Source organism: Oryzias latipes, chromosome 21 (genome assembly GCF_002234675.1).
Source record: "Oryzias latipes chromosome 21, ASM223467v1".
NCBI classification, from domain to species: Eukaryota; Metazoa; Chordata; class Actinopteri; order Beloniformes; family Adrianichthyidae; genus Oryzias; species Oryzias latipes.
In genome coordinates, this window is record NC_019879.2 from 19,818,992 (window position 1) to 20,063,405 (window position 244,414).

The 244,414-nt window shown below is 39.2% G+C and overlaps 12 protein-coding genes across 26 annotated transcripts; 6 read left to right on the forward strand and 6 right to left on the reverse strand.

Moving 5' to 3' along the window:
* Positions 1–347: 347 nt before the first annotated feature.
* cflar (CASP8 and FADD like apoptosis regulator) lies at positions 348–5,532 on the reverse strand. The gene is given in 9 exon segments (NM_001201516.1): positions 348–888; positions 974–1,478; positions 3,015–3,093; positions 3,189–3,235; positions 3,443–3,473; positions 3,561–3,610; positions 4,512–4,647; positions 4,782–4,884; positions 4,969–5,532. Coding segments are annotated over 9 exon segments (1,383 nt in total). The 5' UTR covers positions 5,271–5,532; the 3' UTR covers positions 348–758.
* Positions 5,533–6,082: 550 nt separating this feature from the next.
* fam126b (family with sequence similarity 126 member B) lies at positions 6,083–50,455 on the forward strand. Of its 9 annotated transcripts, none has more exons than XM_020712904.2 (13): positions 6,083–6,177; positions 23,159–23,243; positions 26,914–26,990; positions 28,600–28,701; positions 31,150–31,329; positions 36,938–37,018; positions 38,272–38,387; positions 39,155–39,250; positions 39,940–40,056; positions 41,280–41,367; positions 41,537–41,693; positions 42,277–42,450; positions 46,546–50,455. In XM_020712904.2, the coding sequence occupies exons 3-13, from the start codon at positions 26,940–26,942 to the stop codon at positions 47,196–47,198; spliced, it is 1,815 nt and encodes a 604-aa protein (XP_020568563.1). In that variant the 5' UTR covers positions 6,083–6,177; positions 23,159–23,243; positions 26,914–26,939; the 3' UTR covers positions 47,199–50,455. The 9 variants fall into 9 exon arrangements, with proteins under 9 accessions (XP_020568563.1, XP_020568560.1, XP_011487988.1 ...); XM_020712901.2 differs by having other exon boundaries at positions 26,917–26,990; XM_011489686.3 differs by having other exon boundaries at positions 6,109–6,290.
* A 537-nt stretch (positions 50,456–50,992) lies between these two features.
* On the reverse strand, positions 50,993–67,442 carry trpm2 (transient receptor potential cation channel subfamily M member 2). The gene is made up of 33 exons (XM_023950491.1): positions 67,126–67,442; positions 64,998–65,071; positions 64,288–64,456; positions 64,023–64,203; positions 63,706–63,869; positions 63,438–63,618; positions 63,250–63,311; positions 62,980–63,180; positions 62,748–62,850; positions 62,060–62,181; positions 60,866–61,198; positions 58,696–58,821; positions 58,498–58,627; positions 58,284–58,429; positions 57,948–58,060; positions 57,782–57,880; positions 57,496–57,706; positions 57,275–57,393; positions 57,065–57,197; positions 56,749–56,920; positions 56,478–56,658; positions 56,218–56,399; positions 55,907–56,030; positions 55,216–55,303; positions 54,990–55,065; positions 54,732–54,877; positions 54,584–54,648; positions 53,904–53,927; positions 53,739–53,825; positions 53,582–53,660; positions 53,402–53,503; positions 51,603–51,719; positions 50,993–51,520 (listed from the first exon to the last, which is right to left on the reverse strand). The coding sequence occupies exons 1-33, from the start codon at positions 67,201–67,203 to the stop codon at positions 51,413–51,415; spliced, it is 4,296 nt and encodes a 1,431-aa protein (XP_023806259.1). The 5' UTR covers positions 67,204–67,442; the 3' UTR covers positions 50,993–51,412.
* Positions 67,443–74,099: 6,657 nt separating this feature from the next.
* Positions 74,100–100,825, forward strand: map3k13 (mitogen-activated protein kinase kinase kinase 13). Of its 3 annotated transcripts, none has more exons than XM_004081875.4 (15): positions 74,100–74,185; positions 83,513–83,585; positions 90,931–91,631; positions 92,246–92,429; positions 92,523–92,714; positions 93,395–93,553; positions 93,915–94,073; positions 94,170–94,278; positions 94,362–94,471; positions 94,563–94,679; positions 95,039–95,182; positions 95,530–96,271; positions 96,353–96,423; positions 96,598–96,889; positions 97,664–100,825. In XM_004081875.4, exons 3-15 carry the CDS (start codon positions 91,004–91,006, stop codon positions 97,763–97,765), a joined length of 3,009 nt encoding a protein of 1,002 aa, XP_004081923.1. In that variant the 5' UTR covers positions 74,100–74,185; positions 83,513–83,585; positions 90,931–91,003; the 3' UTR covers positions 97,766–100,825. The 3 variants fall into 3 exon arrangements, with proteins under 3 accessions (XP_004081923.1, XP_011487993.1, XP_011487991.1); XM_011489691.3 differs by lacking the exon at positions 74,100–74,185 and adding an exon at positions 78,120–78,261; XM_011489689.3 differs by lacking the exons at positions 74,100–74,185; positions 83,513–83,585 and adding an exon at positions 83,624–84,469.
* Positions 100,826–102,995: 2,170 nt separating this feature from the next.
* On the forward strand, positions 102,996–115,171 carry pfkl (phosphofructokinase, liver type). The gene is made up of 22 exons (XM_004081706.4): positions 102,996–103,290; positions 103,921–103,994; positions 104,071–104,148; positions 104,655–104,844; positions 104,921–105,086; positions 106,074–106,118; positions 106,199–106,307; positions 106,457–106,552; positions 106,749–106,841; positions 108,978–109,103; positions 109,210–109,274; positions 109,373–109,436; positions 109,513–109,659; positions 109,723–109,793; positions 109,921–110,008; positions 110,097–110,249; positions 110,865–111,029; positions 111,098–111,159; positions 113,484–113,595; positions 113,676–113,775; positions 113,850–113,955; positions 114,038–115,171. The coding sequence occupies exons 1-22, from the start codon at positions 103,206–103,208 to the stop codon at positions 114,183–114,185; spliced, it is 2,343 nt and encodes a 780-aa protein (XP_004081754.1). The 5' UTR covers positions 102,996–103,205; the 3' UTR covers positions 114,186–115,171.
* Positions 114,975–118,353, reverse strand: LOC101169821. Its single transcript, XM_004081707.4, has 14 exons — positions 118,243–118,353; positions 117,983–118,039; positions 117,455–117,581; positions 117,276–117,365; positions 117,001–117,188; positions 116,880–116,925; positions 116,709–116,796; positions 116,476–116,608; positions 116,288–116,397; positions 115,899–116,092; positions 115,693–115,822; positions 115,576–115,617; positions 115,475–115,502; positions 114,975–115,403 (listed from the first exon to the last, which is right to left on the reverse strand). The coding sequence occupies exons 1-14, from the start codon at positions 118,292–118,294 to the stop codon at positions 115,276–115,278; spliced, it is 1,413 nt and encodes a 470-aa protein (XP_004081755.1). The 5' UTR covers positions 118,295–118,353; the 3' UTR covers positions 114,975–115,275.
* Positions 118,354–118,741: 388 nt separating this feature from the next.
* On the forward strand, positions 118,742–122,031 carry tmem169 (transmembrane protein 169). 2 transcript variants are annotated; one of them, XM_011489693.3, is made up of 3 exons: positions 118,742–119,043; positions 119,568–119,952; positions 120,731–122,031. In XM_011489693.3, the coding sequence occupies exons 2-3, from the start codon at positions 119,679–119,681 to the stop codon at positions 121,363–121,365; spliced, it is 909 nt and encodes a 302-aa protein (XP_011487995.1). In that variant the 5' UTR covers positions 118,742–119,043; positions 119,568–119,678; the 3' UTR covers positions 121,366–122,031. The 2 variants fall into 2 exon arrangements, with proteins under 2 accessions (XP_011487995.1, XP_011487994.1); XM_011489692.3 differs by having other exon boundaries at positions 118,744–119,043; positions 119,564–119,952.
* A 3,266-nt stretch (positions 122,032–125,297) lies between these two features.
* On the forward strand, positions 125,298–132,697 carry xrcc5 (X-ray repair cross complementing 5). The gene is made up of 21 exons (XM_004081708.3): positions 125,298–125,408; positions 125,690–125,803; positions 125,888–126,071; positions 126,855–126,903; positions 127,017–127,139; positions 127,275–127,454; positions 127,572–127,686; positions 127,967–128,105; positions 128,219–128,331; positions 128,407–128,469; positions 128,562–128,699; positions 128,795–128,885; positions 129,727–129,857; positions 130,662–130,858; positions 131,072–131,162; positions 131,310–131,379; positions 131,513–131,622; positions 131,823–131,919; positions 132,069–132,136; positions 132,229–132,303; positions 132,455–132,697. Exons 1-21 carry the CDS (start codon positions 125,394–125,396, stop codon positions 132,467–132,469), a joined length of 2,178 nt encoding a protein of 725 aa, XP_004081756.1. The 5' UTR covers positions 125,298–125,393; the 3' UTR covers positions 132,470–132,697.
* On the reverse strand, positions 132,636–150,763 carry LOC101170800 (collagen alpha-2(VI) chain). Of its 3 annotated transcripts, XM_020713337.2 has the most exons (29): positions 145,577–150,762; positions 143,738–143,799; positions 143,294–143,456; positions 141,485–142,092; positions 141,383–141,403; positions 140,815–140,880; positions 140,686–140,739; positions 140,570–140,614; positions 140,463–140,489; positions 140,360–140,386; positions 140,215–140,259; positions 140,081–140,134; positions 139,877–139,939; positions 138,389–138,451; positions 138,266–138,319; positions 138,145–138,180; positions 137,991–138,053; positions 137,463–137,525; positions 137,094–137,156; positions 136,957–137,019; positions 136,829–136,879; positions 136,661–136,759; positions 135,623–135,685; positions 135,489–135,524; positions 135,343–135,388; positions 135,103–135,255; positions 134,106–134,561; positions 133,982–134,020; positions 132,636–133,898 (listed from the first exon to the last, which is right to left on the reverse strand). In XM_020713337.2, the coding sequence occupies exons 3-29, from the start codon at positions 143,448–143,450 to the stop codon at positions 133,297–133,299; spliced, it is 3,117 nt and encodes a 1,038-aa protein (XP_020568996.1). In that variant the 5' UTR covers positions 143,451–143,456; positions 143,738–143,799; positions 145,577–150,762; the 3' UTR covers positions 132,636–133,296. The 3 variants fall into 3 exon arrangements, with proteins under 3 accessions (XP_020568996.1, XP_023806397.1, XP_011487997.1); XM_023950629.1 differs by having other exon boundaries at positions 143,294–143,799; positions 145,577–150,763; XM_011489695.3 differs by lacking the exon at positions 143,738–143,799.
* Positions 150,764–156,842: 6,079 nt separating this feature from the next.
* On the reverse strand, positions 156,843–167,590 carry march4 (membrane associated ring-CH-type finger 4). Its single transcript, XM_023951082.1, has 4 exons — positions 166,235–167,590; positions 160,484–160,639; positions 159,816–160,008; positions 156,843–157,578 (listed from the first exon to the last, which is right to left on the reverse strand). Exons 1-4 carry the CDS (start codon positions 166,646–166,648, stop codon positions 157,157–157,159), a joined length of 1,185 nt encoding a protein of 394 aa, XP_023806850.1. The 5' UTR covers positions 166,649–167,590; the 3' UTR covers positions 156,843–157,156.
* Positions 167,591–168,966: 1,376 nt separating this feature from the next.
* smarcal1 (SWI/SNF related, matrix associated, actin dependent regulator of chromatin, subfamily a like 1) lies at positions 168,967–180,239 on the forward strand. The gene is made up of 17 exons (XM_023950843.1): positions 168,967–169,699; positions 169,772–170,093; positions 171,108–171,158; positions 171,254–171,508; positions 171,586–171,636; positions 171,718–171,901; positions 172,074–172,224; positions 173,519–173,680; positions 173,756–173,821; positions 174,898–175,038; positions 175,687–175,905; positions 176,721–176,791; positions 176,929–177,031; positions 178,527–178,709; positions 179,362–179,462; positions 179,681–179,777; positions 179,851–180,239. The coding sequence occupies exons 1-17, from the start codon at positions 169,388–169,390 to the stop codon at positions 180,061–180,063; spliced, it is 2,682 nt and encodes an 893-aa protein (XP_023806611.1). The 5' UTR covers positions 168,967–169,387; the 3' UTR covers positions 180,064–180,239.
* Positions 180,240–180,815: 576 nt separating this feature from the next.
* Positions 180,816–189,007, reverse strand: LOC101170553 (thioredoxin domain-containing protein 6). Of its 2 annotated transcripts, none has more exons than XM_004081710.4 (15): positions 188,780–189,007; positions 188,632–188,689; positions 188,312–188,415; positions 188,147–188,218; positions 185,952–186,068; positions 185,390–185,459; positions 185,173–185,255; positions 184,985–185,077; positions 184,371–184,525; positions 183,864–184,048; positions 183,526–183,670; positions 183,350–183,457; positions 182,779–182,930; positions 182,543–182,687; positions 180,816–181,085 (listed from the first exon to the last, which is right to left on the reverse strand). In XM_004081710.4, exons 1-15 carry the CDS (start codon positions 188,810–188,812, stop codon positions 180,836–180,838), a joined length of 1,770 nt encoding a protein of 589 aa, XP_004081758.1. In that variant the 5' UTR covers positions 188,813–189,007; the 3' UTR covers positions 180,816–180,835. The 2 variants fall into 2 exon arrangements, with proteins under 2 accessions (XP_004081758.1, XP_020568672.1); XM_020713013.2 differs by having other exon boundaries at positions 185,366–185,459; positions 188,780–189,005.
* Between the last annotated feature and the right edge of the window lie 55,407 nt (positions 189,008–244,414).

The window sequence follows — 244,414 nt, forward strand, 5'->3', positions numbered from 1 at the left end:
GAATTTGTCTCTCACACACACATACAGACATGTGCACATACACAAATGAACACACACATGCACGCAGACACATGAAAAACATGACACAAAAAAAACATGCACGCACAAACACATGCACACACAAAAAACATGCATACGCAGAAATCCATAGAAATAGACTAAAAGTATCTCAGATTCAGAAGATATATTTTATAAGAGTACTTATATTTGGTACACAAGATTATCTGTACCAGAGCTTGGTTAATATTTATGTTACCTGTCACAATATATTCAAAACAACATGTGTTTGACGCAATGGTTTGCACTTTAGTGTTTAAAATTTTGAAAGCTCCAATTTTTTTTTTTTTATAATTGCAAATGGTAAAAATGTATTATGAAATATAAAAGTATAAAGTAAAAAATAAATAACATAATAATAAAACAATAAATGTAAAAAAAACTGTTAGCTGCACTATTAGGTATAAAACAATAAAATGTAATATACTGAACTAAATAAATTACATAATATGTAAATTAAGGGTGATTGCTTTGTCTCATTATATCATTTGTGTTAATAAAAAAAGATTATCATGTTAAATTGCTCCCACATAAAATACAGACAATTTTTTTGTTTTTCCTTCATCTAAAACAGAAATGATGTTTGCATAAAAACACCCAGTAGATGTCAGTATATCTTCAGAGAACTTAAACCAAGTATATCCTTCTTGAGTGTAGTGCTGTGAATCCTGGGAGTCTGGTCAGGGTTGTGGTTTGAATTTCTAAAGTAAATAGAGACTTTTTCTCAGAGTGTGTTTTACACTGATGTGATAAACCGATGTGGGATTTCTCGAGTTGTGCTCATATACGGCTCCATTTACTTTGGTATGAGCATCGACCAGATCAGCTTTCCTGTCAAAATCAGAGACAACCACAGTTTAGCCAATGAGATGTATAATGATTGTTGAAATTGATTCCTGACTGTTTTTCTTCAAACCTTATTCTGGCATTTTCCAACGCTGCAGTCAGAGTCCTGAGATAAACAGAGTGATGCCCTCCCTGGTCCAGCTGACTGACATCTGTCAAGCAGTGACTCCAGAACATGTCTGCTTCTGATGGGATGTAACTCGATGTCAACGGTCCATTGCAGCCATCTATCTCTATATCCCCATCTCGATGCTCAATACGGTCACAGGACCCCCCTTCATCAAGGCTGTAGGTCTGGATGAAGAAGAGTTTGGGCTTGCCAGCTAACATGGGGCAAGCATTGCCAGTGAAGCTTTGCCTCACGTGGTCCAGGGACACCCCCATGCCATACGAATCTATGCCCAGTAGATGATTAGCCGTACCACGGCTAATAATACAGCAGACGAAAGCATCGCCTTTCAGGTTCTGCTCTTGTTTTAGTATCTCGGTGAGACATGAAATAATTTGTTTGCCACCCAGTAAGGGATGGAGAACCACATTAAAATGAAGAGCCTTAAAGGTCTGCTCCAACATTCCTGAGGGAACAAGCAAAGATGAAAAAAAAAAAGGGTTTCGGACTTTAAAAACAGAAATCCTTCATAAAAATTCCCATCAAAACATGCAAAAGTGTTTACTACATACTTGTATACAAAACAATTTCTGATGATTCTATTAGCAGACTCTTCTACTTATTTTCTCAAAGAAATTTGGCTGTACTTGTCCAATTCACAGAAATGATCCAACTGCTTTACCTACGATTTATTGGAGATATTATTTTCATTTATTGCAAATTTGCAAAAAACAAATGCATTGTTCGTAAACTCTAACCCAAACCAAACAATGCTAAAAAATGTTGCATTTAAACACATAAATAGAGGTTATTTGACAAAAATAAATTTGTGAGAATCTTTATTTTGTGGAGGAATAAACTTTTCAAAAAGTTCAGACTCAAAAAAAAAAAGGCAAAATAGAACAAAAAATAAATATTTTTTTACCTTTACCTTTTCTACCTTTATGGAAGGTAGAAAAGTAAACGCCTTCTTTAAAAAAACATTTTTTAGACTATTTTGTTTGTGACATGACCAAACTTCAAATTGTGAAAAATATCTGTACAGTCTATTTGTAATAATTATCTACAGTAACAATTGTCTTTAGAAGACCCCAGAAGTCAGAGGGAATCTCTGTGTGCAAGGGACAAGACTGAAAACCAAGATTGGAGGCTGGGAATAATTGAGTCTACTTGCAGGACTGGATTCAATTCAATTTTGCCAGTGCAAAAAGGCAAAACAGAAACAAAAAGCATCTTCTAAACCTCTCTGGGGAGGCGTTTACAGGCATGTCCCACTGAGCAGAGACCCAAGGGAAGACCCAGGACATACCAGAGAGACTACATCTCTGGGCTGGCCTGGGAACGCCTCAGGATTCCCCCAGAAAAGCTGGAGGAAGTGAAGTCTGGGTATAGGTGCTTAGACTGCTGCCCCCACACTCACCACCATGGATAAGTGGAGTAAATAGGATCGATATTGGAGAGGGAAAAGGCATGTTGGATGCTCTGGTTGCATGTTCTTTAGATAAGCGCTTGCACAATTGAGTTAAAAAGGCAACTGCCTTCAGTACTCATGGCTAGACCTTTATGGCTTTATGAACCTTTTTTTATTTTTTAACAAATAAACCTCTATTTGGATGTAAAAAGCCAGTAATTTTGTTTTTATTTGCTTTTTAACTTGAATTCTAACAATTTTCTAAAATTTTTGCATGTGTAGTTTTCTCTAAAATAACTTACCAAGACTAATTCCCATTTAATATAGATAACTTTTAAAAAAAAAGTGGCGTTTGAAGGAAGCCAACCTGAAGACAGCTGTTTTCGCGTTTCATGTTGTCTGGAACTACACATTTTTCTTTCATTTCCTTTTTTTACTGAACTGGAATTTTTAAGTTTGTTCAGTGAAACCACAAATTCAACCTTTTTAGAATAACCGTTACATGTCTACTGGGAAACAGACGCACCATTCCAATTCTTGCTTTTTGTGTAGAGAACTTTTTTTTAATGCTCATAAGTATTTGTGTCTCACCTTGATCAAAACCCACACAGTCTATGATCACACACAGTCCTCTCGGCTTGCTGTTCAAGCTGTATTGCTCAAGCTGACTCTGAAATGTGAACAAATATTTGACAAATTACCATTTTATGTGGTTTTAACATGTTGAAATGATCAAGAAAGGGTAATACTAGAGTGGAAATTTACCGTAGTGCTTGGTTGTCTGCATTCAGATGTTGGTGGGCTTTCTCTGACTGTTGTGAGAGAGTGACATGATAATTAAGGGCATACAAACCCAAATACCCTACATTTACTCTGGGGCTTTCCAACTGTAATGTTGTAACTGAAAAGCCCCACTAAAATACTGTAATTAGACACTGTCCATGTTTTGACTTTGACTATTTTGTTGTTCTAACAACATCTCTGTCATAAACACATTATTTAGCTGTCATGTGTCTCACCTATGTTTATGGCCTTTCCTTGCCTTCTTTCCTAAATAGGGCACAACAAAAGAAAATGTTTTATCAAAAGTATTCAATTATGAGAGTACAAATGTTGAAGAAATGTTGTGTTACTTACAGAGGTTTTACTACTTTGCTGATGAGGTGAATGATGGTCACATCTCTGAGCTGAAAATTGCATAAACAAACATTGGTAACAAAGAATTAAAGAAAATTGTTTCTTTTTTAGGTGAAATCAGTAATTATTGTTAGTTTATAACAAAAACAATCAAAAAAAACTTTGTATAAAAGTATTTGACTCATTGTTAATATATAAATATAGTCAATACTGATTAATTAGATGTTTTAAAAACAGAGCGCGGCTCATTTACCGGTTCTCATAGACCTACTACAATGAAAATTGTCCTCATGATGGAGGACATATTTAAAGAAAGTTGAGTTGCTGAGTATTTCTTTGTTCAAATCATTGTGAATCAGGAGCAGATGAAAAAATGCCGTTGGTAAAAGCTTGTAGCTCTGACGTAAAACCCACTACAGCAAGCCACAAGCTCCATACTCCCAGCAATTCGGATGCATCTACAAATAGATCCATGTACGTCTTTGTTTTCCATCCGAGCTGACGTTTGACTCAAAACTGTACGGCTGGATAGCTCCAATATTGCTTGCCATTTTTGCTGCACCGGTATTGTGAAGTTGGGGGTGTTGGGGGATGTGAGCTAGAGGGTGAGAGTGTAACACATGGATGATGGGTATGGAGGGTGGGCTTACTTCACACCAACGTCCCGCCCACACTCAGAGGTGAGTTTTCTAATAAATGCCTGTCGCTCTGCAGAAATTATGGATTTTTTTTGATTTTGCCTAAAAACTGCATAATACTAAATAAAGAGCACTTGGAAATGCTTATGAAATAAATTAAAAGATGTTCAGATTGGGTCTTTAAATACCCTCCCTCTTACACTTCCTCTTACTCTCCCACTTCCTAGTTTCCCATCAGTCATTCTCCCCATAGCCCAAACTTCCTATTTCAAACTAAGCACAAGTAATTTTTCTATAACAATGCATACCGTACCTGTCTTTTTATATGTGGATACTTTTTTGGCAAGGTCGATCCTGCAAATGTTCCTCAAGCACTCCTCAACCATGTCCACTCTCTCTGGGGAAACTAAATCAAGTTTCTCAAGTTCAACGATCACGTCCAAGAAACTCTGCAGTGGGAAAGTAATGGGGGAAAAACAACAGCTTTTTCAGAGTGAAAGTGCATAATGACAAAGGTTTTCCACACACGCACTCACACTTTCCATTCACGTCTATTGACCTAGTGGAAATCCGTCTTCTCTACCTTTGCATCCCTTTTCTCACGTGGCAATGTTGTGCTTAATAAGAACAATATCTGTTCTAAGTCTTCTGTGTCTAGATCTTCACTTATGTTGGCCATCAGTACTCTGCAAAAACAAACAAAAAAATAAAATAAAGAATTACCTAACAAACAAGCAGGCATGCATAAAACAAGACACTAAAGGTTTTACCTGAATTTTGAGAGAACTTGTCTGTTTTCCAGAGTCTGTTCTACTGCATTCCTGCTCAGAGTAAAGAGCTCCTTCAAAATGTCATATCTGCCCATGCGCCAAATGACCTCTGCTAGGAACTGGCTGGCATTGTCGTGGCAAGTAACTTGGAGTTTTAGAGTCTCCCTCACGGACTGTACACTACTGTCTGCGCTCGTGCTGTCACACAGGAAAAGCAACTTTCTGCATTCACTACTACTCAGCGCCTCAACTATTTTGTTGATGTAGTAAAGATGATTACGTTGATGATCCAAAGCAGCCATCGGTACGGAAGCAGCCTGGTGACGGAAAACAGAATAATAGAGTATTTAAAAAAATGTATCTAAACTGTAGACTGACTAATTTAACGGGGCTAGATCAAACCACGGTCGTTTATGATAATTCCTATCAGCTCAAAGTCCATAAACATCCAAACGCGATAACCGGAAGTCCCCTGGTTTAACGTAAAAATAAAAGTAGCCTTCAGCTGTAAAAACATTAAGTAGAAAAGAAACAGACGGAGTCTCATAGAGCCTACATATAAACGTAGGCTTGTTACGAGCTTTTAAGAAGTAACCCCCAGTCCGGAAAGTACCGTCGTGACGAAATTGAAACTGAAACTTAAAAAAAAGAAGAAGATTTTTTTAAAGCTATAGAAATAATGGTCTTTATTTTTTCATCTTCAAAACCAACACAATTATCTTATAAATATCTATATTATTTCAGAAAAATGTCACACGTATATGTCACAAATTAAGTTAATGTTAAAAGCAAATAAGACATATATTAGCATTTTTCTTACATAATTATTAAGAACAATCAAATAAGCAACATGGTTTTTGCTATGCAAGTGCATATTTGATGTACTTCATGGAGCAAAATCCTGTTATTTGTATTATTTTATTTGATCCATAGATTTTACATATATATATTATTTGGATATAGATTTGTCGGATGATTTTACATAAACCAAGTTCAATTTTATTTTTTATATTTGCCTTAATGATTTCTACCTTAGCACGAAGATGATTTTAGTCACACGATGTACCAAACCAACGACTGTGTGTTTTCCAATTGTTTTGAACGCATCAGCAACCATGTCCGCCAAGCCCAGCCAATCGCGTTGCGCCCTGGTTCGGCATCCTTGCAGTGTTGGGAGATGACTTAAACCTGTGCGGTTCACAGCAAACGGTAGGGCTGAAAGACACCTTCGAAAGCCGAGTGACCACCCAGGGAAAATAGTGACCCCGCTTAGTTCATGTACAGACGTTTCGGTTACTGTCCCACATGTATCCGTTGATAAAGTGAGTATCATTTTCGTGGCTGAGAGAAATTCATTTTGTGACTTTAAGGTTGGGACTGACTTGGAATATTATCAGTACAGGTTGTAACTTGTGTTGGTGTCTATGTGCAAAACTAGAGGGCTATCAATATCAGTGTCGCCAAGTGGAGCATACATTTAACCGGAGACCACCATGTCCCATTGATGTTGCCTGGCTTTTTAAAAGTGGGTTTGGCCTGGTCACGACTGTTAAAAAAAGAAAAAGAAAAAGACGAAGATGCCCGCCAGCTGCTTACAAGAAGAGGCATGTTAGCGGCTGCAAGCTCTGCTAACGTGGTGACGCTAAGCTCGGTGCACAGGTTAGAGCCGTCGTGGCAAATATGAAAAAACGTTAGCTAGCCTTAATCAACTGGCTAACAACAGCTTTCATTTCGGAAAACTGGTTAGCTTTTGAAGCTCAGGACAACGAGGTTCCTCGTTTTCCCAGTGAAATGTAAATATCTTAGTTTATTGTTTGTATTACGAGATACATCATGTATCTGTACGGAGTGACTTCCAGTCGAACTCCTCATAACGTTTCTGCTATTAATAAATGAAAATTGTTTTATTTTGAAATATTGATCGGAAGTCACAAATATGTTACACTTCAAGGAATTGAAGTATATATACGTTTTTCGCTTGATGCTTGACTCAAGTGCTTCTAAATTTCTTTGCAGTGTAATCTTACTCTGCTTTCTATCAACTGATGTGTTTATACCTGGTCTCATGTTAAAACAGTCGATGTTGGCTGTTAGTGTGTGAATTATTCAACGTATCGTGTCTCTGACTGGGAGCCTGTGACGGGAGAACGGTCATTCCGGTGGCTTTCATGGCTTCCTTTTATTAGGAAAGGTGAGCTTGGATTATGGACTCGTTTGTAATGTTGGCACACACAGTGACAGAGCGTATCCTTGTCAATCAATGGATCAGCTTAATTTTGAATAAGGTTTTCCATGGTTGGGTGGAACAGCTGTTTATAAGTTAGCCACAGTTTGAACAAATCACTTTTTGGTCTCTGTGACAATAATACTACCTTAATACAAGAAATGATTCAATGTCAGTGATGTCAGTTACATTCTGTCAGGTTGTGATGTTTCTTTCTTTCATTTAGCTTTGAAGGCCCACTCAAATCACAAACAAATAGCGTTTTTTGTGTGTTTTTAACACGTTCTTATGTGATTTTTCTCTTAATGGAGGATATGTAAGAAGATTAAGCTTAAAATTGCATTTCTAATCATTTCTTTATTATGAATCAGGAGCAGATGTAAAACTGCCATTCCAAAAAAGCCTGGAGCAGTGACGAAGGTGCTACAGTCTCTCCCTGCTCCGCTCCATTCCGATCTGTCCACTTGCAGACAAATGGATCCAGATACGTCTTTGTTTTCCTGGTCCAAGCTGGCATCTGGCTTAAAACTGTACGGCTGGATAGCTCCGACATTGCTTGCCATTTTTGTTGCACCGGTAAAATGAGGGTGGGTTTGAAAGGGGCTGTAAGCTATAGAGGGTGTAAAAGATTATGGGAAATGAGTGAAGGCTTTCTCCATGCCAACAGAACTCTGAGGTGAAATTCTAATGAACCACTGCTGCTCTGCAGAAACTATGTCCTAGAAAACAAAAGTTTTTTTTCTTTTTCTTAATTTTATACCAAAACAGCATAATTATAACTTAAAAAAAAGCCACTGGGAATGCTTTTAGAATTGATCAAAAGATGACTTGAGTGTGACTTTAAATTCTGTCAGGTTGTGTTCTTTCTTTCTAACGTTCTTGTAGCTTTAACCTCTTTACGTGTAGTCACAGGGCCCTAGTAAAGCAGAATTCACTACTTTGCATCAGTGATAATCCAACAATGATCCAAAATAATAAGCCCTAGCTGAAATATTGGTGTATAATCAGATAAATGTATAGGGCTAAAAGTTGAGATTGTTCCATGCCGTCTCCTGCACTCCCTCTTTTGCTGTATCTGCCACCGTCTGTTTTGGGACCAGACTATCATAAAGCTACGGCCTATTTTAGACTGAAACTCCCATTTACCCATTTAAGTTGTTTCTATCTGCAGGAGCTCAGTGCCTTTGGTGAGACGACATTCTTTCAGTGTGTTTATTGTATTTGTAGTTCTCCAAAAGGGTGTAACTACAGGGCTCCTACAGACTTATCTGCATTTAAGATGTCTCAAGATATAGTCCGTCTTTGTTTAGTGCATTTCTTCTATCTCAGTGTTCTATTTCACATGAAAGGTGTTTAATTTTTTACATTCTTTCATAAAGTCATAGGCAACATAAACAAATCTGTTTGGACAGCTGGCAAGTAATCTGTATATGAAAGATAAAATACAAATTTTCAACCGCAGCCATTGCATAACACCACAGCAAAATGCCAAAGTGCATGTTGTGACTAATCAATTGATCTAGAGGGGACACAGCTACATATCACTGTTTCATCTACAAACACTAGCTGAGGAACAAACAATATAATGGGACACCTGCCCTGCCTCATGCTGTTGGGGTAAAACATGACAATAGTACTTAATCTGGAGAGGTGTCCTTGCAGCCCACCAAAAAATCATGAATCACGGTAAATCTTTAATAAAGGTAACTACATTCCCATCAAGTGCACATAGTTCATCAATATGGACATTTTTGGGAGCTACTTAATGCCTTTTAAACTCTTCGTCTGTCAAAATATTTTATATTAATGATGGAAACAAATCTGTACTGGACACATCCTGTTTACTGTAAACCTGCCCTCGATTTGGGTTTACTTCATAAATAGTTGCAGTCTGTCCAGCTTTACTCTCAACTTTTTAGATGTGTGTAAAATTGTGACTTTACTTTTTTGTTTTTTTTGTACATTCCGCTGCACACCAGTTTTCTTACTAATTAGAAATGCTGCGTCTAATCGCTGGTCTTTTTCTAATTATGTTGTTGCAATTAAAAAAACAACCATCTGTGAAACAACACGCATACTCCCTTTCCACATAATTTCTCTCTTAGCGGTGCTTTGGTAAGATTATCTGTTGGTTCAGGGTGCTTCGGTGTATGAAGGGGCTGTAGATGGCGATGGCTTTATCTGCTGGTCCCAGTCACCCTCCGAAAATCCAGTTTGTTTGATTGCAGGTCCATATCTCTGTTGTCGCCTCAGTCTCGTCAGTGGTGATGCGCTCACAGAGTGAGGATCAAAGCTGTAATTAGCACGACATGGATTATCAGTGGGGACTATTTTCCACTCTACAGTATTCCCTCCCATAGAGCCAGATGATTGCACAGTCAACCAACTCCCTGTCCTTTTTTTTTTTTCCACAGGAGAACTGAGTTTTTCCGGCTTTGGTGTTCTCAAAAAGCACTAGACACAAAAGCTCTTCGCTCACTGCAGATATTTATTTCTTGTTTTTCTCGTTTTAGAAAACAAATGACCTCAAAATTAGCTTGTAAATTCTCTTAAGCTCTAAATGCTGTTCTGTCGTGTTGTGTGCACTCAGTTGGATCTGACATTTGCATGCATGAGGTTGTGGCCCTGCTGACTCACTTTACTGCCAGGTGTGATGTCTGTCTGCGTATGTTGGCTCTTTCCATGATGTACAGTGTGTCTTTCTCCTTGTCTCACTGTTAGACAAACAACAGTTCATGGGAGGCATAACTGCACCACTTCCATATATTATTAACAAGTCAGCTCCTAATGCTTTCTCTTTTAATTAATCTGTATTAGAATTGGACATTAATTGTTTTGATTAAATAATAAGTCATAAAGCTAACCTATCAAGGACACAGTGTCGCCACTATGAATCTAAAGGATAAATTATACAAAATGTTCTTTATTAATCATTATTCTAGCATAAACGCATATTGACAGTTGAATAACTTCATTGTCCATCAGCCTGGATTACTGGTGTATTAACATACGTAAATGAAATAAACATTAATACAATTTGTGCAGTTTTTTTCTACAACTTGTTTTGCATTTAATTTGCCTTAGTAGAATCTGAAATGCAAAAACAATGCAGCATAATTCTTATGTAAGGTCATTTAAAATGACAATCCATTTAACTAACAGATGTTTAACATTTAAGCCAGAATTTATTCTTTTTTTTTTTTTAATTGTGATCCAGTTTGGGTGCTCGGGTCTGTCACTTTTTCTTTGAAAACTATTAACATGTCTTAACTGTAAAGTTTTGCTCTGCAGTATGGCTACTGGTTGGTTGTGCTGTCGGCTTTTTATTTAGCTTCAGTTCATTTTGGTGAGTGGTCGCTTGGCATTCCTTTTTGGCAGTTTTGTGCTGGCAGACCATGGGGGTAAACTTAATGTTTCAGCTCTTCCTTTGCAGGACATGCATCACTCGCTAATCGGGTAATTCAAATGCGAAGCTGCTGGACTTTGTTAAAATTGAAAGCAAATATGACCAACAGTGTTTGAATTTTCTAGTTAGAAAAAATATTGGTATGATTGCATTGCAAATCAACTGCATTTTAGCAACGTGTCTGTGTTTTATTCTGACAATATATGCATTTTCAAGGACCTATCCACATGTTTAAAGCAAGCAATTTTTTCAAATGTTTAAAGTTGCTGTGGGCTGCACAGTGGTGCGGTGGTTTGCACTCTTGCCTCACAGCAAGAAGCCCCTTGGTTCAAGTCCCTGAAACAGAACACTGTGAGGAGCGTATGTGGGGGTCTCTGGCTTCCTCCCACGGTCCAAAACCATGCTTCATAGGTTAATTGGTTACTCCAAGTTGTCCTTAGGTGTGAATGTGAGAATGCATGGGTGTGTGATTGTGGCCCTGCGACAGACTGGTGTCCTGTCCAGGATCTCCCCTGCCTTGGAGTGGCTGGGATAGTCTCCGGCTGCCTAATCTTCTAAAAGGGGTTTAGAAGATGAATGAAGTTGTGGTGTGCGGTGTTCCATCGTGATTGACAATATGTTACAGCAGAAGGGGTCCATTGTTTGTGTTTCCTCCCATTAGACATAAACCTAATGTGTAACTACAGTCCTGGGAAAAAGGCTAATGAATGACTGGCATCTCAGTTGATCATAAATGCTGCACTTCTCTCAACCGGGTCATGTATGGTGCTTTTAAACCTCTTTTTATTCATTTTCTTTGTACTTGTAAACATAATGTATACATTTTTTTAAAAATTTTTTAAATAAAAATAATTTGATTTAAAAAAAAAAAGAAAAAATGCAAGCATATCAAAATGAATAAATTCTAACCTTTTAAGGATTTTATTTTCTGCTTTTTTTTTTTACCCAGCTGCAAAAAACAAACATTGGAACAAAAGATTTATACATCACGTGTGATATAGTTTTCTGTCAACTCGCATCTACTATTTTTATGTCAATCAACCCTTTCTTTATTTATTTTTGCTTAAAGGAAAGTCTTGGCAGTAAAACTATGCAATGAAGTTGATGTGCTACTCTGAACTGGGATTTGCTCAGTGGCTGAAAAGAAAAGCTGTTGATGCTTCTTTGGAATTCTTGAAAAAGTTTACACTGACTAGCTGTGGGTTAGTTTAAGGAAGGTTCTTGTCTAAGCTGCTGTAAGATTTCAGTGTTCAGTTCTGTAATGAACTGATGCCTGGAGATTTCGAAAAGCTTGCAGATCCTCAGGTGGTCCACTGAAGTCTGTCACAGCATTTACATAAAAGAATACTCAACAGAATATGCATACAGTAGACCAAGTTATGGTATAGCAACCTATTTGAGCTTTCTGAACTGTGCCTCAGGAATTCAGTCATTAAAAGCACTGAGTGTTGCAGACATATGGATTATCTTTGTATTATGAGGGCTGTTTTAACTCTTAACACTTTTTTTATATTGTTGTTTTAGGATGGTTTCTAAAAGTTAAAAGGATGATTTTTCAAAAGGGAAAAAAAATTCAAATGTTCAATTTTTTTTTTTTATTGTGTTTTAGTCTACCGCCCCCCGGGTCCTGCTGCTCCCTTTTTACATGATTTTAGTGACTTTCTGTCTTCCATCATAAAACTGGAAAGGGTTTTAATACTAGGGGATTTTAACCTTCATATAAATGATTGTTCATCCTGTCCAGCAATGGAATTTTTATTTTTGACTGAAACCTTTAATTTTGAGCAACATGTCTCTGACCCCACCCATCAAAAGGGCAACACTTTGGACTTAGTTTTTTCTCTTGGCCTGAGCATTACTAATCTTTATGTGGAGGATGTACATATGAGTGATCATAGTGGTGTCTTCTTTGAGCTAAACGTCACTCCTGAACCTGTTTCCTCATGCATACTGTCTCAAAGGCGCATCATCACCGCCAACACTGATGGACGTTTTTCAGCGCTGTTTGACCCCCACTTATTTAAGGAATGTTCTGATGTTAACAATCTGATTGATCGTTTTAGTGATCACTGTGTCACAATCCTGGATCAGGTGGCTCCTGTCAAATCCAATTTATCAAAGAAAAAAGTGTGTCCCTGGATAAATGAAGCCATCCAAAATTTAAAGAGACAGTGTCGTCAAACTGAGCGTCTTTTAAAATCCACCAATCTCATGGTCCACAGACTGCATCTTAGGGATCTCGTGTCCTCATACAACGAGATGGTGAAAGATGCCAGATCTAACTACTTTCGCCAGCTAATATCCTCAAATAAGAAGAGCCCAAAAGTTTTGTTTGACACGATAAATTCTATTGTTGGTCCTGCAGCCCCAGTACCCCCTGTGTTCTGCAAAGCCGACTCCAATGAATTTCTCAAGTTCTTTGCAAATAAGACTAAGAAGATCAAAGAGCAGCTCCCACCTCCTTGTTGTGATGATGGTGTTGTGGTGGAGCCTGTTTCCCACAAATGGTCTACTTTTAGGCCTGTCACTCTGGAGGACATATCTGCTCTGTTGACCAAGTTGAAACCTTCTACTTGTCCATCTGATGTCATTCCTTCCAAACTCTTCTTAAAGGTGTTTGAGACCATCGGCCAAAGTGTCACTGAAATGATCAACCTTTCACTTTCCACTGGTGTTTTTCCAAACGCATTCAAACATGCCATAGTGGAGCCTCTGCTGAAAAAGTCTAATCTGGACCCATCAGTCTTCCAGAATTATAGACCCATCTCAAAGCTTCCATTTATCTCAAAGATTCTGGAAAAGGTGGTAGCTGAACAATTGTCAGAGTTCTTGGATAAAAGGAGCATCTATGACACTTTTCAGTCAGGTTTTCGTAAACATCACTCCACAGAGACAGCCCTGCTGAAGGTGTCCAGTGATATTTTGATGTCTGCTGATTCTGGCAGACACACGGTCCTTGTCTTACTAGATCTTTCATCAGCCTTTGACACGGTTGACCACCAGATCTTATTGGACAGATTGAGGGACCTGATTGGTTTGTCAGGGTCAGTTCTCCACTGGTTTTCCTCTTACTTATCCGGTCGGAATTTCAGTGTCATGGCCAACCACAAAATGTCTCAGTCAGTAGACTTACTGTGTGGGGTTCCCCAGGGCTCTGTTCTAGGCCCTGTTCTGTTTCTCCTATACATGATCCCTCTTGGAAAGATCATTCAGGATTTCAGTGATGTTTCCTACCATCTCTTTGCTGATGATATCCAGCTATATTGCTCTTTTAAGCCCTCCGAGACACACAAGCTGGATTCTCTGATGAACTGCTTGATGCAGATAAAACAATGGCTCTGTAAAAACTCTCTGCAACTAAACTCAGAGAAAACAGAAACCTTAGTTGTTGCCCCTGATGATGCTATACCAGGGATTAAGCAGCACTTGGGTTCTCTTGGCCAGGATGTCAAACCCAGCCTTAGAAATTTGGGTGTCATTTTTGACAAAGATATGTCGCTGGAGCAGCACTCCAAGCAGTTGATCAGGAACTGTTTCTTCCAGTTGAGGAACATTTCTAAGCTACGGAAGATGGTGTCATATGAAGATCTAGAACTTCTTATTCATGCCTTTGTTTCTACACGGCTAGACTACTGTAACAGTCTGTTTTCCTGTCTGAATAAGAAGGAGCTGTCTCGCCTGCAGCTGATCCAGAACTCTGCTGCGAGGATCTTGACTCGCACCAAGAGAAGAGATCACATCTCCCCGATCCTCAAAGCTCTTCATTGGCTCCCGGTTGCTTACCGCTACCAATACAAAATTCTAGTTTTGACTTTTAGGGCCCTTCATTCCCAAGCTCCTCCATATGTTTGTGATCTGATCGCCCCTTACAGACCATTTCGTGCACTGAGGTCTGCGGATCAGAACCTGTTGATGGTCCCTCGCACACGGTTCCGAACTAGAGGAGACAGATCCTTCCAGGCTGTTGCTCCCAAACTCTGGAATGAACTTCCATTGTCGCTACGTTCCCTGGATTCTGTGAATTCTTTTAAAAGTCAACTAAAAACTTTTTATTTTTGCAAAGCATTTTAACTGAAACTACTTTTATTGGGCTTGAGATGATTGTTTTACATAGTTTATGCTTTTTATATTTTATGTTTTTATGTTTTTATATGTGTATGTATACATATTTTAACCTGTGAAGCACCTTGTGACCTTTGTCTGCGAAAGGTGCTATACAAATAAAATTTACTTACTTACTTACTTACTTGTATCTGAGCTGCTGTTACAACTTTGAAAAAAAGGAGAATTGACCGATCCTGCAGTTGACTTTAATGATTACATAAGATTGAAAGGCTGCTGAACTTTAACCCTGTAGAGAATCAGAACACGTACGTGTGTGTGTGGGGGGGGGGGTGTGTGTGTGCAGTTTATATGCTACTAAAAAGCTGAGTGGAAAAAGACACCATTATTGTCTTTTTAGTTTAGGCTCCCTGCTTGGATTTCTCTTGATAATGTTGGAGTCTGACCTATGATGGCGTCCTGGTTAAAACTCTGCATCTGTCTGAAGATCAAACTCCGGTTCAAACATTCGTCAAATGATTTCCACAAAATACGAAATGGACAAAGTGTTGCACCAGATCAGTATAATAGATGGATCGAAAAAAACACGACTGTTGTTTTAAGGCCTAAATAAGAACAAAGTTGTTCATGTTTATGTACGTACATAACCTATTGTTAGAATTTAATAAAAGCATTAGAAGGAATAAAGTTTGAGCTGTCAGGGATTGTTGACTAAGGATAATGATTGACCGACTTTAGTCGGTTTAAGTCAACCACACTAACCAGACAAATAAAGTAGGATTTTCTTTAACCAAACTGCTTTGGTGTAACATTACAAAGTCCCACAGGGAGGATTAAATATGATGGCTTTCTTCCTTCACTAGATTAAGTTAGGAGCTTTGTGGAATCGTGTAACCTATTTTTACTTTCAATCTATTTATTGCTACCGGTACTTTGAATCTATGAGCGATTTCTTTGTCATGTATTTTAAAGTGATTCAGTTTAGCTTAACCCAGTTCACTTGTATGGTTGATCTACATACATGCATTAAGGTGCTAATTATTACAGATGTCTGCATTACCACAGGATTTTTGTTTCTCTATAATAAATAAAAATAAACCAAAAGACTACAGTCAAATACTGAGGTTGATCTTTTAACAAATGCTGCAAAATTTCTACTTGACACCAGTTGCACATGCATGTAGTCTGACGATGATCTAAAACCGTCGTCTTTTCTGGTTGGCTCTTTATTTAGTCTGTGATTGAAATGCTTCAAGTTTATTTTTGCTTGTATGAAATTTTGCTCAATTAAACCCTTTTATTGCTCACCAGTGTTGTGTAGTTCTCAGTTCAGAACATGGAACCTGGGTATGTCATCAATAATTGTTCCTTTTTCAGTCACTAAGCAGACATCAGATAGTTCTGGCCAGGTTTAGAACCCACCTAAACAGGGTCTTTGTTTTGCTCTTTACATCAATATTAACCTAGTTCCTCTAAATGTCAACTTCTTTGGATCCTAAAGCCCCTCTGCTGGTTAACTTTATTAATAATAAAGTTATCTGTGGTCCATCCATTCTTTTTAACATGTTACAAAAGCTGAAGCTTGTATATCCTTTTGTTGTAGGATTGTTGAGCAGCTTTCTTGCATAGTTGTTGTGTTTCTAGAGTTCATTATTCTTTGTTGCTATCAGCTGCAATGCCGCATAATATAGAATTAATGGTTGTAATTGTTTATGTTTCTGATATCATTTTTATTAAAATAAATAAGTCTACATGAGTAATTAGATTGAAACAGGCTGTTTATATTGACCAAAATGCACGACTGTTGTCGTTCAGTGTAATCAAATCTGATTAAACAGCTGAGTGTTTGGACCTTGAAAAGGGAACTGAAGCTCTGCTGTACAGAATTACTCAGAGTTGTACTGATTTCTAATGTGATGCCCCTTTGGTTCACTTCTGTTTGCTCTACAATATTAATCTGCCTAAACAGTAAGGTAGATTAAACGAAACAAAAAACAAAAAAACATAACTGAGTCGCATACATGTAGGTTACATTTGTGAAAAATGCCTACATTTTCTATTTTGGAAATTGTGATGCTGCATAGTAGTATAGTGCTTTGTTCTTAGCCAAAGTTTAAGTAGAAACTGCACAACTCACCAAGGTATTCATAACAAGTATGTTGAAATGTAGTTTATCATTTTAGACCCATCCTAATGAAAATAGTTTTTGTTTTTCTGCTTTTAACATATTCGTTCAGACGATGGAGGACATGTGTTTAAAAACAAAAAGCTTAAAATTGTAATTCTGGAGCAGATGGAAAAAAGTTTGTTGCTGTTGACCAATCAGCTCAACCAGCTACCTGCTCCACTCCATTCTGATACATCCACTTGCAGACTTAATAGATCCATGTATGTCTTCATTTTCCCCATCAGAGCTGGTATCTGGCTCAAAACCGTACGGCTGGATAGCTCCAATGTTGCTCGCCATTTTTGTTGCACCGCTAATCTTAGTTTGGGGTTGTGAGGAGCTGTAAGATAAAAGGACAGTGTGTACACAAGGGGATGATGGGAATTAGGGGAGGGCTTACTCCACGCTTACAGTCCCGCCCACAACCATGAGGGGAATTTCTGATGAACTATTGGTGCTCTGCAGAAACAATGTCCAAGAAAACAACATAGGTTTTGGGATTTTTGGCTAAATACAGCCTAATCATATTTAAAAAACCACTGGGAACGCTTTGAAAATGGACCAAAAGATGATCGGAGTGAGACTTTAATATGTCAAATTGTCCCACAAGACTTGTTTGAGGAGTTGAGGCTACTATAGGTCAGTCTGGGTGACTCCAGTACAGCAGTGTTGTGTGTTTATCCTGTATCAAATTGTGTTTACAGACAACATTTGAATGCCCAAATTTGAGGTTCAGAAGAAAAAGAAGGCCGGATGTGGTTGGCAGTCACCTGTGTCTTTGTGTACCTTGTCTTACCCAGTTTAATTGGTGGAACTGTGTGTGCGTGTGTGTGTTTATGTGGCTGTAACATGGGCCCACCCCAACACTTCTGGCCCTGCAGCTGCAGCAGAGCTAATTTTAGCCCGTGATGTGCGTACGCATCAGTTCCCCTAGCCTAGCCTGGGGGAGAAGAAATGAGGATGGCTGAGGCACACACACACACACACACACACACACAGCAGCCAAAATTTTTATTCTTTGCATCTATTATATTGTTTGTACCCGTCATCTTTTTTTCTGCAGAGAAAAGTGCTTTTCTGTTTTTTAATTTTTTTCTACCTGAATGTCTTGTTGATTTATTTAATATTCAGCACATCCTGCTTGTGAATTCTAATCTCTAACTCTTTAAACTCTGTGTCTGACTGAAGTGTGTACTTGTCTGCTTCATCGTGACCGTATCATGTCATCGGTCTCTGCGGAAGAGCGACTAATCGGATCATTTTCTAGAACAGTTTTTGCTATAAATAAATTCCCTTCTATTCTTGTGTGACTGCAAGTGTTGCAGGTGAGTGGCTAGTTATTATGACTGAGAGAAAAACAGGGACATATTATGTTTTTAAAGTCATCCACTACTCTGGGTAAGGCTTTTTGTGTTTCCTTTTTATGAGAGACCTGATGGAAGGAAAGTCACTTTTCAGTCAAAAGTTAGGAGAAAAAGGGGTTTGGCTGGGTGATTGTGTATTTTTGACTTGCTAATGCTGTTTTATATACAGTAAAAGTAAAAAGTGTGGTTGCTCACTTCACACTTGTCTAAAAATAACCTGACCTGAAAGAGACATTGTTGTAACAGAAAATAGCAGTCAGGGACTCCAATTGATATTTGTATCCTGTCCAGGGTATTATTACTGCAGAGGAAGACTGAAGAACTAGACTGTTGTCACCCAAGGTGGCCTAAAGACAACCTGAAAACTGCACATAAGTCTTTTATAAATGAAACTGTCTAATATTGTTCTGTAAGTTAAAGCAGGATAACTAATTGGTGTTGAGTTGTCAGGATATTGTTTGCAGATTTTATTTTTTCATACCACTGGGAGAAATTGAAGAATGAGGGGGAAAACCATGCTGGTAGAGATGGACAAACGGTGTGGACGCAGAGCTTGCTCAAGTTCAATAATTCATCAGCTGACCTTGAAAAATCCCTAGCAGTGCTTGAAAGCTTGTTCTGCTCATTTCAGGCTGAGATAAGAAGTCAAACAAACCATTGTACTGTACATAATCTTTTTTTGTTTTTTATGAGGGAATGCATCTCATGTCATGAAAATATCTCATATTCACCTAAATAGAGTAGTTTTGTTCAAACGTATCATGTTTTTGTTGCCCTTTATCACACAATCATGTTTTATGCTTAGTAAGATAAAAAAGTGTGTGTGTGTGTGTGTGTGTGTGTGTGTGTGTGTGTGTGTGTGTGTGTGTGTGTGTGTGTGTGTGTGTGTGTGTGTGTGTGTGTGTGTGTGTGTGTGTGTGTGTGTGTGTGTGTGTGTGTGTGTGTGTGTGTGTGTGTGTGTGTGTGTGTGTGTGTGTGTGTGTGTGTGTGTGTGTGTGTGTGTGTGTGTGTGTGTGTGTGTGTGTGTGTGTGTGTGTGTGTGTGTGTGTGTGTGTGTGTGTGTGTGTGTGTGTGTGTGTGTGTGTGTGTGTGTGTGTGTGTGTGTGTGTGTGTGTGTGTGTGTGCTTCTAAAAATGAACATTTTTTAATTGCTAAATTAAATTAGGCACCAAAATGCAACATCTGCCACTGGTTCTGAAATATTACACAAGCATTACTATGTCTCAAATTAAAATCCATTTATCCTTGACATAGATTTTTGTTCATATTCAGTGTTCATCTGCTGTTCACTGATTCCTTATTGATGTTCTGAAATGGAAAATTGAATTCTGGGAGGTTTTTGTCACGCTTCCCTTGAGTCATAATTTTTTTTCTCTGAGGATATTTTAACTTCTGATCATTTAATTAATTAATCAATAAATGGGTATTTAGGTATCATTTTCAATTGCAGTTTGTTAAAGTTGACAGTAAAAAATAACCAAAAAAGCAGTAGTGATATTCAAATCAAGCAGAAAACAACCTTTTCATATTGACTTGTTGATTTAACAAACTAGTTTTTTTTTTTTTTTAAATATCCAGTATTCATTTACTTTTAAACCTCCTTTGAAATACATTTATTTAGGGGAGACAAGAGCATAACAACAAATATACATTATGTGATCAAATAAAATAATTGAAATTAAAATACTGAATTGTATTTCTTTGGTTATTTTTATCAAACTCACCCCGACAGGAAACTAAAGCCAGCAGAAATGAATCTCCAGGGTCGCTACTGACCCAAACCACGGAGCAGATGTAATGTTACACCTCTGATTGACATAAATATTTATAACTGTGGTGCAGATGAGAAAAGCTGCTGGTTTGTGATCGCATCATTCGTTTGGTGGACCTGAACAAGTGAATTCTCAACCACGAGGGTTAGTTTCCTTTCATTTAAGAGAAAATGCTGCACCCAGCTTATGACTGATGCTGCAGCACATACCAGAACAGGATTTAAATATATTTATTGTTTTTAATCTACTGATACTTTTAAAATCTTAACTTTTTAAGACTTTCTGTGAACAGAGGAGAATCATAGCAAAGCTGAAATCCGTGGTCGATGATTTATTTTTCAGACACATGAACTGTAGCCCAGGATAAGTTTGCTTTTCCTCTTTTGATGACAGTGGTGGTAAAGAGAGGCCTCGTGTACTTTGCAGGGCTGTAACCTTTGCTATATTGACATTGGCTTAATCAGTTGTTTGTCACAGATAGCATTATTCTGTCACCACCAGTACTGCTTATTATGAGGAGTTTTAAAAGATTTCTTTTTGTTTTTGTTATGCTTTTATGTGCAAATGTTCAGACAGATATACATTCTTAAAAATATATGTATACATGGATTCAGATTTCTCAAAATGAACAGAAAAAAATAATAATAAATGTATGTGGTCCTTACTAGAGCTTGAAATCAGATTAACAGTATAAACCATGTGATGTGTTGGACTTCACATGGTTTATACTGGACAGGCAGGGAGGGGTTCCTTTTTATTTTTCTACTGTTTACTAATGAGTCATCACCTTCAGATGGAAAAGGCTTGGTACAAAATATCAAGTCTTGCAAATCTTCCTCCAGGCTATACTTTTTCCACAGCTCTATTCGGTAACATGAAAGACTTGGTATCATATCATTTTGCCCGGGCACAAACCGCAATAGTTCATTTCTCCTCCATGATCAATTTTCCAACGGTTGGCACTTTTGTGAATGAAAAGGAACACCATCCATACGTTACTGCCAAATCCTACTTCCTCACTGGTCAAAGTTGTGGTTAAACGTTTCAACAGAGAGCCCAAAAAGGGTTTGGAAACCTGCGTAGCTACGCGTAAAGGTGATCGTTTCCAACTCAGAAGCCCGAAACCTGCGTTTACTTTTTACTTTTACTTTTTATAAGAAGTTCTTTTTATCCACTTTTTCCTTGAACACATGTCGTCACGGCCGGTCTGAACAAAGCTTCAGGTCTTAAGAAGTTTCTATTTGTATAAATATTCTTTATTCTAATCACATGTATTATACGTAATCCATTTACTTTTTGTTTGTAAAATAAATAGATCACAAATGAAAGTGAATCCAGATTAAAATGTAATGTGAAAAGGTTTATCTTTTTGTTTTTCTTTAACACTCAAATTTTTTCCAGTTTCTCCTTAGAAGCTACACAGATGGTGAACATGTAAAAGTTTAACACAACTGCTTTTTTACTATTAGCAGTTGTTTTACTGGGCCTCAGTGAATATTTATATATTCATATAACATACAAGTCTCAAGGTCACTCTTCTTTCCAAACTAATCAATAGTTTTTGGACCATCTAAAATTGAAAGAATTTCATGGTATTGGAAATATTTTCATTTGATGACTGTTCTTGATTCAGTTGGACCCTCTGCCAAATGTTTCCATGCACTTAAACATCATCTCACAAGTTCAAGATGTAGTTTATTTGTGTAGGATTTTGTAAGGATGTGTTCCTTACAAAAACGATGTAGGTTAGCCTCACTGTTTGGAAACCTGAAAGTAGTTGAAGGTCCTCATAGGCTTTGTTTGAACTGCTGTAGTTTGTTCTAACAGATGTGGCGTTTGGAGTGCTGTAAACAGGATGGGCTGCTCCTTTCTGTTCCTTGTGAAATCAACCAGAGAACAATGAGGAGGCTCTGGAAAGTCAGAGCACCGCTTAGGTAAACACCTGACTAACAGACAGCCGCCATCATCAGGCAGATGGCATCATTTAGCTAGCATTAGATTTTGGAAAGCAAACACTAAACGGCGTGGATTTAGAACTGGAATAAGAGTTGTCGTAAATGCACTGGATTATAATACTGTAGCTTGTTTCCAGATGGAAGGTGAGAATCAGAATTTCTTCTTAAATAACCTTTTTTTTTTGTTCTATTAACTACGATTTACACTTTCTTGGTTTAAATTAACATCTAACTTTCAAAAAAAACATTAATGAATAACAGAAGTTTAATATATTTGTAATTAAAGCAAGAAATAAGACTTCACCAGATAAATTCCAGGGAGGAAAAAAGAAAAAAAACATTATTTTGTTATGAAAACATTTTTTATCCCAGCTTCTTGTTCCAAAATTCATAGTTACTTTTTACACGACCTTTTTGAATGCTTATTTCCTTTTTTTTGTAGCCAATGTATTTTTTTAGTCTTGTTTGAATCTGAACAATATTGGAAACCAAACAACCCTTTTTTTATTCTTTTTTAATAAAGTACTGTAATAGCATTGCAACTTCTTAGCTATATTTTTACTTATGTCAAATGGAGATTTTTCTGTTTTGAGATTTTTTGGACAAATTAAATAATAAAGTTAATTGTATAAAAATGTAATTTTGCCAAGCAAATAGCAGTACAAAAAAAATGTTTTTTGTTTTTTTTTACAGTCTTTAAGTCTTGAACATAAAATCCTTCATAACCTTGCTGGTGTTTTTTTTTTCTTTTTCTGTTTTTGACTACCATGACACGTTTGTGTTTTAAATCAAATGACAGTGATGCAGGAGTTCTAGTGATGGACTTTTGTAAGTGGAAATCTACAGAGTAAGTTGCACCATCTGTGCGACTTTCACAGTTGGCAAGTAGGGATTCAGCTTGATCAGTTTTCTGCTTGCTTGGAAGCTGCAAATGTGAGTCATTGTGCCATGACTCCTGATCGTCCCTCTGGGCTGTCTGTGGGTTGGTTGTATGGACTCCTGTGGGCTTTACGGCCTTTATAATCTCCTTGATTTTGTTTAATATTTACCATCAAGAAAGGTCTCTTCTGCCCACTCACTTTTCCTGAAAAATTGGACAGTTTGACACAAGTTATTTCATTTAATACCCTCTGTTCTACCAAATGTAAATGTGGAATTTTGAAGCCCCATATTTCCTGCCAGCATCAGTTTATGTCCGTCTTTGTCCTTACCTTCTTGTTCTTTTTCCTCATCATTGCAGGTGCTCCTGATAGTGTGACAGATGTGTGGCACAGTGGGACGTCCTTTGCATCTCCCTGGGGAGATTTGAGTTTTGGGACACCGAGGTAAGTTTTTTTTTTTTTTTTTTTAAGTCTATCAAGTGGTCTAATATTTGGTTCTTCGCTTTAACTTTAGTTAAAGCACTGAAGCAAGAGTGAAATTGCTGACTTCCCACTAATCGAGTTTGTTTTTGCTGGCACAGACACACTATTCAATATTATAAAACGCATACATTATAAAAATGCACAATAAAACTGCTTACTTTATTTTGATGAATTGATTCTTTAACAGTTTGATGGATTGTCTGTCTTTTCCCCATATTTATGCTGTTGTTTTCTTATTTAATCTTGTGACGCATTTGGCATTTCCCTGATTTTTTTACTCTTTATACTAAAGAAATATTAGGAATAAATGCCACCAAAGGAAGCCAGAAGTTTCCCTGTTTTTTACTGCAGCTTTGATGTTAGTTTAAGGTTTTTACCTGAAACTGGCTGCACGTTTACAGATTTAATGCACGTCTACTGATAAATATTGCACCTAAAATATATAAATATATATTTTTCCTTTTTAAGAGTAAGTGGCTATCATCGGAGTTAGATTTGACAGCCTAAAAGTCATATGACTGTCGTTTCCATGGTAACCGATAAGCCTGCCCTGCAGAAATGTTCCTTTTTCAACACGTCTCTGACAGCTCGACAAGCCAGACAAAATGAATGAGTCAGCTCTTTTTATAAAGAGCTGAGCAGGCTAAAAGGAGATTGTCAACAGTCAGATTCAAATGGAAATGATCTACTCACACAGAAAGATTCCTTTTGTTTTGTTAATCTCCTGTGGTTCCCCAGCAGAACAAGAAATGGGATATCTTTCTCCTCCGATCCTCTTCGGTTCTATTTTGGTGCTTATCTGCACCACACCAAGCGTTTGGCATCTTTTATTACAGGATTGGTTGTAAACGATGAAGTCTGATGCTGTTGGGAAAATTCTGACAGTCTGAGTATTTAAAAGCACAGCATCCATTTTTACATCTGAACTAACATTCCCCGTCACAAAAAAGGCAAACTATTAAAACATCCTTTTTAGAGATCCTGTCATCGGTTTCATTGACAGTGGGGGTTCGTCTTAATGGGGTGTTGTCCAGGGCCCAGTTTCACATAGGTGTTTACCCTGTTTTATTTGTTATCATAGCTTGTTTTTGTGTGTTTCCATCTTTTTAGAGAAAGAATTTCTTTTATTTATGTGCTTTCAAAAAGCCCAGTTGGTATTCTTCTGCTCCAGCGGCCTTACAGACATCATACCACAAAACATACAATTGCATGTCACTTGTCTATACTGAGAATGTGGAACAAAAATAATTACATAAGCGCTGAGATTCAAATTGGATTTCATAGACGTGTCTCAACATCATCAGCTTCATATTGGACTAATTATCATCATTTTATACATGTGGGTCATTAAAACCCAAACCCGCCAAGTAATTGCTGCGATGCTTTGAATTTAATCGACTTGACACAGACCCACATACCAAAACCATGACTCATTTCTGAAAATCATTCATCGCAATCTGGAGGGAAGATTTTCTTGGCAACTAGCAGATTCTGTCTCTTTGTGCAGTAAACAAAAATGATGGTAATTCTTCAAAGCCACTGAACAGTGTTGAGAGTAACTAATTACCAAAGTAATGTATTACAGTAATATTAACTGTAAAGTAGTATTTTGAGGGATTACCAATACATTTCTAATGTGACTTTACTTGTCCCATACTTATTAACTTGCTTATTACAACAAACTAGAGATTCTGTCCCTGAAAGCTTTTTTTTTTAAGTTTGGGTCAAGTCTGAAGTCTTAAATGAAAAACCTAAGTGGAGACTGAAAAATGTCACAAACTTTTGTTAAATCAGTTTAAAAAGCGTGTGAGAACACAACAACAGTTGGTCTTTCTGCATTTCTAATGTTTAAGCTTTGAAAAGAGGGTTTTTATTTTCACACCCTGACCATAATGTCCTGAATTAACAAACATTAGTCACGAATCCCAAACTTCATTTCATTCTCAAGTCCAAGTCTGACATTTACTGATAATAAAATAAATGCCCCCCAAAATAATAATTTTTTTTTTCTATTCCTTGTTTGTGACTATAAGCTTTCTTAATTCATTTTGACATCAATTCCTAGAATAAATGTTATAATTCATTGAACCAAACACTCTTTTTTTCTTTATTTTTTAATAATTGTTTTGATCTATCTTGTTCTGACTCAGCAAGCATTACGATTTCAACTTGCTCTGATTAGTAAAAATTTGTTGAAGTCTTCCCAAAGCCTGCATGCCTCAGATTCTTAATTTTTTGTTTTAACTTTCTTTACAGTAGTAGATGGTCGGTATTTGCACCATTATGAACTAAACTGACTAAAGTTGTGTGAATATCTGTGCTTTCACTTTACCAAAAAGAAAGTACTTCATTAGATGTCATGATTTAAACCATTTTAGCTTTTATTTGGTTGTAAAATATTTTATTGTTCATTTTTTACTTAAAGTTTATAATTTTTACCTCCACAGGTATTCCAAAGAATGTTACTCAAAAGTAACGTAGAAGTCCTGTAACTCATTAGAATTCTGTGACGGTCATTTTACAAAGTAATAGATTACTTTTAAATAGCTTTAACCTGTAATCTGTGACATATTACATGTTGGAAATGACTTGCTGAACACTACTAATGAGCTAAAACAGACAAATGAAACAGTTTTACGTCTTTTTTTCCCCCCCCTGACTTATCCTGTCCAGCAGCTTTCAGGACATTGTGGGGTTAGGCGTTTTGCCTGAGGAGATAGAATTTGAACCCTTGACCAACAGATTGGCAGATGGCTGCTTAACCCAGTGAACTACAGCCACCTCCTAACATCTGACCATTTTACAGAGATGAATCCTATCTGTAATATTTTCTAGTTGCCTGTGATGACTGAGAAGTTTCTGGCAGTGTTTATGTTTTATTTATTAGATTTTTTTTTTTAAACTGCTATTTTCGTTGAGTGGATGGGAGAGGATGGAATTTTTTAATCATAAAAATGGAGGACACTGATCGTAAGCTACAGTGTGCATCTTCAATTTTAATATGCAGTCCTTTATTTTTAAGCAATTTGGGCCATAATGCATCATCTTTGAGGTTTTTTTTTTCCAAACTGTCGCCACCTTCCTCCACCTGTCTGCACAAACCCACACCTGTTCACTGCATAGTTGGAGTGGGTTTGATGTGATTCCGTTGTTCCAATATTTTTGTCTTGATCAACTTTTAGAACCAAAATGTGGTGTTTTTGTACATTTATTTGGGTTGTTTGACTGGCTTTCTAATGGGGGTGTTGGGTTGTAAAGTACAGACAATTCCTTCACTTAAAATGTCTCCATAAACACAGATATAGGAACTTTCAGCCTTAAAATGAATCTACATTTTGTTGGCACTTGAATTTACAAAAAAGGTGTTTAACTGTACCCTCTCCAGTTGAATAACAAACCACAAATGTTAGAGCGGCATAAGCTTGTCTGGAAGACGGTTGCTAGCTATAACACATTTTAGTTACATTTCTATATCTGGATATGGGAAGTTTTGTCACATGTCATGAATGACTGACTGAATAATCCTTACTGTGTTTCTTCTAAATTCTTCTTTTTCCCCCTCTTGTGTCATCTCTTTCTTCCTTTTCCTGCCCTTCTTTCCTCTTTTGCCTGTCTCCCCGTTATCACCAAGCAGCCAAAGGACGCTCTCTGAGGAAGATGTTCGGCTCCGAGCGCAGTGTTGTAGAAGAATGGCTCTCCGAATTCAAGGTAAAAGCTCTCCCCTTTCCTCATTTATAAGTGATGAGAGTAAAATGTACTCCTGCTGACATGTTTTCCAAGGCAATAGCAACGGGACTCTGTAGCAATTGTTTGCTTTTAAAAATTCAGATCTTAATGAATGTTTTGGAAGTTCTTGTTTTGGCCAATCAAGGGGACAAAAATCAAGGGTACGAACAGCCTCATCATCGTGGACGTATTAGTTCTCAGGAACCTTAGAGACAAGTTTGTCTTGTTTTTTTTTTGTTTAATAAATGCAGGATGTTGTATAAGACGATTACTGTAATTTACCTAAACAGTAGTGTTGCCCCAGAGTGCAGGGGCGTTTCTTTGTTGGAAGATGCATCACCGCCCCTCTTTAAGTAGTCTGTGTTGGCTGATATGAGGCATAATGGCAGCACTGATGGGCTATTAAAAGCTCTTTGCAGTGATGATTTTTTAAGTTGCCTACCTCATGAGTTTTCCTTACAGTTGTTCACAAAACATGCTAGTTAGATCAATGTTAAGTTTAGTACCAGCTGGACAGTAGACATGTGCTCCACCCTGTGACTGTGATTTGTCTTGTATTTTTGCTCTTTGGTGTTTGGATTTATATCTAGATCATTTCTATAATAGCTCTTAATCTAGAGCCTTGCAAATGGAAAATGTGTACTTCAGAAATTATCTTCCATATATTATTTTAGATCATTGTTATGAGCTGAAAAAGGATTAGAATAAACTGGTGTGCTTTATGGTAAACATGGTCATTTTGAGGACAGAAGGCAACATGCCCAGTCTGCAGCAAAGGACCCTGCTGAGATGCCATCTCCTCCATCTGTCTTCTGCTGACAAAAGTCGCTGTTGCCTGTTGAAGTGCCACCCCAGGATAATTTGTGCCTGTCAGACTGGATCAGATTTGAAGGCCTTTTTGAAGTGTGGTTTTCATCAAAGTTTTCTGTTCACGACTGCTTCAGCTTTCACTAAAACTGTTCTGCTGATTTTGTCAGACAGCAAAAAAGTTTGTCTGAATGTTTTTTGTACCTTTTTTCAAATAGCTGGCATATCTTAGTGGAAAAGGAAGAAAAAGATGGTTATGGTTTAAGAGTAGGCTTCCACAATAAATCTCAAATTTATCGTTATCGTGATATCAAGCTGGGCAATACGCATATCGCAAAAGTCGACGAAAATGGCAATAAATGGTTACCTTTAATGTGCTAACACAATTTTATGGCATCTTGAAGTATTTAACGAATCAAATAAATCCCTTTACATAAAAAGAACCTTTTTATGTTGGATGCTCGACGACGTCATTTGGAGTGTAATTTAAGTTATGTTGATTCTTATTGAAATTAAACCGTTGCAGTGAAATGGAAATAATGTATTTAGTTGTTTTGCCATTTGTTCATGTATTGCAAGTTATGTCGTCATCGCAATATTGATCACTAATATCCCAAACCAAAGTTTCCCTCATATGGTGCAGCCCTAATTCATAGTAATGGAAATGATGGAACATATAGTTGATTGTACAGTCTGCTGTGGAGTTTTTACCTACCAGGACGTGCACAATTATTTTTTTAGCGTCTAAACTGCTGTGTAACCTTGCCTCGTCTTTCTTCTTCAGTCCTTACCAGAAACCCACATTCCCAGCTATGCTGGCAGCCTTCATTTGAAGAAATCTCTGGTTCCAGCTCTCTACAGAGTCATCCAGGACCCCAACAATGAGGTAAGATACCAAGAACTCACTGTAGGGCTAGTGTCTCACCTGATTGTGAAACTGAGGGGAAAAAACAAACGTTTCCACAGGGTGCACATGTACGCTTGTGTACCTGTGTACATTACTCATCCATGATGGGTTTGCCATTTGCTGCGATCTGTTAGTTTTTGTATTTAAATTCTGGTTAGGAAACGAAATCAAAAAGTGTTAGATTGGTCCCCAAAAAATCGATTAAACTGAATTTATTTAGCAGAAAAACGTGAAAAGGAGTTGGGGAATTTTGCCTCAGTCATCTGCTAACCAAAGAGCAGACATTTTACCTGAAATTGCAATAAAAAAGTCAACAAAAAGCCAGAGGATTCAGTAAAAAAAAAAAAACTAAAAAAGACGCAGAGGCAGTCGCATCACCTGTCAGACGGTGCACCATGTTCCCCATTTCCTGTGCAGACTCCAGCACTTGCACAAATAGAGCTTTCATAAATAAAGTAAATCATCTACTGCCGACTCCAGCAGCATGCACAATCACACTGTAACAAACCAAAACTCATAACTATTGTGTTCTAAAAACACTTAAATTATTCAACTTAAGAATTGCCTGAGCTGTGACAATGATCTTTGTTCCAATATACAATATCTATACAATTTCACTAACAATGACCGCAGTTTTCCAGGAGGCTTTCTAAAGAAGAAAACAAGGAAGGAATTTCAAAATGTGTCTGACTCTTCCATGTTTTTTTTTTCCTGCTGACAGAAAGTCCAAAGCCCTTTTTACAAGTTCATTACCAAGTTACCCAATATGTCCAGATCTGACCAGTGATGACACTTTTGTACACTCACATTGTGTGAACACACATTTTATTGACCTGTGAACACAAGATCTATTCCCCAGGGACTAACTATACATCCAGAGTTTGATTGTATAAAAAGATTCCTATCTCTACAAGACTTCTCTCTCTAATTTTGTCTATAAAACTTTTTCTGTCTGTACAAAATTACCCTACGTACTAGTCTGTTTCTAAATGCAATTGACTGGTAGAGGGTTTTCAAGTTTGTTTCTTATTTCTCTTCAATATAATAAAAAGATATCACGTTATTTTTATTTGAGCAAACTATGTTAGCTTATTTAAAATATGAATTTTGACTGAAATGTTTTCATGCATGTCGAATATCATCAGGAACATTAAAAATAGCTGTGCAGCTTCCATTGAACCTCAATCAAAGTGGACGAGCACATGACTGCACATACGTGGCTAAGTCACACTTGACATATTTCCTGAAATGACATCCGTGTGAAGAATGAGACCTGTTAAGAAGAATAACCCCGACCTCTGCCAGAGATACGGCAAGTTTGTATAAAAGTTTCTTAGGTTTTATAAATATGGTGATGAGAAGTGTACAAATATAGTGATGACAGAAAGAGATACCAAAAATGACAGGAAGTCTGTCCACACTTGCAAAGAGGCAGAAAAAAGTGAGCCAGAAATGGGACTTTCCAAGAGTGATAAGAAATGAAAGAAACAGGGCTTCCAAATCAAGACTTGTGTACTTTCCAGGTGTCTCAAAATTCAGTTGTCAAAGGCTCTTCTGCTGTTTAAAATTTTTTTTTTCTTTTTTTAACGACATGTTACCCCCAGCTACTGCAACAAGAAGTTTTAGGGGTGGGTTGGAAAAGAAGCAGGAGCAGGAGTCTGCCCCCCCCCCCCCCCTCCTGTTGTTTGGACACTTTCTAAAGACATTGCGTCATGCTTTTCTTTGTTCATGTCATTATCTGAATTCATTTTTTTAAATTATAATCTCTGCTTTTGTTTTCAAAGCACAGAGGATCTAACGTTACAGTGACATTTGAAACACAACCATAAACCTGATCTCATCAGGTGTTTGAATGTATCTAAAGGGTTTAGTACTTTGGTTTAGTAAATGATGTCACAACATTTCAGTTTGGAACACCACAGTGAAGTAGAGCAGGGGTGTCAAACTCATTTTCACCGAGGGCCACATCAGCATAGTGGTCGTCATCAAAGGGCCAGATATAACTTATACATGTAACTAAATGTAATGAAAACTAAACGCAACTACTCCTTAATGTTAAATAACTAATTTATTTATTTATTATAACTTTTTAAAGTGACAATTACAGTTGCATAGAAAACCTATGTTTGCTTGTTACTCTAACATAAATCCTTTTAAATTTGATTCTGTCAGGTTATGTTATATGGACAGTGTTTAAGTCCCAATGTAAAGTTGCCTTTCAAGTCAGATTCCCCCTAGATATGAATAAATACACACCAATTTTTATTTTTTATTTTAAGAAATTAAAAACTTTTATGCTCTCGAGGGCCACATAAAATGACATGGCGGGCCACATTTGGCCCGTGGGCCTTGAGTTTGGCGCATGTGAAGTAGAGGATCAAGAGTGTATGTTTGAGTTTACATGCCGTTTTTATACAATATGTCCAGCTGTTGGAGCCAGTGTGCCACCAGCTGTTCGAGTTATACCGAAGCTCCGAAGACCGCCTGCGCCGCTTTACCCTGCAGTTCCTGCCTGAGCTGGTGTGGGTTTATCTGCGCATCACTGCCAGCAGAGATCGCCAGAGCAACGGCTGCATCGAGGCCCTACTCTTGGGCATCTACAACCTGGTGAGCCTCCGATTTATCTTGACAGTTTTAACCTTTTGATCACATTTCTAAATTTGACAAATGTAAGATAATGTCCTAGTTGGATTTTTTTTAACCCAGATCTATAAAGAAAGAAAAGAAGAATAAAAAACAGAAGTCAAACTTTATTAAACTTATTCACAAACAGTTCAGGCTCTTGACTAGCGGTGCAATAGATCAAAAACTCACAGTTTTGGATCGTGTCACGGTTTTAGAGTCCCGGTTAAGAACATCTATCGGATCAGTAAAATAAAAAAGAAAGACTACAATTTTTTTTTAAAGCTTTGAAATATAGATTTAATAAAACATATTTAAAGTACTGGTACTTCTAAACATATATACCCAGACAAAAAAGTATAACATCAATAAATTTGCTCATTGAGACTTATTTATAAAAAACAAAACATTAATGAGATCTTTGAACTCAAGATATTCTTTTATATAAAAGATAAACAAACGTGCTTGGGGGAAAAAAGGGGGAAGAAAACAAGAAATTTTTAAAAAAGTAAGGGAATCTGGAGATGTTACTACTTTTTATTCTTTTAATGTTTTTCCTTACTGCTATGAAGCCCCTCCCTCTGGTTCCGGTAGGGGCAGCGGTTTTCTCTGATTTCTGAAGGGTGTCGTAGAGACGCTTTTGCACAATTCTTGAAAATAAATACACCTGATCTCTCATCATCTGCGTCGTCCGTGATGAGGTTGGGATATTGACAGAAGCCCCGCCCGCAAGTGACGGGGGCTGCGGATTAACACACTTTTGGACAAACGTCAAGCAGCAATTTTAATGCATGTGAAAACAAAGACTGTACATGAATTTGATGCACGAATTGCGTTTGTTGTGAACGGACAATTGATTTAAAGGATGCACGCTATGGAAGCGATTCTGTAGCATAATTAAAAATAAAAGTCAAAGCCAGAAATGCTTTTCATTTTAAAAATGAAGCTGCATTTTTTGACCCAAAATGAAAATGAAAAAGCAATCCACTAAAATGCTTTTTCATTTTCTTCTTCAACACTGCTTATTCTGTCACTTAATTAAAATGATAATGAAAATGGTATTTGACATTTCATTTTCAAAAAGTTCCCTGGTAAATGTGTAGCAAAATTCATTTAGAAATGTCTAATTTGACTATTAAAATGGATTAATAGAAATACTTTTTAATTTTCAAGATGTAACTGCATCAAATGACTCAAAATTCAAATCAAAAATCAATACTTCGAAATGCTTTTTCATTTTATACTTTAAACCGCTTATTATTTGTCATAATTAAAACGAAAATTCAAAGAGGGGATTGCATTTGCATTTTCACATCCATCCTGCGAACAATGTCGCAATATTCATTTCGAAAAAGCATTTCCAGCGAGGAGGCGGGGCGATGACGTCAGTGCTTTCTTCGTCTGTCCGGCTGCTAAGAAACAGACACACCAGGAGCAGTGTAACTTTGTGTTAGCGGCAGAGGAGGAGGCTTTGTGTTGGTTGTGAACTTCTGATGATTGTACACAGCTTCTCAGGACTACGTAGCAGCATGTCCGCCTTCTGCGGTCCTCCTTCTGACGCACCGTGGACAAGCTTTTGTTCTTCGGACCAGCAGCTGCCTGAGCATAGCGGAGCGCGAAGCTCCCGATCGCCGAAGGCGGAAATGCTGCTATGATCTGAGAAACCATCATATGAATTTGTGTTTCCAGTGGCGTCAAGAACAAAATAAAGGATGATGTAATTCCCACATATTTACCAATTTATTTGCAGCTTCGCGCTGATTTAGCTCTTCGATGACAGCTGAAGCCCCATCAACAGCTAGCAGATTTCACCATTCTAAACGTTTGCTGGTTGGACCAACACTCACTCAGCATGAAGCTGCAGGAGACCAGCTTCTAAATGTGCTTCTATTACAGTTATGAATATTAAGGGCCGGCTCGATCATATGTTTTTAAATCCGTGCGGTCAGACGACGCTGAAGTTAGCTTGCGATTCACAGCTTCACAGGACACTAAAGGAACATTCCGCTGCATTTTTCGCATTAAGATCCAGGAATCCAGGTTTGAGCCGTCCAGGTCCAGCGGTTTGAGAACAGGACCCGGTTTTAGGTGATCTTAATGCAGCGGAATGTTCCTTTAGTGCTCTCGCGAATCATTTTAATTTTGAGTCATTGGATGCAGCTTCATTCTGAAAATTAAAAAGCATTTCTGTTAATTCATTTTAATAGTCAAATTAGACATTTCTAAATGAATTATGCTACACATTTACCAGATAACTTTTTGAAAATGAAATGTCAAAAACCATTTTTATTATCATTTTAATTAAGTGACAGAATAAGCAGTGTTGAAGAAGAAAATGAAAAAGTATTTTGGCGGATTGCTTTTTCATTTTCATTTTGAGTCAAAAAATGCTGCTTCATTATGAAAAGCATTTCTGGTTTTGACTTTTATTTTTAATTATGCTACAAAATCGCTTCCACAGCACGCAAGGTGCTGCTCCAACAATTCATCAAGCTGTGCATCTTTGTATTTCACCCAAGTCAAAACCTTTGACAGATTTCTGATCGCTGTGTTTCACAGAAAACCAATTGGAGGTCAGTTAGCAGATTTCATTCTTGGAGAGTTATAAAGTGGAATGTCTATTTTGGAACAAAATTCAAGGATTTAAAGTGAACCATATGGTCCAAAAAATATAGAAGGGTCACTTAATTTTCTCTGATCTAATTTTAGTTTGTTAGATTTACGCATTTCTGGCTGCGATGTACTTAAAATAAACTATAGTTTTTCTTTTTTTCATACCACATTACACTATTTACTACTACATTAGCTACATTCAGAAGATCCTTCAAAAGAAGGTTGCAATTAGTGGTGTAGTGAATTGATTTAAGCTATTTTACACCTAGCTCACAGCAGCATCTTATTTAATACCATTTCTAATAGTGTGTCGAAACAAAAACAGTCCTCCAACAGTTTTTTGAAACATTGACAAATTTGTCTGTATCCGATTTTAGTTTTCATTGCCTGGAGGTATTAAAATGGGAAACTGGTTTTGTCTAGTGACTTTCAAGGCGACCTAACCAGAGGTAGATTACAACACCAGGAAATGCCCTCAGGTGAATGTCCTAAGAGCAGAACAGATCAATGAAAAGAGCTCTGTTTTAGCTGGCACTTTTTGGTGCTCATGCCTACTTTATTTCTCTTTATATTTACCACTGAACACACACACATACACCCCCCCCACACACACACACACACACACACGACTGCAGGGCTGTGGTACACAGCTTTGCTTTCAGCAGCTTCATTAGACATTCAGAAGACAAAAAACGGCTGAGCAACCTTTCAACAACCCACACAGGGAGATGTGATGAAGCCTTTTTGATATTGCTTAAAAACCAAAATCATGCATGCATGGTTTGATTGAAGGAAGAAAATTGAAACAAAGCTGAGGATTTAGACTAAAAGAACTGCCAAGTGTCATTCAGTTTAAATTTGACTAAGTCTCAGTGTTTTATCCCAGTTTTGCATGTATATGTATTACCACTCTTACACAAAACCCCCCTCTGGTGGGTAAAGTGGTAATTTTCTCAATTCAAAACAACATTTGAACCTCTTCCGCAAGTTTATTCTGATCATAGAGCATACCAAAAGGACAGTAAGAAACTCAGATTTGAGGCTGTAATCACCATTGTAATCCTTACATATGAATTCCTAGCAATAATCCCAGTATGTGAACAGTGAAAAACCTGCTCACACATGCTTCAGGGTTTTATTACATATTATAATGTTAAGTTGGTAAACTTAACATGGTCCACTTTGAAAGATAGTATTTGACAGATTGTAAATACACCAGCATAACTTGTGTAGGACTTAAACTCAGAGAGGTAGTGGCAAAACTTTGTATGACCTTTTAAGGACATGAATGTCTAAACGTGTCAATAAACATTCCATAATGTCAGGAAAGTGTCAGTTATATCAACTTTACAGGTTGATATAACCTCCGCCATCAAAATAATTTACTACAGAATCCCATAAAAAACCCATGTTGGCATAAGTATTTAGGTAATAAATCTGAAAACTATTCAAATCAACCTTTATTTATATAGCACTTTTACAACATGTCACTCAAAGTGCTTTCCATAAAATACAATCAAGTTTAAAAACAAATGACATGACAAACAATGCCGAACCCCTCCCCCCCCTCCCCCCACCACCCCCACACACACACATACACACACAGAGTTGCTTGCAACAATCTATGCTAGAGGTAATCATGGCGTGGATGGCTGTTTCTAGATCACTGCGACTCATCGAGGATTTAGTTTAAGCTAAAAGGCGCAAATGATAGAGGCTCAATTTGACAACATTGTTAATCTGTTAGTCAAATTTAAAACAGCTGTCAAAGAGAACCCCCACATTTCTAACAGCAGTACAGTCAGCTGTGGGGTGTCACTGTTTTTGACCCGTTCAAATACAGACAATTCTGGCTCAACCACTGCTTTACATAATCAATGCACTCCGTTGAAGTGTTTTGTTTTTCTCAAATTGAGTCTAGTTTAGACAGGAGGACCACCTTGTCAAAAGCTGCTGTCAATCCAATAGCACCAGAGCAATAGGCTGATTGGCGTCAACGGGCACGGCAATGCCATTGTGGACCTCTTAAAAGCTATTTGGACACTCACTACTTTTTATTCCCCCTGATATTAAAAAATTGAATATGAACATTTTAAGAATACTATTTATGAATCCAGTGATTCATAGAATCATGTTCTTAAGAAGAAAGAGTTTTATAAAAAATACATGAATGTTCACATGAAAATCATTCAAACACAATGCATTATAGTCTATATTTGCCATTCTAGTGAGCATCAATACACACTGGTCTTTGCAGGGACTTCTGGGAAATTTCTAGGCCACAGGATTTTAAAGTTGGAGATTCAGGCAACACACTGTGGTGCATTTAGTAACACATTTTTGTTATAACACTTGTGTGCTGATCTTACACATCTTCTCTTCTAATCAAGAATTTGACATGTAGCCCTTTAAGATCAACTACCGGTAAATATTTTGAGTCTTTTAGCCACCTGTCACCACCAAGCGGGGTCCCGCTGCATAAGAGAGGGAAAACTAATTCAACAGATTTGATTTAACTGTAAATGTGTACTATGTTTTTGTCCTCCATCATCCTGTTATACTTGGTTTTCAAGAGGAAGTAATTTAGTGCAGACAATTGGATTTAGATTCTGCTGACACTTCATGCAGATGGATTTTGTTCAGTGCAACCTTCTCATTTCTGTTGCATCTATTGTGCATTCCTAAAAATAGTTTTAGAAGGAAATCTTCTCAGAAAAACCATTCCAGGGTGTAAGTCTATGCATAAATTGAAAACTAGACTTCTGGAGTCGGCACTTTTGTGGCATCTTCTGTAAAAAGTTGACATTAAAGTGCACAGATATTTGCTTTTAGTGTTTTGAATGAATTATTGAAGTGGCTGGAATAAATAAGATTGCCGTTGTATAACAAACGGACTAAAGAGAGTTTAGTTAAATGCAAAGTTTTATGTTCTGGATTTTGGAGTATCCTCTTTTCTTCAGCTTTCTTTTTTGTTTTACAGGAAATTGTGGACAAAGATGGGAACAGTAGACTTCTCTCTTTCACTATCCCGTCTTTGTCAAAACCATCAATATATCATGAGGTAAGACTTGTGATTGTTTGCTCACGTTTCGCCACTTCTCTTTTTGTTTCCTTTTTTTTTTCTTCTTTTTTAAATTTCTCTTGGTTTTATGACATTCTTGAGACTTTCATGAACTTGATGTTCTGAAAGCCGTGTCCTCCCCTGATGTCTCCAGTCACATGGAGGAACGTCTTTTGACTCTTGACACAGCTCTTCTGGAGCCGAACATTTTCATTTGTTCAATTTTTTTATCTTTTCTAAATGTCAAAGAACATTTTGAAGTTCAGTTTCCCATTTACCGGTAATCATTTAATTTTTTAAATGTGAAGTTATTGCGCTTGTTTTAAAAAAAAAAAAATCAATTTCCCTTTAAGTCTATTTAGTTCCTTAACTTTGTCCCATGATTTGAGTCGTAATCCTTCCACAGTGACCTGATCACATGACCAAGCCCTAGTTTTCATTGACTCTTACAGTGACCTGAAATAACACGCTGTTTATCAGAACAGTTCACACAATAGCCAGATTATATTTTCATGACATCCTTTGCCACCAAACCTAACAGATTTTTTCCCCACACAGCCCTCAGTTGGTGGAAGGCTATGCTTGAATGTCGAACAGATTAGGGTGTAGTTTGTGCTGAAGGCGATTTATCTCAGTAATTACAAGCTTTAGATGCTTTTCTTTTTGCTCTGATTGAATTAAAATAATAAAATACACTTCTATGTGTTCACCGCACCTTCATGAAACATTTTTTTATGTTAAACATTCCTAAATAAACAAGAGGTTTTAATATATTACTATGTCAAATGGGACAGTGTCACTGAACTGGTTTAGTATCAAGATTACTTGTTGCCATTACAAGTAAAGAAAAAAATACCTATATAAACCAAAATGGAACAGATGGTGACGCTAGAACACGTTGAAAGAGGATGACGGATGATTTTGGATTAAAAAGTCATGCAGTCTAACAGTCAATCAGTTAAATTATAAACTCCAAATTTGGATGCTCGTGTTGAGCCAAAACCTTGACCGGGAGAAACTCCGTAATCTGGTCACGGACAGGAATATTCAGTGTCCAGCGGTAAAATGAAATGGCAACAAAAAAAGAAAAATATTCATACCAGCTTCTTTGTATCTGAAAAGTCCAGATTTATCAGGCCAACTCATCTGCCCGTTCTAGCAGTTTTATTTCTATTCTATTCTAATTCTGTTCACTTCTATTTCCATAAAATTTGATGGAATGGATGACTTTTTTTCTGTGTTTGTCTGTTTAGCCTTCTAGCTTGGGGTCTATGGTTCTGACAGAGGGAGCTCTGTGTCAACACGATCAGATCAGAGTGCTGTACAGTGGCCTCCACCCCCAGAGAGAGACTTTCACTGCACAGAACAGGTACCTCTGCTTCCAAAAACCTTCATGCCTCAGATGTAGGACGTGGGTCCGATACTTTTGGGCTTTCATAAAAAACATATTTAGATCATTAAATCGTAACTCTTGCTGCCGAGTTAAAGGATAGACATTTTTGGCTCTTTCTTTTGCTGTGGATAGGTGTTTATGTTGGCACATTCATTCATGAAGCATGCCAGGAACTAGTTCTTTTTTTTTATTTTTTTTTACGCAAAGCTTGGTATTTTTACACACTGATTTATGTGCACACACATTCTGTCTCAAATAACTATCAGTCTCTGTTATTACCTAATTTCAAATAGTGAGATACCATGACAAGAACCTCAAAATCTTCCCTTTTTACATTTAAAGAAGAACGTTGTTGGTATACATGTTTGGTTTACTTGCAGAGGAGCTGTAAACGCTTTTTTTCGCCTGCACTATCAGACTAGTTGGTTGCTTCTACAGACATGCCAATAAAACTGCTTTGGTTGATGTTGACTTTAGTCATGTGCTCATGTGCAAACTTGAACAGGATCTTTAAAACCCCCTACATGCAACGAACAAACCTGCTTATGTAGGTCGTTCCTTCGGTCTCGTCTAAGAGCTCAAAGAGAAGCTAAATTGCTGTTTTTATTGTGTATCTTCAGCAAATTCTGTTTCTAGGAATGCCATTCAATCAAAAATGAACATGATGTTAATTTTCTTTAAATGATGCATTTCGATGAACTAAATTCACCAGATTAGAGTCTGTACTGTCTTTGTGTGTGCAGGTTTGAAGTCCTTTGTTTTCTCATGCTGTGCTACAATGCTGCTGTGGTCTACATGCCCCTTTCTTCCTATCAGTCAGTCTGCAGGATGAGTTCAAGGTGAGAGAAACATCAATTACCATTTCAAACTCCTTATTCTTCCTCTCTATCTGTAATCACAACCTAACATGACTGCCCCATTTGAGTTCATTAGAGGTCAGGTTATCAGTTCAAATGGTTTACCAAAGGAAAACCAAACATCAAGATACTTTGCCTGTTTTACAGACAGGTGGCTCAGGGAAAGGATCAGTGTGGAATTCACTCTAGAGTCAAGCTGCTCCTTTGTGAATTTTCCACAGCAGCATGCCCACTATTCAGGATATGAACCCCCGTGAGCCAGCAGGCAGACGTGTGCCGCCTTGAGCAAACTTCGTCTAGAAAACTGGGAAACTTTGAAGATTTCGAAGGACAATATTTCCATTGTATAACTTCATCCTCACGCTGGAAACTCCCTACCCGACTTCCTATCAAATGTCGCCTTAGATCTTTAACTCTAAATGAGCTCAGTGTGAAGATAAAACCAAATACTTTCCTCATGTTTTGACTTCTAAATGCTTTTGAACGTCATGTCCGCTTAAAGATTTCACATTTACTGTATTTCTTTTGCTTTCAAACAAAAAGGATTTGTCAGGTGATCGTGTTGCTGTGTTTCCCTTGTTATGGCCTCATTTAGCAACAACTTGTTGTCCCTCATGCTGCAGGATGGATTCAATACACCACCTCTGGCTGCTTTTGTCATCCCTCTGCAGGTTGTGTGTGTGCGGCTTCCCCCGGCAGCAACAGAAGCTGTGGAGGGAACCCTGCAACCGAGTTCTGCTGGATCCAGAGTTCATGGTGCAGATGCTGACTGCTGTTTATCATGCCATGTATGTATCTTTATCTCCTCTAAAGTTGATCACTGAGCAGCACAAGTTGAGAATCAATTTCACAGCTTTGTTCTCCCTCAATAGATGACTTCTCTCTACTGTTCTGAGATGCTGATTGATCTCTAATCTCAATAGTTGGATGAAAAACTGTTCTTTTGAGTTTGTTTGTAGCAATTAGTCATTAAACTAAAATATTTAGAGTGGATTACAGGAGGCTTAGATCGGAGTAATGACTGAAATGAATAACTAACTGTGTGCCGTCTGATCACAGCATGGGCTAAACCTGCCAAGGACAGAAGCCCTGCCACTGTACAGACAGATTATATCAGCGGGGCTCTGTGAGGCCGTGGCAGCAGCTGCAAAGCTGATTATAGCTCCTCGATGACAGGTAGTCTGTAGAGATGGATACCTGATGTGATGGAGGTCCCTGCTTGGGTTCAATTCTTTACATATAGAGATCCAATTCACACAGGCACTTCTCACAGGATTAAAACAACTAATCCAATCAATGTCAAAGAATTTTCAGTTCATTACTATTCAGCACAATTATAACTGCGTTATAATCCGATTCAAGGCGGTTCTCTGCCATTCTGTCCAACTCGATGTGGTTTCACTCGCATGACCCCATTTTTAAAAGAAGTGAACTAGCGAAGAAAACGTGAACTTTAACTTGAACTGACACAACCTAAAGCTTTTAGGCCAGATGGTTTAATGTTTAAGCAGAGACCCCATGAAAAAGTAAAACGCATCAATATTTACATTAGATGCAGGTATGTAGTTCAATATCTCAAAACCATCTGCCTACTCCCTACATGTCAAATTTATCAAAACAGTGGCAATTTTTATCTTTCAAGAATTCTATCTAATTCCTTAAGAGAAATGTCATTGACACAAACCTATATCCATTTTTTTGTAATAATTGTATCCATTGTAATTATTGTTTATCAAGAAAAGCTTCTTTCATAGATGTAAAAAGCTTTTGAGTTCAATATAATTTTTAGGCCTTGAACATGTCTATTCAGATGTTAATGTATTTACCTAAATTTAAACTATGGTTTAATCGTATTAAAAACACGCGTCGCCCTCCTCCCTGGATCTCCAGCTGCAGGCGTTTGTCTAAAAATAGTTCAGTGGATGTGAGTCAGACATCAAAGACCAGACTCCTTTAATCAAAAAAAAAAAGAAGGATTTCTGTATTTACATGCTGGTGTTTTGATCTGTAGATACAATGGGGAGTGGGAGATGGGACGTGAAGCTCTGGAGGACATTGTGTACAGAGCCCAGCTGGAGCTTTACTCGCAACCTCTACTGGTAAGAAGAACTACTGTGTGTGAAGTGAAAACAATTTACGTTTTTGTAATAAAGATTCTTTATTCTAATCTAGAAGGGTTTACCGTAATAAAGTATGCATCTATCTATTAATCTGGAGTTTTAAACTGATCAGCCCTAGTTAATCTCTCTTTCTTTCTGTCAACTTCAGCTGGGAAATGCCATGAAAAGCTCGCTGCCAGAAAGTGCTCCCGATGATCCAAGGGGACGAAAGGTTCTCCAGGTGGAGGTGACGCCCACCGTCAGTCGGATTTCCATCTCGGCAATCACCACAGCCTCCATACGGCGCCACCGCTGGAAGAGAGAGGGTAAGAGATGAGGCCGGCTGATGCCACACTGGAATTTAGATCACCAAACTGTTAGAAAGAAGTCGCCTTGCAACCATCGTGCCAATAAAAGGTCCAACTTCAGAGAATTTATCTCATTGATCTGTTTTTGATATTTGGGAGGCTGCATGAGGGAAACATGTTTGTGGTTCACCCTAAACAATGACAAGAAAACCTGTTTTCTTTTTTAATGTTTTCACACCGTAAGCATCATCTTTATGGTTTTTCACTCAGTTTATCAACTGTAACTGTGGTCATTTAGTCTCTGTTTAAGTGCTTGTGCTACTGCTCCCCATTTTATTTTTGCTTGTTTTGCTAAGTTTTGTGGTGTGTTCTACCAAAAAAGGTTTAAGAAGGTCTTCCAGCGTAATGGCGCCTTTAGATTGTCCGTTTTACTTATTAAAACAAATCAATTTTAGGGCAGGTCATTTTTTAAACAGTCTGTTTGTAGCTCCAACATGAGTTTCAGTAGATGTAATTCCTGCTTTGACCAAGATGAGGCCCTCGTTGATTGAAGCATTCTGCTACTAAAGAATCGCATTTCCTCATCTGTGTTGACTCCCAGATTGTTTTGACTACTCAACCGGTGCAGAGTTTAGCCTCATCGTCAGTCCTCCTAGCAGCGTCCAGCAACACCACCATCCTCACTGGGAACCTGCAGCTAAGGAGGAAAAAGGAGGGCGGCGTCAGAGCCACCACAGCAGCATCAGCAGCATCATTCCCCCCATCACTCTTGAGGGTAGGGGACAGGGGCAGAGCACTGATCTTCTCAGGAGGACACGCCCCTTCAAGCTTCCTCTTTCCAACCCTTCAGCCACTAGTCGTCTTTGGGTTTGAGGCTGTTATCTCTGCCGTCCCCCTTGTTGCTGCCTCTATAGTTCCCCAGAGTATACTAACTCATCCAGTCTGTATGACCCGCATCCAACAACCCCGCTACTACCAGGTCATTGCTACTTTTTGCCTTAAGTGTGGAAGAGTCGCCTACTCTGGGGTTGGAGGAAGTGTGGCTTGCCGGTCGTTTCTGCATGGGCTTGTCAGCATTTTGTATTTTCGTTCTTGTTCTTGTCTTTATTCCAACTTCAGACTGATCCCCGTGTCAGTACCCAAGCATGTAAAACACCCAGCCGCAGCTTGTCCCTCAACACTGCACTTTCTCAGCTCTAAATGGGCTCATCTGACTTTTTGACCTTTTTTTCTTATGTTTGCAAAATTTTTCAGTCTCTATAACGATCTCAAAATACTAATAATAGAATTTTAGGGCAGGAGCGATTCACTGACTCTAGTAGAAGTCCTAAAATGTGGCTAAAACCATGGGTGTATATAAAAAGGCAAACATATTTAATTTGCATTTATAAGTTCAAAATTCAATTCAATTAATTTGCATCCTAACCCTCTTCTTTTTTTTGCTTATAAAAGCAGTGTTTACCTAAATAATGTTTTAAACTGATCAAGAGCACAACTTTTATTATTAAAATTAGGAAATCTTGCATTATAAACAAACAAAGCAGTTTTTCTCCTAAAAATAGAAGACAGCTGAGGAATATTGATCAACATTGAATTTGTATTGCAATTCTTAAATGTCCTACTTAATTCAGTTTCTTTCAGACATTTTTTTAAAGAAGAATAATGTGGAAGATAAAATGATATACGAGTTTATCATCTAATGTTAGCTTTGGCACAGCATCTTAAAAAGATTCAAAGTGGAAAAATGAGGCCTTACCAAAGGCGTCACTGCTGTCACACTTTTAAACCAGTTTGACCATTTTAAAGAGCTACAGGAAACCTTTCCAGCCCGTTCATACCAGGATGCATGAAATGTTTGCAGAGCATGAAATGTCTTTGAAAAGCCGAGACGAAAACAAAACCGAGTCCTAACATTTCCGACAAAACATGTTTAATAATTGTGCATGGTTTGTGAACAGGCTGTGGAAGCCTCTTATTTTTCTGCCAACGGAACAATCCTATTGAAATGCTGCAAGCAGGGCGTCTTCTAGGAATATGAGTGTTGGTGCTTTTAAAATATAGCCAAGAACCAGGCCTCTAAATGTGTAAAATCTCTCTCAAAAACAATTAAAAAAAACAGAAAATGTCCGTTGTGTGGGGCCGTTTGTCTGAGACGGGCCTTTTGCAGCGTTTTTTTCTGGTAACATTTGAAGCAGCTTTAGTGGTCACTGTTGTCACCTTTTGATATTAAAGATGATGGTAAGTGTTGCTTCGTGACAATTTAGCAAGCTGTTAATGTTTTGACAACCCACACTGAACATCAACTAAAAAAGCAAGGAAAAAACTCACATTTTTATAGACTAATTGAGCAGAGTAGAGTGGTAGCAGTATTTATAAGAAGTTCAACCTCATGGATATTTTACTGGATATCCTAAATCCCGTAGTGGCATCAAGTGCTTTCCTAAAAATGCAAAGATCAAAAGATAAGCACCTTTTTTTGGCCTATAGTGATTAGAATTCCATATTAACTAACAGTCTTGAGACCCAATTTTCCTCCATTTGTAACCTTTTCACTAAAACATTATAAACAGCCCAAACATGTCACTCCTTTATGCTGCACTTGGTCTAAAATGGAAAATCCAGCAACTATATTTTTTCTTTTATTTTCTCATTGGAAGAGAATAAGCCACTAAATTTTAAAGCCTAAATATTTTCCTGGAAAAATGTCTTTTTGTTTAAAGCAACATAAGTTTGAGGGCTAGCACTCCATATCCTGTTTTGTATCATTTTTGTGTGTCCAGTCCCTTTTTATTATTGCCTTGCAGCTATAATATCTCATTTAGGCTGGAGTTGAGCTTGGTTTGATCTTCCACATCAGCTGTGTCACTGACATCCTTTCATTATTTTTTTTACAATAAATTTTACATTTAGGGACCAGATCATTTTTCAAAAGAGTCCAAGATTCAGTCCTCTGAATATGATCACGGCACGTGCTTCTGTAAAATACAGAAAAGTTCTTTGAGTATCTTTCTAGTTGGTTTCTATCTAGTTTTAGTATCTTTCAAAAACAATTTGCTCTTACTTTGTGATGCTTTTGCTTTCAATGAAACTTTGCTTATTCTCCTTATTAGCATTTTAATGCATTTTTTGGACTTGCATCCAAAGAAAATGAAGAAAAGCTTTTATTACACCAATGTTTTATTTTCATTTTTATTTTTTGCTTGATTTCTTGTGATATTTTTAACTACTCACATTGAGAGTGGCTGGCAACTAAAAGCACATTTTTTTTCATGCAACTCTCTTCTGCTACAAAGCAGTTGTGTTAGTTTGATCATTCAGCGCCGTGTTTTTTTTTTAATGCATTTTCCTCACAGTTCAGTTTCCCCCAGCAGACCCCAGTCAAAAGGCCAAAACTGCCACAGTGGGGGCGGCGTACTGTTGATTTTGTGCTTCTATTGCCTTGCGATGCTTGGAAACCGGTCGGTCAGCAGGTTTAAATCATGTGACTGTCGTGCTGCAGGAGAAGGGGGCGATGAAGAGCATGCATCTCCTCCTCGTGGTGTGCATGCCGGTCCAGACCTCTTCCTCCCGCCGTCCTCGTTTTTTTTCTGGTTACTTCTGCTTGCTCTAACTGCATGAAAGAGAAAGAAAGCTGGTGATCTGTCTCTTCTTTCACAGGCTTTACCTGCATATTGTCTCTCAAAAACATGACTTATTACCGGGATGAATCCTCTTTTTTTTTTTTTTTCAGCTTTCATTTTTTAAAGGATATTTATCCATTTCAAACATTTATCTACTTTAATGTCACTCTTGGACTTGGACAAAGGATTTTTAATCGTCTTTTTAACATAGAGCATCACAAAGTTTGCCAACGTTGTTTTGTTCTTCAGGTGTTTATTCAAGGATCTCTTGATCGTTTCTAAAGTCTGTGGCATTTTCAGATGGGAAATTGTTCGCTCTGTTACAAGAGTTTTAGGATCCACGCAATCAGTTTGTGATCCATTTCATTTTGGTCTTTCAATTTTTGACTATTCTTCTTTTAGCTAAAATAAAGGAAATACAGTTTCCCAGGACAGTTTTTGTAACAGTTCATTAGAAAACCAGCTGTGAGTTGTGGGCAGGACCGTTGGCACAGAGCAACCTCACCCCCCCTCTTCTCATTCCTGAGAGCTCAGAGCTTGTGGCCCCAGCCAGCAAATTTTTTACGACACAAATTGATTTTTGTAATGCGTCCTCTATTATCAGAAAAATGCCTCATGTTAAACACCCAAAACGCCTCTTTCATCAGAGTGGGTCTTTAAGTTATTTGAATTTTAGAAAATGTATGAGAACTATTGAGAATTTTCTCTTAACTAGATCTCTGTGTAAACGGTAGCTAAAAACCAAAGTCACGTTAGTAACGATTTTCTCCCATCATTTAGTTTATTTCCTGCAGCAATAGTCAAGGGCATGTGGCCTAGCGGTGTTCATCAAGTCGTCCCATTCTGGTATAAAGGATATTGGGTACATTCCAAGATTTCCATTACAGAATTATATTCTCAAGATAGATCTTTGTTTCCAAAGTTGATAAGAGATTCATCAGTTTAATCTATGAACTTCAGTAGATCAGTAAATCCATCCTTTCATTCCTTCTCGTGGTCTCATTAAATGATTAAGACGTAATGCAGCTTCCTAACTGAATGAGTTTACAAAAATTGACTTTTTGCTGTTCTATGTACCAGATTTTAGATGAAGAGGCAAAGCAGCGACGGAGCTTCAGTGTCGTGTAAAATATGACAGAGAATTAACAGCAGTAGAGATGAAAACACTAAACGCAGCTCCAGCCTCCAACTCCAACCAAGTTTTTTCTTACTCACATTTTCCCCGTTTTGTTTTGTTCAAAAATCTTTAGATACTGATGGCATGAGTGGCGGGGAGGACTCCTTCAACATCAACGACCCGGACGAGGGCTTCTCCTCCGGCGCTTCCAACAGCAGCCAGCCCAGCGGCACCAAAGCCGGCGGCGGCGGGGTGGGGCTGAGGGGCAGCAGCCTGAGCAGCAGCAGCAGCAGCATTAAGAAAGCCATCACAGCCCGACTCTCCCGAGACAGGGAGAAGGTAAGGGAGCGCGAGAGGGAGGCGGACAGGAAGCCAGAGCTATTGACAGATCACCAGCCCGCTGAGAGCAGGCCCCCGCAGAGGCAGCAGTCGCCCCCAAGCAGCATCAACTTGGAGGCCATCCACCTAAGTCCCATCAAGAAGCACCTGAGTTTCCCCGTGGGGCCCGCTCTGGTCCGGACTGGCAGTACCTCTTCCAGCAAGTCGTTTGACTGCATGACTTTCAATCTGAACGGAGGCGAGGACGAGCAAGAGGAGGCGGCGCGGGGCGAGGACAAGGAGCGGGGCATTTCAGTCGGGGGTTCGCACCGCCACTCCACCATCAGCCTGCAGGAGGAGCACCTCGTCAGGCCAGAGGAGGCCCAGGAGCTGCTGCCCGCCGGAGCTCCTCTGACGAAGCAGTCCCGCTCCCCCAGTTTCAACATGCAGATCATATCGCAGGTGTAATGAAACCAAACGCTCATCCAACTCTGAGTCCCTCTTGTTTTGTGTGTGTGTGGAGGAGAAACGCGTTTGTCTCCACCTTTTTAACATCCATTAAACTGTAAGTTTCAGTTGTTACTGTCCGTTTCCTGAGAACAAAACGATTCTGAAGTGACTGCAGTGGAGTGTGGAGGAGTCCAGCATCTCCCTGCAACTTCCCATCTGACAACACTGATCATTCCACACAGTCTGTCCTCCACAAGAGGATGGAGCAGAAGAAAGGTCGTCCGGCCACTTGATGCATTTCAGGTTATTGCGTTACGGACTGGATCAATCAAAACAAATCTGCAATAACGCGTCGGGAGAAAAGTGAGGATTGTTGCTTTTTTTCTCCTTACTTCCTTCCATTATTCCTGAGGTCACGTGCAATCGTTCTTGCTAGGGTTTTTTTAATTATTAGGTGTTACTCTGTTTTATTTTGAAACATTTCTTTCAGTGTGTAGAAATTCCATCCAAAGACTTTAGGTTTTCTTCATTTGTAAAAATCTGTCTCTCAAGGGATTCTTTACAATGTAGGTCACAAGTTTAGTCATTTTTCCGTTGTAATGATACAATCACGTCATTTGTTAAATCAAAAAATCGAGGTTGATGTTGAACCAAACTGTAAGGCGGCAAGAGTTTTACTTGCCTCAAGCTTTCAACTGGACAAATCTTAAAGAAAAGTTACTGTGCAGCTACTCCAGAGTGTTTTTTTTTTCTTCGATTACAAATTTAAAAATGTTCAAACGACACTGGAGAGTGCAGGTTAGTGTGACACTAAAGGCAATGACTGTATTTAGTTTGTAATTTTTTTCTGAATGCTTCCTGTTGAAAGTAATTGTTGCCCGTTTATGCTGGAACTGCAGCTTGTGTGCAGAGTTACAAGTCAAAGCTGGTAATCTGCTGCCCTCTAGAGCCTTGTACGAGTAACTGCACATCATCAAGCTCTGATGATTGTCTTCTGTTTGGACGTTAAAGCGTTGTAGATTTTTTTTGTTCTGTCATAGTACGTTTTGCAGTGTGGATACATGCCTCCTGTGAAGACGCAGCATCTGAAATCTAAATGCGAGTTTCCGCTCCAACTAGGACCCTAAGATTTGTCTTCTAGTGGTTGATTAAGACTAATCATGTCAGGTTTTTTATTTTTAGGTTAGCCACCACCTAAATTATTTGATTTCAGGACTTTTGCATTTCTGAAACACTGTAGTCGCTCTATTTCAATGCACCAAAGCGTTCTTTTGTTTTCTTGGTTTTGTTGTGATAAATATAAGTGCAATTTCTTTTCTTTCTTTTTTTTAATTCCACATGTGAATGGAGTTCTTCTGTGCTGTGCAAAGCCTGCGTCCGCTCGCAGTGCTGTTTAGCCTTGTAGTGCTTTCATGCCTGGTCTGACGGATGTGAACCGGCTGGTTGTCTGCATGTTTTAGTGCCCTGCGAAACAACGCTGTTTCAGACGCATGAAACGGCGGCGAGCCAAACATGACGCTTGTCCTCGTCTTAGCCACATGTGCCAAAATGCATTTTCTCTTTAAGGATTTTTTCTCTTCTCTTCTTAAAGATTCTTTTTAGGTTGGGTGTCTTAATTCAATGCCTCGTTTCCTTTAATTATTGGTCTTACTTCAAAGCTAGGGGACCAAAATATTCCAACAGCCGGTTCAGCAACCCTACCAAGATGCTTTTTTTTATTTTTTTAGTTCTTTCTTTTGTGCAACACGTAGTTCTTTCAGAGTTGTTGCTTGTGTTGTTCACACATAAAAGCAGTATATCGTGGGTATGTGTCCTGTAGATGTATATTCTAAAACACAAGAAAATAAGCGTTGACGGTGCAGTGAATGATCTCATGCTGCTGCTGCTGTTTGAAGCGAGTCCCGCCTGTGCTTCAGCCTTAAACATTTCCTAAAGCCTCTTTGGCCTCGCCTCCCTGCTGGACTCTAGCAGTAGATGGGAAGGAGCATATCTAGTTCTTGCTGTCACCACCTGGCGTCTGCTTTCATCCCTGTGTTGTGGGCCTCCCCCTCTAGCAAGCTGTGCTCCCATTTGCTGTTTTTTTTTTTGCTGTGATGTAAGTGACACCTTTGCGCTGTTTTCAACCTGGTGACGTGTTCGTGTCTTTATACCCCGACCGGGGTTTCCGGCAGCCATGTTGGGTCTGTATCCTTACTTAGAGTAACCGTTATCCCTCAGTCTGTGGTGTGATTTGCATGTGATCAGGATGGGAAATCAACAGCAGCCTGCGATTGTCAGATTATCCTTCAGGTTTGCAGACAAATAAGCTTTTATTTCTAAAAAGATTTTTCAAGTAGATTTTTAATGAAAGTAGATTTGCTGTTAGTCGTTGACTGGTTCATTTCCTGTCTTGCATATGATAACTGTGGGCTTTGTTTTCTGCAGTATAATGCACTTTAATCCATCCACCTCTAAAAACAGTTATAAAAATGTCATATATATATATATATATATATATATATATATATATATATATATATATATATATATATATATATATATATATATATATATATAAATAAGGGAGATATGTGTATACACTTAGTGCAGGGTTTTAGTCTCTTAAACGTAGTGCTTCTATGGAGTGTCTCATGCAACGCAAATATTTTTGTCCAAAAATACAGCTATTTATTTATTTTTATTTAAAAATTCTCCATTTGGAAAAACCAAAAAAAGGACAAACTTACGGGAACTGGAAGGTCTCAGGACTTTATCAAAAAAGAAAAAGCCACATTTTTGAAAATGGCAGCACCGCAATTTTTGTTTGACATGATTAATTCTATGCAACATTTTTCCCTTTTTTTTTTTCTTTTTTCTCTTTCTTTTTAATGTTTTGGCTCTCATTGATCTGTGGTGGGCAGCAGAACACGCTTCAAAAAGGTGTGATTCCTCAACCTGGCTGAAAGGTTCTGGTGTAGGACGGAGAAACGTGGAGCATGTATTTGTGGTTTGCTGCACGCCGAGCCCTCCTGTCGGGCTCCTGCTCTCGGATTTGAGTGGCGTTTGAAATGTCAACCGAATAGCAATGATAAAATTATAATAAATGTTCCAAGGGAAGCTGCTGGATTATAACTATGTAATAATTATCTTGTATAAATGGAGAGAGAGACCTATTTTAATTCCTGTAAATAAAATGTACAAAGTTCAAAGCAAGATGAATATAAAAACTGAATATAATTCTGAGATGTAGAAAGAAGTTGATCTGTATATTGTTGAATAAATATTGTGCTGTAAAAGAGCAGTTTATTTCTCTTATTTATTACTGGTTGCTGACTTTTAAGTAAGAAACTAACTGTAATAATTACATTACTTGTATGAAAGTAATCCCTACCTTTACATTACTATGGCAGAACTGTGATGCAATACCTGACTCCTGGATCATTTTTAAGTTACTTTGTCAAACCTCCAAAAGTTGAACCTAAATTCTGATATCTATATTTCAAAGTGTTACAATGACCTCTAATATACATTTTTTTGATGAGGTGACGGCACCAGATCCTTTTGGTGGGATCATCAGAGTTTTCCAATAGTTCCTGCTCCTTTATGCCAACTTTCGGCGCAAAATGCAATCTGTACTGTGAAAAACACATTGATCTAAATTTGGGTGTCAGATTAGCAAAGCAGTTTAATTTTTTTCTTCCGCACCATGAATGATCAATTATTTAAAAAAACAGCTTCTCAGTATAGAAACGAAAAATTGTGTCTTACTTGTGCACAAAAGAGTGAAACAAAAGAAGCTGTTCTTGTGTTGAAAGAAGAGAGAGCAAACGAAGTAGTTGAACAAAAGTTTTACTGCTTTATTCATATCCAAACAAAGTAAAAATAAATGATTCCATTGGGAAAAGCAATTTTTGCATGCAGTTAATATATAGTCAAGGGTTTTTCCCTTTTTTGTTGTTGATGCACAGTTGTAATAAAATTCTAAACTAAAAATAAACTCTTGTCACTGAGCTTGATGGAATTGTTATGAGTATTCCCATATATAAAGAATCGATATCCAACTGCATCCTAACCTTCCTGTGAATTTCACTGTAATACAGTATAAGGCAAAGTCTTATGCAAACTGAGATTTTTGCACATCTTACAAACACTTGTGCAAATGATGGCTTTAATAGTTTTTAGTGCAAATAAATGCATGTGCAGAAGCTCTACAGAAAGGCCACAGGGAGAGAGAGGCACATGTGAAGGGAAGGTCACAGCTTCCTGTTATGCAACTCTGCAACCATTTGCAGGGACTCTCTTTGGTCTGGGGGAAGTCTGTTTTTGCTGCTTAGCTCCTCCCACTGCGGAGAGTGTCTCACCTAAAAGCCAGGAAATAGTGTTAAAGCTTTGCCAACCTGTGTTTGTTCCAGGACTTAATGAACAATAAGTTATTGTGAGCACCTGGGGGTTGATGTCCACCATCACCTGGCTTGTTCTGTCCAGATGAATGTTCAAAACGGTGGTTTCCACCCAGGCATTATCTGTGTTCCTGCTGTCATCCACGTAACATTTGGGCAACTGAAACACAAACGCAGCAGGTCAGATAAAAATAAAAAAAAAAAAACAGAAAAACATCACATCAAAGAAGGCATCCGGTTTTTCACAAAAAAAGACCCAAAACCCTGAATTAAAAAAAGTTAGAACTTGCTGCTTTCAGTGCTGAGATCTGCTCCTGATGTTCAAACTTTAAGGACATTTTTAAACTTGTAAGCAATAATCTGAATTTGTGCAACTGTGTCCAATTAAAAGTAAGAACTTGATTCCTTTTTTCTAGATTATCATTATATCCAAATGATCCATTTAGGAACAGCGGAAACCTTTTATATTTTAACCGGCAGTAGTCCAGGACTTTATTTCTACTTAAAAATGTGCTCTAATAGTTCACCTTTGAAATAGTTTTAAGTGGCAATGCTTGATATCAGTGTTTTAGTCCAATCCCAGTGTCTTTCTTTCACAGTCATTTTTTTATTATATAACACAGTAATTCCAAAATAAGCCTGAAACTATACCCAAAAAAGTAATTTCAAGATGTACATTTTGTTCTGCAAAAACACAGAAATTGAGATCAACTGTTTTTCTTTTATGATTAGAAGTGTAGAGACAAAATTAAAATGTTTTAATTCTAAAAACAACGCAAAGATGAGGTTAAAGCATTGACTGTAAAAACAATGGACAGCTCAGCCCTTCCCTTCTTGTGTTCCCAAACAGGAGGTAGCATCGCTTCCTGATACGGGCACCGCCATGTTGAAGCCGGTGGACAGTGATTGGTCCGCGTCGCTCTGAGTCATTGTATCTATAGCAACTACTGTCGCCATCGTCATAGATGCAATGACTCAGAGTGACTCTGACCAATCACTGTCGACTGGTTTCAACGTGGCGGCGTCTGTATCAGGAAGCAACGGTGATCATTTCATAAGAGCCAGAGGTAAGGCAGTTTCTACGGGTGACGTCGCACCCATCCTTTTTTTCAGTCTAGGGGTCAAAGCAATGAAAAAAAATGTGTTTAAGCACCACTTCTATGTTCCAAGGATGTATTCCAAGAGATATAATAATTATGCGTCATAACTAAATTTTTGTTTTAATTTACACCAAAAGTTTCAAAGCTAATCACATTTTTAAAACCTTCACATTAAATTTGTATATAGTATATTAATACTCATTGCTATGTCATTGTAAACAGCCGTTTAGCAAATGCAGCAGTATGTGCAGCAGAGAGACTCTTTGGGGTTGTTTTTGTCGATATGCTCCCAGAATATGCTGAAATATTTTCACCAGAAACTGCAAAAATGACAGATGTGCTTTACAAAGTCTGGAAAAGAGTTCTCTCAATTGTAAAATGTTTTAAAGGAGGAAGAATAAGGTAATTAAAAGTGATCAACAGTATTGTGGAGGTGAGCAGTCCAATTCAAATAAGTCAGTTTAGGTTCCTACTCTTACTTGGGTTCCTGATTCCTACAAGGGTTCAAATCTCAATCATCTGGTAGAAACTGGGATAGTTTGGAGATTTGGTTTAAAAAAAAAAAAAAAAGCATTTACGCCCCAGTTTGGCTGAAATAAATAATTCCCTGCCACATACGCCAAACATAGATAAACAACAATAAAAATAAAAACAAATGTATACATACACTAACATTTTAGAAATATAATCATGTCAGCTTTACTGTTTAACTGTAAAAACAAACAGTAAATTTAAAACAGACCTTTTTTCCCTCTGATACTTTTGCATTTATTGTTCTATATAACTCGTTTCCCAGAGTTGTCTTCAAATTCTCTGGCAGGTGATCATCACAGTCCACAGGTCCCTGAAGTTTCAAACATAAATTAGATTATTTATACAAAGAGTCAGGATGGATGTGCAATCACAAAAGCTGAACACTCACTGAGGGCAAAGTAAAGATACTTTGACTGCTGTCACAGATCGCCAGGTACTCCAAGGCCGACCTCTCACCGTCTTTCCACCTGCAAGGTATGTGATAAGAATCTCAGAAACTCCCAGCTGCTGCAAAAATCCAGCTCTGAGTCCATAAAACCACCCACCGAGTCAGCACCAGGTCTAAGTGCAGGTTTGGACCGAAGTGGCTGAGAGCACCGCGTCCTCTGACGCCTGTCCTCCCTCCTGGGTTTCTGGTGATGACATCATCCATATCAGATATTAAAGCAGTCTACAGGACATTCTGTTTTCTGCTGCATCTCTTGACATACCGGAATTTATCAGCACCGTCTTGTCTTGAGCCGCAGGAACGTGTAGAAAAAACACACAAGAGGGAAAGGAAATTTAAAAAAAAAAACTGAATGCTTTAAGGTTAACAAAAAAAAAAATCACATTTAATTGATGCAATGTCTAAATTATTTCAGAATGCCACAAAAAAAGTAGGGTTAATTCATGTATGGAGAAACCTTTTTTTGTTTTTAAGAATAATAATTTTGTACCATAAAATCCACAAGTCACAGATAAAGACAAATCTTGATTCATTTTAAATAAAAATAAAAACAATCTGAGAATGTATTGGATGGATGTGGCACTGATCGTACTCTCTTGGAGAAATAGAAAAATCTATTTAAAACCATTTATTGTTTTTGTTAATTCATTTATTTTGGTTTTTATAGAAAAAACTTTTATGCTGCTTAGAAGAAATCTACCAGCCAGAAAATGAAATGACCTGCTGTTGCACAATAGACAAGCTGGTTCCATCTCTGTTTTCAAATGACATGACCCTTTTAGCTTTCAAGTTTGAAATATTTAGTTTAATATGTATTTTCTATCTATATGGTTTGAATCTAAATGTTTGGCCAACTTTGATTTTATTGAACAGCTTTCTAATCAAAAAGGAATGTAGTTTGTATTTGATATCTAGCTTGGGTTTGCTGATGTCCAAACATACCCATCTATGCAGTCATTTCCATCTTCAGAAGTATAACAGGAAGGCTGGTATGAGCTGAAGCTGACCTAACAACAAAAGGAGGTGAAAAAGAATTCAATAAATCCTACCTGTCTTTGTGCAACACGTATCACAGCTCTAGAGCAAATACCTGCCATGGTACTTTCTCGTCAGGAACAGGAAAGCGTGTAACTTTACTGCTGGGGTAATAGTACTGCCGGCAGTTTACGTGGAACTTGTCTTTGCTTGCTGATTCATTCCTTAAACAGCTGGATGATTCATCTGCTGCATTAGAGGCTGCAGTAAAATAGAATAAGTTCAAAGCATGAGGTACATTATAACTAATTCATTATTATTCTTTTCCTGGTAAAGTCAAAGTGCATTAATCGTTGCAAATCAGTTCACTAACTGTCTGGTTTTTCTTCTTTTGCGGTAGATTTGAGGCTATCCATGATCCACTGGAGCATTATGGCTGATTGGTTAACCTGATGAGACAAAGTAAATCAATATATACGTCCAGATGGTTGTACAAAGTTAGCTGCTCTTCTGCATAGTAAGCTTCTCCTCTAACATAGTGCGCAATTTTAAGGGAATATTTAAAGGAAAATATGATGAATTCAAAATGAGGGATCTACCTGCTCTTCTAGTCTGGTCAGTCTCTTCAGCACGACAGCAGACACACTTTCCTCTTCCCTCTCCAGCCTCTCAGAGATGGAGGTTACCCTTCAAAAACCAGAACAGGCTCAGTCTGTGTTTCAAGTCCGAATTTTTAAACAGCTCCTGGAGCTTTGTTTCCCCAAAAAGAATCTTGGTTTCTCCTTCAAAACATCAATCAGACATTTACCTGACATTCTGGAGCTATTAGCAAAAACACACTGAAGTTAAAGTGAACAAAAAGGCAACTACACCACCAAGTTATTTCCGGTTATAGTCAGCGAATTACTTCTCAAAGGCAGGGGGGGTAATTATAGAATGTGAATTTTACACACTCTGGTTTGTCATAGCAAAGGATTTTAACTGTAACACAGTCATTCTGGATCAGGTCTGAGCAGATCGAAATCTTTTAAGGTGCAACTACTTTAGAAGTAAATTGTTTTCGGTTAATCTAAAAAGTTAATGCTTTGATCATTTTAAATAGGAAAAAGTTTTGCATAAATATTAAAAAAATGATGGGGTAATTATTTTGAAATATGCAACATTTTTAAGGCAAAAATTCTATGTCCACAATAAGTGAATACATTCATTACTCAGATAATGATAATAAAACCGTCTGAGGAGCACAGTTGTGATGGTAGCAACAATGAAAACCATCTGTGTGGATTTTACTTTTGAGCCGTGTCCAGGATGAGTCTGTCTGTGCTTCTACTCGTCTCCTGCTTCACAGACAGCAGGTATCTGTCCTTCATTAAAGCCTCCCAGGACAGTAGCTCCATGGCCTCAGTCTGATCCTCTAAAAAATTGAGACAGGCTTTTAAAAGCTTGTATAGTGGGAAATATGCACAAATATACACGTTCAGTGATCACACAAAGTGTAAGTACAATCTGGTGCAGCCTGCAGACCACAGTCATAAAGGGCAGCTTGAAGCAATAAAAGGATGCTCAAGGTTTGCAAACATTACATCATAAGCAGAACTTACTGAGGTCTTTGCTTTTACAATGAGATTTACACAGCCAAATGCTCCTGATCAGGAGGGAGAGGTGACTGAAGATGATGAAAGGAGGCGGGGCAGCTGGACGACTGTGATATTCCTTAATCAACTCGTATCTTTGAAATTTCCAGATCCTGTCTGTGTTGTCCTGGACTTCCTGGAAGGTGAAGCTGTGCAAATCGAAAGAATTGGGTGACAGGAAGAAGGAAAAGGCTGAGACAGACACTGTCTTGCTGAAGAGAACTCACTTGAAGATTGCTATGAGTAGATTAAGCAATAATATGTTGGCAAACAGCAAGTAAACACAGAGCATGGTGATGGTGAGCCACTCGGGGAAGACTGGAGCGTGGTTTTCATTCAGAATGGGGCACTTGGGCTTCAGAGGGTCTGTGCCGTTCATGCTGCACGAGTCCAAAGAAAATTTCGCCTCTGTGGAAGACCAAACAATCAAATTAAAACAGGAAAAAAAAATCTGTTTAACATTAAAAGACAGTCATGGGTTCACAAATCTCAACTTTCCAGCTAAATTTTCAGGAAAATTCCCAAAAATGATGAGGTACGGCTCATAAATTGCTCCACGGAAAATCCAGTCCAGCCGGGTGTCGTTGTGGATGAGAATGCCTTGTTTGGCCACTCCATAGGCCACCACCCAGATGCTCAGAAGAAACATGAAGAAGAACAAATCCTTCATCTGGAGGAGACAGACAGTTCCGTGAATGACCAATCTTTTAGAGTTCCACTCCAAGCATCGTTTTTAAAAACTCTTCACATCGTGGAAACAAATGTATTCTATTGCCTGATTTCACACATTTTCCTTAAAGGGCTATTTGCTCACCATCCGTCTGACTATGATGATTTTTGGTCCAAGGGTTTGACTAATGGTAAAGATGGCCATGAGACGCAGGCAGAAGACCACAAAGTCAATGCACAGCACGATTTTTCCTGCATAGAAAAGCTCAGACGTCAACCTGAAATGAAAGAAACTAAGATTATTGACCAAAAATGGCTGTGACGCTTCAGGATTGACAGAGACTGGGGGACATACCTGAATGCCAGGCCAAGAAGGAACAGGAGAATGGACAGGACATCCAAAATATTCCACAGGTCAGTGATGTACAGTTTGGCTTTGATTTTAAACCCAAATCCATCAGAATTACAGAATAGCTGAGAGAAGGAAATAGAAGGAAATTGGAAAGGTGGACTTCTTATGTTACATATGGATTTCATCAGTTTCCATGAGCGATGCAGCATTATTTCCAGTCTGACCTGTCTGAACTCCTCACACACCAGAGAGAACACCCAGACGTAGAGAAGGAGCTCTGGGACAGAAGGCGTTGCGTGGAAGTCCATCATCAGCACCCCCGCAAACAGGTTGAGGAAGAAAAAGTAGGAGACGATGTTCCAGTAAAACTTAACCTGTGGAGAGCCGTACAAGCTCACCAGTCGGTCCCAGCAGCTCAAAGGTTTGTCGGGGGCGCTGTGGTGAATCAGATAACAGTGTGCCTCCTCAGTGTGAAGACACAGACGCCATGATGCAGATCCGTCCACTCACCTGCCCAAAGACTGTGCCCCATGCGTGTTTCCTGTCACCCTCTTCACCTTCTTCATGGCCTCTTGTTTCTTAGCTTCTTTTTGAAAGAGCTCATCATGTCTGGAAAGAATCATAGCACTGCGTATGTTTGCTTTAATGATAGAAATTCCTCTCACGAAGGACTTACCTAAAAGCCAAAAAGCCGGTGTAGATGAGAGGGAAGAAAAGCATGCAAATGAGCACTCTCAATATGTGATTATCCACTGAAAGTTCCCCACACCAGACTCGAGTCATGAAGGCCTAAAAGAAGTGGATCAGATCAGGGATTCACTGCCGCTGTTGAAGCATCTGGCCCTTCATTTCAGTGTGGATAGAACATTAATTAATGTCTCAGGCCTTTAAGGTTAAAGTAATGTAACAACATTAATTGTTTTTTTTTTTTGCTTCTGATTTAGAATTTCAAATATTGGACTGTACCATCTGTTGTTCCAAAAGGAAAGCAGACATCCAAAGTTGCCCCCACCTGAACACCTGACAGAGCAACAAAACGTTTATCTTCAGCTTTCAGGGCCAGCCACAGGGATGTTGTTCCTCCCCAAAAGTTGGAGACGTGCACCAGCAGCTTCAGAGCGCGCTCCTCATCAGTGTTGTAGCACTCACTGAAAACACCTGGAACACAGGTAAGCACACCTGGATGCATTCCTGCCCTGTCAATTACTTATATGCCCACTTCATACCAATTGCGTGTTCTTCGTAATGACTGGCCTGGTTGAGCATTTCCTCCGCCTCTTCAGCATCACTTTCTCCTCCTGCCAATTTCTTTAGGATCCGAGTGGCGGCCAGTGCGGCACAAATGGAGTCCTGACACTGTGTGGATGAATTCAAGGTTTTGAATAAGCAGGAACACGGTCTGAGTCGGTTTGTGTGTTAAATACCTGCTCCCAGGCTATTTCAGCCAGATCCCTGTTGTTCTGCAGCACAGCCCAGAGGAAAACGTCACTGGAGGCGTCCCTCTGTGCAACTTCACCTGCAGGGCGGGGAGCTCCATTGTTTTTAGAAAGCTGAACAGAAACAAATATTCAAAGAATAATCAAAAATAAAGGTTTAAACCTCAACAGATTCAACTTTGTGTCATATTTAGATCCCTTTACATCTCTCAGAGAAAACATGAAAGGCTGTGGACTAAATAAGTCTTTGAAAGATTGTGGCTTATTTTTTAAATTACTATGAAAATTATTTTTAACTAATATATCTAAAAAAAAGCAAATATAAAACGGAAGAAGCCAAAATTTAGATGTGAAATATTCAAATGGACACCAACGGTGTTTCTAAATAATTTATTCAAGGTGACAACATTTTTTCTGTGAAATTTATGAAACTGAAGAAGTGAGATTAATTATTTGCAATAAATTCTTTTTTCATCATCTGTAACAAAAATACAATTGGCAGTAATGTGAATTATAGAATTTAGCAAACTTCATTTAAGAAGATGAAATTTTTTCTGAAATGTTATATTTTTTTCTTCAATAAAAAAGGGCAGAAGTTAAAATAATTCTAAAAAAAGTTGATTTTAAGGATTTTCAGGATTTTAATATTGTGATATTTTTGTGACATAAAAAATAAATCATTCCTGGCTGTTGTTTTCACCTGCCACCTTAGAATTTTGATACAAGCTGTCAGGTTAAATATCTGTGAGTTCTTCTGATTCTGTGTTTTTAGGGGTATTACAAGTAATCGATTTGGTTGGACCCGTGATCCAACCAGTTAGATCTGTCTGACGCAAGTTGGTAATCAAATCGAATCTCCGATAAATCGATAAACAATGTTGGGAAGAAAAATACATTTGAATAAATGGCATGGTAGGGTTATTTTACTGTAAAGTAAAAATGACTAAGTTCCATCATAGTGGACATGTGATGGCAACAAAAAATGACCAAGCCATCATGCAATCCACTTTGTGAAAACACTTTGAATTTTACAAAGTTGTGAATATACAGTGTAGTAGAATGTTAATAATGTTCCCCTTGGATTATTTTGAAAAATGTGAATGTGAAATGTGAAAATGTGAATGGATTTGCCAATAGTTCTTGTTTACTTTTTTGTTTGTACACATATTTAATTTACACATGATTATCTTGCAAGAAATACAAGGAATCTGCATAACTTCACCTGCACTGTTCAGTACCCAGGTATTTATCTCTGAGTCACACTGGTTGAAATTTTGGCTAAAGATGTCCTGGATTGATTTTAGGTCTGTGTTTCGGATTGAATCGGATCGTTCGAAAGGAACCGACATCTACCATAAATCGTATCATCAACCACAAATTATGATATTTATTGAATCTCCGGGAACCCCAGCTTCCTCCCACCCTCCAAAAACATGCTCCATGGGTAATTGGTTTCTCTAAATTCTTCATGGGTGTGAATATACATTGGTGTGTGATTTGTGGCAACCTGGCAACCTGTCCAGGATGTCCCCTGCCTTCACCCACAAGTGGCTGAGATAGGCTCCGGGAGTCCCGTGATCCCAAAAGGGATAAAACGGGTTTAGAAGATGAATGAATGAGCGTTATACTCCTACTGTTATCATTTTTCTGCCGTCCTTGTCCTGTTGTTTCAGATGGTACAGAGAGGGGCTTGAGAGTTGACCTGCACTGCAAATACTTGAGCCTTGAACTGAACTTGTTAGGCTCTCGTTGAGATGGTTTAACACTTTAGAGGTGAAATGATGTAATAAACCCTAGTTTGACTAGTTTTGACATCTTTATGCCAAATAGAGAGCTGATGCCCTTCAGTCAATGAGTTCTGGCAAAGTCATTGTAACCAATTTGCATCATATTTTCCAAAGAAAATGGGAACATTTTATTGGGTGGGGGATTAGGGACACTACAACACACAATTCAGTCTTGTGGTTCGCTTCTAGGTGGTCGATAGTTTAGTTACTGAATTATTTTTCTCTCTTCTCAGGGAGGCAGTGATGAAAAGGCAAATCATTGTTGCTGACATTTACACCTTATTTGATGTAGTTTATTCCAAGGAAGTGTAAGCCATGCAGCTACTGTAGCTTGATCAGTCAGTTTCCACATACAAATGCAGAGTACTCACTGACAAAGACAGGTCTTCTGCTGACATGCAGTAGCGCTGCTCCACATATGGAGGATAGATGTGTCGTGTGGCATTGCCCAACAGATGGCGCACCTCATCAGAGACGTGAGTTAGCGTGATGTTGTTGGAGTCCACCAGGTCAGCCTTGCTGTGGACCCGCTTGGCTAACTTGCGCAGAAAGATGCAGCTGGGCATCTCTCTGTAGAGATTACACAGAGTTTCCTCGTTCTGCAGGAACTTCCTGAGACTCATGCCGTTTTCCAGCAGCAGGGTCACAAACTGAGGCTTGTTGCCAACTAGGGCAGAGAACATGGCCTGGTGGAGGTCAGCAGACTACGGGAAGAAAGATGTATCGGTGAGAAGAGACTTTTATAACCACTTTTAATAAAACATATATAACCAGTTTGTCCCCTCTGCATTAAAATTTGAACAACATAAGCCATTTTTTAAAAGCCATCGGAAAAATTGTACTGTGTTTTGTTAGGTAAAAAAGACATATTATATATTTACTGTGTGCTGTTTTGGGCCTCATGCGTTACAAGATAAACCTGATAAATAAAACCTCATACAGTGAACAACTCTACACTAATCTGTTAGAGAAAGTCACAAAAGATAGACAGTCGTCAATGCAATTCACTTTTTTCTGCATCATGCTTTTACTTGTGTCTAACTGAAGACCCACGCCAATGTTTTTGGTGTTTTAACACAATCTTGTGGTAATTTTCTGATGATGGAGGATATATATAAAGAAAATTTGGGTCAAAATTTCATCTCTGAGTTTTTTTTTATTCAAATCGTTGTGAATAAGGAGCAGATGAAAAATGCAGCTCAAATAGAGCTTATTTGTAATGTAGAAAATACGATGGCCACAAGTTCCCTGCTCCACCTAAATAGAGAGATCTTAGCAACAGGGAGGGGAAGGGGGGCGGGGTTCCCCCTCTCCAATTGTCCCGCCTACGCATCAGAGGTAAATTGCTAATGAACTCCCGCCGCCCTGCAGATATTATGTCCCAGAAAACAACACAGGTTTTTTGATTTTGTCTAAAAATGGCAAACAGAATTAAAAGACCACTGGGAACGTTTTTACAATAGAAGTCATTGTCGTTCTGAGAATACTGTCATTGTTGAAAATGGGGTCCAGATGATTCTCTTTGTCCCGTGTCAGATGTGACAGAAGTTGATGGTCAAACTCACACTCCACAGGCTGTCTTCAGTGAAGATCTCGGTCTTGGCTATGTCCACTCGGTTCCAGGCAACAGCCAGTTCCAGTTGGGTTTTCCAGCAATCCAATGTGAGTGTTTCACTGCTCCGAGAGGCTGTGTGGAGCATTTACAGATCACAATATTTATGAAAAATTATAAATGCATGAAATAATATTAACTTTGATTATTCAAAATTCTAAATTTTTATTAATAAGGAATTAAAGGCCTGAAAGTGCCACACATTCGGTATGTCACAAAAGATGTTTGAGACCAAAGAGGTTTTACAAAACAATGAGAACAAGTAGCTTCATTTATTATTTCATAGCTATTATTGGTATATAATTTGATTTGATGATATTTGATGCTTAGCTCAGCTCAGTGTCGGAAAGTGTGGGCAAAGAAGCCTGGAGGGATCATTAACTCCTGACAATAGTGCAGGACTCACATGGTTTTAGCGCACTCCGGCTCTGACTTCTCACACACGAGCTGCCTAAGACTCGCTCAGTCTGAACGGACTTAAGTACATCAATACAGTTAGAAGACACTCTGAATCTTCCTAAATAGATTAAGTTAATGACTGATGCATTTGAGATCACTGACTTTGACCGAGACGGTCTAGGATGAAGTCCTCTCATCTTCAGTTATTCTGTGCATTCACAGTGATGCTTTCTTATGGTTACCTTTCAATAATGCTTTAAGAATGGCAACATCCACATCTCCATGACTGTCTTCTGTCACTCTGAATATTGTCAGCAAGTGGGACATCCTAACAATGTCCTGGATCTGGACCAGAGAGCAGATTTCAACATTTTGGATGTGAGCCAGCAGTGTTTTAATTGCCGTATTATTCTGATAGAAAAAGTTAGTTTTAACTCAGTAAAAGTACAACAAAAGATGGTGCAATCTGCAAACCTTTTTGGTCCATTCAATGACACTCAATTCAGTGAACTTTTTATACTCTTGTCCAAAAAACTTCTCCATCAGCTGATGGATGAGAGTGATTGTGATCTGCTGAAGAGGCAGTCCTGACACTTGAGCGATCACGTCTGCTATCCTTCCGGTGCCCTCGAAGATCACACACGGTGTGCCGTTCTTCATTGCATTAAAGATAGTCTGAGAGGAGACACAGTCAGATAAGAGCAAACACAAGGATTAAAGGCAGGAGCTGAACTGTTTACTCACATTCAGGGTGCCTGGTCCTCCCTCCAAAACCACACATACGACTGGGATGGTCACGCTGCTGTCTAGATTTCAAAAAGGAGGGGAGAAAAAAATCAATAAATTCAGATATAGAGAAAGGAAAACCACTTCTTAGATGGTGCCAGTAAGAGCTTGCTATTAGGTAGGAAATTAATCCAGTTCCTGTTAACCTTTTTTTCCAAGTTGTTTCCCAGAAATACATTTCTCCAGACAAGTGCGCAGCTCAATCTCCACACCATAGTGTCCATGAGTCCCATCGTCCACCAGAAGGAAATGCGTGTGGTTTTTATCAAGACAAGACAATCTGCCCTGACTTGTTTTGTCTGTCATATAAAGGGCAGGAAAACAACCCTGAATTGAAACAATGACAAAGAAGTCAAAATGACACAGATTGTTGGATTGCCAACAGTAGAAATGTAAAAAATACGATAATCTTACTTCTTCATTGATCAAAGCTTCCCTGTTGTGGATGACCCCCCATGTTGCCACTCCAATGGCTACAATTTGCCCCTGTATGGAGTTGCTCAGAGAATAATCCCTCACCGCCTGTCCCACGTGCTTCATGACACCCGCATTGGTACCACCAGTGATAATCCAGGCACCTGCAAAAGCACAACATTTGAAGCCTTCAAATCTGCCCCCATAGATTATTTGACACTTTTCTTTATGTGGTTCCCAGATTCCACATCCACACATCCATCACAGACATCCCCAGATTTTCTTCATACTTTAAAAACACCTTTTGCTGATCTGACCTGTGGTCTGGGCCACTTTGATGAGTCCTCTGTGAAACATGTTCCTAAGGTGAGGCTTCAGGTTAAAGTTTTTGGCTCCTCCAGTCACTGAGATGAGCAGGTTGGGAGGCAAAAGGTGCCATTGTTCAGTCAGCAGGTCATACAAAACCTCGGGGCTGGTTTCTGAAGACACTCTGGCATACTGAGACGTACACACAAAGCACAAGCGGGGTCAGGAAGGAGGGAGCACAGGCACGGATTTTAAACTGTGAAACGGTTGCTTCACCTTGGCAGTTGTTTGTTGCAAACCATCAAACTGTATTTCTCCAAATGCATTGGTGGGAACATCCAGGACATGTCTGTGTTTGTTCCATGTTTCCCCCACAAAGTCCTCAGGCTTGATGGCTTCAACGTTATGAGCCTCCTTGGAGTAACCACACTTACATATTTCCTCACTGGTGTAAAACGAGAGTAAACGTGTGTTGATACATGGGTTCATTATAATGCACAGAAAACATGTGTTGTGGAGATTCTCCAAATTCAACACATTATTTGTTGGCAAGAACTCAAAGCTTGACATGTTTTTTTTTATTTCTTAAGTTGCAAATTTTTGCAGAAATTGAGTATTTGGTGTTTGTAGCTCAAGGTCATGGCGCAAAAAGAAGCAGCTGAAGAAGCTTACAGTCAATAAGATAAAGCAGTTATTTGACCTGCGAATCTGAAAAATTGTAAAATTTAAGTATGCACCTAATTCATCATCATCCATTTTATATTTTTAAGGTTTAAGCTATCTTTATACTAATGTTTTCACATTTCTTTTGGCCGCTCATCAACCGAATGCTTTTAAAAGTCATGAGGGTCAAAACTCTTAGAGTTTACGGAAGCCTGAACCCCAAAAATGTTTTAAGATTATAAATTTAAAAATAAATGTTTGAACATAACAGTGGCAAATATCATCCCATTCCATAAGAAGTATGAAGTCGGTTCATATCCTACCTGGGACCCTTCTGGAAAAGGGCACATTCCTTCTTGTTGATGTTTTGCTTCATCCAACAGGACAAGGCACAGCGCTGGACATAAAAGGATAGAGGAAGGTTTTTCAAAGATGCACTCAAAGTCTGAGCCTTAGCCAGCTCCACCTTAACCTCTCGCAGAGCATGGAGGTTGACGATGCTGGCCATGTCAGACATGCTGAAGCGGAGGAAAAGGAGCATCCGCAGTGGGAGCTGGCTTGCTTTGAGCTCTGCAGTGATGTCAGAGCCGAGCTGCAGAGGAGAATCTGATCGAACTGTGATGCAGGCAGATATGCATCTGACTCAGGGGCGCAACTACCTAATTTCATAGGGGTATGTGGCCACATTAACATCCCCCCCCCCCCCCCCCCACACACACACACATACATACACACAAACACACAGACATGAATGCACATAATATAACGTCCCATCCACCCCTCCTAAGGCTATGTAAACATCCATACAACACCTTTATTGTTTAAATGTATACATCTCATTACTTCTTAGCTGACTTGAGATGAACCAGCAGAACATTTTTGTGAGCCATTTTCAACCGTCCCTATGCGACGCATAGTGGCGCAAAAAGTCTTAAAAGAGTTTTTTTTAAAAATCTGACATAGCGTCAACTTTTGAAATAGTCATTTTAACTTTAATCAAACAATAACTTAGATTATCCTGTCCACCAGTTTATACAGTATACATCATTAAAGTAAACTCATTTAGTACAGCTTTGGCTGTGGTGGATCCATTTGATATTGTTCAAGAATTGCCTGACTTGACAGTTTTTTTAGAGGGTAAATCTTCACATTTGATGACTTATTGATGACTATTGCATGTGTGAGTTTGATGCACACAGTTAAAGCACTTGAAGCTGACAAGTATGCACATTTGTTCTCTTTGAGGCTGTAAAGTTATATCCCTCTGGCTCTCTGATAAAATACATTTTTAATCTTGACAAGTAACTGTAAGGTAAAAAGTAAGTTTTTTTTTTTTGTTTTTTTTTTTTAAACTTTGTTTTTATTGAATGTTTTCAGTTGACAGCATTTACATACACGGGTCAGCAACCACAACAAACAACAGAACAGACACAACAAACTGCAATTGGGCTGTTTTTCTTATTGTTATTACTTTTTTTTTTTTTTTCAAACTTACACGAAATCCTCTGAACTTTTTATTGGTTTTCCATATAGTTGTACCATTTTTGCCATTTTTTTTTTGAAAATGTCAAACTTTAATTTGAGTAGAAATGTCAATTTTTCCACTGAGTAAATGGTCCATATGAAGGTAAAAAGTAAGTTAGTACTAAAGAAAAAAAATGTATAGTAAACAAACTCAAACTGTATTTGACTTATTCCCAAACAGTTCAAGAACATTATCTCTCCACCAGGCTCCTGACGACATTACCCACAATGCTCCAACATTCCAGCAAACGATTCAGCTTTGTAGTTTAAACTAAAACATTTTAACTGAAAATCAATTTGACATCAGTAAACACAACTTCAATTTATAATGAAGGTGTAGGATTAGGTTTATTTCTGGAACAGCGGCACCACAAAATAAAACCACAAAAATGTAAAATAAACTGTGTGGTTTTGCTTTCCTTTTTTTTTTTCTGCTGACATAAATAACCTTATACTACTGCATTTGCTGCACTGAGACATGTGACACAGGGTGTCTTTTATTTTTGAAGGAAGTCATAGGAACATTCGTCAAAAGTTATAACCATTACTCATTTTAAAAAAGGCTATTTTTTTCTTTATGTTTTTTATGCTAAAAACAACCATAGTTCTTTTAATTCATCATAATAGTAACAATACCATAACTACAAATCAGTGTCTTCATTTTCTTGAGGGGGAAATATGACTTTGTGACTCCTTTTGGGTTGTGTTAAGTGAGAAACGACCCAATTGGCTCTTTAAATGTTAAAGGTTGCAGACCCCTGATTAACTTATATCAATCGTCACTTTACCTGTCAAATAAAGACGACAAGAACGGACAACACATCAACAAAAAATCTCTCAGCTTAAAAAATGTGCTAAATTGGCATAAAAAAGCGCAGCTTGTAAAGTTTTATGAAAAAGTAATGCAACTTTCAGTAAAAGACTCACCTCTGTCCAACAAGACCCTCCTTGATTGGGCACAAGCATCTTCTGTAGCTCCAGGTTGGTCAATGTCTGGAAGTACATTTAAATCTTAGATTTGGCCTTGGAATTTAAAGCCTCAAACCTCTGCGTCGGCTGGCCTCTGCCAAGACAAAGTGTAATGATTTTCTTTCTCATAACGAAAGAGTGAGGAGAGAAAGCAGAAGTATGTCTCTTAGGGTGATGACATGTCCTTTTATGCTGATCTTTTTTTTTTGCGCAATAATCTGAAACTGTTCTCCAGAAAAGTCCCGTTACCTTCCGCCTGTTAACAGTTCCAACAGTTTTATTAAGAATTCTGCCTGTTGGCTCACATGCAGACAAAGCACTCTTCTAGGTTGAAGGCCACACACTGTTGGACTTATTAGACATGTACTTATCTTTCAGAGTTTTCCTTTTTGTGTTAGGATTTCTGACAAACTTTTCCACGTTCTCATGCGGGGTTAGTAAAGTTTTCATTGCCTTTTAACTAATGCATGAAGCAACAAGACTCAACCTGAAAAATACAACTTCACGTTTTCAATATTAACATAGCAAAAATAAAGATGAGACAACATTTCTAAAAAGAGTTCTTGGCGAAAGTTCTATGACATTTGAATATTCCTAACAAACCTGATTCAGTTCCTCTGCTTTGCAGAGAGCTCTCAGAGATTCATTTACTTTCAGTTTGTGTCAAAGCAGAAAAAACTAGTGAGTTAATCAGTACTTACGCTTACTGACACAGACAGACAGCACCTTTTCAGAATAGTCTTTGACACCAATAAAAAAAAAAACACTCTTTTTTCAAGGGAACTGGAGCACAAGCAATTCTTTAATCTTTCTTTGAGCTTCCTCTGCTTTTGCTAGTTCAGTTAGATTTTTTGTTGAACAACAATTCAAGATCAAAAATGTTGATTTTGGTTAATTTATTTTAATTATAAAGGTTCTCATAACATTCGTTTTGTGAGTTTTGTGTTATTTCAGTGACCGCTGTGGGATTTCAAGTTGTCATGCACCTGCAGTGTGTGACATTTGTTGTCTGTATTTGACCCCTCTCCTAGAGGAGCGGTGAGCTGCAAACACAGAGGCAGCCGAACTATTTGGTGATTTAAACCCTCAATCCAAACCCGTAATGCTGAGTCGAGCAGAGAGGCATTCCAGATTGCAGTTGGCAGCGTCTTCCTCACTGGCAGAGTCTTCCTCACTCCAGTTCCCTAACTGTATTTGTTTGTTTCCCTTTTTAGTGTGTAGTGAAAGTTTCTGTGGCAAGTTTTTCTTGTGTGTGGATTTGTTTTCAGCGTGGAGTGGAGTGAAGTGCGCTGCCTCGTACTGGCTTAGTCCACAGCCTCTCTCTTTCCCTCCCCTCCTCCACAGGTGGTCGGCTCGGCCTTCCTGGTTTTTAGTTCTGCATCTTATTTATTTTTCTTTTCTTGGTACAGTTAAGCAGAGTAAAACTGCCACGAAAGATTTTTAAATTGTTAAATAAAAAAATTTATAAGCTTTTATTGACTCAGCCTTTTTGTTTTTTTGTTGGCTCCACTCTGCACTGGTGGTACCTTGGTCCTAAGTTTTTTTTTTTTTTTTTTTTTTTTTTTTTTTTTTGAAATGGTCAATTGTTTATGATCTGAAAGTGCAGCTGTTTTTCTGCATTACCTGCTATATCAAAAACTGACACCAACGACAGGCAGACAAAGAATACATTGGAAAATAAAGACGTCATCAAAATGTATACAACAGTTTATAAATGACATTAGCATTAACTGAGTAATCTAAAAGCACAGGATGATCCTGGTGCACACCAGGCAGTGCTCCGTGTGCGCTGTTCCACCTCGCCTGAGCCCACCTCCCCTTTTTCACACACGTGAGCCACGTGTGACAGGAGCATCTGCAGGGACGGCAATTCAGTTTCAGGCTGTTGCAAACTGTCGTAACATAATAGGAAACCAATAGTGGCAGATTTTTTTTTTTTTTTTTGATTTAATTTGAGAGTTGTATTTTCTCATTTTTCCTGTCAGTTTAAGTTAACTATCCACAGCACTTCAATTTGTTAATTGATCCATTTCTACACATCTGATTTTTAGTTTGTTCACTCCTTTTAGTTTATGGTTTTGTCAAGCTTAGGTTTAATTGATAAACTTCTGAGTTGCTGCCACAAACCAGGTCTCCTGTATTTTAGGTCTTGCACCACCAGTTCAAGAAGTGTTGTCACATAATGAGCCTTTTAATTCCCCTTCTGCCTTTCTATAGTGGTGTAGATAAACAGAATGTATCTTTATGATTTAAGGATTATGTCACCAAAATTACAAAGCCTTTCCAGGTTATTACATTTAGAGTGTAAGGGAGAGTTACTGTCAAACGTTTGAGAGCAATGTAATCAAATAAGGAAACATGGAAAAAATAAAAATCTTTTCTAAATAATTATGTAAAACATTTATTTCTTGGCAAGTTGTCAAAATAGTATGTGCCCACGAAAACCAAACATTAACCGGCGAGACAGACAAAGCTTTTTTAGTTCAAGTCAATGGGATCAGCTGCCTTGCCTCTTGGAAAAGTGCTCCGCTGACCATCAAGGACAGGATGCTCCATAGATTATCCTTGATGGATACAAGCTTGTTCAAAGTCCTCCTCGCCATCTGTGTCCAAGGTACTGCCAGTGCAGAGTGGAACCACCAAAAAAAAAAATGGCTGAAACAAAAAATGCTTATATAAATAAAAGATGCAGAAATAAAAAAACAGGAAGGCCGAGCCGATCGCCTGTGCAGGAGGGGAGGGAAAGAGAGGCTGTGGAGTAAGCCAGTACGAGGCAGCGCACCTCACTCCACTCAGTGCTGAAAACAAATCCACACACTAAGAAAAAACTTGCCAAAGAAACTTCCACTACACACTAAAAGGGAAATAAACAAATACAGTTAGGGAACTGGAGTGAGGAAGACGCTGCCACAAGGGGCCCCCCCCTCACCAACACCACACGCACCGGCGCCCAACTCAGACCTATACAACAATAAAAAGAAAGAGTCAACCACACAATAAATACAGCGTCGCTCTAAAAACACATTAAAAATATATAAAAAGGGTGGGTAAAGAACATGCAGTGGCTCATGGCAGTGGCTCATGACATCTGCAACACCTCCAGCCGCTTACAGCATCTAGTTAAAAGAGCAAAATGTAAATGAGTAAAAACCATGCTCTACATCCTCCCAACAAGAGGTTCTTCAGCCATACATACCACCATGCATGCAGGCAGCCACTGTCTGTCAACTCACTCCCTGTTCCTTATGAAGGGGCAGACACAGCTGAACTAAATCCCCAATCAAGCAGGCATGCACCTGTCACAGGCAGACCTGCCGGTTACACATCACAGCTTCAAACATGTCCGTTCTGCACCCTATTACAGAGCCAGCCCTTCTAATCAGTGTGTTCAGTCTATTAGAAGAGAAGAATAGAGTGCTGACCACAATAGACTGGTAGAACATCCTGAGCATCCTGCTGCACACATTGAAGGACCTCAGTTTCCTCAGGAAGTAGAGTCTGCTGGCCTTCTTGTACACAGCAGTGCTGTTGGTCTTCCAGCTCAGTCTGTTGTCAATGGTTACTCCCAGGTACTTGTACTCCTCTACCTCTTCCACATCCCTGCCCAAGATGCTGAGAGGCTGGGAAGCTGGACGTTTCTTCCTGAAGTAATTCACCATCTGAATGGTCTTTTCCACGCTGAGCAACTGGTGATTTACTCCAGCCCACCTCACACATTTATCCGCAACTTCCTTGTACTCCTCCTCCCGCTCACCGTTATGGCAGCCGACAACCTTCTGGAGATGACATGACTGAGTTGTACTGGAAGTCACTGGTGTACAAAGTGAGCAGGAAAGAAGAGGGTTGCAACTCAAAAGAATTCAGTTGAGATCTGTTTGTTAATATTTGAGATGCTGAACTCATTCTATACTGACATCTAGAGGCAGGAAATGTTGGTAAACCCTCACTTCATTTGGTCAAAAGTTCTCAGTGCTGGTGATGGAAGTTGATGAAAGATTTAAAAACCTGAATTTTGATTCTCATTCTGCTGTTAAGGATAATGTTGAGGGGAAAATGTCTAGTTGAAAAAGGTCTTACTCCAAAACTACAACACATTAGCTAATCTAATCAATCACACTTCATTTAACAAAGGATAATTAATTTATCAGTCAATGAATTACTGTTTTGCAAGAACTATGGGGAAATTATTTAGATTTTTTTTCTCAAAATTGCATCATTTGAGAATAAAATGCATCTTAAACCGATTTATATTTGTGCTGTTAGAGTTCTGAGCTCATCTCAACTGAGGTCAAAAACAGGATCTATGATTTAATTTAATCTGTAGATTTGCAATAAATCTCAGTTTTTCTTTAAAGCAAAACTCCTCTTCACTTTTTCAGACACAGTAATGTCATTTTCCTCTTACTCCTTCAGTGTTTTAGAGGTTGAGTGTATAATGTTCATCTTCTGGCTCAACTCCCTAATTTTTTTCACTTCAGACTGAGCACACCAGTGAAATAAAGCCAAGAGGTGTATTCTTCGAGAAGAATGTTTGCTTTTTCTGTTCTAACAGCCTCTGAATGAAACTTTACCCTCATTACAAATAGAACTGGAACTTCAGCTAAGGACAGTCATCAATTTATGGAATTCACTGCCAGCTTTGCTTTAATATTTTGTCTGGTGTTACACCCCTGCCTCAGTTGGGTTTGTAACTGGGCTATTTTTTTCTTGGATGTAGAGGGACCCATTTGTCCATGGGTTGCAGATAAGGCATCGTTCTTTGGCTATTTCCAGCACATTTGCAGAAATGTTGACATGCAGCTGCTGTGTTTGTCTGTTCCAGCTGTTCAAGGGTTATGAGGATGACACACGAGTGCAAATGTTTCCTAACCTTTACCTGGGCAGAATAAAGGATATATTGTGGGAAATTAACAGCACAAAAACGAAGCACAAATCCATCCATTTAATTTGTTTACCCCCTATATCTCTTTCAGGGTCAGGGGGTTGCCAGAGCCTGTCCCGGCCTCTGTTGGTCAAGGCCCGTTACACCCTGGACAGGTCTGTAGCAGGGCCAAACTATCACTCCTATACAGTCACACATGCTCACTTAGGGACACTTAGAGTAACCACTCAACCAATGAAGAATGTTTTTGGACTGTGGGAGGCATCCGGAGTGCCTGGAGAAAACCCATGCATGCACGGGGAAAACATGCAAACTACACTCAGAAAGGTCCCAGCCGGGATTCGAACCAGGGCGAGAGTGCTAACCACTGCACCACCACGTAGCTAGTGTAAATACATTTGAAATAAAAAATGATGGGCCACTGACAGTACAGAATTTCAATTTTGGAGGTTAAGATTAGCAATGCTTCTTAGGTGATGAGCCATGATGAGCCTCCTCAGTGTCTCAACGCAAACCAAAGTCCCAGCATTTGGCTGCAGCACCACACATCTGCAAGATTTGACCATGATAATTGATCAAATGCATCTGTCAGGGAACCCCTTTAATAAAGCCATCAAACATGCATGACTGAAACCGAAAGTTACATACAACATGCTGGTACACGCATATGTGCAGCACTGTACAGAAATTGCAGGGTGGTATGGAGTAAAGCTGGAATAAATTCTAACATAAAATAAAACTGTTAGATGTTGATATATATAATAAATACTTGGTCATGAAGGTATGCACTGAACTCTGTCATTATTTACTGTTAGCAAAGCGCTATAGTTGTTCTAAAAAATAAAAGTCTTTAACATGTCAAGTGTTTATTACAATATGACAGACCACTTCTGGAAAGGTTGTACAAAAATCCATGCTTTTGTTGTTGTTACATGACCTATGCCTAAAATATATGATTCTGTTTTTATTTATTCATTTATTTATTTATCAAATACAAGATCAAAAGTATAAATTTGTTTTATAATTTGCCTTGATTGTTACAAGTGTGGCATGAACACACTCATGCTGCATTCACGTTTCCCTCAAAAGTCCCGGATTTTTCTGCTGCGGTTTCCCAGTTTCGGAACAGCCTCGGCGGGCTCTGATTGGTCCAGCGGAGGTGGCCAGACAAACGGAGCAGTATCGGTTTCACAATCTATTCATTCAACCGTTGTTCTGATTTGAACAAAAATCGAAAAATTCCACTATAAAGTATAAGTAGAATTAATTCAAATTTTAGTTGGAGTAATTGCACCAAATACACATTTGGGAACTTTACGATCAGCTGTTGTGACCCAATGGCAGTCTTTTTGTGGTGTAAAGTGAATCGTGGGGAGTTGAGTGCGTCAGAAGGCTGCAAACAAAGTAATAAATCATTTTCAAAATTTTAATTATTTTCAATAATGAAATGAGACTTTTAAATTTTTTGTCTCTGTTGTTGTTAACTGTACGGGTGGCGCAAATAAGCTATTTTTAACCACGGCAGCACAGATAAAAAAAAAGCTACGATGTATCACTATGATTTTATTTAGTAAATAAACTCAACTACCAGAGTTTTTCACTTATGACATTTTTTAAGACCACTCGAAAATCTCTCTTGTTTACAAAATTTTGTGTCAAGGACATCGTTACTTTTTTTATTTTATTTTTCGAAGCAAACAGTATATACCAATTTACTTCAAACAAGATAACTTGTATTCTTACCTGCTGTTAAAAAATACATTTAACGTAATGGAAGACCTTTCGCTTTTGAACTCAGATATGGAAATTGCAATGATCAAACATTAAAAAATGAGAACACGTATCTTGCAAAAAAATGAAATAAGAGGGTAAAACTGCAACAACCGAATAATATAGATTTTAAACATAGTAGCGTTGGAGTTTTAAACATAAAAACACAAGCGTCCTGATCGTGTCTTTTTGCCGCAGTGTGGGGTTTGATTTCATATACAATCTTTGACACGCGGCACACAGGTAGGAGTGAATGTCCGGAAGTGACGCAAGACGCTCACGAGAATCTACCATTCGAGTAAATACGTAGAAGCAGAGACAGCGGCAGCCGTCATTACATCTCTGCTGGATTTTAAAGCAATAAAGGTAATTAAACACAACACAGACCGTTTTACTTTACATTTAGAAAAGCATTTAGTCGCGTTGTTACATTTAAAGAGCTGCGCGCGAGCGTTTTGAGTGGAAACGCTTCGCTTTGAAGGAGTAGTACGTTTATATGCTGACTGAGGCAGCTGTCAGTAGCTTTTAACACGACGACCCGGCTACAACAACTGTTTCCATGTCTTCATGAATGAACTTTGAGTAACACACCGACTGCTGTTTGAACCGGCAGCACATTCCTGCTCCTGTTTTAAGTGAATTTCAAGTCAAACAGCGGACGAACAACGGAGCTCCTGATTAAAGGTTAAGGTTGTTATTCGCCTGCATTATGTAACGCGAGTACTGTACAGTATTGAACTGTTGGAGCTTGAAAAACAGCTGAGCTTTCTCCTTCAACCAAGAGGAGAGACTAAATTATAGGCTTTAGTGGATTCTTACTGTAAAAGGGGGAAATTATAGCACTTAAAGAAATGTTTGTTCTATGAACTCAGATTATAGTTTTGAAGAATTTGCTTTTTATTTTTATATAATTTTTCTCTGTTAAACATTTTCCACACCAGGTTTACTAGGCGAAACAGTGTGTGTCACACCTAAAACTATATGGTTCTGCAGTATATTCTGTAGATTCATCTTAAATAAAAGAAGAATAATTGATTTTGGTTGTTTTTTTGCACTTATGTTATAAATTTAGATGAGGGTAATCAAATTTATTATTCTATTTACTGGTTGTCTGTGGTAATCTATGGTGGTTTAACTGGACGCAAAGCTGGACTATGCAGAACTCAGGATCAGGAGCTTTTTGGGAGTGATAAGGTTGTAAATGATGGGTAAGAAGCCAGACTGATATGGTTTGGACACATTCAGACGATGGACAGTGGTTGTTAAAGTCCAATCATATTTTGATCTATTATAAAAGCGTTCCCAGTGTTTTGTTTTTTTTGGTTATGATTATGCTGTTCTAGCCAAAATAAAAAAACTGGTGTCGTTTTTCTAGGACACAGTTTCTGCAGACCAGCGATAATTCATCAGAAATTCACCTCTGAGTTGTGGGATTGTTGGCATAAGTAAGCCTGTGTTCATTTTCCATCATCCCTTTGTTTACACTTCCTCCCGGTAAATTACAGCCTTTTACTACCTCAAGCTAACTCTAGCTGTGCAATATTGGAGCTATTCAACTGTACCGTTATGAGCCAGATTCCAGCTCGTACGAGGAAAACAAAGACGAACATGGATCTGTCTACAAGTGGATCCAGCAGAAGGGAGAGGGAGCTTGTGGACCGCAGATTGTAGTTTGTACGTAAGAACTAAAAGCTTTTTCCAACGACATTTTCTCCTCTGCTTCTGATTCACCACGATTTGAATAGAACAAATACTCAGAAATGCAGTTTTTATCATAAGTTTCCTTTTATAAATCCTCCATCATGAGATAAATGTTACAACATGTTAATAACATGTGGATCTTTAGAGGATGCTGAAGATGTAGATGCATGGAAGAAAGGCTATAGGACGACCAAAGTGGAGGTTCATGGATGTAGTGAAGGAGAACATAAGGTAGGTTGGTGAGAATGAGGAGGATGCAGAGGAAAGGTTTGGATGGATGCAGATGATTCCTCTGAAGGGAGCCACAGAAAAGAAAAGAAAGTCCTATTTCTTCAGTGCACCACCTAGTTTTTGTGGACTCAAAACCCTGGGGTGTTATTGTCGGCAAGGTTTGTGGCTCTGCTTTTGCACGCAAGCTTTTCTCTTTAAAATATCTTTGTCATGAAGATGAAAACATAAAAAAAAGTTTGGTGAATTTGAGCACTGTAATATTTACTGCTGTGTGGTATTTAACAAAGCAAAATACAAAAATACAAAATACAAAATTAATATTGAGGAGCACACTGTTGGTATATTGTTGACATATTGTATTGGCTTCTTGTTGCCTATACTATAGTCTGCAACCTTTGAATGCATCAGTGGCAAAAATGGTCCTGTATTGTATTCCATTAGTTATTATTTAGGAGCACCTGATGTGGAGAGCTGGCCTTGCATGACTTGCCTGTTATTGGATGGGATGTTTCTGGAACCGGCTCACCGTACACACCCTCATCAAGCTGCACTGATAGGCCATACGACACAAATCACACACAGCCAATCCATCTGTCTTTCACGATGGCTTCGTGTCACAACAGTCGCACGCAACACCCGCCTGCGACGTATCTCTGCTGACGCGCTCTGACAGCGAGCGTGCGCTGTCACCTCAACAGCATTGGGTTTCACCCTCATTGCTGAGTGGAACAGTCCTCTTTTTTCCCCCCACCACATTCAAATGATGGCTTCACCTGTGTTGTACCTGCAGCCCAGCTGCAGTGCGGCTGCAGGTCTGTCTTGACACCAATCGGCCAATCGGAGCTCCCCTCTCCTCTACCGTGTGCTAAAAAACCTGCACCTATCGTGTTGTTACTTGTGCATTTGGGTGCAGACGTCTCACACCAGGTTACAGCAAATATGAGCAGCAACACATGCGGGGCAGTTCTGCTCACTTCATCTGGGCCAAGATAGCAGTGATATGGAAAGCAAGGCTCTGCAATCAGCAAAGAACAAGCAGACTTTTTCATTTCTTAATGAAGCCCTGATGGAGACCATAAAAAAACAATATCGATTTCATTTCCTGAGGCATTAAAAATAGAGACAAACACAGTTTCCTCTGTCTTATACACAAAAGCAATTTAATGTACTCAACACGTAAAGTTGCTACACCTTAACTAAAATCCAGTCAGCTGTCAGGAGCTACTTTCTTTTCATCAAAAATAATCAACTGGATCAATAATATTTTTACTGAAGCTCACTTTCACTTGGGTCAGTGTTGCATGTATCTGTTTATGCAAAAATGTTTGTTCTGCAATTTTCGAAAAACAATTTATTGCAAACCTATAGGTTTGTTCTGTTTGACATAATGGCTTTTCTATTTCTATTATATGAAACTAAAGTAATGAAGAAAAAGTTTTAGTTTTGAAAATGTAAAAATAACTCGTATATAGGTTTTACCGTATCTTTCAGACTATACATTGCTCTGTAGCATAAGTCCTAGTAGCCAAAAAATAATGCATTGTAAAAAATCATACATAAGTTGCACTTTTGGGAGAAATTTATTTAACAAAATACAGGAACAAGAATGGACAATTCATCTTGAAAGGGAAATCATAGAAACGGAATAGACAACAATAATAGACTGAATATTAACTACCATAACACAATGATGCTTGTTTAGCCTCATGAAACATAGGAGGAATCTACTATATTATCACAACATGAGAACAATTATTCGGATAATCTTAAAGAAAAGTGCTAACAAGTCAACTTTATTTCACGTCGCATCACTAAATCCGTTGAATTCTTCATCTGTGTCACTTTGGAACCGTTCTGCTAAGCTTGAGCGGCGCTTCTTCTTCTACATTGCTGTCAGTAGCAAATACTGATAAATACATCTACAGTGCCTTTTAGCGTTTGTTGCTATTTATAAAAAAAAAAAATAATCCTGTATATGTTGCGCCCCCGACCAAACTATTAAAACAACACGACTTATACTTTGAAAAATATGGTCGTTCAAAAGAGGGTAGGTTGTGTTTTCTTTGAGTCCTGCTGTTTTTCTGTTAGTTCTCAAAAAGTTGGTCATGTTTGTCCTGCTGTTGCATTGCAGCTGTGCTGTTCGTTTTAAGAGAAGATGCAAATCTGTGCTTTTGACTCCTAAGGGTCAGAAAAGGTCCAGGATGGTAACGATGCTGGCATGCAGACAGGAAGCTGTATTAATGTAATTGACATGTGTAGCAACAGCAGCGGTGAGGTCTTGCAGCTGGTCCGGTCTCACTAATCCAGGCTCTGGATACTTGCCTGGTCTGTTAGGGTTTTATTAATACAGCAGCAGCAGCAGCCGCAGCCGCTCAGCTTTTTGTCGGACTTCTCAGCGCCGTGTTTCGTGTGGCGGAGCATGATTGTTGTAGTCTATTGATTCTCCTGTTGAGGAACATATTTTTAGGTTTCTGGCAAGTGCAGCGGATATTTCAACAATAGAAATCTGGGTAAATGCTTCCTTTTTCTTACACTTTAATTTCATATGGCGGAAATCTAGAATGAAGACACTTTCTACTTCCTAATTATCACTGTCTTTCTGTGGGTTCTTTATTAGTCAAAACATGTTGCTGAAGTAAAATTTTATCCTTCTGAAAACCAAATATTTGTATGTTGTGTTTAGCTGACTTCCAGCCGATAGAAGCCTTACAGATGTGTCACCCATAAGAACGCTGGCTCTGTGTGCTGGGTGTTCGACAGCCATCTTTTGGAGGGCAAATGAGTGGAAACAAGCAGACAACAAAGGCTGGGCTGAAGGAGGGATGTGAAAGTGGATGTCTCTTCCCTGCTGCCCAACAGTTTTGCCCGCCTGGGTCCTCTCTCCCCCCCTCAGGCCTGCTCTTCATGTCCTTCTAGCAGGCTGACATTTCAGTAGCGTTGCTGCTTGAGCTCCATGGGTCCTGCTTCGCTTCCTGTGCTCAACACTCAGGCCCTGAAAGGATCCATTTTTCATTCTCCAGGCTGTCTGGTGAGCTTTTGGAGGCAGACTTATCGTTTGCCAGAGTATACTGGAGGCTCACTGGTCAGCCTGTTGGAGGACTGGGATTGTGTTAAGAAGTGGGTTAAGCTCTACATCCCCTTATATTTGGGCAAGGATATTACAGTGGCGACTGTGAAGGGGTTAGATTAACTCAGCATTGTTGAACCCCCAAGAGCGAGTGGGATTTACTGCAAATATTGTGCTCAGTTTATTTCAGGAAGTCCAGACACATTCAGAAAACCTTTGTTAGGGAGGTCGTTTGACAACTCTAATACAGAGACAGATTTATTTATTTTTTACAGAACCTTAGTGCAGTTTTATGTTTGTATTCATAATACTGTATTCATGCAACAGTGCACAGTTTTAAATGTACTTCTCCTGCGATGTTTGTGCTAGCGGTGCTTCTATAATTACAACAGCCCGGAGCCCCTCATGTGGACCATATTAACACACACGAGTGGAAGAGCCAGAACCAGAGCGCAAGTCATACTGACCGTGAGCAAGCGTGTACCTCTGACCTCTGATGTGCATGTCTTTAGGTGAAGACATGATTGACAGAAAGGCTCGGCTATTCACAGAATTTCATCACAATCCTTACTTATGCTGAAGTGAGTAACGGTCTTATAATGGGACTGGGATCATTAGATCACAATGTTCCTAAATGTAGTCTAAATATTTCAAGGATGGTATCAGTTTTGGATGCTATCAGCTTTTTTGATCTCCTTTTGTACTAATAGGATACATTAGTATCCTATTAGTCTTGTAAAGGGTTATATAAAAAAGATCCTTCATTCTTTTCTCCATTCATTCATTCATCAACCAACTTGATATTTGGAGACCAAGATCCAAATGGTCACATCAGCTCCACTCAGAATGGCCATCTGCTGAAGTACTGTACATTTTTCTAAACTATTCAAAGGATGTTTTGTAATTTACATAAATCAGAACAAAGTCTGGTTACTTGTGCAAATTACATGTAAACCCTGTCTGTGTTATGGAAACACACTCTGGTGTGTCGAGCCTGGGGCCTTCTTTTTGCTTCCCATGTGACTTTGCTTTGTCTTTAACCTCCAACCCCACCACAGAGCAACAACACGCCCTCCCCAATCATAGAGCAGGACCAGAACCCCCACCACCACATTGCCATCATTGAGGATCTCCCCTTCATTGTCGTTTATTCTCTCTGTAATGTGTTTAGGAATGTTATTATTAAAGACAAGAAGTTCCTTCAAAATGTTCCATAATATCTAAGAATGGCTGCAGCCTTTGGTATTTTAGTTCCACACACAATCCGCTAAATCATGGTTGGGATTAGCAGGTGCATGGAGCTGGGAGGAAGGCTTCCTTCCTGCTGTTCCTGCAGCCATTCTGCAATCACAATAAAGAGCAGATCAGGATGGATGGATTGCGGTGTGGGCCCGTCCTCCGAGGATGTGAAGCAGTCATTATTATGTAATTTCCTCTCAGTGCAGATTGGTCAGGGCATGGGCTGTTGGTGGGCTCAGCAAAGTAATCTCTGAAGCATTATATGTCTCTTAGCATCAGCGGTTGTTTGTGGGCCGGGCTCATCCATGCCGATCCCACCCAATCAGCGGGGCTAGAAACTTCCTCTACTGACAGTTTTAGCCCTTCAAGTTTCAGATGAACAGTTGATGCTTTTCTGGCACAGCTTAATCAATTTAAACATCCTCAATGAATCATAACAGCAAACCATGTTTAAACAACTACTAAATGACCTCAGAGATCAAGTCGTTTTTCTTCCGGGTAAGAAAATGAGCCGCAGAATTAAATCCTATTTCGGAAATAATTTGTTCTTAAGTCTGCCAAAGGTAATACATTATCATATATATGGATATAGGTCACTCTGAAAGGCTTAAGAAAAGCATGACATAGGCTCTTTAAGTCAAATGCCAACTAGGCTGCATGCTGCAGAATTCTCCTCTCCTCGCCAGTATTGTTTCTCCATGCAGGCAGGCATACATGTGTGTAGGACACATTGTCTGTACCGTTTTTTTTTTTCTCTCTCTCTAGTTTTTTGTCTGTGCTGGGAAATTAGAAAGGTAAACCGCTGTGACCTTATGTGTGCGATACAGCTTTGTGTCTTATTAATGCCTGGGACACTGGAGCTGTCAATGCTGTTGTTCCGCTGCTGGTGAAATAGTAATGAGTGTGTATAACAGGCCTGAGCCAGTATGGTTTACAGCTCTGTTGCACCTGAGTGCGAAAACAGGGCACATGTGGCGCGGGTTGGCAGTAACCTACGGCTGCCAGAGATGGAGGCAGCTCAGGGGGCTTTAACCATCACTGGAAGAACGGAGGTCAGATTCCTGTTGATGTTTTTGCTGCGTGATTTATGTAGATTGCAGTTTCATGATTGCGTTATCATTAGAACTGAAAAATAAATACGCATCTGTCAGTAATTGTTGGAGTTGGAAACAATTCTGTGTTTCAGTATCTACAAAATAAAGTCTCCAGAACTAGATGTTGGTGTACAGCTAGCTTGTGATTCATAAAAAAAATGTTATTGAATCTTATTGAAATGGGAAGGGCTTTGTCTTACTGATCCCGCTGTTCCTTTTACCAAAACATTTTATCCCTGAAATGTTAAATTAGTTTATCCAAATGAACCATTTTAAAGGACAGCCGTGTGAACTGCAAGCTCCTTCATTACAGTATATTTTAGTCGCTAACATTGTACTTGTTGGATATGGGGCTGTGAAACTGTGATCAAAACTTTTCTAAATGACAGAGATGCTCCCTTTATTTTAGTTTTCATCCTCCATAGAGATATGGCCAAAACAATCCCTCTCTTTCTTAATCAGTCGATATGATTGTTATAATGATCTACGAGGGTTTCTGATTCTGTAGCACTTTCTATCATGGATGTCTGACTAACATCACGAGCGAATCTGACTGAACAGTGACAAACATGTGAATGACTAAGCTTTAACAGATTGGTGAAGCGCGTAATATAAAGTAATTTATGTGAGAAACCCTCAATAGATATGCAGATATGTTCTGTAGGTCCTCACAACTGCTGTCCATTCAACATGATCTGTTTTTTCAGCCCTTTTTGGAGGCGACTGGGGTACCACCTACTTGGGTTTGGGGTTATTTTAGGTCTGGACATCTTTCTCTTCTGTATCAAGTGTTTAAGGTTTGGGGTTTGTCTGAGTAAACAGAATGACGGACAGGGGAAAATAGAAATTCTGACTTTTTTTTTGCATGAATGTGCTTTTTATATTTTGAAGAAACCTTTCTCTGGATAATCTGTCAGAATATCTTTATCAGATTATATGCATTTTCTGTTTAATTTACCTCAATTCGTTCACAATAATCCATATTTCAATCACTGTTAATGAGCTGACTAAATGTAACTGCAGTCAAGCTTTATGATTATTCTCAAATGTCGAAGTTCATCAAATCAAGTTAAAGTTACATTTATGCTTTTAATAGATACTACTTCAACTGTGTTTTAACTATTACTTTTGACCCTTATTTAACGTCAGAATAAAGATCATACAATGAGTATAGATGCAACTTTATAAATTTATACCAGTTCAGTACATATTTTGCCATTTTTCAGGACATTTGACTTTTGTTGTTTTTCTTTTTAGTGCAGAAAACAACATTGGTTTCAAAAGTGGTCAGTTTGAAAACCTGACTTCTTCAAAACTATTTGGAAGTTTTAGTTTTAACATTTTTTTATTAACATTTATATATTTAAAGGAAATCTTTGGTAATCCTGGTTTTAGAAGTTGATTTTTTTTGGCATCTTACCTTCAGCATTAAATTGTGACTGTGCACTTTGTTCTTAAAACCACAAAGCTATAATTAACTAATGAAGATTTTCAGAAAGTAGAGTTTGATGTTCTTGCTAATTAAACAGGAAAGGTAGTTAAAGTTTCCTCCAAAGACATTCCATTTTCTTTTCTTTTTCTCTGTTTAACTAGATTTCTATTTTTGAAAAATGCCATGTCATTTTGAGCACCTAAGATTTTCTTCAACAAATGAGTAAAAACAAAAATCCAACCTCTTTCATAAGTCTTGTTTTTTTGGGGTGGGGGCTTTTGCACCATCTTTCTGTAGTTACAGATGCCGATGTGTTTCTAACCAAAACATGTGAATACTTTTTATATTTCGGTATTTAAAGTAGTTGGAAGATGTAGCCTGCTTTCATCAAAACTCAAATTATGCCACTTTCATAAATGATCTTCTTCAATGGGTTGTATTAATCGTCATAATCTTCATATAGGCTGCGTTTGGACGCCCAGCCTCCACCTCGTCCCTGGATTTTAGTCCCCCTCCTCTGGCAGGGTTTCCTGTTTGGGTGTGGCTTGAGGACAGAGATCGGACAATGGGCTTTTAAAAATCCCAACCCCCTGCCACGTTCTTGGTGCCTCGCTTGGCCTCCTGTCCCCCCCACCTCATCAGTGCCTTCCCCAGAGGTTTGGACATGAAACCAGAGCACTGGAGGGGAAAGCATCTGTTCCCTGAGATCCTCCTTTCATCAACAAACCTCCCTCTCAATTAGTCCTTTTTTAAATTATCTCCTTTCACCTCAGTCGGTGATAATCTTGGAGACAGCTACATAACCACTATGTTTTTTTTGTTAACTTGCTTTATTTTTGCTTTTCTCTACAAAAATCAGAAATCTCACTGCCTGACAGTAATTCCTGTCTCTCATATGAACTTTTCCCCTGCTCTGTGATTGTTTGCAGGTGAGAAACGGCAAGAAATTAAGACCAAGAGGCTAATCTCAGACTTCTGAGATGGTCATAAACCTGCTAACAGGTCAGTACTCCCACTCATGCACTCACACGAACAAATGCATAAGATCATATGTGGACAGCAGATCACTAAAATAAAATGTTGACTCTCAGAGCCTGTGATTTTTGAGGGAATTGGATGACCTTAAAGGCAGAGCAAAGAACAGCTCATCTGACATTCTCCCATTTCTTTTTGTACTTTTAAAAGCAGAAAATGAGCACTGCCTCATTTAGCGCTCAGGATGCTCGGGACTATTGCTGTGCCTCTGCACGTGACTACAAAGCTAAATGCATTCAAATGTGGGCAGTGTGTGTTTTAAAGAGAGCTGCCACAAACATTGGACTGAAGCAGCTCCTGCAGGATGCAGCCCTCTGTCACATTTGGCATTTGGCAGAACTGATTACTGACTTGCTACAAAGGGATTTTCTCTTGTCCAGAAACAGCCTGTCCTACTTACAGAGACGCCATCACAGCATAACCTGCTCTTCCCAGCTGGTTCTGCTTTGAAATACACCCCCACCCCCTTCGTTCCTCTTCATCTCTCCCTTTTCCTCCCCCCCTAAGTCTGCTCGGAAAGCTCCGCCCCCAGCGCTCCCTTCCTCCCTCCTCTTCTCCTGCTCTTTGAGCCGCTTCCCCATCGCGTCAGACACCTCCATTCATGAAAAGTGTGACGTGAGCAGGTCCTCAACAACCCTGTGACAATACATGCTGCCCACTCACTCACTCACTCACTCATAAGCCCAGGTGCTGCAGGAATCAGAGGAATTTCTGTCCCCCCCTGTCTTGTTCATGCCACTTAGTTTTCTTTCATCGCTACCATCAGGGCAGCCATCATCTCCTATTTTTCTCTGGTTTCAAGTCGCCGTGTCAGAGCTGAAAAAGGACCATGACTTTGAGCTCTATCTGCCGTGAGTAGTCTCCCTCTCCTTATGCCGTTCATCGGGATAGACACCTCTGCTTGTCCTCTTTGTGATTAGCCTCCAGTGTTATGCTGTTAATCTTTCATTACACCTGACATGTCTTCAAGTGCTCATTGTGTGGCGTATGTATCGGTGCTGCTTGCATGTGGATCTGGTGTCGGTGTTTGTTCAGCAGCAATGCTGCATGAGTTTGCCGAGCAGTCGTGCGTCGGTGCGTGTGTGTGTGTGTGTGTGTGTGCAGGAGCTATTTTCGGCACAGCTGTGATGCTGCTTTTTGATGCAGTACTTTTCGGTGCCCTCTGAAGGACAGGTGGAGATGTAGGAGACCGTAGCAGCCGCCCCAACACACAGACACACCTCCACGATTTCATTTATTCAGTTCAGAACAATCAAACACACCCAGTCGTTTTTATGCTGGCAGGGATAAAAATAAAGCTTTTCTGGGACACACGTGCCTTGTGTTGAGCCCTGGGCGGTTTATATATGTGTACATACACAAACATGCTGCCACTTCATCCACATTCTCTTTTTTTTTTGTTTGTTTTGTTTGGTTTTACTCTTTCTCTTTCCCAATGAAACTGTCTCTAGATTTTCTTTTTCCACTTCCTGTCTACGTCATCGTCCTCCTTTTATCCTTTTTACATCCCCATCTATAGATGAACACAGCAGCAGGAGAGTGCAGAGCAGGCCCACCTCTGTCCTCAGCTATTAAGCATGTTTATGTAACACCACAGGATGAATATTCAGCAGCTTTACATGAGACGGGAAGAGAAGGGGTGGAGCATCACTGAGATCTGTCTTTTTCGTTTATAAAAAATGGCAGCAAACCCCTCACTCATATGTGTCTCCCTAGTGCCTAACTGTATCTAATGGGTTGGATTTAGCTTTCAGATGTTGGGGTTTTCTTTTTAAGATCATGCAGGGATAGCATAATTCCAGGAGTGAACATTAACTAGCACTAATGTATATTGATTGCCTTGCTTTGCTGTGGTAGTCTGACTTGGAGCAGAAGAAAAAGCGTGGGTTCCAACATGCTTTCCATTTAATATGTGGCCCCGTTTGCTCTTTAGTTTAGCGCATTTTCATATTCCGGCCACTAAAAGAGAGTGTCAGTCACAGCCCGGCTCTTTCAGCATGCGTGTTAGGCCGTCTCTCCTCATTGTTGCCAATTGAGGCGAGCCTTTGCCATTAAAAGAGCACAAGGGGGATTGTTGTGGCAGCAGCTGCTCCAGTGCACTATGATTTCTGTTTGTGTTTGTGTGAGTGAGTGTGCGGCTGTCTCCTGGTTGTGCAGGGCAGACAGGCCCAGTTCACATGGTACCGGCCCCTATTGTGTCCTTTGTTGTCGCATTGGGAGTCTTTATCTTTGGAGTCTTTTATGATGTTTTTTTCTGCAAACTAGATCTGAATTATGGCTTTTTTTCTTTCTGTTTTTCTCTTTTTTTTGTGTGCAAGCAGTCCACATGTCCTGGTGCACCACCATGCCTTTTGGTCCTCTGCCTTTCTAATCTGACCTTTTTCCTGTGCTCATGTCTCTTGCTCTATCTCTCTTCGGTCTCATTGGATTTATCATCCTTCCTGATAGATTCTATTTGGTTTATAAATTGTAGAGATTTATTGTTTGGATTTGCTGGGAGTTTGGAGTTTTTAAATCTTGTGTGAGCTGCTCATAGATACACTTGCAGGATGTGGTCTGTGTGTCCTACTTGCTTCCTGCAGCCTCACTGGGAGACTCGGAAAGAAAAGGAGGGTGATGTTTATCTTAATTTTTTTCTGTAATTCTGGCTGGTAAGGCCATTTGAGGATTATTTTAAGTGTGAGTTTGGAGCATTGACTGTACATGAGCACTGGACTGAGTAACCCCTCCCCCTTTGTGTATTGAGAAACAAACAGCTACAAACAGTTATTCTATTTGTCAGAATAACCATTCTAATTCTGCTACTCTTTTTTTTTTATTTTATTTTTTTATTTTTTATTTTTTTTTATATTCTGCTACTCTTTCAACGTGTTCTTGCTAATACTGATTTGCAATTCATTATAGTTTTTTCTGTAGTGCAGGTTATTAAAGTTATAAACCGACTAATTGGATGTGTCAATAAATGTATGTGGTCTTGTGTTGAGCGTTTGAAACGTTTGATTGACAGATTCTCCCAAGCTTGCTTTCAAGTGGTAGAGGTTTGGACTTCCAACAAGTGGAATGGTTGCCATAGAAACAATGACCCAGACCAACTTGGACCAGTCGCTGCTTTATGACGATTTCTGGCTCCAACATGGTGTCCATACCACGAAAAATGGCAACTGAATTGATTTCATTTGGTTGGAACTGGAAGGAAGTCATTTTTTAATGGGTGTCGTCCCACTCACTTGATCCAGTTCTCATATACAGTCTATGGTTTAGTGCAGCGTTGACATACTGTTTTTCTGTGTATGTGGTAAGTTTCTCTATAATATTTAATATTAAAACATGAGTTGTTAATCATACTTGTTAATCTGTTGCCATGAATTATTCCAGACCCCCTGTGAGGGTTTCCTGTCTTTATCCTTTTTTTCTCCTCAGAGTTCTCTTTCTTGTGTCTCCAACTTTATACTTGACTTTGCTTCAGTGCATCTTACATCAGCTAAAACTGTCAGGGAAGCAGGCAGGGCTTATTGCTCTGTGGACTGCTTTCATTTTTAGCCTCTTTGGGAATTTTAGGCGCCCTAAGGTGAGACACCACAGGGAGTCAGAAAGCGAGCAAAGAAGGATTTAACAAACACCCCCAAGGAGATATGTGAATGTGGTGGCAGAACTTCGACCCCTCACCAACCACCAAGGAAACGCATGATAACGTTGAGCCGCGTACAGCAAGCCCTCCCCTCAGGCAGGATTCACGGCTACAACTGAGAAGAAAGTCTCGCTCAAACATTAAGCCACATCCAACAGTCAAAAGGAAATCGGGCGATTCCATCTGCAGAACCACATTTATGACATTTTCAGTATAAGTTTGCACTGCTAAATTTTTATTCGTTTAGACCTTCACCAAACACAATGAAGGCTGTTCCTGAAAGTCCATAGTCTGCACGGGTTAGGTAAACAGATACCAGAGTTCAGCTCTTCAGTTATGTCACAGAAAAACAAGGACGACCCCTTTCGGGGTCACGGGGCTGCCATAGCTTATCCCGGGCACTTGTGGGTGAAGGCAGGGGACACCCTGGACAGGTCGCCAGGCTGTCGCAGGGTAGAGTGTCTGCCATCACACATCCACGCACTCTCACAGTCACACCTAGGGACAATTTAGGTTGACCAATTAACCAATTGAAGCATGTTTTTGGACAGTGGGAGTAAGTTCACAGAGAGAACCCACGCATACACGGGGAGAACATGCAAACTCCACACAGAAATACCCCCCCCCCCCCCCCCAGCCGGGACTTGAACTGGACCTTCTTGCTGTGAGGCAAGAGCGCTAACCACTACGCCACCGTGTATTTATTTCATGTGCCAGAAAAATCAAAGTAATTTTTTGTCTCTCTTACCTTTGATCTTATTTGTGTAAACCTGTAAGGACACCGTCTTTATTGTGTTAAAGTTAAAGTAACAATAGGATTTATGAAATAAAAATGACTCATTCTAGATGGAAACCGGCACTGACTATAGTGTTGCTGTAATCCATACAAAGCTGCCGTGTGTGGCAGCCTTTGTAAGTGAGGAAGAAGCCTTCAGCCTTTTGGCGTCTTCACAGTTGACTGCTAGCGTAAGGTCAGGATGGATGCTGTGTTGACATGGTAACGTGTGAACGATGAGGTGAGATGGAGGCTAAATTGGTCCTTTGTTGGAGGTGCAGCTGTCACCTGAAAGGAGGTTCCCCCTGTGGGTCCCAGCAGGGTTTCTCCTAATGAGGAGCAGAGTGATGAAGACAGATGATGCAGCTGTTGTGCAGTTATGGGTCGAAAGTCTTCAGTCACACGTTAATATCTAGTGGAATAATCAGCTGCTGTTCATTAACAACCATTCTGGTGCACTCAGACTCCCTTCCCAGTGGGCTGTTGGGAGTAGTGGGATTATTTTATCTTGCCAGACAACGCCCTGGGCACGTGTTTATGTATGCATGCGTGTTCCCTAAACCGAAGCCCCCCCCCCCCCCCCCCCCCCCCCCCCCCCATCCCAGCTGCTGGTAATACACTCACACATGAAGTGATACAATAGCTAATACGGGAAAATCGCTCTCAGACTAGGCTGCTCCATGGCTTTAGGAGTGAAGAGGATGAAAAAATCCCCACCTGACAACTCCACGTTACTGACTCTTAACACAAGACCAACTTAAGAACTGCAGGACTGAATGGAAACATGAAGAAGAGGAGAACAGTAGGATTGTCTCTGTGTTTGTACAAGCACGTCTCTAGAGCCTTGTGGGGGGATTAAAGGATCAGCTCCTAATAATTTCTCCCTCTGCCTGTCACTCTCTTTCTCCACATTGTTCCGTCTGCTTCACATTTGCATTGTGTCCTCCTCTGAACCACATCTGCACTCTTCCAACCCAAGATCAGACAGTTGGTCATTATGCTCTTGTCCTCAGTGATGTCTTTCGGAAAGTCCTGTAACTAAACAGCTATGTAAATGAAACCTTTAGCCCATCTCGATCAGGCGCAGACATTATTCATGGACTCAGAGCACAAAGATCTTCCATTAGATATTGATGAATTAGAGCAACAAGTCTCTTTCCGATTCCTAATGACAGACTAACGCTTGAGCAAGATGACCTTCTGATTCCTTCAGGGGTCATTATTCAGCTTTAATGTAGCTACAGAAACTAATGTGCTCTTGTTCTGGCTTTTCTGCTGTTTTTTCTGTCTGAGCCACTGAATCCATACACTTCTGTCCTCATCAGAAGCCCAGCTCTGAGAAATGTCTGTGAGGTGGAATTACAGAGTTGGGCTCCACTCGCACAGCTCGTTTGTCTCTGATTTGGAAGGGACGGATTTATTGGATACCTGAGAGTGCATTCTCTCCTTCCCCTGCACTCTCAGCAGCCTGCTTTGAGACAGACTTGCATTATAGATGAGCTCCTGGCAGCTGCCATACTCTCACAGCGCTCAGGTTACCCCCAGTGGATACACACCGATACAGTACATGCATTTATACAAACATGTAATCAGTTTTGGATGCATAGATTGCAGTTTGAATCCCACCAAGAGTCGGACAATCAAAAAAGAAAATACTAGGAGGCATGTAAATCCAGTCTGGTTGAAGGTTTTTTTTTAGATTCCAGCCACATGTGGATAAGAAGGTTTTGGGTTGACTTTGACGAAGTGAGTGGAAAAAACTCCTGTTTATCCCAGCTGCTTTATAAAGCGAGCATCATATACCGGGTGTATTTCATTGGAACACACAAGTGTCATCATTCCTGTGAACCCTCCACGTATCATGGAGCCAGCTCAGCGCTGAGGACTTTGATCTGTGGCTGATAGTTGAAGTTGTGCCTTCTTTTCTTTTAATGACACCAAAAATAACAAATGCACAAATAAAAACAATTTTGGCCAATTTTTGCACATTTATTTGCACTAAAGTTTTATTTATATGTGAAAGGTTTGTGCTTTTGTCTTTGTTGTAGTTACTACTTTTACAGTTAAAATTGTGTACATTTGTAGGAGAAACATAAAAAGTTTTAGGATTTTAGTTTAATCAAAAGAATTCACCTTTATATTTAAAACTCACCTTAAAGGTTGAGGTTTATCTCAATAAATCTCAAAATACTTAAGTGTAGAATTTGCTGAGTACATTTGGATTAAGATGTTTTTTCTTTAGATTAATTTGCAATGCTTATTTTGTTTTGTTTTGTGGGCTTAGAATGAATGAAAGTGCCACCATAGTTGTATTTCTGCTGCGTGTTATCTACCAGCACTGCTGGTCATGAAGGGAAAAGTTTCAGTGTGTCATACAGTATCTTGCTTTCTGCAATCCCAGAGAACAATCCAAACTTTAATCCCGTATACATTACCAGCTATGATTTAAAAAAAAAAAGTTAAAAAAAGAATCTTGGTGCTACGTTTTTGCAGGCATGTGTGAGTTGTTGGTTCAATCCAACTGTTTTCCATAAGTTTCCAGGAATTGGTATTCCCCATGCAACCTCATTAAGTCTGTTATGTGCTGATCCAAAACCTCATCTGTCCTGGAGTGTTTGCACTACTTGTCTGGAAATAATAACTTTAAATGTAATCTTTCCTAATCTCTAATCTGTGGGAGGAAATGAGAGGATTGTGTTTTGGGGAAATATTGGGAATATGTGTTTTTTGCTCGTCAAAAGTGATTACAAAGAATTTTTCTTGCTATTTGATGTTCAATTTTCTTCCATTAAAATGTCATTTATATAATACTTTTAAAATCCTTCAAATCAATTTGAATATTACTTAATATTTAAAGATGTAGTACCCAGTTCAATACCCCCTTTTTTTGTCTTCTTAATTTCCTGCAGGTGATCTCCAGCACTCAGACGAGCCAGTGCGTTAGGACGCGTCCCAGCCACCTCCACTGGGCAGTCCAGGCACATGCGTGACACCATGGGTAGCTCCCCAGAGGTGCTTTCATGGACTTCCTGCCCCAGTCTGTTGGTGGGAAAGCTGAAGGAAGAGCTTAAACTCACGGTGGTTGGAGACGCCACAAAGAAGTCCAGCTCACCCACCCTTCAGCCCCAACCTCCTCAGGTTCCGCTGTCTAACTTAGCTCCTCAAATTATCACAGACCTCGCCCCACCAACACAGCTGCCAGTTCCCCTGCAGATTCCTGGTCAGGATGAGGACTCTGTGTTGGGGGGCATCAGCCCAGGAAACATGCCTCTGAGCTTAGACTCAACACGCAGTGAGGGCGGGCACTTCGACAACAGCGTGCTCCAGCTGCAGGAGCAGGATCATGAAGAGGTGGTGTCACCGGGGTCCTGCGAGCACCACGGGTGTGGCCATGGCACGGAGGAGCAAATGGGAGAGGGCGAGTGTCCTGTGGACCACAGTGGGGAGTGTCGACCAGGCCATCCACACCACCCTGATGACATCAAACTGCACTTTCATAGAGCTGGGCCGGGGTCAGGAGGCTTCCTGGAGGGTTTGTTTGGCTGTCTTCGGCCTGTCTGGAACATTATAGGAAAGACGTACTCCACAGAATACAAGCTGCAACAACAAGGTTAGCTCCTGGTTTCACTGTTTATTATTGTGTTGGTTTATTTCTTTCCTTTCTAGGGAAAAGGTCTTAGACCAAAGACTTAACTCCAGTTTCCTCAAATGTAATCTGAAGCTCTAACTTAGTAGCTTCAAAGCTTCAGCACATTTTTCACAGAGACTGAGGCTGCACAGATGTCAGCTTAAATTGAGGTTGCAGTAAAGGTAGACTCACCTTGCTGCTGGGCCGCCCTGACAGGCAGAACACACACGCTCCAGGAAATGAATGAAGGTCAGACAGAATAGAGGCTGTGGTCAGCCATGGAGTGGGGACGGAACAGAAACAGTATTGTGCCTCTTCCAAAACCACTTAACAAGGATAAAGCAGGATGTGACTTAATGACTGAACAGAAAGTGAGATAATTTTTCAACCCGTAATACAAGTGCAGTTGGTTGTTTTTTTTTTTCTGCAAGTGTTACATACCGACATCTCTGCATCTTTAAGATTTCATTTTTTTGCTCACAAAGGGGCGTCAATTAATGGTGAAACAGAGACATTTAGACGTCGATACTAGAGATAAGATTAAAACAAATAACATTAAGTGCTCAAGTTAACAAATGTGATTAACCTGATTGCAGACATGTGGGAGGTTCCGTTTGAGGAGATTTCCGAGCTGCAGTGGCTGGGCAGCGGTGCACAGGGAGCCGTCTTTCTGGGCAAGTTCCGCTCCGAAGAAGTTGCCATCAAAAAGGTGCGCGAGCAGAAGGAAACGGACATTAAACACCTGCGAAAACTTAAGCATCCCAACATAATCAGCTTCAAGTAAGTCTACAGGAAACATGCTGGTTTGCTCTGGTCTGCTAGGACTGATTCAGCAGGCTCTAAATATCAGCTTTGTTCTTTCTTGTGTCCTAGGGGTGTGTGCACTCAGGCGCCTTGTTACTGCATCATCATGGAGTATTGTGCCCAGGGTCAGCTCTATGAAGTTCTGAGAGCAGGACGGAAAGTGACCCCCAGGTTGTTAGTGGACTGGGCTACAGGCATCGCCAGCGGCATGAACTACCTACACTTGCACAAGATCATCCACAGAGATCTCAAGTCTCCCAAGTAAGTAGCTGTTTAGCCGACAGATGTCCATATGCACCCAGTGTGTTCATGGAGAAGTTCTACCATTTAGATTCAGCTGAATTGAAAGAACATTTCTCCCTAATCTATTAGGAGAATGGTTTTCTGCTGTTACACAATGCATCATACCACTTAAAGCAGACCCGTGGAGCTGAGTGAAACATCTTGGCAGCTTTGTTTAGGATTTCTTAAACAGCAGCAGCAGCAAAAATCCTCCTCTCAGCTGTGAATTGTGCGACATTAGCTTAAATGCCGTCCTAAGACTTCATAAAATCTAGTCGTTTTAGTCGAAGAGCAAGAGAGTTGTCTGCCTCATCTCTTTGTTCCTGTCCCGCCCTCTGCAGCCCAAAGCGCTGCCCCTCTAATCAATATCAACATGCTGCAGCAGCATTGCTAAACACAGTATTAGTCAGCAGAATGATAGAGGGCTGAATATGCTGGAAGGCGAAGGCGTGTATTTGGAAATGAGCTTCTGGTAAAATGAGCAGAGTATATTACAAGGACAAACACAAGCAGCTTTAACTTTTTTTTTAAATTTTTTTTTTTTTAATTTCAAGTGGTTACAGTTAATCCTTTCATCCTCACAGCCTAATGTTTGTCAGCTTCTTTTAATCAGACACATTTGCCCAAATAGTTATTTGTGCTTTTATGGTATGTTTTAGTGTCTTGGTCACCCAGGCCGACACAGTGAAGATTTCTGACTTCGGAACTTCCAAAGAGCTGAGTGACAAAAGTACAAAGATGTCCTTTGCGGGTACGGTGGCGTGGATGGCCCCAGAAGTGATAAGAAATGAGCCTGTCTCTGAAAAAGTAGACATCTGGTGAGTAGTAGCACACCAACTTGAAAACATTGGACACGGTGTTCCCTTACTACTTTGCCGTTCACTTTTTGTTCACTTCATGTTTTTATGTGCTTTTTTCTTCATTCTGATTGATTGTTGACCTTGTCAATCAATTTCCTCAGTCCGTCTTTCCTGTACAGAATATGTCTACTCTGTTAAATCTACATAAATTTCTGATCGCTAGCAGAACCTTGATTTCTTCTCTTAATACTAAAATTATTTTTCTATGAAGGTTTAAACTTTGAGAGTTTCAACGAAAGAAAAAACTCTGTTTTGGTAACATTTATGATGGAGAACAAACACAAACACATGACTAAGACCGGTTGTTGTTGTGTGGCAGGTCCTTTGGGGTTGTATTATGGGAGCTGCTTACAGGAGAGATTCCCTACAAAGACGTAGACTCATCTGCCATCATTTGGGGGGTTGGCAGCAACAGTTTACACCTTCCCGTTCCTTCCACCTGCCCAGATGGGTTTAAAATCCTCATGAAGCAAACATGGTCAGTTTACTTTTATATGAAGCACCGGTATGTTTCTTGCTGTAGTTTATTGTGAAGTCCCTGATTTTTTTTTTCTTCTTTTCATGTAAACTCCAGGCAAGGGAAGCCCAGAAACAGGCCTTCCTTTAGGCAGATTCTGCTGCATCTGGACATCGCCTCTGCCGACATTCTTGGAACTCCTCAGGAAACCTACTTCAAGTCTCAGGTCTGAGCCAAAACACATAAACTTCCTTCACTGGTAGGAGTCACAGGTTGTCAAATTCTCAACAATGTCTGCTCTCACCACAGGCGGAGTGGCGGGAGGAGGTGAAGAAGCATTTTGAAAAGATCAAAAGCGAAGGCACGTGCATTCACAGGCTGGACGAGGAGCTGATCCGACGCAGGAGAGATGAACTCAGGTGTGTGAGTGTTGAAATGATAAACAAAGTGATGGAGACACACAACCGTAAGGATTCTGACAAAGCTCTCCACTTGATTGGTTTCTGGCAGACATGCACTGGACATCAGGGAACATTACGAGAGGAAGCTGGAGAGAGCCAACAACCTCTACATGGAGCTCAGTGCCATCATGTTGCAGCTGGAAGTCCGAGAGAAGGAACTGATGAAGTATGTAGTTCAGTTCATTGTCGAAGCTTTACGTTGTTTTCATCTTGCTTATTTCCTCATAACTTGCTGCTAATGACCAGAATTTCCTCCTTCTCAAAGCCGTTTATAGTAATGCATATTTTGAATTACTAAAATGTTTTGCTACCAAGATAAAAAAGGTTTGGATTTAGTAGATTGTTTTAAAATAAATTTCAATTCTAAGTATGTTGTGGTTATGGTTCCTTCTTTCTTATGAATTATCTGCGTTTGTACAATATTCCATTGGTTTGAGCTTTTATCACTTGGCCTTTTCTGTTGGTGGTTTGATTATATTTCTAGTAACTGACAGAGTACTCTCCATTATTTTCTAATCTTTGTAGAAGAGAACAGGCAGTGGAGAAGAAATATCCCGGAACCTACAAACGCCATCTTGTCCGACCCATCGTTAGGTCCAACGCTGTAGAGAAGCTCATCAAAAAAAAAGGCAGCATCTCACACAAACCTGGAATGCCAACTACCAAAAAGTGAGTGCTGTTGTTCAACGGGATCCTTGTTGAGACTCTTTTTAATCTAAAAAAAACAGACATTAGTGCAACTAAATACAGTTTTATTACAGTTCAGTTTATTTGAGCTAAAAAACGGCATAATCATAACTGTGAGCACTTTTAAAATAGATCAAAAGATGATCGGAGTGGGTTTTAAAAAATGAAAAGAATATGTTTTAGTTGTGGAAGTGTATGTCATGTGACCACCAGTATTAGTGTCTCTTCACCAGTGGGCTGTTGACCTGATGACCCGTATCTTCTGACCTTTTATTTCCATCTCTTTCTGCAATGACGCTGCTGATATTGTCAAATATGTTTCCTCACAGACCAGACTTGTTGCGCTCTGATGTCATCCCGAGTCTGGACCCTCTTCCCTCCCCCTCACCACTTTCAGCCAGTCCAAAAGTCTCCACCCCCCCTGGTAAAACTCGCTACAGAAGCAAGCCTCGCCACCGCCGTGCGAACAGCAAAGGAAGCCACAACGAGTTCCCCGCCATGCTGATACCCGCTGCTGGAATCTCAGAGGACACCCAGTCCTTACAGGAACAACCCCTCCACCACCACCACCACCCACCCAACGAAGGGCAGTTTCTCCCCTTGAAAGGCCGGGTAGAGGCTGTTGTCAACTGTGCCAACAATTTGCGCTACTTTGGCCCCGCCGCTGCCCTCCGCAGTCCTCAGACCGACCACTTGCAGCGACGCGTTTCCGGCTCCAGCCCTGACCTCATTTCCACTGCGATGGATGCAGACACGCGACAGCGGACTTCATCCACCGGTTCCAATGCTGTAACAGGGGCTGGAGCTGGTTCCCTATGTCCCTGCTGCCAGGCCCATCCTTTCCCTGGCTGCCTAAACTGTCAGGAGACCCCTCCCACACTGAATCAGCCTGAGCTGCCGCATTACTCTCTTCTCAACACCCAAGAAAGCACCAAACCTTCGTTAAGTGTGACCAACAAAGACAACGTCTTGGATGGAGTGGATGCAAAGAAGGCTGAACCTCAGCATTCAGTTCAGCCCGCTCTCACTCTGCCCTCTGCTCTCCCCCGGATCCTCAGGCCACTCAGGAAGGTGAGCACAACTTTGAGCCTGATGCTGAAGTGGAATGACAAATGCCTTGCACATTTATAGCTTTTTCTGCTGCTCTTCTAGGGTGCAGATGAGTCATCTGAAGAGGAAGAAGGAGAGGTGGACAGTGAAGTGGAATATCCAAGGAGACAAAGGTAAAATTCAGGGGAATTGTTCAGTTGTCCTGATCTTTACTGTTTCAAAACATTGTTAAATGCTGAAGTACATTTGTGTGTCCATATTAAAACTAAAACATTGATGAGCTCCAAAAGAAGGGGGACATCATTTTGACCTTTATGAGGTTAAAACCTACTCTTCCTTTGCGGCAGAACTCATCGCTGCATGAGCAGCTTCAAGTCCTACTCCACCTTCAGCTCCGAGAACCTGTCTGTGTCAGACGGAGAGGAGGGAAACACCAGTGACCACTCGCACAGCGGGCCCCTGGAGAAGCTGAGCGCCAGTCAAGAGGAGCATCTGGACGAGCTGCTGTCGCATACTCCGGACATTCCCATCGACATCTCCACGCAGTCAGATGGCCTGTCTGACAAGGAGTGCGCTGTCCGCCGGGTGAAGACACAAATCTCCCTGGGGAAGCTGTGCTCTGATGAACACAGCTATGAGGTCAGTGAAGAGTAAAGTTTTAGCCTTTAAAGTCCCACTCCAGTCATCCTTTGATCTACTGTAACAGTTTTCCTAGTGGTCATTTAATTATGATTATGCCATTTTTGGCCAAAATCAAAAAACCTGTGTCGTTTTCCTGGACATAGTTTCTTCAGAGTGGCAGGAGTTCATTAGAAATTTGCCTAAGTTGTGGGCGGGATTGTTTGCACGGAGTAAACTTGCCCTACTTCCCGTCATCCATCTGTTTACACTCTCTCCCGCTAGCTTAAAACCCCAACCTAACAGTACTGGTGGTGAGCAATACCAGAACTGTCAGCTGTACTGGAAAATAAAGACATCCATGGATCTATTTGTCTGCAAGTGGACGCATTAGAATGGAGCAGAGCAGGGAGCTTGAGACTTGCTGTTGTAGCATTTAAGTCACACCTACAAGCTCCCTGCTCCTGATTCACAGTGATTTGAAAAGAAATGCTCAGAAATACAATTTTAAGCTTGATTTTCTCTATAAATGCCCTCCATCAGGAAAAAAAGCCTCAAGAATGTGTTGAAAACACCAACACCACCATTTTCAGAGTGGGTCTTTAAAGCAGGCAGTCTAACCAAACTCTAACTTAACCAAACTTAGCTGAAAAAATAGGTTCTTAATGCAAACTGTAGCAGAGGTGTTTTTTTTTGTTATTCTTTTACAATCTAACACAGATTTATCCTTTTAAGGAAGATGGAAAGAGACTGGTCCCTAAATTCAACACGTCTTTTATCGGCTTTTTTCCTCAGAATCCGCTGCAGTTTGGAGACTCGGACTGTGATTCTTCAGAAGCAGAATGCTCTGATGCCACCATTAGGAACAACAAAGTTGGGGCTCCTTCCTCTTGGTAAAAAAATCGCTGCAGGACGCATCCATTTCTGCCTGGAGGCCATCAATGTCCAACATAGTGCTCTGCAGGAAACACAGCAATAAGAAGACACCATAAAAACAAAAAACAGAGCTCTCCCTATAGCAACAGCCATGTTAACCCCTCCAGCTCTACATTTCCCTTCTTTAAACCACATTCCCGCTCGTGTAGCACCACATCCAGGCAACTCATGGCAGGGATTCCCTTTTGAATGAAAATGTACAGCAGATAGTTAAACATTCTTAATTTATTTTTGTCTGAGTTTGAAGGAAAATTCAGGACCTTTATAAGTACTCTGAAGAAAAACTGACACTTTGAAACCAAGTATGGGCTTACTGTGTGTGAAATGGACTGAAGGATGATGCGTGGTGAGAAAGCGAATGTGTCGAAGCACTTGTGTATCTGAAGATGACTATTAAGACTGAGGAGCTGTGTCATTTCAACGGTTGGTTCTGGATAAGGAGAATCTCTGCAAGCCGTCATCTGGCAGCATCTCCCCGTCTCAAAGGGACAAACAACACGCTTTCTCTCTTATTGTAGTTTGTCATCCTGCTTGATTGTGAGTTTACGGCTCAGAGACCCAGAACTCCACCTCCTCCACTTCCTTCCTGTCCCCACTATGGCTGATATGGAGAACAATGGGGGGGAGAAAAAAACGTGAACACCAGCATGAACAACCTGTCTGACTATTGGAGTTTGTCCCTCATCCTCAAACCACGTCATTGGGGGGTCTCACACGCATGCTTCTGCAGCTCTAAAGACGCAAAATGCTGCCCAAAGACTGCATGAAGAGGACGAGCTGCCCGAACAACACAGCTGAAAATGAAACAAACAGAATATTCCTCTCCCTAAGACAACACATCATCAGCAACTACATGTCAAAGCCAGAGTTATTGAAGGACATTCAGTGTGTGTGTTTGTATCTGTGTGTGTGCGTGCGCATATGACAGCACTAAGCCCCTTCCGCAGCATTTAACATTACAGTTTCAAGTCTCATCTCAGGATTGCTCAAGGACTGTGAAACTGGGCTGGACCAATTATTGTTTGAAGGAATGTTCTGAATATGGACCATGCAGATATATTTGGAAAAAAATCTTACACATAACTCAGATTTAACCCTTTATTCCCATATCAAACGTGTAGATCAGTGCTGATGAGTCCTCAGGTTCTCCTGCCCCAGAATATATTTCTTGTTTTTCTCAGTTTGGGAACTAGAAGAAATCTTGAAGAGCAGCTCGTCTTGAGAAATACCCACAAAGAAGATTTTGGTTGCAGATGTAGTGTCCCTTTTTACTTGAAAGTATTTTTGCACCATTTCTCATTTACTGTTTTCTAACTATTTTATTATTCAATAGAATAGCAATAAAGTAATGTGATACTCATTAAAAGCAGAGGGGGGGTGCCCAAAAAATGTAGAGGTGTCCCCTCATCTCTGCAAATCCTGAGGGCTTAAGGAGAAGAAGCAAGTCAATTTACATGTTGAACCTCATCTTAACTCAAGGAACTGCTGTTTGTTTATGTTTTATGTTTTTTTTTGCAGAACTTGATTGAAATTGTCTAATCAAGCACAATCTAAAAATCCGCCACTAGGTGGCAACAGTTGCACACTTATTTTTATTTATTTTTTTGCCTTGAGTTCTGTTTTGGTTCAAACTCTCACTTGCGCTCCTCAAGATCATGAGAAACTACAAATCCCGCCATCATACCTTTTTCTCCAGGTCTGAATGTCTTTTAAAAAGGGATACTGCATTTGCTAGAACTATTTTTTTAAACTTTATTTTATATAAAGGCCTTCATTCTCTTCGCAGATTTCGTCATCCAGGGTGGAATTGAACACTAATGATGTCATATTTTTAGCCGTGCAGAAGCTTGAGACTTTGCGTTAGGAACCAAAGCCAGAGGCAAGCATCCCAAGGTGCTTATGGTTTTTCAGCAACGTCATCTCAGTGTTAACTCTGTAAATAACCATCTGTAAATGTAATGTGACCTGTTTCGTCCTCTGCTAATGTGTCCCAGCTCTGATAACCAGGCTGAAAATGAACAGGAAATTCTTGCATCAGTACTGTACACTACAAAAGGAGGTGCGAGTTGAAGCCTCATTAGAGCAATGTTGCCCTAAAACAGCAACTGGTGGAAGGATTCCCTTTTAAAGCTTCAAAGGCTGCTAAAATGCTCAAGCCTCCCACTACATTCTTCTCTTTTGTTTACATTCAGATGAAAAAAAAAAATCCTCGTGTGATGTAATGACTGGGGAAACTGATCAAACTGTCGATTACACTGTCTATCTGGCATAAATCCTGTGAAGTACTTTGTTGTGACGTTTAATTTATTTTGATCTATGTTTTTCTTTCTTTTTTTTTTTTTTTTTTGTAGCTGGCCTACATAATTCTTGAATTAATTTATTAGTAATGATGGTTGGGACTTCTTTTTCATTTCAGGCAGCTTTAGAAAACCAAGGAGATTCATCCTGGGAAGTATTATTGAAAAGAAGCACAAGGAATTGGTTTGGAAAGTAGACAGTATTCGGATGGTAAAGCAAAAGCATCGTCATATCATACGACACTACAGAGGACCATAAATTGTTTAAAAAAATATATCATTGCAGTTAAAGTATTGGATAAGCATTTATAGGTAGTTAGCGAGATCAAGTGTTCCTGAAAGCTTTTTCTTCCTATAGGCTGTTAGGATTGACCACTGTCACTGCAGGGTAGACAAAATAAATGACTTGGAGGGCACACGTGAATACATTTTCTGTACTTCTGCAGTGATCCCTTTCTTTCATTTTTGATCAAAATACCAGTTCAAACATGAAGATTTCTGTGAGATCGTCTCTCTTTCTGTGGAAATCATGTTGCCTCTTCCTGTGTATCAAACATCTGTTTCTTTATTACTGTCATTTCTCATCTCCCACTGTTTTTGAACAGCGTTCTGATCAACCAATCTTATCGGTTTCCTGAATTATCCAGTGTACAGTGCTATTATGGGAGAATAAAGTCAGCTCAAAAAACTGCATGAAATAAATGCCGATGTACTGTACCAAACACCCATATTGTCTGTATTTATTTTATTTTTTTATTCATTACAAAAAGGTTGCATTTGATTTAAAACATTTTGTTAATATAAACTATAATGCATAAACTTTAAAGGTAAAAGATATAGAAAAAAGCAACATGTACATTTGTACAGAATGTACCCTCCCTTACTATTAACATAATTGTCTGTAAATTGTGGAAATCAAAATTAATTCCAATTTTGAATATTTTTACAGTTTTGGAATCATCTTGGCACGTTGGCAGCTACCCTAACTGTATATTTATTAAGGCTAGAAATCTAACAATATATACTCAATCATCAAATATTTTACAATTATTCAAACATATCTTTATATTTTTTTTAATATTACTGAAACTAAGGCAAAAGTAGAGACCAGGTAAACTATTTTGGGCCTCATTGGTTTTAAGACATTTTTTCTTAAAATTACCTAATAGATTGATAAATAACAGACGGGACAACTTTTGATAAACTAAAATGCTTTTTAAAAGTTGTTATACTGTTCATACCTTAAAACCAGAATATTCATGTAATTTAAATAATATAAACAGTACAAACCTGGTTCAATCAAAACCTGAAAGGCCTGAATGGACCAGAATTGTTAATTGTTGGTAGATCTTACTACAGAATGGAGGGAGTCAGTCTCTTGTTGTGAATATTGCCACTATTGTATTTCTGGTTCCGTCTGACACAAAGAAAATCAAAGTCAGCCTATCGGCGGGTCACAAAAGCAGTATCTCACAGAATATCAAATAAGAGGTCCAAGAACAATTCTGTCAAGACACTGAAGGGGGGGGGGGGGTGGGGGTGGGGGGGCTGAGGAAGTACAACTTTTTTTACATTCTAATAAAGGAAAAAATAGTTATTTAAGAACCATGTATAAACCACATTACCTGAGGAAAGCTCAGAACTTCTATCTATATGCACAGAGACACATTTAATGAGAACAAAACTAATGGCTCATTAGTTACTACGCTCAAGAGGAGAAGTGGGATTATTGAAAGACCTATGACTGTTGGACGACGGGTCCTTAGAGACATGTATGCAAAACTAAAAGGACTGTCAGTCAAGCAGTCAAGGGGCAAAATGGGTCATGTTACAAGTGCATTAGAAACTGTTCAAAAGAGTGCCAGTGTCTAAAATCCAAACCCCACAAAAAGCTGGGACTCTGGATAAAACAATAGTCGAAGTCACAAAAACCACACTTAAAAAGAAGAAAAAATGTAAACCCCTAATAAATTTAATGTGAAAAGTGATACTCTAGGCACTTTCAAATGTATACAAAATTTGTCTTTTTTTCCTTTTAGTTTGTCTGGATAGAAAATTGATTAAAGGTTTTTTGGATTTATTGTTTTCGGTCTTGTACAGTTGTGACAGTTTTTTTTGAAGCAGCATAACATAGTTTTTTAAAGAAAAAAAACTATATTTTTAATTTATTTTGAAGATTTATTTTCAATTATTTAACTAATGGGTATATTATAAGTTTTCTAAGGTGAGTTGCAACCCCTGTCTTAAAAATTTCACAAATCAACTATTTCTTTTTTTTGTTTGTTTTCAAATATTTGCAGACATTTTAAATATACATTTTTATTCTTCTGGCTACTAATGTCCTTTCGTTTCCCCTTTGATTTTTGGAAATTATTTTTTTTTTTGTTTTCTCTCCAAATCTGGTGGAGGATGATTGTATTGCAGCTCCAGTGGTTGTACGAAGGAGCCTCAAATCCCGGATGACCTAATAAAATTCTATATTTACATGTAGGGGTCATAACTGTACTGTGGCTCATTCTGGTTGTGACTTTTTCCCAATTTTTAGGATCAAATCCTCATAAATGCTCGCTGTTTATTGGTCCTGCATGTTTATGAATGTTAACCGTGATTCATTTTGTTGGGAAAACTCAAATTTGTTGGTTTGTTGGGTTTTAATATGAATGAAACGAATAATTATTTAAGTTTTAAACGCCAAATGCTACAAATGTCATTGAGAAAGAGCACACAAGCGGGCGTACACTAGTGAGAGTAATCCATGCAGTACGTGCAGCTGAACCTTGCCTCGGTTGGAACCATATTTACACTATCCGGGATTCGGCGAGTAGGCGGGGTTAGTTCTGAAAGCCTTGAGGATTACAAAGACAGGGTCACCGGGAGGTGCGGGTAGAGAAACCAAACACCCCTCGTCTACTCCTTTGTTTGACAGGGCGGAGTCAGGCGGTGCAGAGGTGTTTCGGTGGGAGTCCACAGATTCACGGGGGCTTGAACCTGCTGCCAACGAGGAAGCGCCACGGAAAACAGCAGGAATATCCAGCTTTTCTGTGCTTATTGGCCCTCGTTTTCCCCCAGTCGTTTGTCTTGGTCTCTAAGGTAAACAGGTCAAAATGTCGACGATGGATCTGGAGAAGCTGAAGATGATGGGGGCTGGTCGGGCCATGGCAGTGCTGACTAGCGGTGGAGATGCACAAGGTGACCTTAAACTAACCAAGACGGTTGTTTGTGGCGTTCAGGTTCCTGCGCGTGTGTATGGTCATTCCTCACGGTCACATCAGCGTGCACGGGATTTCTACATGTGTGCGCGCGCGTGCAGAGGCTAACTTTGCACTCGTGCTGTCAGCAGAGTAAGGCGGGTCATTAATCTCGGGTTTATGGTCAATATAGGGTCAAAGGTCAGGGACGGCCTGCCAGTAATTGGAGTGAAGTATGTAGATAAACGAGACCTTCTGTGCAAATCAGAGTATTTTAACCAAAATAATATGCCGAAAACTCATTTAGTTAAATATTAAAAGTTTCAGACCCCAGCTAAACTTTTCAAATCACATTATAAGAGGTAGCTGCTGAAGAGAAAAGCAAAACTTCCTTTAGTTTTTTGGGGGGGACAAATATTTCACTGATTTTGCAACAGAATCTGAACAATTGCATTGTGCAATACTTGTGAGTGCTTTTCCCCTGCCGGTGGCTTGCTGTTTTTCGTGTCAGATGCCCACTTTGCATTGAAGATGAAACATTCAGATGGCGTTTTGCTCCCAATCGAGCTGATTTTGTGCAAACCAAGAGATGGAGTTGAGTAAAATTCTCTGTGGCGCTCTGTTGACCCAGGGATGAACGCCGCGGTCCGGGCTGTGACCAGAATGGGCATTTATGTGGGGGCCAAAGTGTATCTCATCTACGAGGTAAACAAGTGAAGACAAGTCACATCTGGTGGGTTTGGATGTAAAACTCAACCATGTTTACTGAATTTCCTTCCAGGGATACCAAGGCCTGGTTGATGGGGGCGATAACATCAAATTAGCACACTGGCATAGCGTGACCAACATCATCCAGCTGGTAGGCAAATAATTACAACTACTGTAGACGTGTGGCGTCTGCCCCAACAGACCAACCCATTCATGTCAGGATTCCTGGTACATTGCAATTTCAGTATATGAGTTATCCATCCACGGATGAAAATGTGCACAGACCCCTTAGAAAAAAAAGCAAAACTTTCTTACCCCATTTGCAGATTTTCTTTAAATAAGCAAAACAAAAAACTACCAGTGGGGGGGTAGGAAAAACAGCCTTACAGAGAATTATTATGTTAAAAATTTAGTCACCAAGGCATGTTTTCTCAAACTGAGATTAATTTGCTTTTGAAAAACTTTCTTAATTAGATTTTTCTTGCCAGACAGAAAAAAAGGGTAAATGGCGTATACTTTATTATACTTTTATATATTATTCTTACTCTAAAAAATTAGTTTTTGCAGTGCAGGAAATGTACTTTTCATAAAATGTAAATATTTTAAAAGTTTCCTCGACCAAAACCAATATTCTGACTTATTGACCCGTTTGTGCAGGGTGGGACCATTATAGGTAGCGCCCGCTGTAAGGCCTTCACAACCCGCGAGGGACGGCTCGCCGCTGCCTTTAACCTCGTGAAGAAAGGCATCACCAACCTGTGCGTGTGCGGAGGCGACGGCAGCCTCACCGGAGCCAACATCTTCCGCAACGAGTGGCGCGGTCTGCTGGATGAGCTTGTGAAGAAAGGTGGGCCGTTGGCACAGGTGTTAGTCTCGAGGTGTGTCGCACGTTGCTGAGTGTGACGTGTTGTGTGCTTCTGCAGGAAGGATAACGGACGTCTTGGCAGAGAAGCACAACCACCTGAACATCGTGGGGCTGGTGGGCTCCATAGACAACGACTTCTGCGGCACCGACATGACCATTGGGGCCGACTCTGCGCTGCATCGCATTATGGAGATAATCGATGCGATCATGACCACCGCTAATAGGTCAGAGTGCGATCCGTCCACAGATAAACCACAGCACTTAAGAACCCCAGCTGTCATAAAAAGACCTGGTGCTTCTACATCAAAACGCAATAATTTGGTGTTAGAGTGCCGCTCTGACCACCTTTGATTGATAGTAAAAGTGTTCCCAGTGGTCTTTTAATTCCGATAATGTCGTTTTTAGCCTAAATTCAAAACGTGTCGTTTTCAAGGACATAGTTTTTATTGAGCGGCAGGAGTTCATTTAAAATTCCCCTCTGAGTTGCGGGCGGGTCTGTTGGGGCAGAGTAAGCCCACCCTAATTTCCCATCATCCGTCTGTTTGTACGCTCTCCCGCTAGCTTACAGCCCCCCCAAACTAACATTACCGGTGTATTAAAAATGGCGAGCAATATCAGAGATATCCAGCTGTACAGTTTTGAGCTCGATGCCAGTTCAGACGAGGAAAACCAAGACGTTGATGGATGCATTTGTCTGCTAGTGGATGCATCAGAATGGAGCGGAAATGTAGTCTCTCCAGCGTGTCCTGAGTCAGTGGGACATGCCCGGAACACCTCCTCAAGGAGGTATCCAGGAAATTTAAGCATAACTCTGTTAATACATAAGAGAAAATGCGAACAGAATATGTTAAAAACACCAAAAAACAACTTTCATTGGAGTGGGTCTATAAAAAACATCCAAAACAAATAAGAAATGCAGTTTTAATTAATTAAAATCATTTCCTGGTGCATTTTTGTTCTGTGCTAAATCATTGCGAGTCTTTTTTCTCAACTTGGAGGTATTTGTCTCGTCGTGCTCAGACTTGCTCTTTGGAAAGTGTGTACTCCCTTTTTTGTTGCCTTGTCAAGACTTTTGAAAACGTTCTTGTTTTGTCTTTCTAAACACGAAAAGCTTTTGAGGCAAAGGTGTGATCAGATATTGGGGAGGGAAAAGATGGGGTGCAGACTGCTGCGTTTGTATTGACCGGATAACTATTTCTATAATCATGCAGCCACCAGCGCACTTTTGTTCTTGAAGTCATGGGCCGACACTGTGGGTGAGTAGGTTTCTATTTGTTTATTAAGTTCTACTTGTAAAGGCAGAAATCGATGCTACTCCCAACTCTGTGCTGTTCAGGTATCTGGCGTTGGTGTCGGCATTGGCTTCTGGAGCAGACTGGCTCTTCATACCTGAGTCTCCTCCCCTGGAGGGCTGGGAGGACAGGATGTGTGCTCGACTAGAGCGGGTAGGGAATTCAAATCATCACAAGTTCATTATTAGACATTTATTTTTGTATTTTTTCCCCCCAGAAACCTAAGTCTTAGATCAACTGCAGAATATTTATTGTGACTCTTTGTCTAACCAAACTTTTAAAGGAAATGTCTTGACTTGCAGAGCCGCACAAAGGGGTCAAGACTCAACATTGTAATACTTGCAGAGGGAGCCACTGACGTAAATGGAAAGCCCATCTCTTCAAGCTACATCAAAGATGTGAGTTTTGTATTCTCATGGTAGTTTACATTTCTAAATGTCTGAGTGATTACTGTAAATCCAAAGATTTTTGAGACATCTCGAGAGAACAGTTACTTCCTGTTTGAGGTTAACTCTAAACTAGATCAAAGGAGATGTGTATATCAGCTTCAGGGTGATTTTTAAATGACTCACAGCTTCATACCTGTGTTTAAAGCTGGTCACAAAGAGGATGGGTTATGACACCAGAGTAACTGTACTCGGCCACGTCCAGCGAGGAGGAACTCCTTCAGCTTTTGACAGGATACTGGTAAGCCTGCTGCATCAGTACCAGACTAACAAAAGTAACAGATTACTTTTTAGCTGTAAAAATGAAACATCAAGTACTGTATTACTAATGAACTTCGAGTAATTTTTCACATGTTTATTTATTTGGGTGTAGCAACACAATTCCAGAGTAAAATCTATATAATTGAAAGCAGCAAAACCATGTGGACAGAACAAATACCAAAATGCTCCATTTACTTTTACATTTTTTCTGCTTGTTTGGTCACTTGAAGCTTTTTTTTTTACTTCAATCTAAAATATTAAAATAAAGAAATAAATTTAAATTGAATTAAGAAAAGAGTGATAATTTTACCCGGCTTTTATAAGGTAGTGTTTATTGTTTGCCTTTCTGAGGAACAGACATCAGGTTCTCCATTTGATGTCTGTTTGTTTATCACTATTTCTTTAGTATAGCCTTTATTTAGACACAGAATCTGAGCGCTGGTCCTCCAATAATTCTTTCTGTGCTTTTACTTTGTTAAAATTAACAATATTATTATTAGTCATTATTAAAGATTTGTTTTTGTGACATTTTTCTGATGATGGAAGACACATATTAAGAAAACTAAGCTTAAAATTGCCTTTCAGAGTATTTCTTTATTCAAATCATTTTGAATTAGGACCAGACGGGAAAAAAAAGTTTGAAAAAGATTGTATCTGTGACAGAGAAAATGCGCCAGGGCGGGCCACAAGCTTCATGTTCCGCTCTGCAACGAAGAGGGGAAGAGGGGGCGGGGTTGCTGCACGCCAACAGTCCTGCCCGGAACTCAGAAGTCAATCTCTAATGAACTAATGTCGCTCTACAGAAACTATGTTCTACTAATGGATTTAGTTTAAAAACGGCAATATCATAATTAAAGAACCACTGAGAACACTTTGAAAATAGATCAAAGGATGATCGGAGTAGGACTTTAATTCCAAAGTCTGATGTAAAAGCACCACTTCTTTTTATGAGTGAGTCTTTAAACCATATCATCCACAGATGTTCTACTTCTGCAGGTATTAAATAAAAAGTAATTTAAAAGTATCACAAAAGTCCTGTAACATGACAGTTCTGAGGCAGTAATGTTGTAACGTAAGGAGTAGCTTTGAAATAACATTAGGAAGTAATCTGCAGTGTTACACAGTTAGGAAGGTCAACATTGATCGTCATAGGGTCACATGTAAGCTGTTGCAGGGGCAGGCAATGAATGCGGGTCTGGTTCATAAGTTGAGGAAAGTGTGTAAATGCACAGGAAGAGATATAAACTGAAAGTAAACCCAACTGTGTTCAGCCTGAGAGTCAACAATGAGAATGAGGATGAGAAGAGGGAATTCATGGACACTGACCAAGAAGGAAGAGTGAGAAAGACACCGCCAAGAGAACAGAGAAGGCAGCATTCATGAGGATACATTATCATCCTTGTACCTATAGAAAGGGCTGACCTAATGCAAAGTCTTATTTAGCACTCACCCAGTGTCAAGATTAGGTTTGGGGTTGATATAAAAAGCAGAAACAGTTGTCTCTGTCTAAGACTACCTGCTCCGATCTTAGTGACTGAGAGGAGGAATTGGTTCGTAGACTGCTGGTGGCGAGGTCACATTTTTTGACCCCTCGGGTCATCATATGGATATTTAGGGACACGTGAACAAATGCAAAGGCAGCTGTTCAGAAATGCCTACATGAGTGGTTTCTGAGGCTGCAATCGGTGTCCTCTAAAGGTTGATCCAGTTTAACAGAGACTTCCTCCATCTCTCTGATTAAAAAAAGAAAAGGTTTTCCCTGTCCAAATGGTTTTGGTGTGGCTGACAAATGACATGGATATCACTTCTGCTGTCCCCAAAGGCACTTCAATCTCCAATAAAAAGAGAGCTCATGCGGTCTCACACTCATGACTTTAGTGTATAAAGTTTACACACTTCAACAGGAAACTCAAATAAATTCAAACTGAAATTAAATCATCTCAATGAACTGCTTGAAGTGGATTTCAGTGTTTGTTTAGACAAACTTGTTTATGGCCCTAACTTGAGTAATAAACAGCCTTCATGATGACCGAGTAAACCAAACCCCTCCACAGCCATCAAGATATCATTAAATATTGTCATTCCTTTCTTTTTTATGTAAAATGTATTTTTTTAGAGCAGTAAACTGGGGGTAGAAGCTGTTATTGCCCTGATGGAGGCCACTCCTGATACCCCGGCCTGTGTCATTGGCCTGTCAGGAAACCACGCGGTCCGTCTGCCTCTGATGGAGTGTGTGGAGATGGTGAGCAAGTCTCTCCTCATCTGGTATTGATCTATAGGCAAAAACCAAATGAAAACTACAGATGGTGGCTTAATCATTGATTTTGTTGTCACACATGTCTGTGCAGACTAAGCTGGTGCAGAAGGCCATGAATGAAAAGAGGTTTGATGAGGCGGTTAAACTGCGTGGAGGGTAAGGGCTCAGATTCACAAGAAATGTTATGTTGTATTAAAAATGCGAAAACTTTTGCTGTTAGGGTAAGAGATTCATGCTAAATTCTGTCTCTGCAGGAGTTTTGAAAACAACTGGAACATCTACAAGCTCCTTGCCTTCCAGAAGCCGGCTCTGTCTGAGGTTAGTCGCGCTCATCCACACACTTTTACCCCCGGAATACGGGCTGGAATTTAAAATGAAATCTAATCTCTCTCAGAGCAACTTCTCTCTGGCCGTCTTGAATGTCGGCGCTCCGGCTGCAGGGATGAATGCGGCAGTGAGGTCTGCCGTGAGGTTGGCACTCGCTCACGGACACAAGGTCTACGGCGTCCACGACGGCTTTCAAGGGCTCGCCAATGGAGAGGTGAATATAGGATAACTAAAAAAAGGTTTTTGTGAAACTGACCTCCTGCGTGTCCATCTGCAGATTTTTGAGATGAAATGGCGCAATGTGGCTGGATGGACCGGCCAGGGGGGCTCACTGCTGGGAACCAAACGGTGAATAACCTGACTAGACAGATTTCTTTCCTCCTAATTTGCTTTCCTACCCGACTGTATGCGTCAAAATTTATGAGGTGAATAAAAAAATTCTTTATAGTGACTTTTGTTTGCATTCTTCTTCTAGGACCCTGCCTGAGACCGACATGGAGAAAATTGTGGAGAACATCGCTAAGTTCAACATCTCCGCCCTGCTTGTAATCGGAGGCTTCGAGGTGAAATAGTTGTCGAACAAACACAAAAAAATCATTGTTTTAGTTTCAGTGTTTGGGACTTTGTGTAACTTTGCCATTTTTTTTACAGGGGTTTGAAGGTGTGCAGCAACTGTACGACGCCCGCAGCCATTACGATGAGCTCTGCATCCCCATGTGTGTTGTCCCTGCTACCATCAGCAACAACGTCCCCGGGACCGATTTCAGCCTGGGGGCGGACACCGCCGTCAATGCAGCCATGGAGGTACATCGCTTCAGTACCAATGATGACTCAGCAAAAAGAAGTCAAGTGTAGTCTTTAAACTCTATTATTTGGGTTTGATTGTTAACATTTCAAGACCAACTCTGATGAAAACTGTGTTTTAGGTGTTTATTTTCTGATGATGGAGGGCATGTATCAAGTAAATTAAGCTTAAAATCGCATTACTTTATTCAAATCGTTGTGAATAAGGAGCAGACAGTAAATGCTGTTTAAAAAAAGAGCTTATTTATGATGTAGACTATATGCCTGGTGGGCCACAAGCTCTCAGCAACAGGGAGGGGAAAGGGGGCGGGGTTGCTCCAGCCAACAGCCCCACCCACAGCTCAGAGGTGAAAACGCAGGTTTTTCTGATTTAGGCTAAAAATGGCATAATCATCATTAAAAGACCACTCAACGCTTTTACAGTAGATCAGAAGTTGATCAGAGTGGGTCTTTGAATGAAACAGAGTTTAGTTCATCCAGACTACGGGATATCTTTAGTATTCTTTCCTTATCAAGTAGATGATCTTTTAAACCAACTTGTATCTAATTGGTGTTTTGCCTTTTAAAATGCTAATCAAGGAATTTTGTAAAACTAAAGAAGATCCATTTTTTTAGGGATGTGATAAAATCAAGCAGTCTGCCTCTGGGACCAAGCGGCGTGTTTTTGTGGTGGAAACAATGGGGGGATACTGCGGTTATCTGGCAACCTCTACTGGCATAGCTGTCGGTGCTGATGCTGCCTACATATTTGAAGAGCAATTTAACATCCATGACCTCAAGGTGAGACTGTTTTACCGAATTTAGGAATAAGTTTTTGTTGTCTGCAAGTTGACGTGTCATTATGACAGGCCAATGTGGAGCATTTAGCTGAGAAGATGAAGAAGGACATCCAGCGCGGTCTGGTATTGAGGTATGTCTGTCCTTTTTTCCTCCATTTATCTTGAGTAAAATTACTTTTAGGCCCTTCTTCAGAGAAATATCTAATATTTTAACTTGTCAAAGTATCAGGGGGTTATTACATTATAACAATAGATCCAACTCAAAGATGTAAAGGATGCATTCAGACAACGACAGTTGCTGGTTGCACGTTTACGGCCTCTTGTGTAAGTGTAGTTGCATATTTGAGATTGCTCCAAATAAGCTTTTAGCTTGGTCAGTTTGTCCTCCCTTTGCAGGATCTGTCACGAGCCTCTAACGTAATTATTTTTTATTAATTTTTAGATCATCTTTTGAGATTGGACTCAAAAATAACTTGATTACTATGTTTTATGAGAACACCACTACATAACATTAGTACAGTGCTTCTCAATTATTTTTTGCAAGGGCCCCTCTAGAACCCCCCCCCCCCCCACACACACACACACGCACACACAATATATTTGGTTAGTATCTATATAAATTGTGTAAGTATACCTAAAATTGCATCTTGCAACTTTTAACAAATTTTACATTTATTTTGCCACACAGAAACCCTGCTCTAGTCTAAAACAGAAAAGAAGCTTAAAGTGCCTGAAATAAAGAAATCTGTCAGTCCTTTTTTAAACTAGAAACATTTTGGCCAACTGAACCATTTGATGCTGAGAAAAATAATTCAGTCAATAAATAATATTAAATGTAAATTGATCTGAAACATTAACACAGCAGCACCAATATATTTAACGTTTATAGTCTGAAGAAATAGGTAAAAAACATTGTGCTGATTTTTTTTTCTAAATGATGGATAATTTATTTATGATCTCATAAAGTGCAGCTGTTTTCCTGCATTACCTGCTGTGCATTACCTCTGTATGTCAAAAACTGACAGCAACTAAACAACAGGCAGACAAAGAATGCATTGATGGAAAATAAAGACACGTCATCAAAATGTCTACAATAGTTCATAAACAATGACATTAGAATGAGCTGAGTCATCTAAAGGCGCATGATCCTGGTATTGCACAACAGGCAGTGCTCCGTCTGTGCCGTTCCACCTGGCAGCCTGAGCCCACTACCCCTCCCCTTTCCTTCTCACACACGTGAGCCGCGTGTCACACGAGACAGGAGCAGCTGCAGGGACGGCAGTTCACAGTTTTAGGCTTACAAACTCTGTGATGGAACAGATAGAAGGAAACCAATAGAGGCGCAGATTTTTTTCAAAGCACTGTCACCCGGGACAATTGTCCGTATTTCCTGTGACTGAAACCGCTACTACTGCTTCCCCCCCTGGCATCGCTGGGGGCGCGCCCCACTATTAGAGAAGCACTGCATTAGAATGACGGTGGTCTACATCTGTTTGATGAAGTGGTTCAGTAATGAGTCTTGAATGTGAATTTGCGTTATGCTTTACTTTTATAGGACTGTGTGCCATACTTTTACTCATATCAGAGCCTTCTTTACTTAAGTGCTGCACTATGAGTTAATGGAAAAATCTTCCATACCAATGACTTTCTTTACTGATGCTCTGTAGAATTTAGTTTAGTTTATCAAAGTCAAGTGTTCTGACAAATTTTCCTGTTCTTATTTTTCTGTTTTAAGCTTTTTGTCACATTTTTCCACTAGAGTTTGGTAAAGAATCATAATTGCAGAGGCCTAAACTGCTCAGCTGGTGGTTTTGGAACTTTCTAGTAAAATATTTGATAGAGTTCCCCCTTCTTTTGGCCTACCGGTACATGCCCCATGGTTATTGCCAAAAAAAAATGCTGACAGGTCAAAGACTCACTCTTTTCTGAAACCTCTTAAGTCAATATGTGCATCTATTATTAGTCTGATGTGCCCTTTTGACCCTTTTACTTTTTTAGGCCGCATGCCAATTCAGAGTCTTCATTATTGACACAGCATGTGGGACTGAACGTAAAGCTATGTTCTAATTCTGATCTTTTTTTTTTTAAAGGGATCATCTTAAACCTTTATCTATCGACGTAAATCAAATGACGACCAGTTTCATTCAATTCATAATAAACAATTTCTAAAGAAGCTTATATATTGATAAGAAGTATGACTGATTCAATGCAAAACTCCACGTCTACTAAATACATTTTTCAGATATTTCTCCAGTTTGTACGTTTTTGCTTAGAAAGGAGACATTTCTTTAGTCTTTTTGAGTTGCGTTTGATGGATAATAAGTCAAATGTCACCTAAATAAAGCAGTCACTAAGGAAAGAGGCCTAAACACACTCAGAGTTTATGCTGATTTAATTTAGTACAAAAGCTTCTTGGAATGACTGACTTTGTTGATCTTGTTCTCTGCCATGACAGGAACGAGAAATGCCATGAAAACTATTCTACAGATTTCATTTATCGGCTGTATTCAGCAGAGGGGAAGGGTGTCTTTGACTGCAGGATCAATGTGTTGGGACACCTGCAGCAGGTACTTTAACACTTTAGCAGCTTGAGATTGACTTTGAGCAAATACTCGGATGACACACTCACTCAGTCTTTGTGCTGTAGGGAGGGTCACCATCTCCCTTTGATAGAAACTTTGGCACCAAGTTGGGTGTCAAGGCTGTCCAGTGGATCACAGAGAGGTTGACTGAGTGCTTCAGACAAGGTAACGCTCCAGTTCCCCCACGGAAACACGAGCCAAACAGTGGGAGTTCTAATTTCGCCATTCTTTCCCATCAGGCCGAGTGTTTGCCAACTCACCAGAGACTGCGTGTGTGCTCGGCATCAACAGGAAGATTGCTTCTTTCATCCCTGTGACTGAGCTAAAGGCTTTGACGGATTTTGAGTGAGTGGAGTAAAAGTAAAAGCGGGCTCTCTTTGTTCTCCTCTCAATGCCTCATCAACTGTCATTATCTTCCATCTTTCAGGCACAGGATGCCCAATGTGCAGTGGTGGGCCAATCTGCGGCCGCTGTTAAAAATGCTGGCCAGGTACCAAACCAACTTCTGCGAATATGTCCCCGGAGAGATCGAGCACGTGACTCGACGCTCCATCAGCATCGACGCTGGATACTGAGCCTCCTTCAGAAAACAACATTTGCATCCATTTCCCTCCCTTATCTGTCCATCCCTCATTTTTGAGATGACACTGAGGAAGATTCCATATATTATATTTAAAAAGTGTGCTCTCTTAGCTCCCTTGCACTCAATTTTTCCTGCTTGCATGTAGATGATTCTTTTTGGTGCTCAAACCTGCTGATCTGAAACCACATCTCTCAATCCCAGCTTCTCTGCTTTTACACGAGAGTATTGCTGTCAAACTTTCTATATGTTCAGAGTTAATATTGTGTACAAAGTTTACAGCCCCCTACATTTATATACTGTGGAAAACAACACAACAGAAACATTCCAGCTTTGGTTTCTCTTGAATCAAAACACGCTGCTCTGGAGAGTAGATGGGATCATCCCATCGTCTGATGTGTTGCTGGATTAAAGGCCTAACAAGTGCAATTCAAGTATACATCAAAAGTATCACTTCAGGGAAAATATTTCTTTCTTTAAAGGTGCATATTATTCTATACTCAAAAGTGCTGCTATAAACAGACAACCAGCTGTGCCATAAAACAAAGATTATACTTTACATAATAAATATACTGCAACAGATGAATGTAGGGGTTGGGTTATCTTTAGAAATCATGTTGAACAAAAAGAAAAAAAACCTGATGCAAAGCCTGACATGAGATCAGAAGCCTTTTTGTTTCCAAAGATGGTTCCTGGTTGATATTTCAATATCTTTAAATAAGATCTATTATGGTGAGAGCACTGTTTGAGTATTTGTTTGTCATGTGATTGTGTGACTCAAGGGACCAGTAAGACATTTTGGTTTTTATTCATTGTATGCTGAACACAACGCTTCTGCAGAATGCCAAATCATCAATGACGGTTTACAATGTAAGAAATGTTAACTACTGTACTAACGAGAGAGAAATCTAGAACATTTATGAACAAATCTAATGCCTGGAGTTAATATTTGTATCTTCAATAAATGGTATTCAACTGTGACGCTGCTGTTTTAAATAAACCGAACACTTTACTCTTAAGAACAGCCGTTCAACAAAACAAAACACTAGTTTCAGAAAACAGATTCATTGCCCAAACGTGTGTTTCTAAAAGTTGAATGAAAATGGGAAGTCGTTCCCCGTGGTGTCCTTGCTCCCTGGTTGAGGGCTCTTGTCGGGGAAAGCAAACGGAAAATCCCCGCTCTGCTCTGGCTGCTCAAACAGGAACTTTTGGCCTGAAAAACACAACTGCAGTCAGAATCAAGTAACATGTATGACACACACACATATATATATATATACTCACAGCTGGAATCCTTTTCCTCTGGGGTTTTCTGGAAAATACAGATTTTAGTCAATTATTTGTTTGTGGCTAGAGAATAGTAGGAAGTGAAAATGATGAGCTACCTTCTCGTTGAACAGAGAGACACTAAAAGGAAAAGCGGAATCCTGGAAAAGAGACAACATAATTACTTAAACGAAGAACAAGCTGATGGCAGACAGTTTGTTTTTTTATGACATCACCTCATCCTGTGAGGAGTCAAATCCAAAACCGGAGAAGGCTGGTGTGCTCGGGTTGGAGCTCACAGAGAACAGGAAGGCTGGAGATTTGGTTTCAGCAGCTCCTTGACACAGAGAGCTGGTTGGGCTGAAGCTAAAGTTATATGAAGAATATTTTTTAATAAGAAAAATCAAAGACATTTAAATTGTTGTTTTTACAAATTACTCACTGAAATGCAAATGTTGGGGTAGATGGCACATGTGCGACATTTTCTGGAAAGGCCTGAAGATTGGATTCTGCAGGTGATGCTTGAGGGAAAATGGCCTGATGTTCTTCATCACACCGTAGATCTTCTTCATCCACAGCTGCTTTTTTTGCCAAATCACCCTCCATCCCGTTTTGTGAATCGGGTTCAGGAGCCTCCTAAAATAAATTCATAACAACAAATATTAAATGATGTGTTATTGTTTAAATCTAACACATCACAGGGTTTTTTTTTGTAGGTTATAAATGTAGAAGTACATGCACAATTTCAATACACAAGACTAACCCTCGCAAAATACATTCACATATGTTAGGAAATGACACTTTTGAAGGAACAACACAAGGAAAGCAAACCTCCTCTTGCAGGGCTTCCTCTTCCTGTGCCTCAGAGTTCCCGTCATTCTCCAAAGGTTGGATGGACTTTGGAGAACTATATCTGATGGAATCTGATGTAGCATGGACATCTGCAGATGAAGGGGTAATAATCATTTTAGAATCAATACATCTGCTTTCAACACCTGCAGTTGTTATTTTTGACTCACCATCCATCTGTGCACGGGACCAAAGGGAATCATCCGGAATCTCTTCAAAAGAACGGCATCTGGGGGAATTCTGGGCCTTGTTCTGCTGGTCAATCATTTCAGCATTTGAGTCTTCAAGAGTTATCTGGCCATTCTAGACACACACAGAAGAAATCTTTGAGGTCATGAAAAACCTCTCAAACCTTAAGATTTTTTATGAACATAAATGTCAAAATTATTATTTTTTTGAGTACAGTTTTCTGATTAATGTAGAGAGATGAAATGTCAACAGAGGAATTCCCGCCATCTTTTGACTGAGCTGTTTCTTGTTCTGGCTCCTGGCTGAAAATACAAAACCGAAAATATATATTTGAGCCAAGATACAAGTTTTATTATTCATATGCTTAGTCATTTTTCCCATTTACCTCTCTGTTCCTTCCTTCTCGGAGGAAACCGAGTTCACTGGCGGCCCTGCTCAGACAAAAGATTTCTTTACAATATGAAGACTTACCAGGGGTAAAATCACTGCCGTAAGGAATTTCATACTTGCGAGGTAATCCAACTCTTTTTCTTTCATTGTTATTTGATTGTCAACATCCATGATTCTACAATCAATCTCTCCGTTTTCAGTCTGCAGCTTGAGGAGCTTTTGAGCCAGAGGATTTTGGAAATAGCCTTCTTCATAGGATTCAAACGTCTTTGTGCATTCGGAAATCCTCTCTTCGTAAATCTCCCTTTGTAGATCACAATAAACATGTTCTAGCTCTCCTTATCACAACGTTAAATAAAAACACTTCAAACCTAAACAAACATGAACTCACAGATCATGGTTGTAGCTGCTTTTTCTGCTCTCCAGCTCGCCTCTCAGAGTCTGTTCATGCTGAAGAAGAAAGCTGGAGGTTTCTTTTATGCTGGAATTCAATAAATGATCAGAAAAATATACAATCTCTAGTAGCTATGGGACTGATTGGCATAACTTTAAGCATTTTGTTTTACATACCTCTTTGCATTTTCTTTAATCTGGGTCAGAGTCTCCTGCTTTACCCTCACTTCCTCTTCCAGCTTCTTAAGGTTTCCACACAGTGTCTCAATATAAGACTTCCTCTCAGCAATGTCAGCTCTGTAGACTATGGCAACAATAATTACTCTCTTACTAGAAATCAATTTGTGAGAAGAAATAAAAACACAAATGTGTCGTGATTTATTAAGACTAAGAATGTTTATATAGATTTGATAGTGAGAACAGTTGAAGCTCCTTTATGTCATACGGGCAATGTGAGGAAAAACTAATATCAAAAGATATGATCAATTAAGATACAACCTTAAAAAATAAGGGCATGGTGAATAACACCACCAGATGCCAAATGGGGTACAAAGATACTGCCACAGACAGTTGTTTTATTCTAATTTGTCTTAGTGTGATCCTCATCACCCGTAAGTATGAATTAAAGATAAACAGCATAACAACGTTCTGTTTTTGTCTGTGTTAGCATAATGCTAATATATGATAAATATGATAAATAAATACCTTGAATTTGTTGGTTAATGTTATTCTTCTGTTGAGAAAGTTCTCGAGAATGAAGACCTATAAAACATGTCAGAAGTTGCAAGTACTGTAGTTTAAAAAAAAAATTTTTAAGTGTCGACATTTATTTTGAAGTCTCCGATACTAAAATACACGCAGAAAATGTCACCACTAAATTAAGATCCTTTACGACATTAATATAAATTTGTATTTTGAAAAACAGAATCAATTGATAACAGACTTGAATTATGTAAACCAGTTACCTAATTGAAAAAGCAGGCTGTCCATATTTTTGAGTGACATTTGCTCGTCCATTTTTGGATGTTAGCAAAACTAAACTGCTCAACTTTTCCGCAACGTCATCATATAAACATGAAGCCAAAAAAAAAGTAAATGTATTTAATTTTGGAAAATGCAAATATAATTTTGTTTTTTAAAAGAAAATATTTAAATTAAATGAACAAAGAAAATAAATTAAAAATAATAATTTAAATTTCCATCAGTTTATAGACGCCGTACATTATGACTGTTAGCTTTAAAGAAAAAATATATATGCACACATTCTCTACAACCATGAATTTGCTTTTTTATTTTATTGTTTTCATTTTTGTGTTAATCAAGGACGAATAAAAATATGTATGTTTTAATTAAATTTTAAATTAACATTTAATTAAAATATTAATCTTTAAAAGAGACGTATTTGAAATTTGAGCAAAAGCACCTTAGTCCACAAGAGAAAAACAAAACTTGAATTATTTTTTAAAAATAGATTATGTTCTGTTGCAGAGACATACAGTAAATTTGTAAACCAAATTACCAATATATAATCTGCATTTAGAGACTTCTTAATCCCTAACAGCGATCGGTTAATGGTGTGCTGTGGGGGCTGCTGGGACAGAAGTTAGAGGAGGGGCGTGGTTAGTGCTATTCCGGAAATGTCTTTACGCCGCGCATCTGTAACGTCCAAAGCGCAGCGCTGGGATGTATTTCAGCAAAACGGGTCCAGTGATTGATTCATCTTTGGTCCAGATTTTTCTGCGCGTTTTATCGGCATTGTATTAAAGGTAAGGCTGCAATTGAGGGAATATAGTTGTGTTTTGTTGCCGACTGGCGTTTGCAGACAAAAGAGCGGACATGGGTGGGATTTAAATGGGAGGGGGTCATCAGTGTGAAGGGTTGCATTGCTGTCTGTTTTACCATGGATAATTAAAATACGCCCTTTTTAATTTTTGTAAAATGCTGCTTTAATTCAACATTTTACCTTGGGTGCTCGTAAAGCAGACAGGATTCTATTATTCCGATAGAAGAGACCACCCCCTCCCTCCTCTTTGCACTGAAACAATCTGGGTGATGATGCTTTGCCTATGTTACATCCGGGACATTTTCCGTCTTCACACAGATGCCACTTGGATGTTATCATTCGGTACCAGCACATGCTGAAACAAAAAAAAACAAAAAAAAAACAGCTACAGTAGACTGCTTAAATGGGTCAGGATGTCTGCATCTCAACATGTTTTTTTCTAATCAAGTTGTTTTTCTGTCTTTTTCCCTCTGTTTGTGTGTACTCTGATGCTCTGCTGTCAGTTAGTTCTTCTTTATAAAACAATGAGTGGACACAGTTTCTTTCGATTTCCCTGTTAATATCACTTTAAACAAAATAAAAATAATCTATAAACAGTTTGTTGGTTTGCAAAAGAGCATGGCACAGATGGAGGGTCCTCTAACTGAAGGGGAAGGCAGCCCCCAGATGGTATCCTTGAGGTCTGGCACAACAGGGAACCATGTGGATGATGGAGAGGTGGCACCGTCCATGAGGAGGAAAAGGAGAAAGAAGAAGGAGCCACGTCCAGAATCAATTATTGTGTACCGCTCTGACATAGAGAGGGCATCAGGGGAGGAACAAGGTGGAGAGGATGGGGCAGAGAGGAGCACAGAAGAAGGAGCAAAGTTTCTCCACACTCCCACAGGTGAAGGTGAGATCAGTACTGTCTTGTTTTAAAAGCTCACATCTATAATGAATAAACTCCACTCCAATGAAAATTGTGTTTTTAACGAGTTCTTGTGGCATTTTTTCTGATGATGGAGGGAAATATTAAGAAAATAAAGCTCAAAACTGCATTTCTGAGGATTTCTTTATTCAAATTGTTGTGAATCAAGAGCAGACAAAAAAAATGCGGTTTGAAAAAGAGCATATTTGTGACAGAAAATACACTTGGCGGGCCATAAGCTTCCTGCTCTGCTCCATTCTGATGCAACCACATGTAGACAAGAGGTTTGCATGTACGTCTTCATTTTCCTCGACTGAGCTGAAAACAGGATAACGGGAGGGGGGGGGGGGTCACTGTAAACTTCCCCTTTTAAAAGTAGTTAGAACTAAAATGTTTATGAATAACTTTTATGGTGTAAAGTATAACCCAACTAAAGTTAACCCCTCATCATCTATTTATTTTCCCTTAATGTGCATCCACTTCCTGCTATGGTATTTTTTTTAAATCATTTTTAAATTTAAAATATATATTAATAAAAATATAGAATGTCCTTACAAAAAAGTTTTTCAATGTTTTTTTTGTGATATGACTCTTTGGAAAGGTGTTTCAAATTTGTTCACAGTTCGCAAGAAACATATTTATTGTTGTTTTTTTCCCCCCTTTAGAACCAATCTCTGATCATTTATGTGCAATATGTAATCCAAAACACTATCTTACTACACTACACTCATCTTACTTTCTCCTGTTTATTATTTCTGGACAGGAGAAAGCTGGAGCCTTCCCCCAGACAGTCGCTACGTGACTCTAACTGGCACCATCACCCGAGGGAAAAAAAAGGGTCAGGTGGTGGACATACATGTCACTTTAACAGAAAAGGAGATCAGGGGTCTGGCTAAATCAAAGGAGCGCCTTGATGCTGAGTGTGAGGCAGGGGAAGGGTCGACACGTAACTGTACTTTGGGTGTGGGGCGGGGGCCGCATGTTGTCCTGTGGAGCATCTCCTGTGCTCCTATTGTTTTTGTCCTCTCCTTCATTACCTCTTTCTACTACGGCACTCTTACCTGGTACAACGTGTTCCTGGTGTACAACGAGGAGCGAACATTCTGGCACAAGATTACAATTTGCCCCTTTCTAATCATCTTCTACCCCATGCTTATCATGCCCGTGGCGGTGTTTCTGGCTCTGTACTCCGCCGTGGTTCAGGTGTCCTGGGCCTTCAGCGAGTGGTGGCAGTCGGTGAAAGACCTGGAGAAAGGATTCTGTGGTTGGGCTTGTGGGAAGCTGGGGCTTGAAGACTGTTCGCCGTACAGCGTAGTGGAGTTGCTTGACTCGGACACCGTTTCTGGCACTCTGCAGAGCAAAGCCCCAAGCGAACATGCCCAGACGTCATCAGTTTGAAGACATCCCTTTGGCCTCAAATTTTTAGTTTTCAAACAAAAAGTTAAGTGTCAGTAAAAAAAAAATCTTACTTTGGAAATAGTAAATCAACAATTTTTTTGTAATGTTTTTTTTTAATGAAATGTCTTTTATAAAACTGCAGTGCATAATCAAAGGATTGTGTTTACCAGGGTATTTGAAAGCTGCTCTACGTTTTCCTGCAAAGAATTCAACACTGCCTGAACTGTTCCTGTGTTTGTAACTGTTCCCACAGACCACACCATTGTTGTATTTTAGCAGGAGGGACATGGTAGGTCCAAATGTTCAAACTGGCCTTGGTTTGCATCGCCGAGCCGAGAAGGCAGATACAAACTATGCTGGGAGTTTACACCAAGTTTCACTTCGTCTGTAAATATTTCTACCTAACATTCATGTTCTCTGTCTTGTCCTGTCCATTCTGGAGGGTTTTAATGTTAAAATTTGCACTATGAGTTCAACTTTGACTAAAGGAAAACATTTGACCTTCCAACAAGTTGATTTCCCAGCGTCAACCTGTTTTATTTAATCTATTATTTTTTGCAAAATATATGAAAAAGACTGAATAATGTTTGTCATTCTTGTTTTTACCCATGATATCACCACTTAAATAGCTCAGTTGGTTTTAGTAATAAAAGTTCCTAATCACTTTGTTGCTCTTTCATTGAAGAGTCATTCATTTTCTACACAAACTTGATCTATCTATGCTATAATTGAAGCTCTAAAAACATCTTGTAGCGTGAGCTCTTGACAATATTAAGACTTAGCTGTACATTTACTTTTATAGCCAGTTTGTTTTTGGCATTTGCAAAGAATTATTTAAAATCAGATGCAAAAGAATGACTTCAATGTTCATAAATTATTTCAAGGACCAAGGAAAACGTATGTTTAATCAAGTGAAAAATGTTGGGTTATTGGGTTACGAAAAGAGATTACACTCTGTATTGAATTTTATTTTTTGTCAATCTGATGCAAAGTTGAAATACCACATGATAAAAATTTAAAGATGCATCAAATGCAGCAATGCATCAAATCACATTTAGAATTTGAATAACTGTTTGGAGTGATACAGAAAAAATTATCATTCCATTTTTTCCTAAATTAGTTATCCATTGAACACAGATAAAAACAAAAACAATGTGGGATCCTGCACACTGTTGTGAATGTCATCCTGATGCTTTCGGCCTGAAGATCAGATTACAAGTAGAGATCAGGATGTGGCCATCATCCTAATGGGGCTCCCTGTGCATTCTCCTCACAGAAACACTGGTAACAAGAGATGAGGAAGGCTATGCTTCTACATAAAACATAAATGATGAAAGAATGCATCCCTCAGTTAAAGCACTGTTTATCTTTAGTTTATTTTAAATAAAATATAAGACATCAGATTATTTTGTTAAACTACCCAAGCCGGTCATTTTTGGTCATTCACACCGTAAGACACAGAAAATAATAAAATGAGCAAAAATATCTCACCTAATGCCAAATAACTACTGGACGTGTAGACTGGTTTGGGAACGCTAAGTGAGGCTCATTTGTACAGTAGAAAGAGTTAATGAGCCCTACAACAAGTGTCATTTTTATCCTAAAAAACTACATCGATAAATCCTTGTAGAATCAGAATCAGAATCACTTTATTTGCCAAGTACAGCGCATGTACATGCATAAAGGATCGGGGCTGTAAAACCTGCAGGGCCAGGTATAATAAATTACCTCCGAGGGAATAAAATAGTTCTTAGATTTGGAAAAGAGGGAGCTGTACAGTGCTGCTACATCCATGTTAAGTAGCACCTGCATGTCACCAACCAATAGGCAGGTAATTCTCTACTGCCAGGAATAATTAGGAGCCAAAACATTATTTTGCTTAATTAAATGAGCCAAACTGTCTGTTTAAGCGTCATTACGAACCACTAACAATCTGACATTTCTGGTCTATGCATAGGTTGTCAAGATGTGTCTTTGTCAACCACTGACTTCAACGGTTGATCAACAGTTTTGAAACCAATGGACCCCCCAAGGTGACAACGCTTGCTCCTTTAACATAGGTTTTACCACTGACTACCTCTATAATTTGAGACCAGCTAATTATCCTGACCTCAACTTAGTTGAAGAATTTTTGGATAAGCTTGGATATGCTGTTCATGACAGTTTTCAACACAACTGTGAAGAATGAAATGCCATTACACAGCAGTGTGTAACCAGGAGGGGACACACATGAGGAGGTCCTAGAACAGGGGTCGGGAACCTTTTTGGCCAAGAGAGCCATAAATGCCACATATTTTGAAATGTAATTTCGAAAGAGCCATACAATAATGTAGTGTCCCTTCCCCACACTGAGGCACGGAGACTTAACCTCTTTTAAAGTTCTTTATTCTGGTTACTGCAGACCGCAACAAACGCCGTACAATTAATTCAGCAACTCCTGAATCTCTCCCGCCGACAGGAGAGCGCTTCTCCCAACTTTATATTCCCCTGCTACCGCTGCAGCCCTCCCATTTCCCTTATTCGGCCCATAGCTGAACCCTATTGGTCCAAACTACCTAACAACAGGCTGAGCGACAGAACTGAGAGCCAATCAGATCTCTGCTTGACGCGTTCAATGAACTCCAGAACTTTTAACGCGGCCCAACAGCCATCCAACTCAGTCCGCGACAATTTGTTTAAAACTAAATATACAAATGAATGTGTGCATTTGATTTAATTTCAACATTTTTAAAGTACAATAAGTCTGTGGATTCTTTTTAATAACATTGTTATTCTGTTGCTAATAAATGATGAGTATTTCTCGTGGTAGTTACGTGGTGAGTTTCTGCTTCGTTCAGGCGTTGAGACTTTAAACGTGATCGTAGGTCTGAATGTTCTGTAGATGTGACAAAGACTGATCACATGCAGACGGGGAGCCAAACATATACTCACACGCCGCAGTGGGTGACAGGCAGCGGGTTTTACGTTTTTATAATCCCTGCGCGATTCACCTGCTGTCCCCACAACCCCTCACCCCACCCTCTGCTTCCTCCCTCACACATCCCGTCCCGGCATCTGCGCGCTCTTTCTCAGAGATGGGAGCGCGCAGTTTTAGGCACGTCAATTCACAAGTTTCCAGCTGGTACAAACTCTGTGAAATAATAGATAATAGTAACTGATAGCGCTGGCGCAGATTTCTCTCTCTAAGCCCTGTTACTACTGCGCGCCTCTGGCATCGCATCGCGCCCGAGAAGGACTGGTCTAATGAAAAAAAAAAAAAACTATAATTAAAGATTTGTCTGCGAGCCACATGTGACCATCAAAAGAGCCATATATGGCTCGCGAGCCATAGGTTCCCGACCCCTGTCCTAGAATGTCATGGCTATATTTGTTTTTTTCTCCCTCATGCTACAGAGGCTCCTGGTTATTAAATGGAATAAATTGTTATATTGTCAATATGTCTTATTTTTTTATTGGCGATTTTAAATAATATTGATCATCTCTGAGGCCCAGTAAGATTTTAGACATCTGCGAAGATTTGTCAAAGTTTTCATGTATAAAGCCTGCAGAGTATCATGTGTTTGTGTTTAAGATTATGTATGGTAAAATGTGTCAGTACTGTATTATTAATTTTAGAAAAAAAGAATAAACTGCTCATTTCATAAATATTTTATAATCATTTGGAACATGTAAATTAATAACATAATCAATACTTGTGGGAACATTATCTTATGGCATTTTTTAATGTTATTTGTGGGCGGAAAAGCTCAGAGATCCACGAAGATGGAACTTGACCTACATCTCGGTTAAAGCACACGTCTCCTTTCTTAAATGACTAAATCTGACTATTATAGATCTACACATTTTTTTAAACTGGTAAACGAAGATCTGGCTTAAGCAAAACAACTCAAGAGATTTGCGCTTAAAAAACCGTTTACCAGTTAACGTTGTGAGTAGGAACGAAGTTTGCTGTTTTTTGCAAGAATAGTTTGTTTCCCCCCGGAACCAAAACAACGTAACACGTCTGCTTCGGAGGAGGGAAACTGAAGATGGCAAGTGCTAAAGTAAGCAGTTTTATTTTGCTACCTAAAACTCAGTGCTGTAACATCTAGGTTTGAAAATAATGTTTAAGTGTGCGTGTTCTAAGAAACAATAAAAGATAAACTCCTTTTATTAAAATGTAGACTGATTTAACAGCTTTGGCATGTTGAGACTTGTTCGGACTGTAAACTGACTCTGGGGCGCCCCCAGAGGATGAAAACAAATTAAGAAATATGGTTATTTTGCTTTAACTACTTAAGTGTGTTTAACAGCCGAGTGTATCCCAATTCGTGTGCCCCTGCAGTCAGCTTTGGTTCTGTGCATGGATGTGGGCTTCTCCATGTCTAACTCCGGTCCGGGGGAGGAGTCTCCCTTTGATCTCTCCAAGAAAGTCATCCAGAAGTTTGTCCAGCGTCAGGTTACCATTTTTTTTTTTCACCAACAACCACAACCTCTGGTCGAAACAAGGTTTTTAGTGAACACATTCATTTTCTTTTGTCAGGTTTTTGCAGAGACAAAGGATGAAGTGGCTCTAGTTCTGTTTGGCACAGACGCCACCAAAAACCCACTGGAACAAGATGAGCAGTACCAAAACATTGTTGTGCATCGTCACCTCATGGTACCAGACTTTGATCTTCTGGAAGAAATTGAGCATCAGATCCATCCAGAGGGTCAGCAGGCAGACTGTATCTTTTTTGTGTGACACGCCTTAGTTTGTTGCAAAAAAGGGTATTAAATAGGTGTTTGTTGAAGTGAAATATGGTGTGTGGGTATTCTTTTGCTGTAGTTTGTTTTCAGAGCTCACCGTGATTGTTAGTTTGACATATAGGGGTATTTTTATGACGGAGATAAGTGAGGGTCTGCTTTGATGTCTTTCATTAAGCTATCAAATGATGGGATGCTTGGTGCCAGGTGTATTGTTGTCAATATTCTATAAATTCTAAGGTGCATTTTTTTTCCAAGCATCCATCCATTCTTTTTCTTCTGCTCATCCAGGACATTAACAGTAAAAACAAAGGACATGTGTCGTCACCCATAGAAACTGCCTTACCTCTGGCTCTGGCAAAAATGAGGCAAAATCCTTCACCTTTGCTCCCTGATACGGTTGCCACCGTGTTGAAACCAGTCGACAGTGATTGGTCCGAGTTGCTCTGAGTCATCGTATCTATGGCAATGGCGACATACTTCCTACTTGGGAACACGAGAAGGGAGGGGTTGAGCTGTCCATTATTTTACAGTCAATCATCCAGGACGAGCAAAGATACCCAGCAAGAAAATTGACCAAAACAAACAGTTTCAATCAATTTATCTATAGAAGTAAATCACGTTTCTAAAAAAAGGCAAAATTTGCAGAGTATTTATGAAAGATCTGTAACTTTGCAACAGTGAAAACTTGGACTGTTCTCTTAGTTGTCCTTCACTCTTCGATATGATTGTACATTACAAACTCCTTAGCAGTTGTGTGACAGGGCTGGATGCTCTTGTGGTCTGCATGGATCTGCTTCAGAAAGAAACTCAGTAAGGACACTGTTATTTTGCATGCACACACACAAACAAAAGCAAACACTGGGTATATTCATGAAAGTTGGATGCAGTTTTGTTGAAGAAGTAACCTTGTGATGCCTTTGTAGGGGAAAGAAGTGTGACCGTCTAAACATCGTCCTCCTGACTGACCTTTGCACCCAGGTCAGCCCAGATAAACTGGAAGTTATTATTGAAAACCTGAAGCAAGCTGATATCACCCTGCAGTTCTTGTAAGAATGTGTTTTTTGGGGTGACTACATTCCTGTTAAACCATAAAGAATGGAACAGTTTTGGATTTAAATTGTATGTCAGTTTAATGATTTTCTTTTCTTCTTCTCTGGCTTTACCTGTTGATGGATTTACAGTTTGCCTTTTCCCGTGGAGGATGCTGAAGAAGGTCAAGGAGATGGGGAGCAAAGAGATCCAGGTCACCCTGGTGCAGGCAAAGGTCTCTCCAGGGAACAGCAGAGTGGCCTGGAGATGGTGAAACACATCATGCTGAGCCTGGATGAGGAAGATGGGCTGAATGAAGTTTACACTTTCAGGTTTTTTTTTTGTTTCTTCTGACTTGTATTTTCCCTTGTTTACATTGCTCTGTCTATAAAAAAAACATTTGTCTTGTCTTTGATGCATTTTCTTTTATTTCTTTTTTGCCGTTGCAGGAATGCTATAGAGCAGCTGTGCATGTTTAAACGCATTGATAGGAGACCGATGGCCTGGCCCTGTCAGCTGACCATTGGCAGCTCTCTGTCCATTCGTATTGTTGGCTACAAGGCAGTAAGTTAACCACAAAGGCCGCATCATTACGTGAAGTGCAGTTTGACCCAGTCCTCAGCGTTTATTGGCAAATTATTTTACATGCAGTATGTTCACTGATGACGAATAGTTTCAATTATTTTCTTAATCTAGTAGTGGCTGTTTATTAGAGCTTGACAATTTAAGCCAACAGTTTCACAGATTTTACGTTTGTTTGTTTGTTTTAAACAGACGTACCGCTGATGATTCATTAGGGATGGTTTCATGAATCTTACTTAGAAATGTTCATTATGCTGTCTAGGTGACTGAGGAGAAACTGAAGAAGATGTGGATCACAGTGGATGCTCAATCCAACCAAAGGGAGGACGTGAAGAAAGAGACTGTTTACTGTCTGGATGATGACAATGAGACAGAGGTGCAGAAAGAAGACATCATTCAAGGTGAGGGTGCTCTTGAAAGCTGAAGTACTTGATGTTTCCGCTCGCGTTATGTCTCAACATGCACTTGAGATCTGACTTTGGCCTCCAGTTGTAATTCCATCGTCTTTTTGCAGGTTTTCGATACGGAAGCGACATTGTTCCCTTCTCTAAAGTTGATCAGGAGCAGATGAAATACAAGCATGATGGGAAGAGTTTTGCTGTGCTGGGCTTCACCAAACAGAATCTGGTATTGTGCAGATTCACACTGGGACTCTTAGCGCTTTTATCATTGGGTTCAAGTTATCATAATTTTCTTTTGCAGGTGCTTCGCCATCAGTTCATGGGATCACAGGTTGTCAAGATATTTCCTCCTAAAGATGATGAGGTGGGAGCTTAGTAGACGATAGTGTACATATAATATATAACCACATGTTGGCTCTGACTTCCTCTGGTTTTCCCTCCTTTTTCTGTGCGCAGCATGCAGGAGTTGCTCTGTCTGCGCTCATCCGTGGACTGGATGAACTGAAAATGGTGGCTATAGTGCGTTACGCTTATGATCGACGCAGCAATCCTCAAGTGGGTGCAGCTTTCCCCTGCATCAAGCAGACTTATGAGGTCAGATAACAAGTAAAAACCCCTGCCCACCCTGTGTATTCAAAAATATGACTGCAAATCACTTTCAGCAACCTGTTCTTCTCTTACTCTTACAGTGTCTGATTTACGTCCAGCTGCCTTTCATGGAGGACCTCCGGCCATTTGCTTTTCCCTCTCTTGAAAACAACAAAAAGATTTGTCCTTCAGGTAAAACTGCCGTTCTGACTGCTGACCTGATATGTTTCAGCAATAATTCTATTTATCAAATAAAAACTCATTCAGTCCAAAAGAGGATTTCAAAAAAGCACATATGATTAAAACCTAAACATAAAAAACTTGGGATTTGTCAAAATTTTTCAAAGCAATCCTGTTTATCATTTTAACACTAATTTCTTTCTTCAAATACCAAAATTCAAGCCTAAAATAAAATCGGAACTTTTGTGCAAAAACTAATTTGATTGTGTGTTAATGAACTCTTTGCACAAACATCTTGATTTCTATGAAAACACACAGTTTTAAAATGTTTTTCTTTTGTTTTCTTGATATTTTTGAGATATAGGGATTTGATAGAAATATAAACTCAATGCGTAATCTAGTCTATTTTTTTATAAGGTCAAAGGAGCAGCAAAAAAACAAAAAAAAGGCTTTGTCCTGTCTGGATTCAGTTAGGTCTCAGTGACATCTGAAACTACTGTTGTCTTGTTAACTCAAGCCGGCAGGTGTTTGGTACAGACTGCATTTTGAGTGAGTTTGCAGCACTCCAACATTTGCATGCTGTTTCCTTTCAGAGCTAACACTACGAGTTGCTGGATTCAAGCTCGATGTGGTATGAGTGTTGCCATTTGAACCTTGTGGGCTTGTTCAGTTGCAATTACAGACATTTTTTCTGCTAATTTAGCTTCTTTATTAACAAGAAATAATGTTGTTCCAATTTTTCCATAAGAATTTTAAAAATAGTTTGAAAATGTTAGATTGTGCCTCAAGGAACGAGAAATAAAACGTGTTTTGGAGAAATTGTTTTGGTGTTTTTGTGCTGTCTCCCCTGTAGAGACTCAGCTGTCAGCTGTAGACTCTCTCATTGACTCGATGATGCTGATAGAAAAAGATGAGAATGGAGAACTAATTGACCTGCTGAAGCCCCACCACATTCCTAACCCTGCCTTCCAGAGACACTTCCAGGTACTGGAGAGCTGTTTGTAAATGCTGTGAATGTCTGTCTGCTCACTACAGGTTCTGCTTTTTAATCAGCAACATCATCATCTTTATCTCTTTTTATGACTTGAACAAAGCGCTGAACATTAAAAGCTATACATCATAAAAACAGTTAAAAACAACTTAATATTAATAAAATAAAAGAAAACATAGTAAAATAATGTTTTTAAAGGAAACTAAGTGATTGCTGTCACTCATTTAAAAAAATGTTGAAAGTAATTTTTTAGACTAATAATTAGATTAAAAAGTAGTTTCTGCTTTTGCAAAAATATTCCTTTTTTCTTTTTTTTCTGGGTGCAGGTTTGAACAGGGCAAACTCAGGAAAAATAAATAAAAAATAATTGTTGCCCTTTTAATAACTGTTAGAAAATCTGAATATATTTCCTGGTGGTTTGGTCTGTGATTAGCTCATTTAATCTCTTTGAAATGGGTAAGCATGAATGAAAAAATTTAGTAATATTCCATGTCCCAAAAGCCAAGTTCCATGACGGCTGGAGGGGTTTAAATATCTTGGGGTCTTGTTCCCGAGTGAGATTGACAGGCGGATCAGATGTATATATGTAGATATATATATATACATATATTCATGTATATATGATAAACAAGCGCCATGTGAAAAAAGTCCGGTTACATCTGGGTTTGTGACATTATTAGGAAACGACTCATGTACGGTAATCTAAGAAGAAAAAACACAATCATCTAGTGAGTTGATATGCAGAAAAGTATATATCTTTCTTAGTTAAGAGGTGCATCTCTCCATCCTTTCTTCAGTGTCTGCACCATCGAGCCGTGAACCCCGGCGCCCCTCTGCCTCCTTTGGAGCCGTGGCTGCAGGCTAAGCTCGATCGTCCGGAGGTCATTAAGGAACGCTGCCAAGCTTCATTAGAGGAGATAAAGAGGAAGTTTCCTCTGACTGAAGTGGAAAAAAAAAAGAAGTTGAAGACTAGTGCTCAGATTTTTGGCAAAGAGTGCGTTTCTGTCCATTTCTTGCGACAAAGAAGATAAAACTTAAATTGCATTTACTGCCTTTACTGCACAACACCAAAAGCAATGTCTGATAAATACTTACTAACATAAAAACATTTTTATTTAACAAAATACATCATTTTGATGTCTAGAGTGCACTTTTTGTATTAGATGTCAGAAACATTCCGTTCTGCCTAACCTTTTGTAATTCACAGTTCTAAGGAAGCAAGTGCTGATAAGGGGAAAGAAGATGAAGCAGAGGAGGAGTACAACCTGGCAGACATTGCTGAAGGCTCGGTCACTTCTGTAAGAATCAACGGCTTTGGAAAACGATTCCAGCTGATAAACTCCCCTTTTTTGTGTTCAAACTCTAAAATAAGCAATATTTCAAACAAAATGTGCACTTTTTGATCCAAAAAGAATAACTTTGAAAACATTTCATGGACACACCAGGTGGGCAGCGTGGATCCGGCAAGAGACTTCCGCACCCTGTTGAAGCAGAAGAGTCTTCCATTTGGAGAGGGTGGGCTTTGTTTATTTATTAATCTTTTTCTCTTCCTATAGACTTTTTGAAATTTCATTATGCCTCGTAGTGACTCATGTTCACTCCCTACAATTTTGTTTTTCTCTTCGTGATGACCCTCGCGTCCTTCCAGCTTGCCAGCAGCTGACACACAGGATCGAGCAGTTGCTTAGCAACAAGAACACACAATACTACATGAAGAGCATCACCTGTATCCAGGCTTTTAAAGAGCAATCTGTTAAGGTAGACAAATATTTACTATCTCTGGCTCTGCCTAACATGACATACCATGTAGTTTTAGGTTTTCACTGCTCTGCTTTACTTTGAATGTCTAGGTGTTAATGTTTTCTTCTTGTGATTTCAGCAGAGCCCAGTTATTTTTAAGTGTGTGCATTCCTCCAACACCCTTGAACGGAATATGAATGTTTTATACTTTATTTTAGATGGCAAATGCTGATCTGTACAATAGCTACCTTCAATCCCTGAAAAGGAGCATTCCCAGCAGAGGCCTGGAGGTCTTCTGGGATCTGCTCGTTCAAGGTACGATAAGCCTCTTTGCTACAGGCTGGAAAGCCTCTCCTTAATTATTCCTCTGCTGAGATGAAGTGAAACCTTTGCATGATTTGAATGCAAAATGACACTGGAGTCACAGCCCTGGTCTTCTCAAGAGTTCAACTGTATTTAAACAGATGGCGTGACTTTGATCAGCAGTGAGGAGGTTTCTGGAAGTTTGATTTCAAAAAATGAGGCCAATGAGGTAAAACTCCCTGTGATCCGTTACACAAATTAAAGGAATGTATTTAAAATATAATTTAATAAAATTTATTCTTTTTTTTTTAAAATGTTTAGTTTCTAAAAGCTGAGGAGATAAAGCAGGAGGCAGCTGCACCCCAAGCAGAAGACACTGGAGATGTTGATGACCTGGTAAGTGTAGATCTTGTTTCAGTCACAATGCAGATCACGTAAAGTGTGAAGCACACATTAAAACAATTGTGTGTTCCATGTCAGGACATGCATTAGCATGTGCGTCTGAGCTTGCAGCCCTGACACTGTTTTTTTCTGTTTTTCTGTGCAGCTGGACATGATGTGAGAGGAGAGGCTGGAGTGTCTGCAGATTTCTGCGGAATGTAATCTTTGAACCAAACCCGACCAAACCATTTCAGACGCCCATTGTTCTGCGTGAAGAAGGCCATTCTGCCTCCCACTCCGAGACTGAACTCTGGCTGCTGATAACAAAGAAATGGCGTCTGCAGAGCTGTGTTTAACCCAACTTTACTGTTTACACATAATGAATAAAAACTGTTGTACATAACATTCACAAAAGCTGCTCATTTATCTGACTTTAAGAGCTTTGAGTCCACTTTTAATTATAAGATTGCAGTTGCTTCTATCTAATTCTATTTCAGTTGCGGTGACGTAAATCAATATGAGTGCATCATTTTTAGACATTTTCTATTTGCGAAATGTGATTAAACAGTCATTTGCTGTGACAGCAGCAAATTAGGAAGTGCGTATTTCTACTTTGCAAGGGAAATCCAGTGCATTTTAGGATGTTCTTTGAACATCAATGGGATCTTTTGTGGCTTTTGATGCTTGCTGAGGGATGGAAAAGCTTTACTACTGCGTGTCACACAAAGAAAATGTGCATTTCCGATGCTTAGATTAGACTGTTTAACATGCCTGGTTTCAAACCATTATATTTTTCTTGACATTTGAATGTCTTTGCACTTAAATGGTATGGTAAAGTTAGGAAACCGTGACATCCCATTAAAACATCTCCAAATGACAAAATATCTTGTGAACTTGCTTCTGGTGCATTGCAAATGTGATGCCAGTTTTGAACTTAGATTTTATGAGAACTTTGAAATGCCAGCTTAATGGCTTTAGCACCAGTTCTATTTCATGCTCACACAAGCATTAGCAAACCCACTGGATGAAACGCTCAAACAAACTTGGTTGTAACATATCAGAAAGCTTTTCTCCCTTAAAAATAGCCTCCTGATCGTTCATTGCTAGCCTTTTCAAGACATCATTGTCAATGTCACTTCCTGTGGCAATAACGGTGGAGATGATCTGTTCTCTGCGCATCGCACTAACCGCCTCATCCAGGCTCGTGGTGTCAGTGATGCCATCTGTGATGAAAACAAATGATATCTCCGCACCACGCCTTGTCTTGCGACCACGTCCTTTCCCCAATATATGGTCAATGCTGTAGGTGATTGCGGCCCCCACTACTGATGATGAGTCAAGGTAGGGCAAGGCGGTTATGCCTGCAGCAACAACTTCACGGTTGTGTGTAAGGTTGAAAGCCACGCGGTTCTCATTCTCCTTTCCAAACTCAATCAGAGCCAGGCGGGACCGCATCTGGTCATTCTTGCTCTTGGCCATAGCCAGTCGGTCGGCCACCTTCTGCACAAATTCCCGAACGTGCTGAAAGTTGTCCATTCCAAGGCGCTCCGATCCATCCAGCAAGAACACCAAATCCACTGGCCGGCCAACACAGGGAGCCACATATTCCTCTGAGAGGAAGGAGGGAGAAAAAAACTACCCAATGCACTTTACTTGGTAGTGAAACAAAAACCCATCTATTAATAACACTTACCAGCTTTGCAGGGAAGGTCCGGGCATTTAATCACTGGATCTACAAAAACAAGTCAAGAAGATGCAAATAAATGAAAGAATGATCCTGTAGTTTTACTTAAGAGGACACGCTTAGAGTCACTCACCAGGGCAGAGCACTGATTCCATTTTCTCTATGAAGTTCTCAGCCACCAGATCAGTATACCGCTTCATCTCTGTGATTCTGTTCTTATCATTGCATGCTATTGACGCCAGGGTCTCACTATCATGTCTCTTGTCAAACATATCCCCTACTCCGATGGCATTTACTACGACCTTAGGGTCGTCGCAAAGGTACCTGAGGCGAGTGTCGTCATCTCGAGGGTCAAAGCGCCCGTCTGTGACCACGATGACAGAAACCTGTGCACGGGCTCTCTTGCTGTCCCGAATAAGGTTGTCATAGGCAAACTTGAGAGCAGTGGGAGTAAAGGTGCCTCCTGCGATCCACTGTAGATTCTTCACCGCAGCTTTAAAGGTAGACATGGAGTTTATGTTGGCATCATCAAGGCGGATTGCCTCAAAGGTCCCATTATGACTGTACTGAACGACTCCCACCCTTGTACCTTGAAAACAGAGAGGCTGAATCAATCTTAAATCTCCTAAGAAATAGAGGCTAATACTGCTGGTTAATTAAAACATGTTTTTAAATCTTATTTGTGTTTGACAGGTTTACAATTTGTTTAACAGTCTGATATAGATTACAGAAATAAATGCAAACTTCTAATCCAGCAAACTTCAATGAAAGTTCTCATGACTGCAAACTCATAATCCAGTTGGATTAATCCTGCAAATGCAAATTTTAAAGAAGCTAAACAGTTTTTTGGACAAATCACTTGTGCAGTTGGCTCTAGTCTTTGACCTGAAACAAGGAATTGGGCATACAAAGCAGGAGCAACAAGAACAGCAAATTTATGAAAACAATCTACTTAAAAGGGGGAAAACACATATTAAGTCTTTTTACTTTGTCTGTTTAGGTTTATAAGACTTTAAAAGTTTTCATTTGCTGTTTTGTGAAATAGTATGAATCACGCTTGGCCCTTTTTGTTGCTGTGAAGGACCAATAAAGCCACTATAACACCATTCTCACTGTGTCTCTGTTTGTACCAGTTGAGGATGTGGGGTCAGAGGCCATAGATCCGAGTCTGTTGATGGTGTTGATGACAAAATATTTTTCCAGGGTGAAGTTTGTCAGCCCAACACTTTCTGAGCTGTCAAGGATGAAAACAATGTCTAGAGCTCCACAATGCTTCTCACAGTCTGAAAAAAAAGATAAAGAAATTGCTTGGTGTGATAGCAGATATAATTTTTTAAATCCGTTTTTTAACTGAGTTCTGCAGTGCTTACCACAACATCCACATGTCTCTCTGATGTATGTCATCACATCACATTCCTAAATTATGCAGATTTAAAGCAATACAGCAAAAAAATAAATACACAAAACCAAACCAAATGCCTCTGTTGCATTTTCCTTTTGATCCATGTATAATTACAGTGAGTCCAGGATCGCCTGTTGGTCCTGGACTGCCCTGCACAGACAGATCACAAGGAGCCAGAAGGGAAATAAGAAGTAAGGTTATCATGCATGGTCAAGTCAAGTTTTTTGAGAGGCTGTGCAGTTTCTTACATCTGCTCCCGGGTTTCCCCTGGGTCCTCTCTGTCCTGGCTCTCCAAGCTGTCCTGGTTCCCCCTGCAAATCAGTGGGACTGACTCATTTCCCACAAGTAACAGCTGCACATGTCCAAAAGTATTCTCTCAAATCTTCCACCAAATGCCAACAGCGGTTTTCCTTTGGCTTTTTTCTAGCAGGTGAAGAAGCATGAGCGATAATATACTACGGTAATAAATTTGACAAATGTGATTTATTGTTATTGATGACAAAAAGAAACCAGTTTTGTTGGCATTACATGTTTTTCTGCGTTAGCTTTATTATTTTTTAAGTGAACAGCATCTTTGTCTAAATTCAAAGATACAAGATTTAAACATTTATATGGTAGGAGCAATCAAGTTGGCAAATCTGAGGGATAAGATTTTATAATACAATTTGCATTTTGAATTTGAATTTTTAAAAAATAGAATTTGAATCTGGCTTTATTATCATTGAAACAAAAGGCGATGCATTGTCTGTTATGTTACAGACAAGGGAGACATAAGATTTTGTATGATGGGTAACTAGTAACTAGCTTGTGTCATGTTGTCAAGAGTGGATAAATATGAATCATCATTTGTTGCATGAAAAGAATCTTTATTTTGACATTTTCCTCATGAGAACCGCTGTGTTTTCATAGTTTTAGTCTCTGTGAGCAGAAACTATGATAGATAGATAGATAGATAGATAGATAGATAGATAGATAGATAGATAGATAGATAGATAGATAGATAGATAGATAGATAGATAGATAGATAGATAGATAGATAGATAGATAGATAGATAGATAGATAGATAGATAGATAGATAGATAGATAGATAGATAGATAGATAGATAGATAGATAGATAGATAGATAGATAGATAGATAGATAGATAGATAGATAGATAGATAGATAGGCTGACATAGAAATAAAAAAATTGAAATTAACTGAATCAGTAAGAGAATCTAAATCTTTACCATGTCATCAGTGAAGTGTAAATCAAAGCTACTTCACCATTTCCTTGATATTCTTACTGGCGTTCCTGGTGGTCCTTTATTTCCAGCTTCACCTTTGGCCCCACATTCACCTCTGCTCCCTCTGGGTCCTCTTCTGCCTGGTTCCCCTCTTTCTCCCTGAAAACAGCGGTTCTTTGTTGAAGTCTATGAAAACATACTGTACATCTGACAAACAGCAAAACATACAGGAGGTCCTCTTGGTCCTGGATAGCTGAATCCTGGTCTTCCTTTGTCCCCCTTTAAAGGAGGAAAACCAGTTAGTAAAGGAATTTAGGTTTTTGTAGAAATGATCAACAGATGTTTGTCCTTCTTACCCGGGGGCCACGTCGCCCAGGGTTTCCCCTTGGTCCAGGATATCCAGGATCTCCCACAACACCCTGCAGCAACTTCAGTTTACTTAGAGCATATATCCAACATTAAGCAGATACCACCGATGAAAAGAATTACAAACATTTTTTCCTGGATCCCCTGTCTCTCCTGCTTGACCTCTTGGTCCAGGGAGCCCCTGCTCACCCTGGAAGAGGTAGAAGATGTTCAAAATTTTTATTTCTGGAAGCTTCTGGGACTCCAGCTCCTGTTACTCCCATAATTGCTCAACGATGTTAATTTGGCAAAGCACTGGACTGGAGACAATATTTCACAGATGTAATGTTTTTCTTGCAAAGTGTTCTTACAGGACAAGTGAAATTCAGGTTATTTTGGCTCAACGGCAGGTACATGAATGCGTTGCTCTAGGGGATCTATTTAAAGCTTTCTTAGCTCTGAGGAGGCTGCTGAATCACGCTTCTGCCAAATCCCACCCACAACTTGATCTCCTCACCTTAGAGCCCTTAAATCCATCTTCCCCAGGTCGACCTCTCTCTCCCTCTGGCCCTTGTTCTCCCTGAAAAAAACAAATAGATTAGTCAGAAATTGCGCAACATCATCAGAAATGAACAGAAAACCCAGCAGGAAATGGGAGGCAAAGAGGAAATGTTTGAAGAATCCTTAGAGATGCTTTGCACAGACTGTTTCACTCAAGGCTCGGTGGTGGTGGGCTGCTAAAAATCCAAGGAGAGACTAAAATACAGCATTTTTCATGTACTAAAAGTCTCAGCAGCTGTCTGTGTTTCAAAAAGTATGCCTGTCTTTGAAATCAAAGCAGCTCCAATGTTTTTTGGCTCTAAACACCAGTTCCTAAAGGAGGAGTCTTTACTTTTTATTATGAAAAAAACCCCACTGATGTCTAAATTGAGAAACTGTAAATGCAAAAACACTTAAAAAAAATCAAACAACAAAACAAGTAAAACTAAAAACCTTAAGTATGACATGTGAAAGTTGCCAATGGATGTTTTTTCTGAACACAAACCTTTTCCCCCTTTTTCCCTACAGCTCCCTTTGCCCCAGGAGGTCCACGATCCCCTCTCCTGCCCTGGCAAAAAAAAAATAAAAAAAAAAATGTAATCAGAACAAAAAATGGCAGGTAAAAGACAGAAACACAACAAATACTGTTCTTGTGATACCAAATCGCCTTTTATTCCGGGATTGCCTCTTTGTCCCTATAAGAATGAAACATTTGTGTTCCTTATTTCATCTTGGTTTGTCACTTTGGAGGAAAAATCAATAAAAATAAAATGTTATTACCTTTAAACCCTTGTTTCCTGGAACTCCAGGATTCCCAGGAATTCCAATTTCTCCCTAAAATAAGGAAATAAATTGTAAACTCTGCATTTAAAATAAATGAAGAAAAACAACAACAACAACTACCTTTGGCCCTTGTTCACCATCAGGGCCCCAGGGGCCTGGCTTGCCAGGCAAACCTGGACCACCCTAAGTCAAAACAAACAATTAAACAGGTATTAGAAATTAAAAATATTAAAACACTTTTAGCATAAATTATGTAGTATTAAAAAATGAAAGACTTGTATTCCTACAGTTTCATTTACTCCATGATAAAAACAAAAGTAGGATTTATTTCCTTCTCTGAAATGAGACATTTGAATTATTTGATAAACGGAAAAATAAAACAGAAGCAAACAAGCAAAACATTGAGTTTTACACCCTAACAGCAGAAAAACTCTGGTTTATTTAAAGCTGCAGTTACTATCCGCGGTCTGCTTGTCATCACACTAGTTTATTTATGCAAGATGAAAAGCAGATCCAGATATGTCAGGGAACAGTGTCTTCTCGCTGGATAGGAGCTTGTTTCTGCAGCTGCCTGCAGCTTAAAACCAAATTCATCTTATAGTTTACAAAGCCCACAACCCGGTTTACACAATGTCGTGTAAGAATATTTCATTCTTGTGTTCAGAGTTTTTACTGCTAAATGTTTTCAAGATTTTGTTCCTTTAAAAAAAAAAACACGACTCACAGTTTTGCAATAATTAAAAGCATTTAGGAAAAGTGTCCTTAAAAGGTTCATACACCCGCTGCTAATGGAAACATTTTCATAATGCACTTAGTAATCACCAGTAACTTATATCCAATTTCTTTTATCTAGTAATAATCACACAGAGACAATTCTTTCTATCTGAATAAAGGCTGTCTGGAAATTTCATGCAGTTGTGCAATTTCTTTACTAATTAAATTGAGAACAGTTTGTTCTGGTAAGTGGCCAGCATCTTTTGATGATGCTGTTATTTTCCTTTTATTACTTTTTAATGTATCCCAATACATTTTTCTGGGTTTATTAAATATAAATATGTTGTATTAAGACACCAGTGAAAGGCACGAATCATGGAGATTGATTTTTTAGAGGAGAATCAGTTCTTACATTGAACTATTCTAACAATAATTGTCAAGGTTTTGAAAAGATTATTTCTATATATCTGTCCTGTAAAATAAATGTTTTCTTGCAAAACTTTTATCTTCAATTGTTTTGCCTTTAGTGATCATGAAAGTTTGTTTAAATCCATTATCTGCTCTTGCTGCAACAGAAATGGTTCTTGTGATTTGCTATTTCTTAGCTAAAATGGAAGAGCAAACATCTGGCTTTAACCCATTTTTACTCGGTAGTGGAACAGAGTATTTCTTATAAGTTAGTTGGATCTCATTCTGACATTTTTGACGATTATTTGAGATAATTTAACATGCCAGTACACTGTATCTTGTTTAAATTCACTTTTTTTAACTGACTCACTATCCAAAAGACTTGGTTTGTCCAAGTCATTATGCAGATATTGAAACATTTTCCCGCCAACCCCTCTTTTTCAAATCAAAAACACACATTTTAATTTTGATTTTTCTTTTTTACACCTTTTCTCCATTGGATCCTTGAGGACCGGTCTCACCAGCTTCTCCTTGGTAGCCCTCTGGTCCCTTTCAGAGAGGATGCAATAAGAAGAAACATCAGGCATACACAGCTATGAAGAGAATTGACATGAAATCTACTAAACAAGCAAGATGAAAATGTTTCTTGCTAAGTTTGTGATCACGGTCTACATGACTCAGCGGAGTTACCTCATTGCCTGGATCACCTTTGCAGCCAGGAGCTCCAATTCTGCCCATTGTACCCTAAACATAAAACATCACCATTTTTGTTTCATTTCCTTTATAAAATGTTCATATTCTACCTTTAAAAAATCAGTACTCACCTTTTGTCCGTGAACTCCATTTTTTCCTGGTACGCCTGCCACACCCTAAGGGTTTGTGATGCAAGGAGGCAAAGGGTAAACACAAGCAGCAACACAATGTAGCCTCAGAATAGCATGAGAAACATAGATGATAGCCCCACAATACCTTTGCTCCGCCTACACCAACTTCACCCTGTTCAAAGAGATCAAACTTATCAGCATCCTATTCTGTTTGGCAATGATTTAGTAAACTGGAAGACATATCTCACCTTATCACCTTTAAACCCAACTTCCCCCTGAGGATACACACAGATGCACCAATGAAACCTCACAGGTTACAGCACCAAAAACCCTCACCTCCCTGGTTTTAGCAAACCTTTGGACCAAGTCGTCCAATCTGACCTTCAATTCCAGGATCACCCTGAAAAGTATTAAAGATAAATTTGAATAGACTTGAAGGAAAAATTGTGCAGAATTATTTGATTTTCACACCTGTGCACCCTTTCTACCCTTTGGACCTGTTTGGCCTCTGGCTCCTTTTGCACCCTAAGAATGAGCAGAAGTAATCAAGCAAGACAAAACAGAATGAAACATGCTTGATTTGTTAAGAAAAATGCTCACTTTTAGACCTTTGGGTCCTCCTCGTCCAGGGCTACCAGGAGCCTCAAAGCATGTGGGTTTATAACACTAAAAGAAAGATCTTAAATGTGGATTAGGTTCCAGGAAACATTAAAGGCTGTTGAATAATTTCATAAACAAAATACAATAATTGTCAGAAGTCCTTAAATAACCAAACATAAACTAAATGTTTTACATTTTTGATTTAATGATGGCAAACTGACTCAATGTCTAATGCAGAATGAGGGATTTACATTTTATTTGCCACTGAGGCACAAACAAGTTTTCAAAAGTTATGTTATTGAGCTAAAAGATGTCAGTTTAAAGTAAGAATGTTTTGGGAAGTTTTTATATGAGGGTTTGTATAAAACCGATGCATTTATTTCTATGCAACTAATTATTTTTCTACCTCACTGTTCATTCCTTTTCTAGAAAAAGCGAATTCAAGGCCTTCCATTCACTTCCCATAGAGGTAAAATGCTGCAGTTTTTTTATGACAAAATGCAAGAAAATAACTTTCAAGCAGATCATCCTGATTCTTATCTTGTTAATGTTTAAAAATCAGGCTTACCTGTAGATAAGCTTGGTGTTTCTGCAAAGCAAAGAATCAGTGAGTAAATAAATTTGATCTGCTGTGTTGAATACTGAATAGGTGAAAATTATTTCATATTACCATAACTTTGATGATCCGATCTATCGATTTAGTGCTCAGTTTAGCCCTTCCATCAACGATCTCCATAACTATGTAGTCGTCACGGTACAGTTCGGTGGGAGATCCGGCTATCTCCCTCATGCCTATCTCATCAATGTTCCTGGATGCTGCCACTGAAAAGACGTGGATCCCCTGGTCTCGAGCCTTGTCTGCCATCATTTTGATCCCCCCACATGGACTCCCTGTCACATGACCATCAGTGATGATCACAGTGAAGAGGACTGCATCCTTTTTTGCGAAATAGTGGGTCATCTGGTACGTCATGTTTTTGAGGGCACAATCTATATAGGTGCCTTTTCCAAGATATTTGATCCGAACGAGATTCCTGATAAAGTTCTCTCTGGTTGTGATGTCACTGAAGGTGACCTGCGTTTGAGAGAAATGCAGGCCTCCGATGGACCAAATGATTTGAATCTGGCCCATGTACTTCTCAGTTGCAAGTTGTTGGGCAAACATCCTTGTGAAGTCTTTGATGCTTTCCACTAAGCTACCAGGCGGGGATTCCTGCAGGGCAATGGTCTCTGATGTATCAATGGCGAAGAACAGCTTTATGGGACAGTTGATGATTTCTGATGGACAAATAAACATTGACAAAAAAGTGTAAAATGGATTCTATTATGTCTCCAAAGCAAGATCAGCTAGCTTGATCTGTTAGAAAAAAGACTGCAGTTAGTTAAGAGCAGAAAACTTTAAGTCCTAATATTAATAACTTGAAGTCCCTTAGGTACAAATTTGGTAAAACACGCATACAGACAACAGATTTTCTGGTGTTTGTAATTTTATATACCATAGCAGTCCTGAACTTCAACGACCATTTTGTTTTGGCAATTCCTCTTTCTTACAGCACCTTTGAACCTAAATTTCACCCTGCCATAAACTCAAAAACTCACCAAAATTTCCGTTTCCCTAGCACCCAGTGAAAATATTTCAGAAAATCTTTTCAAAATCCACTAATGAAAACAAATGCCACATGTTGGAGATATTAAAAATTATTATGGGAAAGCAACAGGACCTACGGCTTGGAGGTCATGTTGTGGTAAAGTGTGGAATTTTGGCATTTTTACATTTTCTTATAATATGGAAAAAAGTAACTTTTTTTCAAGAAAATTTCACGAAAATTCCCACATACGTCGCCAGTTTAAGTCTGAAACCAGGACTGATGTTTTGTTGACCTTTGACATCAGGAAGTGACCGCCATCTTGAATTTTCCTAAATAATCACCTTAAGTACAAGTTACAAATTCAAAGTCCTTGTAGGCATTTCAATCTACTGGCTTCTAACTCCTCGAGCATCATCGGGAAGCTACTTGGAAAACACTTTTGGAATAAAAGTTTATATATTTTGAACGGCGTTAACGAGGCCATTCATTTCATATCGTCCATTTTTTGCTGGACTTCTGTGAAATAAAAAAAAATCCTCAGTTGTCAAGGAATTCCAAAAGTTTACTTTTGCCAATTCTCTTAAAAATTACATAGACCTATTTGTCACCCTCACTAACCAAAAAAATTACATGGTTGCAATGGAGAGGAAACCAAGAGAAAAGGTGCCGTTTTGAATTTTTTTATTTAATTTTCAATTAATTCTCATCATGTTCCATTATAAGGTATCATCAATTTGCTTAATGTTTGAACCCTGGCAAATAACCAAATTCTTACAACACTGAAGGACATATTTTTATGTATCAATAAAAAATGTTTTAAATTCCATGAGACAGAGTTAAATAACTAAAGGTAACAGTACTAAGCAAAGTTTATAAAACTCTCTCACAACCTTCAGGCTGAGGTGTTGGCTCAGGTGGGAGTGGGGGGGGTGTTGGATCTGGACTGTCACCTCGCCCAGGAACCGGTCTGGCCCCACGAGGTGGTGCAGGTTGAGGTACGCTGGCGTGAAGCATGCACAGAAGGATGAACCCTGAAATCATCGTCATTTTCTCCTGAAGCACACACATACACACAGTTCAGTTTGACTCCATAGCTTGTTTCAAGGAGCTGAGGAAGCTGTCAGAGATGTGAGGCTCTGCTGAGAGAGTCTGCAGAGTCTAAGAGTGCTTATCGCTTTTTTAAGAAACTCAGTGAAACACAATTCTGTGTGGGGGAAGAAAACATTGAGATGGATATTTTTTGGCATCATTTAACTGACAGAGTGCAGCAAAGTTAAAAGAAGGAATTTTAACAATATTTTACAGAAATCATTTTCCTCAAAGCAACATGTTACCCTTTGATGGCAGATGATTAAAGAACAAGGATGAACATCTTTGCTTTCTTCTTCTTTTAAGGCTGAAGGAAAAACCCAACATTAGCAGTAAATGCATAAATGTGCCATAGATTTAAGTTAGAAATGCACAATTTGGGTTTTTGCACCAAAGGTTTGAGCTTTAAACACTCAATTTTTCAAAAATTCCGATTTAAATTATTTTTCCAAATCTTTTCCAGAAAATTTGGTTACATTTTCAGGCAAAACTTTTAAAATGACTGTCAGTGGAAGCACATGTGGAGAAAATGTTCTTAGGGACTTGTGTTTGAAAGACAGAATATTAGATGAGGCCAAAATTGGTGGAAAATTCCCTGCTTGTTCTTCTTTTTGGCTTCTCTTTTCGGGGATTGCCAAAGTAAATCCCCCCACGATTCATTTTGCTTCAGGATTATGATGCCCCTCCCATCCCAACCCTCTCTATTTAGCCACACTTGGGACGTGCACATGGAAACACTGCAGTGTCCAGTAGCTCATATAATCTGGTAGCTAGTTTGTTCTGATGAAATATTGTTGATGTTTTGTTCAGTGTTCCAGATTTAAATTATTTAAATATGCAAATGCTGTTATTCCCAATTGGTAAATAGTACAGTTTGCTTATTAAAATTTCACAAGTGCACATTTTTAGGGAGAAGTGTTGGCACAATTTTATCTAGGAAGATCTGCCAGCTTCCTGCAGGTTTTCCAGAAATCCTGCCTTTATCTGATGATTACCTGAATCAGGTGTGTTTAGCCAATAAGTAGCTTCAATGGCAGGTTGGCTGGAAAACATGTTGGACACCAGCCCTGGAGATCTTGATTTTGACTCCCCTGCTCTGAACCAATAGCTAAACTGCCTGCCTCTTCTCATCCAACCACAAACATTTTTTGCTTTTAAAAATCGACATTTATCCCTCTATGTTCCACACGGCTCACCGGGTTTTCCTTCACCCAATTCTCTACCAGGAACAATGCCTTGTCATAGATTGGCCCTCAGTCAGTATCAACAACCTTTGCGGTTTATTCATCTATGGTCCGAGCCGATCCCAGCATTGGCCCAGAGCCTAAACACCAAACACTTTCATGCACATCTATTTGTTACACAAAAAAATATTTCATTGAAGTCCCGATATATTTCCTTATTCAAATGATTTGTAAGAAAAGGAAAAACAGATCAAAGGGTCCTAACCACCCCAGAGCAAAAAAGAAATAGAAAAAAAAACAGTATAGGCTATTTTTTTGTTGGCTTACATTTTTACAAGTTTTTTGTGTAACCCAAATCTGCAACTCCAGCTCTGAATTCATGTTTTATCAGCAGCACGGACACACAAAGAACTCAACCATCTGAAATCAAATCCAGGAAACCAAATACCTATGAGAATTGTTCTGGTTCTTTTTGAACATTTCTTTTACTTTCAATCATTGAGCTATAATACAAAAAAGGTGATGAAAAATGAAAAAAAAAGAAGAAATCTAAGGAGAAAAATACACACTTCACAAAAAAATTAAAAAAAAATGTTGAGATCTCTGTGTTTCAGAATCCTTTATCATGGCCTCAAATCCTGAGTCACAGATTTTTGTGGTAGATTTCCAGCCAATAAGTTTGAAACCTTTGAAGGTGTAGTCCTTTCCGAGGTTTTCATGAGCCTGTTCTTTTTAAAAATTATGTAATGTTTTGTTTTTAAGAAAACTAATTTTATTAATTGAAATTCCCCTCTATTCATATGGAACCTCATAATACTCATATGTTCAATCTAGCTTAGTTATACACATTTAAAATCATAAAATGCCATCTGTTCCTAAAGTCAAAATAAAGTTACTCACCTTGGGAGCAGAACGGAGACAAAGGGAAGACTGGGTTGTGTCAGGAAATACAAGCAGTCAAGATAATCATCTCCAAAGGAAATTTCCAAAATCTGCAGAGCAGTATTCTGGATCTGCACTGAGCTGCTCCGTACGCCACCACAGAGAGTTCTGATGAGATTCTGCTGCTGGACAAAAACATCGGCCCAGGCTCTAATACGAAAACCCCACTGTGGAGGCTTTAAGATGTTTTTTTGTTTTGTTTTGTTTTGTTTATAAAAGGATTCTGGGATGAATTTGTCTTCATGAAAAAAGGTTTGAGGAGCTCCTTTGCAAATACCTCCCACTGCTGCATACCCTTACATGGAAAGTGCTGCTCTGACTCCCTCTGTTTATGTTTCATGACTGCACAGCATGAAAAATACCACGCTGGAATCTTAACTGTACACAAATATTTCTCAAGAGATAACTGACCAGATCAGCAGAACGTACTAAAAATCTTTTATTTCATTATTAACAGAAATGAATTTAGTGAGATGTGTGGATTTTGGGTTTAAAATCAGGTTTTATTTTAACATGACATTGAGTTCACTGGAAATAAATGACCTTCGCAGTCACCAGATCTCAACCCAATAGAGCCCCTTTGGAAGGTGGTGTAACAGGAAATTCGGATCATGGATGTTCAGCCGACACATCTGCAGCAACTATGTGATGCTGTCATGTCAATATGTACCAAACTCTCTGAGGAATATGTCCAGTACCTTGTTGAATCTATGCCACCAAGGATTAAGGCAGGTCTGAAGGCAAAAGGGCATCCAACTAGATACTAGCAAGGTGCACTTAATAATGTGGCTGGTGAGTGTAGCATTGGGACATTGCTTTAAATCTTTTGGGATCCAGAGTATTAAAGTTGTGTTTAGGTCTTTTTAATGAAAGTCTTACAAATCATTGTTCCTATTTCCTTTTTTCAAAGTATTCTGATATAGATTTGCTGAGCTGCTTTGTACAATCATACTGTTGCAGGGCACACTCCTAACCCAACCGAGGATCCCGCAATACATTCACATAAAATTCAGAAGTAGCAGAAGCTGATGGGTAACAGATTAACTGCAAAAGCACCCATGGGAATAAAATAAATATTCACTTCTCTTCAATTTATGATGGAATTCACTGTCTTCAATTTTTGCCAGCAAAGTCTATTGAAATCCAATATGCTCACTTTTAGTGTCATCTGTTGAAATGACTGTTCCAGACGTCTGGTGCAGAATCGATTTACCAAACAGGCTTCCATGTATTTTTTAAACAAATTGTTTTTATACTGACAAACAAAGAGTAGTTAATCTATTTTTTTTCTTTTTTACTGACTGTTACACATCTGTCATACTCAGTGTGGCCCATAGGGTCAAACCCCTGATTTTTTGCCTTTTTTAAGTAATACATGCTCTGACCTTGAGCTCAACTTGTTAGAAGTTAGCTGAGGTCCTACTTTTTTTTTTTTTATCCAGGAGGTTTTTTTTATTTTATTAAACTGATGTTAAGAAACTTACTTCTCAAAATCTGCACTTTAAACACAGGCAGAAGGGACATAAACTCACAATTCCTTTTCATGACACTGAATAGCCTAAATTTGCAAAAAGTCGTAAAGAGAGAACTGGAAAACAGGCAGGGTCGTAGCTCTCAAGGACCAGAATTGGGCAGTCCTAAATTTGTATCTTCAAGCCTAAAAAAAGTTTTAGTCTGGCAACATTTAGAATATCATCCCTAAACTGACCAGATGAGCTAAAGAACAGAACATGTACTTTTGTCTCATTGGGATCACAATATTGTTATTGTGATTCCAACCGGTCTAAACTGGCGCAAGCTGGCAGAACCCTACTGCTATAATTCTGACTCTCACACAAAACATCTCACGACACTCCATTTTAGACGTTTGTGTTCTTTTTCCTTCTAGTTAAATTTGTTGGGTTGCTCTTCTTTTGAATTTTAATGCTAATTGATATCAGCAGCTCCTGAGCTGTGATTATGTGCATCCATATAAATGACGTTTTGTTCTGTTCAGCTGCTTCCTGTTCTGTTTTCTGTCACACCTGGTTTGTGGTTCCAATCAGCCCAGCTGCCTCTCCTTTGTTAATTACCTCTTCATGTGTACAAATATCGCCCCCAGGTTTTAGTCCTCTGTAGCCAGATCATCATCCTGCTTTTGTTCCTCCTCTGTCTCGTTAGTTTGACTTCATTTCATTAATATGCCTATGGTTTTTACAAGTCCTATACAACAGATGTGTACTTTTTTGATGAAATATGTTGAATAAATGCTCATAGAATCTGGCCTTATTGCATAGATTTTGACAATTGAAATAAACATTCCATGGATGTAAATGATTCAGATAAGCAATGGGATGAATAAGTTGTATTGTTTATTATATTTTCTTTTAGTCCACTATGATAAACAAGCTTCTCTGCAAAATCTGTTTTCTTCATGTAGCCTAATAGTTTATGTAGAACTACAGACGGTAAATGAATGTGTTTAATTTTCTGCCTTTAATACACAGTGAGACTCACACATCAACATGGTTTTTCATATTTCAATAATTTAAAAACTTATCATAAACTCATCTCAAACAAACAAAACAAGCAAAAAGAGTCCTCATAATTTATGAGAGCTGCTAAGCTCACATTAATTTTTCATTCTGTCACTAAGGACAGGTTCCTGACATACTCTTTGGATAGATTCTTACTAATGAACCACTTGTCTTTCTGTGTCTTATTCAATGGATATCCTAAAGGATCAAGGGTGTGAATGTGTCCTCTAAAGGATCCTAAACTGTCCTTTGTCCAGATGAATAAATCTTCTCGCCTTTTCTGATATGAACAGATATGCGTTGGTGAAATATTTGTAAGAGGCTGCAGCTGAGATCAAAGGCAGCTTTTATTGCTAAGATTTCATTAGAGAACTTGGGGATGCAATTATGCATCACAGTTATCAAAAAAACAGCAGCTAAACAGCCATCCAGTAATCTTTTAAATGGCTTTTATCTAATTGCATTGTTTTTCTCCCAAAACAAAACATTAATTAATTGCTTGTTTTCTGGACTTAAACTTTGTGGAAAACCTTTTTCATCATATGGTCACCATTTCTCAAAAGCATGGAGCAAAATGGTCAGAAAACAGACCTTTATCTTTGTCATGGGTGGGGTCGTTCATATTGGGAGGCTCAATTTTTTAGACACATCTTCAAATGAGGTCACTTGCTGGAGTCTGCGGCAGCAAGCCAATCAACACAAATGCATCAGCCTGCAAAGAGCTTCAACATTCAAAGACAGCGGACTCGGGAAGTCCCTCATCAGGGGCTTAATTAGAGACATGTAGCTACACTACCGCTGACCCACTCACATGCTACTGCTGCTGTTTCTGGAGTATCAGTGTGAAGGGGCTGGCGGGGTTTGTGAGCATGTGCGCGATGTGGTGGTGGTAGTAAAATGTCTCTGATGGGATGCTGAGTGAGCAATTAAAAAAGATGCAGCCTGCTGGGATCAGATAAACGCTGTAGCTAAAACAACTGCAGCATGAAAAAGGGACAAACAGGTTGAAGTGTACCACCCCTGACTGGCAGAAACATGTCACACATGCGATGTCTGACCATTTTTAAGTACTGGAGTTTACAGAAAAAAGTACTAAATATCAATTAGTCAAATTTACCTACTTCAGTGATTTAGGCAAAAAATAGTTTGGTAAAAAATGTGATTTATGGTTCATTTTGATATCTGATATCAAAAATGTTTAACTTATAAAACCAGAAACACAGTTTTCTAAAAGGTATGTGTAATTGTGTAAATAACTAAAATTCCAAAGAGAATGTCTTCTCTTTTCACTTAATTATTTTTTTCATTTAAAATTTTTCATAACATAAAGCTTATTTGTTGTGGAGAATGACAGCCGCTCTTTCCACTGTATCCTTTGAGTTTGTGAGGTACAGGCTGAATCTTTACCAACTCCTTGACACCCGAGTTTATTTACAACTGTACGGCTGGATAGCTCCAACATTGTTCACCATTTTTGTTGCACCGCTAATGTTAGGTTGGGCTGTGAGGGGCCGTAAGCTAGCAGGAGAGCATGTAATCAAAGGGATAATGGGAAATGGAGGTGGGGTTACTCCATGCCAACAGGCTGCCCAGAAATCAGAGGCAAATTCCTAATGAACTACTGCCGCTCTGCAGAAACTATGTCCTAGAAAATGATTTTTTTTATTTTGGCTAAATATGGCATAATAGTAATTAAGAAACCCTTGTAAAATAGATAAAAAAGAGGATATGTGGTGGGACTTTAAGTTGAGATAGTTAATTTGACTATAGAACATAAAATAGACATTTAGGTATGATGCAAATACCTAAAATGGGGCAGTGGAGCAAATGAAGAACCTTGAAGCCTTGGCTCTATGGTCAAGCAATTGAATGGAGCACTTCTGTGCTTCCTGGGGCTTTATGTCCCCATCACCTCTGTATGGTGTTCTGTCCCTCACCTTTCCTATGAGAAACTAATGCTTGCAAGAGGTTCCTATGCTCATATTGACAGGGAATCACCTGGTGGTAGAGGACGGTATTTTGGGTGCATTTGGTGCTGAACCGCTTTGATGTGAAAACGCACCAATCAGCATAATTTAATCCGTTCGAAGTTTTGCATGGAACTTCTTTTAGATCCCTGCTTGCAAAACAAAGTCTGAGTTGATTTGTCAAAGGTTTGCTCTATGAAACAAATAAAGGCTATTTATATACAAATAAATCAATTGTGTGGTAATCTAAAAACAACTGAGGTTACAGGAAGAATTGTACAAGTGTAGTGTAGCTACAGTTCATAAAGATTTTTTTTATCTTCAACTGGATGTTGATGCTCATCCGCAAAAAGGATCAAAGAAACATTTTCAAACTGACCACTTAGTGTGGTCCAATTATCATCATGTGAAATATGTGAAATGAGGCCGTAATGGATGCTAACATCTCTCTTTTTTATTCACCATATTTCCTGGAGATCAAGATCACTGCATCTTTTCTTGATCTGCTGACACACATTAATATGAATACTTTCATATCCTCAAAGTCAATTTACAAGAATTTCGTTTGCAGTTTCAGTCCACAAAATTAGGTCTTTTTAAGTGAGAAATTACTGAACAGTTTAGATTTTTTCCTTTCAAAACTAAAGAGACAAGCCAGTGCCTGTTCAGTGTGTTATATAAAAATTACTTTTGTAAAGTCTAATTTCAGACTTAAATAATCTCATTTATAAATACTAATAACATAATAGTTATATAAAAACACAAACTCTTATATTCCTTGCCTTATTTCAAAAGTTTGAACTTTAAACTGATACCCAAATTACCACAGATCCTTCAATTTTTTCCCCCTTTTTTATCATAAACTCTAAAAACTGGAATGAAGATGTGGTTGTGTTCAGAAAAGCAGTGACTAAAGGAGCCACGGGGGGGGGGGGGGACTTGTGAGAACTGGTCACTAGCTCATCAGCAACAGTGGTAAGAGAAGACAGCTACCATTCATTTTTTCATTTGAGTTGATGCCTGTAAAAGTAGATCATAAAAGTAACAAGAAGTAACGGATGATGTTTTGGACCCACAGTTGGAGGTTTGTTCTTTCATTTCACAGCGATAATCTCTGCTCTACAGTTCCTGTTGGAAGTTTCTTCCTGTTTGTGTTTTGTCGGAGCTCTCTACTTAAAGTCAAATTCTAAACTTCACATTGTGTGAACATTTGTGGTCCTCAGGAGAACAGCAGTGCCTCATCAGCAGCCTCTGACCCTCAACTGAAATGTAAACAGTTAATAAACAAATAGGTCACCACAGCTTTTAGCTTCTTAAACTCAACAATTAATCTAATATCAGTTAAAAATAATTAAACTAACCGTCAGTAAACACGTGAGTTACAAGAAATAGATGTCAATATTGTGCTTTAATCTATAAAAAAGTATAAACTGCATGTTTTTAGTTTTCCAAAGCCAAGATTTGGTTAAAAAAAACAAAAAAAATATTTTTTTAATTAATTAATTGTATTACTTAAAAAACATGTTCTTATGTTAAAAGTTAAGCTGCTTATTGCTTTCACGATATTTAAAGGTTATTGACCAAGTGTATTGATTTAGAAAACAGAAAAATGTGGGGGATCCAGGAATTTAAACGGAAATCCTACAATAATAAAAGCTTGACATTCAACAAGCGTGATGTAAAAACTCTGCAGCAAATGCAAGCACTTCCAAATATTTGCCCAGCAAGTGCAACCACTCTTTGCATATGATATATTTTGTGGTTGTGAGTGTGGCTGTGAATTTAAAAGAAACGACAAAGTGTGAAGGAAACGGAGGAGAGCATTCACGGTGAACTCTCTGCAACCTTTCAGCTTTTGGAAGTTGGCTCCACACAGCAGCCCCCACCCCATTGATATCAACACTTGATGCCTTAAATAATTCAGAGCAAAATCCAGGCACTCCCTGATTTTGTGCAGATATTGTGCTCCTGACATTTGATTGTGATGAGCAGCAGCAGGTTTGCAAAGCAGAACATTTGACAGATTGGAGGATAATTATTCCAACATACAGAATTAACAGAAAGCAGCTTTGAAATTTGCTGTAACCCTTGTGCTATCCTAGGCACTTTAATATTGGGAGTTGGGTCATGTAGACCCACTAGACCCATGTAGACCCACTAGACAGTTCTTCAATGATTTGTGAACCTCACTGGTGTCCATGGATTACATGAAATGTTTCCACCTTTATCCGACTTTGTCATGGTAGGGAGAACACGTCAATGTAAGGGTGGGGTCATCTAAGATAGCATAAGGGTTAAAGTGACAGAGCTGTTGTAAAGATACTGTGAGGTTACATGAGGCTCCCTCTACGTTCAGTCCAACCAATAATGATGAAAAATGGGATACTTTTAAGGCTTGGCTTCTCCGAAATGTATTCCTGTGATTCATTTCAAATGCACTTTCAGATAATGATGTGTTTGAATGTTGGAAAAAGTCTCGAAGGCATTAGGGTCAGAGCTCCTAAAAATACTGTGATCATGTTAAAAATCAAAATGCTTTTTAGGGATGCTGCATCCAAATCGAACTATAATGCACAATGAAGGAGCTATGCAGATTTCTGCCCGTTTGTGGTAAAAAAATACAAATAGTATCAACACCCATCCCCACTTAGCACAGCCTGCAATAGGCATGTTTTTCCACAGCGTTTCTCCCCAAGAGCCATGAAGAAATATCAAAGAGCATATCTAAAGGCTTGAGCCAAGAGCAAGCAAAAAACTTTGTGAGCCAAATGTGAATATGAATGTCTGCCTAATGGACTCCAAGTGACACCATGGAAATGTCTTTTCATGATCGAGGAAACAGGCTGGGACAATTAAAGGAACCAACTTTTTTTTGTTACTAGTACTTCTCTCCACTGTTCAGATAGGATGTTGGAATTATCGTAAAAAGACCATTTTCTTCTTTTTATATACACTAAAAAGAAGAACGTGCCCCCCCCCCCCCCGGCTTTTTTTTTATAACCAACAAAATCCCATATTAGAATGAAAAAGGGAATTAAAAAAAGGATTAATTGGGATATTAACCTGTAACCTGCACTGTGTGGTTACACCTGATCACTAAGTTTTGCAATAACTCCTCTTCTTTCTCTTTCGGCTTTTCCCATCAGGGGTCGCCACAGCGAATCATCCTTTTCCACCTCACTCTATCATGAACATCTTCTACCCTAACGTTAGCCAACTTCATGTCCTCTGTTAAGACATCCATATATCTCCTCTTTGGCCGTCCTCTTGCCCTCCGGCCAGGCAGCTCCATCTCCAACATCCTTCTACCAATATATCCACTATCCCTCCTCTGAACATGTCCAAACCATCTCAGTCTGGCTTCTCTGACTTTGTCGCTAACACAGGCAACGTGAGCCGTCCCTCTGATGTACTCGTTCCTTATCCTGTCTAACCTGGTCACTCCTAAGGAGAACCTCAACATCTTCATCTCCGCTACCTCCATCTCAGCCTCTTGTCTCTGTCTCACTGCTACCGTCTCTAACCCATAGAGCAGAGCTGGTCTCACCACTGTCTTGTACACCTTTCCTTTGAGTCTTGCTGGCACTCTTCTGTCACACAACACTCCTGACACTTTCCTCCAACCGCTCCAACCTGCCTGCACTCGCCTCTTCACCTCTTTTCCACAATCCCCATCACACTGAACTGTTGACCCCAAGTACTTAAACTCCTGCACCTTCTCCACCTCAGCCCCCTGTAACCTAACGCTTCTACCTTGATCCCTCTCGTTCAGACACATGTATTCTGTCTTACTACGACTGACCTTCCTACCTCTTCTTTCCAGAGCAAACCTCCACCTCTCTAGCTGTTCCTCCACCTGCTCTCTACTCTCACTGCAAATTACAATGTCATCCGCAAACATCATTGTCCAGGGAGATTCCTGTCTTACCTCGTCTGTCAGCCTGTCCATCAGCATAGCAAACAAAAAAGGACTCAAAGCTGATCCTTGGTGTAGTCCCACCTCCACCTTGAACTCCTCTGTCTGACCTACAGCACATCTCACCACCGTCATACTTCTCTCATACATGTCCTGAACTACTCTGACATACTTCTCTGCCACTCCAGACGACCTCATACAGTACCACAGCTCCTCCCTCGGCACCCTGTCATACGCCTTCTCTAAATCTACGAACACACAATGCAGCTCCTTCTGACCTTCTCTGTACTTTTCCATCAACATTCTCAAAGCAAAAATGGCATCAGTGGTGCTCTTACGGGGCATGAAACCATACTGCTGCTCACAAATCTCCACCTTCTTCCTAAGCCTGGCTTCCACTACTCTTTCCCACAGCTTCATTGTGTGGCTCATCAACTTTATTCCTCTATAGTTGCTGCAGTTCTGCATGTCACCCTTGTTCTTAAAGATCGGGACCAGAACGCTTCTCCTCCATTCCTCAGGCATCTTCTCACTCTCTAAAATCCTATTGAACAACCTTGTTAGAAATTCCACTGCTGTCTCTCCTAAGCACTTCCATACCTCCACAGGTACGTCATCAGGACCAACGGCCTTTCCGCTCTTCATCCTTTTCAGAGCCTTCCTAACCTCATCCTTTCCAATCTCTGCTACTTCCTGCTCCACAACAACCACATCTTCCTCCCTTCTTTCCCTGTCATTTTCCTCGTTCATCAGCTCCTCAAAATACTCCTTCCATCTTTTCTGTACACTCTCTTGGGTTGTTAGCACCTTTCCATCTCTGTCCTTAACCGCCCTTATCTGTTGCACGTCCTTCCCATCTCTGTCTCTCTGTCTGGCTAGCCTGTACAAGTCCTTCTCTCCTTCCTTTGTGTCTAACCTGTCATAAAGCTCATCGTAAGCTTTCTGTTTGGCCTTTGCCACCTCTCTCTTCACTCTACGCTGCGCTTCCTTGTACTCCTGTCTACCTTCCTCAGTCCTTTCTACATCCCACTTCCTTTTAGCCAACCTCTTCCTCTGGACGCATTCCTGTACTTCCTCATTCCACCACCAAGTCTCTTTACCGTCTTTCCTCTTTCCAGATGACACACCTAGCACCTTCCTACCTGTTTCCCTGATAATCTCTGCTGTAGTTTCCCAGTCATCTGGAAGTTCATCCTGACCACCCAGGACCTGCCTCAACTTCTGCCTAAATTCCTCACAAGTTTCTTCATTCTGTAGCTTCCACCACTTGGTCTTCTTTTCTGTTTTCCCTATCTTCTTCTTCCTGACCTCCAGAGTCATCTTACACACCACCATGCGGTGCTGTCTGGCTACACTCTCTCCTACCACCACTTTGCAGTCATTAACCTCTCTCAAATGACCTCGTCTACATAGGATGTAGTCCACCTGAGTACTCCTACCTCCACTTCTGTATGTCACTCTATGTTCCTCTCTCTTCTGGAAGTAAGTGTTGACTACAGCCATTTCCATCCTCTTCGCAAAGTCCACCACCATCTGTCCCTCCAGATTCCTTTCCTTCACACCAAACCTGCCCATCACCTCCTCATCACCTCTGTTGCCCTCACCAACATGCCCATTAAAGTCTGCTCCAATAACAACTCTCTCTCCTCTGGGAAAACTCTCTATGACCTCATCCAACTCACTCCAGAATCTCTCCTTCACTTCTAACTCACAGCCAACCTGTGGCGCATACCCACTGACTACATTCACCATCACCCCTTCAATTTCTAACTTTAGGCTCATCATCCTGTCTGAGACTCTTTTCACCTCTAGAACACTGTTTACAAACTCCCCCTTCAGAATCACTCCTACCCCGTTTCTCTTCCTATCAACACCATGATAGAAAAGTTTGTATCCTCCTCCAATACTACGTGCCTTGCTGCCCTTCCACCTTGTCTCCTGCACACACAGTACATCTACCTTCCTTCTCTCCATCATGTCTGCCAGCTCTCTGCCTTTCCCTGTCATTGTGCCAACGTTAAGAGTCCCTATTCTCAAACCTATGTTCCTGCCTTTTCCCTTCTCTCTCTGGCAACGGACCCTTCTGCCTCCCCTCTTTCTTCGACCAACAGTAGTCAAATTTCCACCGACACCCTGTAGGTTAACAGCATCGGTGGCGGTCGTTGTTAACCCGGGCCTCGACCGATCCGGTATGTCTAAAGTGTTGTGGATGATTCGCATGGTTATTTTGGCAATTTTTACGCCGGATGCCCTTCCTGACGCAACCCTCTCTATTTATCCGGGCTTGGGACCGGCACAGAAGTTACTGGCTTGCAACCCCTGTGGCTAGATTCAACCCCTGTGGCTAGATTCAACCCCTGTGGCTAGATTCTAAGTTTTGCAATAACAATCCGTACAAATCTGTGACCTTGTGGGTGAGAAGTCCAAATCTTTGGCATCACTACTTCCTTTTAATACATTCCAGAGCTTTGAATGTCCTGTCATTTCAACTGAACGGTTCCACCGTACTGGATGGGCCTTAAAAAAGGGAAAATGGAAATTGTGAACATCAGCGCTACGATTGCTTTTTCTGCACTTGTAACAGTTTGCTAGATGTTTTTCATTTTCATTTTTTCATTTGAATGAAATCATAAGACTTTGAAATGTTACTTTTTTAAACGTTAGAAAGAATTTGTCAACCATGCATTTGATATAAATAAAAAAAGCATGAAGTACAAACCCTCAAAAGAAGTTTGAAGTCAGGAAGAAGAAAGATGGGGAAAACATTTTTTGAAAATGTGAAAAAAATGACAGTATGCTAACAAAAAATAAGGCATGATGTTGCATTTGTAAGTCCCCAAAAAGTTTATTTGTCAAAGTTTTTACTGACTTTTAAAGCTTTTGCTGAATTTTGGTATTAATAAATTTGTAAAGAAACTACATAATTCATTCAAATAAATATGTTCCACTCCAACCTGCAAATCAAACCACTTCAACTTTTATTCAGTTCATGGAGAGACATCAGAGATGTATTTGAAAATAACCAAGAACATTGTATTAATCCAAAGCTTTTAAGACAGTAGTTCCTTGAAAGTGTCAGCTGTAGAAATCTTTTACCTCCAAGTGAGATTCCAAGTGAGATAAGGCCTCAACTGACTCATCAGACTGTGGTGACTCTCATGACCAGCTCTCTTGTGCTATTGCTAGGTTGGCTGCGGGTCTCTGGCTGCCTCAGGTGGCTGAGTAAATGAAGGATGCTGTACGGACAGTGTTGGTCTGGCACTGTGATGTCAATTCCGGGGTCCACATGGGCTCCAAACGCTCCGGCGCTCGTCACCACAGTCGTAGATGTGGAGCCGGCGGCCGTGGAGGCCACCACCATGAGGGAGGAGGTGGAGGTGGAGACTCCTATCCCTGTTTGGTAACCCTGGCCTGGTTGAGGCCCAGTCCTGTCCACTGTGACATCCTTCAGGTCATCACTGTCCAACGACTTATCATAGTTCAGGACTTTCCACTGCTGGTTCACAGCCTGCCAGCGATGGAAGATGCGAAACACAGAGGGTCCCTCGTGGACAATTAGCGCTGTGGAGATTAGAGTGTCAGTAAAGAATGTCACTGTGGCAGCACTTTTTATGACACCATCGAGTCAAATCTCTGCAGAAGCCGACTCGCAGCTTTCAAGCCAGCGCAAAGTATTAGACCAGTAGCAACAAAACAACTCATCTTTCAAGATGACTGCAGCAGAACGCAGACAAAATATTTTTCATCTTTGAAAATGTGAAGTCATCGAACAACTTTTAATACAAAAACACTCTCCATTTGAAGATTTAGGTTGATAAAACCTATGCATCTGGTCTCTGCAGATGTCCGATAACATCTTTTCCCTCTCCAAAATTGCTTATTGATTCATGTTCACTGAACTCAGTCAGTAGAAAATTGTCAATTTACAAGAACAGAGACCTGAACCTCAAGATTTCACTGCATTGTTCTTAATCTTTCTGAAGATTAAGAAGGTTCTCTGAAGGAAAGCGCTATAAATGTAGTTAAATGAATAACTTTTTTTATTTTTTGGGGGAAATTTACCTTTTGTAAACACATCAGGACAATGTTTGTAGTAATCTTAAATTCACTTGTAAGTATAAGAATACTTTGCCTGAGGTTGAAAATAACATTTTTATCATTATCAATTTTGAATCATTTTAATTAATTACGCTATCTCATAGAAATACGATAAATATTATATTATTTCTTATTAAAAAGGCAAAATTTAATGTATGGTTAAACTTTGTGAGATGAGTTAAAATGTGGTTGCTTATTGGAGCCAAACATCACTACTAATCCATTGGATTAATTCAATTTAGATTCAAAACTTCTGAATAGGGGTGTAACAGTTAATTGACTTAATCGATTAATAGATTTCCATTCCTACAATCCAACCAGATCAATCTGTCTGAGGCAAGTTGTTGATTAAATCGCCATTTACCAATTTAAAATAGTTTTCAAATGAAATAAATCAATTATAATCAATATGAAAAATACTACCATTTAGATTGAGGTATGGAAGGTTTATCTTACTATGACATAAAAACAACCAAGTGCATCGCAGCGAACAACACACATGTGATGGCAGCAAAAATTGATCAAGCCATCATTACAGTCTGTGTGGAAAAACTTTGAATTTTGAAAAGACGTGACAATACAGTGTTTTAGAATGTTACCAATGTTTGGATTATTATGATGTGGAAAAACAAAAGTAGGCTGAACTTTATTAAACTGAAATGTCACTGGATTTGCGATTAATTCTTGTTTACTTGTTTGTTTGTTTGTTTGTTTGTATACATATTTAAATTACACTTCATTATCTTGTAAAAAATACAAGAAATGTGGAAAATTTCACCTGCACTGTTTATCTCTCAGGCATTCATCTCTGAGTCATACTGGTTGAATGTTTGGCTTAGGATGTCCTGGATGTTTCAAAATGAATCGAAATTCAGATATAAAAAGGGATAATTAAATGAATCTACAATTAGAAAATGCTAAATTAATTAGTGTAAAATTTTAGGAATCATTATGTTAATAACAGGGTTTCCACTTTTTTTTAAAGCGGCCCTCTCTATTGTGTCTACCAGGTGACAAGTGAGTCTCCGTAAAGTGCTGAGTTAGTGACCACACAATCAATCCTCGCCATCCAACCGAGACCATCCCTCTCCTCCTTCTATAAACCCTGCTGTCTGCTCCAGCAGCAGCCACTTTCTTTAACATGAGAGCCGCCACACATTCAGGGGGACAATTGTCAGCTAATGCTGCTCTTCCTCCTTAAATTCAAGCAAATTTCCAGGCTTGTCTGTACACATGTACAGCTTTATCTTAAAGATCTGTGCTGCAGTTACAATCCTTGCAAACCTTTCACATAAAAATAATGCAAGTTTTTAAAATGTAAAGTATCTATAAGGATTAACCAAACATTTGGGCTTGAAATCAATAACCAACCAATGTGTGTGAGAATGCATATAAATAATATTGACTTGAAGGAGCTGACCGTGCAGTATAGATTAGAAACATTGATTCTCACTGGTGTAAACAGTTCGTGGCATTCTCAAATATTTGTTGAGAGCATTGGAGCATAATAACTGACTCTGCTGAACACTTGTGACATTTACGTTTGCCTGTCAAGCTTTTTTTCTTTTTGTCTGGATTAATCCAAGCTGACTAGAATCATTCAGCACTTCTCTCTCTCCTTCATGGGTTGTATAAACGTTCTGCACGACCATTTGATCTATTAGAAAAATGTTGGTAAATCAGTGTTTAGCACCCCTTACCGATGCAGACGACGTCCATAAAGCCGTACATGCCGTAGCAGATCTGGAAAAGCAGATCTTGACGCTGCCAGCGGGCCGATGGGCTGAAAGATGACCAAACCAGCCAGGAAATACTGGCCATCAGGAAGAGGGAGCCTAGAATGGCTGCTGCTATCTGCACTTTCTCTATTACTGTCAGGGAGATGGTCTGCCACTGCAAAAAGGCACAGACATGCCAGGTTTTAGCCATCTAGACAGACACCACATTCACAGGAGGATCATTGAAAACATTAACGTTTGGTATTGGCCAGACTTAATATTTACTACATTAAATTAAAAGCACAAATTGGCTTTGAATCCATGGAAAAGAAATAGAACACATAAATTCTACATTTCTAATGACTCTGAGAGATGAAATAACACCACCCTGCACACATGCATACAAGCCACTGTGTCAAAATGCAGATGAAGCTGAGGGAAAAGAAGTCCAATCTTTCTGTTTTTTCAGGATCAAAGAGGAAAAAGTCTTCTTTAATTCAACAAGTTCATCCTCCACTCGCATCAACCCTTTCAACTGTGTAATACCTAGCTGATTGTAATGTGTGACTCCTATGAAATAGGATTTAGTTTTTGGACTAAAATGCTTTCATTACCACCTGGTAATACATTCCACCTGACTTAACACTCACCTGTAGTGGGTTCTTTGTACTGATGGCAATGACCTGATATTTGTAGTAGCAGAGCTCACAGGCCCAAGATCCTCTTTCACTGATCCATTTGATGAGGCAGGGCTGATGGGTGCAGCGAACTGAACCGCTGCAGCGACACGGGCTCAGGAGCTCCCCCTATAGACGGGACAAAGAGCCATTTTTATGCAAAAGATCACTGATGGTTTTTATTACTTTTATTTTCACAGCAATCCACCGTTTGCACTTGTTTACAATTTTAACAGATACTCAAGGGCAAAAACACAAATTCAGAGGGAAATACAGAGGAAAGCAAGCAATGAAATGAAAGCGTTGTCTTTGATAACAGGCTTAATAACATTTACTATGATTGTGATGGAGCAATTCTAGGATTTAACAAAAGCAATCTAAGCTGTGAGGAATAATAAATAATAATAAAAGAAAGCCACAACTTGTTAGGAGACTGTGGCCTGTCTGTGGAGCCTAATAAGTTGGAGTGAAGCTTCCGTTAAATGTATCACATCTAGAGAGTTTTATTAACACCTTTACTTAAAAGTGAAGCTTTGGCGCAGTTTCAAAAACGAAGATCTACTTCACTTCTGGATAAGCTGGGTTCTTGCTTCACTCGCTCTACACGCCACCCATCAATTAAGCCTTTACTCTAAACCAGTGCTTCTCAAATAGGCGGGCCAGGATACCGGGGGCGGGGGGGGCTGTAGTAGCTGTTTTAGTTTTAGCACGAAACATTTTTTTTTCCTAGGGGAGGCCTTGAGAAGCACTTCTCTAAACCAATAGCTAAATTTCCCCACCAGCTGCTCACAATCACATTTCTACTTTTCAATTCATGGATGTTTCTCTCTACTTTCTTTTTGCCGGTCCTCCTCCTACCCATTCTCCACCTGGACCAGTACTGTGTTGTGAACTACTACCATCAGCGTCTGGGCTCCGGTGTTTACCCATTCAGTCTAAGATTATCACACCAGGATGAAGATGTCATCTGCCCAGAGCCTAACCGCCAAAACACTATGAACTGTTTCATGCACATTTTTGTATCACAACTAAATATTCAATATTTTGATGCTAAAGAACTCTCCTCATTGAAATTCCAGAATAGTTATTTTTATGGTAACGCACAGCTTCAATACATTTTCTTGTTCACATTTTCATTTGTTTGTGTGTAATTACATAAAAGGAGATTTCAGGTTTCAGAAAAACAGAGGTTGTTTTTGTGTCAAAGTTAGAAGGAACCTTTAGAGGTGAGGTTTAAATGTGTGTCGCTGAAGAACTACAACAAAGGAAATGAACAAACACCTGAATTCTTCAGATATTCATCTGATCAAGCATCCACAGGATGCACCAAAACAAGCTCCAATCCATAGACGCCCCAACCTGCATGAGCTGAATGATCTGCTGCCAAACATCACAGGTCAGCGCCAGAGGTCGTCTTTTTCAATACCCTTCTGGCAGCTTAAAGGGGATTCAGAATGATTCAAGGCGGATGGCTTTGATGGAAAAGCTAAAAAACGTTTTTAAAAGACTTTACACTAAAAAGTTTTACTTTCCTCTCTATCTTGATTTAACCTTTGCAACTTAAAATCTCTGCAGTGTTTTGCTTCTTTTTCTTTTAGAAAAAATGTATTAGTCTGCTTTTGAAATTTGAAATTAAAAAAAAGGAAAAAGACTGCCAACCAAGTTATAAATGTTTCCCCTCCCCACCAAGCAAAAGTGTAACATTCATTATCCCCAGTCCCCAGTATGTAACAAGTCAAAAGATGAAAATATAAATGAAAAAGGGGGCAGGTGTAATAACTTTTGAATTGTTTCTCCATTTTTGTGCTGACAGACAGATAGAGCATCCCCCCAGTTTGAAGAAAAGACGGAAAATGCTGTGATTTACAGGAGAAAGGGCCAATCTACAGATGGTCAGGGTGGGAGTGTATTGGCAGGAGCACCAGAACACTTCTGTCGTGTCCAGTGGGACTCAGACCGCTCACTGTGACGGGGCTGATTGCAGCCAAGAGCTGAAACATGGATCACTCCAATCTAACTGAGGCTGAAGAGAGCAAGAGAAACCAATAACATACACTTTCAGAGCAATGTATTGAGAAGACAGGCCTGATAGCTTGGGTCAAATTATTCCATCTCTTTTGCTACATTATCCCAAAGCAACTCAGAACATCCAATTTTCTCCTCGTAAAATTGGATCCACTCCCAATGTGTACATAATGGCATGGAAGTAAATTATACTTGGCCATTCACATGAGGGTCTGGAATCAATGCAAGTGAACTCTATTAACTCTAACCAAGGGGAAATTGTGGTATAATAAACTAGCTCAAACAGAAACGGAGCAAAAATCATTTTCACAATTGTCTGTGATATTTGGCCCACAAGCGTTTCCTCCGTAACAGTGCATTCATCTTGAAAACAGCTTTATCTATCAAATTTAACCAAATTCAAGGAGTGCAAAAAAAGTCAGCAAAGAATGAAATTGAAGATTTAAAATCATTTCATTTCAGATACATCCTGCTGATAATGAGCCTCGGTGGTGCTCTTGGAGGCTCTGTTGGGTCCACACTTAAAGTGAGAAATAAAAAAGGAAGAGGAAAAACAGGGACTCGTGTGGTAGAGTGGTTGCCTCGTAGCTGAAAAATGTGATCTCCAACTTCTCTGTGATCTGTATCTCTTTGGGTCAGACACATCCACCTAATTTTCTCCTCAGAGTGGGACTATTTGAAAAACTACAGCAGATTTTGCATGTGCCGATGATTCTACCATGAGTCTAAGGTAAATTTAGGATAGCTCAATTAACTTTGTAAATGAAAAGTTTTAAATAAGCGCAAAGTCAACTTAAAAATATGTTCTTTTGTGACTATGTTATTCCTCAGTCCCAGTAAATGGCAGTGCACCAATAGTGGATATAATGGAGCACAGAAAGTGCAGTACCACCACACTGTAGCACAGAAAGACCATTTGACCCCTCAAGGCTGCATGCAAAAGCACACAAGTGCTTTATTTCTGCAAATACTTAAGAGTGAAAAATGACATTCGTGAACAGAGAAAAAATGCTCATATTTCCCAATTTCATCAACATTTCCTCAAAAACTATAAGAGGCCAAGGTGAGGCTAAAAGCACAACAACTAATGATAGCTTACAAAATTAATTTAAATAATTCTTGTTGAAGTTGCTTTAAAAAGAGCACATTGGTGACTGTATTGTTTAAAAATGTGTGAATTTATTATTTTAAATCTAAAGTTGGCTGATTATTACTTTTTTCTAAGATTCTCCGGAGGGTTTTAATTCTACTCTTAATAAATAATTTGTTTTGCTGATTAAAAAAAAATATTAGTTGTTGATTAACAATTCATTTTTACGATTCTATTCATATCATCATTTGTGTTTGCCAATATGGTTAAGAGTTAATACTAGTTCAATCTGAACTATTCGATTCAATCTGATTCACTGGCTTAAAATTGATCCAGGGCATCTTTAGCCAAAAATTCAACCGTGGGACTCAGAGATAAATACCTGGAGACTAAACAGTGATGTTTTCCAGATCCCTTATATTTCTTGCAAGATATTCGTGTGTAAAATAAATATGTATAGAAACAAACAAGAATTATTGGCAAATCCATTCACATTTTAGTTTCACAAAGTTCAGTCCACTGTTATTTTTCCACATCAAAGCAATCCAAACATTGTCAACATTCCACCACACTGTCTGGTCACATGAATTTGCAAAATTCAAGGTGTTTCCACACATTGGAATTTAATGATGGCTTTATCATTTTCTGCTGCCATCACGTCTGTTGTCCGCTATGATGCACTTGCTTGTTTTTACGTCATAGTAAAATAAACCTACAGTGCCTCAATCCAAATAGTATTTTCAAATGTCGACATGTTGATTTTTTGCTTTTTGAAACGATTTGATAATAGTATAGATCGATTGATATGATTCGATTAACAAATTCCCTTAGACATATGGATCCGGTTGGATCTTAGGAATATAAATTGATTTATCGATTAAGTCAGTTAATCACTACACCCCTAGTTGTTGGTCAATAATATCAATCTTCTTGTTTACATATACGGCAGTAGAGGGATACCTTCTAAAAATAATGAAAATGTCCCAGATTCCGAACTTTGTGATGAAAAATAAATGTAGGGTTTTTTTTCTCCATCAGAGAGATTCTCTCATTTTTATGTCATTCTCCTCACATCTGCTATATAGTAAAGGCAACAACATTCTCCTAAAACCTCCATCTGAGCATGTGCAGTAATCAGCATATTTATTATGGAACCACTTTTGAAAGCAGGAGAATTATGGCTGTAAAATACCTCATAGAGAGGGGCACAAAAAAACACTGGCAGTGATTCGATTACACAGACTTATTTCAATTTGTCGTGTCATAAGAAATCAAAGCATAGTCCTTTTTCAAAGGCTGCCCCTTCTCACATTTTAAAGGCTCTTTCCTGGATGCAGGATTGAGAAAAGCTCTATCTTCCTCTCTCTTCTTTACTCTATCTTGGCTGTCTCAGCCTTAGGGATTGAAGGGTTTTGGAGGTGGGCTGTCAGATCAGATACTGGTTGGCCTGGTCTATGTGACGTCCCAGAGGCCAAGAGAGAATGGAGGATAGCTAATGTCCCCACTGGCCGCAAAACACCAGAGTCCACTCATCTCTCTTTCCAATAGGAAGCTCATTCTTGCACCCATTTACACCTCAGCAGATCCATATCTGGAATCCACCCAAGTCAACACCTCGCAGATAACAGGAGAAGGAAGGAAAGATGTAAGTGTGTGTAATGATTAGACAGGATGAGATCAAGTGCTATTGACCTGCTGCAATGTCTCAGGGAAGCATTAATAAGATGTGCTGGAGGAGCCCGTGGAAATGCTGCAAATTTCCAAAACACCAATTTGTATGCATCACACAGTGTGTCCACTTTCTGTGATTTTAATTTTTTTTTATTTCTAGAAAAAAAGCCCTGCTCTACAATCACATAACCAACATCACTAGTGATTACACAGTTTAAATTCAGAGGTGGACAGATGCACAAAACTGAAGGAGTAATTAGCAGACAAAACATGGGGAGAATTTACACTGTGGGATGCAACTAAAAGGATTTGCAGTTTTACAGGAAAGCAACTGCATGAAAGTTCTTCACCTCAGCTGCCTTATATCTTGACTCAACCTAAAAATGAAACTCCCCTTCAGTTGGGTTTTGTCGGAAAAAAAGGCACAAATGTTTGCAACTTCTTCACTCTGCCTTCATATTTTCATCACCACAGCCTATTTCCCATGTTTCTCGCCTGACAGACACACTGTCATTATCATCAATGTGCCCCAAAAGGAATGTGATGTGTTTTGCCTGTGTGCTTTTGTGGTTCGGTGCATGCTGTGGTTATTATTTTTCATCTGTTTTTGTGGCGTGCAACACGGTGAAAGGTATTATTTGATTTTGTCATCCATAAAATGCTTTGGCTGTAATGGGTTGAGCTACATCTCTGAGTATCTGCTATACTTGTTGTGGTCTTTCACTATCTTTAGAATGGAGCTGTGCTTTTGGGGGGGGGGGTGGGGGGGGGGGGCACCAGGTTGAGTGCAGGAGGAACTCTAGCCGCTTGTTTTGTGGAAACAATGGATTGATGATTGATGAGTGTCAGTCTTCTGTTCTGAATGAAAACAAAGCTTCATGTGTAAACACCACCATACTCTTTTGAAAAAATAAATGTTAATCTTATCCTGGACTTACATGCTCTGGTCCTTGGAAACAGATCCTGCACACAGGCGTCCTGAAGCCACTTTCAGTGTAGCTGGTGAGGGAGAACCTCTCCTCCAGCTTCCCCTTTGAGCAATCATCAGATGAGCTGCTGCAGCCACGCAGGGCTGCTGACAGCTCTGCAGCGTCCACCCAGCCCTCCACCGGTCGCTCCCCGCCGGATGTCCCTGTGGCCCCGGCCGCAGAGGACGCAGTCCTGTCCCCTGCGTCCTGGTGGCTCCTCGTTAGCGTATTGTTATTGTCGGCGATGCTTGCCTCGTGGCTTCCCGAAGCCTCACCGCTCATGGGGGTTGGAGTCGGCGGTGCCGGTGGCCCGAGAAGGAGCACCCTCAGGTCACCAAGCAGGACGCAGCAGCGGCTCTTCAGCATACCCCTGCTGCGCAGCATCGAGCTGTCTCCGAGCAGATCAGAGCACCACGCAAAGGTGCTGGAGGAAGTAGAGTCTTTGTGTCCCCCTCATAAGCAATCTGGATGTCGTAGCATAAAATAGCGTGCACGGGGACGCGCTCTCAAGTCGCCTTTTCAGCTTTTACGCACACTTATGAGTCTCTTCCAATTCTTAGATTTTACGCAGGGGTGTAAACAAGAGGAATTAACTGATGCAAACAAGTGTCAGAAGCCATTAAGTTACAAAAATAATTGGTTTCTGGGGAGTCAGTTATTAGACTAATAAAAATATGCATTCAAGTATTAAGGCTCTTGGGTTGTTCACTTCGTGTCTGCTGCCAATTCATGGCCTTAGTCTGCATGCTACAGAATCAACTACCTGAATGGGCTCTCCCTTCAGATCCACAATAACTGGAGGAGAAAAGAATCCTATCTGCCTGTCGTACAATAAACTCAAGGAGGATCACAACCAAACGCTCAGCTGCATAATCAAGAATCACATCCAAATGACAAACAGCCACGTTGTAAATCAGCACCTCAGACACTGTCGACGTCTTTTAAGGCTTTCAAACCAAACCAAATCAGTCGACAGAGTGCCGTATTTGGGAGCAGAATCCTTAGACCTGGCGAGCAACACCGATTTCTCTACGACTAATAATTGTTGTCATTATTAATGGATTTTAAGCCCGAGCTCTGTTTGATGAAAAGTCCCGGTGGGGCTATAATTCCCAAATAAAGAACCACCATATCCGAGGAGCAGGCAGACAGGCTCTAAATCCATCCGTTAAAATCCGAAACGATCGTCGGACTGTCCTGCTCGAGGTGAAAAGAATCCGTAGCCCTCAATCCCTTGTGATCATTGGCTGCTCAGTCGGTGCTGCAGCTTCAGCACCATGATTCCTGGGACAGCTCCCAGACACCACACGTCACCACCGCGCAGTGATACAAGGAGCCAAGTCATTACTACAAATGTGGGCAAACACAAAGCAACATCGGGGGGTCATTTGATTTAAAAAAAAAAATTGCAAAATCTGTAAATTAGCAGTTAAATATAAATACTTTTGCAAATGCTTTACATTTGAAACGCATTTTTTCCCGGCAGCACATGAGATATACATCTTCACAATTGATCATCTGTGAGCTGTTTATAATATTGAAAACTATAACAAACAAACATTTTTTTTCATTATTCATTCTTGTCTTATCATTATCTAGGTTCATCATTATTTCAGACATTAAATAATTAATCAATTTATTTATTAATAAACAAACATGAGTAAAAATGCAATCTGATTTTGTATTTGATAGATCCATTGACGATTTAGTCCGATTTAGTCCATTACTGTAAAAAATAAAGAAATTATATATATATATATATATATATATATATATATATATATATATATATATATATATATATATATATATATATATATATATATATATATATATATATATATATATATATATATATATATATATATATATATATATATATATATATTAAGATAGATGTATTTAGATAGTGTAACAAACTACTTCATTAAAACTTGATTAACTTTAATTAAAATGACAAATAGTGGAAATATTTTTTGAATGTTTGATTTATTAATCATAGAAAACACTTCTGCTGATAAATTAATCTAGTGATCTGAATTGGGCTATTAGTTAAGTTTGTCATGTTTTTCAAAATTTAGCTGGAAGGAATGTAATTTTAATCAAATTACCTTTAAGGACAGCTCAGCATTGTACAATAATTGATAAGTATCAAATTTTCACCATGTTGGAAAGCAACCCCCCCCCCCCACCCCTTTTTTTGTTTTTGTTTAAAGTGAACTACAGTTTTATAAAGAGTTAAATTAAATGGTTTAGACTATTAAAATCAGGAGCAGAACTGCCAGAATGATTTCAGATTTAAAAAAAAAGGCTAATGAACAAAGAAGCATTAAAAATTGATGTAAAGTCAGCAAAAACATCTGCTGATTTCCAAAATAGTCGAAATTCAGAATTCCCCATGGGTCCTTTAACCAAAGATGCAAAGTTATATCTTTGTATTTCATTCTTATAAGGAATAAATATCCAGAAATAGTAGTAAGAGAATATGTCATGTAAGAAACACAATAACCTTCTAAAACAGTAAAAGCAGTAACTTAAAAAAAGTTTTCTTTTTTAATAACAGAAGCTTTCAAATACTAAATTACATAAAAATGATTAATTAGCATTAGCAATCAAAAATTATTTTTTCTTTTAATTGTGTTGTTAGATGTCAAAAGTTTTTTTTATATTTTAATATTATTTTTATGTTGGTAGCTGACAAAAAGGGTCTTTGCAGCGCTCACTACTTCCACGTGACGTTTTGTTTTTCTGCGTCACTTCCTGCGCGGCAGATCCTGAACTAAAGTTTTCCCTGTTAGCTTTCCGTTAGCTCCTTTTTACGCCCCATAAGTCGCCTGTTGCACGTTTAAGTATTCATATAAAATGTACGAACAAAAACAGTCTTTGGATTACATCGTTTAAAACAAACGCTGACTGTAGTCTTCAGTTTCTCGTCGTAGTTCAGCATAATCGTTGATTAGCTAAAGGATCTAGCTTCTTTAGCAGCAGGAGTTTGTGTTTTTGAGCGTGAAAGCGTTTACACTCGTGGATCTTCATGAACTGCAGTTTTCCAATCATGTCCAATCGGTTGTGAGTGTGTCAAGCCGTCATCTGAAGTAGCTCCCAGCAGCCAAGTCCCTCAACATGTCCAATCAGCTGACTGCTGAGCAGCAGCGAAAGATCGAGGAGAACAGACGGAAAGCTTTGGAGCGGAGAGCAGAAAGACTCGGACAAACTGTCAGCAGCACGAAGCAGCCTCCGGCGGGCTCCAGCACTGGGCCAGGACACGCGCAGGCCAAAAAACCAAGTGCCCCCCTCCACCCTGCTGGACCTGATGATCACAGTGGAGCCCCGGCTCCCAAACACTTTGCTCCATCTTTCCAAAAGGTGCAGCAGAACTTCAGCAACCAGATCCCAAGTTCAGGTGGTCAGGGCAACTTTGGCTCATCAAAACAGGCGAGTTTTGTATTCAAATCAATTTCTTGAGAAGAAAATTAATTTTTTACCATAGCTTTGATCTTATTGTAGATAAAAGTCCCTGGTCCAGTTTCTCAGACAAACCAACATGCGAAGAACGTCCTGCCTGCTGGAGGACAACTCAATGCCAACACAACAAAGTCCCCCTCCTGCAGCTCTGGAGGTGCACTCGGGTCCTTCTACAATCAAGTCAGCAAACCTGCACAAGCTCCCCCAGCAAAGTTCACCCCCTCCACCTCTGCCCCTATGAAAAAGCCTGCCGTCTCTGTCAGAGGAAAATGTGTTCTTCATTCAGAGAACCGCTTCAGAGTGGAAGTGGGCTACCATGCAGAGCTAATAGCTGTTTTCAAATCCATGCCCTCAAAGAATTATGGTAAGCGCTGCACCTCCTTCACTCATAACTGATGCAGAATTTAGATCAGACAATGAAAGGTTTGATCTTTATCTCATGCAAATTAGCGTTATTTGTTTCAGTCGTCTGTCAGTAAGAAATGTTAAAGTCCCGTTCTGCTCGTCTTTTGAACTGTGCTCCTTTAATTATGGTTATGCTGCTTTTAGTCAAAGTCAAATTACCTAGGACATAGTTTCTGCAGAGCGGCAGTAATTCATTAAAACTTCGCTTCTGAGCTGTGAGCGGGACTGTTGGTGCGAAGTAAGCCCGTCCCTACTTCCCATCATCCATCTGTTTACATGCTTTGCTGCTAGCTTCGTCTGCAAGCAGATGCATCAGAATAGAGCAGAGCTGGGAGCCTGTGGCCTGCCGTTGTAGCTTAGCTGGGCCTGCACGATAAATCGCAAATTTATTGTTATCGCAAGATCAAGCTGTGCAATACGTATATTGCAAAAGACAGAGTAAATTGCAATATATGGTTACCTGCAAGCTGCCATAAGATTGCTAAATGGACGCCTTCACGTTGTTGATCAATCGGATGGAGCTCTTTCATGTTAGATGTTGGCCTCCTATGTAGACTAGGGGTCAAGTCTTATTTAAATTAAACTGTTGCAGCAAAATACAAATGATGTTTTTGGTTGTTTTGCTATTTGTTCATGTATCGCAATTTATATCGTCATCGCAAAATTGATCACTAATATCGCAAATTGCGAGTTTTCCCTACTTCTACTTCACAACTACAAGCTTTTTCTAATGGCATTTTTTTTGTCTGCTCCCGAGTCACAACAATTTCAAAAAAGAAATACTTATTAATGCAATTTTAAGATTCATTTTCTATGTAAATAACCTCCATCATCAGAAAAATATCACGAAAACATGTTAGAAACACCAACCAAATTTTTCATTAATCTCTGTTACCTTTTTTTTTTCTTGTTCAATTATTATGCTTGTGTTTGTGCTTTTATTTTGAAATGACACAATCTTTTGTTGCCTTAGATCCAACTACAAAAACATGGAACTTTAGTCTGGATGACTACAGACAGCTAAGTATGCCAACAAACTGCCAGAAACAGGGTTTTATTGTTTTAAGTAAACTTAAAGGAATCATTAGCACTGTTTGCATCTTTCTTCTCATCCTGCAGTGGAGGAAGCAGCTGCCATTGCCTCAGTGTCTTTGAGGCCTCTGGAGGGAATGGAGGCGGTCAACAGTGGAGCCGTCCAGCCTCGTGACGGTGCGGCGCTAACGGCGCTGCTGAAACTGTGCAATGGTTGGCAGAAACCTGGAGCCGCTATAAAAGGACAGTGCATCCTGGTGTCTCGGACAAGGTTTGAGGTTGACATCCTTTACCATGCCGACGTCATTGGAGCATTTAAACAAATGCCTACTAAAAGCTACGGTAACAAACGCGCACTTATGAAGTTTCCTAGCTGTGCTGTTTGTGTTTTTTTTACTTGTCTTTTTCTTTTCTTGTAGATATGAACACTAGAAAGTGGAGCTTCTCGCTCACAGACTATGGAGGACTCCGTGAGTAACACAGCTGTTTAAATATTGAGCTCCCTCATCTTCGATACCATCTTGTCTAACGGTGCTGTGTTCCGTGCTCAGTGGATCTCATCAGTGGGATAGCAGCAGTGGAGGTGGAGCCTCTACCCAGGGCAATAATCCAAGCTTTTGCTGCCAGGTTCGATGGGAGTGAAGCCAGGCCTTCAGACATTCCTGAGGCAGACCTCTCCAGCATCGACCCTGCACTCACCTCCAGCCTCATGCCCTTCCAGAGGGAAGGAGTCAAGTAGGTGACTGTGCAGCCAGTAATGCCTCTTCTGCATTCAGTGACATATCAAGAATATGTCATTTAGAATACTTCTAGGGTTTTGCAAAGTACTTTTCATTTTTGTGTTTGTGCTATTTACTTTAATGAACATGAGTTATTCATTTTTAATTTGTTTTTGTCATGAGCACAGCTTTGCTGTGGCCAAACAAGGCCGGCTCCTTCTGGCTGATGACATGGGGCTGGGGAAGACGGTGCAGGCCATCTGCATCGCTGCCTACTACAGGAACGAGTGGCCTTTGTTAGTGGTGGCTCCGTCCTCCGTGCGGTTCACCTGGGCTGAGGTAAAAAATGAATCGTCAAATGGATTCTGCACAGAAATCACTTTACAAAGGAGTTCAGTTGTTTAAATGGGGTCAGTAGATTGTATATGTAGGCTATGCCAAAATACTTCATTAAAGTAAATTATTTAGTTTAGTATGAAAGACAGTTTTTACATTAACAGTGATTTAAATTGAGCATAGATGGAACTTTTATTAAAGACCCACTCTGATGAAAAATGTGTTTTTGTGGCATTTTTCTTATGATGTAGAACATATATAAAGAAAATTAAGCTTAAAGTTGCATTTAAGAGTATTACTTTATTCTGATTGCTGTGAATCAGGAGCAGATGGAAAAAAATCCAGTTTTAAAAAGAGCTTATTTGTGATAGAAAATATGCCAGACAGGCCCCAACTTCCCTGCTCTTAGCTCAGCAATGGGGAATGGGAAGGGGAGGCGGGGTCGTGTTATGCTAACAGTCCCGCCCACAAATCAGGGGTTTAATAATCTACTGCTGTTGCTCTGCAGAAACTATGTCCTAGAAAACGACACAGGTTTTTTTTTTTTTACTTTTTAGCTCAAAATGACATAATCATAATTAAAAAAATGAGGATTTCTTATATTTAGAAAACAACATAAAAGTTTTTCTTTTGCCTGAAAATAACAAAAATCACATTTAGCAAATAGACTTTTTGACAGGATGCTGATTATTTTCAATTTAATTACTGACAAATTTAATTACTGACAAACAGTATCATCAGCACCTTTTGTCATTTATTTTTCCTACATTGTCGGTGCTTCCTTGTGTTCTTTGCTCAGCCTGCAGCAGCGTCGTCTGCTGTGTCGGCTCGTTTTCAGATGAGCTTGACTTGGCCTCATCTCTGTCAAAGACGATCCTCTCTCAGACCGATCGCTTGAAATAAATGCTCCCATTAGGAGCAGAAATCGCAGAGTAGTTATGTCCAATTAAAGAGGACACTTGCCCTGTCAGAGTCACTTTCTCTCTGCACTGTGAGGCTTTTGCGTTTGGGCAGATCTATAGCGGCGGGCGGGAGCTATAATTTCATGCTTTTGAAACCAGGCTGACAAGCAAATGGCGAGCAGCTAAGTGGGTTGTCAGGAACATTTGGGCCCCAGTGGAAATTAGGGGCAACACTGTTCCAGAAGTGAGCTTGACTTGGTGGTCATTGATAACAACTGATAGTAACAAATTCAGGATAGCTTATATTTCATCAACCGCTGAAGTTCTGGTGACGAGCAGAAAATAAATCAAGCATTATTTTGAGGAGCTTTGATTGGTTGATTGATGTGATCCAGGCCTTCCGACGCTGGCTCCCCTCTCTAAGCCCGGACTGCATCAACGTGGTGGTGAAGGCCAAAGACCGTCTGAGATCCGGATTGGTCAACATCGTTAGCTACGATCTGCTGAACAGGATGGACAAACAGCATCCAGGTCAACCATTTAATGTTCTCATCATGGTGAGTTAAAAGCTGAATTCATAACCTGAATTGGATGTTTTCCTTAAAGTAAATGTTTTTTCCTTTCTCTTGTAGGATGAATCTCACTTTCTGAAGAACATGAAGACCGCTCGCTGTAAAGCAGCATTGCCTCTGCTGAAGGTTTGGGACAGACATTTCTGTCTTCAAGTTCATCCAGTTTTTGATCCCATACTGTTAGCCCCAGTCATGTTTTGCAGGACTAAGTATAAATAAACGCCTTAAAAGTTTGTTGATTTTTTTTTAACCAAGCGATTGGTTTAGTTTTTGTTTTTGTTTTCTGCCTTCATTTAGTCAAAATTCCTCATTTAGATTAAAAAAACAAACAGATGATCAACAAAAACACAAGTTGTTTGTTTTCCAAAAAAAAACCAAAATTAAACATAAAAAAAAAACATGTAATTATTCTTTCATCATCATTATTGCTACTAAATTACATACAAGTGAAATATTTAATTTTTTAACCCTATTCCAAGCTGTAGTACATCAAAGCATAGTTTAAATAAAATGTTTGAAGAGGGGAACATTTGTGAACTAATATGTAAAGATGTGTTGATTCATCCACATTATTTTACATGTTCCTCACCATGACTATATTTATTAAGGTGTGCAATTTGTCATTTTGTCTTTAATTTACTGCTAACAAAGAACAGAATGCAATTTTGATTTTGTTAATTCACTCTGCTGCTAGTTATCTTACGACACATTGGTTTAGGTTAAGTACAGTTTTCCATCGCCATAGTAGAGAATAGGGATGCAATGATTCACTTTCCTCACGATTTGGTCCAAACCCAAATTTTTGGGTCACGCTTTTGTTTCTGTTCGATAAATGATTTTATTTCAAAACAACAAAAAACTGAAAATTCAGGCAGATCATTTTTTTAATATGTTCTAGTAAGCAAGAAACAATGACTTAACCTTTCAGTTGGCCTATACTTTGTGAGCCTCGTGAAATGTAATAAAACAGTCAAATCCTTCTTAAATGTAGCTCAACACTAGTTTGACCCTTTCAACGTAAAGATACTGGCATGCTGTCGGGATGCACCGATTCGGTTTCAAACAGAGAATTGTGGCATCCCTAGTCGAGAATAATTGTTTCATCTGTTTTCTGGGTCAGGACATAAGAAATGAAAGTTTATTCTAAAAACAAAACAAAAAAAGGTTAAGTTCCCTTCTCACCTGTTTTTTCTCTCCCTCAGGCTGCAAAGAGAGTCATTCTTCTGTCTGGGACTCCTGCAATGTCCAGACCCTGTGAGCTCTACACCCAGATTCTGGCTGTCAGACCTACACTCTTCCCTCGCTTCCATGAATTCGGCTTGCGATATTGTGATGCCAGAGAGGTACCAGATGTGTGAGGAGTCTAACTCTCTTCAATAGTTCTTATTCCAGAAAACCTTGTGAGAAAAAAGGTTCAGACTAAGATTGGCTGACATTCGTTGTGGAAGATTTAGATACCGTAATCTAAGAACCAGTGTTATAAGAGCTGACAGGTTTGAAAACACATTTCTAAACATGAAACCAAAATTAAGTAGGTTTTTGGTCAATTGCGGACTCATCAGGTATATTAAACTGACAAAAATAACTGATTGCGTTTTCATTTAAACCCCATTTTACGGAAGAGGAGTAGAGCCATGGAGAAAAGAAAAAATAAAGGGCATTCTGACTTTAATCTCAGAATTCTGATTTTTTTCTCAGAATTCTTACTTTATTCTCAAGAAAAAAGTCAGAATTCTGAGATTAAAGTCCGAACTTTCTATGCCCTTTTATTTCTTTTTCTATGGCCCTAATTCTCTTCTGTACCATTTAACATGAATAAATATTTTTCTTTCACAATGGGTATGTATGATGTATTACTGCTTGACAATAAACCAAAAGTGTTACTTCATAGATTTATAACGCCATTTAGGAAACAGATTGTTAAAAAGAAACTGTTAATCTTGCTGTGATTGAATAAAAAGTATATATTTTTTTACCTGCGCTTCCTGCAGAAACCTTGGGGCTGGGATTACTCTGGCTCGTCAAACCTTGGAGAGCTGAAGCTGTTGTTAGAGGATTGTTTGATGCTGCGCCGCCTCAAGTCTGAGGTCCTTTCCCAGCTGCCCGCCAAACAGCGGAAGGTGGTCACGGTCACCATAGACGGCGTCAACACCCGGATAAAAGCTGCTCTCTCGGCTGCAGCCGCAGAGCTGACCAGGAACCATCGCAGCGTACGTCTTTGTTCCTTTACAGCCTGGAAAAGCCCAGAAATCTCACACACACATCAAAATGGTTGTTCTTAAACACTTAAGTTGCTCAGTTTTTAAAAATATCGCACATGATCTTCAAGTTTTAAAGAATTTCAGGTTAAACTATTTTAACTTTTTTTTTTGCTGTTAACAGGTTTTCATTTGAACAAAAAGCAGATTTTAAGCAAATTTGTTGAATTCTTTTTTTTAAGATTTGAAGCGTTTCTTGTTGTCTTTAAAAATTTTGATGTTTTGAGGGCTTTTTCTTTTTTTATGAGGATATTTTTAAACAGTTTATTTGTTCTCGTTTAGATGTTAAAGTGTTTGGCTTAAAATGACAAAATCCACTTTTATTAGTGCAAATATCTCCTTTGTGGTTAGAAAACATAATCTTATGTCATTAAATGTTTTTAAAAATTAATAATTCTGATTCAAAAGAATCATTTTATGCTTTATTTTAATCCACTTTAATCAAACAGTGAACGTTATAGCATCTTCTGGAACAAAACAACATTTAAAAAAATATTTCTGGGGTCTGCTGTTTACAAGGTTACAATTCTAGTCCAGGCTCTAGGACAAAAACTGCAAAATCTTTTGTTTATCAGACAGAAATATAGGATTTATTATCTTCACATGAGAAGCCTTCAAGCTTTCAAACAACTCCGATTATTTCATTGATGTTTGAGGGTGATTATGCATAATCACGCTCCTCATCAGAGTAATGGCAGTCCTATCAAATCATCAAACACAATCTGCTGTCAGTTTTCATCTTCCGTTGTTCCTTATCTCCTCTGCAGAAAATAGAGGAGAAGGAAGCCCTCCTCGTCTTCTACAACCACACAGCTGAAGCGAAGCAGCAAGCCATTATGTAAGTTCAGAGCCTTCGTTAGTCAATGAAATGGGCTAAAGTTGGAGAAGTCTGACTAATCAAACGGGTCTGAAGTTCAGAAAAGTGGGATTTCCTGTGTGCGTCTTTGAAACGATGCATCCTTTCTTCCCGGTCAGGGAGTACATCACAGACATGCTGGAGAGTGGGAGAGAGAAGTTTCTGGTTTTTGCTCATCATAAATCAGTTCTGGATCACATCACCTGTGAACTGGATAAAAAGGTAACACACATAAGATGTGAAACTGACAGAAGTGGTTGTATTATTTTGATATGAAAGAACCCAGATTGTTCAGATGTAAAAAGGTTTTTCTTTCTTTTACATTGATTTTAAGAACGTTTCTTGACTTGGGGTTAAATTTTGTGTAATGATATGTGGGTGGTGCTGACATAATGACTGAAGGAGATAATTTTCTTGTATAAGTGTGACTGGAGATTAGGGATAGTTTGTTTAGAGCTTTTCAAAAGCTCACTACAGTATTCCCTTGTTTATCGTGGGGGGTTACATTCTAAAAATAACCTGCGGAAGGTCAAATCCACAAAGTGTAGGGGTGTAACGATTCATTTTAACAATTTGATTCACATCATATTTTTGTGTTTGCTGATTCGATTCATAGTCGATATTTTTTCATTTTGATCGATCCAATTCTCTGATCTAAAATCGATCCAGGACATCTTTAGCCAAAAATTCCACCAGTGTGACTCAGAGATAAATACCTGGATACTGAACAGTGCAGGTGAAGTTTCCCAGATTCCTTTTATTTTCTTGCAAGATAATCAAGTGTAAATGAAATATTATATTCTTAAAAAGTCCCCAAAAGAGGTGTGTCTATGTTATAAAGTAAAACCTCCGTCTTAAAAATGTACCTCTAGAATGCCTTCTCAGATATTCGATCCCACAGTTATCTGCAGTTTTAAGAAAAAATATGGGCACTGTGAATTTTTACATGTTGGGTTTGATAAACATGTGAGTTTTTGTGACATTAATGGAAACAGGTAGGGCTGCACGATATGAGGAAAACTCGCGATATGCGATATTGGTAATTAATATTGCGATAACGATATACATTGCCGTATATAAACAAATAGCAAAAAAAACAAAAACATCATTTCCATTTCACTGCAACAGTTTAAAAATATACTCCAAATGACCCTTGTCGACGTAGGAGGCAAACATCAAACATAAAAGGGCTCATCTGATTGATCAAAAACGTAAACGGGTCCTTCTGATTGGTTAAATGCATAAAGGGATTTATTTCATTTGTTCAATATTTCAAGCTGCCATGAGTTTGTTTTAGCACATTTAAGGTAATCATTTATTGCGATTTTTGCCGTCTTTTGCGGTATGCATATTGCACAGCTTGATTTCGCGTTAACGATAAATTTGCGGTATACTGTGCAGGCCTAGAAACAGGCTTTGTTTTTCTGTTTGCAGTGATTTAGTTGAATATTCAAACACTTTTTTGTTCAATTCATGCAGAAATCCAAGTCATTTCTTTCTTTCGTTATCTTTCATGAAACATCAAAAATACAAAGACACAAATACAACAAAAGTTTTACAACTTCATAAATGGAAAGGAACAGTTTGAATAAAAATCCAAAGGGTTCACATACTTTTTCTTGCAACTGTCCATAGTCTGGATTCTTGTTCCATTAGTTGCTTAGAATGATTAAGTAAAAACAAACAGGGAATGAAAAAAAGTTCTTTCCACCATCAGGGCATCAGCTACATCCGTATCGACGGTTCGACTCCATCGGCGGAACGACAGCAGCTGTGTGAAAAGTTTCAGTACTCAACCAAGACGTGTGTGGCTGTGCTGTCCATCACTGCCGCAAACATGGGAATCACTCTGCACACAGCGGACCTGGTGATCTTTGCAGAGCTCTTCTGGAACCCCGGGGTGAGCTGCAGACCCTCAGCCCTTCAAAAGGCCACCAAAAACTCTGTTAGATCCACATACTGGCTCTGAAGTGAAATGCACTTTGCTTTCAGATTGTTGCTCCATTTATACATGGTTTTTGTTGAATTTGGATCATCTGTGCATTTATGTTCCCCTCAATTTGAAATGACCATAAAAGCTTTGAAAAACCCAAATATTATGACTCTGAGGAATTCTGGAAATTTCTATAAATGTGTCATTATAGTTGTTGCTTTTATATCCATTTACTTTCTAGCGCTTTAAACTTTTCTCTGTTATTTTTTATTTTGCATTGTTAAATCATCCAGGAGCAGAACATCATTAGTGCTTATTGCCTCACTGCATATTATTGTGAATTACCCAAAACAACCATTTAACAGACGTTTAAAGATTGTTTTGTTCATTCTGGGGAAAATGCAAAATTCCCAATTGAGGTGTTAAAGAAAAAAGGTTAACAGTACATTAGGAACTCATGATTAATGTAGCTTTATCCAGTTTCATTTCGGAAACCTAATGAACTGATGTTTTCTTTAAACTGCATTTCAGCCGAATAAACAGGGAACAGTTAGAGCACAGGGAAAGCAATAACTCTTATTTTTCCCCCCCTTTTTTTGTGTTTTTTCCTCTTCTGCAGGTTCTCATTCAGGCAGAGGACAGGGTTCATCGAATCGGGCAAACAAACAATGTGAACATTCATTACCTGGTTGCCAAAGGAACTGCTGATGATCATCTGTGGTACGTGTTAATCTGCTGGAAGTCACGGATGATTGAACTAGTCTGATTGTTGCTGATTTTTGGCTTCCTGACGATTATCCTTTTGTTGTTTGCCACCAAACTCAAAGATGAAGCAGTGTGGGGAAAAAATGAATTGAATTACCTGACTGAAATGCAGATTGTGAGAAATAAAAAATAAAAAATCAATGTTAAATATATGTATATGTGTTTTGATGCAGGCCAATGATCCAAGCAAAGATGAATGTTCTGGAGAAAGTGGGCCTGTCGGAGTCGAACCTCTCAGACAATGCACAAAACTCCAGTTTCCATTCAAAGGTAAACTTTTTCTATACATGCATGTCTAGTGTGAAGTATGACTGTCAGTTATACTAAAGCTGTTGCTACACAGGAGGCTGGATCTTTCCAGGATGGGAAAACCATCTTAGAGATGTTCCAGAGGTCATTTTCTGCAGATGAGGACATGGATGAAGCCCTCCTGCTGGAGGCTGCAAACGAGTGGGAAGACCCTCCGTCAGAAGACATGGCGCCTCAACGCGACTGCACCGATGCTGTCAATCAAGGCCGCGGTCAAAACAACCTCAGAAAATATTTTAGTAGATGATTATAAAAGTTGGATAATTTCAGTCATTTATTTTAGACAAATACCTCTAAAGTTTTCAGCCTATCATGACTGAATCAATACTGAATTATAAATGTTCAGTTTGAGGCCAAACCAAAAAATGTATTTATGTATGTATGTATAATTTTTTTGATAAATAAAAGTGAATTTAAAGCCAATTGTTTTGGATTTGTACATTGACTGTATTACGTTTGAAGTTTGTGGAGAGGTTCATTAAAGGTTTAATGAAATAAACTGTTCAAATTATAACCCCAAACCGCAGAGCAAACACTAAAGTTCACCCACAGGCACACCTGGATGGAATGTGCACAGGAAGCCAGAAAAAGGGAATTAAAGTAAAGTATGTATATGCAGAGTCAAGTCTATCAACGTTGCCATGTTCACTTTACAATTGAAGAAACCCATCTCATCATAACTGCAAAAGTTTAAAATTTTACTGCAACATTTTTTTTTAAACTTGCAAAAAACATGCTTCATATGTTGGTGACTAAATCGTCCTTTAGATGTGTGTGGCGTGACCAGCAACACTGTCCAGGGTGTATCCCATTTTCACTCAACAGTAGCTGGGTCGGCCCTAGTGACCCTGAATAGGACTACGCAGGTTTAGACAACAAATTATTGTTCTTTTAGACTCAATTTCTTTTTTTTTATTTTTAAGCTAAAGTACTTCTTAGCTGTTGTTATTCATGTGAAATAATGCAGCTAATTACTGTAAAATAAAAATCACACTCATGTTAGGTTGATCTGCAATGGTTTAGTTTGTCTCAGTGTTGCTCAGCTCTTCTTCGTTGCTGATGTCACCAAAGATGAGCTGGATCTCCTCCTCTGCATGCTGCACATTGGAGGAGCCATGAACCGAGTTCTGGAGGATGTCAGAACCAAAACGAGCCCTCAGGGACTCCGTGGATGTCTCTTTAGCCTTTGCTGGGTCAGAGGGGCCCATCATGACCCTCCATTCCTCTACAGCATTTTCTTTGGTCAGAACAAGCATCAAACAGTGTCCCCTAAAAGAAGCAACAATCAAATTTATACTTGTGAAAAACATCTGGATGACAACATTCTTATATTTTCTAACTTTACAAAAAGTTTGGTTTGTTGTTTTACTGATTACAGGAGGTGTTAGTCTTATAAATCATTTATAAGGCGCTGTTAAAACATGTACAGTATACATTAATATGTGAAAAACTTGCCTTGGACAGACAGAGATTATTATACAACTTTAAATGTCTAAGTTGCACTGCAGCAGAGCATCTGAGAGGATGTGCGTTTTACTTTCCACCACTGCCTTCATGCAACAGGAACCAGAAAAAGACTGATATTTTGGGATGGACTCAGTCTGGTTATTTTATTATTAATTTGCATCCATCAGGAACTGAATCTTAAAGCTCTGATGTGAGTAAAAATCCAATGACTTTATTTGCTAAAATGTGAACCCTTTCAGTCATTTGGGGCTAAACAGAAACAGCTGTCAATGTAAAAAGCAAAGCTGGTCCTTATTTAGGGAGCCCGTCACTACAGGGGTGTAACACCAAGGTAATGATCACTTTGGTGGTTAACCATGATGTTGAGAAGAAATCTGATCAACTCCCACCCCCAGCTAGCATAGACTGTGTGACAAAAGCATTTTCAGCTTTCATTTATTCTCATAAAGGTTCTGAGGTGAGCAAATGAGTCAGAACTATTTCAAACTGAGTCACAGTGAATTTTTCCTCCATATTCAGAAGCTGCTTGGTTTCTTTCCTCCTTTTCTCCCATTCAGAATAAAATTATTTGATTGTTCCTTTTGCAGAAAACGAAAAGGGGACACATTATGCCACAACTTAATTACTTGATCATACTAATTAAAGTGTGAATGTAAAATTGCTGTCTTTATTTGAGGGTTAGTGTGTTCTTAATTCACCAAAATCCCTTTAGTTGAGTTTTTCCCCCTAATTTGAACTTTAATTAACGTCTGTGAAACAAAATAAATGTCTTATGGATTATCTCTGTTGCATGCTTGAAACAAAAATGACAGCAATATATGTGAAGATGTTAAAACAACTTTAAAAGGAAGAACTTCCCCTTCCCATCTTCATAATTATTTCTTTACTTCTCAGCTATATTGATATAAAAGAAAGTTGCTCTTTAAATGAAAGGGAAACGTATTATAAGAGCTTCTTAGTACAATCAAACAGTTACACATATAATTGAGTAAAATGATGATTCAGGCTGATGTGCCAAGCTGAGCCCATCTCTCCTGTGAACTGTCCAACTGATTGTGTAACGATCTTGTGAGGAGGCTAATCTAAGTGGAAGATGACTTTGGAGAATAGATGTGAGGCTGATAGAATGAAATTGATTTGGACACTCAAGCTACGCTTTTCCTAGGCTGCCTTGACTCTGAGATGAATCTACTGTACTTGATGGGTTTGTTGTTGGATCTCTGAACCGATCCCGTGCCAGAGAGCAGGTAAAGACTTACTGACAAATATAATCCACCAGCTTGGTGAAGAAAGGCTTCTCCTTGTGCTCTTTGTAAAGCTCCTCAGCCAGCTCTCTGGACAGCACCATCTCCTTCTGCTGTGTCACAGAGAAACCTCTGTCACGGATCTCCTCCAAAATGGTTTCTGTGAAATTTCAGACACAAGAGACTATTTGATGAGTAGTCTTTCAAACACGCACGAAAATTGCAGGCAATTCCAGAGAAGCAAGAAGCACCTCTGTGTTGCTCCATTGCTTCGTGTTTGATCACTGCCAGGGTGTTCTGCTTGGGAAAGAAGAAGCTGATCTCTCGCTCTGCTGCTTCCTGGTCCTCACTGCCATGAATGTGGCTGATGGGCTCATTCTCCACAGGAAACTGGGCCCTGAGACTGAGCAGGACACCAGCATGACATGTTTTATTAGATTTTCATAAAGCATTCACAGTTAGTGCAAACAGCGTGAAACAATATGTGAGTTTGCATGAAAGGGTGTAATTTCATTTCTGGTATTTCTTTTTTATTCTCATTTGAAACTGACAGATAAAAAACAGAAATGACAATAAAAAGCAATAGAGGAATGTTTTTTTGCAGCTTAGATGGAGAAGGACACATAAAATCAAGGATTATTTCCTCCTTTTAATCAAAACTTGCCAAGGTGAAAAAAGAGAGGTCAGAAGAAGAGTTTCATTCAACAAGCCATCACATAGATTAGCTCTGAAACATCCACTGCCTTCATATATCTAATTATACCACTGTGACTCTGTGCACTCCTTCCAATGGCAAAAAGCAGGGAAGAACTCATCACTCACCACTCAGGATTCTCCGCTTTGGCTTTATCAAGGTCAGAGGGACCAATGATGTTCTTCCAGTGATGGACAGCCTCTTTTCCAGCAAGAACCATGGCTGCTACTGGACCACTGTAGATATAAATGCATTGTCTGCAGCAGGACTGTTTGCCTTAGAGATGACTAAAAGAGTGGGTTACCTGGTCATGCTTTGCAGCAGAGCTGGAAAATAGTCCTCATTAATATGTTGGAAGTACAGGAGTCTGACCTGCTCCTCGGTCAGCATTACCTCTCTTTGAAGAGAGACTGTGAAGCCGGCTTTGTGAATCCGAGCCAAAATCTCCTCTGGACAATGTTAGACGAAACAGCAATGAATTAAATTTGAGCATGTTTTTAAGAGGAACAAAAGTATGAAGTTGGTTAAAAGTTTGAAAACTTTTAACCAAACACCTTTGTTGCAGAGTTCAAGCAAAGTGTTATAAAAATGAAAAAGGACAGTCAAGTATCGGTGCACTTGTGCATTTGGCTTGAGCAGCACCTCTGTTCTCCCTGGCAAGGCCGGGCCGGATGAGAGCCAGTGTCCTCTCCACACGCTCTTCCTCCCCATCCTGCTCCACCCTAAAGTTGGGAAAGAAGAAGGCAAGCTCCCTGCTGGCGTGGTTGCTGTCCTCACTGCCATGAACCGCGTTGTGCAGTGTCTCTGTGCCGTACTGTGCCCGCAAGCTGCAGGAAACAGAGTGGGGAGAGGAAAAAGAGGGGGCCAGATGGTAGCTCGGCTGGTACTCGACCAAAGAGAAGCATAATGTTTGGGTGTGTCTGATCAAGTACGCAGGAATGTGTTGTTCAGTGCTTGTTCCATACTCTAAACCGACTCCCGGTGCTGCAATCAGCAGTGCAGAAATATGTATAGGTGATTTTCAAATATTTCTTATACTTCAAAAGCACAAGAAGTATGATTTCATCAAAGCTTATCTTCTAGATTCCAATCACAACGATGCTTTCAAGGTTTTTTTTCTTAAACAATACATCGTATCCATTTACTGACCATTCTGGCTTTGCTCTTCTGGCTTCGCTTACGTCTGTTGGGCCCATAAACTCAAGCCATGCTGGTAAAACACTGACTGAGCTGTCGGTATGAGATAGCACCAAAATATGGCAGTGACCGCTGGACATGAACTGAACCAGGTCCTGAAAGCAAGGCTGGAAAAACACAATCCCAAACAGGAGAGAAAGAGCACAACACCGATTAAAGTAAATAAAATCAAGGATTTTGCCTTTTTAACTTGAACTTATCAATTAATGTACTGAAACTTTAATATCAAAGTAAAAAATAAATTAGACTTTTGTCTTTGCTGCATGTGTGAATCTTCAGCAGTGGCTTAATCATAAACAGCATCAGAAAAAGCTGCTTATGCTGCATCTCTATTTTTAGCCCAGTGTGAGAATGCAGATGGGAGTCTAATGTATTGCACAGAAACTGAAATGATTTTTTTCTTCATTCTCTCAATAGTATGTTGGCTTAGAATATCAATGACCTCCTTTACCCTAGCAAAAATTCACTATGCAAGTGTCAGGTCTTTCTTTATTTGGTTTTGCTGCTTCTCCACCTTTCCCAGTCATTATGAATGATCAATTCTTTTTTCTTATCTGCCAATATACCTCTTCTGCTTTGTGTTGGTAAAACCTCCGAGCCTCAGCCTCAGTCAGTTTATGCTTCTTGTGTGCGAGGATCTCAAATCCAGACTCTTGAATCTAGCCAGGGGAGTAATGTCAACGGAATCAATACATGTCAGTGGAAAGGCTTGAGACAATCAGATCTCCTTAAAGTGTGAGCAGTGCTGATTCACCTTCATAATGATCTCATTTGTCTTTCTGTGTGAAACTGCATCTGGTTTAATGATGGCAACTGTGTAAGATTTACCAGCGGGAACTGCAAAGCGACAAAGAAGTCGATCAATCCTGAGCATATCTGTCAGAATCTAAATGGGTAAAAATGACTTCACAGCTGCAAAAGCAAATGCACCAAATGCAACATTGTACCATATTTAAGTCTTTGTACTGTACCAGACATGACTTGTTTATTTCCCAACTTCCCATCTTCATTTTCATCATCCGAAATGCAAAAAGGTTTTATCTGACACAAAACAAAAGGAAAGTAAAAGCAGTTTTTTTTTTAATGTAAGAACTAATGTTTTGGTACTTTTGAAATTTATAAATCTGCTTTTTATTTCTTTAAAAATGGAAGAAAATAAACAGAATATTGTGAGATTTATAATCTGTTTGTCTTAAAGACACTTTTAGCCTGGATTGAGATCAATAACATCATGGATAATAGATTTGTGGCCAGGCAGAGACAAAAACAAAATACAAGTTTAATGACTGTTAGGGTACCAAATAAAATCAGAAACAGACAAAAGGAAGTGGAATTTCATAACAAAAGGAAGTCTTGTTAATCAGATTAGCAAAACATGGAGCTGACGAAAAGAAATTTTATAACAGAGACTAGTTTAAAAGCCAACCATTATTTTTGTACATAAGCATTCAAAACATAAAAATCTGTATTACTTCAGACTACTTCAGACTACTTGTGTAATGCACAAGAGAAAGTGCATTGCACAATTCTCACCGGTTTGTGTTGACCACCTTCGTTCAGGCTTTGTTTCTCCTTTGCCAGCTGTTTCACAATCGTTCTCTGAAGCAATGGAGGATTAGCTCTTTGCAGCACACCCACCAGCATCCCGTCCTGTTCACAAACAGCAGACCCGTCATTTTCATTTATTCAAGAACATCTTTGAATGATATTTAGCAAAAATGTAATCAATAGAACCTTTTCTAAATGTATTGTTTGTGTAAAAACAGCATAAAATAGTTTGATTTTAGAAACATTTATGATCAAATGAATGAGGCCTCAGACAAACCTTTTAAATCTGCCAGTATTTGTCATTTCTAAATTAGATCTAGATAGGTAAAAATTGTTTATTTGCTTGTTAATTGGCCTTTAGCAACAATAATTTAATGTACCGGTAGTTGGCACAATTAACAGGTTCTGACCTGGATCAACCAATTGATGCTTCTTCACTAGCCTGCACTCATTCACTACTAAGGGTGTAAGGGTAGCAGGGTGTCAACGCAGGTTGGGGTTAATGCTAAGGCGTGGTTGCAGAGCACTAATGCCCAAGAACCCTAATTTTTTTTCTCCTGTTAATTTGTTGAATCGTCACATAAACCAGTGTTGACCTAGACTCAGTGATCAAACGTTCTTTCCTTGGAGTGACTGCAAGAGTCCAAGGACAAGTGCCTGCAGAACAAACTAAAAGAATATGATACAAACATTGGTAATTTATAGACAGAGTTTATCCAAACAACCCTATGAAACAACCTGTGGTTGTTTAGTTGTATTTAAAAGCAGCTGAGATCAAATTTCAAAATGCACATGCTCTTTGAGGCAGCTCTTTGTTTTTCCCAAATCATTGTTGATGACCTTGAAGTTATTTTACAGGGACATTCTCTCCTGTGAATTCTGCTTACTAAAAAAAGGGTTTTCACTTGGCAAATATCTCCATCACTACAAAAATCTGAACTTCAAATTCCTTAAACTTTAAGCATATATTTCCTTCTCTTTTTGTTTTTCCACCAAGAAGACGTTTTGTATTACACTTTTATCATCCACTTTACTGACATAAAAATTCTGCAAAAATGATCAAGGCTTGATAATTAGATATAACTCTCTCTACACCTTTAATTGCAGTAAGGTGTTACTTCATTTTTTATTGTGATTTTTTTTCCTGTTTATTCTGCAGAAAGGCAGACCTCTCAGTTTCTTCCCCCTGTCTCCTTTGGATGATTCACAATCAAATTAAACAAATTAAGAGATGATTGCCTGCATGTTGGTGCAGTGGTTAGATGGTGAGAAGGCCCTTGTCAAAATTTTCTATAGGCCTGCAGGCTCTTGTCATAAAACAAATACTATGCACCCCCCTGCAAAGTTCTAAGAACTTTGTGTACAATTTTCTTATTTGCAATAGGCTAAATGATGTTTTGAGCCATTGTAAACTTCTGACAACAACCTGTGACTGCTTGAGTTCCAGAACATTCAGGGCCAAACAAGAAGAACAGATTTACTCTAAAAAAATGTTTCAATCAAAACCACTGTGGTTTGTACGTCTGAAAAGGTAACTATTTGTCATGTTCATATGATTTACATCTAGAAGTTTACATTGAGCATTTGTTCATGAATAATAAAATTTTATAATAACCCAGATCTAATATTGACCAAAAACAATTTCCATCCAGACAGTCTTTTTATTTTATTTTATTACTGATCTTAAAATATAAATATATAAAATAAGGTAAAAATGATGGCCCTCAGACACTTTCACCTCACCAAATCTGGCCCTCTTTGCAAAAAGTTAAAAAAATGAAATCTTAATTATTTTTCAGATAAAAAAAATTAAGACATACCATAGCTTTGTAAAAAAAAGTTTTTTTTAACCCTTGTTCTATCCTAGGCACTTTAACATTGGGAGTTGGGTCATCTGGACCCTATTAGACAGTGCGCTGAACCTTTTTTCTTCAATGATTTGTGATCTTCACTGGTGTCCATAGATTACATGAAATCCTCTTCACCTTTATCCACCTTTCTCATTGTAGGGAAAACACGTCAATGCAAGGGTGAGGTCATAGGATAGCACAAGGGTTAATAATGGCACAGTAAATAAACCATGTTCTTCTGCACATTTAGGTAGGCTACTTCAACACAAACTCAAACCATTAAGTGTTTAAAAGAGGGGTCAAAGTTTCCATGACTTTAGACACACTTACTGCATAAAACAGGAAGGTGGGAATACATTTTCCCCGGAACATTTTCAAATCTTCAATGCTGTCTGCCTCAGCCTGCACCACACACAAATGCAAACACGTCACCAAATAAAAACACCCCTTACAATTGATTTATTTACTCATTTATTTTAACTAGTGGAGACCTACGGTGGCAAAATGCAGTAAGACATCACCCAGCTCGTTCTTAACTTTTCTCAGGTGTTTGACAATAGGTTTACAGGGGCCACACCACTTTTGGTAAACATCCACAACTGAAACGAAAAGAAAAGAAAAAGTTTTCCCAGATGGGTACCTTTTTAACCTGCAGTTACTACATTTACCACAGAGGGGAAGCAAAATACAACAAAAGCGGCACACAAACTGTCTCCAAGCCCCCGTCAACAGCTGTTTTACAATGATCACAATTAGAAATGTATTGTGTTCTAGAAAGAGAAAACAAACCAACAACAACTAAATGAGCAGAATACCTGTCAATCCTTTGGTGGCCAGCATTTTCTCCCATTGTTTTTGATTTGTGATAGACACCTGCAACATAAAGCCAATATCATATCAATAGAGTTGCAAAAATGACCCCAAACACCCTGAAATTGACAAACTCCGTCACGTTGATCAAACCTGTAAAGTTGCTTCCTTCTTTTTGACTGCCATTTCAAAATAAAAAAAATTTTAAAAGCTAAAACAAATAAATAATCAATTGAGCGCGATGATGAAAAGAACTGAAATAATCCGTCAATTTGATTTATACTTTTAAAAAGCTAATTTAATATTATTCATGTATTTTCCAAGCGTAATCGACGGTCTAAAGGTTTGTTAGGCTGTTTTGTTGCTTAGTAACGCCCTCTTCCGTTATATCCTCCCCGGAGAATTAACCGGACGTGTCGTAAATTTGGGATCAAAATCGTTATTATAAACTAATGCATTTGCTCATCTGTCTATGACGCATTTTAATTATTCATTTAACCACAAAAAACCGAAGGCTAATCTCATCAGTACTTTGTTGTCTCAATTTGATTTATGGTTCTAAAAAGAAGAAACAGTAAATATGCTAAAAGTCTAAGCTTCACTTGCATGACCACCAGAGTTCACTGTGGTCCAAAACAATCCATATATATCTGACTATATATTACATAAGAATATCAAATGTAAAAATAAAACAAGGTTTTGATTAAAAAAAGCTGAAATACAAAGCACTGAATAAAGCACTGAAATATTTTGTGTTATAATATGATTTTAATGTAAAAGAGATAAAACACAAAGAAGGTAGATTAAAGTGAAGATGACGGTTGTCACGCCCGTCAAGTGTACTTGAATCATTGATAAAATAATTTAATTACGTGATGTAGACGAAATTACTTTTGAAAAGGAGATAGTTTTTTTTTCCCTGGCTACAATGTGACCCACTAAAGAGTAGGGCCACGATTATGTCAATGTATCTATGAATAAACAGATTTAAAAAAAACAAAAACAGAATGGAATAAAACTTTATTGATCCCACAAATGGAAATTAACTTGTTACACAGTTCTATTAAAAGCAGCAGATAGATAACAAATAACCCTAAAAATACTATTATTATACTACTAAAAAAACAACAATATTTAGTGTCCAGTGTCTATGATGCATTGTGGAGTCTAATGGCTCAGAGGAAGAAAGAAATCTGCAAAAGCGATCCTTCCTGCAGCGAGGTGTAAAGTGCCTCTGACTGAAGGAGTTCCCCAGTGCACCCGTGCTCTCTTGCAGAGGATGATGATGAAGAGGGCTCTCCATGACGGATTGCAGTTTCTTGTAATTTAATAACTGCAATTTACTTGAAGTTAAATGATGTCAGCTTTATCTATAAAAAACACAAAAAGCTAAAATAATGTGGAATAAAAAAAATTTCTCTCCAGTAATTATGTATGCATGCATCTTATATCAAGGTACTTTGTTGAGGACCACCAGTGGCAGACACTTATTTGGACTGCACATAGAGTCTACATTTCTCACAACAATCCACCAGTCAGTGTCGGGTACCGGGGGCCAGGGCGGTTAGGTTAACCTTCCCTTCCGAGTTGGGGCTTTTATTTTGTTAGGTTCCTGTTTGGTGTTCCGTTGTGCTTTTGTTGACTTGACTTCTTTCATCGCCAGCACCTGTCTACTCACCTGTTGTCAATCACTGTTGTGTATATATACCTTGTGTTCCTCCTCACTTGTCACCGGATCGTTCTCTTATGACTGTTACTAGTGTACGAGTCTCAGAGCCTTCCTCAGGATTAAAGTCCTTGTGTTTCACAGCTTCTGTCGTCCTGCATCTTGTGTCCACGTCTCCGTTCCCTGACAGTCAGTTTACAGATTTTTTCCATGCCCTAACTTTTTGGACCTGCATTGGCATATAGATGGATTGTGAGGGTTAAGGTTTATTGTCTATTGCGTTTTGATTTGTGTCTCAGCTTCCATGGACTTTTAATTTAGACTGACAACAGAAGAGTTTTCATGATCCTGTCCAACTGTCTGAGAGCTTGTTCTATGACAGATAACAGAAGAAGCCACAGGGATGAAGAACAAATCCAAGGATAACATGACATGAGTAACTGAGAATCTTGAAGTAAAATACGGTTTCTACAGATACACAGCATCTTTTGCTTGGTCTTTTACATGAATTTTAATGACTTACTGCACTTAAATGGTTCTGCTCCACAGCCTCCTCCCTAATAAACGAGGATCTGAGAAACAACCAATGCAGCTGGAGCAATTAAATAACAGCACAGATCACAGTGAAATGTGACATCAAGTGGGAATTCTTAAAAAAAAAGCCAGAGTCACTCCTATTAGTCCAGCAAAAACATTAGTTTTTCTTATTTAAGCAGCATTTGAAGTTAGACATGTTTGCACCCACTGTTTCTCTCCAAGAGTTCATTACACATCCAGAGGTCCAGATGGGAACAACAACTTTCTTCCTTCATCGTCTTTATCATAGCAACTGTGACAGAGTCCTGAGAAAGCTTTTCTATATATATCTATATATAAGCATGATTCATTTTTAACATCACATGTAGTCCTCTGAGGGTTCAAGAGAACGATACATGAAAGAGATTGCTTTGGTTTGTTAAGTCAATGACAAAAACAGATTTGATTTTTCGGTTTTATTTGTGTTTTTCAGCCTGTGACCTCTTCCTCATCAAATGTCATCAGTAATGACTGCTGCAGCCTGCCTGTTGTTGCCTGTGGTTATAACAAACAGATATGCAAACTGGCATCTGACTGCCAGCAGGGAGAGGATAATACCAAAGAGCAGTGAGACACGATGTCTTTCAGCAACATGAGGCTTAGCAAACTCAATATTTGGCACATGTACAGGATACAAGTGGATGAAGATACTTATAGTCAATTTGCTTTACAAAGCAGGGAGAAATCACTCCAATAATTGATTTTTTGTGATGCGTGCATGTATATACACAGAATAAAGGAGACTGTTTGAAAATGAATGCCTCCTGATTCATTTAGCTTTTAAAATTAGTTACTGCCAAACATGTGAGAATTATAAGGAGCTCTCTCTGAAAGCTGTAATCTGCCAAAGGCCTTTTTTTATATAAATGATGAAGGTCTCAGCTTGAAATTGTTACCATTACTAATGCCAGACTTGCAGGGTACAATACGACCCATTTCACAGCATCTCTAAGGAACTTTATTCTCTCTGTAGATTTGAAATCACCACTTATAGTCCTCCCTGGCGGACTGTCCTTTAATCTCAGCTAGACAACAGCAAACACCGTGGATTTGAAGTTTCCACAGCACAGAGGATTAATCACTATTAGCGAAGCCTAAGCATAGTAGTTATGTTTAAGCCTCATTAAAAATAAAAAACATTTGTTATGTTTATTTTCCTGGATGGTTCGGCCTACGAGCTGATATTGAGGCTCAAAGGACTTTAGTCTAATTATTAAGAAACCAATCTGTGAAAAGCCCAATTATGCTATAGTGATGAAGTGCTTTTTGTCCAAACAAGTTTTTAAATTTCTTTACTTTTTAATTTTGCCACAGGGCTGCAAATGGGTTGAAGAAGAAAAAAAATCAAGTGTTAGGATTGTGCATTTTCTGTATATCAACATCAAATCCCAAAAAGATGCATTGTAACATTCTAGATAATGCTCTCTTCTACCATTACCCTGTGTTGCATTTATGATGCTTGTTGTTTGCATTTCCAGAGATACATAAAGGTCAGCTGTGAGCATTATTGCTGGCTTGCAGCTAAAAGCATTTGAGCTGTCAGCGGGAGTTTTTTGAGGAATTTGTGTCACACACGTGTTTATGGCAATTGGTCTTCTTCATAGAAGAAGGCAAAAGTAGCTTTGAAATCACTGAGAAAAACTACTTACGTTAAAATACGAAAACCAACAATCAGAAAAAATAATGTGACAAGTTTTTTGTGTGTGAAGAAAAAGCATTAAAACAACAAAAAAACAAATAAGCATTACTTCAGACACAAACTGGAGCCCACATACTGAAAAGCAGTGTTTCAACACATGAATATCCTCCAGCAGAGGATGATGCTCTGGGATTTTTTAATAAGTACTATTTCTTCAGTATGCTGGTGGCATTCTTATCAGCTCCTCCAAGCTTGAAACTTTCCCTTCAGCAAAACAGCAATTGAATAAGAAAAAAGGACTAATTTTTCCTGGCATTCATTCACCGTGTAAAATATCAAGAAATGTTGAAATGAAAGAATTCGAAAGGCTTTTTCATCTGACTTTTTCAACGTGCTGTTTTGAGAAGCAGTGCTTCAGAGCATCATGAGCTGAATGGAACGACGCACAGACAAAGTGTTTGATCTGTCAGTCTTTAGCAGGGCCTCCGGCTTTCACCTGGACTGCATCAGTTACACTCCCAATATATGGTTCGCTCTTTTCGGCTCCATTAATAAAGATTTGACCACCATTTGCTTGGGGAAATATTCAAGCCACGGGAGATTGCACAACCAGTCAGTCTCATATACCAACAGACAGTGGCGGTGATTAACTGTCTGTCTGTAAAAACAGGGGGGAGCTTCATTGTTTTTTTCCCCCTGACAGCCGCCTGCAACAGCGACAGAGGAAGCCAGTATGGAGGAAGTCATCTGCAACTAAATAAAGACCGCCAATGGCTCTGTCAAAGACCATTAGGCAAATTGCTTTACTTGATAAATGTATCCTTCTTTCTTGTATTTCTTATTTTTTCTCTTAATGGCTCTTACATGTGGTGCTCAAACACACACACACCCACCCACACACACACACAAACATATATGTATGTATATATATATATATATATATATATATATATATATATATATATATATATAAATTGTAAATTTCTAGTACTGTAGAACCACTAGAAGTCTGGACAAAAAAAGGAATTTGATGGAAAAGTATAGATGTGAATATCACATGATGTAAGGTTTTTTTCCCAATCGGTGCCATGGTAGGCTGCCAGTTACCATAGGTCTGTGTTAACTTACTTGTTTTTGTGCTATCGTTTTTTTTGGTTATTCTCTTATTAAGTATATGTTTTATTATCAATCTGCTGTTCTATCTATCTATCTATCTATCTATCTATCTATCTATCTATCTATCTATCTATCTATCTATCTATCTATCTATCTATCTATCTATCTATCTATCTATCTATCTATCTATCTATCTATCTATCTATCTATCTATCTATCTATCTATCTATCTATCTATCTATCTATCTATCTATCTATCTATCTATCTATCTATCTATCTATCTATCTATCTATCTATCTATCTATCTATCTATCTATCTATCTATCTATCAGGCTAAGCAGTACAACATTGCTGCAGTCAAATCTTTCTCCTCACAGAGAGCAGCTGTGGCTCCACAGCACCATTAAAGTCAAGTCTCTATTATCTGCTGAGGTTGAAAAAGCTTCAGGTTAATAACTGCTGTCACTCAGCCACTTATTTAGCCCTGCTGCTTTCAGAAAGCTGTTTCCCCCCTAAGTACCCCTAGTATATGTCCATGTTTTCAGACATAAACTTAAATATACATTTCCTTTTATTTTTAGTATTAGTAAATACAAAATGCATAATAAAAAATGCAGTTGGTTAATGTCAAATTAAATCTGAGAAGTTGTATGTAAAAAAGTATTTAGTTAGCCACTAATTGTGCAAGTTTTCCTACTAAAAAAGATTAGAGATGCCGGTAATTTTTATCAACTATGAGAGACAAAATGTGAAAAGATAATTTATAAAAATCACACTGTCAGATTTTTAAAGAATTTATTTGTAAATTATAGAGCAAAATAGGTATTTGGTCACCTACAACCAAGCAAGATTTCTAGCTATCACAGATCTGTAACGTCTTCTGTAGGAGGATCATCTATCCTCCACTTGTTACCTGTCCACAACCTCAATCAGTCACAGTTCAAACTCCACCATGGCCAAGATCAAAGTGCTGTCTAAGGACACCAGAAACCAAATTGCTAACCTGCACCAGACTGGGAAGACTGAATCTGCAATAGGTTGCTTAGTGTGAAGAAATCAACTGTGGGAGTAATTATTAGGAAATGGAAGACATGCATGACCACTAATCTCCTTCCATCTGCTGCTCCCTGCAAGATCTCACAGAAAAAATGAACACAAAAGGATCACAACAACAGTGAGCAAAAAACCCCGAACAACACAGGGGGACCTAGTGAATGACCTGCAGAGAGCTGGGACCAAAGTAAAAAAAAGGCTGCCATCAGTAAGACACTAGGCCGCCAGGGACTCAAATCCTGCAGAGCCAGACGTGTCCCCCCGCCAAAGCCAGTGCATGTGCAGGCCCGTATAAAGTTAGCTAGAGAGCATTTGGATGATCCAGAAGATGATTGGGAGAGTTTGTCCTATGGTCAGATGTAACCCAAAAAATTACTCTTTGGTAAGGACTATACTCGTCCTGTTTGGAGGAGAAAGAATGCTGAGTTGCATCCAAATAACAACATAATGTACCTACGGTAAAGCATGGGAGTGGAAACATCATGCTTTTGGGGCTGTCTTTCACTTGTGGTGTGCCCCAGGGATCGATCCTGGGACCCCTTCTGTTCAACCTCTACATGCTGCCACTAGGGCAGTTAATACGCAGTAATAACATATCTTATCACAACTATGCAGATGATACTCAGATCTATGTGTCACTGACAACAGGTGAATATGGGCCGGTGGATTCACTCAGCCACTGCCTCCAACAGATCAGTGCGTGGATGCAGAACAACTTTCTCCAGCTAAACTCAAACAAGACCGAAGTTATTATTTTTGGCCCACAGAAACAAAGAGAAAGTGTCAGCAGCTACCTTCATTCTCTGTCTCTAAAACCCTCAAATCAAGTCAGAAATCTAGGGGTAATCATGGACTCTGACCTGAACTTTAACAGCCATATCAAGTCAGTAACATCAGCGGCATTTTACCATCTGAAAAACATTGCCAAAATCAAAAACATAGTGTCAAAGCCAGACCTGGAGATACTTATTCATGCATTTGTCTCCAGTAGGTTAGACTACTGTAACGGCCTGCTCACCGGCCTCTCCAAACGAGCTGTAAAACAGCTTCAGTACATCCAGAATGCTGCTGCTCGAGTCCTGACCAGAACCAGGAAGTATGATCACATTAGTCCTGTGCTCAGGTCTCTGCACTGGCTCCCTGTACCTGAAAGAATAGACTTCAAAGCAGCTCTGCTTGTGTACAAGTCTCTCCATGGCCGAGCACCAAAGTACATCTCTGACATGTTAGTGCCACATGAACCATCTCGTACTCTGAGGACCTCAGGGACCGGCCTCCTGTTGATTCCCAGAGTCAGAACTAAACAAGGGGAATCAGCGTTTCAATATTCTGCAGCTAAAATCTGGAACAGCCTCCCTGAAGTCGTAAGACAGGCCTCTTCTGTGTTCATGTTCAAATCTAGACTTAAAACATTTCTGTTTAGCCGTGTATATGACTGAAAGGTCCTATCTGCACTTTTCTTTCCTTTCCTTCCTTTATTTTTAAATCAATTTTCAATTATTTTTTTCTTTTTTTTTTCTTTTCTTTTAAAGTAAATTTTATGTTGATTATTTCTATGATGTATTGTGATTTTAATGCATTTTTCTGTTTTGTGAAGCACCTTGAATTACTTTGTGTACGAATTGTGCTATACAAATAAACTTGCCTTGCCTTGCCTTGCCTAAAAGGACTGTGTAAAGGAAAGAATGAATGGGGGTATGTATTGTCAGATTTTGAGTAAAAACCTCCTTCCAACCGGAAAGGGCATTGAAGATGAAACGTGGCTGGGTCTTTCAGCTCAAACACACTGCCCGGGTAATGAAAGGAGTGGCATTGTAAGAAGAATTTCAAAATCCTGCAGTTGAACTTGAACTTGAGCTGAACCTTTGTTATTGACCAAATACTTATTTTCCACCATAATTTACAAATAAATTTTTAAAAATCAGACATTGTGTTTTTCTGGATTTTATTCTTATTTTGTCTCTCATAGTTGAGGTATACCTAAGATGAAAATTACAGGCCTCTGTCATCTTTTTAAGTGAGAAAACTTGCACACTTGGGGGCTGACTAAATACTTTTTTTTCCCCACTGTATTTCATTGAAATCACAACAGAGCACACAAAATGCAGAATACCCAATATTAAGTTAAAAAGTTAAATTTCTTACTGCAACGGTGATGAGATATTTGATAGATTAGTACTGCAGTTAAACACAATAGAATTATGATTTTCTATTGAATAACACGCAGAACTGAAGTTACCATTGGTGACTGGTGACAAAAATCCAGTAACAAGTGAAATATGTGCAGAATTCACACCAGTCTATCCTGTTCCTGGCTGTTTTGGACCATAGTTTGTGATGAGGACACAAAACAAAGAAGTTAAAAATGTATTATATCAGGAATGGAGGAAATTGTAAACAAAATTGATTATGAGTTGCACATATCCGAGCACCAGATTTTTATGAAACATTGAGTTAACGAAACGAATCTTGCATCTCTCTTCGAGTTTTTTTCCTTTCTTTTTTGAGCTTCCACTGGGAGTTTCTGGGCCCCGCTATCACTCTTTCTGCTCAATAAATATTTATTTCCCCCAAAGAAAATAGAAGCAGTGCAACATCTTTATTGAAAATCAACATTTTAATGACAGCTTGAAGCTGAGAAAATAATGTCGGCCATTGCTGTGAAAGACAATTGAAGTGGGACTGAATTCAACGTATTTTCAATCTTACAAGAGGATGATGTCTCTTCTTCAAATCAAAAATGGATTTGTTTACTAAAAGAAGGGAATTTTGAACTTCTGTGTTTGAAACAGTGAACTTTGGAGTAGATTGATCTATTGTTTTTAAGAAATCCTGGGGAAAAATGTAACTTATATAAAGTTTAAATTTAAACAACTTATTATCATTAATGCTTTTATATTAACGTTACATTAAAAATTTGGGATTTTTAGCAAAACTCTGAACCAATGATGATCTAGTTTTCAGGGTTTTTTTAATTTAGGGAAATCTGATGCAGAGCTTTTGTGCATTATTAATCTGCATTTTTCAAAGCATTATAACAACTGTTGGCTGCTGCTCAGAAGAGAAAAACAGAAAGATTCTGCTTGAAATTCCCAAGAGTAGCAGTCACAATGAAATTAAATAAACAAGTCTATCAATGAACAGCAACTAAGTTTCAAGGATTGTAATCGAAGTGTTGGAACTGTAGGCCACGGATTAACCTTTGCTCATCTCACCTTCAATGCTGTCATCACCTCCTACACAGACACAAAAACACTGCCATGGCCTCCAGGAGATTATCTGACCTGATATGCTTGATGTACCCTCAGTACTGATAATTCAAAGTGATATCTTGTCCTGGTAGGAGAATAAAAAGCCCTGAGGTATCTGCACTGAAATGGAAAAGAAAGAAAGAACAGAGATTGAGCCTTTTTAGTAGATTAGAAGTTATCTGCAGCACAGCATGTAATTGGTTTAGTCTTATCGTTAAAGTGGCACATTGGTGCTAATTGAGAAGCTAGTTTATTAGCAAGTGGATAGTCTTCAGGGGATTGAGTTGCGGTTTAAAGGTTTAACATAGAAACTTAAGCTCAATTGTAGATCTCTTGTGTGAAAGCAAATCTAAATCTTTCCATTGGTTTGTTTTATTCTTCTTTGCCTCCAAGTCAGTTTCATTTTCAAGATCAGATGTGTTATCTAGTATCATGCTCTCCTTTATCTTCATTGGTCAGCAGCACCTGAGCAAAAGCAGAGTTTTTGTGCACTTGACAGAAGCAATAAGTGTGAACTGAGGCCAATGTGAGTCATTGCACACATGGGAGACCTTGCTCTAATTTGCAGGGCGATTTTGTCAGAAAATATTGAAAGCTTTGCTACAGAAATGCCTCTGTTACTTTAAAATGTTTGCATGCTTTCCAAAAGGTGTCCAAAAATGGATGAGGTGTAAAAGAATTGTGGTAAAATTGTTCAGACAGAGCGAGCAGGCTCCAGACATTGCTGTACGACTGTCAGGTTCACTGGATTTTTGGACTACAGATACTGCATGGCGTCAGTTGAAACACGACTGCCAGGCTTATTTGATGAGGAAAAAGTAATAAAAGATTGAAAAAAGACTTCCCTCAAAGCAGAACACATAACCCAAAAACCTTTGGGAAGACTGGCAACAAAATAAAACTTCTATGAAGCATTGAGTCCTTCTCCAATCTTTCTATTGTCTATTTTAAAAGCACTCCTAGTGGTCTTTTAAATCATGATTGTGCAGTTTTTAGCACAAATCAATAGGACATAATTTCTGCAGAATGGCAGAAGTTCATCAGAAATTGGACTCTAAGTTGTGGGCGGGACCGTCGGCGTGGGGCAATTTCAACCCCCTTTCCTCGTTGCGGAGTGGAGCAGTGATCTTGTGAGCTTGAGGCGAATTATCTACATCATAAATAAGCCTATTTTTCAAAAAACATTTTTGGTCTGCTCCTGATACATGATTTGAACAGAGAAATACTCAGAAATGACATTTTAAGCTTAATTTTCGTTACACGTCCTCCATCATTTAAAAAAATGCCACAAGAACATGCTAAAAACACCAAAAAATGTTCATCTGAGAGGTTCAGGCCTGGTTCCAAACTCCTAAAAAGGAATCTAAGCTATAGTGGCACACAGTAGTGATGTGATGTTCACGAACGAATCAAATCTTGTGAACGGCTTATTAACGTGATTTATGGGAGTCGACTCGTGGTCAGATGGAAACTGTTCGTTATTTCATTGTTTTTTTCCCCCTCCCCTGAGTTTTATACGTTCACATAAATGCTCAAATGAGCTCATACTTCTAATTGCAGATACAAATAACCTGAGTTGTGAACCCATGATTTGATTGACCCAAGTACCTCCATGAAAAAAGAAAAGAGGGGACAGTCACAGTACCTGCAGGCAGCAGCGGGGCAGGGGGGCTCTTAGTCATCGTTCTGGAGTTGTAGTCATGAGTTTAAGTTGTTCTGTTTGTTAAAAAAAATGTTGTGTTAAAACGTTTCACCACATGCTTTTGCATGGAGCGTCAAAGTAACCTGATGTGTTTCCTATTGTGTGTCAATAATGGGTTTATTAGTTACATTTTGTCATTAAAGTTTATTTTTTTTATTGAGGTGATCTTATAATAGTAAAATAATCTTGTTTCAACCACTCCTGACATGAGACTAAATTCAGAGGTTTTTAAAATGAAGATTCAATCTATTTATCAGAACTGCTTATTATTAGATTTAGTTTAAAGGACATGTTCTTATCTTCTGCAGCACAGCAGTACCTAATTTCTGTTCAGAAGCAAAGTTCTTAAATGACAGGATTGCATAACAAGTGCAAGTACATTTACTGCTTTAGGAGGATCTTTTTGACACATTTTGGTTTTGAGAGGAACTTGAATTTGTTGCTGTCAGAGTAAAATAAAGCATAATTTTTATATGGTTTATTAAAAAATGATGACACTGTTATAGTTTAACAATTGTGAATATTCAAAAGTTACATGTTATAACTAAATGGCCTAATTGCTGCAATAAAAGTGTATTTTTATAAACGATCTAGTGAAATTTTGCGGCTCTCACTTGGTTTTGGCAGTACGAAACTGGACCAAATGGTTCTTTTAGAGATTGCAGACCCCTGGTGTTAGTTGCATTGATAATACAATTTAACACAATTTAAAAATACATGCTCTTTTTACATATACATGCTGTATATGCTGGCAGTGGAATTATTACAATGAATCCAGATAAGACTTTAGCATCTTGTCCAAACCTGTCAAATGAAGCTATAAGTGATATTTCCAAAAGAATTTGAACTCAATTATTGGTGGAAAATTTGGATTTGAATTATTCTGATTCAGATCTCAGACAATCAACCATCCCTGGGAAAATGTCCAGGAATAAACACCAGGCTAGCTTCTGAAAAATGAATTTATATATAAAAAGAGCCAAATGAGCCAGTCTTTTAAATGGCTCTTTGAAATGAACTGATCCAAAAGATTCAGCTCCCTAATAAGAGCCATAAATCCCATCACTAACACACAGTTTTTTTTAATGAGGGCATTCAAGATAATAGCAAAGCCTCTCACCTGAGGTCTGAGTCCTCAGATAGCTGTAGATAGAAAAAAAAAAACAAAAAAAAAGAAACCCCCAGCCTGACGAGAAGTCAGTGCTGACAGAGTTTTTCCAATAAAACACAATTCCTTAAAAGTTGATTTTCCACAGCGATGCTGCAGGCTGATGTGTTTCACGACTAATGGGTGCAGGTGGGAGGATTGTAGTTTAGCTGTAGGGTGAAGAAACGCCTGCTGATGCATGTGGCTATCCTTTATGCATTCTAAAATGATGGGGCTCACCCACAGAAGAGGACGGAGACCGGTGCTCTATCTACAGCGACAACGCTCTGTTCTAAGGTACCAGCTATGCTAAATACCACCTGGAACAAGCACCACTTTAGTCCCTGCAGCTTCAAATCCAAGCAATCAAAACAACAAATTACAAATCTTGGAATTATTTTCTGTATAGATGCAGATTTAAGGTGTCATGTGCAGCTACAATTTATCCTCCAAATACAGAAAACAACATTTAATTGAATTAGCCTGCTTCACAAAGTATACTAAAATAGATTGCCAGTTTTGCTTTGATTTACTTTAGCATGCTTTTATCTCTAAGCAGTGTTAGAAAGAAAACGAAAGAACTGTGCTTTGCTAATCTTCTTTGCTTCAGTGCTAAAACCTTTTCTCCACACTCCTGCACTTTTAGAGAAGCTTTTTTTGTCTGTATTTGTTCAGGAAACGAGACACTCCAAATGCAAGTTTACATTTTAAGATCATCATTTTTAAGATCAAAAATTATTTATTTGAATTTACTATATTTTTAATCACACAAGTAAAAAACACAACAAATGTGGGACCTGTAAAAACCAGAATTGATTAAAATTTTAAAAAATGTAGGCATTTGCAATAGAATGGTCACAGTACATTTGACTGACAAACTCGTAACCAAAATTGATAAATTTTATCAATTTTAAAAATGAAATATAAACTAACTGTTTTTAATCATTTGAAAATTCAAGAAAAATTTTTTTTTTCTTGCAAGTTATCCCACAAACTGCACTCTTGATAGCTTTGTGTTCAGAGATGCCAAAAACATGACAACATTTTTGCATGTTCTAGTGACAGCCATCAGCGAAAGGCAAGACATAGTTCATCCTGCTCATACTCATCTTTTGCAGACACCAATAACCTGATATAACTGATGATTCATGACCAAGAAGGTCATTTGTAAATCAAGTCCTGCAATTTCTAGTGATAAAATATGTAGAGATTACTAATTAAAAGAGTATGATGGTCTAGTTAAATATACTGTGATCAAGACCATAGTGACCAAAACTAAGACATGTCAAAGACATTTAAGGGTTTGAAACAGATATAAGACCCCTTTGCAGAGAAAATGTAATCAATGTTAGTGAGCAACTCACTCAATAAATCCACTGACACAACATTAAAAATCTGGATCCACCTGAAGAGAAACATTTCACCTCATGTACTATTGATTTTCTAAAGGGCAGCAACAAATTATGTAAATTTGTCATCGCAGAAACTAAATTACAACAGCATTTCTCATCTATACTAGAAACCTTTGGTAGATGTTTTAACTTATTTAGCAGAATTAAAAAGAGATTTATAATTAATTTTGCACTGGTTTTTTTCTTCATGTGGCCTTGAGATACTTTTGGGGTCTTCCACTTCTTTCTCTTTTGGCTTTTCCCATCAGGGCTTGCCAAAGTGAAACAACCTCTCCTTTGAGGATGATGTGCATGGTCAACTTGGCAATGTTTTATGCTGGATGCCCTTCCTGATGCAACCCTCTCAATCCAACCTGGCTTTGGACCTGTACAGAGGCAGAGAAGGGAATAAGGAGCAGACTGGATTTGAACCCTGGTTTCACAGATGGAAGGCACCGCAAACCAGCACGAGCTAAACCGGCTGTCACCTGTCTTTTTTTTTTGCTTGTAGTATCGTCCTTATTCATATATTTTGGTTTTATTCAAATTCTAAGTCCTTTTAATTACGGTATATGAAAACAAAATACAAATGAGACGGTAAAAGATCCTTGCCATTTACAGGAGTACAAACTCACAAAGTTTGTTTTTTAAAAAGCTGTAAGATCATCAAAAAATACTCCCAGCTTGCATTTTTATGCATTGACAAACTCTATGAACTATGAAATGGTGTTTCACACTCAGTTATTGCATTGCTCAGTCAGCAAGAATTCAGAAACCCTGCTAAGACTCAGATTTAAGAACAAGAAAGCTCTCGGTCCAGAAAACCTTCAGGATAAAATGGATTTTAAAAACTTGTCTTAGTGATGGATTCCTCTGTGGCAAGCTGTCAATACTGTAATGATTTTTGGTATTTCATTGCTCAAAAATGCAGTGTAATTTCTGGCTAATTGAACTAATTTTACTTTTTATAGGTGATGGTAAAGACTATATAACGTTAAGAAGGCATTAACTTTTCTTTTTTTTAATACTTAAAAGGTTTAAGAAAAAACAAACGTTAGGCTAATTTGCTGTCGGTTAATAAAAATGGAAACACAAGACAGCATTTTTTAGCCAAAAGCCTGGGAATTTAGAAATTTTTCCACAAGTTCCACAAGGAACTTTAGAAATACGATGTAAACCAGTTATTACATTTAAGAAAAATCATTAGTAACTGGATTTTTTTCTCAATAAATGAACATAAACTGAAACCATTTGAGACATTATAGGAATCTGTTGACCTCAGAGTAACATTAAATCTGCACATTTTCTCTTTCAGACACAGAGAAGGAACTAAAACAAGTCATGTTGAAACCAAACCAACCTTGTTTAAATCAATGGAGGCTTCAGCTTCAGCATTAGGTGATAATTATCTGCTCATTCAACTTCCCACATCGCAGCTTTTTTTTAACTGAAACCATTATTAAGCAGACATACTCTCTTTTTTTCTGTATGAAAATTGGGAACTTTTTTTTGCATTAATGGAACAGAATATGTTGGGTTTAAAATTAAAATTGGTTTATTTGAAGCAAGCAAAACATCTATGTAGAGATACGTTTATCAAGCACTGGATGATTAATCATGACTTAATTAAAAAACTGTAAAAAGCAAATAAACATATGCTTTCATATACATCCACATGTAAATGATGCCATTATAATTACTCTTAATCATAAATCGACATATTTGCGCTAAGATCCCCAGCCACCGAGGCCAATTGGGCCCCATGTGGTTTGAAAGTGGGAAAAAAGTACGGGCCCAGTTTCCATGGTGGCCCCACCTGTGTTTGTCCACATTTGCTTAAGTTGGCACTCAGTGGGCTGGATCCCTATGCTAGCCAGCCTCCTGGTGGAGAGCGTAGCTCTGCCGCCTCCTGGACAGCGTGGCGTCGCTGCCAAACCCTGGGCAGTGAAGAAGGGGGCCACCCATCTAAATGGGTTTGACATTGTGGTCAAAACCACTCGGGACCCGCATTTTCTGCCCACTTTTAAACCATGTGGAGCCCACTTTGTCTCACTGGCTCAGTCTCATGTGTCCCATTCGACACATGCAGTCCATGAGTCACTACAGTGAAAATTGCAGACTTAGTGAAAACTGAGACTGTCCCAAAACAGATCTTAAACCAAGCCAACGTGGTAAAATCAACACTTCCTTGTTTATTCATCGCATACTTTCAAATTAAAAGCAACATCATAAACCTTTTCTCAGAAAGTGTGAGACTATGTTCATCTGAAGTAAGCTTGAAGTATAAAATACACACATCTAAACACATGGACAACTTAAGAGGAGACAATACTAATGTGCACGTTTACACAATTCAAATGATTTCAGATGCTCTCATAGTATCATTTTCATTCAGGGATGTCTTGATGTTAAGTGATTATCTGATTAACAGTGAATAAAAACCTCAGAAAAGCTTGACCTGTTTCAGCCCACCATGTTTCCAGTCAGCCCTTCATCCTTTCTCTCCTCCTCACCAACCATTGCAGCCTCCAGCTCACTGAACTATGCATATCTGCAAGTTCAGGCCATCAATCATTAATGCAAATGAGATGAGCAAAGCTCCCTTGAGCTGCTCCGCCTGTTGAAAAATCACACAGCACAATTAAAACGCTTGAATGCAAATCCTCTTCAGAAGACCACAAAATGAGCCTTTCTTTCAAAAACACTAGACGGTGGCGTGCTTTGTAAAGTGTGTAGCTTAATGATGGAAGCCAAGAAAGGCTGTGTCAGAAGGTACTCGACCCTGAGAGGTGAGGTGAAAGTTTCCAAAATTGTCAAACTCTGCAATCACATTTTAACTTAGTACTACACAATTTTCCTCAAAATATAAGCCACTCCTCCATTTCCCTGCCATTTTAAAGTCCCATTTCAATATAAGTGTTCCCAGTGTTTTTTTAAATTTTGATTATTCCATTTTTATCCAAAGTAAAAAAAAAAAACCTGTGTTGCTTTCTAGGACATAGTTTCTGCGGAGCAGCAGTAGTTCATTAGAAATTGATCTCTGAGTTGTGGGCGGGACCGTTTGTATGCCTGCCCCCACTTCCGGTCATCAATCTGTTCACACGCTCTCGCACTAAGCTTAAAGCTACTTACACCCACAACCTAATATTACCAGTGAAAAATGGCAAGTTCTATTGGAGTATTCCAGCCATACAGTTTTAAGCCAGATGCCATCTTAGAAGAGGAAAGCAGACATACATGGATCTAGTCATCTGCGTATGTATGCGTCAGAATTAAGCTGAGCAGGAGCTGTGGCCAATTTAGGTCCTATATGTCACACCTGCAATATGCTCCTGATTCACAATGATTTGAATTAAAGGAATACTCAGAAATGCAATTTTAAGCTAAATTTTCTTTCTAAATGTCCACCATCATCCGAAAATGCCACAAGAACAAGTTAAAAACACCATTTTCATCGGAGTGGGTCTTTAAAGTAGCACACCTTGGTCGGAGCATAATTTACAAGTAGAAGTGCCTGTAGGGTTCTTGGTGTTTTACATTTGTTAATTTTAAGTGTTTGACCTTTCTCCCTTTGTGTCAATGCTTGTGAAACCAACTAAAACACTTCTCGTGGGACGTTGACCTTAATAAAGTAATTAAGAAGTGCCACTCTTAGTAAAAATCTCATTTTTCATACCTTTGAAAAATGCCCTCATTGGTTCTTAATGAGAGCTAAAGGGTGGTGTGATGGCTAGCTGCCTCCCAAGGTGTCCCCTTTGGTTTGAGGCATTTCTGTGAAGAGTTGCAGGGCTTTCTGTGTGTTTGCACACAATGTTCTTGTTTTCCTGGAAGTGTCAGAGATTAGGTTGGTTAGGTCAACTGCTGCATGTAATCTGTGTCTGAGTCATGGTTACTTCTGTCTTTGTGGTCTCTTATTGTGGTGGGCTGCTTACTTGACAGTAAAATTGTGGTCCAGTCCCCCTGAGGCGTAACAAGGGCTGTATGGAGTGTAAAATTTGATAGTGTAAGGATCTGTGTCTGGTTCGATTGTTCCTTAATTGTGCTTGTATTCATAATTTTTTTTTAAAATCCTTTTTGAAAAGGAAGGTTTCGCTTTCTGAAGGACAGACAGGAGGATAATTTAATCCCACAAATCCTTTCAGTCAGAACATTAAAATTTAGGCCACAATTGATCTTTTATGATTAAAGAAAGAATGGTAGCATCAAAGAAGCCACAGTCACTGTAAATTATTTTAAAATAACTGAACCAACTCAACATCTGTTAAAATTTCTAATTTCCCACCTTTAATCTCTACTGGAGATTTTGTCTCTGGGGCTAAATGTCTTGGACAATATCTAACATTTTTTGCAGTCCACATTCATAAATTTGTAACAAAACTTGCAACATTGAAACATAGCTGTGGGAAAAGTTGAGACAAATTCCTATTTCTCCTCTTTTTTTGTCTCTTTGAGTCACGATGTTTGCATTAACCCTTGTGCTATCATCCTATGGGGTCAAGATGACCATTGACGTGTTCTCCCTATTTAACAAAGGTGGATGAAGGTGAAGAGGATTTCATGTAATCCATGGACACCAGTGAAGATCACATATCATTGAAGAAAAGAGGTTGAGCGCACTGTGATGACCCAAATCCCAACGTTAAAGTGCCTAGGATAGCACAAGGGTTAAGTGTCAAGCAAAGGAAAATTGCTGCTTTTTTGTCTGCTTCATTTTACCTGTCAAATCTGATTTGAGTTTTAATGAATCCAGCTGCTTCTCATTGCTTTGATTGCGGTTAGTCGATGGTTTGCATCCCTTCCACTTCCCGACAATTAAAATCCTTTTTTTTTTAAACTCTTGTTTCTTCATAAAAGTTCAGTGACAATCAGCTACGTCTTACTCAGTCCTTTTTGTTTTGGCTCATTAGATTATTTAATACATTTTTAAATTTTTCATCAGGCCTGTCAATTATTAATCAGTTTACAGTGTGTGCTTGGTTTTTCTGCCTACATTAAATTAAAATAATATTTTAAAGAATTATGTTCATATAATGATATGTAGTTATTCATAGAACACACAGACCCAGTAATCTGAAAAATCATCAAAGCTGCTGATTACAGAGCACTGTTTATTATGTTTTGACCAATTCAAACATGGAACATCATGATTGCAGTGTGTAAGAGGTTTGTGTGTGTGCTCTTGCAAAATAAAAATAACTTTGTCGCCTCTTAGTAATCTCAAATTGTCTGATTTTCTTTTCATGATGCAGTTCATACTTCTCTCCAGCAAACGATCTGAACAGAATTTTAAGATCACACACTCTGTGTTGATAAAGTAACATTTTTTATATACTTTTCTGACACTTTCTAGTTTAGAAAACGTTTCCTAAATTGTAACGTATATCCTTAAAATTTCAAAACAGTTTTCTAACCTTTGACATCTTCATACATGGAGTTTGCAAGTCATCTACGCCACAGATGCAACTTGATACATTGCATTAAAATCTTTCTAAATAAAAAGAGGAAAATATATAAAGAGGCTATATGTTTTTTTGTGTCTTGAAAAAGTGATTAAACACTTATAGAAAACATGTTTAACAAAGTTATAGTCCCATCGATTGGAACTTTTAGCACACAACTGGAGGTGTAAATTTCTTCTCCACATCCCCTGTGGGAGCAGTGAGCTGCAGTCTCAGCTGTTTCTGGAGCCATTTGGTGGTTTAACCTCCCAAACCAACCCCTTAATGAAGAGTGTCAAACAGGAAGGCATTGAGATCTATTTTTTAAGTCTTTGGATTTGAACCGAGAATCTACCAGGTTCAGGCTGAACACTCCTTCCACTAGACCTCTGAGCCGATAATAACCTGAAAATCTTTTGGGGTTTTTTTTGGTTTTACAGCAATCCAATCCTTTTGCTACTTTAGCACTACTTTTAGCAAGGACATTTTTGTTGAAAAACTGTAAATAACAACAAAAAAAACATCAGCAACACTAGAAATACCAGGACAGGTAATAATGTATTTCTAGTGCTTCACACTTGTTTTAAATAACCACCAAAATAAGAAAGGTATTCTGATATAATTAGGCCACCCAGTGAATACCGGGTTTTAATAAGGTTAAAGCACAAAGCCTCCTGCACAGTTCAGGACAGCTGGAAACTAATCACCTGTAGATTCAGTTGCATAGTAGAGAGGCTGGTCATGTCTCCTTATGCATCAGGAAGTATAATGTTACTAATTGGTTTATGTTTGTGTAGGTGTGCATCATCATTAACATTGACATTAATTAAAATTATAAGATGCTTCCAGGCAATCGTTGTTGGGATTATCAGTGAGCAGATCAGCATTTTAACAAAAACCGGGTTCAATGAAGACACCAGTAAAAGTGCGGCACCGTTGCTGTTGTGTTTATGCTCTTAACAGAATGTCTCAGTCATTTTGTCTACCATTTTAATTGGTGTTACCTGAAACAAAAATTTTCAGAAAATGTTTTAATTTTATTTAAGTGTTACGCCAACAATATTTTTTAAACAAAAGCATGGCAGGGCTGCACGGCAGCGCAGTGGTTAGCGCTCTCGCCTCACAACGAGAAGGCTTTGGTTTGAATTCCAGCTGCTTTGGATGTCCTCTGGATTTCTCCAGGCACCAACCCTTCCTCCTGCAATCCCAAAAAAAAGCCTCATAGTTTAACTCTTAAGTGTCGTTAGTTGTGTGTGGGAGGAATTGTGTGTCCTGCAACAGACTGATGACCTGTCCAGGGTGTACACTACCTTTACCTAAAAGTAGTTGGGATAGGCTCCCGCAACCTGGACAAGGCATGGGATCCGCCTTAACTTTCAGCACCATTCTATAAGTGCTGAGAAGAGCAGCAGAAGTAATTGTAGATTATTTATTTATCTTTCATTGGTATAAATAAACTTGAAATTGTAAAATGTAATTGAAGGAAACTTTTACTTTCATTTTACTTTGATCTGTCCTTCGAAAGGTTTCAATTAAGAACTTATCTAGATTGCAGTGAGACCAGTTTAACCTCTGTTTACCACCAAAATAGTAAAACACAGAATTGTTCTTCAACACGGTACTTATGTATTTATGGAACTGTTGGAAATTCTGCATTTTATAAGAAAACAGGCAACCAATGAGTACCGATTCATCAAAACACAACTGCATCTCTCTGTTCATTTTATGTGCCTGCATCATCCCATGACAGTTCGGAGGCAATGGTAAGATGATTTGTTGACATTATTTAATTAATTGACCCCAACACACACATGCACACATTTTTTTAATTTTTTGCTGTGGTCTTTTACAGAATGATACATTTTCTGTCCTTTTCCCCCCCAGAAAAATGCTTACAGCAATTATATTTTTTGATTTACTGCAAATAAATGGAATCATAATAAGAAAATTCTAACATTTTTATTTTAAATACCATATTTTCTACTTATCACAACTTTTTGTTTGTTTGTTGAGCCGAAGCTGTGACTGTTTGCCTGATTAGTGTTAGCAGCACCTCTGGTCACCACAGCTTTCAAAGGACTGAGGCAGATCTGACGATAACAGCCCTTCCAAAAGCATCCCGTCAGATCCCAGCATGCTTTTGGAATGAAAAAAAGCTACAAAGTGATTTAGATGTGGCTCTCATCTTTGAATTTGTCATTTAAATCTTTGAGCCTGGAGGAGGAAAGTTGAGCTCTGATAGCTGAGACAACCGATTATTTGCTGGGTGGTAATGTAGCTGGCAAATGCAAAGGATAATAAAGATTTTTACATTCTAATTCATTTATTTTCTTTTTCTTTTCATTCTCCTAGTTTCTTTTTCCAGAGATCCCTACACAAGTGTTATGTTCTTTCCAATTTTGAGTGTCTTGAAGAATGTATTTATCATAATATAATTGTAGTTTTTGCTTTATATTTTTCTATAAAAAGAGTAGATAGAGGACATGGCAGTAATATTAATAATAATGTATAGAAAGGCTTAGATGCAAACTTAGATAAAAAACTTTTTCTTTTTAACTACCAAGTAATAGAAATTAAATTTAGCTTTTGATCGCTGCAACTTTTCTGCTTCTCTTCATGGCCACTTCCTCTCACCTTAAGCAGAAGTAATGCAGAACTTTGTGTGAATTGTTGATAAATGAGATGCTCAGCCAGTCGAGAGAGACACGACGGGACTCAGACAAAGACTATAATGCGGCTGCTCACATGTTTATTACCTCTGGGCACTGGGACAAGTTCATCATAAAGATGGCTGCAGGATATTACTAGGAAATAAAGGAAGATTAGTGTGGCACTGAAGCTATACATGGAGACAAAAAATAGTTTTTTAGTCAGCAATTAAAGTCGTTAAAATTACATTTTTGTCTTTCCAACTTTGTGTCAAAAAGCTTTTTGCCTCAAGACATGTATGTGTTATTATAATAAAGATTTGTAATGCTAAGGGGTTAGGATTTTTTTTAAAGGACGATAATGAGAGTATACTTGTCTTTAACCATCTTAAATATATTAAGTGCTAAACAGTAGGACCATTGTTAAAAGGGTCAATAAAAGGTCAGGTCAGAAGGGATAATTTGCTCGCCAGTTTTGCATACTGCAAACGAGATCATGGATTATTAGAGTACCTTCATGCTCAGTTTCAGGTTTTCAGGGTTATGACAGTAATTCACTTCTTACCATTAGACCTGCTTGTAAGTGCCTCCAACTAACCAATCAGTGCTCTTGACTAATGGCTTCCTGGTGTTTGGTGCTCAGAAAGACAAGAGCATGCATTCATGAGCCGTATTTAAACCAGGCAAAGAGACCTGCTTTCCTCAACAAACTGATTAAAGCCATATCCTTGTTGACCTCGTAAGACTCGCAAGTAAGCCTACTTAACACAAATTATGTTTTAATGTGATCCCTTCTTAATTGAAGGACTGTTAAACTCTGCCAAAGGTGCACCTGGAAAGCTTGTCTTGAAGTCATGATTGTCCTAAGGACTCAACAAGAATGCACTCTTTTTATTAAATACATAGATCTTTTTGTTTTCAAGAGTCGCTCATTTAAGCTCTAAACCTTCTCTTCCAAAATCTGGTTTTTATTTATAACCAATTCATTATATATTTTTCACTATTTACCGATTTTATTACAGGTTCTGTTTATTATGAAGAAGTTTACTACTGCTTCTTTGGCGGCCATGTTTCCACTGAGAAATTTGAAGTTTTAATGACACTTCTTGTATCTGTCTCACATCCATTTGGATCTCGGTTTCTGCTTTATATTTTACCTTTGATCAATGCTGCATTTGGCAAAAAGTTATAATTAGTGAGAATCAAACATTTAAATAACTTCTCTGAGCAAATTTAAAGGCTGACACATATCAAGACAAAATAATTGTTACCACAGAGGAGTCTAGTCTGTACTGTTTTATAGCAAAGCCAGCAAACGTTTAACATTTTATTTTAAATGTTTTTGTGTTTGGACTTTATTCTAAATTTAAGAAAATTTACAGTAGTAATAATGACAATTGATAATGAATAACTAAAATAATTTTCAAATACATCCATTCATTTTCTTAACCTGCTGTATCCCTCTTGGAGTCTCAGGGCTGCTGGAGCCTGTCATGGCTACTGTTGGGCAAAGGTGGAGAATGCACTAGACAAGTTGACAATCTGTCGCAGTGCCACGCAATCACTCGTTCACACTTCGGGGCAATTTATAAACACCAATTAACCTTTAAAGCATGCTTTTGGACTGTGGGTGGAAGCTTGAGTGCCTGGAGAAAAACAATGCATGCATGAGGAGAACATGCAAACTCCACGCAGAAAGGTCTCAGCTGGAATTTGAACCAGGGCCTTCTTGCTTTGAGGCAAGAGCGCTAACCGCTGCACCAACGTGCAGCCTGAACTTACACCGATTAGATTACAAAAGATGGTTACTACGAGATTTATACAACAACAAGAAAGTCAAGGTCAGAAAATAGCATAAAAATAAATGTAACCTTGTTTTGTTTGTTGGTCAAAGCTAATGTATGTATTATTGTTCACCTTTAAGGCATAACCCTTCTGGGGTCGCCAAAGCAATTCAGCTTCCACTGATCCATACAGATGGTTTGGCAGAGGCATCCAGCCACTTAAAGCAAATGTTTGCTTGGATTAAAAGCATAAATAAAAATCATGGTATCATAGGGTTACCTTTGTTCAGGTTTTTTAGAGGACATTTTTTCTGAAAGTGTAAAATGTGTCACCATGCTTTCAAACTAAATAAACCTTAGTGGAAAAGCTGCTCAGAGTTAAAGTATTACTGCAACCTTGACAACTAAACAAGAAAAACCCTAAACTGACTAGCATTTCACACAATCGCTGTTTCCATGTTATTTTAGTTTCTTGTGACAAACGTTGCCGAGTTCATTTAAGGAGGCGCAGAATAAATAAATAAAACCGGAGTTATTTACTGTGTTTTTTATAAAACAACTTTACATTCATGTCGTTTAGTTACAAAATGTTCACACATCCTTGTTTTTTGCATTTATTCTGACATTTTATTTTTTTCTGAAGCTTAGTCGATAAATAACAAGACCATAGGAAGAGATGTTGTCAGTTTTTCAAACCAGGAGCTTCACTTCTTTTCATTATATTCTGTGGCTTGTCTGCTTTCCTCACTGCATTATTTTTTTGTTGCTGCTGTTTCTTGCATACATATTAATGTGAGGCTGCTGTGCTCATTAGGGTTCCTGTAAGCTGTAAAACGTTCACATTTAGCAACAGCCCAACCTCTGTGACTAATCTCAATTTAGAAAAGCACGATAGGGAGGGGAAAAAAGGAGCCAGTGATCTTGTGTTGCCTTTAAACAACCTTTTTTTTCTTTCTTCAGAGGAAGAAAATTCACTCTGGAAAGTAATTTCCCCTCCCACCCAAGATCAGATGTGTTGACTTTTTTTTCTTTTTTTAGTAAAATAAACATGCTGGCATATCATGCTTACTCCCACATATTCAAATTAGACATCACCAACCACATATAATAGCTGTCATCTTAAGGCATTCCTTTCCTAACATGCTTATTCTCAGGTTATATCTCTTTTTTTCTTTCACTGCTTTGAAAATGTTTTTTTGAATTTATGAATTTAAGATAGTATGCTTTGCTTTTACTAAAACAACTAGCTAAAACAGGACATACTCATATTTATTTAAAATTCCATAAGTTGCTTGTAGTCTTCCCACAAAATCCAGTAAAATTAACGGCTCAGGTTATACAAATTATTTTTTTGCACGTAAAGATAAGCTAGTGTGTCACATTTAAAACATATAATTTCTTGCACAACTCATATATTTTATCTTTGGTGTACACGATAAAAACAGAAAATATAGATAAAGGCCCTCTTGGGTAAATCAGTTTAAAGAAACAATTCTTTGACAGCTGATGTGGAGGTTCTCTATGCAGCCAAAAACATTTCTCACAGCCTTAGAGTCCTTTTTTATGTGATCCCAGAAGATTGCCGTCCACCGTTCAAGCCCCAGCTGCAGAAATGTTCACATTTTTTAAGCAAATCCCTGAAGTGAGTCTCAGATTGACAGACTTTACAAACCGGATCCCATTTCATTCATGGTTATTTTCATGCAAAACCTCATCAAGTTGAAAGTTGATTTGATTATACTGCTGTCTCAGTTAGATGGGTATAAGGGAATCGCTATATTGACTGAAGCGCCTGAATACCTTATGACAGGTGATCATGTGTCCTTTAAGGATGTGGATCATGTTTCATTGTTACAGCTTGTAATGTCCATGAGCCATCACAGAAAACACACATGTGATGGCAGCATAAAATAATCAAACCATCCTTCTAGTCCAATGTGTGGAAACGCATTGAATTTTGTAAAGACGTGACCATACAGTGTGGTATAATGTTCTAATAATAATCTGTTTGTAAACTTTTTTTTAAGTTGTTTGTTTGTCAGATATTTTATTTAAACTTGATTATCTTGCAAGAAATACAAGGAATCTGGAAAACTTAGCCTGCACAGTTCAGTATCCATGGTTTTATGTCTGAGTCACACTGGTTGAACTGGTTGCCACAAGGTGCTACTGGGACGCAAGTTGGGGTTTATTAGCCCTGGCTGTGTCGCCTGGGTGAGGGTGTGTGATGTTGTGAGACCCGAAACACCCCATGATTTTAGGATACATCACTGAGGATGCGTCCCAGCGCATCCATGAGATGTTTCTTTCGTAGTTTGGTTAAAAAAAAAAACAACTCTGTTGTGCTTCAGGAATCTGATTTGTTGTTCCTGTAATTATTTTCTTACTTTTGCATCACAAAATACACAAAACACTATAATGTACTACTAGCAGGGCGCTGACAAATCTTGTTTCTCGCACCGTTGTGGCATTTTGGTTTTGGCATGTTCCAGAAAAACCTAGGATAATTGTTTTATTGTGTTCAAATTTTTTGTTTCTTTTGTATGTTTTTATGTTTTTTTGTTGTTGTTATAATTATTTACAGGTCCAGATGTTTTCCGTGGCTCCCTCCATTACTCACAAATTCTGTTTTATATCAACTGGTGCATTTTCTTAGATGTATAGTAACATTACTTTTTGTTTTTCTTTACTTTATTTTAGTTTTTCTAGTAGACTACAGTAAGTTTGGTTTCTCTGTCTGTTGCTGTAAAGATCAGGTAGAGTGTTTTTGAGCTACCACCATGTGTGATTTGATCATTCTGTAATAATATTCCATCCAGCGGAAAAGAAACTGCTTCTGGGGATTTAATAAGATTCTGAGATATGCTTGATTTAGACAGCCATAGTGTCAATGTTGCTTATTGTTATGTGGTTTGCATTCTAATGACGGAATGAATTTATGTGAATGAAATGGAAATCTGACAACAGATGACTTGGACAGGAAACAGAAGGTGGCATCACATTAGAAAAGCACATACTTAAACATACATCTGTGCAGGTGGAGGAAAATAAGCTGCAGCCTCGAAGCTCCGAAGCATCAGAGCAGATATTTGTCACTTTCCTCCTGATTGGTCGAGTCTGTTTCCATCTGTTTGGTGTGTGTGCTGTCATTCTCCCACTTTTAGGCCAGAATGTCATCAGTTGTGAATTTGTTTTTCCACTGTGTGAGAAGATAGATTTGTTGCGTGACAGCTTGAGAAAAGTGTAAGTGCTCAGTGCGTGGGAGTATACAGCCCTTTAAGAAATGTTTGTAAAACCCTTGGTTTTAAAAATATGCTGAAATGAGTGTAGTCGCCATGTTGTCTTGATCATGCAAAAGGCAGATCATACTCAAGCCAATGTATATATAGTAAGTATTGTACATATTTCATAGAATGTGTATTATTTATGCAAAGGACTCCCATAATGAATTTAAGAACATTTTTATCATGGATGCAAAAATATTTTTTCACAAAACAGGCTTGTGATGGCAGGACTGCTTTTACAAGAGGCTCTGGTGTTTGCAAGATTCAGATGTCTATACATGCTGGAAAGGTTTCAAATACTACATGATTAATTACGGAGCTGTAAGTGGAATTAAAGTAAATTAAAGTGGAATGATTAATCATGAAGGGATTTGATAACATCAAGGGAGACCTGACAAGTTTCATTATAAGGTAGACTTAATGTCATTTATTCATCAAGCACAATGTCCTAAGCAAAGTTTTTTATAAAAGAAAAAAGGACATCAGAGTTAAAGTAACAACATTTTAAAGGTAAATGTGATTATTTTAAATTAAATCTATTAGTAATTACATTAAATCATATTCCCGCTCCAATGAAAATCCTGTTTTTGGTGTTTTTCACATGTTCTTACAGCATTTTTCTCATGATGGAAGACACATATAATGAAAATAAAGCTTTTACTGTAATTGCGTTTCTGTGCATTCCTTCATTCAAATCATTGTGAATAAGGAGCTTATGAAAAAAATGCAGCTCAAAAAGGCTTGTAGATGTGACGTAGGTGCTGCAATCACAGCCACAAGCTGCCTGCTCTGCTCCATTCTAATGCATCCACTTGCAGACGAATAGATCCATGTACGTCAATGTTATCCTTGTCTGAGCTGGTATATGGCTCAAAACTGTGTGGCTGAATTTCTTCAAAACTGCTTGCTACTTTTTTGCCCCAGCAATGTAAGCTTGGAGTTGAGGCTGTGGGTGGCGGGAGAGAGTGTAAACAAAGAGATGATGGGATTTGAGGTCAGGCTTACACCACACCAACGTTCCCGTCCACAACTCAGAGGCAAATTCCTGATGAATTCCTGCCACTCTGAAGAAACTATGTTGAAAACAACACAGGCTTTATTATTTTAGCTAAAAACGGCATGATCATAATTGAAAGACCATTGGGAACACTTTTACAATAGACCAAAAGATGATTAGAGTGGGACTTCAAAGTCAATTTGAATTTAAATAATAAAATAATACGATTTATGAATGCACATGGAGACAGTATTAATTAATTTCCTTATTGTCTTAAATTCTTACTTCAGTGCCATGATTTTGACCAATAATTCCATATTACGATGATTTTTGTGTGGCATGTATCATTCTGTTCTCTCCAGTTCTCCTCTTAAAGGAAGAATACATAAATCAATTTATGACTGCACATCTTGTGCAACAATATTGTTGGCCGCTGCTGGTCGTTCATCTTGTGAGCAGCTGGAGAAAGGTCGCACAGGTTGAGCCGTTGGCTTGGTTTGTGTCTCGGTGAGAACTCTGATCTGATAATGTCCTCATTAGCTGGCCACAACTCATCGCAAAGCTCTGCCAGGAGCAGGAACTCTGCTCCCATTGTGACAGCTGCTGCCCCAGGGCTTTCATACTCCAGATGAGCCCTTGCAACGGACACATCACTGGGCTCCCATCAATCATGATTTATTTGTCAGAAGGTAAGAAGGGCAGAATGTCAGGTGAGTACGGTTGTTTAGGGATAACATTTTTTGCCTTCTAGTCAGTAAAAAGTGATGCAAAATGGTACAGTTTATGAACAGCAGGTCCTCCTGTTTTCATTATTAAATAATAATTTGCCTCCGTTTTCTTTTTTCCTTCTAACGAGGCATTTAAAAAGCAAATAATCCCAGCACATCTGGTGCTCCATCATCAAGTACAGGGAAAATAATATATTAGCAGAAAGCTAAACTGCAGCATAACCTTGCTTCTGCATGCTGAAAGTAAGAGTGCCCCGTCTGCTTAAGGCTGCTTTGTTCTCCCCTTTGTTCTCCCCGTGACAGAGATCAGTTTATAGCCTCAGTGTGAAACTGTGGAGGAAGACAGTTCACTCCTACTCTCTGACTGATGGGCCTCTGAATTTATTTCTGCTATCAGCAAAGTCAGCATGAGGAGGGGCCCCCTGAGTCTGTATACAAACATGTCAGATGCTGCCAAATATCAGGATAAAACTGATGCCTTTTTGCAGAAAATAAGCAGGAAAAATATTTTTCAAGTAAAAAATTCCAACTTTTACAGGTAATTTCAATGACTGTCAGCGTCTGTTCAATCAAAATCAACATCTTTTAAATTCAGCCTTGTAATGTTCTGCCTTCTATTTGGCAAAATGGAACAAAAATTAAGCTGACTGAATATTTTAAGTTTTTTTTATATATCATAACCAAGTAATAAAAAAGCAGGAGATGCCATTGATGATGTGTTATGAAGTCATGGGGGTAAAATGTGGTTTGTTGTCTCAACACATAGTGGCTGCAATACACTTCAACCATCACTCTGCAGTTCAAATCACGGTAGTAAAAGTTAATTTTTTTGGTTAATGCATCTTATTTTCCAAATATGTTAGTAGCAAAAGCTCTCATAATACCCCAAGTGTTTGCTTTATTAAACATGTATCTCTGCTTCAGTTATTTGCACAAGTAAGTAGTAGGTTAGGGTAAGGCGATGGCTGCTCAGGTTGGAAGAAAAAAAGCCTTTTGGAGAGGTGAAACATCTCCAATAATATTGGATAAACCAAGTCCAGTTGACTGCCTTTTTTACCTATTATATCAATGGAATCAACTAGAATGTATGAAAGTCTACTACACATGTGATACCTGCTCGTTTGTATACAAAAAAGGTTCATTTTCACTTACATTCCAGACAGAGTTTTCAAAGCTGCTGATGTTAAATGTTTACTGATTCTTTGCATCCCAGCAGAATGAGGCAAGTTGCTTCAAGTAATACCCCACCCCAGCTCATCCATGTCTTTTCTGATTGGTTAAACTGTCATGCTATGACAATGTTTGTTACTTTATTAATAAAGTTCATCAACCTTAAAAGCAGAGACGGTAGCCCTCTGTTGGAGGGCTACCGTCTCTGCTTATTAGGTTAGGGCTACCGTCTTAAAAATAGACAAGCTACACAACCCAAGTGTCACAAATATAAAAAAAAGAAAACTACAACTAGTTGACCGTGAGGATGTGCTTCAGTTCAGAGAGGCAAACTAACGATCTCATCATCCAAAGCACCTGAAAGTCTCAAAACAACAACTCCACCCCTTCGACCTTTACAAGATAATTAGAAAAAACATTCTTATCTATCAAAAACTACCATGAAGGAGACAAAATTTTAGCTTTTCACTTTATTTTCAGATACATATTTCTTTTGACGCCCAAAAATCACACTAAAAAGCCCCTCTGGAGGCATAACAATCATTGAAACACACAGGGGGAAGATTGCAATCCTTGTAACATTTTCCCACTGGAAGAAAATGGGTTTCAGTGTCTGTTTTGAGATGTTGCTTCTGGTGATCTTCCCAAGTCTTTGCTCTCAAAGCCCTCTGTTTTTGTGTAGTCCCCACTGCAACACAGCAGCTCCTTGACGTCAGCCAAAAGGTTTAGAAGAAGTGACTTTATACACTCACACTTTTTCACTATTTATAATTTTGCCATTCCAATATCTGCCAGTCTAGAAAAAAACATACGGAACTTCAGAGTCATCCATTTTTGTCAGGGTTCTTGAACTCCGAAGGGATTTTAAATTTAAAGGAGTTTTCAGAATTAATCTTTTCTTCTGTATAATTCATATCACGCAAGACTGGAAAAAGGTTAGGCATATACATGAAAGACTTTTTTTAAATCTCTTGCTCTTTTTTGAGAAAAGACCTATTGTGAAATACAATCAGAGTAAAGCTGAAATGTCATTGTACTCATTGCCGAATAAAAAAGGCAGCTACAACAAAAGGAAAAAAGAAACAGTATTTTGTGTCAAACAAAAGTTGTCACATTTTGTGAACAGAAACATGAGAGCACATCAAACTGTTCCCCATTCTGGTGCCATATGCATCTCTGTCAGTAACAGCAACATTATGATAACAGAAGTAATTTTTTGATTTTTGTTGTTGTTGGAGGTAAAGAGCCTCAGCAGACTGAAACTTTTACTCAAATCACCTTACATTTTTCTGAGAATGTCACATTCAGACAAATAGTTTTTGATGCAATTTGAGGTTAGTACTCACATTAAATGATAGGGATGGTTGCGGCGCAACAGCACTTGGTTACATTTGGACTTTTCTGCAACTTTTATAACTTTTGTCCAGAGGGAGAGGTCTGTTTTTCCTAGAAGTGATCAATAGGTGAACATCATTATTTTCCACGGATTGAAAATAGTTCAAAGGATGCTTTAGCACCGCTGAAGGCACAGTGAGGATAAAATGAATTATTTTTCCTGGCCGTGCAGAGAAGGAAAGAAATAAGAGGTGAAAGAAAGGTAATGCTTTCAGACTTGGTGCCCCTTAATGTGCTAGAACTGCTTTGACCTGCTGCTGTCATTGCTGCGGGTCTTTTCCTTTATCACTATGAAAGTATGTATCGGAACAATCTTTTATGACAATGTCACCTTCATGCCGGTTTTTGGGAAATCTTGGCATAAAGGCGGGATTAATAGGAATGAGCCTACACATCTGCTAATAAGCCAAGCAGATAAATTTCACTAGTTTGCTTACTTTAGATCCTCTTGCACAGTAAATCCATGCAAGAAGAGGGATAGCCAGTTCCCAATCGACCATCTGTCATTTCCGGCTGCCATCAGCACAATACAATCTAAACTAATGGGAACTGTAGGGGCAATTTCACATGAATTTCAATGACACCCACTGTCAAAATAGTATCCAGAAAGCGTTTGGAGAAGCCAAAAAGCCTTTTGTGTCATGTTTTCTGTCATCTTGGTCTTTCTCTGGTTTGGAAAACAGAAAGGCTGGGAAGCAAGGAATGGAGTGAGTTAGATAGTGAGTGATGGAGCTCCAAAAGCTGATTTTATGATAATTATCAATGTTTCTCTCATGCTTTTTGTTTTCAGGACAGCAGCAGCCACTTGTGTTACTGCTTCATGTGCCAATCAAAAAATCAATTCCTGGAGTTTCATTATAAATTTCTGGGTTTGATAAGCCAGCAAACAAGAAAATGAACTTTGCTAAAAACTGGAGCTGTGTCTTTTTTTCTGTTCTTCATTGCCTCATCACTTTAGAAAAGCTTACATAAATTTTTAATGCTCTAATGACTTTCCAAAGGCTGTCCCCATTCAGCCATTTAAGTCAAGCGGGTGTTAGCTGCAGCATAAAACACCCTAATAAAAAAACATATTCATGCAAGTAGAGGGAGATTGCATTGCTTTATAAGGCTTCTTTATCAGCAGGTATTATTTCCACCTGCCCAAAGCCTCCGTGTTCAGTTTTTCAAACAATATCAGTTGAGTATAAATACCACAAGGGCCATATAATCAGTGTTGATGCGGTGGTAAGCTTCTGTCCTCCAAAGATAAGATGTTTTAGAGTAAAATGTGAAATTGAATTTCTTAAGAACAATGAAACACATTTTAAAGATCCTGGCTGAACCCAGCTGAACTTCAGTATCAGTTTACAGGCCAAGTTCTGCAGAGAGGTGACCTGTTGGCCCCACAAAGAGAAGTGCTGTCAATAAATGGTCTATTGGTCAACTTTTGTCATATATAAGGCCCACCAAACTATAACTGTGCATAAAGCGAGACCAAACATTTTGACAGAGTGCCGAATTAACCCAAATGTAAGGTGCACTGTTTTAATGTATAATAACCAACTGTGGCTGTCTTTTGGCCAGGACTCACTTTCAAAAGAGGTGTGTATGTCATGGTGCCTCTGTCAGCTATCCTCCCCCTCCCCTCTATGCTCTGCTCGGCTCCGGACGCGACCAGCTGGTTCCACTCACCTCATCAGCATGCAGCATTCTTAAGGAGATCCAGTGCCAGCATTCAGCGCCAGTTCCTTGTTCCTCTACGGTGGATAGTCTGGTCAATTCAAGTTCTCGTTCATGTCTGATTATACCTCCCTCAATCCTATTCTTCGACTCATCTATAGGAAAGATCACCACAAGTGCTCCTCTGGTTGCTGTCGCCTGTCCTTGCTCCTCGTCCAATCCTCGTATCTAGTTCAAGCCAAGTCCTCCGGTTACTGTCGTCAAACCCTCCAGCCTGCCTCGCCTCCAAACCAAGCTTCCAGCTCTTCACCAGCCATCATAATCATAGACTGTGAATTAAACCTTTTCTTTTTTTTTTTTTTTTTTTTTTAACTTGTCCTGTCCAACAGCTGGGCAGACAGACGAGAGCTGAGGGCCTCTTGTGTTGGACATATTTTGCTTTAACAAGAGGGGTTATTAATCTTCTGACAAACCAAAGGTATGTCTGAATAAACCCCTTTTGTAATTGAGGCCAAACTTTATTAATTTCAATCATGTCTGAAAATCTTTGGTAATGGACCGGACGGAAAAGGAAAGAGGGGAAGAAGAGAGAGGGGGGGGTAGGGGGTGATAATGGGAGGGGAAGGGGGATAAGACCATGAAGCAGCATACAGCAACAAGTTTACTGGTTGTTAATCATTATGGTAAGGTTCAAATGCAGTACAAAAAGGGCGGGGCCTGTCCACACACACACTCAAATGTTATAAACACACCTGCTAGCTGCAAAAATGTCCACCTGTCGACATGTACACAAAACAGATAGTGTTCACACGCATACTTATGCCTGATAACCAACTAGTGTGAAATATTTCAGTCATTCAGTCATGCAAGCTATTAGTGCAAAGGTGAGCTAACACCAGTGCTCAGGTGAGGTTTTATGTTCTTCTAAAATGGATGGTGGAACGTGAAAAGAAGGAGGGAGAGTGCCCAGCCATCCCCACCCCAAGACCCCCACCGCAGCAGCATCGGCAGCCGGAATCCCCCCAACGCCACACGGGAACCGGCAGGGAACAACCGCCGCCCGGGCGACCAAGCCCGCCACCCAGGCCAGGGCCAGCAGGGCCGCCGCAAGGCCCCCAGAGCCAGAGGCCAGGGAAGCACGGAGGGAAAGAGAGCGCCGCCCCAGCCCAACCAGGAGAGCAGCCCCCCCGCCGCGCCGGGAGAACCCAACGCAGAGCCCCACCGGAGAAGGACGCCCACAGCCCCAAACGAGCACCCCACCACCACCCAGGAGTTCCGGGCATCCCCCCGCCCCAACCCCAGGTACGAGCCAGGACCCCCCAAGGGAGACCCGCTCCGCACTCCAGGCAACCATCCGCCCGGCCCACGGTTGGTCCAGGGAGGAGCGAGGCAGGGGGCCCGCCGCCCCCGCCCAGGAGGGGGGAACCCCGGGGAAAAAAAGAGGGCCCACAAGGGGTGTTATAAATATGGCCCAACCAGGCTCGGCCACAGTTGGAAATTTGGCGGGGCCCAGCACTCAGGAGCAAGGACCAGAACCCACCCCCCAGGGACCAGACACCCCCGGCTCAGATGTAATGTGAACTCCCCCACCGCGCGGAGAGAGCACCGCCGGGCCCAGGAAGCCGGCACCCCGGGGACACGGCCGCCGTTGCAAAGGGGGGCCCGCACCCCCCACCAGGGAAGAGGCAGGGGACAGATGGACCCAGGTCCCACCTTCCTTGCAAATTGTGTGTGCGTGTATGTGTGTTTGAGATGGTGTGTGTGTGCATGTGTGTGTGTTTATGTTGGGATGTATATATTGAGGGGGGAGGGGTGTGTGTACTAAGGGGGGTGCAGTTAAAATTGGCGGGTAGGGCACTAAGGGGACATCTCCTGATTACTCACAGTGACGTCCCCTCACCCTCCCCACCAAGGGGCCCTAAATGTCTAAGGTGCGGTTAAAATTGGCGGGTAGGGTGCTAGGAGGACATCCGCTGCTTGCTGGCAGTGATGTCCAAGCACCCCCCCTACCAAGGGCCCTACATGTCTAAGGTGCAAATAAAACCGAAAGAGGGGGGGCCCACTCCATACGGCAACCATAGGAGGGGGGCCACTGCCTAGTAAACCCCCCCCCAAGGCTCATCGCAGGCTAAGCCCCCCACCCCCTCACCCTATTATGAGGTTATATGAGGAAGGGGGTAAGTTGGGGACAGCTGATAGACTGTCCCCCGGTGGTCAAACAGCTGTCCCCCGCCCCCCCCCCAGCAAGGGGGCCAGGCCCACCCAGCCCAGGGGCCCCACCCCCGGAGGCGCCGACACCCCAGGCCCAGCACCACCCCCCCCACACAGAGAGAGAGGAGCCAGAAAGCGCCGGCCCCCCCCGGAGAAAGCCCAGGCCCCCAGCCCCAAACGCCTGCCCTAGAAGAGCTCTGGTCAGGCCTCGACGGGACCGAGGCAGCCAACCGGCCGGGGAAACCGCCGATGGCCTCAGCGGAGACCCCGACCCGTCAACCCCCCCTGCCCCGTACCAATAGTGGACCCCCCCCTCCCCCCGAATGCCCCCCCACAGGTCAGGGCCGACAAGACCCCCCACCCCACCCTCCCCCAGACCCCGCAGCCGAAGCGGAGGACACCCAGAGCGACGTTGTTTTGGAAAAAGAAATAAAGGCTTTTAGTGTGCCTTATAGTTCGGAAAATATGGTACAAAGACTTTAGTCCACCTAACATCTGCTTTCTGGCAAGCAAGGGACAGCGCATTCAGGATCTCATCACTAGCCATTCACACATCCTGGCAGCAAGTCAATGATTTCTCACACCAAAATGATCCACACAGCTAAGATTTGTTTTCACCTGTCGACCTTGTTGCTCTGGACGGGCGGAGGTCTTGTGATGACTTATCATGAGACTTTGAAGGTCTTGCCTGTCTCTGCCTTTAACTTCAACACCTTTTTATTGTCTGTCAGCTCTCTGGACCAGCCCCTACTATCAATGCAACATTTTACTGCCCCTTTGAACCTTACAATGATTTGTTTAAGTTACTGCTGCTCTATTCACATACCTTTCAACTCTCACTGTCAAGGTGAGGGGGGCTCGAGAGCAGGTAGGACCCAGACGCAGAGGCGGGAGGCAAACGGTTCCAAGGCTAGAGGGTTTATTATACAAACAAAAGGCGCTGCAGAGCAGGATCACAAAACAAAACAAAACTCACTGTGGCATGGCGTGGCATGAAACATGGAACATGGCATGAAGGGACGACGAGGCATGAAGACGTTAATGGACCAGCACAAGAGGAAGGCAGAGACAAGACTTAAATACAAACAGGAATGACAAGACACAGGTGAACATGATCAGGGCTGATTGGGACAGAGGAAGTAAAACTCAAGAACATGACAAAACAGGAAACCTTTCAAAATAAAACAGGAAACAAAACTCAAACATGACAGTGACCAAAATGGAAAGCAAAAACCAATACAAAGAAACCCAAACCATGACAGTACCCCCCCCCCCCCCCTCAAGGAACCGCACTGAGGTTCCAAAAGTCCACCAAGGAGGAGGGGGCCCGGAGGACGAGCTTAGAAAGGCAACAGAGTCCTAGGAGGCTGGGTTGTGTACACCAGCAAGGCTGAGACAATGAGTCTAGAGGACGGCCGGCGGGCCGTGCTGTCCGTTGTGGAAGGTCCGGAGGACGGCCGGGAGGCAGGTCCGGAGGACGGCCGGGAGGCCGAGCGGTGCGGCGAGGCAGGTCCGGAGGACGGCCGGGAGGCCGAGCGATCCGGCGAGGCAGGTCCGGAGGACGGCCGGGAGGCCAAGCGGTCCGGCGAGGCAGGTCCGGAGGACGGCCGGGAGGTCCGGCGAGGCAGGTCCGGCATGGAGTCCTCTGAGGCGTCAGGCATGGAGTCCTCTGAGGCGTCAGGCATGGAGTCCTCCGAGGCGTCAGGCATGGAGTCCTCCGAGGCGTCAGGCGTGAAGTCAGCTGGCCAGTCGGGCCAGCAGTCGGCAGGCGGTTCAGGCCAGCAGTTGACAGGCAGGTCAGGCGTGAAGTCGGCCGGCGGGTCAGGCGTGAAGTCAGCTGGCCAGTCGGGCATGGCGTAAGCAGGCGGGTCAGGCATAGCGTCATGGTCACGCATGGCGTCAGCCGGCGGGTCAGGCATGGAGTCATGGTAACGCATGGCGTCAGCCGGCGGGTCAGGCATGGAGTCATGGTCAGGCATGGAGTCAGCTGGCGGGTCAGGCATGGAGTCATGGTCAGGCATGGAGTCATGGTCAGGCATGGAGTCATGGTCACGCATGGAGTCATGGTCACGCATGGCGTCAGCCGGCGGGTCAGGCATGGAGTCATGGTCAGGCATGGAGTCATGGTCAGGCATGGAGTCATGGTCACGCATGGCGTCAGCCGGCGGGTCAGGCATGGAGTCATGGTCAGGCATGGAGTCTGCCGGCGGGTCAGGCGTGGAGTCATGGTCAGGCATGGAGTCATGGTCAGGCATGGAGTCATGGTCACGCATGGCGTCAGCCGGCGGGTCAGGCATGGAGTCATGGTCAGGCATGGAGTCTGCCGGCGGGTCAGGCGTGGAGACGAGCTCTGGCGGGTCAGGCGTGGAGCCAAGCTCTGGCGGGTCAGGCGTGGAGCCGGCTGGAGGGTCAAGCATGCCATTGGAAGCGGGGACCGATCGGGGTGCAGCCAGCACCCCCCTGGGAGCAGGGACGGGTCGGGGTGCAGCCAGCACCCCCCTGGGAGCAGGGACGGTTCGGGGTGCAGCCAGCACCTCCCTGGGAGCAGGGACGGGTCGGGGTGCAGCCAGCACCCCCCTGGGAGCAGGGACAGGTCGGGGTGCATCCAGGACCACCACTGGCACAGGATGTGGTGCATCCGGGAACACCTCCGGAACAGGACGGGGCTGGGTGCATCCGGGACCACCACTGGAAGGGGTTGTGGTGCGTGCCGGACCACCTGTTGAAGGGGACAGCGGGGACGACGGCGACGACGGCGACGACGACGAAGGTAACGCTTTTCTTTTAACTTGGATAGTCTCCTGAACCCTCAAAACTGCAACTACAACCTCAGTCCTAAAGAAACCTGGTTCAGATCTCTCTAACTTCAATTACGATCCATTTCAACCTGACTCTCCAAAATTCCAAAAGAGCTGTTGCAACTCAACTTTAACATATGATCCGTTTGTCTCTAAACAGAACTGATCATTTCCAGTCTGGTTTTGTCCCCCTCACAACAGAGAATCTGCTTCAGTAAAAATCCCAAACAACCTCTACCTGCCAGCATATACTAGACTTGTTCCTATTTTCATCCTCTTTGATTTGAGTCCTGTCTTTGACACTGTCCTTCACACCCCCCTCCCCAATCAGCTGTCTTGGCTTTGAAGAACTCCATTAGGCTGGTTTATATCTGTTCTCTCAAACTGCACTTAGTTCATTCAAGCTGAAATCTTTAAAACTCCATCCTTCTGCTGTTACCTCAGGTGTTCCCAAGGGCTCAGTCCTGGCTCGCCTTCTTTTTATTGCTTATTTACATCCCCTCTACAGTATTCTCAGTAAACATAGCACGCATTTCAACTGTTATGTGGATGACACCCAGCTCTACCTCACCAGTACACGTACCCTCCCCTTTCTTCGCCCATTGCTTTGAAGCAATAAAATTCTAGTTTTCCTCTAACTTTCTTAAACTTAACGCTTATAAAGCTAAGTTTATCTACACTGACTCCAAATTTATGCTATTCAAGACCAACACCTTTTCCCTCTCCATCGACTACCACTCTATTATTGAGTCTGGGTGTTGTTCTTGACATTACACAACCCTTTAACCCTTGTGCTATCTTAGATGACCCCACCCTTGCACACCCTTGCACACCCTTGACGTGTTCTCTCTACCATGACAAAGGTGGATAAAGGTGGAAAGATTTCATGTAATCCATGGACACCAGTGAGGTTCACAAATCATTGAAGAAAAAAGGTTCAGCGCACTGTCTAGTGGGTCTAGATGACCCAACTCCAAATGTTAAAGTCCCTAGGATAGCACAAGGGTTACGTCTCCCATCAACAACATGACCCAGTCTGCATACTTCCACCAATGCAACATTAACCACCTTCGTCCGTCCCTCACCTACCTCTGCAGTTCTTGTCCATGGCCTTGTCACTTCTTGCTTAGATTATTTCAGCTTGCTTCTCTTTTGCCTCACTCAAAAATGTTCCCATGAGTTTCTTTTGGTCCAGAATTCAGCTGTTCGAATCTTTACCAGAACCCCCTTCATTCATCACTCGGGTTCTCCAGCAGCTCCACTGGCTCCCAGTTCTGTTCCGTTTCAGATTCAAAATCATTCTGCTTTCTGCATGCTTTCAAATCCATATCTCTCTGATCTCCTCTGCATCTCAATGCCCTCCAGTTCTCGATCATCTTCTTTTACCTGCTTGTCTGTCCTACAGGCTCACCTCACCACCATGGAAACGTTGTGCTGCTGTGCCCAAAGGCTCTGGAACTTACTTCCTTCTGACCTCAGAGATATAACTTCTCTCCCTTTTTTCACATTTTCACTCAAGGCTAATCTGTTTTAAATTTCATTATAATTTCTAAAAACAACCATATCTCATTTGAACCTTGATCATGCTTTTGCACTTGTGTGTTTTTATGTTAGTTTTTGTTTGAAGTGAAGGGGCTCTGGTAGTCTTAGGACGAGGTCAACATAAAACCCATTAGAAAGAAAAATAACCACTTTTTTTGTATTCCCTAAAAGTAAAAATCCATCAATCCATCAATTTTCTTAACTCACTGTGTCCCCTTTGGGTTCACGCGGATGCTGGAAGTTAATGTTGGGCAAAGACAGGGTACACCCTTAACAAGTGAAAGTACAAATCTTTCAAGAAAGTATACATGTAATGCATTTGATCAAATTTGCAACTATTTATAAAATCATCATTTGTTCATGAAAAACAATTTTTAGCTATTTTCTTCCGGTTTTCAAATCAAAAAGAATAATAACTAAACAAAGCTGTTAATCTATAATATTTGAGGATATACCTACTATTTTTCCCATTTGACACAAGAATATTTTTCCAAATATGAAAACAAAAATCACTTCTGTTTTGCTTTTGAAAAGATGCTAAATTAAGCTAAGTCTGGTATTTAAATAACTTAGCCTGTTCGGAGAAATTTCTGTGTTACAGTTTTGTAGAAGTGTAGTGACTTGTTTAAGTACGTTTTAGTCATCAGTGAAAAACAAAAGAATAGTTTTTACCACTAAAATTAGCTTTAAATATGTCACTGTTCAGATATTTGTCATTTTTTGTGCAACAATCAAACTCTTTTGTAATATATGTGTCAAAATATCAAAAATGACTGTCATGTTTCTGTTGTCAGATATTTTAAAAGCATTCTGTTAAACATCTGAGGCAACATTCTACCTTTTCTCTGCATCTATTTCTTTTCATGTAAAACAACCCCATGACTAAGCGGTAAAAAGTAAGGCTTAAAAAATGAAGCCAAAAAAAGTGTCTTGATTTAATATTGATTTTGGTTGAAATTTTACTTTTAGAGGTTTCATATTCAGTACGTTGAAGCCCAGTCTGTGCAGCCAGAAAGTGGCGCTGACATGTTTATACATGTCTTTGCATTGTAAACACTCACATCTGAGTGTCTGGGCTTTGCTGGAGAAACTGTACTGTGCACTCCTCTCTTTCCCTTGGGATAACCAGCATAGCATTAACATGGCTCATAGTTATTCCTGCTCATTCATTCATGCAACTCCCCTCTTCTTATTCTTCTGCCTGGCATGTCCCCCAGCCTTACTGCCTCCTTTACTTGCGCTCTCTTGTTTGCCATCTCCTCTCTTGCAGATGCACTCATCCATGTCTGCTACATCGGTGGCCAGCCTGCAGGGCCATGCCTCATGCTCATAGGCTGCTTTCAGATCTGTGTCTCACTCTGAAGCGATAGCACAGATTAAATGCTTAACTTTATTCATGCTTTTTTTTTCCTCATCTGCACTCTTTCTTTGGCCAGACAGTAAAAATCCATCCACTCTGTGTTGTGTTAAAAGCACATTACGCAATACTCTAAATATACCCTCTCCCAAGCTGGATTCACTTGTCCCCTTCCTGTCTTTACATCTGTGCACACCCTGCATGTGCCGATGCATTGTGTGAGACAGAGCTGAGGGCTTTTTCAGTGCTCCAAAGCTGCATCTGCTGTCAAACCCCAGGAGGGGAGCAGCTTAGGGAAGCCTCTCAGGTGGCAACTGAGTGAAACAGCTGACTGACAAACAGGTTAGCTTTTAAATCAACAAACTCAAGTTCAATTTAACACATGCTGGTTAATTTTGATCTGTAGTGCTGGCAGTTGGAACATTTCATCCTCGTATCAGATCGTTTGATTTTAGAGTCAACCCAAAATCTCTGGAGACTTTCATCAAGATGGACATCAGAGGATGAAGGCAGAGTTGCTTCTTGAAGCAGTTTTCCCCCACACCGCCTGTGTGCTCTCAGCAACAAAGGCTCACAGTGGAATTGTTTGATGCTGCCTCCTGGATGAAAGGCCGCAGTAATTGGTTGCTATTACAAATTCTACTCCATCCATGACAATGGCAGAGGAGACTGATAAGAAACATGTTGTCACCATTTCTTTTACATCCAGTGTCTGCTGAAGAGCAAAGGCACAAATGCTTTGTTGTTTAAAAGAGAACCATGAATGTTTCTAATGCATTAATTTTGCCCTCAACCTGCACCGTCTAATTTCTTTTATCTGTGTCGCACAGCAGTTTTTCTTCACGCTTTGTTTTTCAGTAACTGGCTTTTCTTGCAAACATGTTTGAAAAGGTTTCAAAAGCTTTTTCTTTATATTGAGGATCAATATACTTTCAGACATCTGCTTGGTATTGTGCATACAGTACTCACATCAAATATGCTTAATTCTCTTTGAAGGATAAAATACAAGGTGTAATTAACAAGTGGGGAAAATCCAGTTAAAGAAGTTTCATGCTGTAAATGGCATTACAACATGCACTCACTCACTCTGTGGAGCATTTTTTCTTCATTTATTGGGGAACATGAGTTCACAAGATTTGATTAATATCACAACCTTGACAGGATAAAGGGTTATTGTCTGTCTTCAACCTTCTTCACATGTGAAACCTTGTGATTGCTGTATTCTCTCTGCACACAGAGCACCTGCCAGCGCCTACTGCCAGCCTATGCTGATGTGTGGCAGTCCTAACATGATCGTGTTTGTGAACACAACACCTGCGATCTCAAAGGTTAGGAAGCTGCCAGGTCCTCATGAGACTCCTTTGTGTGGTGAACTTTCCCTGCATCGTCTGTGCACCTGGTGCATGTTCCAACAGTGAAAGCAGCATCTTTAGGTGACTTTGTAAATTAAGAACTCCAATTTTCTTACTGTAAATATATTATTTCGTCCAATCTAAGAAATGCCAGTACACACCAATAAAGACATGAAAATCTGGGTGCAGCCCTGCAGTGAAGTGCACTTATTAGTAAAAGGAAGCGACCCTAGAGGAACATCTGGTCCCTTGAGGCTAATTCATCTGTTTGAGCACCTTCTCGGATGCAATGTTGTCCCTTCTATCTTCAGATCTGAGTGACAGTTGTGCGCTGCACGATGGTCGGCTCTGTCTCCCCAAGGGTCTAATTTGTGCAAGCTGCTTTTGAATTGTTGCAGAGAATATGCAGGAACAAAGCCAGCACAGGGGGCTGGGATGTCTGGGACCTGCTGTTCCTATGTGCTGTTAGTTGTGCTGCCAGTTCATCTACATTCGACTGTTCTTCACTGCGCTCCTTCCTCATTCACTGCAAAGTTGCCGCCTCGTATTTCTACTGCTGTATGATAAAGCAAAGGAAAGGTGAAAGGGTGAAGAGGCTGGCGGAATAAATTCCACAAGCAGGATCTTGGGAATTTCAGTAAATCTTGAAGAGGACAAGAGGAATAGATCAAACGTCATTTATTTGAGGAAAAAAAAGCATGCTGCAATGTGCAAGTCTGTCATTTGTCCCTGATTTTTCATGTAATTTTTCATTTGCACTTGACATGCCTTTTTCTGCAGCAGCTAATGACCTCCTTCAAAGGCTTGGAATAAGCCGTGACTCGGAGACTCTGCTCTTTGAGGCATGTCTTTGCTTTGCAAGCACAGGAGTGCTACAGTAGTTAGTTTCTCCGCAGGGAACAGAATAAATCTGAAACACCTCAAGTCTACGGGGAGAAATGTTAGAGGAGAAAAAGCTGAGACCTTCAAAGTGTAACTTTCGGGTGAAAAATGACAACCTGCCGGTTTGACAAGGGAAGATTAGTCATTGGTAACTTTAGAAGTGGCAGGGTGCAGGGCTCCAGCAATAAACGTGTCATTCCTGCCCAAGGAAAGCACATTTTCCACATGTAGCTCCTTACGAGTTTGAAAAAACCATCAGCAAGAGGGAAAAACTTCTGATCGGATACCTCACCTGTGACAACATGATCAATTTAATTTTCTGCAGGGGAATTCAGAAAAAATTTGATTAGGTGAGTTTATCATTGTGTAGAACCAAGGTTGAAATCCTTACTTTTTGGTCAAATTTGCTTAAATTCTGGCTTTAATTTGAATTAGAAGGCTTACAGGCAGTTTTTAACAGGCCAAAAGATGAGTGTATTAAATAAAACTGTGGTCTTTAGCAACTCATTTTATTAAATTGACTATAAAAAGGACTTTCAATTTGGTGAGTTCATCAGTGTCAGATCTCTCAAGGGTTTAGAATTTAAAATGAGCTTTGCTATATAGCTTTAAATGACATGAAGATGTAAAACCTGTAAAAGTTATAGACGACCTCATAGTATAAGACTTGGTCAGGTCAGATGTAGTTGTGCGGTTCACTGCACCACAAATTTGATTCAATGACGCAAGTTTCTGCTTTTCTTTTGCAGTTATCAAACTAAAAAAATAAACAGGGTTAATAAAAAAAAACATTTCTGCTTCTCTGTTGCCTCTGAGATTAGAGTTTTATTGGAGATCCGATTTGGAAAAAGCAAAAATTTATAAGCAAAAGTTTTATAAGATTAAAAATAAGCCAGAGCCAAGAAATACCAGTGATTTGTCCTTTTGCACTGTCAGCAGTAACTTGGTAGAAAAACTGTTTTATGATTAAATAGAGCACTTTTACACTTTAACAGAATCTCACTGACTTTGAGGTCAGTTTTCTATCTGAGTCTGTAAGAAGGATTTGCACTTTCAAAGTATGAAAAATGGCTGCTTTTTACATCCAACCGTAATATTGAAGCAGCAGCTCTCAACAAAGCGAAAGATTTATCTTAATAGGGTAGCACTTCATCCCTCCCATACAAACTGTACCACCCTAAAATAATGAACTGTCTATTGAAACCGTCAAATAAACACTCTATCTTTGCTAAAGTAGAATAAAATTGCCTTTTATCTGTAAAATGATTCTTTTTGTGACAAAAATATTCCAAAAACATGGCAAAAGAGAAATGCAACAAAACTAATTTTTATAAGAAAAAATAAAAACAGGAAAAAAAACACCTTAAGAAGGAACAAACAAGTGTTATATTTAGCATTTTAACCTCTTGTTCGTGTAATGTTGAATACAAAACATTTGCCAGCTGTTCACTCATACACTCTCAAAGAAGGCTCAGCAAAAGGATGATTGCACAAAATTTCACACTTCTGAAACCACTTTCACGCTATCACACACTTGGAGTACACAATGGGATTTAAAATGTCTCAAACAAAGAAACCAGATGGCATCTCATAAAACAATTGTCTGGATTCTATGTTATGTTTTCCTCTTCATTTTTGTTAGTAGTCCACATTTTTTAATTCAAAACTTTGACTTTGTTCTTTAATTTTTTTTCTTCGTTTTTCTCGAATTACTTTTTAATTTATTCATTTCTCAAAATGTATTTCAGTCAAATGTGTTGAGTATTTTCAGTTGACAATTTAATTAAATTTTTTTTTCATTTGGATGAAAAGAAATCTGATACTTTTAGTCTTTATGATAAAATAACACAATTACCTAGAAGGAGGGTCTAGGGGCAGGGATGCCCAGTTTAGCTTAGTCTGTTCAGTTTAGTTTAGCAATCAACTATTGTATTTTAAAACTGATTTTATGTTTTGTACAATAAACCCGCGTAAAGCCCGTTGAGACAACTGTGTTGTATTGGGCTATGTAAATAAAATTGAATCGATCCAGGACATGTTTAGCCAAAAATTCAACCGGTGGGACTCAGAGATTAATACCTGAGAGATAAACAGTGCAGGTGGTTTTCCAAATTTCTTATATTTCTTTCAAAATAATAAAGTGTAAATCAAATATGTGTACAAACAAGCAAGTAAACAAAAATAATGGCAAATCAATTCACATTTTAGTGTCATAAAGTTCAGCCCATTGTTGTTTTTCCACATCCAAATAATCAAAACGGAACATTATTAGAACATTCGACCACACTGTATGGTCATATGTCTTTGCAAAAATCGGTGTTTCCACACATTGGACTGGAATGATGGACGGATTTTTTGCTACCATTACATGAGTGTTGTCCGCTGTAATGGCACTGGGTTATTTTTACATTACAGTAAAAAAGTGTTGTAGATCGATTCGATTAACAACTTGCCTCTGACAGATCAATCTGGTTGGATCATAACATAAATTGATTCATCGATTAAGTTGATTATTAGTGACAGCCTAAGCTTTTACCATTTACTCCAGGAATATACAAGAATGCTGTTGGCAAATAATTGCATTAAAAAATAAAAAGTTAGGATCACTTTTCACTGGTTTGGTTGTTCGGGCATTATTTTTTTTATCTTATACATGTCCACCAAATGAGAGTTTCTGAAAAATAATACAGGTTGTTGGCTTATTTCACTTGAAGGATGAAAATCCTAAATTGACTTATTAATGCTGTAAAACACTTTTAATCTTCATTTTGGGATAACAAGTGCAAGAAAACCCAACTTGTGTTTTAATCTTTCAAGATTTGACTCTGTGAAATGTTTTGTTAGTATAACACATAGCAGACTATATTCCATATGCACATCGATGTCTGAAGATTATGTGTGGTAAAGTGTATCACACAGTGAAACAGTAGGTTAAAACACTGGCCTCTTTCCTTAAGCAGCTTTGTATTCCTCTTCTGTTTAATACCTTTTGGGTTTTTTTTTATTCATCACTGAGAATCAGAAAAAGGCTGTGGGTGGAGGAAAGAAAAACAGCTGGAACCTTCCTGTCTTTGTTTTTTTTGTTCTTCAAGCAATCACTGCTTTAGCTAAGATCATCTGTGTCAGCAACACAACAACTCCTATAATCTACAAAAGAGGGAGAATAAGTCGCAAACTGAGAGGCTTAAACAAGATTTTATAGATGAAGCAGAACAGACTAAAAAGTGATCTTTAATTTAAGATGTCTGGAAGTTGTAAATTGGTTATTTGAGTGAGGCAATAAGCAGCACCTTGTGTACTGAAAGGCAATTCAAAGTTCCTTTCAGAGATGTTAAAGCTCACAGGAAAAATACAATATATAGAAAAAATAAAGTACATTAAATGAAACTCATGCTGACAACTAGAAAGGAGCCCTGCTGTTAATAATACAACATCTGAACTTTCCACCTGACATTTTTCAATAAAACACAAAAAAAGTTATGTCTGCACGCTGAAAGCATGTCATGATTTCACCTTGACAGCAGTGCTTTTGCTGCTTTTAAAGAGAAGTAGTCGGATTAATCCGCCTTTAAGCATATTCGCCGATTGTAACGTGTACTGAATGACTGAGTTCAATCTTTTCTAAACATCTGCTCCCTGTTGCAAGTCTACCTTGAAGGTTGATGCAAAGAAAAATGGTAACTTAACATTTTCTCTTCCAGGTCTGCACACGTCCCTACATGTTGACTATGAAATGTCACTCAAAACAAAAACGTGAAGGAGTTGTGCTTGCAGGCAGAGAAACACCTCTGAAAGTTGCAGCTTTTTAACTCTGACAAACTGCAAATCAGCATTAGACATGCTGATAATGTCAGGATTTGGTCCTGTCTCATCATTAATGCAATGCTCTGTGCAGTTAAAAGAAGAATTTAGGAAAAAAAGAAAAGAAAGTCTGTATGGTTGGGATGAAAGCAATTTAAAAAAAACTGTATCACACTTGATCTCTGTTAGATCAATAGTTCAGGATCTGCACCTTCCATTTATTTTTGCATTAGAAATGGGCTGCCATCAGTTAGTTAAAGAAATTGACCATGCTATTATCATAAAAGTCTATTTGCAGTGAGTTCATTGATACTTCAGGGAGGAAAGATTCTATCTGGTTGTTATCTTGCAAGAGGAGTGTTTTGGATATGTATTTTTTAATGGGGGAAGCAGACAAGTGTACAGGTGACCAACGTCGCCTTACTCCATCAGCTGTTATCATTAAGCTAATGCAACTACCTTCATTAAATGTGCTGGAGGATTAAAAAAATTCCTAAGAAACTATTTTTAAAACCAGTATGCTTACTTTAGGGCAATTTAACATTTTATTGTCCTGCCTTTTCAAAGTCTTTTGTGTGTGTGTGATGTCAAAAACAAGGGTTTTGATTGATTAGGGTTAAAGTTACAGGGCAGTTACAACTTTTAACTCTACTGTGTGTCCAACTTGCGCAACTTTCTTTTAAGTTAACTAACCTCTCCAGATTTGTTTTTTTTTTCAGTTTTAACAAGATTAGTTCATGTAACTGTTTTGATTTCAAATACATAAAAAATGAAATATTCACATTGCTTTTATTAAAAAAAAGAAAAATAATAAGAAAAAAATGTATGCATTAGAGAAAACAAAACAAAGAAAGTGAATTATTTGCCCCTATTTTAGTCTAATATTGCCAGCTTCATTGACCAAGACACATTAACCTTAACATTAACAAAAAAGGGAACCACAGTAATCAAAAATAAAATTAATTTCCTCCAATGTTTAATCAGTGTGATATCCACTGTTACACCATAACATGTTTACAATTGAAAAAATACCACAATAGTTTATCATTTTATTACATTTCAGAACATCAGAACCACTCAAACAGTTGCTTCTCCCAAACAGAATTTCTAAACTTATCCTTTCCTGTTTCATATAAATAATAATAAAAGCAGACAAAGCAATCAACAAAGCAGCTTATGTATCTGACATGTTAAGAATCATCCAAACTGAGTAGTACCTTTGATGGCAGCTCTTGCAAGCAAGCAGCTGAGTCAGGCTCATTAAAATAGCCAAAATGAGTCATGAAACCATGATTCATGCTGTCTCCCTCTCACACAGATCTCCTGACCTCTGGTAGCCAATAGAAATAAAATGCACCTCGAGCATTTAAAGATCAGGATGTGTAATGTCTTTTCGTGGGTTAAAATTCCTCTGCAATACCATAGTGCTGATATAAACGACTAAAAAAAGAAATCTAAAGATCCTACTTTCAAATGTAAGTTTTGATATTAAATAATTCATCAAACATTTAAGACGTTTAAAAAATATAAAGATAGAGGACTTTCAAAAAATTCGACTTTTGAGAGGTGTCCAATTAGTCTGTAAACATCAGTGTCCTTTTGTTTTTCATCTACTGGTTTTGATTCATACAACACACCTGAGTCAGGTGTGATTATGTGTAGGTGGAGCTATAATATCTGAAAAATGAGCAAGTTTTTGATTTTTGAGGACTACGATGACATTATCTGTCTCAGAACAAATAAATTAGGCAACAGTGATGTCACAGCGTTTTTTTCATGCTTCATATTCCTTAGTTTGTCAGCTTAGTGTGAGCATTTTTTCACCTTTTTTCTCTCTGCCTACTGAACATTTGAACTTTTAACTCCTATTATTTACTGCAACCTTGCCCAAAAAGGGAGTATCAATTATCCCATTTTGCAAACATGCTAATAAAGTTACTGCTGGATGTGTTACATGCCTTTAAACAGACATTCATTAAAGGAAACTTGGTTACCTAAACAAATTTAGCTTCTAGGTTTTCATGCACAGAATATTACCACTTTCCCACTTGTCCACCGTCTCACAGGAACGTCGGAGATCCATTTCATGCAGCTGCTCATCTCTCTTGAAAGATGAGTGTCAGCAGCCTTTATCATGGAAATGTGTTCCTACGACTGTGGAAAAAGCTAGAATCTCTGAGAGACATCTTCCTGGAGAAACACTGTGTTTCCATAATTCTTCATTGTTATAGAAATGTATTTTCTTTCATGGTATTTAAATATCCTGGTAACTAAAGAGTCAATTGTAATCATGGGCACTTAAATACCATGAGAATCCACCTCAGTTTCTTGGACTTTCAGCTGCTCCCCTTAAGGGTTGCCACAGGGAATCATCCATCTCCATCTAACCTCTGCATCCTCCTCACTCACACACCCATTTGCCCTCCTTGACTACATCCATGAATTCATAGGATAGGTTATAATTTTTGTTTCAGTTTTCTTTAGTTTACATTGTGTGATTGCTGTGACTCTATATGATAACTGAAGTTGATATTTTTTCTATTTATGTGATTGTATTTGTGCATTGTGTTTGAGCTGCAGTTGTATTGTTTTAGAGGAAGGGTTTGATCATATCTTTATTATAATCTTGTTGTTAAATAATTTGCAGGTTAATTGACATTTTAATTTTGGGAATCAGATTTATAGCCTGGACAACAGAATTTGACATTTTATAAAAAGCAATCCTTACAGAAGAGTTGTTATCTCCTAAATTTAAGAGAAATTACATAATTGTAAATCAAAGCAGGGTTTTAGTCACATGACTCTAACAACTCACTCAAATAATCTTTTACATTTTACTTGGCATGTCCAAAGATGTGGCCAACATTCAAACTTCCAATGAACCACAGGCTCCTGTCACAAAATCTATCTAAAATACACGCGGCCCCCAGCCTTTTTCTAAAAACCGTGTTCGTTTTCTTGATTGTGGTCGACTAAATTACGTTTGCAGTCGTTGTGAACCTGTGAGAAAACACTGCCGTGCGACCCTTCTGTGACACTTTCTAGTTCATTTCTAAAATGTCAATTGGAAATAAAAAAGAAAAGTTGACAGTGAGTTAGACCGCTTCCAAGACAAGTGGAAATCAGCATGTCTTTTTAGTGAAATATGAAACAACTGTGTCTGCCTTATATGCCAAGAGACTGTAACTGTTTTCATGGAGTTTAATATAACAGACAAGACAGGCTAAGTGGGACTGAACAGTTAAAAAATTAACAAATTGACAGTAATTTTGGTAAAAATGTACTTAGATATATTTGTTTTCTATGTGAATAAATGAAAAGAATGCCAGTGCAATAAAACTGTCATTAAATAATTTGCTTTAAGTATTAAAATAGTTCAAAGAATGTCAGGCCAAATGGTTTGCATTGTCACAAACATATTCACCTCACCAAATCTGGCCCTCTTTGCAAAGGTTTGGACACCCCTTCCTTAGAGCGTGAGTAAAAGTCTGGCTAAATGGAGATATTAACTTAGGACTAAATAACAGGAATATGCAGCAAAAAAGCAAAATAAGGAAGGAATTTATCAGGTTATCTTCCATGTATTTACAAAGAAATCCCATATTCATAAAGCTGATATTTACCAACACCACAGTGTTAAAATGTTTCTTGGTCTGGGTTTTATAGAACCAGATTTTGAACAGAAAACATTAAATTTTAAAGCCCAGCTTTGGAACCAAGGTTGTCTTAAAGTGCTGCACAACAAAAACAAAACAAAGCTTTTTTAATTATGATTGCTATGATCCAATTTAGTCTACACCATTCCAGTTAGGTCATATTGTCTTAACTGTACAACAATAGGCTATATAAATGACTAACAGATTACATCAAAGGATTCTCCTTCCGCTTGTTGACTGTATTTGGTACATTTCAGACGGGAGGAAGGGAGAATAGAATATAAACACTTCATGGGTTGACTGTTTATATGCAGGTGAGTGTTTCCCTCTTTGAACCCTGAGGAATATCCTCATGAAAATGCAGAAAAATGGTTGGCTGTGTGATTTCCAGGCATGGATTTGTAGTAAGAAGTGACAGGAGTCAGGGATCTATCACTCCTCCCAGAGTTGATTGGTCATACCTGCTGTAGAGGAAAGATTGACTGCCACTTTCCGGAAAAGTAGAGACGACTCTGATCTGGGAGGTGGGGGTTTCAGCTGTGAGATGCAAGGCAGCAGAGGCCAGGACAGTGACTGAGTTTCCTTTTGTCAGGACGATGCTGCAACGGCCATGAAAATGCTCTGCAGACCTGCGTGCTTCAGGACGTTTTCTAGACTCTTCGCTCATCAACTGCAGGAATCTCTGAACCACACACTAATCCTATATTCTGAAATCACAACAGCCAAATTTTTCTGCTGTTATTTCTAGCATCAGCGCCCCAGCTCTCCGTCTGCCTCTTCTCGGGCTCGTGGGAGGCAGAAGAGTCTGTTGGTCTTTTAAATAATTTAAAGCAGCCACAGCAAGCTTACCCTCAAGGAGAGAAGCATGTACTGAGCAAGGCCTGTTGCACTGAATCATCCGGCAATCTAAAGCCACTAACCTTCTCTGTCTCTCTTCATTTTGCAGCAGTGAAATTTGCTTCTTACACCTGTTTGTCTGTTTGTGCAAAGCTGTAACATGGACACACCCCACCCTCAGCAGCTTCACTCAATATACAATTTTTTTCAAAGTAAGTTGAAGAAACTCGTCGTCTGACCAGATTATATGAATTAATCTACCCCTAAAAATATCTATACATGGAGATTTACGTGAAGTGAGCCATTGCATGGAAAGAGTTTGAGTTTATATACTGCTGTAATTAGAGCTAGCAAACATGAGGGGAAATATATATTTAAAAAAAGAAACATTGCCAATTAAATGAAAATGTTTTCACCATTTGACTCTTTCAAAGAGTCTCTTTTTTGAGTGGTTCTTGAAACCACAGGGGGCTTAGTTTAAGATTTATTAGGGCCGGTAGTGTCCCTTTCATCATTGTCTGTCTTTGTGACACAGAGCTTTGCAGCGTTTTGGTAAAAAAAAAAAAAAAAAGGCAGTTTAAGAGTTAGTGATTAATTCAATTTATTTTATTAGAGCTCACAGGGAATATAAAAAGCGAAAATGGAATCACAGATGCAGGAAATGAGGCAGAGATGACAACCAGTGTCAGAAGCAGAAGATTTAACACTGCCTGTATGTGGAAAAGCTTGATGTGCTATAAAATGAAGATGTTTGATTAAAAACTGACTGAAGCTATGGTTGCAGGAAACTAGAATATTTTATAACTTGGATTGCTGTTATTGATTTTTTTTTAAGAAAAAACTTTAAGAACAACTATAAGACCCACTCCAATGAATATGTTTTTTTAATGTTCTTGTGGCCTTTTTCTTATGATGGAGGACATATAGAAAGAAAAATACGCTTAAACTTGTGCTTCTGAGTATTTCTGGAGCGGGAGCAGACAAAAAAGCAGTTTAATAAAGCTTGTAGGTGTAATGTAGAAGCTACTATGGGAAGCCACAAGTTCCCTGCTCCATTCCACTCAGATGAATCACTTGTAAATATATCCATCCACTTCATGTCTCAGCTGTCATCTGACTTACTGCACGGTTGGATAGTTCCAATATTGCACGACGGTAATGTTAGATTGAGGTTGTAGGAGGCTGTAAGCTAGCAGGAGAGAGTGTAAAAAAATTCATGATGGGAAATGAAAGCAGGCTTACTTATGGCTAACAATCTAACCCACAACTCAGAGACAAATTTCAAATGATATACTGATGCTCTGCAAAAAAACTATGTCATAGAAAATGACAGTTATTTTAATTTAGGCTAAATAATGAATGATTATAATTAAAAGACTACTGAGAATCCTTTTACAATAGATCAAAAGATGATCGGAGGGGAACTTTAATAAATATATGTTAAGAGTGCACTGTACTTCAGGCATGGACTGTTATAAATGTGCTTTACACATAAATCTGACCTTCACATTTCAAAAAGTAGCAAACTTAAAAGAACTCTGCAGCTCATTATAGTTGTTAATCTTAAGGACTTAGGCATTGTATTGCTTCCTACACTTCTTCAACAACTTTAAAAAAATAAACGTCATACAGAAAATGTGTGATTTTAATAACGATGTTTTTTCAGTTTAATATAATATTATTTTGTTTCATTTTGGAGGTTGCATAAAATGTAGATTTCCATGTGTGAAAATGGAAATTATTAGTCTAAAACAATTTGTTGTCCCATTCCCAACTACTGGAACTCGTGCAAAGATTTTCAATAACTTTCTAAAATTATTTTCTCGTTTTCCTCCACCAATAGAGTCTATAAATTTTGAATTATCTCCACTTGGCTTTAGAGGTACCTCTTAACTTCCTTCAGTCATGCACTTTATGTGGGGAAAAGGTTTGAAGGAACCGCTCCTTTTCCCCTTTTATCCATGAAAGTGCTCTGCAAGATGTAACCCTTGCCACTCATTGAGGGCTCTAGCTAGCCCCACCTCTCAGTGACCTGCACCCAGCCTCCCACTCCATAATCCCACAACAATGCAGAAAATCACATTAAAGCACAGAGAAGCTGTAGGTTTGCAGCAGCCAGGACTGCACTGTCATTTACATGCTAATGATGTTGGTGGAGATGAAGAGTACGGTGTGGGATCGGAGAGCTGGGCTGTGACACGCCTTGTTGAGAAGCTCTTTGGAGGTGCCATGGTGCAGCACCCCCGCCGGTCTTCATCGGATCCAGCAGGATAGTTAAGCTACACACTGCTAATGTCATCTGGATAGTTTGGCAGACACACAGTGCAACTGCTACTTTTTTTTTTTGCCTAAGCCGTTTTTTGTGTTCCTTTTGAGTAAATCTAAATTTTTCTTTGTTGTTTAAATAGTTGTATTCACATACATGGGGACTATAGTGCACAAAACCGGTTTAAAGTCAGGACCTTTCAATAATTATTAACTTTTTGAACAATCAGTACCGTAGTTATTGAAGCTAAATTAATTAATTCTACTTGCTTTTATTGCAATACAATACAATGCAATACAATGTCATTATTGTCATCCAATGTTGCTTAAATCTAACTTTGAGACCAAATGTTTTAATAAAGTGATACTTGAAGCAAATTAAGGCAAATCCAGCATGAGCATTTATTTTTCCTGATGGTACATTCAGATGAAACGTATTATTTTTTATTAAAGTTGTTACAAAAAAGGAGCATTCAAGGCCAGAAACAGGGCAGCCTTCTTTTTTTTTTTGCCACACACTCACTCCGTAGTGTAGGTGTACTATTTTCTATTCAGATAAAAATTCAATGGTTTCAGTGGGCGTGCTGCATCCTAGCTATCCGGAATCAAATAGCAAAAAAGCTCAATAGCAGTCCTGGACATCTGCAACTTAAGAAAATCTGTACACTTAGACATAAGAAGTGTAACAACCAGGTTTTTTTATAAGACCTGGCGGTTGACTTGTCTTCTGCAAAGGGGAGTGAGCCTCCACTGATTCCTGCTTCCAACAATAAAAGCTGATTTGGGTGGACTATCAGAAGATACAGAGCAGAAAGAAAAGGCATTTCAGATGTTTTAAAATGGGAGAATAGCCCACACAAGTTGTATTGTTGATTCTACAGATTCAGCACTATTATGTGTCTTTGAGGAACACATTTTCCTTCAAGATCTTTGCACAAATGGATCCTCAAAGCTCCTGAGGTGCCATTAAGGCTCCCTCTTCTTCTTCTTTTATGGTTGACAGGGTTTTTGGAGTTAGAAAGCTCTCTATAAATATTCTTACCAGACATATCTGCCCGAAGCTGTTGGGGTCCAGCTCTGGCCTACTTATGTTTCACTATTTTAGGTATGCTTTAATAAATATATTCAACAAAAAAGGAGCAAGGGAGATATTCAGTGATAGCTTTCAGAAGCATTGGTCCAAAATGCTTCTGAAGAGGATTGCAGCTGTACCAGTCATGTGATTACATACTCAGATTGTAATTATCCATCAACTACAGGAGGCACAGAGAAATTAGAGGGTTTTTTGAGGTTGCAGACTTACATTAACATCTTTTTTTCATTTCATCTTTGTTTATCATCATGAAGCTGTGTGCCTTGATGCTAATGACTTAAAACAGCTCTGTAAATTGTGTGAGCAGAGCTGATTGCGATCCTTCCTCAGTCAGGCAATTTGATGAAATCCTAGAGAACTTCAAATTGAGATTTTTTGGAATTGGTTCATATTTTTGGTTGCTGAAATGAATGTAAAAATTCTTTACAACCTCTCACATTTAAGGTGGAACTGTAAAAAGATCATATTTATTACTCCTAGTCAACCATGAATCTTCTGCCCCCAAATTACCTTAATCCAGTTTTCACGCAATTTTACAAAGTACATACATCTGCCTGCTTCTGATAACAGCAATGCCCCACTTGTCCTTTTTAAAGATGTAGGAATATTAAAATATATATATATATAATAATAAAGCTACTGAAAAGACTCACAGAAACTACTCACTGTGACGTGCTTTCAAGTGTGGGCTTCCTTGACATCCTCCAGTTCTTTGATGCGATTAAGATAGATTCAGACTCATATTGCTTCAGTGCACCAGGAACACCATTGTTCCATTAATGACCACGCTGGAGAGCCTTATTAGTGCAGAATTTCTCATGCTGTCCACTTGGAGAGGTTTCGCAAATTGCCTTTGCAAAATGGCTTCTCTTTTCAAGGGAGATAGGCAAGACCTGCTCGCAGCAACAAAAACCCCATTTAGGCTTCACAACTGAGTCATTCTGCCATCACAAACAAGTAACTCCCACCGGCTGTCCAGCAGGAGTGGTGAAAACGTGAATCACTTAGTAACTTTCTGTGAGAGAGAAAAAAGAACATTAAAAAGGAACACTAAAGTCTAGTGCTGCTGCCTACAGTTTGCACGGAAAAAGTCAGTCTCTGTGTCTAAAGGAAAAAAAAAGTGTGAAAAATCCATTTCAAAGGAGAGGGCAGACACTGACAAAAAAAAAGTAATGAATATTTTACAGGCAGGGAGAGCAGAACTGCACTCCAGGTGACAGCCTGCTGTTTATAGAGCTTATCAGAAACCCATCACATGCCGAGCAGGCCCAGGAAAAGCTGTGTCTGGCTGTTTATCAGCGCCTCTGGTACCTGCTTGCTGCCTGCTATAGTAGGCCAATAACAGT

Excerpts from the sequence above, each read along its gene's own strand:
- LOC101170800 (XM_023950629.1), bottom strand. The coding sequence starts at position 143,471 with ATGTGTGTGCTTCAGGAGAAAATGACGATGATTTCAGGGTTCATCCTT. Across the intron at positions 140,490-140,569 it reads TTGGACGACTTGGTCCAAAG|GGGGAAGTTGGGTTTAAAGG; the intron begins GTTTGCTAAAAC and ends GTGTATCCTCAG. Across the intron at positions 134,562-135,102 it reads TGACCCCACATCCTCAACTG|GTACAAGGGTGGGAGTCGTT; the intron begins GTACAAACAGAG and ends TCTGTTTTCAAG.
- xrcc5 (XM_004081708.3), top strand. Across the intron at positions 130,859-131,071 it reads GCTCAGATTTTTGGCAAAGA|TTCTAAGGAAGCAAGTGCTG; the intron begins GTGCGTTTCTGT and ends TGTAATTCACAG. Across the intron at positions 131,623-131,822 it reads TTAAAGAGCAATCTGTTAAG|ATGGCAAATGCTGATCTGTA; the intron begins GTAGACAAATAT and ends ACTTTATTTTAG.
- smarcal1 (XM_023950843.1), top strand. The coding sequence starts at position 169,388 with ATGTCCAATCAGCTGACTGCTGAGCAGCAGCGAAAGATCGAGGAGAAC. Across the intron at positions 175,039-175,686 it reads GATATTGTGATGCCAGAGAG|AAACCTTGGGGCTGGGATTA; the intron begins GTACCAGATGTG and ends CGCTTCCTGCAG. Across the intron at positions 175,906-176,720 it reads TGACCAGGAACCATCGCAGC|AAAATAGAGGAGAAGGAAGC; the intron begins GTACGTCTTTGT and ends TCTCCTCTGCAG.
- LOC101170553 (XM_020713013.2), bottom strand. The coding sequence starts at position 188,812 with ATGGCAGTCAAAAAGAAGGAAGCAACTTTACAG. Across the intron at positions 185,078-185,172 it reads CAAATGAGATCATTATGAAG|ATTCAAGAGTCTGGATTTGA; the intron begins GTGAATCAGCAC and ends TCCCCTGGCTAG. Across the intron at positions 181,086-182,542 it reads CTGGTGGATTATATTTGTCA|GGGACACTGTTTGATGCTTG; the intron begins GTAAGTCTTTAC and ends TGCTTCTTTTAG.
- tmem169 (XM_011489693.3), top strand. The coding sequence starts at position 119,679 with ATGGCACAGATGGAGGGTCCTCTAACTGAAGGGGAAGGCAGCCCCCAG. Across the intron at positions 119,953-120,730 it reads CCACACTCCCACAGGTGAAG|GAGAAAGCTGGAGCCTTCCC; the intron begins GTGAGATCAGTA and ends ATTTCTGGACAG.
- march4 (XM_023951082.1), bottom strand. The coding sequence starts at position 166,648 with ATGCTGCGCAGCAGGGGTATGCTGAAGAGCCGCTGCTGCGTCCTGCTT. Across the intron at positions 160,640-166,234 it reads GTTTCCAAGGACCAGAGCAT|GGGGAGCTCCTGAGCCCGTG; the intron begins GTAAGTCCAGGA and ends TCCCGTCTATAG. Across the intron at positions 157,579-159,815 it reads TATGGACGTCGTCTGCATCG|CGCTAATTGTCCACGAGGGA; the intron begins GTAAGGGGTGCT and ends TAATCTCCACAG.
- map3k13 (XM_004081875.4), top strand. The coding sequence starts at position 91,004 with ATGCGTGACACCATGGGTAGCTCCCCAGAGGTGCTTTCATGGACTTCC. Across the intron at positions 94,074-94,169 it reads ATCCTCATGAAGCAAACATG|GCAAGGGAAGCCCAGAAACA; the intron begins GTCAGTTTACTT and ends TGTAAACTCCAG. Across the intron at positions 96,890-97,663 it reads CTGATGAACACAGCTATGAG|AATCCGCTGCAGTTTGGAGA; the intron begins GTCAGTGAAGAG and ends TTTTTTCCTCAG.
- fam126b (XM_020712904.2), top strand. The coding sequence starts at position 26,940 with ATGTTCGGCTCCGAGCGCAGTGTTGTAGAAGAATGGCTCTCCGAATTC. Across the intron at positions 38,388-39,154 it reads ACTTTCACTGCACAGAACAG|GTTTGAAGTCCTTTGTTTTC; the intron begins GTACCTCTGCTT and ends TTGTGTGTGCAG. Across the intron at positions 41,694-42,276 it reads CCACCGCTGGAAGAGAGAGG|ATTGTTTTGACTACTCAACC; the intron begins GTAAGAGATGAG and ends GTTGACTCCCAG.
- pfkl (XM_004081706.4), top strand. The coding sequence starts at position 103,206 with ATGTCGACGATGGATCTGGAGAAGCTGAAGATGATGGGGGCTGGTCGG. Across the intron at positions 104,845-104,920 it reads GGATGAGCTTGTGAAGAAAG|GAAGGATAACGGACGTCTTG; the intron begins GTGGGCCGTTGG and ends GTGCTTCTGCAG. Across the intron at positions 110,250-110,864 it reads CCGTCAATGCAGCCATGGAG|GGATGTGATAAAATCAAGCA; the intron begins GTACATCGCTTC and ends CCATTTTTTTAG.
- trpm2 (XM_023950491.1), bottom strand. The coding sequence starts at position 67,203 with ATGTACTTCCAGACATTGACCAACCTGGAGCTACAGAAGATGCTTGTG. Across the intron at positions 57,881-57,947 it reads ACCGGCTTTTTGGCTTTTAG|ACATGATGAGCTCTTTCAAA; the intron begins GTAAGTCCTTCG and ends GATTCTTTCCAG. Across the intron at positions 53,661-53,738 it reads TTAGACCTGGTGCTGACTCG|GTGGAAAGACGGTGAGAGGT; the intron begins GTGGGTGGTTTT and ends CATACCTTGCAG.
- LOC101169821 (XM_004081707.4), bottom strand. The coding sequence starts at position 118,294 with ATGGACGAGCAAATGTCACTCAAAAATATGGACAGCCTGCTTTTTCAA. Across the intron at positions 116,609-116,708 it reads TCTACATTAATCAGAAAACT|AATGGCCAGATAACTCTTGA; the intron begins GTACTCAAAAAA and ends GTGTGTGTCTAG. Across the intron at positions 115,503-115,575 it reads TCTCTCTGTTCAACGAGAAG|AAAACCCCAGAGGAAAAGGA; the intron begins GTAGCTCATCAT and ends TGTATTTTCCAG.